General features: G+C 46.4%; 3 protein-coding genes, 3 long non-coding RNA genes, 1 other non-coding gene and 1 pseudogene across 17 annotated transcripts; 3 read left to right on the top strand and 5 right to left on the bottom strand.

The window, feature by feature from the left end:
* Positions 1-49,286: 49,286 nt before the first annotated feature.
* DHX35 (DEAH-box helicase 35) lies at positions 49,287-117,457 on the bottom strand. 7 transcript variants are annotated; one of them, XM_004014573.5, is made up of 22 exons: positions 117,410-117,457; positions 110,831-110,964; positions 106,322-106,414; positions 97,717-97,794; positions 92,284-92,388; positions 89,938-89,999; positions 89,055-89,124; positions 86,934-86,993; positions 81,386-81,498; positions 80,364-80,460; positions 79,309-79,467; positions 77,101-77,311; positions 72,726-72,850; positions 69,014-69,068; positions 66,417-66,512; positions 64,560-64,654; positions 63,843-63,920; positions 63,016-63,145; positions 58,864-58,945; positions 56,141-56,212; positions 54,709-54,820; positions 49,287-50,414 (listed from the first exon to the last, which is right to left on the bottom strand). In XM_004014573.5, the coding sequence occupies exons 1-22, from the start codon at positions 117,447-117,449 to the stop codon at positions 50,370-50,372; spliced, it is 2,112 nt and encodes a 703-aa protein (XP_004014622.2). In that variant the 5' UTR covers positions 117,450-117,457; the 3' UTR covers positions 49,287-50,369. The 7 variants fall into 7 exon arrangements, with proteins under 7 accessions (XP_004014622.2, XP_060253017.1, XP_060253015.1 ...); XM_060397034.1 differs by lacking the exon at positions 97,717-97,794; XM_060397032.1 differs by lacking the exon at positions 49,287-50,414 and having other exon boundaries at positions 54,462-54,820.
* LOC121816226 (cytochrome c-like) lies at positions 103,231-106,297 on the bottom strand (annotated as a pseudogene).
* Positions 117,458-117,632: 175 nt separating the features above from the next.
* LOC132657572 (uncharacterized) lies at positions 117,633-122,400 on the top strand. Its single transcript, XR_009595967.1, has 2 exons — positions 117,633-117,867; positions 119,426-122,400. It is a non-coding gene; the product is annotated as an uncharacterized LOC132657572 (long non-coding RNA).
* A 616-nt stretch (positions 122,401-123,016) lies between these two features.
* LOC114117677 (small nucleolar RNA U109) lies at positions 123,017-123,151 on the bottom strand. Its single transcript, XR_003591340.1, has one exon. It is a non-coding gene; the product is annotated as a small nucleolar RNA U109 (small nucleolar RNA).
* Positions 123,152-125,648: 2,497 nt separating this feature from the next.
* On the bottom strand, positions 125,649-145,922 carry FAM83D (family with sequence similarity 83 member D). Its single transcript, XM_015099882.2, has 4 exons — positions 145,420-145,922; positions 134,950-135,117; positions 130,532-130,656; positions 125,649-127,089 (listed from the first exon to the last, which is right to left on the bottom strand). The coding sequence occupies exons 1-4, from the start codon at positions 145,894-145,896 to the stop codon at positions 126,111-126,113; spliced, it is 1,749 nt and encodes a 582-aa protein (XP_014955368.2). The 5' UTR covers positions 145,897-145,922; the 3' UTR covers positions 125,649-126,110.
* Positions 145,923-148,630: 2,708 nt separating this feature from the next.
* PPP1R16B (protein phosphatase 1 regulatory subunit 16B) lies at positions 148,631-258,701 on the bottom strand. 3 transcript variants are annotated; one of them, XM_042230130.1, is made up of 12 exons: positions 258,133-258,229; positions 233,265-233,382; positions 228,483-228,833; positions 171,712-171,782; positions 166,758-166,903; positions 164,438-164,541; positions 162,382-162,506; positions 158,984-159,109; positions 158,369-158,444; positions 157,624-157,753; positions 157,363-157,531; positions 148,631-153,537 (listed from the first exon to the last, which is right to left on the bottom strand). In XM_042230130.1, exons 3-12 carry the CDS (start codon positions 228,730-228,732, stop codon positions 153,028-153,030), a joined length of 1,707 nt encoding a protein of 568 aa, XP_042086064.1. In that variant the 5' UTR covers positions 228,733-228,833; positions 233,265-233,382; positions 258,133-258,229; the 3' UTR covers positions 148,631-153,027. The 3 variants fall into 3 exon arrangements, with proteins under 3 accessions (XP_042086064.1, XP_004014620.1, XP_027832993.1); XM_004014571.5 differs by lacking the exons at positions 233,265-233,382; positions 258,133-258,229 and adding an exon at positions 258,610-258,701; XM_027977192.2 differs by lacking the exon at positions 233,265-233,382.
* Positions 257,236-285,285, top strand: LOC132657644 (uncharacterized). 3 transcript variants are annotated; one of them, XR_009596120.1, is made up of 4 exons: positions 257,236-257,493; positions 282,613-282,823; positions 283,953-284,134; positions 285,100-285,285. It is a non-coding gene; the product is annotated as an uncharacterized LOC132657644 (long non-coding RNA). The 3 variants fall into 3 exon arrangements; XR_009596122.1 differs by lacking the exon at positions 282,613-282,823; XR_009596121.1 differs by lacking the exon at positions 283,953-284,134.
* Positions 258,274-269,901, top strand: LOC121816208 (uncharacterized). The gene is made up of 2 exons (XR_009596123.1): positions 258,274-258,402; positions 263,683-269,901. It is a non-coding gene; the product is annotated as an uncharacterized LOC121816208 (long non-coding RNA).
* Positions 285,286-288,358: the final 3,073 nt, after the last annotated feature.

The following is a 288,358-nucleotide window of genomic DNA, read 5'->3' as shown; positions in this document are numbered from 1 at the left end:
CTTTCTTTGGATTCCCACTGATACCCAGACAAGAGTGTGTGTGTGTGTATGCACGCTCACATGCACACACAACACACACACACACACACACACACACAGAGACCATTTTTCTTTTTGCATCTTACAGAGAAAGGCCCCAAGCATTCCGTTCCAACTCCTTTCCATGGGAAAGGTGTTCTGTGCTGTGCCCCAGTGGGTCTGTGTGACTGAGTTAAAATGTGTTCTTTTTTTTTATTAGATGAATTGCATCATTAAATTACATTATAAAAGCTAAAAATGCACCATTAATTTTCAAAAACAATAGTAAATACATCTCATTTCTAATACATGATTCTGCATTTAATTTTTGCCTGGGGCCTTGCCTTTTTTTTCCCCCAGCCTCACTGTCTCCCTTTATGCAGACTATATAAATGGAGCTAAATTGCCAAAGAAATTTTTGCCAAATGTCCGTAATGTGAAAATAAATGAATTTCTAATTGGCTGTTGCAAAAAGAAAAATTACTTTTTGATCTCAGCTCAGCCAAGCAAAAATCTACCTAGCTGGAGTAATAAGATGCGGGTACATTGCAGGCAATGAGCAGAGAGACAAAAGGCCAGCGAAGAGGCTCTCAGGGTGAAATTTCTTCCCTTTCCTCCCTGTCTCCCTCCAGCTGGCCAGGCAGTCCGGCCTGGAACAAGCCATTAGAGGGGCTAGGCGAGGATCCAGCCCCCTAGGAGTCCAGCTCTCTGCCTTCTCAGGGACCCTGGGACCCAGCTGTAGCAACACTTGGTACTCCAGGGTTTAAGCCCCATCTGTTCCCTCACTGGCTCTGCAACCCTGAGTAAGTTACTTGACCTCTCTCAACCTCCAATTTCCCATCTGTAAATAATAGTCATTTCTGCCTTTTGCAGGCTTGGCAGGAGGTAGGAGGAGTTGAACTGTGTTCCTTTCCAAAATTCATATGTTGCGGTCCTAGCCCCCACATCTCAGAATGTGACCTTGTTTGGAGATAGGGTCTTTACAGAGGCCCATCCAGTTACAATGAGGTCATCGGGGTGGGGCCCTAGTCCAACATGACTGGTGTCCTTATAAGAAGAGGAAATTTAGACAGACACATGGAGAGAAGATGATATGAAAAGATACAGGGAGAAGACAGCCATTCGACACACCAGAGGGAGAGACCCAGAACAGACCCCTCCCCCAACGGCCTTTAGAAGGGACCAACCCTGCTGCCAACTTGACTTTGCCAGCCCAGAACTGCGGGAAAATTAATTTTTGTTACCAAAGTCACTTGTTATTGGTATCTAGCTACAGCAGCCCTAGCAGAAACAATCCATGAGGTCTGAGACACTGATAAACATAGACCAGCAAGCGTGGCATCTGGTCGCTCCTGCCATTATTCCAGAATTCTCCCAGGATGACCCCAAAAGGAGGAGAGGGAAGAGACGAGGGTGAGGACTCATCACAGCCTGTGACCCTCCAGAGACAACCTGGGGGGCAGCTGTGCTGAGCAAGAACCCAAGCTCCATGACACCCTACCTGGACACACGTGGGAGCCACGTGGGAGAAAGTCATGGGGTTTCAGGACATCCGTGAGTTCAGACAAGGAGGGCATCGGCTGTGGTGGCCACACAGAGAGCAGAGCCCCAGTTGTCAAATGCCACCTGAGATCCCTGGATTCTGGTAAGATCTCAGAAGGAGGGCCTAAGTACAGACTGAAAGTGAATTCCCTGCCAGTTCAGGGGGCCAAGGGGTAGGGTTAGAGTCAGGTGTAATCGATTTAAAGGAAAGATCTCGGACTTCCCTGGTGGTCCAGTGCTGAAGAATCCATCTTCCAGGGACTTCCTCGGTGGTCCCGTGGCTAAGACTCTGAGCTCCCAATGCAGGGGGCCCAGGTTTGATCCCTAGTCGGGGAACCAGATCTCACATGCTGCAGCTTAAGAGCCTGAGTGCCCCAATTAAGACCTAGCGTGGCCAAATAAGTAAATTAATAATTTTTTTAAAAGAGAGAGAGAGAGAAACCACCTTCCAATGCAGTGGGGGGCAAGTTTTATCCCTGGTCAGGGAATTAAGATCCCACATGTCATGAGGCAGCTAAGCCCACGCCGCTACTAGAGAGAAGCCCAGGCACCGCGTGCTGCAGCTAAGACCCGGCACCGCCAAATAAATAAATAGTGTGCTACGCTTACACATTTTAAAAAGAAGAAGGAAAAGAAAAGATCTAATCGGCTGTTTTCTCCACCTCTGAATACCTACTGCAAGCCTCAAAACAACCCGCTACTCAAGGGCCACCCATTGATTCCTCGTCCTCTGAACACAGTTCTTTCCCTCCTACTCTGCACAGACTGTTCTCTCTGCCTGGAATAATATCGCTTTTCCTTGGCTCCACTTGAAGGACTCCTATTCAGCCATGAAGCCCCATCTCCAATGTCCTCTTTTCTGTAAATGTTTCTCTAGCTGACCCAGGCTGAGTCAACCACTCTCCAGACTTATCAAGGAGTTTCTAGAAGGAAGGGCTGAGTTCAGGTTACTCAGTTAATCCACCTTTCCAGTATTCCGGCTCTGAGGATCAGCAATGTTTCTGCTTCTGCTCCCTCACTGTTCTCTTCTCTTCCCGGCTACTGTCACAAGAGCCATCTCCTTTAAGCTGGGAGAGAAAAGCAAAAGACCGGCAAGCTGAAGTCTGCTGTCATGCTGATATGACAGAGGGGGAAAACATCAAGGCTGAGAGCAGTGAAAGGATTTGGCCAGGGTCGCACAGACAGGAAGTGGTGAGCTAGGATTCAAACCCAGGCAGTCTGGCTTCTGAACCCAAGCTCGCAGCTGACACACTTTCACTGGCTCTCAGGAGCATGCCCTGATCGAATCGGTTTGGACACACGGCTCCACTGCTGTGAGGGTCCCTCTGGGACCTCATCTTGCCCAGACCTGGGAGGAGAGAGGAGGGAGGAGAAATGGAGACCAGACAGGACCTGAATAGACAGAGGCAACCAGAACAGAACTAATTCCCAACCAAAATCCCAGGGTCCAAACCCCCCTCCTGACAGGCTCCCACCTGGGACTGTGGCTCAGATGGCAAGACTCAGCAGGGAGAGAGGTGGGGAGCCTTGTGGCGAGCAATAACACAGGCAGAGGCTGGCGTCGCAGGCTCAGAGGTCCCAGGACCTGACCAGGGCTCGGGTCCCAGAGAGGGAGGGGCTCTCCGGCTGGACAAAGGCTGTCAGCAGAAGGCAGGTCATCTAGGCACGGGGGCAAAATGGCAGGCAGTGGTGTCAGGCAGGGAGCAAGGGCAAGGTCAACACAAGACGGAAAACCTCCCTGGACGTCTGCAGACCTCTTCTAGCCTGGATGGGCTAGAAGTGCGGGCTAGATAGACTGAGACCCCCAAGAGACCTCAGGAATAACCATCACCCCCTCCATCACTGCATGGGAGCTCCTGAGAGGCGAGCAGGTGGGCTTTGCACGTTGATCTTCCATTTATGAGGACTTTGGTTTCCCCTGGATAGTCTTCTTAGCAGGACCAGCTCCGAGGAAGCAGAGAGGAGTAAGGCTGAGAGGCAAACACAGAAAGATGTGATGGTCCTCAGACCATCCCAGATAGAGCTGGGTTGCTGCAGGGTTTCCTTCAGTCCTGGGAGCTCTGTTGTCTTGAGTTTCTGTCACTTGCAGCCAATGAGTTCTGTCTATTTCACCTACACTCAACTTTCCTATGTGTCCAGCTCATCACCTCACTGTTATAACAGCCCCCACAGTACTCAGGCTGCCTGGAGGGGCTCTGCAACACAGAGCGTCAGATCAGACCCCAGTCCTCCAGCCCCTCCCCAGTAGCTCCCTGCCCACGGACCTGAAACAGGCCGGCTGCTGACCTGAGGACCTCACAACGGGCCGAATTCTGAGCCACCCGCCAGGCAGTCTGTAAACACTACCTCTTTTCCCTTTTGTGTGCATATTAATTACCCCAAAACAGGTGCAAAACCAACCTCGTTTATTATGATTTCTTTGAGCCTGTAATGGCAGTTGCTGCGAATAAATCCCGTTAACCCAGGGAAAGGATTTATGGCCCCAAATTTACACCAGCCGTTTAATCATAGCACCTTTGCTGCAGACAGACTTTCTGGAGAACAATTTGCCCCACGATTTGTCAGTGGGAAAATGGCCTCATATAAACGTTTGGAGGAAATAAATGCTAATCCACAGCTCACTCTTTCATTCTCCTAATTGCCCAGGGAATTTAAAGGAGACAAACTTATTTACTCACAGCAGGAAGTGAGCTGTAATAAACCATCACCATTGTGGGCTGTAATCAGTCCCCGACAGGGAAGGGGGAGGGGATCTGGGGTTTACACATCTGGGAGTGGGTGGGTTAGGCCATCGGGCCATTTAAGTGGCTGGCTGATACATCTGTCGCACCCCCCCCCCACCTCAATTTACCCCAGGCTTCCCTAACCACCAAGCTGACTGCAGGAAGGGTTCCTGGGAAAGGGGGTCCCCCTCCTCCAAGCTGTCCTAAGGTTTTGGGGAAGGAGACCCAGAGCCAACTGAGAGAGCTTGCAGGGAGAGAAGGAGAGGTACCCCCTGGGTTGGAGGCAAGGCCCTGGAAGCCAGCAGTCCTGCGAGGAAGCCAAGCTTCCACTCCCATAGTTCCAGGATTGAGCTTCCACGAACCTCAACCTCATGCGCTGGCCAGTAGAGGGTGAGACCACCAGGCACTTCCAAGTGGCCCAATGGCAAAGGAGAGACCCAGGACCCAAGCTTGCTAGGGGACATGGGGCTCACACCCTATATCATTCTTCCTAGGAGACTCAGTGGCCTGCTGTGGGCTGTCCCTCTCAGATCTCTTTCCTCTGCAGAGGTCCTATCCCAGCATGAGCAAGAATCTGCCTGTTCACATGGCATCAGAGCCAGAAGCACTAAGAAGTCCTCTTGTAACATAGGATGTGACCCGCATGTCTGTACATGGTGCCATTTTCACTAACTGCAGTGTGAATGATGCCATCCAGAATTGCGCAGTGCACAACCTGTGCAACTGCTCAGTGGACTTGTCGGATACTGTGTAGGGACCAAATATTCAAAGTTTTTCGTCAGTCCTCCTCTCCATCCCCTCCTGTCTTCCCCTAGGTATGAAAGTAACTTCCCAAAGAGCAGATGCCAGGGTCCCATCTCCAAACTGACACCCTCCCTACCCCACCCCTGGACTTCTCTCCCTTATCCTCACCTCATCCCCACTCTCCCCAACTCTAATTTGGTCACATTCTTGCAGATCTTCTTCAAAAGGGCAGAGAGTGCCTGAGTTTGAAATTGAACACAGCCACTAACCAGCTGTGAGCACAGCACTTTAACTAAACTTCCTGTGCCTCCATCTCCTCTGTAAAAATTCTCCATAATTCCTGGGGGATTATGCTGTCACTCAGGGTGGCCATGAGATTAAAGGAGATAATGTGTATAAAGTACCCTGGCACAGCATCTGCTAGCCGGATGTTATTCTGTAGGCAAGAATGAGGAGGCCCTGGGGACCTCTCCGCTCTCGGCGTAGTGAAGAAGGTTGGATCACGTCTCACCAAGAAAACCAAACTGCCCAGGGCAAAGGGCAATAAAGTCTCGAGTGAAGATTCGTGATCTTTCCGGCTCGGAGCAGCAGGGCTCATGCTAGGGGGAGAAGCCACAACTTCTGAGAGGTCAGTCAGGATGATATAAAGGATTTCCTGGGCACTGATGGGCTAGGAGCAGGGTGGTGGACATTAGCTGTCTACAGGGGATCCAGTAGCAGTTTCAGGAAGCCTAGACATGGTCAAGGCGGTGGGTGACGGATGGTTGCCTCCCTAAAGCACTGGGTGTTTTATTGCTTCATCTCCAAGCTTATGAGATGATCCAAGTGATCTGTACGGTCATGTGTTAACATCCATCTTTCTCAATATGCGGTCATCAACCTAAGATCATGGGCTTTGTCTGTCCTGCTCATCACCGTATCCCTAATGCTTAGCACAGTGGCTGACCCACAGTAGGTCTTTGATAAATATTTGCTGAATGAATGAATGAACCCTCTGGGGTAAGTATCATTAGCATCATTTGACAGGTATGGCTCAGAGAGGTTATGTAACTTGCCTAAAGTCACACAGTTCTGCCTTTGGGACCAAATACAGCAAGAAAAAAAAATGGTAAGTCCTGTAAGCTTCCTCTTCAATGCAGTAGGAATCGCTGAAGATAATGGGATCTGATGTTGGGAGACTCATTAACAGAGGAACTCATCAACAGAGGTGTAAAGCAAGGAGGGGACAGTCTAATACCACACTGCCCATGCCCCACCTGGAACATGGATTCCACAATTCGAGAGGGGCTTGGCCAGACCTCAAGATGCTAAAGATTCCATGATTATGGTGAGAGAAGAGAAAATATCATGAAAGGACTAAATGGCAGAGGTTGGTTGGAAACAAGCTGTGGGGAAGACGGAAGGGTCAAGGTCTCATTGCACTGGATCCTAGCTGCCTCTGTTTTGAGAACTGGTGAGTTATTAGATAGTTATTTTGCTCTAAATTCTGGTGTAGGCAGGCCACGCTCTGTCCTATGTGCCTGCATCTTTTCATTCGATCCTCATAACAAACTGCATTAGTCAGGGTTCTCCAGAGAGACAGAACCAACAGGATACACCTATATATGGAGGGCTTTTATTTTTATTTATTTATTTTTTTTTTTTTTGCAGCACCACGTGGCTTGTGGGAGCCCCTCAACCAGAGATAAATCCGGGCCCTCAGCAGTGAAAACATGGATTCCTAACCACAGGACCACCAGGGAATCCCCCGGGGATTTATTACAAGGCATTGGCTCACTTGATTATGGAAGCTGAGAAGTCCCATAAGCTGGAGCCAGTGGTGTAATTGAATCTGAGCCTGAAAGTCTGAAAAATAGGAGAGTCAGTGGTGTAAATCCTAATCCAAGGTCAGGAGAAAAGGAGGGAAGATGTCCCAGGTGAGACAGTGAGACAGGAAGAAAGAGGAAGTTCCTCCTTCCTCCACTTTTTGTTCCATTCACGCTCTCAGTGGATTGAATGATGCCCATTTACACTGGGGAGGGCGGCTACTTTATTGCTTCCACCACTTCAAGAGCTAATCTCATCCTTCATCCAGAAACAACAGCACAGACACACCCAGAAGGCAGGTTTAATCTGGGCACTCCACAGCCAGTCAAGTTCACACATAGAAGTAACCATCACATAAGCCAAGGAAGCTGAAACTTCATTATCCTCTTTTTAAGGATGAGGGAGTTGGGATTTTTATCTCTCAACTGCCATCAGTTGAGGGCTGCTTCCAGGAATGCTAAGTCCCCAGTACTTTTGACTCTCTATACCCTGGAATCCTGGAGAAGGAAATGGCAACCCACTCCAGTTTTTCTTGCCTGGAAAATCCCACGGACAGAGGAGCCTGGCGGGCTACAGTCCATGGGATCACAAAGAATTGGACACGACAGAAGCAACTGAGTGCATAGGCCAGAAGAACTGTCCACAGTCAATGTCAAGTGTTTGCAGAAAGTAGCCTTTGGCTATTGCTGCTGCTATGTCTCTTCAGTTGTGTCCAACTCTGTGCGACCCCATAGACGGCAGCCCACCAGGCTCCCCCTGTCCCTGGGATTCTCCAGGCAAGAACACTGGAGTGGGTTGCCATTTCCTTCCCCAATGCACGAAAGTGAAAAGTGAAAGTGAAGTCACTCGGTCCTGTCCAACTCTTCGCGACCCCATGGACTGCAGCCCACCAGGCTCCTCCATCCATGGGATTCTCCAGGCAAGAGTACCAGAGCAGGGTGCCATTGCCTGAGGTAAATCTTATTAACAGATTATGAGCATGGAACCAACAGCATCCACTGAACTCAGGGAAGTGACTTGTACATATCACTCAGCTAGGATGCAACTGAGAAGGATTAGAATTGAGCTCTGCCAGACTCCAAAGTGCTCCATCTTGATTCTACTGTTGGGATGTGGAGGTTTCCAGATGTGGGGGAAGGCAATGAAAGCCACCAGGACCAGGGCCCACCCTCAGTGAAGGCTGTGATTAGAAGCCTGAGAGCAGAGCATCTCCTTCCCGGCTGGCTAGGGGAACAGAGGAGGCCAGCTTTCTGGGAGGATCCGAAGTGAGGGCAGAGACATGGGATGGACATGCAGAGGGGATGACCTCGTGATCATCAATCAGAGTTCATGGAAGAAGCTGGTAAAAAACAGCTCCAGATTGTGGGTGTTGGCCATTACCAGGCCATGTGTGGATGCAATGGCCTGGGGAATCGTCACAGGGGCTCCAGACTGAGGTCTGTCCCATCACCTTGCAGCTGAGGACCCCGAGGCTCAGGAGATGGTCCAAACTCACAAAGCAAGCATCAGAGTTGCAATTTGAACCCTACCATTCATACTGGTGAGGAATATTCACGGAGTCCCCCCAGAGTGCTATCTTTTAATTTTTAATTTGTTCGGCTCTGCTGGGTCTGGGTTGCGGCATGCAGGATCTTCACTGCATCATGCGGGATCTTTCATTGCAGGGCATGGACTCTCTACTTGTGGGGCACAGGCTTTAGAGTGCACGGGCTCAGCAGTTGCAGCACGCGGCCTTAGTTACTCCACGGCATGTGGAATCTTAGTTCCCCAACCAGGGAGCAAACCCGAGTCTCCTGCATTGCAAGGTGGTTTCTTAACCACTGGACCATCAGGGAAGTCCCCTAACCACCAGGGATCGCACAGCAACCAGAGTCCAGAGTCTAGTGGGAGAGACAGACCAGAACATGTAAACAAATAAATGTATGTCAGATGGTGACTGGCCCTAAAAGTTATACTGATGATAAGCCTGGGGAAGGGTGACAGTGTGTGCCAGGAGGACGCAGGGGCCTGGGGTGCAGAACAGCTGCTGTTTCATGAGAAGGGCCCGGGGAGGCCTCTCTGCCAGCTGACCACCAGAAGAGAGAGCGCCCAGCAGAAGTCTGGGGAAAGGGCACTCTGGGTGCGGGTCCAGCTAAGATGAAGGCCCAGAGGCCTTTGAGGAAGAACAAGCCTCAGTGAACTGATGATGAGATGGGGCATGAACAGGGGATGGTACTGGCAGGTGAGCAAGCACCCATGGGACCTTAGAGAAAAATCAGGCACGCACAGGGACTTGACTTACCATGAACGAGAGTGAGGCAAAGGCGCAGTCTGATGACCATTTTCACCTGATTCTTCTGGACAGTCCAGGCTACACTGCAGGACCCTCTTAGCCGGGCCTAGGAGATCTGATTTAAAGCTGGGAAACCTTCCTCCCTGCCCCACCCCGCGCTAGCTGGGACACCCTGCCCTCCCCCTCCCCAGCCTGCCTGGTTCCCAGCTCCCTCTCCCCGCTCCCCAAGCCCCTCGGCCACCCTCCCTTCCCCCCCACCCCCCGGAGTCACTCACTTCCCCAAGACAAATGGCAGCTTCTTCCTGCCCATCCATCACAGCTCCCAGGCCCATCCATTAGCGGCTGCTCCCCCGTCCTGCCCCCAACCCCACCGTCCTTGCTCGGGGACGGGGTCCATTGATCAGAGGCCCATCTGCCGCTTGTCACATCCTGGCAGCCCCGACAGCAGGAGGCAGAACTGCTGTTGGCCAGGCCAGCCTGAGGCCAAGGGAGAGATGAAGCTGCCCCGCCCGGGGCTGGGGGCCAAGGCCAGGGCCCCGACTGGGAGGGGCGGGCTGGAGGGGCCAGGGTAAGCCCTCCCCAGCCAGAGGCTACTACCCCCGGTCCTCCAGGGCAAAGCGGAAAGTAAGCTTCACAGGAGAAGCTGGCAAAGGCTCCCATGCCCCCCTCCACCTCCGGGTCTGCTCCAAACTGGATGCACAAGGCTGGAGGGGGACCTGGCAATTCCCTCACCCTGACTCTCCTCCAGGTTTCCCCATCAGTAGCCCCCTGCTTGTGAGGCATCTCACAGGGAGGGGTGTGTGTGAGGTGGGGAAGCCCACACAATTCCCACACTTCCCAACCCTTCCTCCCAGAACCATTCCTTGAGCACACTGGATCGACTGATGCCCCTCCTCCACACCCCGTGGCTTCAGCATCCCTTCCATTCCTCAACAGGGTCCCTGCCTGGCTCTCGTCCAGTCTCACCTTCCACCTGGAGAGTCCATGGGGCCAAGGGGACATGCCCTCTAGGGGCCCACACCCTACCCCAAGACCACACTCTAAGTACCTATACTCCCAGAATTCCCTGCCAGGATGACCTCAAGCTCACCTCCAGGGTCCACGCAGGCTTCTTTCCCCAGGTCCATCCTCCTAAAATGGACCACATTACTGGCCTGGGGGCTGGCCCTAGGACAGCACAGACACGGGGCTGGGAACCCACACTCAGCACACACCTCCCTTCACTGAGCGCCCAGGGGAGAGAGCACCAGCCAAGAGCCTGCAGTTCTCTTTGGTCTCTTGCCCCAGGTTCTGTAAATGTTCAGGGCGAGCCTGTCTAGGGTCACAGATTGGGGTCAGCATCCTCCTTGCTCCCCATGGCTGCTCCCAACTCAATCAGTCCTCAGCCCTGGTGAAAAAAACAAATCCCCATATACACTTGAGGCTCACCTCACTCATCTGGCTGGCTATGTAACTTATAGGGCCCAGAGCAGAATGAAGGTGTGGGACTCCCGTCTTCAAAAAGCAAGAAAAATGTACCACTAAAATAGAAAGCCTTTTCCTTTTTTCCAGGGTCTCTCTCCTTCCCCACCAAACTCAACCTGCCATGGTACTTGTGTCTGCTAGGTAACATCACACTCCTTCAGGGGTGAGGATCCTCACTGGGAAATACAGACCCTCAGAGGCACCTGGGACCTCACACTTCGATGTGTCTCCTGCATGCACGCATGACCCACGAGCATAGTTACCATCATCTCTGTCCTCCAGCCACTGGATCCATTCAATGAGCTCCAGCTGGAAGTGGGGTCGAGGGGAGGGGGTCAGTCCCCGCTCCCCACACGCCTGCTGCCTGAACCCATCGTGGATGGGCGACCCTCAAACTACAGCTACATACTCAACCTCTAGACGGGGAGAAAGAGGAGGTGCCAAGTCCCTGGGGTAGTCATGGCAACCACTATACCCCCCACAGGCTTCCCTTGTGGCTCAGCTGGTAAAGAATCTGCCTGCAATGCGGGAGACCTTGGTTCGATTCCTGGGTTAGGAAGATCTCCTGGAGAAGGGAAACGCTACCCACTCCAGTATTCTGGCCTGGAGAATCCCATGGACTGTATAGTTCATGGGGTCACAAAGAGTCGGACACGACGGAGCAACTTTCGCTTTCACTATACCCCACCCTAAGCCTCTCCAGGACAGGGCCCCAGATACCAGTGGGAGGTGAAGAGGCAGTGGGAGACAGGTCTGGGTGTGAGTTGAGGCCACAGGCCTCCAGGACACACTCCATTGTCTCATCACACGTCACTTCAAAAGCACAAATCCAAAAACAAAGTCATGACGAATTTCAAGATGGCAACCACAGAGCATGGGGCCTCTCTGAGCGCTGACCCCTGTATGAGATCATGCACAGCCGCCCCTGCCCATCACCCTTCTCTTCTGTCCCCCCAGACGCTGCCCTCCTGGCCATTCCCCCTCACACATTGAAGACTTTGGTGCTGGTTCAGACTCCTGTTCCCTCAAGCTCTGCCATCCTCCCCAGAGTCACCTCCCACCTGGACAACTCATCCATCACCCTGGCTACCAAGTGTCTTGACCACCTCATTCCCAGCGACCACCACCATTGTCCCACTCACTCCCATGTTCAAATCCCTGCACAGCTCAGCCTGGAGCTGTGCAGAAATCTCTCCTTGATGATCAGCTAATAGCTGCCTCCTGTAAGTTCCTCGGATTTTCTCAGCAAAGCTCTGGTGTTCTCCAAGGAACAGGTCAGCTCCTTCAGACACCTGGCTCTACACAGGATGTGAGCACAGAAGCAGAGTTGGAATGATGGATGCTGTTTGAAGCTGGAGGAAGGAGCCACAGGCAAAGGAATGTTCTAGATGCCAGAAAACACAAGGGAACATTCTCCCCTCGAGCCTCCAGCAGAAACAAAGTCCTACTGACACCTTGATTCTAGCCCTAAGACCCGTCTTAAACTTCTGACCTTCAAAACTGTAAAAAGATACATTTGTATTGCTTTAAACCCCTAACTTTATGGCAGTTTGTTACAGCAGCAAATAGGAAACTAACCTAGATGTTTCAGACACCCTCCTCTCCAGACTAAATTCACTCAACTCTTATAAACCAGGGTGTGTGATCCCTGGAAAGGGGTGACCTTTTCAAACTTCCATTCCCTCCTGCGGAGCTTTCGTGAAGATCAAATAAGTTAATAGACACAATGTGGTTAGCACAGTTAGGGAAAGACTACAGACTCAAAAATTGTGAGCAAATACTATTATTGTTGCTGTTTGTTTGTTTCAACCAGGGCTGCTGCTGCCCCTAAAGAAACATTTGGCAAAGTCTGAAAACATTTTTAGTCATCACACCAGCAGGGACACTACTCCTGGGTAGAGGCTATAAATGGTGCTAAACATCCTACTTTAAAAAAATATATAACCCTCCCCCCACAGCAAACAATGATGCTGCCCAAAATGTCAATAGTATGGGTGTCAAAGAACTATTGGTTTGAATACTGTCTAAGCCTAACCATTTGCCAAATAAAGCTCCCAGTTCCTACTCCTGTAACTCACATTTCTACCACAAGGTGGCGCTCAGACTTACCAGAGGATGATTCAGAGCTCAGATTAAAAAATTATTCTTCCATTAGGCTTTTCTATCAAAAGTCATGCACTGTAAAATAGCAAACCATGTTCAAAGAGCCATATGGATATTTCTCTTTATCCAGCATATCATAAAGCACATCTTCCATAACTTTCTCCTTTGTTCCTTAAAAACGTTTCTAAGTCACTGGTATTCTTCCCATTTTACAGAAAAGGAAACTGAGGCTCACAGAAGCAGTTCTCCTCTCAAATGCTGGGCCTCCCTCCCGGTGGTACCACTTGATTGTTGGCTGGGGATTCCTGGCCTTGGGGTTCTGGATCATTTGATTTAAAGCCCTGATTTCACAAACTCTCCAAAAAATTCAGGACACATTCCCTGCATTTGGGAAACCCCCCAGAGCTGACTCACACTGGCTCCTCCCTGTCTGTGCATTCTGCATTCATCCACCTGGGCTGCTAGAGGCTTAATACCTGAACCCAGTGGTTCCCAAACATGTCTGTGTGTTGAAACCCCACAGTGAACTTCATAACGTACTAGTGCCCATGTCCCACCCAGATGGTGAATTCATCTGGAATATTTTAAAGATTCCACAAATGATCCCACTTATGCAGGTAAGCCTGGGAGCCACTGCCTTCACCGGCATCCTCTAAAATAAACACCATTCTTTTCCAGCATTCCTCTACTGAGTAACTGTTCTGAAGACTGAGGGGCCCGTGCACTCACATCTGTTTCTGACCCCACCCCCTCTCTCGGGCAAGCAGCAGCCCCAACTCTGCCTTTAAAAGTATGTCACAGTCACACTTGTCAAGGAAGTTTCTATTTCCATAAAAATGCAGTGCTTTTCCTGAAAAGAATTGTGATGAAACAAATTACTTTCTTGCCATTATTTATAAAGTAAAACACCACCCAGAACAGGGGTCCTCAAACCTGTCTGTACTTGAACATCACGTGGTTTTAAGAAAACCTCAGTGTCTGGGCTATGCCCCAGACCAATCACATCAGCCTCTCTAGGTATCGTTAAAGCCGCTCCAGGTAGTTGGATGTGCAGCCAGGCTTGGGAACCAGCAGTCAAGATCCTGCTTCTCTGAGTGTGATCCTGGGCCCCAACAGCATCAGCATTACCTGAGAGCTGGTGAGAAAAGCTGAGTCTCAGGCCTTACCCCTAGACCCACTGCATCAGAATCTGCATTTTAACAAGGCGATTCCTGTGCACATTACAGTTCCAGAAGCATCTAGTATGACCTGCCCTCTCCTCCACAACATTCAGCCACTGACCATCCCTGCCAGGTCAGGTCCACCTCCTGCTGTCCTCGCATCCCAAACCCCTCCTGGCAATGGTGCTGTTTGAAGACTGCTTTTCACAGAGCCCGAGGTAGGGGACATGTTCTTTTCCTGAACCACCAAGTTTTCCATCCATTTTATCTCATTCATTTATTCTCAGTCAGTGAGTTTGTCAAGAGATTTATATGCAGAGTTTTCTATGTACCCACCACTGTGGACACGCCACAGTGCACGGGACAGATGCTCCTGTTATCTTCTGATGGACACAAACAAACCACCAAATGGACTCTAAAAATTGCAATTTGTGACGAATCTGAAGAGGAAACCAAGGGACCTTTCTAGTGGTCCAGTGGTTAAGACTACACCTCTCACTGCAGGGGGTGTGGGTTTAATCCCTGGGCAGGGAACGAAGGTTCCACATTCCTCGCGGCCAAAAACCCCCATAAAACAGAAGCAATAGTGTAACAAACTCAATAAAGACTGAAAAAAATAAAAAGAAGTTCGTATCAGAAAAAAAAGAGAGTAAGCCAACAAAAGACCAGGATAAAGAGGAAACAGAGGTGCTCAGAGCCCCTGAGGCAGTGGCTGGGCAGCCGCCCTGATAAGATGAAGGCAATCTAAAATCCAGGCCACAGGAGGGAACCAGCCGCCCGAAGCACGAAGACTTAAGCAGTGGAGGCACAAAGTCCCGACATGGCAGGTGCTGAGTGTCAGGTGTTCTAGAAACATAAACGACGTCGATGTGGCTGCACCAGAGTGATCAGTGGGACCCGGTGGTGCAGAAAGATTGGAGAGATGAACAAGGAGTAAGACCTGGCAGGGAGTCAGAATTTTATCACATATGCACTTGGGAGCCTTTGAAGGTTTCTAAGTAGGGGGCTGATGGGATTAGCAGTGGTTTAGAAAGCGCCTTTTGACTGAGGGTAGAGAATGGGCTGGAAGCGACCAAGGTCCAAGGCAGAAAAGACAGACTTTGAAGCCAGGCGACAGGGGTTCAAGTGGCAGGGCGTGACCTTCCCATGCACTGAGGCTGCAGTGTGTGCACCAGCCAAGGTGAGCTGCAGGGCAGGAAAGGACTAGGAAGATGCCTTCACACCTTCACAGGGTTAACTGAACACCTACTGCTTTTTTCATTCAAAGTTAAACAAATCAAAATGAAAACGCTGATTCTCTGCTTCGCTGGTGCCTTTTTTTCCAACCTGAGATGACCAGCCAGAAATTGCCTTTCAGAAGACACGGACCCATTTGCTTGCAAACAGTGGGACCGAAATGCCAGTTAAAAACCAGCTGAAGGGTCTGTTCTCTATAGAACCTCACTCCCCTACCTCCAGGCACAGCTGCCGGAAAGCTTTAATACAGAGAGGGCTGCAAGGTCCCGTGGGTTTCTAGCAGGGCAGCTGTGTTGAACAGCAAGGCAGCACTCACCTTGAAGCCCGTAAGGATGGCGCCCCCGGAGTTGTGTTAATCTACGCAGAGAGGCGGGCTAGGCCAGGGGGTCTAGTGGAAGGGAGGCAGGGAAGCCAGCTTAAATTGTTTGCCAGTTGGATGGCAAAGAAGAGATGAGGCACATTTCGAGGACAGACTAAAGAAACCGGACTGTCAGAGGGACCAGCCAGGCTAGTGGTTTGAGCGAGGGCTGTGGGACTAGGGAGAGACTTTCGTTCAGTTGCAAGAGTCTTGATGGGGAGGATTCAAGAGGATCTTCAGTAAATCAAGGAGGGATGAGAGAAACTATCATTGGGGCTTCAGTTTATATTTCACTGAAGACTAGTTTATGAGTCAGGGTTCTCCAGAGAAGCAGAACCAATCAGGAGATATGTGTGTGTATATGTATATATATATATATATATATATATAAAGCAAGATTTATTATAAGGAATTGACTCACATGATTATGATTATGGAGGCTGACACGTTCTAAGATCTGCCAGACAGATGGAGAACCCAAGAAAGACAGTGGTATAGTGTTAGTCTGAAAGCCAGGCTCAAGACTCAAGAAGAGTCAGTATTTCAGCTCAGGTCCAAAGGCAGAGGGAAAAATTATGTCCCAGTTCAAAGGCAGCCAGACAGGAGGAGTTCTCCCCTACTCACTAGAAGGTCAGCGTTTACATGCTACTCAGCCCTTCAGCTGATTAGATGAGGCCAGCCCACACTGAGAACAGCAATCTACTCAGTCTACCAATTCAAAATATTAATCTCATCTAGAAACATCCTCACAGACATACCAACGATAATGTTTGACCGTGTCTGGAAACCTCATGGTCCAGTCAAGTTGACACATAAAATTAACCATCATGATAATTATGGTTGTAAACGTTTTCCTTTGTTTCAGAGATATATACATTTATTCTCTGATGAATTATAGGGTTTTAGCCTTTGGCCATTATATTAACCACCAATGATTTTCTTTATCAATTTACAGACATTAACATTTTGTCAGGACATATGTCAACAGATTTTTTCAGTTTGACTTTTGCTTGGAGGACACATCTTGAAATACAGACATGTAAACATTTTTCAGGATACATCTGTCCATCATTTTCCTTGGCGGTTCTATCCAAGGTCATGGATAAAACCTTTCTGTTCCAGAGATCAAGTAATTCTCTCCAATACTTCCTCCTAGCCTTTTATTGTTTTGTCTTTTAACTTTCCACTGCTTCACCCATCCATTTTTTATTTGTTGGACTCTAGAATGAGATGAAGACCTAAATTGATTGTTTTCCAAATAACCAGGTTTTACAGACAGCTTTATTGAATAATCCATCCCTCCTCTACTGATATGTGACCCTTCATTTCCCACACGTTCTTATTCAGGACTATATCTATTTCACCCCATCGATTTGTCCGTCTGGCCTTATGCCAGTAACATACTGGTTTTATTATTGTAGCTTTATAATGCATTTTAATACTCAGTAAGACATGCCTTTCTCCAAATCGATTTAAGTGTTCTCATCTTGTTTGGTTTTTTTTTTCCTCACATGCACTTTAGAATCTGTTTTTATCCCTTTTTTGGCTTGTCATCACAGGGATGTGACTTTGACATCCCTGGGGGGTAGTGTTTGTGAGGACACCTCCAACCAGTTCAACCTGCCCAAGGTCCCCCATTTAAGATCTGCTCTCCCCATTTGAGAGTAGATGGCCTGTGGCTCACAGACTCACCAGGAAACACAGGTTACTGTGGTTGAGAAAGCTGGGGCAGACCTGTGCGTTCTTTCCCCCACTAGTTTAGTGTTTGTCCTAAATAAAAGCCCATTTTTATTCTTGTAGGAGCTGAGCCGGGAGATGTTTTACACCCCGGTTCTAGCCCACCATGATCTATGTCCCTTTTACAAACTTATCTCTGGGTTTTTGCTCAGTTTATAAGCGAGGGGCAATCTTTCTTCCCTAAAGCCTCCTTCCACCACAGTCTGGAGGAACCTTGAGATTTCCTGCCGATGATTTAAAGGGCTATAACACTCGCAGGCTAGATTTGTTTTAGTGTCCATAAAACTCAAAAATTTCATAAAACAATTGGTGAAAATAAAATTACCAAAAAATGATATAGTGCCAGCAGACTGTATAATAGTTACGGGAGAAATGGAGACTGTGATTCACTGGGGGATAAAAATGACAATGTATTTATTGCAGTGCACTGACAAGAAACTAATTTGTCCCTTTTACTTTTGAGACAGGGCAAGAATTCCGATTTTTCTCTTCCTGCTCTGACTCTGACAGGGGAGCAGAAGATGGTAGCAAATTGTTCTCGGCTCCAGGAGCTGTGTGCTTGTGTTTGTGTGTTCGTGTGTGAGCTTGCATGTGTGTGTGTGTGTGCCAACATGAAGAGTTTCGACAAAAATAAAACTATGTCTCTTACCTTACCTTGGCCTATGTCTTTCTGAGCCTCAAAAAAGTTTATTTCACCTAAAATATGTGTGTGTGTGTGTAAGCTTGTGTATTGCGTGTGTGTGTAAGTGTATTGTATATTTGTAAATATGTCAATATGTGTGGGTATATGTGTTTGTGTACACATGTCGTATTGGGCTATTATCTGCAATGTTTGCAGAGGTAGAAAAATGAATATTGAGTTACCAAAAAGATACGTGCTCTAAAGAAAAAAGGAAAACAGAAATGTACCAGCAAAAATAAAATAAGTGAAAACTTAGACTGAGGGAAAAGAATAGAAATCAGACCAATGATTAATGGCAAGAAAACTCAAAGGGACCTTCTGGAGTCAAGGGAAATGTTCTATGTCTTGAATGGGATGGGGTTCCATAGGCGTATACATTTGTCAAAAGTCATTGATCTATAAACCTAAAATGTATGGATTTTATGTAAATTATACCTCAATCAAGTTGAATTAAAAAAAAAAAAAAACAGTCCTTAGACTAGAAGACAGCAACAAAGGGGAAGGAAGTTGCTTCTGACCTGATGGGTGATGATCACACATAGTCTGGCACGTTGTGGAGCCCAGGGGACAGTCCCTCAGTGAGTGGATGAATGAATAAGAGAATGAATGAAGCATGTGTGTGTGTGCTAAGTTGCTTCAGTTGCGTCCGACTCTTTGTGACCCTATGAACTATAGCCCACCGAGCTCCTCTCTCCATGGGATTCTCCAGGCAAGAATATTGGAGTGGGTTGCCATTTCCTTCCCCACGGGATCTTCCTGACCCAGGGATTGAACCTGAGTCTCTTGTATCTCCTGCATTGGCAGGCAGGTTCTTACCACTAGTGCCACCTGGGAAGACCAATGAATGAAGGGCTAGACTTAATTTACCCCAAAGACCGAGCCCATTGTTCAGGATGAAGTAAGCTATGGACCATGACTTCTGGGAAGGTCTTATTACACCCACTTTACAGATGAGGCAGTTGAGGCTTAGAAAGTTCACCTGACTTGGCAGATCTCACAATGAATGAGAGGCAGCAGAGAAAGTGATTCGGCTTCCTTTGGCCAAAAGTTGTCGTCTCAGTGAGGGAGGGTAGGGTTAGGATGGTCCCTGCCAGGCTGATTGGAGCCTTCTCAGATCACAAAGCCCTGTGCACATTGCTAGTGCCAGCAGGGAGGGGGACTGTCCACCATGGACTCTCGGGACTGGCCTACCTCCTTGCCCACCCTCCCCCAGATGGCTGCCTGCAGGAAGCTGGCTCAGTGCACTCCGCTGGGATTCTGAGGAGCCACAACGAGGGGACTATGGGCAGGACAGAGATGAGGCACCAGGTGGGGGTAGGCGGGGACCTGCAATTAACACCAGCACCTGAACTAACACCAGACCCCACACCTGAGGGTGAGAGAGAGTGGGAAAACTGCACTGGAGCGCAGCCCCCCAGCTGGGACACAGTTGAAGGGAGGAGAGGGGGCAGAGAGATGGAGCCCAGCTCTCTACCTTCAGTTCAGTTCAGTCGCACAGTCGTGTCCGACTCTTCATGACCCCATGGACTGCAGCACGCCAGGCTTCCCTGTCCATCACCAACTCCCAGAGCTTGCTGAAACTCATGTCCATTGAGTCGGTGATGCCATCCAACCATCTCATCCTCTGTCATCCCCTTCTCCTCCCACCTTCAATCTTTCCCAGCATCAGGATCTTTTCTAATGAGTCAGCTCTTCACATCAGGAGGCCAAAGTATTGGAGTTTCAGCTTTAGCATCAGACCTTCCAATGAATATTCAGGACTGATTTCCTTTAGGATGGACTGGTTGGATCTCCTTGCAGTCCAAGGGACTCTCAAGAGTCGTCTCCAACACCACAGTTCAGAAGCATCAATTCTTTGGCGCTCAGCTTTCTTTATATTCCAACTCACATCCATGCATGACTACTAGAAAAACCACAACTTTGACTAGACAGACCTTTGTTCTCTGATTTTTAATATTCTGTCTAGGTTGGTCATAGCTTTTCTTCCAAGGAGCAAGCATCTTTTAATTTCAAGGCTACGGTCACCATCTGCAGTGATTCTGGAGCCCCCCAAGAATAAAATCTATCACTGTTTCCACTGTTTCCCCATCTATTTGCCACGAAGTGATGGGACCGGATGCCATGATCTTTGTTTTCTGAATGTTGAGCTTTAAGCCAACTTTTTCACTCTCCTCTCTCACTTTCATCAAGAGGCTTTTTAGTTCCTCTTCACGTTCTGCCATAGGGTGGTATCATCTGCATATCGGAGGTTATTGATATTTCTCCCAGGAATCTTGATTCCAGCTTGTGCTTCTTCCAGCCCGGAATTTCGCATTATGTACTCTGCATAGAAGTTAGATAAGCAAGGTGACATATACAGCCTTGACGTACTCTTTTCCTGATCTGAAACCAGTGTGTTGCTCCATGTCCAGTTCTAACTGTTGCTTCCTGACCTGCATATAGGTTTCTCAAGAGGCAGGTCAGGTGGTCTGGTATTCCCATCTCTTTCAGAATTTTCCACAGTTTGTTGTGATCCACACAGTCAAAGGCTTTGGCATAGTCAATAAAGCAGAAGTAGATGTTTTTCTGGAACTCTCTTGCTTTATCGATGATCCAACGGATGCTGGCAATTTGATCTCTGGTTCCTCCACTTTTTCTAAATCCAGCTTGAACACTTGGAAGTTCATGGTTCACGTACTGTTGAAGCCTGGCTTGGAGAATTTTGAGCATTACTTTGTTAGCATGTGAGATGAGTGCAATTGTGTGGTAGTATGAACATTCTTTGGCATTGCCTTTCTTTGGGATTGAAATGAAAACTGATCTTTTCCAGTCCTGTGGCCACTGCTGAGTTTTCCAAATTTGCTATTGAGTGTAGCACCTTCACAGCATCATCTTTTAGGATTTGAAATAGCACAACTGGGATTCCATCACCTCCACTAGCTTTGTTCGTAGTGATGCTTCCTAAGGCCCACTTGACTTTGCATTCCAGGATGTCTGGCTCTAGGTGAGTGATCACACCATCATGGTTATCTGGGTCATGAAGATCTTTTTTGTATAGTTCTGTGTATTCTTGCCACCTCTTCTTATCTTCTGCTTCTGTTAGGTCCATACCATTTCTGTCCTTTATTGTGCCCATCTTTGCTTATTTAATTTATATGCAGAGTACATCATGAGAAACACTGGGCTGGAAGAAACAGAAGCTAGAATCAAGATTGCCGGGAGAAATGTCAGTAACCTCAGATATGCAGATGACACCACCCTTATGGCAGAAAGTGAAGAGGAGCTAAAAGCCTCTTGATGAAAGTGAAAGTGGAGAGTGAAAAAGCTGGCTTAAAGCTCAACATTCAGAAAACAAAGATCGTGGCATCTGGTCCCATCACTTCATGGGAAATAGATGGGAAACAGTGGAAACAGTGTCAGACTTTCCTTTTTTTTTTGGCTCCAAAATCACTGCAGATGGTGACTGCAGCCATGAAATTAAAAGATGCTTACTCCTTGGAAGAAAAGTTATGACCAACCTAGATAGCATATTCAAAAGCAGAGACTTTACTTTGCCAACAAAGGTCCGCCTAGTCAAGGCTATGGTTTTCCCAGTGGTCATGTACGGATGTGAGAGTTGGACTGTGAAGAAGGCTGAGCGCCAAAGAATTGATGCTTCTGAACTGTGGTGTTGGAGAAGATTCTTGAGAGTCCCTTGGACTGCAGGAGATCCAACCAGTCCATTCTGAAGGAGATCAACCCTGGGATTTCTTTGGAAGGAATGATGCTAAAGCTGAAGCTCCAGTACTTTGGCCACCTCATGTGAAGAGTTGACTCATTGGAAAAGACTCTGATGCTGGGAGGGATTGGGGGCAGGAAGAGAAGGGGATGACAGAGGATGAGATGGCTGGATGGCATCACTGACTCGATGGACGTGGGTCTGAGTGAACTCCGGGAGATGGTGATGGACAGGGAGGCCTGGCATGCTGCAATTCATGGGGTTGCAAAGAGTCGGACACGACTGAGTGACTGAACTGAACTGAACTAAACTTGCATGAAATGTTCCGTTGGTATCTCTGATTTTCTTGAAGAGATCTCTAGTCTTTCCCACTCTATGATTTTCCTCTCTTTCTTTACATTGATCACTGAGGAAGGCTTTCTTATCTCTCCTTGCTATTCTTGTTATTTTCTGTCTTCCTCCGCTCCAATCCTGTTGGGGCTCCTTTAACACCTTCCCCATTTGGAAACAAGAGTGCAAGTAGCCCTGGAGACACAATTCATGGGGATAGCTTTTCAGGGCCCAGAAGAGGGTGGAGACCCATGCATGGGGGCACAGCCCTGACGGAGCTGGGGTCTGGGCTGGGAATCTGGGAACAGACCTTCCCTGGGTCCCCCTGCTCTCCAGTTAGGCCCTGATGAAAAAGATAAAGAAAGACAACATTTTGGAGTGAGATACGGGTTGGCAAGTCACATAACCTACTCAGAGGCAGACAAAAAGGTCATTCAAGGCATAGAGAGGATGTCCAGTCAGGGTTCTGACTCAGCCCAGCCCTCTGACCTGGCCTGATAGAGCATCAGATCTGACCTGCTTGGTATTTTACCTGCAGTGGTTAATCTTACGTATCAACTTGACTGAACCTGAGTGCCCAGACTTTTGGTCATTCTTTTGGGCATTTCTGTGAGGGTTGTTTCTAAATGAGATGAACATTTGAATCATCTGATTAAGTAGGGTAGATTGCCCTCCCTAATGTGGTGAGCCTTATCTAATCAGGTGATGGATAGAATCACAAGACTAACCTTCCCCCAAGTAAGGGGGAATTCCTCCTGCCCAGTGGCCTTTCAGTGGAACATGAGCCTGTTTCCTGCTTTCAAATTTGAACTGAAATACTAGCTCTTGCCGGGTCTTGAGGCTGCTGATCTTCAGACTGGATCTACACCACTGGCACTCCCCAATTAGACTCACCCTGTGGCTCTTGGGCTTCCCAGGTGGCACTAGCAGTAAAGAACCCACCTGCCAGTGCAGGAGATGAAAGAGCTGCAGGTTCAATCCCTGGATAGGGACGAATCCCTGGAGAAGGAAATGGCAACCCACTCCAATATGCTTGCCTGGGAAATCCCATGGACAGGGGAGCCTGGCAGGATACAGTCCATGGGGTTGTCAAAAGTCAGACATGGCTGAATCGACTTAGCATTATCACTGTGGTTCTTGGGAGTTGACACCCTCCATAATAGCTGATTTTTTTAAAATAAATGTCTTTATTTATTATATACTTAAATGTAAATTTTATACACACACACACATTTCCTGTTTTTCCGGAAAACCCTAATACAGTGCTTCTCAAGAATGAGGACTGAAACAGGCCTGAATGAGGTTAGGGCAAAATTTTCTACTCCAGGCAACCAAAGGAAGGGGTCGGGACCACACCTGAGACTGGATTAGTGAGCAAACTCCCAAGACTAGAAATCAGGGATACAGTAAGGACATCCCTGGTGGTCCAGTGGTTAAGAACCCACCAGCTAATTCAGGGGACACGGGCTCGATTCCGATCTGGGAAGAGCCCACATGCGGCAGAGCAACTAAGCTCTGCACCACAACTACTGAGCCAGCACTCTCGGGCCTGTGCTCCCCAACAAGAGAAGCCACCATGATGAGAAGCTCCCCACGATGCGAAGCCCGCACACCGTGACTAGAGAGTAGCCCCTGCTTGCCACAACTAAAGAAAGTCTGCATGCAGCAATGAAGACCTGGCCCAGCCAGAGGAAGGAATAATCGGGCGGCTGGGGGGGGGGGGGGGGCGGTGAAGGATACAGCAAGGATGCAGGGATGAGAAGGGATCTGTGGTCTATACCTACGGGTCCTGTCTGCCCCACTTCCACTGCTCTTTACTCTGGGTCCAGATCCACGGTTTTACTCTGTCCTCTCTCACTCTCAGGTCATGTGGTTTGAATGACTCAGCTTTCAGCAGGAGCATGGATACATGCCTGGTTCACCCCAGTGAGAGGCAGACTCGGGCTAGTTTCTGGAGCTACTATGAAAATGTTTACGTCTTCTTAGATCTGGATTGTTAAACAGTGAAGGGGTAAGTCTCAGGCTGGAGTAGGCATGCTGGCTGAGAATCAAGAACTCAGAAAGGAAAAAGTGCTGAAAGGGAAAGCAGAGCAGCTTCCTGATGCCCCTGGATCCAGTTCTTCCTGAAGGCAGACATATTTCTAGATGTGTCAATTACACGAGTCAATCATTCCTGACAAATACAGAATTCAGAGCTCAAAAAGCACAAGCAGGAACAGGACTAAAACAAAGGGTAGGGTATGTAGCTGAGAGGAGGATGGGGTTGGTCCTGAAAGACGATTCTGAATGGGTAGGGACTTAGAGGAAAGGGGTGGAGCGGGGGCTGCCCTGCAGTCTCAGGAGGTCAACATCCAACTTCCTAGAGAAAAAGAGCACACAGGGGACACACTCTGCCTGCCTTCCTAAAAGCTGCCTCTCTCTAGCTAAAGTTCTTACCTGACCTCCTGGAAGACCCCTACATGCAGGAATCATTAGTGCCTCAGAGCCAGCCTCCCAACCCCAGACCGAGGATTAAAGCCACTATATTTATTAGTCAAGTGCCAGGGGTGCTTGCTATTCTCAGTAAATTTTTCAAAAAGATATGTGTCTCATTTTGAGACAGGCCTGGAATATGGGACTTTTTGCTGCAGTGCTTCAGTGCTTGCACCTGGACATACTTCTCCTAGATCAACAAAATACAGAGAAACTGTTGGGACTAAACATAACTGCCTGCATGTGCAATTGGGATAAATTCTGGACCCAAAAGATACAAAGTGTAAAAAATCCAACTGCTACTTTTGAGGAGCCTTGGAGCAAAAGCAAGGTACTGCACGTGCCCCCTGCACACAACACCACCAAAGGGGTAGGCAAACCATCTAAGTTACCCTTCTGGCTGACCCCTGGACACACCCCACCCTCATCAACATAAGGAAAAAGCATGCCCCCTCCTCGGGGAGCAAGCAAGCCAGGGGACCTGTTGTCCATTCTCACTCCCAGCTGCTGCAGCAGGGCCCCACTAAAGCCTTGCCTAAGTTTCATGTCTGCACTACAGTCAATTACTATTGATTGGAGAAGGTCAAGAACCCTGGTCTGTAAACAATTTTCCTCAGTGACCTTCTCTTACTTCCTCCTGCCCAGGCTACCACACAGCCCCCAGATCTAATTCCTCCAAACTTTGTTAGCTCCCATTCCTAAGGAACCCTCCACCGGCACTTCTGTCCATCTCCACTGCCTCCCATGAACCCAAGCCTCCATCATCCCTCCCGGACCATGTCAAGAATGTCCTAACCCATCTCCCAACTGCCATTCTTCTGCCCAGTGTCCTTTCTCAGCTCCAGCTCCAGGAGGAGCTTTCCTCAATGAACATCTAAATATGGAATCCATCTGCATACAACTCCCGAGACCCTCCACTGCTCACGGGAAAAAGTTCAGCATCTTCAATACAGCTTATCAGTCCCGATGTGGTCTGGTCCCTGCTAATGCCCCAGCTCTATCTGTCACCTTTCTCCCCTCCCCCACACAAACCCTGGGAATCCTGTTTTATTTTCTCTGTATCTTTTTGTTAAGTTCATTTTTATTTTACTCAAGTACGGCATACATACAGGGATGGACAAATGCTGTATGTGTAGAGTTTCACAAAACGAACACAATCGTGAAAGCAGCAACCAGATTTTAAAGTGGGAGCATAACATTATCCCAGCCCTTTACACCCCCTTCCAGTCACTACCCCACAAGCACAAATACTTTCTCGCTTTGGGGGTGTAAATGACATCATCCGTTTTTAGAAATTGACAGAAAGAGACTGACACATAGCATCTTTTGTTTCTAGCTGGTTTGGCTCAGCATGGTGTCCAGGAGATTCCTCCTATTGTATATAATGAGACTTCATCTGTATAGCTGTGTAGTATTCCACTGAGTATATATACTTCAGTGAATCCATTCTATGGGCTTCCCGCTGAGGCTCAGCAGTAAAGAATCTGCCTGCAATGCAGGAGGCACACGTTCAATCCCTGGGTCAGGAAGATACCCCTGGAGAAGGAAATGGCAACCCACTCCAGTATTCTTGCCTGGAAAATCCCATGGACAGAGCAGCCTGGTGGGCTACAGTCCATAGGGTCGCAATGAGTTGGGGCACGATTTAGCAACTAAACAACAACAACAAATCCATTCTATGGCTGAAAGACATTTGGATCTTGTCCTATTTGGCTTATTATGAATAAAAGTGCTATGAATATCCATATGCATGGATATGCTTTCTGATTGACATAAACATGCATTCCTCCTGCATCCTGGCCTTGGCAATGGAGCTGAGGCCATTTGGCCTAGAAAAGAAGCTCTCCCCATGAGCTCCCTAGCAAGGGTTCCAGAAAGTACATCCTGAAGCTTGAGGAGAGACAGGAACCCTTACGTTCCCAGAAAGGAGGGGCCTTTGCCTGTGTGACCCTAGGGCTCACTACTTTGATGGCGACACTGTGAGATACCTTGAACCCAAGGCATCCAGCTAAGACATGTCCTGATTTCTGATCCACAGAGACTGTAAGATAAATATTTGTTGTGTTAAACTTCCAAATTAGGGGGAAATCTGTTACAAAGCAATAGATAAACAGAACTTCTCTGGTGGCTCAGACAGTAAAGAATCCGCCTACAATGCGGGAGACTTGGGATCGATCCCTGAGTTGGGAAGATCCTTTGGAGATGCGAATGGCAACCCATTCCAGTATTCTTGCTGAAGAATCCCCATGGACAAAGGAGTCTGGAGGGCCACAGTCCATGGTCTTGCAGACTCGGACATGACTGAGCGACTGCACACACACACAATAGATAAATAACTAATAATCCCTGTATACAGGGCTACCCATTCAATGCGTGTATCTGAAGGATATGCTTTCACTGTGGGTGCAGCTATCTACGTGTCCATGCAGGGTTGTTAGTTACCATCAGTTGGGTGTTACCACAATACAGCTGCATAACGAATCATCCCAATACTGAGAGATTGAAAATAATTATTATTGCTCACAAGTGCCTGAGTCAGCGTGCCTGCTTTTGTGTCTGGTCAGCTGCTGGTAAGGTAGGGCAGCTCCACTGACCTCGGCTGGACTCTCTCAAGTGTTTGCCAGGCAGGTGGCTGTAAGATGGTCTAGGAAAGCTCAGCTGGGGTCTCTGGGCTCCTCTTCATCTGGTGGCCAAAGTCCCTCATCCTCCGTCAGGGTAGCTCGGGTTTGTTCCTATGGCAACTGGGCAGAGTTCTAAGATAGCTAGTAGAAACTATGAGGCATCCTGAGATCTAGGCTCAGAACCGGCTCTCTGTCCCTTCCAACTCATTCTATGGCCCAAAGCCAGTCTCAAGTCCAGTCCAGTTCAAAAGGGTGGAGACAGAGACTTCACCTTCCAGTAGAAGAAACTGCAGTGTCCCATGCAGAGGGCATGGACTCAGGCATCAACAAAGGAGTGGGGACCTTTATTTGCATCTCTCCCAGCTACCAAAATGGGTGGTGCCTTTATCCAAGCCCTGTCTTCATCTGAGGCATCTCTGACCTATATGGTGGTTTTCATAGCAAGGCACACAATGTGCCCAGATGCAGACATGAGGACAACCCTCTCAAAGAGAAGTGCCGCCCACCACCCCCCATTTGAAAAACAGAATGTAGTCTATGTACACAGAGACACATAAAGACACAAACACATTTGGGATTTCCCTGGTGATCCAGTGGTTAAGAATTCGCCTTGCAATGCAGGGGATGCCAGTTGGATCCCTGGTCCAAGAACTGGGATCCCACATGCTGCAGAGAAGCTGGGCCCATGTGCACCACAACAGCTAAGCCCATGGGCTGCAGAGCCACGCGCTCCAGAGCCCGCACGCCACAACTAGAGAGCCCATGTACTGCCACGAAAGATCCCGCATGATGCAGTGAAGATCCTGCATGCTGCAACGAAGACCCAACAAATAAATAAATACAACAAACACATAAATATTTTTTTTAAACAAACACATTTGCTAGTTGGAGTCACTCATGGCTCAGAGGTTAAAGCGTCTGCCTGGAATGCGGGAGACCCAAGTTCGATCCCTGGGTTGGAAAGATGCCCTGGAGAAGGAAAATGGCAACCCACGCCAGTGCTCTTGCCTGGAGAATCCCATGGGGGCATTTGCTAGTTATGTAGATGGCATGCACACATGAAGATGGGCAGACCCACACAGATTTTCCTCACTTTGTCTACAACGTGGACACCCCAGGTGCACACAGGCAGACACGCCAAGTTAGCTGTGTCTAACATACAAACATACACAGACGTGTGCACACAGCTTTGCGATCTGTACACAGTAAGCACACAGTAACCACTCCTGGCTAGAAGTCTGCTTGCTTGGCACACATTATACACACATTCCCACACCACGAGTCCACACGCACGTTCGTTCCAGGTGGGTGGAACCAGCATATAAACACACAAACAAATCCACACGGGAACCGTGGAATCGTCTCCACTGGGCGGTTCTCTGCTTCCAGAAAGATAAATGTCCTCCTCTCAAAGATGAGTTGCCGACCCCACAAATCACTGCTCCTGGGCTCCGGTGCCCTCCCACCCCCCGACCCTCCCCCATTACTCATCCAAAGAGGAAATGCAAAGAGTAATAATAATTAGACAAGGACAAATCACTGGGCTAGGGTGGGGATGGCGCCACTCAATAAAGGGCCGTTTCCTTGGCAACCAGGGCAGGTGCAGGGAGGCAGGGGTCTCTGGGGGCCTGCAGTGGGGGGTGTGGGGAGCTGTAGGCCAGGGCTCAGTCCCTGCACCGTGTCCAGCAGAGATTTAGGGAACCCTGGATCTAGGGGAGCAGGCAAGGCCAACCCCAAACCCAGGCACACTCATAAATTCAGCTTTCAAAGCTCACACACAGTGAAACGGAGATTGATGGCCCGCTGTCACTTCCTGTATTCTACATTAAATGGTGCAAATCTTATCATTTTTTCCAAAAGCTTATCTTTTGCTTCTATAGAGTTAAAATTTATTTTAAAAAATGAAGATAACACTACATGTAGCTGGATGCTTGTTTTTTAAAACTTTAAGTAATATGAAGTACACAAAATAAAAAGAGAAAGTCTGTCTCTTGTAAGTCCACTCAACTTCTGAGGTAGCACCATTACTCTAGAACTTTCTGTGGGCAGATATAGATACACCAGCAGGGTAATACTATATCTACCCCTTCCATAGCACTGACTATGTGCCAGGCACTGTTTAAGCACTTTATGTCCATTCACTCATTTAATACTTCTAATAACCCCATAAGGTAGATACTATTACACCCCATTTTCAGATGAGAAAACTGAAGCGCAGAGTCCAGGGGGTAGCAGAACCAGCAGTCGGGCCCGAAAGCCAAGCTCTTATCTATTGCGCTCTGCTGCCACTTGTAATCCTGAAGATGTTCATTTCCACCTGGGTCTGTTGTTGTTGTTTTCATTTGGTTTTATTTCATTTGCTGTTGTTGCCGCCTTTCTGTACAGACTCCTGGAGATGATAAAGCTGGAGGGTCTGGATCATGGCCTCCAAGGATTGTAGCAAAAAAGGGAAGTAAGGGAAGAGGGACGGGGGGCCCCGAAGGGAGGGCTGGAGGGGGGTTCAGGGGCACTGGCACTGATGGCTGCAACCTCAGAGCCTCACAAAGAGACCCTTACTGATTCAATTTGATTTCCAAAAATGGTGGTGTGGCATGGGGGAACTCTCAGACATGACCAGTGGGGCTGTTCATTGGTGCTACCACTTGGGAAACTGATCTGGCAGTACTTGGTCCTGCTGAGGATACACATGCTCTGTGACCCAGATCATCTCTCCCGGAAATTTGCCCTAGAGAAATGGGGTCTGAGGACTTCAGGGACATGTAATAAAAATGCTCCTGGCTGCATTGTTTGCAATAGTCCCAAACCAGAAATAATCCAAAAGTCTATCAAATGGAAAATGCTTCAATTATAGCCATTGTCCTGTTCTTACTATAATAGAGCCATACAATGGAATAATACTTAGCCAGGAAATGAACTGCAATGACTCACAAAAACACAGATGAATCCCCCAAAAATGTAATGTTAAATTTTAAAAAAATGCAAAAGAATATATGATATTGTTTCACATATATAAAATTCAAAATAGGTAAACTAAACTATACTGGGGAACTATATATAAGGGATACAGAGTTAGGAGAGGAAAATTATTTTAAAAAGCAAAGTGAAAGTCACTCAGTCATGTCTGACTCTTTGCGACTCCATGGACTGTAGTCTGCCAGGCTCCTCTGTCCATGGGATTCTGTAGGTCAGAATACTGGAGTGGGTTGCCATTCCCTTCTCTAGGGATCTTCCCAACCCAGAGATCGAACCCAGGTCTCCTGCATGGCAGGCGGATTCTTTACCACCTGAGCCACCAGGAAAGGCGAAAGATAATGCAAAATTTCTCATCAAGACTCTTCAAAACTTTTAAGGTAATGAAACACAAAGAAAGAGTGAAGCTGTCACAGATCCAAAGAAACCAAGAGAACACCACAACTAAACGCAATGTGGGATTTTAGACTGAATCCTGAAACAAAAGAACTTAAGTAGAAAAACTAGTGAAATCCAAATGAAGTCTGCAGTCCAGTTCACAGTATTGTACTAATACGAATTTCCACAGTTATAGAAGATCTTTTTATTAGAGGAAGCCGAGTGAAATCTATACAGTAACTCTCAGCACTCTTTTTGTAGTTATTTTATCCATCTTAGATTGTTTAAGCATAAAACGATTTTTTAAAGCAATGATGATTCTTATAAAATTAAGGATAATAGTTACTTCCTAGAGGATTTCACTGGGGAGGAAAACATGGGCGGGGGTGGGATTGGGGGGAGGCACTCTCCAATTCCTTGACCTGGATGGTCGGTGCTTGGGTGTTTGCTTTAAACTGGACATATATGGCTTATGCATTTTTCTGTATGTTAGCTATTTCTCACCATTTTTTAGTGTTAAAAAAGACAAAAGGATGATATCACTTTTAGGTGAAATCTAAAATATGACACGACTCAACTTATCTACAAAACAGAAACAGACATAGATAACAGACTTTTGTTGATAAGGGGGAAAGGGTGGGAGAGGGAAAAATGGGGGGGGGGAGTTGAAATTAGCAGATGCAAACTAGTATATAGAGAATGAATAAACAACAAGGTTGCTACTGTTTAGTGCAGGGAACTGTATTAAGAATCCTGTGATAGACCGTAATAGAAAAGAGCATGGCAAAGAAAGCATATATAGATATAAGTGTAACCTAATCCATTTGCCGAACAGCAGAAAGTAACACAACATGGTAAATCAACTACATTTCAAAGAGATCAATTTTTTAAAAAAGAAAATAAAATTTTTAAAATTACCAGTTAGGAAAAAAGACTAAAGAGATTATCACTCATAGCAGACATGTAGATTGGAAACCCACAGCTAGTGAAAGAGGAAAGAATGGTGATGAAGGCGAAGAGAAACCTCTGGTAACAAGAGAGAGGGAGGGAGGGTGAGCAGGAAGGAGGCCTCATTGTCTTTACTGCAAGCATCCAGCACATTCACACCCGCTCCATATATACAGGTGTTTTTGCACAAATGGTGCGACTACGCATAATTCCGCTCCCGTGATGATACCTTGTCAATATCTTCCGCATCTGCACATGTTCACAGCAGGCCTTGTTCTTCACCCCACCCCCACCCCATCCCCAGAAGGATGCTCAGGTTGTCCCTGGGTCTCCCTGCCCCACACAAGGCTGCTACTCACCTCCTCCTCACACACGACCTTGAACACCTGGGGGAAGCTTTTCAGAGACTTGGTTTCCCCCGGTGGAGGATCTGTTCAGGGTCAGAAAGCCATTGTCAAGTATTCATCAATGTGGGACTTTTCTGCCCTGTTGCCTTTTTTTTAACTATTTCTTATTGGGGTGAAATATATATAACATTTGCCATCTTGACCATTTTTAAGTGTACGATTCAATGGCATTCGCAATGTTGTACAACCATCACCACCTCCCATCTCTAAAACTTTATCCCCCCAAACTAAACTGTACCCATTAGCAATAGCTCAATTCCCGTCTCTTCCCAGCCCTGGTCACCTCTAGTCATCTCTGTCTCTAGGAGTTTGCTTGCTGTAAATGTTTCCTATGAGTGGAACACAACGGGAGAGTATTATGTGAAACCTGTTGCTTTTTACACCCCCACCCCCACCCCTGAACTCTCCCACCCAGGCACCAGCTTCCCAGAGGGGGCTGAGTGAGGCAGAAGAGAAACACCGAGAGGGGATTTCTGACTTTTAGGTTCAAAAGGGAAGATGCAGGAGAGTGCCTATTGAAGGAGCATTTCTTCCTGCACCTGGGGAATTAAAACAAGGAAAATGGGACTTCCCTGGTGGTCCAGTGGTTGAGAATCCATATTCTTGGGCTTCCCTTGTGGCTCAGATGGTAAAGAATCAGCCTGCAATGCAGGAGACCTGGGTTCGACCCCTGGGTTGGGATGATCTCCTGGAGAAGGGAAAGGCTACCCACTCCAGTATTCTTGCCTGGAGAATGCTATGGACTGTATAGTCCATGGGGTCACAAAGAGTCGGACACGACTGAGCGACTTTCACTTCACTTCATTGCCAATGCAGGGGACACAAGTTTGATCCCTGGTCCAGGAAGACCCCACATACCATGGAGCAACTAAGCCCATGAACTGCCAGCTACTGAGCCAAAACACCCTAGAGCTCATGCTCTGCAACAAGAGAAGCTACTGCAATGAGAAGCCTGTGAATCGCAACTAGAGAAAGCTCCCGAAAAGCAATGAAGACCCCGCACAGCCAAAAATTAATTAATTACTAAAGAAAAAAAGAAAAGGGAAAATGGTCTGAGCTAGGAGGAAGAGAGGGATCAGAGAACGGAGGGGAAAGTTAGAAGCGGATGATAGACTCCAGGAAAAGACATGCGTGCTGCAGGCTACTCAGGGTTAGTGCTCATTATGGGACCTCCAATGAGACTGGGGATTTGAAAGCAAAGGTAACCTGGGCCCCATTTCCTGTCTGCAATCCTCAGTCGCACTAACAGAGTTCAGAAGGAGATATATATATCAAGTCAGTACATTAGCCTAAGCCCATGCATTCTGGGGCTCCGGAGTAGCGTGGACATTCCAGGGTCTCCGTGCTTCTGAGAACAGGGAAGTGAGCTGAGACACAGGACTGGGGTCCCCAAACAGCAGACAAATGCAGTGCTGGCCAGCAGGCACTGCCACAGACACCACCAGGGGAAAGAGGTGATGACCCAGCAGAAACAGACTACGTACAACACACCCACCACCTCCAAACACACTGTCTCCCAAGGAAGGAAGGGGTTAGAGAAGAAATTTCAATTGGCGAAAGACCCTCTTGAGTGGTGAGTTTATCTGGAATTAACTGGAAATAATTATCTGCTTAATTGGTTAATTTTCTGCCTAATATGGAAGGAGGGGGCAGTTTTGAGACAGAAACCAGATTCAACAAAACAACAAAAACTTGCATTTCTTGCCTGGCTTAGTTTTGAAGACTAAGAAACCCAAAGCCACTACTCAGGTTTTATATCTCAATGACATTTCTGAATCTTTCTCCATAAGCATTATGAGACTCATACTACCAGATCCCCTGGAGCAGGGCATGGCAACCCACTCCAATATTCTTGCCTGGAGAATCCCACGGACAGAGGAGCCTGGCGGGCTACAGTCCACAGGGTCACAAAAGAGTCAGATGCTACCGAGGGATTAGTCAACAACAACCAAACGAACACACAGTTATGACATTTCCCCACACCCATACCAGCATCCACTGCCAATATGAAAGATGGTGGTGGTGGTTTAGTTGGTAAGTCATGTCTGACTCTTTTGTGAGCCCATGGACTCCAAGTATTCTAAGCAAGAATACTGGAGTGAGCTGCCATTTCCTTCTCCAGGAGATCTTCCCAACCCAGGGATCAAACCTGGATCTCCTGCTTTGCAGGCAGATTATTTACTGGCTGAGACCCCAGGGAAGGTAAACATCAAAAAAAAAAAAAGTTCATTTTTTTTCTGCCTGAACAATCAGTTACATGTACCAGTCCCTGGCATGATGAATTCTGTCCACACCAATTCCTGGTGCAGAAAGGGGAAGAGACTATCAAACCAACATTAATGGATGTGGAAGAGCAAGTTTCTGGTTGAGAAATACTGTAGCTCATAGAGAAGTGTTGTTCCTTCGGGGGTTATGAACATCTATCGTGTCCAAGGCAACATCCACATGGAGACGACTTTACTGGCAGAGAAGGGAACCTTGAGGGGTGCTCTAGGGGTCTCACCAAGGACAGAGCCCAGGAGATGCTCCACCCACTCAGCAGTCAGCCTCTCAGCATCCTCCTCTCCTCCTCTCCCATAAACCCATTTCTCTACCAAAACCACCTGCATCAATCAGGACACCTACCTGGCTGCCCACGCTAGGTCCTCTGCCATCCGTCTAGAACTGTACGTCTTTCTTTGCACCAGTGCACAGATTCTCAAGGCTAGAGAAGGGTTAACAAGTTCAACTATGTAACAGATGCTTAAACTCCCTTAGGGCCATATCAGCAATGGAATGCTGATATGTGTCTCCTTCAAAACACAGCCCAACCCATCCCTGGAATCTGGGCTGTAAAAAGTCCTCTTCACTGAGAGCTGGAAGGCTCAGTGTCTGTAGGTCCCACATTCCTCCAGGGTCACAGATTGAGTGGAAGCCCCCTTCACATGTCAATTCTCACTTCTTCCAGAACAACATTCTCCCCACATATATAAGTTTCCTAGCGCTGGCATAGCAAAGAATCACACACGTGGTGGTTTAAAGCAACAGCAAAGTGTTGTCTCGCAGTTCTGGAGGCCAGTCCAAAATCAAGGTGTCAGGAGGATTGGTTCTTTCTGGAGGATATGAGGGCTTCCCAGGTGGCACTTGTGGTAAAGAACCCACCTGCCAGTGCAGGTAGATGTAAGAGATACAGGTTTGATCCCTGGGTTGGGAAAACCCTGGAAGAGGGCATGACAACCCACTCCATATTCTTGTCTGGAGAATCCCCAAGGACAGAGGAGCCTGGCAGGCTACAGTCCATCGAGTCACAAAGAGTCGGACATGACTTAGGGACTAAAACACCACCACCAGGTAATCCGGTAATCCAGAAGGATCTCATCCTGTGACCCTTACCTTAATTACATCTGCAAAGACGCTTTTCCCAAATAAGGTTACATATTAGTCCGTCTGGGCTATACAAGGAGGTGCTACGGATAGGGGAGTTTATAAGCCACAGAAATGTCTTCTTCACAGCTCTGGAAGTTGGATGTCTAAGATCAGGGTGCTGACATGGTCGTGTGAAGGCCCTCTTCTGGTTCACAGCATCATCTTTCCCCATGTTCTCGCATGGTAGAGGGCACTAGGAGCTCTGTGAGGGTCCTTTATAAGGGCACTAGTCCCATTCATGAGGACTCCACTCTCATGATGTAATCACTTCCCAAAGTCCCTGCCTCCCAATACCATCACCTTTGGGGGCTAGGATTTCACATGAATTTGGTGGGGGTGGCGGGGACAGACCATAGCAGATCACGAGTTCCAGGTAGACATATCATTTGGGGTTGCATTATTTAAATCAATACACTCCCCCAAGCTCTTTATTCGGCAAACAGAACAGCCTCTGTCTTTCTGCTATTCCTCAAGTTGCAAAATGTCAAGTCCATTCTAATCCCACTGGTACTGGTTTGGTCCCCCTGCATGATAAGTCACTTCAGCTGTGTCTGACTCTTTTCAACCCTATGGACCATAGCCCGCCAGGCTCCTCTGTCCATGGGATTCTCCAGGCGAGAATACTGGAGTGGGTTGCCATTTCCTCCTCCAAAGGATCTTCCTGACCCAGGGATCGAACCCAGGTCTCCTGCACTGCAGGCAGATTCTTTGAGCCACCAGAGAAGCCCGCCTAATCACCCCAAATACCAGTAGAATTTTTCTCTGTGTTCTTTCTCTCCCCTCTTCTTTTCCAATCTACACTTTTTCTCTCTACTGTACACCTTGGCCTGTTAGATACAGTTTTCCAGTTTCCACTTCTCTCTCCACTTCCTCCCATAATAATCATAACTTTCATAACAAATGTTGCATCTTTGGGGCTAGAAGCAGAGGAAGGTGATATCAGTGAAAAAATGCGGAAGAAACGGTTTAACCCACAGGCACTCATGCTCCGCCCATGAGTGCTACTGTGGGTGCACATTAATGTAGCAGGTGTGCTCACAAGCACACATACATGGCCACACGTGTGCACACATGAATGTGGTGGCACACATGCATGTGCATTGTGACGTGGCCATGATACATGCTTGGGACTTGTACACGCATGCACAAACATGCAAGGTATCCATGTGTGTATATGGTTGTGACATGCCTGTGCATGCGTGTTGTGTGGCTGTTATACATGTTACAGCATAGCACATGCATACACAATCATGCCCGGGCAAATTTGTACACATGTGTGCTATATCGGTGCATGTCTGTGCACACACATGCCATGTGCAAATGGTGTGTGCCGTAGCCAGCACACACGCACACACCCACACACAGGCTCTGGGATTCTGTGGTCCAGGCCCACATCCAGCCAAGAGATGCAAGTCAAACTGCAGCCGAGCCAGGCCTCCCCCAGCTAGTCCTCCCCGCCACTGGCCTCAAGAAACAAAGACAGTTTAGCAAGAACTCCTCAGCTAAGCGGTTTTTTTAAGACCTTCAGCCAGCAGCCGCCTGGCTGAGCTGAATGTCTCACTTTATTAGTGAGTTTGGCCTTGGGTGTCTGGCTGTTTGATCAATCCTGCCGGGGGTCAGTGATATTTCCTCCGGGCCCCCCGCCCCTGCCCCTGCGTGCCCACGCACCTGATGAACAGCGCTGCCCCTGGACCGCTGATCACCTATTGATTTTCCAGCTGGAGGTTGCATCCGCCGCCAGCTGCCTTCTCCAGCCCTGTCACCAGGACCACTTGGTGACTAACGGATCCCCCAGGCCCCTCCCCAACCATCCCCTCACTCCAGACCCAGCTCCCCTCCCCGGGGGTTCATCCTACCCAGCTCGCTTTGTCTGTGTCCAGGCTCGGCCCTGTCTCTCAGGGCTGAGTGCTAGGGCCATGGACACCAAAGTCAAGGTCTTTTCCTAGTGACCCAAGCGACCTGGACTTGAATTCCAGCTGCATGACCTGACGCAAGTTGCTTTAATCCTCCCGTGCCTCGGTTTCCGCATCTGTCAAGCTGGGGCATATTAGGATGTATATAAGCCAGTAGTTTCTAAAGTATGACCTGCGAACCTCTGGGGGACCCCGAGATCCTTCCAGAATGTCCATAATAGTTAAAACGATTGTCATAACAATGACTAAGACATTACTTGTTTTTCCACTCTCAAGTAAAGATTTTTTTTGATTCTCAGTGTAGTGTTCCAGAGACGACATGACGTGTCATATCTCAAAACCTCGAAGGCAGAAGCAGCTACGAGAACCCAGCTGTTTTCTATTAAGCCTGACATGATAGAGATTTGCGCAAATGTACAGCAATGCCATGCTCCCTTCTCCCTAAAATATTTGTGTTGGGAAATATCACTATTCCTCATAAAATATTTATGTGAACATGTAATGTGCTTGTGTTATGGTGATTTGAAATAAATGAAGAACAAATATGATCACAGCTTCTCAGTTTTAACTCCTCGAGTGCTAAATCATGATATGGCCACATTAACAAGAGCTCTAAGATCCTTAGCAGTTTTTTTAAGAGTGTGAAGAGTTGTTGAGGCCGAAATAAAGTTTGAGAATGGCTGATACAAGATGCCAGCACACTGCCTGCCAGCTCACTGCACTATGATTGAGATATTATCATTCGAGGTAATTATCAAGGGCTGATTTTTCCACCTGAACTGGGGATTCTCAAGGTTATGGGGAGGGGGTTGTTGGAAAGCTTGATTAGGGATTTAGCCCCTGCAGCCAAATGGCAGAGGTGGGACCCCTCTTCTGGCCCCAAGAAGCCTCCGTCCTCACCTGGCTCTCACTGTTAGCTTGGGGCACCCCTGCCAAGGGAAGGGAACACCTGGGTGACCTGTGACCAGGCATCTGGCGCTGCCTGCACCTCGTGGCGCAACCACGCCCAGAGGGTGGCAGCTGGTGCAAACAGGGCAGGAGAGTGTAATAATAATAGCTCCTCCTGGCTTAGCATCCAGGTGTGTCAAGAACTGTCGTAAGCATTTTAGAAAAGTTGTTTCATCCCGGCCACGGTCTTATGCGGTTGTTTTAACACGTACCCGGGATTTTGTTGTAATCTGGTACAGTAGCTTGACAGACACGGAGACAATGTCTTGAAAGAAGAGTTTACTAATCACAGTTTCCAAGAGGAGGTGGCATGACCCACCACACAGGACCATGGGGGGAAGCACCAGAGTCAGTCGGGAGGCAGGAGCAGGGAGGGGAGAGTGGGGACCAGAGCCTTCATTGTGCTTTGCACAAGAAGTGATGGGTAAGGCAAGGTAAGCTGTTTGGGATTGGCTGGTTTGAATAATTTAGTGGGCTCCAGGCTACTGGGGGCTTCCCTGCTGTCTCAGATGGTAAAGTATCCACCTCCAATGCAGATCAACCCAGGTTCAATCCTTGGGTTGGGAAGATCCCCTGCAGGAGGGAATGGCAACCCAGTCCAGTATTCTTGCCTGGAAAATCCCATGGACAGAGGGAGCCTGGCGGGCCATAATCCATGAGGTCACAAAGAGCTGGACCCAACTAACTGACTAAGAACATGGGCTACAGGGCTTGTCTCTAGCTGCACCTGTGCCTGGCCCTCAGGTGATGGAGGGCAGGGCAATTGTCAGCTTGGTTTGCAAGTTAGAAAAAAGGAGATGGTTGGGGTATCGGTTCTGGATGGATGTGTTTGCAGGTGAAAGGTATGCTCTGGTTAGTTGTTTGCTAGGAATTTCCTAACCCTGGGAGAGGCAGAGTCTTCCTGGGCTGCAAGATACCAAGATGCCAAAGCATCATTAAATATACACACAAAAAGGGATGAATTATACAAAGATAGTCTACTGCCACCTTCTTTTGAAAGCAAGGGGCTCAGCCTCCTGCCCAAGACCCACAGCTGGGAAGTGGTGATAGCAGGGCACGAACCTCAGCACTGCAGCTCCAGGTCCAAGTTTTTAACCACCTGCCACACTGCCTCCTGCCAAGGCTGCCTCCTCGGCCAGTACTGCTCACGGGCTCGTCTTCAGTGCAGCCTCGGTTGGAGTCAGGCCCCTCGAGCCTTTGGCTGTGGCCATGGCCTCGACCTCATGCCCCTGGCACAGAGGGGCACCGCTCTGTGGTCAGGCTGTAGCTCTGAGCATCATGACCCTGGTGAGTGCCACAATGCTCCTGGCCATTAACCAGGCACTCCAGCCACTTTAGGCTGCAGAGGAAGTATGGCCACAGGGGCAAAAATGCAGATACGGGGTGCCCGGTCGGGGGGTGGGGCCACACATCCCATTGGCCCCTACGATTTTACTACCTGGCACACCTGGCCCACCTGGCCCACCTGCTCCCCCTACAGGTCCTCAGATTTGCAAGGAGCTCGGCGGTGGGGCAGGGTGCTCTGAGGGTGGTCACCTCCCCCAAGCTGGCTTTTCACCCTCCTCTGTCTGCCCCAACTCCCCTCTGAAGGATCCTGGCAGACCAGGTCAATGATAAGAACTCCATAAAGGTTAAGGGGTTATTATTCGATTTGAGCTGTTTGTAGCATCACGAACTGTCAACTAGGAACAGTCTTGTCTTCCTCTGGGAGGTGCTCAAGATTCAAGGACCTGGCGGGTCACGGGCACGCAGCAGGGAGCGTATCCACTGGGCAGGTGGCGAGAGGAGGCGAGGGCCCCGGCAGGAACCGTGGGCCCTCGTGATCTCGGGACCCTGAGCCGGGACTGCCGAGTCCGGGCCGCGCAAACGCGTGGCGCCTGCGCCCCCTACCGGCCTCCGCGCGCAGCACCAGCCCGAGCGTCCCGCCGCCTCCTCCGGCGCTGCGGGCGTGCTAGGCACACTCAGCTGTGCAACACGGGCCAGGACTCGGGGCTGGAACTGGCCTCGCCCTGCGCAGATCCCGCGGGTCCGCCGCCCGCCGAGGACACAGGCAAGCCCGGGGGGGACAGGGATCCAGCACAACATGCATCCACCTTGGCCATGACCCCTGGCCCTTGAGCCTCAGTTCCTCCTTGCAAGGAAGAAAGGGGCAATGTCCCTACAACCTCGTCCTCAAAGGTGTCTCTGCCTTCCCTCGGGTCCACTCCCACCCCACGTGCGTGACTCTTTCTGTAATTCCAAATCTCGGTGTGTCACTCCTCCATTTGACACTTCAGACGAAATGGTAGTCACATAAAACCTTGCTTTCCTTCTATAATGAAACACGGATCGAACAGACCCAATTTGGGGGGACAAGAAGCTGACCAGCTCAGGGTCACCAGCCCCTTAGGAATCTCAGGGGATGGAGGCGCCCGGAGCTCCAGGCTGCTTGGCCAGGAGGGGACCCGGTCTCCCAAAGAAACAGACTTACCAAGGTGGGTCCCAGCTCCAGGAGCCCATTTAGGCCATCATGGCCTGGGTCTAATTGGATGATTATCATGGTGCTCTGGGAGCTGCATAACCATCACCCCAAAACTCGGTGGCATGAAACTACCGCTTTATTGTGTCCGCAGGTTCTGTGGGTCAGGAATTTGGACAGGGCACAGAAGCGACGTGTTGCCTCTGCTATCTGGGCCTCAGGTGGGGGTGATTCTAAAGGGGCTTGAGGCTGGAGGATCCGCTTCCAAAAGGGTATCTTCACGGTCATCCTGGCCCTGGGCTGCGAGGGCTGAGGCTGTTCCCCCTGTGCCTACTGGCCGTCGTCTCTGGCATTCTGGCCTTCTTAGGTGTCAGCTAGATTCCATCCTCATATTTAGGAAATGGGTCCCTGCATTCCTGCTGGAGGGAAGAAGGCTGAGAAGGAATCCCCTGGAGCAGCTACACAGCTAGGGGGCATTAGGGTGGTGCCGTGGGAAGCCGTGGCTCAGAAAAACATCGTGAGTTGGTTCAACTCTCACTTTTCAAAGCCAGGCACTTATAGGGAAGAAAAGGCCATGCAGGAAACGACAAGGAGATCGAGGCACTGGGGCAGGGGTCTTCACACTGCCCTGCCCCTCCATGTTTGCTCTGCCCAGGGGAAGCAAGGTACCAAAAGCGGGGCTCCTTTTCCACCTCAGCAAAGCTGGAACCTCCCAGCCTGAGCTGGCACTGCCTGCATATGGCCAGCAGAGGGCAGCACAGCCTCATCCTGTGGCAACAGATGCTGAGTGGATTAACAGGACCGACTCTGTTGGATGGAACTCGGGGCCACATTGAGGACCCTCTGCATCTCTGGCTAAGGAGGGGGCGCAGCCTGAATGTGCGATTATCTTCCAGCACACGAGCTCCAGGGAGCAAGGACTTGGACGTGCTCGATACCGTTATCTCCCACGGCCTCATCCGAAGGAGACGTCGATGCACGTGAGGGTGTAGGTGTGAGAGGAGTGTGTGTGCCCTTCAGGGTGGGTGTGTCCCCGATGCCACCACTCACCTGAGTGTCCGGCAGCCCCACACGTCTCCCGCTCATATTGCTCCCTCGAGAAGCCCCAGGGTCCTGAGCCCCAGAGTCAGTAAGGCCTTACTCCAGGCCTCCGTTGATGCCTCCCACACTCATCTCTGCCCCCTGCCCAGTCTCCAGCCACCTCTGCCCATCTGGGGGATCCTCATCGCTACATCCCTTTCTTTCCTGGGGTGTCTTTGAACCTCTCTTATTTAAATAAAAGGAGTCCTCTTTGATGAGGGTGTGGGGACCTGCCGATCACAGCACCAGGGAGGCTAGGACAGGTGCGCAGGGACGGAGCGCGAGGGAGCCTTCTGGGACAGTCTTGCTGAGAAGAGCAGAGAGCCCTGATCTCTGAGAAGCTCCTGACCTGGAACCTTTCTAGAGCCCCAGCACCAGCACACGTGATTGACTGATGTTCTAAGTTATTATTCTTACTGTACAGAGAAGGAAACTGGGATGAAGATGGAAATCGTATGTTATCAAGGGTCATGGAGTTGTCTGATTGTGAGACCGGGGGTCTTCTCCAAACACAAAAGAGTGTATTTGGAATTATTCCATTTAGATGACATTCTACAAGAGGCAAAACTAATTCACAGTGGCAGAAATCACACTACGATGCTTGCCGGCAAGAGGTGGGAGCAGGGTTGACCACAAAAGACCTTGAGGGAAGTCTTTGGATAGAAGCGTTTATACTGGACTTTGATGGCCGTTTGGGATTTGTGTATTTGTCAAAACCCATTGAACTATCCAAATAAAATGAGAGCCTTTGTTATATATAAATAAAGGGGTTTTTTTAACTTTTGAATTTACATTTTTATTGAAGCTAGTTGATTTACAATGTTGTGCTAATTTCTGCTGTACAGCAAAGTGACTCAGTTATACAAACACATACATTCTTTGTATTCTTTTCCATTATGGTTTATCCCAGGATATTGGATATAGTTCCCTGTGCTACACACTAGGACCTTGTTGTTTATCCATTCTCCATTCTCTGTATAATAGTTTGCATCTGCTAATCCCCAACTCCCAACCTATCCCTCCTCCCCTCTCCTCCCCCCAGGCGAACACAAGCCTGTTCTCTGTTTGTGAGTCTGTTTGTTTCATAGATAACTTCACTTGTGTCATATTTCAGATTTCATGTATAAGTGATATCGTATGGCGTTTGTCTTTCTCTCTCTGACTTACTTCACTTAGTAGGACAGTCTCTAAGTCCGTCCATGTTGCTGTGAATGGCATTCTTTCATTCTTTTTTATGGCTGACTGTTTTTGTATTTAATCCAGGTCTTCAGACTCAGATTTCAATGCACTTGCCTCCATCACTTAGGAGACGTGGCTTGTGCCTGCAAAAGTTGTCCTCACACCCAACGGGTGTCAGAATGCCAACTGGGCACAAACCAGGAGAGCATCCAGGAGGGAGCCTGGGTGAACGCAGGAGCCTTTCATCCTAATTCCGGCTGGACGGACTAATCGATTGGCCAAGATCAAATGTCAAAAATTTACACCATCGGCACTTCCTCAGAACTGGGCCAGACACCATCACCGTTCAGGAGGGCTGACTTTGGTTTACAAAGCTGGCAACAGGAAACCAGCCCTGTTTCTCTGGAAGCTGGGATTCCATGACCTCACCGCCCGCTCCTGGGCAGGTAAACAGCTCCAGAATCTCAGTAACTGGCACAAGTAATGCTTCCTCCTTCTGATTCTGCAGCCCAAGTCAGGAACGCTCAGGATAAGTAATAATATCCTTTTCTCCAGGCAATGAAAAGTTTAGAGTCAGACTTAAATTTAATAAGTTCCCTGGTGGCCTCTTTGAATTTGCATGTTGCCACGCTAACCTGGCCCAGATTTCTCCCCCTACAAGGCAATTCTTGGAAAATCAGGCATCAGTGCTCATTAGACTGGTTCTTAATGTCCAGCGAGCCAATAACAAGAGGAGAGGGAGCCCCACCCCAGGGCAGCAAGCACAGCTGAAGTTCCTGAGCTCCTCCGGGTGATCAAAGAGCATCAAAGGATTTTCAAAGCCTCGACATACCCTGTTCCTTGTAGCCTCCAGGCTTACTCTGAGGGTGAGAAGGTTCCAGAAACACAGTGCCAGGAGCTGAAATGGAGGACAACAGTCCCCATGGGCTGAGAGCATCAATTCCATTTTAAGGATAAGATCATCAGGAAGGATTCATGAGGAAGTAATCTGTCCTAGAAATCCAGCTAAGCTTTGCCCAGATGTGTCTATTCATACATTTTGGAAGGGTTTTTCTAGTGAATTCATTGGCCTCTCCTGATAGCAACCAAGGGGGGCTGCATGCCTTTCTTTCCTTGGTGGTCATCCAAGGCCCACTGCTGTTGCCAGCTTTCTGATGCCCAGTGAAAACTAACTCCACGCTGGGGTATGTAGAGTATTTTTTAAAAGGGCATCACAACAGGGGGGGACTCCCCTGGCAGTCCAGCGGTTGAGAATCTGCCTTCCAATGCAGGGTACGCAGGTCTGATCCCTGGTTGTAGCTAAAATGGTAGCCTGAGATACAGGAGACTTGGGTTCAATCCCTGGGTCAGGAAGATCCCCTGCAGAAGGGAATGGCAACCCACTCCAGTCTCCAGTATTCTTGCCTGGAGGATTCCATCGACAGAGGAGCCTGGCGGGCTCTAGTCCATTGGGTTGCTAAGAGTTGGACACGACTAGCGACCAACACTTTGACTTTCACTTGGGGAACTAAGATCGTACATTCTGCAAGGCAACTAAGCCCACACACTGCAACTAGAGAGACGCCCGCACACTGCAAAGAATGATCCCAAAGGCCACGAGGAGGATCCTGTGTGCTGCAACCAAGACCTGATGCTGCTAAATACTTTTTATTAAGGGTATCACAACGAGAATAATAGCCAAGTAGGATAGCACTGTGATGGAGAATGTGAGCATTCAGGCAGGTCATGGTGGTCCTCAGAGCATCACGTCCAGGATCAAAGAGGTTCCTCGGGGATCTGACCTGGGAGGCAGCAGCAGCAAGCCCACTGAGGTCAACACTCATGAGTGAGGCCAACCCTGCACACCTTCTACCCACCTGGGACCTTGAATAAGAAAGCTACCTGGCCTAAAACCAAGGCCTCTTGCAGATGGACACCCGAGTGCCTCTTTCATCCCACCTTGTTCCATTCTGTTCTTTTCTCTTACCCCCATTCCTCACTCCCATCCTCCTCCCCTCCACCCTCTACAGGCAACCCTCCTGTTTTTGCAAACGCTGTGTTGTTTTGTGCGAATGTATTTGTATCGTCTGTACATGGTACTGTCCCATCTGTTTCTTATTTTTCTCACTCATCTGTTTTGAAGGTCCGTGTTACATGTTGTCTGTGGCTTGAAAGGGCTTCATATGCTCCATGATGCCAACCACTGACTCTTCCCTGCACATTCTCCCAGTGCTGGACATTCCTCCACCCAGCCCTCAACCCCTGCCACCTCCACCACTGCTACCCTCTCACCCCAACCAAAGTGGGCAAGGATGCTTCCATGTGTCTCCTCAGGGACCCAGGTGAGAATTTTGTTGGGAACACTGACCCAGACGTGGGATGTCTGGATTGGGGAGCACGCGCTTACTTCATTCCGTCAGCTGTGCCAGGAGGCTCTCCACTGGTGCCCATGTCTCTGCCAACACTTGTCATTACCCACCTTTGTTAATCTGATGGGTGCCAACTGATATTGGATTGGTGCTTTAGTTCTGTGTTTCTGACGATTCACTCGAACAGCTTTTCACTGCTTTGGTGAACTGGGTCTGTTTCTATCGATTGTTGCTTACCTTTTGCCCATTTTTTTCTCTTGGGTTATCTATTTACTATTGCATATTCCTTTTATATTCTTGACAGTGAATCCTTTGTTGCTTTTAACCATTGCAAACATCTTTTCTCCTGCTCTCACGCCTACAGTTAGGCCCTTTGCCAACCATGGACACCAATTAAGCACACTAAGATACAAGAGAAAGGAGTAACAGAAGTAAAGTGAAATGGGAAGTGAACTGTTAAGGAAAGTTTAAAACGAATAGGTTAAAATGAGACAATGAAAATAATGGAAGAAAATATTTACAGAACAAAAACGAAAAATTAATATGAGTTTTTTTAACCTAAAAGTATAAAAGCATAACCTAAAAGCAACAAGTATAAAGAAGACCATGAAGTTAAATATAAAGGTAAAAATGCTTTTTAAAACAGTATCAACATGAAGCAAATCACATACACCTATATATTTTTTTAAACTTCATGATAAAAAGAGAAATAATGCAGAAACCAGGGAGGTAAAGGTCAAAGGGACAAAGGATAAACAAATGTGAAGACAAAAAACAAAGAGCGAGGAGTGAAGACAGAGCGGGTGCTAAGCAACGCTGATGTTCCTTCAAAAGTGAAAACACAGGAGGTGGAAATGGAGAGGAAGACACTCAAAGGAACCAACTGAAGGCAGATGGGAAACTCCTTACCAGCCAAGTCCTGCCCTGGGGCCTGGGGTCCGGGTGCACGGCTGGAGGCCGGGCCCAGGGCTACTCTGGGTCATGTAACAGTTCACCCATCAGTCTAGGGCCAAGGAAAAGCCTGGCCAGGGTGCTTGTATTCAGAGCCACTGCCCAGACGTCAGCCAATGGACAAGCCATGAGCGGTAGCTCATGCTCGGCCTTTGCCTGGCTACAGATTCTGGGCATGCTCCCCCCCGGGTCCTTCACCACCACACCAACTCCCTTGTGCATCTCCCAGCCCCTCTGGCTCAATCTCTGCCTTCAGCAGAGCCCACAGGTGAGGCTGAAGCCACACAGGCCATAGGGCCAGGGAAAATGATGCCCTGGCATCCCTTTGTCAGGCAAGGAGACAGCCTGTTTGAACAAGTTCAGTACCACCCAAGAAAGCAGAAGGCCCCATCTCTGGGGTTCACCAGAAGTGCCAGAACTTCCTCTTGGTTCACCAGACAGAGCAGTGACCCTGAGGACCCAGGGACAAGCTCCCTCCAGGACACACCGACTAGCTACCCGCCCTGAAGTGGCCAAGTATGAAATGGGTGGATAGCCCATTTCTAGGTCCAATGGCAGGACACATAGATGAAACATAGCAAATCCAGGGTTCCATCAGGCATCAAAAATGCATGCAGGTTGTATTCCACACAAACAGGTTGGAAGGCTGAAGAAACATCCAGGTGAGTCACTGGAGGGTGGAAAATATCTGATCTTATCAAAAGGTGAAGTCAGCGACCCGGGGGCTGAGTCCTGCCACCTTGAATCCTTCCATTTATGTGAAGACAGGTAGTTCCTCTGTGGCTCCAGAAGTCCAGCTGCAACTCAGTTGTTTGACAAGGCAGCTCTGTCTTCCCAGAGATGTGACGCTTGGTGCTGAGCTGCCCTTTGGCCCACACAGTCCTCTCTAGCCCACAGACTAGTGGTTCCTGGATTTGGGGATTTCATCAACCAGTTTTGTTGTTGCTGTTGTTGTTATTTTGGCTACATCAAATCAGTTATGGCACGCGGGATCTTTTTAGTTGCGGCACATGGGATCTAGATTCCTGACCAGCATCGAACCCGGGCGCCCTGCATTGGGAGCATGGAGTCTTAGCCACTGGACCATCAGGGAAGCCCCTTGAATTTTTTTTAATCAGGAAACTTGTATACAATTCTTTTCTTCTTTTTAATTTTTTTTTTGTCCATGCCATGTGGCATATCGGATCTTAGTTCCCCAACCAGGGACTGAACCCAGGCCCACTGCATTGGGAGCACGGAGTCTTCACCAGTGGGCCACCAGGGCAGTTTGACTGTTAATATTTTATTTTTCCAAGGAAAACATTTTTTTAAAGCTACCATCTAATATCACCATTATTTTCTAAAAGAACGAACATTTTAGCACCAAAAAAATAAGACAAAAGGATGGGATGATCTTTTAAACAGCATAAACTATGAAATGCTCACCATTTGGAGAGAGATGTCAGGAAAAGTCAGCGTGGGCCAACACTGGAGCCCACTACTGTGACCTGTCGGGAGTTAAATTCCAGCCCCAGTGCTTTGGAGAAACAGGCCAGTTGACTCGGAATAGATCCTGGTACAGGTTAGAATACAACCTGTGTCAAAACTGTCACTCAAGTCTGATGCTCCTCCTGACTGCCCAGCTGGTGGCTCACCTCCCTTCCTCGGTTGAGGTCTTCGTGACATCTCGTCTCCTTTACCAGTGGTCCCCAAGCCACCACATCATTAGAATCATCTGGGAGGAAGCTTTTCAAGTTGCAGGCTCCCAGGTCCCACCACCAGAGATCTGGTCCCATGGTTCCAGTATGGGGTCTTGCGCTCATCCAAATTTAGGCACCTCAGACCTGTGACCCCATCACTCAACCCTATGAAATGACTGACCGGAAGCCATCAGCACTGGGGCCTGAAAAGTGGAGCTGAGAACGGGGATGGACAGCAAGGGAACCCAGACTGGCACTGCGGCCACCAAGAGCGAGCAGCAATGGTCACAGGCTGCGCTGGTGCAGAAGCTGGTGCCAGAGAGAGGAGCTGGGGGACTGGGCGACTCTCCACGTTCACGGCCAAAGTGAAAGGGTGAGGTGGGAGGGACAGACAGGGCAGCAGAACGTGAGCACGCTCTGCAGGTTCACAAGGAAGGGTCTTGTTATGAGCAAGGTTTTTCTGGCTGATGACTGGCTTCTAACCACCGCTGCGGCCTCTGCCATCTCTCACCACTATCATCCTTGTCCCCTGCCTCCCTGCAGGTCCCCTCACCCAGTCACTTGCTGTCGAACATCTCCACCCCACTCCTGTATCACACACACAGCCCGGGTGCTCAGCCAGTGTCTGCAGACCGGACAGAGACGTGCCGGAGCGCTGCCTGGCCCAGGGGCCTCCTTGTGATGGCGCCCTCCAGCCCTTCGGGAGCCCGGCTTCGGCACAGAACCCGCAGAGTGTGAACGAGCACAGAGAGGCCCGTCCCTGGGCCTCAGGATGACACCGCCCCATGCCACCTCCCAGTGTGGACTCCCCTGCGTTGTCCAACACGAGCAGCTGGCTTCAGAAGGAGGACACTGCAAAGTCGTGGAAATGTCACTAATGGTATCTGAGCGCCTGTGTGGGGCTTGAGAGGGCTCATTCTTGTGGAACGACTAGGGTACAAAGTCTTGGGAGCTGCCAGGCCATCGGGCCCTGCTGGTCTCTCAGCCAGGCTGAGTCAGAGCCCTCTGACGAGGTCACGTGGTCCTGCAGAGACATGTAAAGGGGCCCCGGGGCCAAGGCTGGCATTTCGCGGTTACAGGCCTTTCATGGTGATGATCCATCTCCACACACGAGGGGCTGCAATGTGACACAGGGCACAACGCTGGGAGGCCTGCCTGCCCTGCTGGGGGCTTCCCAGGAGGTGGAGAGACAGCGACAGATGGGACCCACAGGCAGAGGTGGCCAGGGACACCTTGCTGACTCCAGCCTGCACCTCAGAGTATTGTTTGATCTCCTGATTTCATCTGTGGTCTTGCCCCAGGGGATGTGGATTCTGCCCCTTTGCCTCCTCCCACCCCAACAGAAGTTCAACAGGATCAGCCCTGGTCCTAAATTCAGACTTTATGAAAGCATTTCTGACCTTTCTCCACAAGGATGCCAATCAGAAACTGGTGAGAACTGGCACTTCTTTGGGACTTTATAGAAACAATATCCCATGTCTGCTCTAACGATGTCTGGAGGGCATTTGATCATATGATCTTGCTCTATGGGGCTCCCTGTGCCCACGTGACCCCAAAGTTGCTATGTGCAGAGCCTCTGGTTTCTCAGCTGATGTCAAGTGCTCGCTTATGAAAATTCATTGGACTGTCTTAAAATATAGACCAGGAGAACCACGGATGGGAGGGACTACATTTACTTTAAGTATAAAGGTTTACTATTATTAACAAGTTACCACTATTATTTACATGTTTATAAAACAGAAATAAAAATGACATACACGTTTGGTGCCCAAAGTGGCACATCCAAACTAGGATCAGTACAAAAATAAACTTTCAAGCTATGTGCTTGCAGACATCATCCCAGCCAAGCAGCCCCGGGGACGATGACACCAGTGCCTGCTGGAAGGGCCCCCGCCTTCTCACAAGAACCCAAGCAAACACACAGAAGACAAACGGACAAGGTATGTTCCTGAGCTACAGAAGCTTAGAGCCTCTAAACGGTTGTGAATTTCTGCTACCGAGGATCTGGGATGGGTTTCGAGCAGATGAGCTTTCACTAGTGGCATCGGGACATGGTACCGTGCGCGGAGGGGGAGCTAAGCTGCTTGCGAAGCCAAGGAGCCGTGTGCACAGGGGTCCTCTCTGTTGACTGCCAATCCTTGCAAATCTCCCGAATGCAGACAAACAGGGAACATGGGCAGAGGGAAACAGAAGCTACTTGGCTTGGGAGCCCCGGTGCCCACCAAACATGCCCCGGGTGACTGGCAGAAATCCGCCGCGTTTCCAGGGTCTCATCATAGATATGCGCCATGTCCACACTTGGCCAAGGACCTCACTGGTCGATAGAGGAGGAGTCCCAGCAGGGAGAGCAAGGCCAGCCCAGCAAAACCCTGCCCACCCCATGTGGTGCTTCAGTCTGCAGCAGTCCACCTTCCTCCCTGCTCCCCATGAAGCTGGGCTGGAGTTCATGCCTGGTGACAGGGGCACGCTGGGCCAGGGAGGGTGCTGGGTGAGCCAAGAGCACGGGCTTTCCAACTCCTGCGCAGCAGGACGCCCGCCCAGGCCCAGACTCCTCTGGATCCCAGCGAGGAATGCAGATGCTGAGGGGAGCGGGCAGGAGGGGGCTGTGAACGGGCTGCAGCCCACTGCAGAGCTGCTGAAGGGTCCACAGGAGCCAATGCCAGCTTGTCTACCCTGGGCCGGGGGTGACAGCGTGGAGGAGGGGACACCGAGCAGCCCCTGCAGCGGCCGCCAGCTCTGCTCACTGGTCCTGGACCTTGGCCCTCTTGGCTTTTAGGGACAGGTGCTGCAAGAGAAGAGAAAACAGCATCACTGGGGTGGGTCAAAGGAAGCAGCCTTGAGCACGATTCCCTGGAAGTGACCAAATCAAAGCTTCCACCTGGTTCACACTTTCTCAGTAAACACCCTGCCCCACAGGCAACAGTTTGGAGGGGAAAAGCCCAAGGGACCAACAAAGGCACCAGGGCTTCAGTAAGCCGCACAGGCCGAGGTCGGGCCACCTGGGGCTCTGAGGGCAGCTATCAGTGAGACGTGGCTCACCCTCTGCCCCAGCCCTTCTGCCAGCCCTGCAGCCCAACAGCCAGGTTGCTCAGAGGCCCAGGCCAAAGATCTCCTCGAGTTTCCTAGAATTTCTTGATAACAGTCAAGGGAAGGTATCTTTCCCTTGGGAACAAAAAGGTCGGCCAACCTAGCCAGTCATCCCCAGAGGCTCAAGGTCCTGCTCTCATGACGCCTGTGCAACAGCAGGGAAAACACACAAGAACAGGACACTTCCTGGTGACCCTTTCTTCCTGGTTTCTCTTTCAGAAATGTCACTCTTTAGCAGTGCAAGCAACCCAGGAAGTCTAACACTATAATCATGGGCATCAGATAATAGGATTGGGGGATACAAACATCCTTTACACTCGAAAGTAAAGCCAAAAGTGCTTTACTCATAAAGTACGCATCTGAAGCAGGGAGTGTAAACAGGAGCTTTTAATAAAGGTCCTCTGTTCCCCAGCTGATGGTCCCTCAATAGCAGGCTCTTCACTGGAAGGACGTCAATCCCCCAGCTGAGAGCAGAGCAGGGCTGCCAGCCCCAGCCCGCTCAGTGCCCAAACCCCGCCTCCTGGCGCGACTATGATGCGCTCGAGACAGCCATCCCCATCACCGAGAGAAAACCTCAGGGCCTGAAAGAGTGCAGGCGCAGAAGAAAGCGCAGCACCCCACAAGCACGATAGGATGGGGTGCTGAGGAAGCAGGACACAGGTGTAAATGAGCTGCAGGAAGTCACACTTTCTAACCACTTATGGCCGAGAAGAGAAAGAACAAAGTGCTGGTCGCTCGGTCACATCTGACTCTGCAATCCCATGGACTGTCGCCCGCCAGGCTCCTCCATCCATGGAATTCTCCAGGCAAGGATACTGGAGTGGGTAGCCACTCCCTTCTCCAGGGGATCTTCCCAACCCAGGGATCAGACCCAGGTCTCCCGCATTGCAGGTGGATTCTTTTCTGTCTGAGCCAGCAGGGAAGCCCATGCCCGAGAAAGGACCAATACAGATTCCAGCAAAGGCCCTGGTGAAGGGCCTTTCTCCCTCGATCCCAAAGATAGCTCAGAATCAGGAGAAAAAGCCTGAGGACTTGAAAGGCAGATCTCTGGACAGGTCCCCAGTCTCCCTCTTCAGCTGTGGGTCTTGCTGAATGTCTCCTAATTCTCTCCTCCGCGCACTTCACCTGACATGACCCCACCCACCAATGGAAGACACCCACAGCCTTAGCTTAGGAACGGGGATGAGGTCATCATGCTTGTGGGGCCATTTTTGGTGCTCATTTCTGAAGAGAATGTTGTGTATAAACAAAGCGGACTCTGGACCATTTCAGGCCTCTTAACAGGGCAAGAGCAACATTCTAAAAAACACTGGTAATGGAAAGTTACCAACAATGCCAGGAGCATAGCTGGGGATGACCTGTGGGCTGAGCATGGCCGTGGGGCGCTACGCTGCACTCAGCCAGGGACCCTCCGCCATGCATGGGCAGCCACTGGAGAGCAGCTGGGCTCTTGGAGAAATCAATCCATTTAGGACAAGTTAATAGCAGAAGTGCCTTTGGACTGCTTAGTTAAGGAGGGACCAAGTTTCTTGGGGTAGGAGAGGGTCAGGGCCCTTGCCTGTACAATGAGGTTGTTGAACTAGGTGATTTCTGAGCCCAGCCTCTCTAAAATTACTCTGATCACAAGCAGTCATCAGAGTGGAGCAGATGAGCTGAAAAACAGGCATTTGGGGGGGAAAAAAAGACAAATTTGGCATTGTCGTTTTCTTCAAAATTCTGGGGCAGTCTGCACTTCAACTTTATGGGTTTGACCTAGAAAAACTGTCATTTTGAGGTGAGAAGGGAAAGTGACTCTGCTTCTAGGTTAATTCTGTTCTCCCAGAGTCTAAATGAACCTGAGACAACTTCAGAGCCTCTCTTCTCTAACTGCCTGCCTCTCGTTACGCTAACAAGTGGGCTTAAAACTGCATCATTCTCCTTAAGCTTGAGTTTGCGTTTCTAACTGTTCTTTTGGACTTCTGAAGTCTGCTGCGTTCCACCTGAGAGATTTGGTGGAAGAAGATTATCTCTCATTTCAGGTTTATTCTTATCAGCCCAATGCAGCAAAGAAAACACACTGCATTCTTATCAGTCCCTGCAGTTGATATCATTTTTAGCTGAAATATCTAGGTAGGGATACAGGAAGTTGAACTATACAGGTTTGAAATGTTTTTTGTTTGGTTGTTTAAGATTTAATATTGAAAGATTTAAAATGACAACTTCCCTTGACATTGCTGGAGGGGGAGGGATGAAAAGATCCTTCCCTTTATAGGATCACAACTCAATGTTTCCAGGAGTTGAGCAAGTGAGATTAACAAGGGAGGCAGGACCTGGAGAGAGTCGCCCACAATAGGCACCATTCCTCAGCCCCTGCTGCAAACTCAGGCTCAGAAACTCAGCAAATTCAACATGTCTTTCAAGAGAATCTTGAAATCCACATTTAATATGGACTCTCCCAATTTTAAAAGGCACCAACCAAGCCACATTTTGGCCTGAAAACACTGCAGTCTGGCTACAGCTTTGATGAAGTAACAGGTTTTGGCTTCCCTTTTGTGGTAAACAATGGTCAAACTGGACAAAATATCTGAAGCAATAATTTTCAGGTACCGGGTAACAGCGAACACGGGGCTGTAACCCTTGAGAAAAAGGAAACACTCGAGATGAGTAAACGTTATAGTCATTCCAGGTCTCTGCACAGCTCTCCACATTTTGTCGTGTCCAACTCTTTGAGACCCCATGGACTGTAGCCTGCCAGGTGCCTCTGCCCATGGAATTCTCCAGGCAAAACTACTGAAGTGGGTTGCCATTCCCTTCTCCAGAGGAACTTCCCGATCCAGAGATCGAACCTGGGTCTCCCGCATTTCAGGCAGATTCTTTCACCACCTGAGCCACCAGGGGAGCCCCTGTCAGAGGGAAGTGAATCCTAAATACAGAACAGTATAGCTGGGGAGAGGAAACACAGATCAGAGTTCAGAGCTGCTGAGCCTGCTGGAATTTACAGAACAGGGCATCAGAAAAGAGGAGCTCCAGAAATCAACACAGAGCTACCACCCTTAAACCTCTGGCTGAGTACTAAGCTGCACAGGTGCAAGCCAAGGTTCCACAAGGCTGGCAAAACACAGGTACTGGGGAGTTGTGACCTGGGATGGAGGGGATTCTGGAGGTCTGCACAGTGCAGGAGACACTGGAGTTCTGAGCAGCCAGAGTGCAAAGGCCTCACTGAACATCCTAGGCATCCAGCTGAGACATCAGAAAGTCCATGTCTTGGGAGCAGGGCTACTAGACACCTGCCTGAAAAAGACTCAAGTCAGGTCTTAGTAGAATTAAACTGACTGCCAGTATGAACTGTCTACTAGAAAAAACTCAATATTCTTTACAGAAAAGACAACAAATTCAACTCTTCACTACAAACCACCCATAATGTCTAGCACACAACAAAAAATTACTAGACAAGAGAAGCAGGAAATGTAACCCATAATGAGGTAAAAAAAAACAGTCTAAAAACAAAATAGATCAGAGACAACAAAGATGCTGAATTAATGCACACGCCCTCCTTAGAAGTAAAGCATATACTACATACACAGCAATGCCCCCACCAAGCGTTTAAAACGAAATAGGTTTAAGCTTGCACACACGTTTGGCAAGGCAATCCTCATCAGAGTATTGGTACTGCTTCTTGTGAACGTGGTCCAAAGTGTGACAGAATTCCTTTGGAAATGGTTTAAAAGGGTAGAGGGAGAGGGGAAGAGTTAAAGATATATTCTCCTTTTTTTATCATGTAAGCTGGAGGGATTTATTTTTAAATGCACGTGAGCATTTTAAATATCATGTGAGCAAACAGTATGGTGCTTTTACCCAGAACAATCTGAGACTGTGGTAATGGCCTTTCACCTATGTACCACTGGGGGTTGGGGTTAGGGGGCAGGCGAGTTTAGGACATTACACTGAAAAATAAATGTATATTTAAAAATATGAAGAGGCAGGTAACAGGTGGTTTGGCGGTTCATTCCTACCGTTCCTTGTTGATAAAAGTGTGGAGCCAGCTCCAACAGCCAAGCAGACTCAATGGCGGTCACATCTCTCATGTAATACTTGGAGGTTTGGATAACTTCATTGTAGATAACCCTGAAACAAGAAGAAATCACGAGCTAATTTCCTACATATTATAATTAGAATCGGAACCACAACAATTAGAGGTGGTTCCCCTTTCCTTTTAAAATGCATCCACCTGTTCTGTGCGCCAGGCACTACACTAGACCAATGTATTCATGTTGCTCACTTAAGCCTCATGACCTGAGTGGTGGGTACCAGTGTGTGCATTTCACAGAGGAGACTCTAAGTCCCACGTGATTTCCAGGACATCTCAGCTGAACCTTCTGGTTCCTTAGGCTTTTGTTTACAGAACTCTGAACAGAGTCTAATGACTTCATTAGACAAGGGAGAAATAGAAGCAAAGGCTCACTGATTCTGAAAGGAGCTGGGAATTAACTGTAAAGGGACACAAGGGAACTGTCTAGAGATGAAAGTATTCTATATCTTACTAGGAATATGGGTTACATGCACACAGTTGTAATGACTGCTAACAGTTTTCTTTAGGAGCTAATGAGAAGATTGATTGTGGTGATGGATATATAACCCCGTGAATATATTTAAAGTCACAGGATTGTACACGTTAAGTGGATAAATTGTATGTATGTGAATTACATAATATCTCCATAAAGCTGTCAATACACACACACACACACACACACACACACACACACACACACACACACACACAAGAGGGGGCAGCTTGCCTGAGGCTGAGGTAACAGACACCAAAAAGTCAAGCCAAGAAGGTAATTTAAATCTCCAGATTTTAAGACTGCATATATTAATATAGATATCAGTTTCCAGGGACTTCCCTGACAGTCCTGTGGTTCAAGGCTCTGCACTTTCATTGCAGGGGCATGGGTTCATTTCCTGGTCGGGGAACTAAGATCATGCATGCCACACCCTGCAGCTGTATTAGATTCCACAGCAAGCATTAGTATCTCCTCCCTGAAGCCAGCCCTTACACCCTGGCCCATGGAAGTGTGACCCTCAGCCACCTATCAAATACATCCCTCTAGGGAAGCCTTTCTCCCCAGGTATTGGGAGTCCATCTGTTCCCTGTCAGGCTGTGGAATGGGACCTGGATTCCTCTCTCTGCACAGCTGTACCGAGAGTGAGGACAGAGCGCCTAGTCTGTGGGTGAACACGAATGTCTGCTGAGGGGATCAGCAGGCAGAGGAATAAGACCACTGGCCTAAAGGGATCCTTGACAGAGTAGAAATTCTTTGTAGAACAGAGTCAACAAACCTGTACTGGGCACCTGGACTCTAGGCTTTGGGGACCCAGAGATGAACCAGAAAGAGGCCTTGCCTTCAATGCGCTGACAAAGCAGAGGGGCAGGAGGGGGCTTACCAGCGGGGCGGCTTCTCTGCATAGAGGACGGATGCTGGGTGGATGTGCAATTCATGATCATCACGGATGGTCCTTGGGAAGCAGAGCAATTTTGTCTCAAGTACATTTTAAACACTTTCAGCAAGACCTTCCCACAGATGCATTTAAACTCATCAAAAAGGCAGGCTGTACTTCACATAAACTATCCTCTCCACTCCATCTTCTCTCGACCCCCACTGTCACTCCAGAAATCAAGGATAAATCATGCTAAAAAAGGGAGACGGAAAGCAACACATGGACATCCAAAAAAAATAACAAACCCTGAGAAATATATTTTTCTGCTTATGTTTATGTTTATCTTCTAGAGGTTCTCTTTCAAAAATTTCCTTGAGGACAGAAATAATATATACAATTACTTCTATAAACTTTTCTATTAACAAGGTTAAACAGTAAAGAGTATGGAAGAGATAAATCGGGGGGAAAGAAAGCTCAATATTGGACTACCCACTTCTCTGAGACAATGTTTCAAATGCCAACTCAGATTTGATTCAATTTAATTCAAAAAAATATTTACGGCACACACAACTATTGGTGAGATCAGCTCATGAGAGAAGATTAACAGATCAGAATACTGCTGCTCAAACCGTAATTACAGAGCACTTCTGCAGGGGCCAGAAATGTGTCAGGAAAGTGCTTCAAGGCCATGACCCAGCGCACCTCCAGCACTGGAATAAAGCCACTGCCCGGGGTGCTGGCTGTCTTATCAGGTGACCAACATTGAACTTTGTCCCAAAGGGACTGACCACCATGAAGCCTGTTGGGTAGCCTGTATTTCTATTGAAGATACTGGTGAAAGACTTTTGTGAATGCTAGTGGGAACTGCTAATTAATACTCTTGAAGAGAGCGGGGTAATCAGAATGACAACGAAATGACAGTTCTCACTGGAGAAGATCACAGCCTGTCCAGGGCTACCTCGGACAGAACGGCTCAGTGCTGAGAGCTGGGAGGGGAGTATGTACGATGGGCAACAGAACCGTGACACTGATAGGCCGGAACACCTGGCCTGGGGTGACAAACAGAACATACTAGAAACAAATGTAAAGTGCTATCCTGAGGCCCAGTCAGCAACCAAATACTAGATGAAGGAGACCTGGCTGCCAAAAAAACCAAATAAGCTCAATGCAATTCTGGGCTCATTAACAAAGCCCAGTGGGAGGAGTTTGGGGGAGAATGGGAACCTGCTTATGTATGCCTGAGTCCCCTAAGGTGTTCATCTGAAACTAACAAAACCTTGTTAATTGGTTATACCCCAATAGAAAATAAAAACCTTAAAAAACACACAAAAACACAGAGCCCAGTGTCTAGAATGGGACACCCCAGTGACTTCAGTATCCCAGGACTATAGTATGTTCTGAGGGGAAAAAGCTAACAATAGTCTAGGGAGGAAACCCGAAGACTAGTTAGGGAGAGAGCCTTTTGAGTACTCCCTTACTAAAGAAGCGACTTCCCTTGCGGCTCAGCTGGTAAAGAATCTGCCTGCAATGAGGGAGACCTAGGTTTAATCCCTGGGTTGGGAAGATCCTCTGGAGAAGGGAAAGGCTACCCACTCTAGTACTCTGGCCTGGAGAATTCCATGGACTGTGTAGTCTATGAGGTCGCAAACAGCTGGACACGACTGAGCGACTTTCACTTTCACTTATTAAAGAAGAGCACCTTCTGATCACTGCTCTAAAAAACTGGCTAAAGTGAAGTTACAAGACTAAACCCAGCTCAGAAATAGAAAGACAGACTAAAGTAACAATTCAACAAACTGGAAGTGGAGTTTGGAGAAAAGAGGGCTAAACTAGGTGTTAGCTTTCACCAAATTTGAATATATTAGAGGTTATCGGAGGTCATCAGTGTATCTTCTATACCTGGAAAATGAAACTGGAAGAGACAGGCTGTAGTTTTCAGCAGAGGGAGGGGCCGGCTAGCACATGAAGAACACTCACCAACATTCCAGTGTGGCTACAATGTACCTGGGGAGCTTCAGTTGTGCAGACCTCTAAAAACATCACGAAGCACCCAACAGTAAAACTAACTTCTTTAGGAGAGAGCACCTGTAATGGTTCCCTCAGGTCCTATTACTCTCTGATTACAACAGATATGTTACCAGCCTGCAGACTTGTAACAGGCTTCCTTGATAGCTCAGTTGGTAAAGAATCCACCTGCAATGCAGGAGACGCTGGTTCAATTCCTGGGTCGGGAAGATCTGCTGGAGAAGGGACAGGCTACGCGCTCCAGTATTCTTGGGCTTCCCTGGTGGCTCAGCTGGTAAAAAATACACACGTAATGCGGGAGACCTAGGTTCCATCCCTGGGTTGCCAAGGTCCCCTGGAGAAGGGAAAGGCTACCCACTCCACTATTCTGGCCTGGAGAATTCCATGGACTGTATAGTTCATGGGGTCGCAAAGAGTCGGCCATGACTGAGCGACTTTCACTATCAGAATTGTAACTATCCTCCTCCTACAACACGTGGATGGGCTGAACATTCGAGAATCACTTCCACAGAGTTAAGACATTTTGCTTAAATCTGTACAGTTAACCTCAATGCATCTTTAGAAAGAGGCAAGGTGCAAATAAAGAAAAATGATTTAATTTCTCTGCTTTCTCTGTATGTCAGCTTGCTGTTGGGTTTGGTTTATTTTTAAGATTTTAATGACTTAAGTGACTTCACAAATGACTTCACAAAGTATCATGTTACCTATAAGCTCCAGTAGAATGAAACCTGGCGGCATTTGCAAAGAATCCGGAAACGATGCACCTCAGAACTGGATCTGGATCACCTACACAAACAGAGGGATGGATGAGATGAGACCTCACCTGCCCCACGCTCTGTGCTGTGAGGCCCACCCCAGGCTGCCTTGAGCCACCTTGAAACCAACTCCTGAACGGGTTCAGCCCCACGATTCCCAGTGCCAAATGCCTGCCCTGGCACCGTCTATAGAGGTCCCCACCCTCCACAATGGCTGCTGATGGAAACATGTCAGACTGTTCCCTTAACCTGGGACCCCCCTGCCACCCGCAATCCCCACACCCCCAGCCACAGAGGACCAGACCAAGGCTGGGCACCAGAACCTACAGAGCCCTCCACAGGCTGGCCAGTGACCCTGGAGCTCCTCTTCAGGAGAGCATTTTGCAGGAATGATGTTCCTTCCCTAAGACACAACCTGGGACATTAACACTACAACATTATTTCTGTGACTATAGTTAGTTTGTAATTCTTCAAAATTTTCAAACGTCTCAGTTTAACTGGAGTCTGTGTTGCTGTAGTAAACATCTTCCAAGGATAAAGCCTGCTCATTTTAGATGATTTCTACATGATATATCCAAATTATTCTGCAAAAACGACAATGCCATCCATATGGCTTATGACACACGATATTTCATCAATTCTAAGATTTACTCTTTTTTACACTTTAACTCACTGAAATCAGGATAGTGAGTGAAGTTGCTCAGTCATGTCCGACTCTTTGCGACCCCGTGGACTGCAGCCCACCAGGCTCCTCTATCCATGGGATTCTCCAGGCAAGAATACTGGAGTGGGTTGCTATTTCCTTCTCCAGGGGATCTTCCCGACCCAGGGATCGAACCCAGGTCTCCTGCATTCCAGGCAGACGCTTTAACCTCTGAGCCACCAGGGAAGCCCCCAAAAAATCAGGATAGCATTTTATAATTATAATTGGCAACATTTTTTCTTTCTTAATGACACATAAAATAATGGTAGGTCTTAATCATGTCTTAGATCCAATAAAACATAGTATGTTGGTAAATAAATTACCAAAAAGTGGTATAATTTACAAAGCCATCAACAGTGCATGACAATGTCGGTTTTAGTGCATTTTTACCAGCAATGTTCTGGCACAAAAGTACCCCTTCTTTAACTGTACACTTATTTGATTATTATTACAGTATTTCTTCTTTTGTGAATTTTCCATTCCATTCTTTTGCCCATTTATCAACTTAGAAATTAGGTTATTTTTTTTAATATGTTAAATAAATTCATTCTATAATAAAGCTTTTAATTTTCCATCCCTTATATCTGCTAAAAATATTTTTTCACTGTTTTCTTTAATATCTAGTTCTTTTTTAATTGGAGGATAATTACTTTACAATGCTGTGTTGGTTTCTGCTGTCAATGTCAGTCACCCACAAGTATACATATATTTCCTCCCTTTTGAAGAGAACTTTTTAATTTGCATGTAGTTTATTGCATTTCCATAATTTCCTCTATTGTTCTTCAGCACAGAACTGAAAAAAAATCTCAAATCTACATTTCCAAACACAATCTGATCCTAGACGCAGTCAGCTCCTCCTCTCCACTTGCCCAAAAGAAGCATGCATGTAGAATGTGCGTTGTTACCAACATGAGATCATTTCCAAGGGGTAAAAACTGCCCTCCTTAAGGGGTATGATAGTGGGAAATCTTAAACATTACAAGGATTATGGCCCTCCAGAGCTCAACCCTACCTTACAAAATCTTATCCCTTAGTACTGAATTTCTCTTGGTAAAAGAATTCAAATTCAATGTAACTCTTCTCCTGGGCGAGGGGTTTGATAGGGACAGAGTGAAGGGACAAAGCAGGTGATAAACAGTTAATCCCACTAGGGAATTGTAAATGGTGAAAAAATGTAGGAGATTTAAGTTAATGATCATTCAAGAAAGCAGGTTTGATTAACCACAAACTCCAGCAGGCTCGCTTCAAAACAAAACCATGCAAGGAAGCAGGAGACATGCTTGAAAGCGCCGAAACAATGGCGGCGTGAGACCCCAGCCCCTCAGTGGGCTCAGGAAGCTGATGATTCCTAGGGCACGCCGCTCTGCCCACGCTAAAAGCAGAAACACGAGGAAAGGTGGCGTTATGCTGAAACCTGCACTGACCGGCCACACCTTAGTCTGCGTTACCACCTTTTTGCTCAGTTTCATTGCACCATGACAGTCCCAGTTTGACCATGTAGGGACACGAGAGCTCCCTGGCCTGATGTGGAGGAGGAGCTGAAGACGGAAGCTTGATGTCCACTCAAGAATGAGGAAGAAGGTGGTCTTTTTCCCCTCCCCCGATTTCCCTTCAATTATAAAGCTGCAGCCCATTAAGCTCTCCATGCAGCACCTTCTTGCCCACCCGCCTGTAAGCCTCACAAGCATCCTATTCTTATCAGTCGCTTCTTATCTGTCACTTTGTGCTTTCCTAAATTCTTTTTTCACTGAGGCCTAAAGAATTGGAGCTCCTCCTTTGGAGCCTCCAAGACACAGTTCTGCTGTTTCAAGTTGACAGTGAAAAACAGGTTAAGAAACAAAGATGCAGATGTGTGGCTGTGCTCCATCTCCTGGGAGACAGGCGCTCGAACAGCTTCTCCCCCGTCAGCTGCCTCTGTGAGCTTCCTGCTTGCACTGATGACACTCTACCCAGTCACCCGGGCTCAGTGCTTCCCTCTCTTAGAAGCGTGGTCATCCGTCAGCACCCTCTGAGCATCTGATAAGCTCCTTTCTGCCAGCACTTGTCTCCATAGTCCTCCTTGCCTAGTGAGCCCTTTGCCACTGGTTTCTAATCCAACCAGTCTGCTCAACTGGACTTCCACCACCACTCAACGCCTGGTGTGAGCCCTCTCTGTGCCCCCACGACCCCAGGATTCCATCTTCCCTGCACTCCTACTTCAATCCCCGTCACTGTACACCATGAGCACTCAAACATCTATTCCTGTAGTTTCTAAGACAACTGACAATCTCATTTGCAGTACTTTGTGTCTCTGTAGGAATCTCTCTTGTCACTGCACTGTTTCAACAGTAAGAACCACATCTTTGTCATCATGTAATTAGTTGCCCTTAGTACAAAAGCAACATAAGGCTCTGGAATGAAACTGCCTGAGCTCTGAGGCCACTGTACACTCACTGTGCGACCTTCGTGTGGCACGTCACTCCCTGCCTCTCAGCCCACTTTTCTCATCTGAAGAGTGGGGATCACAGCAGCGCGTGTTTCACTGGAGCTCTGTGAGCACTAAATGAACTCATGTATGAAGACACAGCCCTGCTGGGCCTGTAACGGGTGCTGTAGCTAGGCTGGCAAGAGCTAGTGGTGCCAAGAGTGTTGCCAAAGGCCTGGCACACAGGAAGTGTCCAAAAGACAACTGCTGACGGGCTAAGCAGACACACCACCCCACTGAAAGCGTGCGTTCGTGCTACACAGGCTCATCTTTGCTAGTTACCAGCTGTGTTGTCCCAAACTTAAATTAACTTCTCGCTGGGACCTTATAACTCCTCTGTAAAATAAGGATAACATCACCTACACCTTAGAGTAGCAGAGTAAGTGAGAGAGTATTAAGTAAAAACCCCGTGGTGCAACCAAATGTGTCCTCAACTAACATGAGTCACTGTCACTGCCAGAGGCCAGAAACTGTTTTACACAGCACTTCCGTCTCACCCAGCGACTGTCTGGGCTAAACACACAGTACGTGCTTTAGTAACACCTGTAGCTGAAAATAAAAGGCAGTTTATACGAAATGGCCGTAAATGTTATCCACGTAAGTCATTTTTCTTGCAAAGCCTACATGGGAAAATTAACCACATGATGTACAATGAGGTGAAGAATGTTAATGATTCGTAAGTGTTGTCAGGGCTTGTTAAAATTTTTTTAAAAATAAGAATAGCCCTTGGAAATAAAAACCGATCTCCTTGCGGTGGGGGAAATATGCTCACTTCACATGCAGCTTTTCACCAACCCAGGCAATTCAAAATGTGAGCCCAGTGTGGGTCCAGAGTATACTGTGTCGCCTCACACTGCCCGGCCTGAGAACGCCAAGAATGCAACTCCACAGGGCACAGAGAGGAGCGTCATGAGCAGTGGCAGTTTATTCTTACCTTCACTAGATTTCTTGGGCACTTGAAACTTGACGAGAAGCTTTTTCAACTGCTCCCTCACTGTCGCAGCTCTGACGAGACCCTTGTAGTTTAGGAAATGCTCCTGACACCACTGGGAGTTCTTGTTGTGCTGCAGACAACGCACACAGAGGGAGGGTGAGACAGGACAACTCTCGACTGAGGCTGCGTGGTGGACGTCACTTAACTCTTTGCCCCCTTTAGCTTACGTAATGGGACAAGATCTTCAAGTCACTGCGGGCCCTTTGGGGCCCATCTCTCTAAACAGGCACTGATCACCCTGCTCACCATCTGACTGCTGTCTGATCTCACTCTCTTGTGCTAAAGGGCAAGTGAGAACTTAACAATAAGCAGAGTCTTAAGTATCTCCATGAGAGTGGCAAACTATCAGACAGAACCCCTTCCCTGCGGCTCTTTGTAAATCAACCTTCCCTCTCTGGCAGCTCAAGGTTATCACTTTACTTGACAACAGGCAAGTACAAGAAGGTCTGGTACTGATGCATAAGCCCAATACTCTGGCCACCTGACACAAAGAGCCAATTCACTGGAAAAGACCCTGATGCTGTGAAAGATCAAGGGCAAAAGAAGAAAGGGGTGGCAGAGGATGAGATGGTTACACAGCATCACCAACTCAATGGACATGAATTTGAGCAAACTGCACTGCAGGAGATGGTGAAGGACAGGGAAGCCTGCGTGCTGCAGTCCATGGGGTCTCAAAAAGCTGGACACGAATGAGCAACTGAACAACAACAGACTGCCTCCCATGGACGGGAGCATGGAGGGGCCTTTGTAGTGGCAGCTGTGCTTACTTTGATAAATGCTTCATACACATTGAGCATGGTAAGATGGTCACCCTCCTCCACAGCAAATTTTCGGTGCACTCGCATCTGGAAAGAATAAGGCAATGTTTAGAAGCTGACTCCTGTGAGCCTCTTGTCCTGGAGGTAACATTACATGATGAATAGCTCAGTATAATTCATTTACAACACTGTCTTAATTTCAAGTGTACATCAATATTGTAACTTTTCCTTCACAGTCTTTCCAGAATTCACCCATCTACTCATCACGAATGCCTGGGCTGGGAGGGCCCTGTCAGCAGCTTGGCTGTGCCAGGCCTGCTGTGCCCAAGCAGGAACTCCTGGCATCCCTAATGAGCCCACCAAGGTTGCCCCCAGAGAAGCCTTGAAAACAACCTTCCTTACTTTTGAAAAGTCAGTAGGACAGTGGTTAAGATTTGGACCATGAAAGGCAACTCCACCAATTCTGGCTGAGCAACCGTAAGTTACTGAGCTTTTCTGTGCCTCGAGCTCCAAAATTGGTGACAGTAATACCTCCCTCCCAAGTTCACACTGAAGATAAAATGACATGATGCAGGAAAAACTTTGGCACAATGTCAGGCACACAGTAAAATAAACACTCCAAACTGAAGCTGCTCTGTCACCAGCAGTCCCTGGGCAATTTTAACAAAGGAAAGCCCAAAGTGAGCAAGACTCGTATGAACAGCTTGGGGAAAAAGTCAGACTTACAGCCTGAGACTTCTGGTTTGAGGGGACCACAAAGACATTCTGGATCTGCATCATGGCGGCAATGCTTAGAATTTCCTGAGAACAGCCAAAATTCCCTATAAAACAAAACACGTTTGATTTCAAATATATCATGTGTCACGAGAAGAAAAAGATGTTCTCTGAAGTTTGCCTTGCAGCACACTATAAAACCAAGATCATCTATTTCTACATAGCTTCATTTTAAAATCTTACAACATATAAACACTTCACCCTGCCAAATGGGATGCTCTGTATACACGGTCCAGATGAAAGGAGGCCTGGAAGGACTCCAATCTGCAGCGGTCACACCAAGGGACTCTGCCATGAGACTCAACTAGGGTAGGTCAGCTCCACACCTGCTCCCTCCGCTCTAGGTGGACACCTAGAATCCTGGCAGAAAGCCTAAGAGGGAGAGGGGGCGGGGAACATGTGGGCTGTGTCCCTCTGCTCTGGGATCTTATTATGAGGTGGCCTCCCTCTCAACAGGGCTCACTTCACTAGGCAAGGCTGAGGCATACCTAGACTAGGGAAGCACGTGGTGGGCCGCAGCTGCTGACACCTGGGCAGAGTCTGTAGCAACCAGCCCTTCAGGGCATCAGATGGAGTGAACTGCCCTGCACACTCCCCCACAGCTTCCAGCCTCACAAATGATCTTTCCTGCTTCTCAGTGCAAGCCTGGTGGCTCCAAGACACAACTATAGCTAACTTTCACCATGCTTAATCTGAAACACAGCTTTGTTGACTGTCAGTGAATATAAAGTTAGACCAAAGCAAGACAGAACTAGTATTTCCCTTCTCTGGGCTGTTGGGGGTGGCGAGTGCAGTCTCTCTAGTCTCCAGAGGATTTTGACTTCTAAATATGAGAGGATCTTGAGGCTCTACACTTTGATCCCTTAACTCACATTCTCATAAAAATCTGAAAGCGTCAGAGAAGTTGGCACTCTTACCCATTGGTAGTGCAAATACAAAGTGGTGTAGCTGCAAATACAAAGCAGAAGACGCTATGGTGATTCCTCAAAAAATTAAACGCAGAATCGCTGAGCAAACGATTCCACCCTAAGGTATTAGACCTCAAAGAAGTGAAAGCAGGGACGCAAACACATACTTGTACACCTGTGTTCAGAGCAGCATTATTCACAATAGCCAAAGAGAGGCAGCTCCCTAGAATCCACCAACAGGTGAATGGTCTATCTGTACAATGGAATATTACTCAGCCTTAAAAAAAATCCTGACACATGATACAATAGGAACCCTGAAGACATTGTACCAACTGAAAAAATCAGTCACAAAAAGACAAATATTGTATGACTCCACTTATATGAGGTTCCTAGAATAGTCAAATTCATAGAGACAGGACGTAGAACAGTGGTTGTCAGGGGTTGGGGGAGGGGAGAATGGCAGTTAAGTGTTTTAATGGTTAGAGTTCCGGTTTGACAAAAATGAAGACATTCTGGAGATGGATGGTGGTGGTGGTTGGACAACAATGTGAAAGTACTTAATGCTGCAGAACTGTCCATTTTAACATTATTAATTGTATTTTAAATGAGTAAAATGGTTAAGTTTTATGTTGTGTCTTTTTCACCACAAATTTGTACAAAAACTCAGGTGTCAGACCCACAGGAAACAAACAAAAGTGTTTCCTGAATTAATGATGACGGACCTTGAATCGCAAGTTAACAACATGTCCCAAAGCAGACATCTTTAGATTAAAACTTCTTCACTACTTAAAAAAAATGCTGACACATGCTACATTGTGCCCTCTCCCCCAAGGTACACAGAATTTGAGAAACAACTTTCCGGACAATATAAAATCAATGAGAACTGCTGGTCTCCACCTACCTGATTCAAGCAGCATTTTTGCAAACATGGGATTCAAAGGAAACTCTGCTATTCTCATGCCAAGCGGTTCAGTTAGGCGACAGTCTTTGTCCAGACCTGCCATAAGAACAACAAAAGGCAGAAGGCATGTACCAGTGCTGGAAAATGTACAGTTGTTGGGAGAATAAAAGATAATACATGCTAGCAAAGGTGTATCCAGGAGATGAATCATACACTGCCAGCTTCAATCTGATTGCAGTAGAAAAAGAAAAGATTTCCTCAGAGTTCTTGAATACTCAATTTTGAAAAATTAATTCTAATGACCTCTATGGGCTTCCCTGGTGGCTCAGTGGTAAAGAATCCACCGTCAATGCAGGAGATGCGGGTTCGATCCCTGGGTCGGGAAGATCCCTTGGAGGGAGGACGAAATGGCAACCCACTCCAGTATTCTTGCCTGGGAAATCCCATGGACAGAAGAGCCTGGTGGGCTATAGCCAGTGGGGGTCACAAAGAGTTGGGACATATCTTAGGGACTAAACAACAATGGCCTCTATGCAAAGACCTAAGTATAAGGAAATGGCCCCAGAGCCGCCTCCAGCTCTCATCCTCTTCTGGTTCTACTTCTCCCCAGAAACTGCCCTCTCCAAGGGCCCAACCCACAACCAGATAGTGCCAAACACAGAGGGCACTTTCCTTAGGGCCCCAGCAGCCTTTGAGCCTGCTAACTACAGCTCCTTGGAAATACGCTTCCCCAGCTTCCACGACCCACACTGTCTGGCTTCCCTGCCACCTCTCCTGCTACTCTCTCTGCATCACCTCTGGACTACTGCACTCACTTCCCACGCTAGCAAGGTAATGCTCAAAATCCTCCAAGCTAGGTTCCAGCAGTATGTGAATCACGAACTTTCAGATGTACAAGCTGGGTTTAGAAAAGGCAGAGGAAGCGGAGAGCAAATTGCTAACATTCACTGGGGCACAGAGAAAGCAAGGGAATTCCAGAAATAACATTCATTTCTGCTTCACTGACCACACAAAAGCCTGTGACTGTGTGGATCACAAAAAACTATGGAAAATTCCATTTTTTCCCCATCACTTATGGCAAACAGATGGGGGAAAACAGAAACAGTAACAGATTTACTTTCCTGGGTCCCAAAATCACTGTGGACCGTGACTGCAACCACGAAATTAAAAGGCGCTTGCCCCCTGAAAGAAAAGCTATGACAAACCTAGACAGCGTATTACAAAGTAGACATCACTTTGATGACAAAGGTCTGTATAGTCAAGGCTGTGGTTTTTCCAGTAGTCCTGTATGGATGTGAGAGTTGGACCATAAAGAAGGCTGAGCGCCAAAGAACTGATGCTTTCAAACTGTGGTGCTGGTGAAGACTCTTGAGTCCCTTGGACAATAAGGAGATCAAACCAGTCAATCCTAAAGGAAATCAAACCTGAATATTCATCAGAAGGACTGATGCTGAAACTGAAGCTCCAAAATTTGACCACATGATGCAAAGAGTCAACTCTTAGGAAAGACCCTGATGCTGGGAAAGACTGAAGGCAGGAACAGAAGGGGCTGACAAAGGATAAGATGGTTAGATAGCATCACTGACTCAATGGACATGAATTTCAGCAAACTCCAGGAGACAGTGAAGGACAGAGGAGTTTGGTGTGCCATAGTCCATGGGGCCGCAAAGAGTCTGACCTGACTCCTGACTTAGTGACTGAACAACATCATCATTTGGAGCTAACTTGAATTGCACATTTTAAATGGGTGAATTACACTGTGCATGAATTATACCTCAATAAAGATCTTAAGAACTAAAAAAAAAAATTTAAGGAACAAAACGTCCACTGAAATTTAACACCAAACTGGATATTATTTTCATTGGAGGCAATCTTCACAGAAAAGACACTTCCAAAAGAGGTGACTTTAGGCCACAATTTTCTCTATTTTAAGATAAATACCACATTTTCAAACAACAAGAGAATAGGAGTTCCTCTATAACATGGTGTCTCCTTGTCCCAACAACATCATAGGCCGGTATTCTACCCAATGCTCCATGGGAACTCCAGGGGCGGAAGGAAGGGGATTTAGGGAGAGAACACTGAGCCAGTTTCAGAACGGGGTCAGGGACAGAGAATAAGGCCCAGTGGGGTGACAGCTGAAATACTGGTAAAAGAACATTCCAGGTGTCTCTTAGGAAGTATAGCTGTAGCAACGGTTATTAAAAGCTTTTGATGTGTCGACATGCTTCATAAATTCACTGTCATGACTGGATTTCATGATCCAAGCATAAAGTGAAAGTAAAGTGTTAGGTGCTCAGCTGTGTCTGACTCTTCGCAGCCCCATGGACTGCAGCCTGCCAGCCTCCTCTGTCCACGGGATTTTCCAGGCAAGAATACTGGAGTGAGTTGCCACACCCTCCTCCAGGGGATCTTCCTGACCAAGGGATCAATCATGGTCCCACCTTATTTTAGTAAGCTTGCATGTCACCGAAAGGATCATATATATGGGAAGACCCAAGTCCATCCTTGAAGATACCAAGAGCCCTAGAGTGAATACAGCCTAACATCACATATTAATAAATACGTAAGAAACACAGAGTAAGAGACAGACGTACCTCCCAGAGCATAGAGTAACTCCAGTGCTTGGACCATCGACTGCGCTGGAGGTGGCTGTAGGAAACATAAACCGCCCCCAAGTTAATTTCATCAGGTACCAGCCATAACAAGGCGACTGTTTCCTGCTCAAACCCACTCTTCGCTTAACACGCCCCAGACTTCCCAGCCTCCACACTTCCACCCTGGAGATGTCCTTCCTCTCCCTCTCGGCACCCTTCTACTCCTCGGTCTTCGATCTCAGCTTGATTAAACATTTCCTTTGAAGCTTTCCCTCATGCGTCACTCCCATCAGGAGAGATGGGTCCTTACCTTCAACTACCTTCTTGCTTTCCCTAAACTCTCATCAAACATTTCTAATTTTTACCTCATGTTTCAACCTTCTAAGAAGCCTCATGATACCGCAGTATTGATGGATGATTCACCTTTGTATCACCCAGAGCTCCGTCCCAGGCCCTCTCTATAGGGACTAACTGACATCGGTTGAATTTGAACTTCTGGAAATAGAGAATGCCAGACAATCTAAAGTTTAACAAAGCTGATACTGTGACTTTCAGTCTGAGTCTCTGGATCCTCACTGTCTTTTTTCTTTCCACGAACCTTTACTGAACATCTACTACCGCGTGCAAGCCATCACTCCTGTCTCCTAAACTATTTCATCCATAAGCCACATAATAAAATTACTGTCCTTCTGTAAATGGCGTAACTTTTTTTTCTCAATGCGTTCACAACAAATGTATTTTAAATATATACTTTGGCAGGTGAAGAAAGTGAGTAACAAAACATAAAAGACATTTGAACAAGATCCTAGAGGCCACTGGTAGCAAAGCCAGAGACAGAACTAGGGTCTCGTTTTTTCCACTCTGCCACACCCACTTGGAGAAGGAAATGGCAACCCACTCCAGTACTCTTGCCTGGAAAATTCCATGGACAGAGGAGCCTGGTAAGCTAGAGTCCATGGAATCGCAAAGAGTCGCACACGACTGAGCAACTTCACTTCATACCCACTGGACTGCCAAGGAACAAAGGTATACTTCTGGAAGCTGTGCTGACTGCAGGCACACACTGACCAGGGCAGGAACTAGACCTGACTCACAACACACCAGGGCTTCAACAAATCGCTGTGGACTAAATCACATAATTGATTCACTAGTCCTTCCTCAGTGCCCACGACATCCTACTTTACGAAGAGGAAACACACAGCAAGCCCCTGAAAGGGGGCTTGACCAGTTTCTTTACACCGAGATTACATGAGTAACAGGGATAGACCGAGCACTGAATGAGGTTCTGAATAATTACAGAACAAAACAGACAGGCCCTCTTGGACTCTTTTTAATCCTTGGCCCTGTTTGCAATCACCAGGCCTGACGAATTCTGCTCTTGAGATTCATCATCAGTCCAAAAGCCCACACCTTTGCCCCCTCCTCCCCTAGTCACATCCAGAAGATTTTCACCTCAACACACACTTACTAGTATTTCTCTATGGCCTCATCTGATTGGATCGCATAAAAACAGCTTTAATGCAGCCCGAAGGACTGTGGGTGTACACTTTCAGTTTGCTTCTCTCACTGCCTGATGTTCTGTTCCCACTGCTTCTTGTACTCACAGCCGCTTCCCAGCGATGACCCCGGGACAGCTGCATGCTATTCCGACAAGGTCGTACACTATGAAATAAGCACCTTTCTTGCTACTGGGCAACTGAGTGGTTTTCAGTTCTTTGCTACTGTAATTATCACTGCTAAATATATAAAATTATCTGCAACCTGTGATTTCAATAAAAAAAAAAACACACACAATTTCAGGGGAAGATAACCAGAAGGGAATATATGAAGATGTTTTTATATGTATTTCCTTCATTTCTCAGCTGTCCAAAAGTGTATGATTTTTATTATTATATTTTTAAATTTAATATAAAATGATACTATAATCATTATCCTACATATAAGTTATTTGTTTCTTTTGAATTATTTTCAGGAGAAAATTTCCCAAGAAGAAATACCAGGCATTGCTACAGCTCATAATGTCAGAAAGTCCTCCATGAGGACTGAAACAGAATACAAAACCGTTTCCCCCAAGTTGTGGCAGCTGGACTTTATGATTTTTCTTTATGTTTGATCATTCAATTAATGTAGAGTGCAACAGCTATTTCAATTTGCATTTCTTTCTCCTAAAGAAGTTAAACATATTCTAATGTTGGTTACTATCTGCGCTGTTCATGCAACATCAGGGACTTTATCATCCAGGAATCTAGCCTAGATACACACATCAACAAGGTTGGGATAGAATAGAGAGTCAAAAAAATACAGTTTTCAAGTCATAAAAATTCAAGAAGAAAACATGAGTATTTATTAACTGACTGAGATATGGGGAAGTGCTTCACAAGCACAAGGAAGAAAATCATAGAGGCAAAGGTAGAAAGATCTTGCTGTGGTAATGTTTACAGTGGCTGCACATAACTAAATGAACAATAAAATACAAACGACTAGAAGAACTATTTACAAGAAATACTATAGACAAAGGTTAATAGTTTTTTACTAGTTAAGTCTTTAATAGTTAGAGGACTCTTAAAAATCACTAATAAACACTAGAATAGTTTAATTCAGAAGAAATATAAAGTGGCTGATAATTTTCCAGTGCTCATGTATGGATGTGAGAGTTGGACTATAAAGAAAGCTGAGCGCAGAAGAATTGATGCTTTTGAACTGTGGTGTTGGAGAAGATTCGAGAGTCCCTTGGACTGCAAGGAGATCCAACCAGTCCATCCTAAAGGAGATTAGTCCTGGGTGTTCACTGGAAGGACTGATGCTAGAGCTGAAACTCCAATACTTTGGCCACCTCATGCGAAGAGCTGACTCATGTGAAAAGACCCTGATGCTGGGAAAGATTGAGGGCAGGAGGAGAAGGGGACAACAGAGGATGAGATGGTTGGATGGCATCACTGACTCAATGGACATGAGTCTGAATAAGCTCCTGGAGTTGGTGATGGACAGGGAGGCCTGGCGTGCTGCAGTTCATGGGGTCACAGAGTCGGACACAACTGAGCGACTGAACTGATAATTTTTTTAACCTTATGAGAAATCAAAAAATTTAAGAGATAGTATTTTTCCTTCTTCCTCCCACCAACCAAATTAGAAAAACTCTAAAAGAAGATAACATGGCAGGATGGGTGGCCAGTGAGTCAGGCATGCACGCACTACTCAAGCTTTTACCTATAAAGGAATTCGGCCATGTATCGAGGACCTACAAAACGATTATGGCCTTTGACCCAATAAACCCACTCCTGGAAATAATCAGAAATGCAATCAGCTGTAGCGACTTTCCCTGTAGCTCCACCATAGCCCTCCTGGCTTCCCCAATTGGGACACTTGTTTATCATGCTGACATACTCCTGGATCACTCCACCCCTCCCGACTCGCTAAAATCCCACTTGGGTTTCAGGTCTCGCCTCAGACATGACTTAACTGGGCTGCAGGCCTTTTCTGTGTCTCTCAGAGCACAGGGCACAGACCTGTCATTGCTTCACTTATTCTCTCTCCCCCAACAGACAAGAATAGAAGTTGTCACCCTTGTCTGGCTGTTCTCCCCTGGACCCTGCACACAATCCCCGCAGCTAACTGAAAAACACCAGAAAGGTAGCACACTCTATACCGATGTCAGCACTCCCCGGGGAGCATTCCAGTCTCCCGACAGCTGCAGATGGAAGGCAGGACTTACCGACATGAAGTGGAACCTGAGGACGTTGTTGATCCCTAGCGCCTTCAGCTGCAGGATGACGGGGGCCAGGTTGCTCCGCTGCATCTCAGGGACAGTGGACTGAGGCAGCTGGTCAAAGGCTTCCTCTGGGGATAGGAAATCAGAACTGTTTGGGATCAACTGTCACAATCAAATGTGATCATTCTGCCAAAGAAACACTTCTCTCACTTTAACAAGGGGCTCTAGGAGTCTGAGCTCAGACTCATATGATACTGTGACAGAATGTTGCTTCTTATTTAGCAAAGACCCTTTTTTTCAACTTTAGATAAATATATTTTAACAGTATGTCTTTATAAAAGTATGTCCTTTCACTTTAGAATGCTTTTTACAATGTGCTTCTTGTTAGCAAAACATTAAAACAAAACAACAACTGTTACTGGGGGTGTCCTGTTTCCATTCCCTCTGCTAGGGATGGAGCCAAGGAGCCAAGGACTATACATAAAAGCAAAGGACAATTTCAGGACAAATTACCAAATAAAACCAGAATATAACCAAAATATCTCTAAAATATTAAAAAATGACCAAATCTCATAAAGACCAAAAACTGTCCAACTTTTAAAATCAAGCCAGGTACATACGTCACTCCCAGAATCCAATGCTGCCCCAAACGGATTAATGAATGCTTACACACACTATCAGGAACAAAAGGTGACCTCGAACAGGAAAAGGCACCACAAGGTTCAGGAGGCCAAGATGGGAGGGGCCGGAGACGGGGGAGGGAGGGAAAGAGACTCTGGGAAGCCTTTATAAAGAAGCCAGATAAAAAGCGTGAGGGAAAAAAACAGGGAGGAAGAGATTAAGCCCTTTTTGTGTATATTCAGAAAGTCTATGGATCATTTAGAGAAGGATTATAGACAAAATCCTCCCACATCAGTCAACATTTTAACTGTGCACACCCTCCTTCACACAAAGGTGGCCTAGCTTCCAACATAAATCTTTAATTAACCAGAGAAAAGTCACAGCAGAACAAAAGGCGTCATGAAGAAACAGCATCATCACTGAAGGACTTAAAAAAAAACCTTTAGTTTCACAAGAGACAATAAATATTCTGTGAGCTGATTGATACAAATTGTCAAATGCATGGGCCCACCTGGAAGGTTCCAGGTAACAGGGAATGGCAAGAAGTTCCAAATGGGATATTCACTTCAAGTTTCAAGAGCATTTGGTGGGTAGCCTTTTGGTAGGATAACCACATTTTCCAAGCACACTGAGATCAGATAAGAGGACAATCCTGATGAAGATGCTCACAGGAGGTAGGTGTTTCTTAAGAGTTCAAGGACTCTTAAGTTCAAGGACACTTGAGTCTACTGAGGACTCAAGTACACAAGGCATTGGGCCAAGGGCTGCAGGAGCTGTAGGCCAACAGCTTTTGAGACATTTCTGTGATTCAGAGGGGTCTGGGACCAAGATGAGGATCAGGCTAGGTCCCAGTGGAGGGTCCTCCCGAGGAGAAATGGAGATTGAAGGGTGGAGGGAGGATGGCTGATGGGAGAAGGGATTTAGGGCACTGACATCCGGGAGCGGAAGCCAGGGATGAGGTGGACCCAATGGGCAGAGAAAACGGCCCAGGGAAAGGGACACAGGTATGAGAAGCAGGTGTGGGAAGACAGAAGGTAGATTCAAAACAGAGTAGTTCAGCAAGGGTGCAGTGCAGGGTCAGTGCTGGCGGAGAGCAAGAGCAGACAAGCCAGAAAGTCCTGGAAAGATCTGGGAAACTGTTAAGGGTCAGAGGAGGTAGCGCCCTGCTCAGAGCTGTGATCTCTGGAAGCAGGTTGGCGGAGGAAACCTAGAGGCTGGATCTGCTGTACCCCGTTACTGTCGGCTGGTCTCCCCCCAACCTCACCTCCACTAAAGCTGCTCGCACCCTTTACCCAAGTCCACTTGCCTATCTTTAGTCTACAGTCTGCTGTTTGATTTCACTGGAGCATGAGATGATGCTGGCCATTTCCTCCTTAGAAGTAACTTTAGTTCCTCAGGTTAAATAAAGAATTACCATGTGACCCTACAATTCTACTCTGAGCTGTGTATCCAAAGGAATTAAAAATATAGACTGAGGCACACGTACATGCTTGTTCACAGCAGTGCTATTCGCAACAGCCAAAAGGCAGAAACAACCATCAACTGATAAACAAATCGTGGTACCTTCATACGATGGAATATTATCCGGCCATAAGGAGGAATAAAGTACTGATACACTGTAAATGAACCTGGAAAACATTATGTTGAATGAAAGAAACCAGACACAAAATGTCACATTATATGATTTAATTTCTGTGAAATATCCAAAACAAATACACTCATCCCTTGGTATCCACAGGAGACTGATTCCAGGACACCCCTCTCCCCCACTGCAGATACCATAATTTGAGGATGCTCAAGTCCCTTACAGAAAATGGCACAGTATTTGCATATAACCTACACACATCCTCTGAATACTTTAAATCATCTCTATACTTATAGTACTTAACAAAATGTAAACGCTATATGAACTGTTGCTGGTGTGTAGGCAACTTAAGTATTGCTTTCTGAAACTTTCTGGAATTTTTTTTCCCAAATATTTTCAATCTGCAGTTGGTTGAATCTATGGATACAGAGGGCCATCTGACCATCCAAAACGACAACAAAGATTGCCAGTTGTCACAGGTTGGCAACAGGGAGAAATGAAGAAGGAAATACTGCTTAACAGGTAAGGACTTTTACTTTAGAGTGATAAAGATGTTTCCTAACTAGATAAAGGTGGTGGCTGTACACTGTGAAGATAATAAATGCCACTGAACTGTTCAAGTTAAAAAGGTTCATTTCATGTTATGTAAATTTCACCTCAATAAAAACACATTTAAGTTTCCTGAAACTTCCTCTTCCCCATATTTCAGTTCGCCTTTGAAACTAGCTTTCCTCTATTTCCATTATTCCCTCTTAATACCTTCAGTGGAAGAACCTTACCTCTCTGGCTTCAGGTTCTGCATTCTCCCTCCCTTCCATGAATCCTTCTTACCCTGTTCCTCCCCTCCAAGTACTAGTACATTCCTCTTCCTCTGCTTGCTGTGACGAAATCTAAACCCCACTGCTATCCCCTCACCTGGATTAACTACTGAGTTGCCGGTAAGATCAGGCTCAATTATGGACTGTGAAGCCCTCCCCAGTAGGAATAACTCCCTGCTGTCTGCTTCCAAAGCTCATTCAGTTATGGCAACTCTATCACACCATAATATGCTAATCTGTTCATGAGCCTGCCTCCACCACCAGGCTGTCCAGCCATGTGGCCTCAGACCATGTCTCAACTGGCTTTAGATTTCCATGCCTGGCACAGAGCAGGTGCTCTGTAAACATCTGCGAAAAAGAATAAATGATGTCAAGGACTGAACAAGGATGATGGTAATCCGAAAGGAAAGGCGAGATAAGAGGTAAAACCCCTGGATCTGGTTAAGTGACTGCAGAGGGATATTGGACAGAGGAGGGAATTAAAAATGATTTGAAAATTAAGTCTAGATAATTGAGAGAAACCTTGACACTGTCACCCACAGAAGAGAGGTACAATGAAGTAAACAGCAGCTCTGGAGACCTCATTTTCTGTAGACAAGACTGCTGTTTAGTTGGAGAGAAAACTCCTTAAGGGCTAAGACAGTCTTCATTGTAATTTCACGTTGCTCCTTCAAAGTCAAGCATGGAGCAGGAGCTGACCAACTGCTACCAATGAGTCTCAGGAGAGACCCTGCTGGTTTGGCTCTGCAAAGGTGCTCTGAACCAGAGCTAAAGATGGAACCCACTGTGGGGCCCCACAGGATTCAAGGATCCCAGAACAAAAAAAAATGCCACATGATGCTAAAAGAATGTTAAGAAAGACGGAACAAGGGTCCAAGCTACATGTCACATGGCTGCTGACAGGCCAAGGCCCAGACTAGGTCAGAAAAGGGGTGGCAAATAATCGCTAATTCATGGGACTTCAATGGTGGTCCAGTGGCTAATACTCCTCACCCCCAACGCAGGGGGCCCTGGGGTGCCATCTCTGGTCGGGGAACTAGATACTACATGTCCCAACTAAGAGTTCACATGCTGCAACTAAAGACCCTGCATGCCACAACCAGGACTCCGCGCTGCCGAATAAATAAATATATTTTTAAACTGGTCTAGCTTTGGCCAGTGAGGAACAGTAGCAAAGAAGGGCCATGTCTGGAGTGAGGAAGGTGGTGGGGTCAGATTACAGAAGGCCTTGTGAGGAAGATCTGGGTCTTAAGTTCTGCTTATTAGGGAGGGGTAGATACCTGTAATATTCTCTGATGCCCAGGCTGACTAGGAGAAAGGCAAAACCCCTAAAAGAGAAAAAAGCCACACTTACCTGTATAAAGGCGGTAACATTTCCCTGAGCGGCTGCGGCCACCGCGTCCTGCTCGCTGGTTGGCTGATGCCTGGGACACTGGGACCACCACCAAGCACTCAATAGCTGTCCTGGGGTTGTAGGCCCGGAGCTTCACGAAGCCACAGTCAATCACGTACACAATCCCGCTGATTGTGATGGAGGTTTCTGCTACATTGGTGGCCACGATCACCTAGGTTCCCCCACAGGAAGGAGAGTCAGGATAAAAGTGTTTTGGTTGTCTTCACTCTGAATAGTCAAAGTCCCAAAAGATGTCAAGATATCTTCAATAGTGTAGAACCTGTGAGAGGCAATGAGGTATCCTGGATAGACTAGGATGAATTTTAGGCTCAGGTGCCTTGGGTTTCAACTCTCCCTAAGCTTGGGACCTTGGACAAGTTCCTTAACCTCCTGAGCATGTTTGCTTGTTTCCGTAATAAAATTTACCCTCTCCTGGGGTTCTTCAGAGGATTAAACGTGAAACATACATGAAACGATTATTAGAGCCTAGTACCTGGCTCAGAGCAAATATTCAACAAACATCAGTTTTTACCTTTTGTACAACTCAAGTGACGCACATCACCACCTGTGCCTGTCATTTACTCATGTTCTAACTGCTTTCTGAGGGCCTGCACTTTGCCAGCCACGCTTCAAGGTGCTAGGAATGGACAGTGGACAAGATTCACATTCCAGTGTGAATGTCTAGGTGGAGAAACAGTGAACATAAGACAATGACGAACGCCAGGAGGAAAATGCAGGCGGGAATACTCTAGCATTATGTAGTGTTCAATGTACACATCATGTTATAATATGTTAATAATGGAGCATGCATACTTCAGGTTAGATGGCCAGGGAAAGCCTCTCTAAAAGTTGATTTTAGGCTGAGACCTGAATAACAGGCAGCAACCGGCCCTACAGAGATCCAGGCAGAGGAAGGAGAAACAGCCGGTGCAGCCACAGACCAGGATTATTAAAGATGAGGTTAGGAGGGATGCCGGGACCCGATCGTGCACGGTCGCTGGGCCACAGGAGGGGTTTGCATTTTATTCCAAGCGCGCTGAGTGCTGCCCCGGAGGGTATGAAGCAGCAGGAGACATATAAATAGCACTTGCAAGTTTGATCAGGCACTTTTACTTAGATCATTTTACAAAAACCTCCCTACTATTTTTATGTAGCAGACTCAGGATTTTATGCTATAAAATCATCTATCTAAAAGTTACTATTATTCATGTTTTACAGCTGAGAAAACCAGGCCTCGGGGTTGAGTAACTCATCCCAGTGCACAGGGTAACTCAGGTCTCCTGACTGGATGGCTACAATTCACGTTTGACTGGACAGACTTGAGCAGCTCCATCCCAATGGCCAGGGTGCCCTCTTAAAAGTGACCTGAATTTGGGAGTGGATCCTCCGACCAGCCGTCTCTCACCTACTGTGTTCTCTGCCACCTGCTGATAGCTACTCTAAGGCAACTTTGGGCCAATCCTCACTGGATGAAGGGTAAACAGAGCAGGGCCCAGGGAGGTGACAGATAGGAAACAGACCGGTTGCCTACAGGCTCCTTTAAACCAGGGCTTCTCACCATGCCCTGCCCCACCCCAATTTCAAGGCTAGGTACTTTTAAGCCACACCTTGAATTAACTGACTTAAATTTGGCTCTATAGGCAAATTGATTTTTCAAACAGATGGCTGAGAAACCATTTTACAGTAGCTAATCTACTGTTTCTGACTGATCACAATTCACCAAGACAATCCTTTAAACCAAGATACTGCTGTGTGATAGGGAAAGAAAAGCAAAGAGAAGTCACCTACTCTGATAATTACTAAACTTTCTGTGAGGCAGGCTGAGAAATCTTTGCAACTCATTATTTATTGTGCGCTTTTATCCTTGTTTATGTTTTTTGGGGGGATTTTGGCTATGCAACTTGACGGAAATTAGTTTCCCAACCAGGGATTGAGCCCAGGCCCTCAGCAGTGGAAGAGCAGAGTACTAACCACTGGACTACCTGGGAATTTCTTTCTGTATGCTTTTAGCTCTGCTGCACAGAAATACAGACCTTAAGTTCTTTAAAATACCTTCCTATTTAGCATGTTCTACTTCAATGTAAAATAAACCTTTCCAGTAGAGGGCACGGGGGCACCAGCATGATTATAGACGGCTGCAAACGCCCTTGGTCCCTGGGTTAGTCTCACCTTTCTGACACTGCGTGACACCCTTTCAAACACTTTCATTTGCTCAAAGGAGGGCAGTCCTGCATACATGGGGAGAATCCGGAGGTGTCTCTTCATCCCAGTCTGAGCCAGCGCTCGAGCCTGCTCAATCAGCATTGACACGACAGTTTCCACCTCTTCCTAAAATCATCGAGGTGGGGACCAAAGAAACTGAGGTCAGTCTGAAGCATGTCATTTTATCTGACTGCAAGAAAATGTAGGATGGGGTCAGGACCATAAATCCAGTCAGATTTGTGACTGTCAGAGTCATCACACTCCACAGTGGGGTGGTATTTGATCAAATGCAACCGAACAATGGTGCCAACGGGGTGAAAAGTCGTGACTGTCCGATTAATTACTCAAGTCCACACTACCTGCAGTCAACAGAAGAATTCCTGATGCACCAAAATGACTGAGTTTTTTTTTTTTTAATATATTGCAGCAAACAGTGTGGCATATACATGGACAAGCTGTGGCACACAAAATCGCTGTAAGCTTGTCCTAGAAAAGATTACTGAACAATGGAAAATGCTTGACAGTGGAAATGATTCCAACTAGAGGGTAGTTCTGAACAGAGCTACAACCTTGAGTGAGCCTTTAGGCCTGTCTGGTTGTTTTTCCAGTGGTTTGCCAACCTGTGCCCTCCAGGGTGAGCTGCAAAGGCGTCACTGGGAAACAGGTGCAGCAGCGACACAGAGGCGTAGTATGTGCCTCGTGCAGCATTCAATCCTGGCATCAAAACGGCCCACTGGCTTAGCTCTCGGATTTACTCTGGAATCAGCTGATAAATTTAAAACGTCTGGCAGACAGAACAGGCAGGACCTAACGATTCTCTGGCAATTGAGTCAACAGATGAATGACATCAAACTGAACAATTTTTTTATGCAATTAAATAACCACAAAGAGAGCTCTGTATACATTTTGGTGCTGCTTTTTTTAAAGATTTTTTTTTCTTTAATTTTTATTGTAGTATAGTTGCATTTGGTATGGCCTTAACATGTCTGTTCGCCAGAGGAAAAAAGGTTCATTGGAATTACCTGACCAGTGAGAAATGCTAATATGTCTCCATCTCCCTCAGTCTGGTGAATTTTCATCACAGTTTCTACGGTTGATTTGATGTAATCTGGAACAGGACTGAAAAGATGTATGAGATAAATTCATCACCAGAATATGCTCATTAATTACAGATCAATTACCTTAGTAATCTGCCAGCAAAGCCTTGTGAAAGTTAGTTTGCGCCTGCCCAGCAGATAATCGGCATATGAATAATTAAAATAAACATTTTTTTTTTTAAATGCAGAATTCAAATACAATCCGTAATTACATGTAAACTACTATTTTTGGCTTTATTTGCAGAGACAGAAAAGCAATACAGCCCATGCAAACCAATGTCCTATCTGTAGCATGCAAAGATTCCCGGACAGGAAAAGTGGGTCTCTTGTCCCAGTGCTGAATTCCACATTCTTTCCATTTCCCCTCCTGACCACCAGCTGCATGTCTGAGGGGAGTAGATGGAACGCACGGGTGCCTGCCCCTCTAAAATGCCTCAGAAGTCAGGCTCGTAACTCTCTGGATTTATCTGCCTCTGACTTAGGCTCCCAGTCTTCCTCTGTACAGTGAAAAGGAGTAGGAATTAGGATGACCCTTTCCTGTTCAAAGAGGCTCCTCCCGAAAATGTCAGCCAGGCCTTCCTGCTAAGATGTAGAGGGCTGAGAACCAAATGATTCAAATTACCAATACCATCCGAGCTGACAGTCTTGTAAAGCCCAGTTTGGACTGTTCTAGAGCCCTCCTCCCTGCAACCTTGTTCCCGTTTTGCTCTTTGCAGCTGAGCCAGGGGCCACAGAGTCACAGAAACCTGCACATCTGGAGGGAGACTTGAAGTCCTGCAGCGATACTGAGGGAGGGTTCCAGAACATCCCATCAGGGACAAACATGCCCTTGCTCAGCAGCCTGGCACACTGCCCTAGAAGCTGCAAGCAGACGCAGCTGCTTCTCAGCCCACTGAACAGACCTGGTTTTCCAACCGCCCTCACTAAAAATGCAAGGACTGTCAAACCTCTGTAGATAAAAGATGTCCACTGGAAATGTTCGCCCTTCCACTGTAAGGATCACGCACGTATCCCTGGTTGGGTCACTGGTGTCATTGTGATTAAAGAAATCCCGAAATTTCTAAAAGAAATTTAAAAAAAAAAATCTTCATTGCTCAAATTAAAAAAAAAAAGGTTCATAGTAACTCATGGAAAGAATGAAAACAATATAAAACTGGCAGAGCAGGGGGTGGGGGGTAGGGATTGGCTATATGTAATACAGACTAAGGATAACAAAATAATTATTCAAAAAATCATACTTTTATTCTTATAATTTTGGGGAGTCACATTTCAACGGCAGACTCTATTGAAGACTTGACAGAAATGATCAAGGTTAAATTTCCAAAGTGCATTCAGCTGTGAACCTAAGTCAACACGCAGCAGAGGGATTATTGATCTTACCCCACCCACCCCCCCGTCCCCCAAACTGCATTTAACCACAGACTAGGTCAAAAGGTGTAACTCAAGTTAAAGGTGGATTACATCAGGCTGATAGATACTTCTGATCTGGAAAGCACAGCTCTGACCACGCACGTGATTCCTGTATAAAGGAAACCTGTACATCGGTGAATGGCAGGAAATGTTCCTGGAAGTGCAATCACAGATCTACAGGTCCTGTGTTTGCAGGACAGAGTCCTCTCCCTCTTTATATGCCCCTCAGGAGGCAGCACAACACTCCGTATGGGCAGGTCGGCAATTACCCACTTCTCCCATGCTCCCACAGGACCTCGTTGAGAGAAGTGGCTCTTGGCAATTCCACCCAAAGAGGGGGCCACGTCTTCTTCAATGGCACTTGATCCCCAGGTCTGCGGTCTCTACGGAGGCCTGGTGGGAGAGCTCTTGACCTTCCCAGTCCCCTGAAGCCTGGCCACGTGCTGCTTTCTCCTCTCCTAGGAGGCCCAACCACGGGAGGGCCGTCTTCTTTCCTTCCCAGGTTATCTCCCCTAAACACGTCCACATCTGCTCCTGGAAACCAGGATCCAGGGGTTCCCTGAGAACCTGAATCGAGTACAACGTGAAAAGGCCTGGAGGAGCACTTCTAGAAGAGTCGACTAGACTGAACTCCAAAATACCTGCATGCTGCATGTCAACCTCCACGTCATGTCTGAGCAGAGTAAACACAGACATAAAAGAACAAGCCTCGGGCCAAGAGAAGTACTGTGCTGTGCCATGGAGACCCACACAGCCCCACCCTTCTTTCAAGTAAATTCCCTGCAAGTGACTTCAGCCTTCCTGTGTCCTATGGTATGCAAAGCACGGGCATGCTACAAGTGATGCACAAACAAGGGAGAAGGCACTGCTCCCCTCTCCCCCAAACAGTGAATAAGCCAGGGAGGAAGGTGTGCAAAAACCAACCATAACATAAACCGAGCCTCAGTGACCAGATGATCAGAAAAGAGCTGCGCGTTACAGTCAGGGGAGGAGAGGGCCCACAGTGATACGGTGCAGGGAGGGGGGTCTTGGACATGGCCAATCTCTTGGCTAAGCCTGGAAGGATGAGCAGGGCTATCACTGGTTGGGAAGGAGAAGAGGCGCCCTCTTCCAAGGATGACAGCAGAGATGTAAAGACAGAGAGTTACTCTTTCAAAAAATAAAACTCAGCATTAACTGAGAAGGCACAAGATTTTTGTCCTTAAGATCTTTATCTTTTATCTGTATTCGGAAGTATTAAACATATATACACAGAAAATTAAAGGCTAGAAAGCAAATAAACAAAGTGTCAACTGTGTCTGCATCTTGAGGCAGAATGAAGGACCAGCAGGAGTGAAATGAGTTCAACCCACCAGGAAAAGAGTTGAGAGTCAACTCTGAAAGCCAGGGATCATGCTGACACAGACACACACAAAGTGACTGTGAGGAAGAGGCTCGTTGTGGCATGGGACACAAACGGCGTGGACGTCTGCAGGATCGCTCCCCTGCTCACCCATTTCCTATTCTGCTAGTGGCTCTGGATCTGGCCCACAGGAGTGGACCCCCAGCAGCCACGCCAACACAGCCTGCCCACCTTTGGACCATACAGAATGGTTCCAAGTGGGTACCTGACTACAATGGACCCCAAATTCCTTCTCGAAGAATCTGGAAAGATAAAAATTATTCTCTCTTCAAGCATCTGGACTGTGACCAAAAAACCGTGCAATGGATCAGTGATCATGTTTTCTGCCAGGTGAATGGAAGCCAATAAAAGAAAAAAAATACCATGTGATACAATGGTCAATAAATACTTCATAATTATACTCAGTCACATTCTAATTAAGTGCTGACTTAATTAGGTTGATATTAAGAAACAGCTAAACTAATGAAGGTGGTTGTTTGATCAGCCCCATCCAACTCCACTGGCCTCTGTCTCCCAGTCACAGTCACTGGGTGTCTTCAACTGCAGCTTGGGCCACCCCAGGCCCTGAGCGAAACCAGAGCAGGTGGCATTGATCCCTCCAGGCAGTGGAGTTAGGAATGAGTCTGCTGCCCACAGACTCAATGGCCAGGAGACAAGGGAGGTGTTTCAGCATCCCTGGGCCTCCAGGTGAAAATACCACCTGAGTCACGGCCCCCCATTTACCACTCTCACACACTCCTCCTCTCTCGTCCACTTCAACCCATTCCTTCCTCTTCTTCGCTCTTACTCTCACCTGGGAACTCACATTCCATATCCCACGTGCATCCACACCCACCCAGGTCTCCCCTCGTGTACACACATACACACCCCTCACTGCTCCTCACTCGCCTGGCCAGAAAGGGATGAAGAAATCAATGACCCGGGTCCACGCAAGACTCTGCTGAAAGTTGCTGACATCTGGCAACCCTTGCATCCTAGCACACCCAAGGCTGACACAACTCCTACATTCCACCCTCCCACCTAAAAATATCACTCCCAGGAAGTGCATCACTATCAACTATGGCAGGCAGAATGGAAAGAAGCCATGTTTTTCCATCTCCATGCCACACTAAAGACAATGAAAGGCAACTGTAAGCAATAAATATTACTGATGATTCAAAGACTTGGACATCAAACATTTTACCCACAATAAAAACTATTGGAAACAATTTCAAAAAGGAGGTCGTGGTAAAGATAAGAGGTAAAATGGAGATGCTGTTCTGAACAACTCAGTCATGGAAGAGGTTGACAGGAGATGAGGTTAAAATAACAGTCCATCAGGGATCACAGGCGAAGAGTATAAGAATTCATTAAAGAGGGCAACAGAGAGCTTTAACGCCAATTATGGTGGGGAGACCCAAGACAACAGACTCCTACACTGTGAGAAGGTCCAAGAAGCCTGTCAGGCAGCATACAGACCTCTCTCCCAGCCAGGCTGACTTTTTTCTCCCTCCAAGTTGTTCTGCATCCTGGAAGCCACTCGGAGACCAGGAGCGAGGCCCTTTTCATCTCAGCTGGATTATGGAATTGGCCTCCTGACTGTGATCGCCACATCTGTTAGTGTCTCTTATATAGCACCAGCGTGATCTTTCTAGAACTCAAATATGGGACTTCCCTGGTGGTCCAGTGGTTAAGAATCCACCTTTCAATGCAGGGCACGGGGGTTCAATCCCTCATCTAAGATCCCACTTGCCACAGAGCAACTAAGCCCACACGCTGCAACTACTGAAGTCTGCACGCCTAGAGCCAGCGGCTCACAACGAGAGAAGCCACTGCAGTGAGAAGCCCGCATACCACAACTGAACAGCAGCTGCCGCTACCAGCGTAACCAGAGAAAGCCTGCACGCAGCAACAAAGACGCAGCTCAGCCAAAATAAAACCCCACAAACATGATCAAGTCACTGCCAAGCCTCACACATGCGAGGGCGACTGACCAGATGGAAGGGTGGAGTTCACGTGGCCTGTGGGGTGCCCCCATCATCTGACCCCTACCAGCATCTCCCATTTGAATTTCCCATCACTTTCCACGCAATCAAAATTCATTCAACCCACAGTCCCTACTCTGTGCCGGACACTGTCTCAGATGAAAGGGATAAAATAGAGTAAGACAGTCAAAGTCCCAGTCTTCACAGTGTTTACATTTTAGTGATGGAAGACATACAATCAACAAACACCCAGATATGCATATGATGTTAGCAAAGGAGAAAGGCTAAACAGAAACGAGGAGGAGAGCGAGAGAATGAAGAGCGACAGGGGCTCAGTTGTAGACAGTGGTCTGGGAAGGCTCTCTGGGTGCTAATACCTGACCGAGACTGGAAGGAGATGAGTACAAGGCCACAAGAACATCCGAAGCAAAAACGGTCTAAAAAGAGGGCTTCCCCACCAAAAGCAGAAGCATGCTTAGACTTATCTGAGGAAAAGCACAGTGAGGCTGGAGTGTAAGGAGCACTGGAGAAACTAAAGGAGACAGTCACAGCAGTGACTGCAGGCAGGGGGACAGATCACCCCCAGCAGGTGCTGCAAGCGAGATATGGCTCCCCCCTTACACTTGACTCACAGCCTTTTGAACACAGGTTTCAGGCCCCCGTGGTTCTGTGCATGCCTAGGACGCCCTTCCCCACCCCACAAATCTAGCAGACTTGTGCGCATCTTTCCAACCTAGATGGGATGTCTCTCCTCCGTGAAAGCTTCTGGACACCCTCCAGCTGGCACCCCCTCCCTGGCTGTCTCAGCACCTGGAACAAACTGAACGGCAAACACCTATTTATGCGTCTGCTTCCCTGACCAGTCAGCGAGTGTATGAATCGCCTGTAGCCAGCACTGTGCTTCTGTGCTTTGTGTGTATGAGCTGTGTGCGTGCGGCCTGCGTGTGCATACATAGCAAGCGGCCAAAATTATGTGTTGAGCTGAACTGCTGTTTGAACTAAAATATTAGTCATTAAGAGAGAAAAATAAGGGGGAGGGGGTTGGGGGAGGGACAGAGTGGGAGGCTGGGGTTAGCAGATGTTAGCATTCATATAGACAATAGATAAACAATAAGGTCCTACTGTTTAACACAGAGAACTATATTCAGAATTCTGTAATAAACCGTATGGAAAGGAATATTTTAAAAAGTGTGTGTGTGTATATATACACACACATGTATAACTGAATCACTTTGCTGTATAAGAGAAATTAACATAACACTGTAAATCAACTTATTTCAACAAAAAAGATTTTTAATAGTGAAAACTAATGTACACTTAGACATAAAAAATTACACTGTGAAAATTACTATATGTACAGGGAAAACTTTAACTGTATCCCCCAAATCTAAATATAAATGCTAAAGTCATAAATTCAAGACGTATAGCCTCCTACTGAAAAGAGTAATAAAAAGAAGCTGCCTGTGTGGGGGAAAATATAGCGTGTAGAGAAGCAAGACAATAGGTAATTATGAACTCAATTAATTACAGGCTATTTCCACCCACGAGCTGAAAAGGAATTTCCTCCAATGACATGGAATCTAGGACATCAGATGGCCCCATAAGGAACGTAGGCCATCCTGCCGAAGATAAGCTCCAGCTGGAGGCAGCTTCCCAAGGACATGACCAACAATCCCCATGCTGACTGGGGACAGAGGGTGACAGTGGAAACGCTCCTACCTCTGCATCCAAAGTGGCTGAAGCCACAATCAGTCGAAGATCCCCTCGCTTCTTCTGAATCTAAAAAAGAAGGCGTGCGGAAAAACAATGATATCAATGTTATCAATGATAACACCGTGACACAGATGAGATAATCTGATACCTGAAATTTATTACAAAATAATCCAGTGTGTGGAGGGGGATGGGGAGTGGGGAGGAGCTTAAAGATGAAACAAGACTGACCACAAATTGGTAACTGTTAAGTAACAGGTGAAAAGGCAGTTCATTATACTATTCTTTCTAATTGTGTGAGTTATAAAAACTTTCCAAGACAAAAATATTAAAAAAGAAAAAAGAAAGTAGAAAGGAGCTTTAAGACACAAATTTGAATTTACCAAAAGTAAAACCATTTTTCTCCTGACACCTGGGTCTCTGAATAGTCAGACTCTGTGTATATGTACTTGAGTGTATGTGCAAGTATGAAAAACCAAACAATAATAACACCAAGACAGAAATATCGATAACTGGAGTGGATTGCCATTTCCTTCTCCAGGGGATCTTCCCAACCCAGGGATTGAGCTCAGGTCTCCCGCATTGTAGACAGACGCTTTACCATCTGAGCCACCAGGGATGTCCCAAAAGATATTAACAGTTATTCAAAGAAAGAGATGAGCAATGGTCATAGGCGAAATGATCAAATAAATTATAGTAAAAAAAAGTGTAACAATGAGATTATTGTTTCATCCATCACACTGGCAAGCATTTATTTTCAGGGCTGGCAAAGATTCTGTGAAATAGGCCCGCTTATTATACCATTCCTCAGAAGGTAATAACAGAGTGGGATAATTCCTCACAAGTATCAGAAAGTTTAAATCTTTGGCCAAGAAATAAATTAATAGTGAAAACAGCAGCAGCAGCAGCAGCAGCTAGCATATAGTAAGCTATGCGCTATGCCCAGGTCTCTACATACAGTTGTGTGGCACGTGCATTGCACAAAGAAGCTAGGGGCCGCTAAAATCCAGCCCACCCTCCCCTCACTCAGCTGCAGACATCCTCCCAATGGGAAAGGCACCTCACACTCTATTCATGGCCCTGTGTCAGGCACCATCCTAAACATTTTTATATTATCTAAGTTTCACAACAAATGATGTTATAGAGCAGCTCTAAGAGAATGCTTAAAGGTTCGTTCTGCCCACTGCAGTAGCCACTAGCTGCATGTGGCCAGTGAGTCCTTGAAATACAGCCAGTGGGACTAAAGAAATGAATTTTTTATTTTATTCTGTTTCAACTAATTTAAATCTAAAGTGGCTAGTGTCTATCAGATAGGAAAGTAAAGCAGCAAAGAGGAAGAAGAAGTTGGTATCAGCCCCATCTGAGTGATGAGCAAATTCAGCAGAGTCAGAATTGAACCCAGGTAGTCTGACCCGGAATTCAGGCTTTTTATCACCCTGCTCTAGACTCTGGGAATCAGAAATTTCCCCAAAGAAAACAACCAGAAAATATAGGCAGGGAGAAGAGGATGGAAGTAAGGTTGAAACAAAACTGGCCATGGGTTATAACTGTTGAAACCAGGTTTTGGGCACATGGGGGTCATTAAACCCTTCTTTCTACTCTGGGATACGCTTGAAATCTATAATAAAAAGCAAAAGACAGAAAAGAAACAGAAATCCAACAGATTTAACTACAAAGGTTCTTCCTGCAACATTATTTAAAATATTTCAAATCTGGAAGCCATATAAATGCCTAGCTGTAATGGAGGTGTCAGATACTTTATGGTAGAGACATGTGACTATATAGCCATTAAAAATGTCTTTAGAGAATATTTAATGACAGAGGAAAATGATCCTTATGCAACACTAAGAGAATTATGCAAGATACAAGTGAGCACAACAACCCAATCCCCACTGGGTCAAAACAGGTGCATAAATACACACATAAACAGACACACAAAGGAGAAAGAGGAGAAGAACACATTCCAAAATTCTAATGGTAGCTGTCTCTGCATGAGTAGGGTGATCGACAATTTTCATTTCTTTCCTCTGTATTTTGTTGAATTTTCTAAACTGCTACAATGACTTTACCGATCAAACAACAAACGCAACAAAAACACAAAACCAGAAGTCTGGCAGTAAAGCTATATACCTTTTTCAGCAGACCAATGGCAATGTCGGTGTACAAGGTCCTCTCGTGGGCTTCATCCAGCATGATGGCACTAGAATCAGAGGGACAATCTCAGTGGGCATCAAACCAACCACCACACAAGCCCATCTAGACAGTAAAGGAACTGCTGGGGATTTAGCCCCCATTCGATCATCTTGCAGCAAAAAGTAACACCAAGTACCTCTTTAACAAGGCAGTAACTCTAAAGCTAATAAAAATGGCCCATCAACTTTTCTTGGTAAAGAAAATGCTGTTATTTATTGCTCCTTTTAAAGTTTTACCACCAATGCTGGATCCCAACACAATCTAATACATGATTTTAAATTTCAATATAACATATAGCCCCATAAAGCACATAAAAATTGAGATAAGGCCCAACCACCCAAAGACTAAAAATCTGCATAAAACAGCATGAAGAGGCATGTGGTCATGGCTATGCCACATGTGTACCAGGGGGTCAAATATGACATCCTTCCCCAGGATACACAGAGCCTGAGTGGGATCATTTTATATGATGAGCGATGGACAGGGACCCACAAGGAGATGGAAAATGTGAATAATTATTTGGGCTCTGCACGTTACATTCAACAATCGCTGCCCAGTTCTGTGCTGTGCCTCTGTAGTCACCCTCCAGCAAGATAAAAACAAGTCAACAGGTCGTTCAAATAATGACAAGGATTTTAATGAGCCCAGTTTTGACTCCATATATTCTGAAAAGAGCATCAAAGGTCGCAACAGCCAAAGGAAGGAGAGAAGCTTTGAGAAAGCTGAGTGTGGTCATGAATCCCAGCTATTAAAACAACTCCTCAATCTACTCGTGTATTTTGAAACTGTAGGAAACTTATCACAGGGAAAATATACTTACCTGTATTTTGTTAATAATGGATCAACCATCATTTCCCTGACCAGCATTCCATCAGTCAGAAACTAAAACACAGAAACACAAAGGTTTAGAAATGATTCATTTACACTGTATATTCATGACTTTCCTTCAAAGAGTTCAAGTCCAACAAAACACATTCAACCTCATCACCAGTGTGTGTATAAGACAATTCCCACTAAGGACTGGGAGAAAACACCCCCAAATTTTGGTTATCAAGCAATGGAATGGTTTCCAAACAAGATATTGAACACAGGACCCTCAGTAAGAGCTGGCAACTCTATTAGCAAATTTTACCTGCATTTGCTCTGAGTTTTGACTAAGCCCCACTTCCTCTGAGCCTGGACCATGGGTACTGTTATGGACAGACAGTGCAAACCTGGGTCTGCCCAGGGGGATGCCACTGAGTCAGAGATCATGCTTCCTACAATGTCCCAAGGACCATAGACTTGCAGCTCTTGAGGTTATTAACCTCAAATTCAATTGATATTATTTTAGGAAGGCTGACTGCGGTTGTGGTTAGGAACACAAGCTATCACATCCAGCAGCTGGGTCAGATCTCTGCTCTTCTTCTTATTAGCTGTGTACACCCTGGGCAAGTTACTTACCCTCTCTGAGCCCAACTCTTCATTTGTAAAATGGAGAAAATAAAAGTATCTGTCTCACAGGATTACTGTGAGAACTGAGTGAGAGAGTACAGTGCACATGTACAGGGCTTAGCAAGGGCCCCAGCACACAGAGAGAGCTCAAGAATGTCAGTTATTAATATTAACGTTAAGGATGAAGGAGTGTTCATAAATATGCTTTAGAAAAACACAGTTAACAACTAGATGCTGTTATTCTTACCCCAAAACAAGTCAGTCTTTAACAAAGCTAAACATTTCCCTCACAGGCTCTATCTTAGTACTTTTCCTTTTTGTTTTGTTTTTTAAAGCCTATTTTTCTTGGACCTGATACGAGCCACCACACATACACACAGGAGAAGTGAGAAGGTGCCACCAGGTGACAGCTCATCAGTCGGGGACTGAGCGCCTGGAAACCTACCAAATGGAACACGAAACTTTTCATAAAAGACTCTCTCGAAAGAGTCATTTGATCATGTAATTCACTAAAAGCTTTCCAAAAATTAGCTAGTGTCAAAGTATTTGGTGGTACAGAAGAATAAATCCCTTACCTAGCAAAATGAATGTCAAAAGTAAGAAAATACAGACATTTGGAAAACAAGGTCCACATTTTTACAAATTACTGCATTTAGACCATCTATTTTCAGTTCCTCTGCAGCAACCTGAGAGGTAACTGAGATTCTAATAACCAATGTTTATTTCATCAAACCATTTTCTTCTTTTTTAATAAGTTTTTTATTACTGAAGTATAGCTGATGTGCAATATTATGTAAGTCACAGGTGTATAATATAGTGATTCACAAGTTTTAAAGGTTATGCTCCAATTATAGGTATTATAAAACACTGGCCACAGTCCCCATTTCGTACAACGTATCCTTGTAGCTTATTTTCTACATTGTAGTGTGTAGCCCCTAGTCTCCTACCCCTGTATTACCCCTCCCTCTTTCCTCTCTCCACTGGTAACCACGAATTTGTTCTCCGTATCTGTGAGTCTGCTTCTTTTTTGCTGTATTCACTAGCTTGTTGTATTTTTTCAGATTCCACACATAGGTGATATTATATAGTATTTGTTTTTCCCCATCAAAGCGTTTTCATTCATTGTTTCCAGCACTATCTGAGGAGACTCTGATTCGCACAGTGGTAGGCAATAGACACTGCTGAGCTGACTGTACCCTGATTCTACGATGCTAATTATTTTAATAGTAGCAACGAGGTCAAAGAACACACATAAAATCCTTTATCATGTGAAAACAGCCTAATTAGCACAAATAACATTTGTGAATTCTACACTTTATCAATTTACACTATTTGTCCCTGTTTTTAAGTCTTTTATAGGTAAGTTTCTATATTTAGACAGCTACGTGGATTGGTGGGGAAAAACAATAAGACACACTGGCTTTGAGCTCTGGTTCTGCCACCAATGGGCATGACATCAGGCAGGCCACTCAACCTCCCAGGCCCTCAGCCTCTTCACCTGAAGAAGCAAGGGCGTAACTCTACTTCCAAAGTCCTTTCTGGGCTAAGACGTGAGGACACAGCAAGAGCTCTGCACCTCCCAACACACTGATCTCCCTGAGGGCCAGGATGCTCCCATACATTTTCTGCTACGGCATTAGAAGCTTAGTCAGCAGCAATGGCTGCGCGTTTTTACCTCCCCCTACATAATCTTCCTCCTTATTTACAGAAGGAAAGCAGTTGTGAGCTTCACCTTAATTCTCGTGGCCAGCGGGCTGGTGCAGTCATCAAAGCGGATACAGTAGCCCACCTCATGGCCGAGCACCGCTCCCCTCTCCTCAGCCACTCTGCCTGCAACCTTTGGGAAGAAAGATCATGCTGAAAACAGAGACACAGAAATTACTGCCCAGAGCACATACTATGGAAAATCTAAAGGTCACTTAGTTTTTAAACACTATGCTGAACACAGTGGAAAATGAAAGGAGAAGGGGCAGGTTAGCAGAGAACTAGCGTGATAATCTTTACAATGATCAACTTTACATTGACTTGAGGCAACTTATAAGAACAGTACGTATGGAATAAAAATAGAATCATGTAAAAAGGTTACAGATCAGGATCAAAGAAATTATTGATAAAATTCAAAAGGTCAAAGCCAATGAGAAAAATTTTAAAACACAGATATGCCAAAGTTATTTGAGCCACAAATTCAGCTCTAGATTTCCTGATAGCTGAAGCAAAAAGGGAAAAAGAAGAAATTTCAAGATTCATCCTTTTCCTAAAGCTTTCTTTAGCATACCAACTAGGGACAAATTTCCACGTCTTCATGCCTTGAAATAAAATAACTTCCACTGGACCACGAAGGCAAAAGAACAAGAATGGCCAAATTCAACACTTGGTCACCTTCATTTTCTCTTTGGAAACAAAAGAATAACATTTTCAGAACAAGATATTCTAAAATGATTTGTAACAATGTCCCAGCTACCAAAACTACTAAAAGGGGAAATAAAGCCAAGAATGCAGGTTAAAAAATTGTTACATGGAAGATGAGATGAGAAAATTAATGAAGGTGCCAAGTTAACATAATAAAAAAAATAAATAACATATTACGAAGACCATTTTTTACCTACCAATATATGACAAATGAAAGGTGAGGGTAGGGAAAATAAAACAAAACAAAGGTGAGGGTAAGAAAGATTAAAAAAAGAATCCAGCTGTAAGATCTACCACTCCAGAAGGCCATTCATAGGCTATTAACTTAATAACAGAAAATATCTGGGGACTTCCCTGGCAGTCCAGTGGTTAGGACTCCAAGCTTCCAATGCAAGAGGTGTGGGTATGACCCCTGGTTGGGGAACTAGGATCCCACATGGCATGTGATGCAACCAAATTTAAAAAAGAATGAATAAATAAAATAATTGCTGAATACTTAAAAAAAATAAATTTTAAAAACTATCTGATAAAATGAATAAACATAAACGTAGAAGAGCAATAACACTTAGAACTTAGTTTACCTTGAAAGAAAATATAGGGTTTAATGCTCACTATGTAAACTATCTAACTGAAAAAGACCCACAGAGAAGCAAAATTATAGCACCTTCCCGGGGACTTGGCCTACCAACCAACCCCCAGGCACCTTGTCTCCTCCTTTCACAGGTCCTGAGTTTGGATCATAAGCTGATACAGGGCGTGTGTGAGGCAGAGCTTTCAGCATCAGCCATCGGACTGCAGCAGCCCTAGGTCCAGGAGGCCAGAGGCTCCCTGCACCCAGTGCTACAAGCCAAGCACACTGGGCGCTATCTGAACATCAGTGTTTAAGAAACTGAAGAACAGATGAGGATCAGAAAGTGGCTCTGCCCAGTGACTTGAAATTACAGATCTCAGAGGCCAAGACAGAATCTGTCATCAAGCAGCTGGTGTGCACTACGGAATCTTTCAAAACATCTTATGAAACCAGAAATTCATCCTACACTGCTCTACCTCTGGAGGTTTTAGCTCCCGACAACCAGTATTTCACCAGGACAGTTTTGTGATTGTTATTGTTTCAATTCCAACCCTACAGATCATTAAACTGTAAATCTTAAAAACTGGCACAGAGAGTGTGTGCATACAGATACTAGAGCTTATGGGGAAAACCAGCTTGTAAGAGTGAGCATAAGGGAACCAACCTCTCCATAAAAATGTGATCATTTTATGAAGCCAAACATTTATTCATTACCTGTATACATCTGCTATAAAATGGATTTTACTTTCAAGTTCCTTTTTAGAAATGTTCTGTATGCTCACACCACTGGACATGTGAAAAGCCATATTCTATGGGCTCTTTTAGGGATTTTTTTTTTTTTTTTACCTCTACTGTATAAGTTCTATTCCCAATAAGCTCATCAATTAATATTACCTTTTTGATAGAAACAAACAGATATAGAAAAAAAGAGGTCAGAAGAAAACCAGGGACACTTTCCTGGCAATTCAGTGGTTAAGACTTCGCATTCCAATGCAGGGAATGTGGGTTCAATCCCTAGTCCGAAAGCTAAGATCTCACACGCCTCTCAGCCAAAAAACCAGAACACAGAACAGAAGCAATACTATAACAAATTCAATAAAGACTTGTAAAAAAGAAAAGAAAGACCAAACACCAATGACTGAGCACCTCCTAAGGTGCTGTGCTCCAAGCTTTCACAAAATGTATCTTATTAAACATGCACACAGTCCATTGGGTGGGCCAGAGACCCTCATTTTTTTTATAAAGCAAGAAACTGAAAAAATACAAGCTTAGCACTTGTCCCGAATCACAGGCCCAGGCAGGGCCTGGTCATGAAGTCAAACCCAGACCAGGAGTCCAGTGAGATGCTCAATAAGGAGCTGCCTCTCACTGAGATCAGGCAGTGGCCTGTGCCATCTGTTCTTCGGCTCTGACATCGTTTTCAGATTTTAGTCTGCACACAAAGTACTTGTGGAGATGGAGCATTTCAAACTTGACAGCTCTATTAATACTACTAGGCTAATTTATATACTCTTTGTCCTTTAAGAGAAAGCATGTGGTTTCATGGAAATTATCCATGGCTACAGATTTGGAGGAAAAATGCAAATTGATTAAGAGCTAGGATTCCAAACCACAAACAGAAAAAATTGCTTGAATGTTTTAAGTAAGTGAATCATCTTTCATGACATCAAAGGTTAAATCTAACGCTGCAGTCAAGTTGTCAAACCACTACTTCAATTTTTATATACACAGAAGAACTTGGAAAATGTTTATCAATGATGTCTAACTAGAAGACAAGTAGAAAGTGAACTTTGGGGGGGAAAATAATGAAGCAATTAAAACTTAATACAGAGGAAAAATAACTCAAGGAGAGAATTAACTTCTTGTCCAGGTAGAGATGTCAAAGTAAAGGCGTTCTGGGGACTTCCCTGGTGACACGGTGGATAGGAATCCAACTGCCAATGCGGGGATCGACATGGGATCGATCCCTGGTCTAGGAAAATGCCACGTGCCACAAAGGAAATTAGCCCTGGAGCCACAACTACTGAGCCTGTGTGCTGCAACTACTGAAGCCCACACACCCTGGACCCCATGCTCAGCAACAGGCATGGCAACTTCAATGACAAGCTCATGCACTGCAGCAGAGAGTGGCCCCCACTTGTCACAACCAGAGAAAAGCCCGCACAGCAACAAAGACCCAGGGCAGCCAGAAATAAATATTCAAATTTAAAAGAAAAAATAGATTATGAAAGTATTACCCAGAGAGACAGAATTCAGCCAAAGAAATCCAGTTTCAAAGAAATCACAAGCTTAAGCTAAAACAGCTTAAAGACGAGACAAAGTCACAGCAGAGTCGAGGAGAAACGAGGTCTCAAGTGGACAGGTCAGAAAAATCAACCTGTGGACATCTTCCAGATCTCATAGCCTGGACCTGAAAGAAACTACAGAGAGGCTTTTCCCAAACGTGAAGACAAACCCCCTAATTTACACAATGCTACAAATGTCAGTTACAAACCTAAAGGAGCTTCTCTAGCATCAGGGCAGTACCGACAACACAAAGCAAATCTGAATCACCCACACTAGAGAGACACTAAAATACTGCTCTACTCTCACTGAGGGAATAAACAGGTACTCAGTGGGGACAGAGCCAAAAATTGCAGGAAAAAAGATTTACAGAAATGTGTCAGACTGTTAATTAATAAAAATACTATGTTATTTTCTGGGTTTTTTTTAAATGTTGGTGGTACTATAGGGGTTTTTCTTTTTATATTATCAGTTTTTAAAATTTGTAATAAATTGTAATATCACCTCCCATTTAAAATATTCACTTCTCTAGTAGAGGAAAAACAAAATGCATTCAAAGAAGTGACTGTGAGATCCAAGTAGAGATGCAAAGAAAACAAAATCAAATGAATCTGACTAAAAACAATCCTGAACACTGTGGACAGGCTTGAAGAAATATCACAAAAGAAACTGGAAAGGCGATGATCCCAGAGAGAGATAAATACTAAAAAGACACAAAGGCAATCTAATATATACTTAATTGGTGCTCTTAGAAAAGAGCAAAAAAAAAAAAAAAAATGGAACAGAAAAGTATGCCAAGATATAATGGAAGAAAACCTGCCCTGATATAGAGATTTAACATGAAGATTAAAAGTTCCTCCACATTTAAGAAAAAATGAGAACCATCAGCATCAAGACATATCCCAATGAAACAGCAGTACTACAAGCATTCAAGCAGAAAAAGTAAGCCTGGAAGGTGAGGGGGGCTCTGCTGGACCTCAGACTATTTCTATACAGCAATGCTCTAGGCCAAAAGGCAGTGTCTACAGGGCTCTTACAGAGTGCAAACCAAGAATTTTATATCAACAAAGACCACAATCAGACATTCTCAGGCATATACAATTCAGCCAATCAAGAAGTAAAGTGAAAAAAAAAAAAAAAGTGAAATGAGCAATTCAAGGTTGGCAAAACCATGGAAAATAATTAGCAATTATTAAACTAGAATTAAAGTTAAATGCCTGTGGGAGTTATGATTACAGAAAAGAACATGTACTTATAATCTTGAAATAAAAATTATAGTTCAGAATTTATCACAAATGGAGGAAAGGAAGGTGGAAAGAATAAGCGTGCTAATTCACTCTTATAATAGGCAACTACCTATAACATAGTCCCCAAAATAAGTAACCTTCTAAAGCTTTCTGTAATCCTTTTTCTTTGCTTTCAAGCTTTAATAAATTCTCTTGTGCTGAACAAATACTTACCCAAAGTTCAGTACTCCAAAGTTCCTATTTCAATGCAGTTTCTTCTTTTGTTAAATTCAGCAAAAACAAATATATGGCTAACAAGCACATTTTTACAAAATTATTTCTATCCATCTAGTCAACTATTTATCTAAACAGAAAATGAAGTTTAAAATGATGTTCCCAAATATTCACACTGTGTTTGCTATGTGGTGAGATTTGGGGTTTTTTTTCCCTAACTACTTTTTCTGTTTGACTTTAGTACTTTATTATTACATAAAAATTCATAATGTACAGGTATCAATTTTACAAAAATAATCAGACCATAGTTCTTTTTAAGCTGAAGATTTAAATTCTTGAGGAGCAGTGTCATATTCATCTGGAACTTGTAGGAAAGAAGAAAAAAATAAGTCACTAAAATAGAAGACACAGGCAGAGTCTTTCCAGCAAAAAGGAAACTCACTGTAACAGCAGCCACTCTTCGGGGCTGGGTGACTCCCACCACTCTTCCTTCGGCTGTCCAGCCAGCTTCTGCCAGGTACTGCAAATAAAACCATGTTTCAGCACACACCTGATACCACTTCACCAGAAATAATCTACTTCAGGATGACCCTGGGTTAAAATTACTGAGAAAGGAAACAGCAGATGGTTCTTGTTTCAGCAGATATTTTAAAAATTATTTTGCAAATGAGGGATCTGAGGTTTGGAAATGTGAGGTCATTTGCCTTAAGTTCATAGCACATGCATAATAAATTCAACATTCTAACTCCCTCGTCTTATAAAATGCCCCCATTCTTCAGCTGCCTCAAGGAATAAAAGAACTATCCATGGGTCCCTCAAAACACTGCTAAATCTGTAGAACAAAGAATTTTAAAGTGCATACATAGTTCAATGAATATCAACTATACAAAACATTTTTAACCAGAGTAAATAAAAATAATTACGATTTTTAAAAAGACCAATATAACATATATCATTGCAAAAAATTGGATTTTAAATGCATGCAAGCATTCCATTAGATATTAGTATACATTAAATTTGATTATCTAATTTATGTATTTATTTGCCACATACACTTATTTTTTAATTATTTGATTTTATGCATTTTTTAAATCCAAAATGGGTTAACCGTGGTTAGCACAGGTACATGTTTTTCTAATGTCTAAATTGTTTTACAATAAATACATATATTACTTCTATAACAGAAACAAAAAGATTAAAAATACTGTTACATGTATCTGCTTATTTATTCAAAAGACTAATAAAGGAAGGGCAAACTAGAAATTAAAGAGAATGGTCTTCCAAGGAGGGTTGGTAGGAAAGGGGTGGAGAAAGGGAGAAACTGAAACGGGAGCAGAGACAAAGAACGGCAATGCTCTGAGATGGCCTTTGTGTGCAGCTCTGACTCTCAGAACTACAGTCACGCTGCATGTACTCTTCAAATACCCAAATAGACGAGAAAAGCAACCAGGATGTCGAGGGAAACCAAAAAGAAATGCAAACACTAACAAATGACCCTACCTGTATTACAAATGAATAACTGACCACCCTGAAGAGGGTGGAGAAGAAAATCAACCTAGGATATTGGAAAACAGAATCTTGACTGAAAGTCAAAGACAAAAAGAACAGTACCTCAATGCTATAATCTAGTTAGTAAATGTTAGGGCTATGGGCTAGCAATTCTGGAGCTATTTTATGTGTTCACTACAGTTTGGCCACCTGATGCACACAACTGACTCGATGGAAAAGACCCTAATGCTGGGAAAGATCGAAGGCAGAAGGAGAAGGGGACGACAGAGGATGAGATGGTTGGATGGCATCACTGACTCGACAGACATGAGTTTGAGCAAGCTCCGGGAGTTGGTGATGCACAGGGAAGCTTGGCGTGCTGCAGTCCATGTGGTTGCAAAGAGTCAGACATGACTGAGCTATTGAACTGAACTGAGAGTTTAACAAATAAATAAATACACTGCAGACAATGAGAATGGAGTTTCTCACTATGGAAGAAGAGTTACAGGTAAGGAAGGGCTAGAATGAGTCCTATGCCGTTGGATTGGAATCCATGAAGTATCAGCATAAATTTGTGATTTTTAACATATACACAGATAGGCACAGATATAGAATAAGTGTTTTTATGTAGGAATTTAATATTTCCCTGATAGCTCAGTTGGCAAAGAATCTGCCTGCAATGCAGGATCTTCCTGACCCAGATGGTAAAGAATCCACCTGCAATGCAGGAGAACTTAGTTCAATTCCTGGGTTGGGAAGATCCCCTGGAGAAGGGAAAGGTTACCCACTCCAGTATTCTGGCCTAAGAATTCCATGGACTGTATAGTCCATGGGGTCACAAAGAGGAGGACACAACTGAATGACTTGCACTATCACTTCACCTTAATAAGTATATTATATATATACATAAAATATATATTATATATATATACATAATACATGTACATAATTAAGGAAGGCCTAAGTCTGCCCACTGAGTCTGCCCACTGAGACTTATAGCAAAGACACCTCCATAATAGTGAGCACTCTAGCACCAAAATATTGATTTTTAAACAGCATTTCCCAATAAGAGGAACCAGGGCTCCTTGGAGAGGTGGCTGACCTCAAGGTTAGTGCAGGAAAAATAAAAGATGAACATGAAACAGTTTCTGTTACTAGAAAATAAGGAAGTGTTCAAAAATGGAGTCTTTTAGAAAGAACACAAGAGCTAAATGCAAGGAGCTCCTAATGACCAAAGCTGGACCATTCCGACCAACACAATAAATAATTATAGCACTGGGTTTTAACCAATACAACAAAATAAATCACCATGAGTTCATACTGATATACAAAAATAACTGGATAAATAAATAAATGAAAGAGAAAGGACAGTTCTTCCTTACAGGAGATTTCACTTAATAAAGGCAGAAGGGAAAAGGAATAAAGTCATCATTAAGCAAACACCTGAATAACTGCTGCAGACGAGATCCACTGAGGGATGCTGAAACTAGGAGGTGGCAGTTTGAAAGGAGGTGAATATCTGCAGTTTAAAAATATCTCCTCCAAGATATCTACAACTACAAAGAGAAAAACTTTATAGGTGAAACTTGGGACCTTAACAAAATGATCAAATTAACCTCATCAGAGATGAGACTTTTTAACATTTCAGCCCTCCTGACACAAGGCACTAGTAAGGACACATCATTTCTATGGGATTCTTGCCAAAAAGGCAAGCTCTTTCTCATCATGAGAAAACATCACATAAACCCAGACTGAGGAACACTCTATAAAATAAACGCCCAGTACTCTTCAAAAATGTCACGATCATAAAAGATGAAGACAGACTAGGGAACTCTCACAGACTGCAGGAGACCAGGCAGAAATAACAACTAAATCCAGTGCAAGAATCTGGATCTTCTGAGAAAGAATACTGGTGGGAAATTTGATGACATTTAAGTAAGATCTACAGTCTAGCTACTGGTATTATTAATGTTCTACTTCTGATTACTGTACCATGTATGGGAAGTGATGTAAGGGGGGTAAGGGAATTCTGCATTCCTTTTGCAACTTTCCTATTAGTCAAAAATTAGCTAAAAATAACAATTTTAAAATGACTGTAAGGAACAAATTGTTTTAGATAATGTAGGGGTTTTGTCATAAAAACTGTGAGGGTTCTCTCTCTTGCATTGAATGCAAAATACTACCAATCAACCCAATCAACACAAATGCAGAAAGACAACAATAAGAATAATGGCTAAGACTCACCAAGCACATCATGAAGTGTCAGGAACTGTCTGGCATGCATAAACCAGTTTAATCCTCACAACAAATCCAAGTCGGAAGGTACCAGCATCATCAACAATTTAGAGATGAGGAAACAAAGAGGTCATAGGACTTGTCCAAGGACACAGATAAAAATCTAAGAGTTGGGATTCAAGCTCAACAACCAAAGCCACATAGTTCAGTTCAGTTGCTCAGTCATGTTCGACTCTTTGCAACCCCATGAACTGCAGCAAGCCAGGCCTCCCTGTCCATCACCAACTCCCGGAGTTTACCCAAACTCATGTCCATCAAGTCAGTCGGTGATGCCATCCAGCCATCTCATCCTCTGTCGTCCCCTTTTCCTCCTGCCCTCAGTCCCTCCCAGCATCAGGGTCTTTTCCAATGAGTCAACTCTTCATATGAGGTGGCCAAAGTATTGGAGTTTCAGCTTCAACATCAGTCCTTCCAACGAACACCCAGGACTGATCTCCTTTACGACGGACTGGTTGGATCTCCTTGCAGTCCAAGCGACTCTCAAGAGTCTTCTCCAACACCACAGTTCAAAAACATCAATTCTTCAGTGCTTAAACCACATAACCAGGACACAATTCTACCATCCAAAATAAAACACACTCATTTGCAGTCAATCTCTCAGTAGTAGTGTTAAGACAAAGAAAAACTAAGTCTATGATAACAAACCTCACCATGAAGCCAATCTCTCAATATACCTGAGATTCAGACTTCTGCTTGCTTATGGTTGCTGACAGGAGGAAATAAAAAGATGCTGCAAATGTAGGTATAGTGCGGACATCAAAAGGCAGTGGATCTCAGTTCTCTCTGCTCTTTTTAAGGGTCATCAAATCTGGTCTTCTTGTTGAACAGTGGGATTAGGAAGAACTCTACTGAAAACTTTAATAAAAATTATAGCAAAAACTTGCTTTCACAGTCCACTGTTTTGACAGAGCTCTAGGAAAAAAATATCATCTAGCTTCCACATACAGTTTGTGAAATTTCAAAACTGGTACAGGGTGCTAGGGCATGCTGTACTTTTCCAGGGAAAGATATTACATAAATCTAGCAAAATAGTTTGTTGACAAAAACTTGCTTCATATTCTTGCCATGACCTTCAGTTCCTCAGTCCTTCCAATTTTCCTGTGCTGTAACTCATATTTAGCTCCACAAGAAGGTGGAAACTGTGACTGTCTCAGAGAAGTGGAACTGAGTACTAAGGAAAAAGAGGATAATCCACGGCAAGGAGAGCAGGTATTTGGCCCAGTAACATGATTAATCACAACCCTCTAGTCATCTTCACCAGCAAAGTTTAGAAAATTCACTTTTTACCATTTATTCCTTTGTATTTTTTTTGCATTTTATACCATGAATGGATTCCCTATTCAGAAAATACAATGCTTATTTTAAAAATACAACTCCTAGAATTTCTCTGGCGGTACAGTAGTTGAGACTTTGCCTTCCCATGGAGCGGGTGCAGGTTCGATCCCTGGTCAGGAAGCTCAGATCCCACATGACTCACGGCCAAAAAAACCAAAACATAAAACAGAAGCAATACTGCAACAAACTCAATCAAGACTTTAAAACTGGTCCACATTAAAAAAATTCCTCAAACAATACAGGTCCTTAAAAACAATTAAATTCAAGTGCATATGCCCTTTGACCCAGCAACGTATAACTACTATATTTATTCTATGAGTATACCCATATGTGTATTAACTGCGATGGGTGCCAACTGACTCACAGCATCATTGTGAGAACACAAAACTGGAAACAACCTAAATGTCTACCGACTGGAATTGGGAAAATTAATGATGTAGAATCTATGCAACTAGAAAAAGGATGATACACTAAGTGGAAAATAAAAACAAGATGCATAAAACATGTATAGATACTACCACTTGAATTTTCAAAAGGGGAAGAATATATATATACATATTTCCCTGTAAAAATTAACTTTCTGTGTAAAACCAAAAAAAAAAAAATCTCTATCCAAGAAACCTATAGCATCAATTACATCTGCATAAAAGAAGTATCAGAAGACAGGGCAGGGAGGTGGGAGGGAGGGGACATACATATATCTATGGCTGATCCATGTAGCTACATGGCAGAAACCAACACAATATTGTAAAGCAATTATCCTCCAATTAAAAATAATTTTTAAGTGTTAAAAAAAAGAAGATAGGGAAATCTTTCTCTTTTTATATCCTTTTGTGTCTTTTGAATTTTAAACCCATGTGAACCTATTAAATATTCCCCCAAAATTAAAAATACTAAAATAATACTTAAAAAAGAAACTCCCTCTGTTTGCTGCCACACTGCCAGGCTGGACCCTCAGACCCCACTTCTTTCCCTCCTTCAGAACATTCTTTCCCTGGACTCAGCCCCTCAGCAGGTGCGCTCTGCTCCCTGGCAGCTAAGCCTTGCTGGGGGCAACGACCAGATCGCTGTACTGTACTGTATCACTGATCCAGATATCTGCTACCCACCCCTGTGGGAGGACCACACGCACTGCCACCCTACTGCTATCAGACCTGGCCACGCCATTGGCTTTGGCTGATGAATGCGACAAGTGTCACTTCCGGTCCGCAGTTTTAAGCGCCAGCTCATGACCCTGTCATCTACTACAAGATCCACAAGTCCCAGACAGGAGCTGCGCCGTCATCCTGGGTCCCAGTGACCATGTGGGAGCAACCCATACCTTGGGTCATCAACCCCAAAAGACCACACAGTATGAGGAAGAAAGAAACCTCTCTGCTCTTAAGCCACAGAGATTTTCAGGTTCTTTGTTATCATAACAGAGTTTATCCTCAACTGACTAAACAATCACACCAACTAATTCAAAACAAACCAAGATCATCTAATACCATGTGGCCACTAACCTCTGTTCTACACTCCCCATCTCACCACTCTCTACACTGTCCTCATCAGTAACACAAAGATAATAATACCAGTGCGTATCTCACAGGGCCACTGAGGATGAAACAGGTCAGCATGTCTAAAGTGATCCCTTTATGTAGCACTTATAATTACTTATTGTTACTTGGTTTATTATCATTAATAACCAATAATTACTCAGAAATGTAACATGGCCCTTCTCCTGTGTCTCTAAGAAACAAATAATATGCTAGGGGTTTTTTTTTAGCTTCTAAATACTCTTTATTTGATGCTACACATAAACCACACTAAAATGCCTTTCATTAAGTAAAAGGCAATATTTTAGATAGAGAATTTTAATTAAATTGGCATAGTTAAGACCAAAAAGATAAAGTGGACATTGTCAGTGTATCTTCAACCCGCCTTAACATACTAATTGAAACACACTTGAATCTTGCTCTGTTCTATGTAACAGTAAAGGTACTGTCTCAGTATTTTAATATATTAATATAATCAGTTCTAGAAATCTACATAACCAATCCCCTAAAGGGTTGGAGAAGGCATTCACCACCTCCCTGAAAAGGTTAACATTCCTTATTCACATTCAATCATCACTTTAGAAGAGGAAGAGAGTGATAATACATGTTGAGCCAGAATTACTACCAAATTCAAAAAGCTGATCATATTCATTTGGCCACAAACCAATCTTACTGAAATCAGGATTGTCCAACAGAAATATTCCATCAGTCATGCATGATCTGAATTTTAGTGTATGAGATCAATTTAAACATGGTACACACAAAAACTCATGAGACATTTCTGTTCCATAATAAATAAGACAGTGGCCAACGATTACTCATTAGTAGCTTTTTTGAGATAAGTTAGCAAGTCTTCCCTTTCTTTCTTCTCTTTAATGTCAGCAAAGATCGTTTTTGTTCCAGGGATGTATTTCTTGGGATTCTCCAAGTATTACATCAGCGTCTCCTCTCCCCAGGTGATGCCCTGGTTCCTGCTGGCACTGGTGTAACAGAATCTAGCCGCCTGAACTGTCTTTCACTCAAATGGACATGAAAGTTTGGCCCAGTTTTGTGCTTGCCTCTCTTTTCCACAGTACGGCACTGGGCACATTTCTGAACAAAAACCTCCCAGTCCTTCTCGACATCACCCATTTTTAAATCATTCTTTCTTCGTGCACAACTGAGAGGTCCCTGCTCACAAGCTGAATGTCCTGGCTCTCTCTACGCTAGGGTCTTGGTACCATCTAAACATATGTTCTCCCTCCAGGTCTCCCGTCTCCTCTCCTCTGCTGTCCTTTCCCTTCTGTCTACTATTCCCCAGCTGCACACTGGATCACCTGGGGAACTTTTAAGAAATACCTATGTTGGGGCCCCAACCTACACCCAGTATTGTGTTGGGCAAAAGCAGCTTTATTTTTTCCTTGTAAGAGTTCAAAAATAGGCAAAGCTAATCTACAGTGCTAGAAGATAGAATAAAAGTTATGCTTGTGTGTGTATGCTTGTGGGAGCAGGAAGAAACAGCAAGAGTCCAGAAGAGGACACAGGGGGCCTCCAGGGTGCCAGTGATGTTCTATTTCTTGATTTGGGTGCTGGCAGTACCACTGTATTCACCTGCGAAGGTTTACCAAGCTACAGTTATGATCTATGATATTGGAAGTATATGTATTTTACACTTCAAAAAAAATCTGTACTTAAAAGGGAAAGAAAAACCTGCAAGGACTCTTATCCCTGACCACTTAAATATCATGCCTCACCCTCCAAGTCGAGGCTCTTAAGACACACTTCAACTTCACCCTGTCTTTCCACTCTTGATCCTACCTGACCACTCTGTTGAGCCCCAAACACCTCTGCACTCCAGTATCTCCACCCACAGTATTCACTGCATGAGACATCTTCCCAGCTGGCTCCCACTGATCATTCAAAGTCTATCTCTTTGTCTTATTTCCCCTTCTTTCATTTCAAGATTAAATGTCATTTCTCTTACAAGACCTTTCCTGATCCTTCTTTCCACTTCTATCCACACCACAAATGATTTGGCCCTCTAAGAGAGATTTCTTCCACAGCATTGTATAATTCTATAATACACTGTCCATTTTTATTCACAAGTATAGCAGCACCCACCTTACCCCTCCTCTTTCACCTCTAATGCCGGAGACATGGGTTCGATCTGTGGTCCGGGAAGATTCTACATGCTGTGGGGCAGCTAAGCCCATGCGCCACAATTACTGAGCCCATGTGCTGTAAAGCCTGTGCTCCATAAAAAGAGAAGCCATCGCAATGAGAAGCCCGTGCACCATAGCTGGACAGGAGCCCCACTTGCTGCAACTAGAGAAAGCCCGTGTGCAGTAATGAAGACCCAGAGCAGCCAAAAAGAGAGAGAGAAAGTGTCGCAAAAACAAATAAATATATACTCACTTGTGGAATCTGTGTGCTTTTCCCACATCCTGTTTCTCCAACGATCACTACTGTCTGATAGTTTTCTATCAAGTATAATATGTGATTTCTCAGCTGAAAAGAAATACAACCAAACAGTGTAAATAGACATACATTTTCTCAAAAGACCTAAACAAAGATATTTAAACATTAGGAAATGAGCTATTTGCCAAAGGAAAGGACATATTCAAAAAGAACTACCGAAATGTATCTCAGGTACTGTTGGTATCAGTACAAGGCAACACAATTGCAACTGAATATAACAACTTATCAAAATATATAATGCACATACTCCTGGATTCAAGCATTCTACTTTTAAGAAGTTATCCTGATACATGTGAAGATGTATATACAAGCATACTCATTGCAGTGTTGTTTGTAAGTGCCAAAAATCCAAACAGCCCATATGTTTATCAACAGGGGAGTGATTGAACAGTTATGAAAAGACTCCAATAAGGGAATAACATGTAGTCGTTAAAAAGAACAAATGCCTATTTGTACTGATGCGGAATGGTCAATGAGGTCTGCAATGGTAAGAAAGCAAAATGCAGGACAGTGTGATAATACATTACTATTTATGTTTTTTAAAAAAGGGTAAATACATATATGCTTCTTTACATATAAACTACTTTGGGGAAAAGCAAAACAAGGCACTGGTAACTGTACTGTCTCCAGGGAGGGGAAGAAAGTGGGGGGCAGGGAGCAGGCATATGAGGAACCCCTTTAACTTTGTGCAATATGCATGTATCACCTTATTTTTCATTTACCAGCTGGTGAAAACAAAAAGAACATGCTTTCATCTCTACCTCTACAGACAAGTGCACAATAAAGCAACTACACGTTACATCTATATTTTAACTGGGCCTTCCTTTACCCATTCAGTGGGAGCAGAAATGCTAGTTTGGCCACTGGAAAGTCACAGACAACTCCAAGATCCCATGTACTCAGTTTCAGAATGTATTTTTTGTACCCACATTTGATTACAGACTCACTCAATGATCTGGAAAGTCATGATGATGTTCCATAAATTCCCAGTTTTGAGTAAAAATCTGCCAAATTCTTACTCTAACCACCGTTCAACTCATCTGACTCCACAGAAGACTGACACGCACGATGCTGCCTTATTGCTTAAATAAGGTACTGGGGCTGTTTGGGGGTTCCAATTTAGCATTACTTAGGGTCTAAATAGGAGAAGGAAATGGCAGCCCACTCCAGTATTCTTGCCTGGAGAATCCCAGGGACAGGGGAGCCTGGTGGGCTGCTGCCTATGGGGCTGCACAGAGTCGGACACAACTAAAGCGACTTAGCAGCAGCAGCAGGGTTTAAATATGTAATTCTCCAGTTTTAGTGTAAAAATCTTTTAGGAATTTTTATTATCTATTTAACAGATATTAAACTGATATTTAACTATTTGTTAAAAATAAAGATTCCTAGCTCTATCCTCAGGGTTTCTGACTCAGCAGGGCTATGGTAAAGTCCAGGAATTTGGCATTTCTGCAAACACCCAAAGGAGATTCTGCTGCAAGCAGTCTCATGACTCATCTCGATGCTTTCCTGTCGATTGCCTGGACTCTGCACTTTCTTTTGGGTTAGTTTTAGGCAGGGAAAGGTTTGGGTTCTTTGCAGCCATTTTGTACCTGATATCTTGTCAATCTATCTGCTGAATGGATGAATGGATGAACGGGTGGGTGGTCAAAGACAACTGAAAGACACTGAATATAGACAGACGGAAATAACATAAGAAGATAGAAATAAGCAAACTATATGAACTCGATTCAAGAGGTGCTAGAAAAAGCCCATGAAAGGCTCCAGGTTTGATTTGGAAATGAATTTATTTATTAACACAAGAGGTGTATGTAGTGAGGGCTTTCAACGCAGAGTCAGTCTGGGTTTTACCTAGGAGGCAGTATGTGCTGTGCTGCAAGAAAACTGGGCAGTGGTATACCAGAGTGATTTAAGCGTGAAGAAACTGAAGGCATTAATTTACTTCATAGGCTAAATATGAAGCACTGCAAATGGATATTTGCACACAAAATGATGTGTGACATTCAAGAGATGACAAGATTTCCAGTTTAGAGACTGGGGAAATGATGGTACCATGAACAGGTACAGGCAGGGAAATCGAGGAGAGCTAGTGCAGAGGACCAGACTGAGCTTCAGCAAGGTTTGGGTTTAATGGAATAAGAATACAAGCTTGCATTGCAGTGTCCAGGGCCCAGAGAAAATGACAGCCCATGGGAGGCAGCCAACTGGAATGCCGCCTTGAAATGGCACTGGGGAAAAGGAGGATGAGCCTTAGATTTACTGCTGCTTTAGTTTCAACTTCTATCTTTAAAGCTACTTTCACTCTAAGTTTTAACGGGGGTGTGGTGGCGAATAAGTAACTTTTATCGTTTTCATCTCCTGTGCTGTACTAGGTCACTTTGGTCATGTCCAACTCTGTGCGACCTCATGGACTGTTGCCTGCCAGGTTCCCCTGTCCATGGGATTCTCCGGGCAAGGATACTGGAGTGGGATGCCATTTCCTCCTCCAGGGGATCCTCCAGAACCAGGGATCGAAGCTGAGCCTCCTGCATTGCTGCAGATTCTTTAACAGCTGAGCCACCAGGGAAGCCCTAGATTTATCGTTAACATCTTATGAGATCACAACTGTGCTTAAACTCTGCTTTGATTTTTATCAATAACATACCTCTCATCTTACCATTTTTAATTTCATCAATATGTTACCATCCTTTTTTTTTTTCCTAATCTGTTGTTTCATTTATTATATTTTACAAGTACAGCTGGTGGATGAAGAAGAGTCCAGAAAAGTAAATACTCAGTAAACAATAATTATCCTTGTACTTAAATGTGTATTACATGTCAGGTATTTTACTAAATAATGCTCCATGTGGATTATGGCATCTGGTCCTCATAACAATCCTATGAGGTAGGTCCAATATTACAGAGAGGAAACAGAAGCTCGGGTGCTGAAGTAAGGTCACACAGGACACAAATGATGAAAACTGCCTTTGAACTCTGAAGTCTAGCTCAAGTCTAGACACTTCATCCCAACTCCAACTGTATCCCTCCATGCTGAACCTATAATCTTATCTTCTGAGGGTCAAACTGCTTTACATTCACATATGATGGCTGAGGTTAATCATCTATAGAAGAAACCCAGAGATTGTCAGCAGGGGAGTGACTAAAATGTCTAGGGTCACAGAAAAGTCTGATGGAGGTGACTTGGCTACATTCAGAAGGCAGCTGCTTCAAATCCATTTGGAGAAAGAACATATTAATCAAAGAGGAATTTTTAGCACAGTCTAGACAAAGAAACTCTCTAAGTGCAAGAACCTGACGGCTTTCACCCAACACTGTGCAGGAGAAAAGATAGACACCAGTGCTGGGGGCCCCACCTACTTGAGTCGTTCCAGGGGCCTCATACGAGGCAGCAGGACTTCATTACCCTACATCAGGGGCTACAGGAAATAAATATCCTTCAACTGTATCTAATCCGCCTTTAGCTCTGAGCCCACTTTCTGATTACAACTTGACTGTCCATGTGGACTTGGCAATGGGGAGAAAGCGTGTTCATGGACTGTATTCTCTGTACCGGAGAACCATGGCTAACTGAAAATGAATATACTCTGATTTCTAGTTTAACACTTCGGTTTCTTACAGATGAGTGTGAGTCCATTTCATGAGACTAATAAAATCATGCATCTGGATGTGCACGTGGTATGTAATAACCACACCCAAATGCCATCACTCTCCCCGTGGGAGTTAACCTCTTCAACAGAAACCACCTGCTGCTGCTGCTGCAGCTAAGTCGTGTCCGACTCTGTGCGACTCCATAGACGGCAGCCCACCAGGCTCCCCCATCCCTGGGATTCTCCAGGCAAGAACGCTGGAGTGGGTTGCCATTTCCTTCTCCAATGCACGAAAGTGAAAAGGGAAAGCGAAGTCGCTCAGTCGTGTCCGACTCTTCGCAATCCCCTGGACTGCAGCCTACCAGGCTCCTCCGTCCCTGGGACTCTCCAGGCAAGAGTACTGGAGTGGGGTGCCATCGCCTTCCCTGAAAAAGAACTTGGTATTTCTAATTAATCTCGTGTCAAAAAATATGCCTTAAAAAGAAAGCTAAAATTGGCCATATGCCAGTAATCTACTGAAAATGGATCCAGGAAAGTTCACTGTGCTGTTTTTTCTCTACTTTTCTGAATGCTTGAACTTGTCCATAATTGAAAGCAAAGAGGGGGAAAAGAAGAATGTCACTTCATTTCTTCCAGTTTTTCCAATATGTAAGATCTAATTGAAAAAAACCTTAAGGACTTTCCAGATTTCTAAGATTAACACACTAGCATTCTAAAGACACCCTTCAGATAGGCCATCTCTGAGCTCACTGCATTCTAAAGGATCATTAACAGTAAGAGGAACATTCACTTCAGTGCCAAGTATAAAGCTACCGCAGGCTGCTTCGGGCCAACGACTGAACATGCTTATTCAATGTACCTTGAACACTGGCAGCTTCTGCCTCTGCTGCTCTATAGAAAGGGCAGCATAAGGGTTGTAAACAACAGTTGTTGCCGAGTTTTCAGCTAGACTTTGTCTCTCTTCAGAGATGCTGACACCTGGCCCCTCTGTACCTGCAACAGAAATGTTTTTGGTGGTTTTTTTTTTTTTTTTTTTCAGATTCTCTGATACAAGGAACAGGAAAATCATGAGAAAATTACAAATTCAAAGACGAAGATATACAATGGAAGCCATGCGTTTTTATTTCAAACCACTAAGAGAAATTTCAGGAAAACATTTAGAAAAGTACCTGTGGGACTACAGAAAAACATCACGCTGGTGTCAAGAACAAAGGAGATGGCAGTCCCATTGGGCTCCAAATTGTTTACACACAACTGTAGGTGACGGAGGACAAGGTATTGCGTTCTGGTCATCAGGCTGGGATTATTACCAAACTCTTAGTAAAAGTGGTGGGAACCCACCCGGAATTAGCTGAAGCAAACAAAGAATCCTAACACCGTAGGATGGCAGCAAGGCTCAAGGTCAAGGGGTACCAGGGACTCAAACACTGCCTGGCCTTTCTCCTTCTTTCTCTGCTCCTCTTAAAAAGCTCCTTTCAGTTCCTGGGGCTGGGTTCTCTACAGGAGCTGGAATCAAGGCTGCAGCCAATGCCAGAGCTCAGGCTCACAGTTCCTCCACCAATCATTCACTCACTCATCCACTGAACAAAGATGGCTGTGCCAGAGACACAGCAGTGAACACTACGGATACAGGCCCCACCTTTGAGCAGCTGACTTGCTTCTCTTAATCTTCCTTCCAAAGGAAGAAGACTTAGAGCATGAAGTGGTGATGGAGAAAGACCCAGGGAGGGGGACCGGGAGTCCCAGGTGTGCGCTATTTGGAAGGTGGGGACAGCTTTCTTTCCCCTAGTTTAAGGCCATTGCCCCGCCCCCCCCCCCCCGCTCCCCCCGCCCCTGATCCAGTCAACCATGGCCCTGGAATGGGCTACAATAATTGGCAGCTTCTATTTGAGTCACAGAACTGAAGTGGTTGGGAAGGAAGTGCTGGTCTACTGTGCTGAGCAGATTAAGCACCAGATACCCACAATGGCTTCTTTTTTTAATTATTTATTTGGCTGTGCTGGGTCTTGGTTGCAGCATGCAGGATCTTCACTGCAGCATGCAGGATCTTTAACTGCAGTGTGTGGGATCTAGTTCCTTGACCAGAGATTGAACCTGGGCTCCCCTCCATTGGGAGCAGGGAGTCTTGGCCACTGGACCACCCAGCAAGTCCTACCACAGTGGCTTCTTGGTTAAGAACAGTAACCAACTGGGGCTCAGGGAGGAAAAGAATATGGAAGCCACATGCTGCCTGTTTGAAAAACTGTTTGAGGTCCTATGGATTTTTAGCCTGAAAAGGAAAATGCCTGAGGAGTAACATGGGTTCCAATTTTATGATCAGCCTCTGTAATTTGTCACACCCAACTGTTCACACATCCCAAGAGAGGACTCAAGAGTTGAAGTAAATGGTACAGGGTTCAGAATTCAATTCAACATAAGGAAGGTATCTCTAAAAATAAGACTTGTTCAGCACAAGAGACTGTCACCTTTGGGAATGAATAACCTCCCTAGAAGTTCACAGCCCTCTGTGAGGGGTACTTCAAGAATAATTACCCAATACTATCATCACCCAGGTTTTCTGAATGCATAATCCATGATGCTATGTAAAAGTGCAAAGGTTTTGTGATCAGAATACTTAGCCCAGTGATTTACTTTTACATTTTTTGAAGGGTCCCAAACCCCCCTGACAATCTAATAGAGGCTATGAACTCCATCTCCTGAAAAATACACCGGAGAGTAATTTATGAGAACACAAAAACGCTGGAGGTCCAGAGACTACCCCCAGAGCTAAATTCAGAATCACCGCTGTAGTTCTCTGATCCCTTTTCCATTCGTTTCTAGGAACATAGTTGTGTTCAGAGGTCCAAGACCGTCAAAAATCAGGTAAGTGGGCACTACTATATTGTTTTTGCCAAAATGTTGACCTTCCTTTCAACAAGATAAAAGACAGAACAGGACTTGGAACAAAGCCTGCACTCAAAGAGGCACATTTCCTTTCCTTTCTCCCCTTATTATCGCTGCTGCTGCTATCGCTACATCGGATTAATTCCTTGTGATCTTCACTCAAGAAAACTAGAGCAAAGAAACAGCTTATCCTCATCAGCTCTGCTTTTATCCTGAATTCTCTTCTTTTCAACACATTTTAAACCTTTATAGCGCACTTAGAATCTTTTAACATTGCTCCTACAACGTCTCACCTCCTCCCACTCCAAGATTTAATCCACCCAGGTGTCTTCCTGACTACCCCACCCCTCCTATCTCTAACCTATAGCCAAGTTCACCTCGGAACATGCGGTTATGAGGTCTTTTACAAGAACAGCTGCTGTCAATCAATGAGGAGCATGTCTCCTCCATACAAAAGACTCCATTCAGCCAAACTAGGACTGCTTCCTGGCTGTCTATACATCCCATGGTCCATTCTGGCTGCCTAGGGTTTGTTTTTCCCTTGGGAATATTCTCAGTGCTTAAATGAGTAACAAGTTTGTAATTCTTATAAATTATAAAGGCCTTCACCTCCCCATCTATAAAACAAGGTTGATAACAGCACACCCCCTCCCCCTCTTCAGCATTCCTTTTAACCCAATTTTTCAGTTTAAGTGGTGATCCATCAATGGATTATAAAACTCATGAACTTCTTTAATATGCTATGCAACTCAATTATTTTGGTGTTTTGGATACTGCTGAGGCGCCATCCCACTCTGCCTTTGTTCATGCTAAACTAGAAATAAAACAGAAAGTATCAGAGTGCATTCCAAAAAGCACTGTTGTTTTTGCACAACCCTCTTCAATTGTGTGTGTGTGTGTGTGTGTGTGTGCGTGCACATGTGCGTGCGTGCTGGATCATGGCACATTTCTTGCTGTGTATCAGATCAAAAACTCTTCAAAGCTGTTGCTATAAAGTGCTTGCCAGACACGTGGTCAAACACTGATTTATCATTAAATATCTGTTGGATGAAGGAAGGAAAATGGCCAGGCCCTTCTGATTCACTTGGACTAAAAAAATCAAGTCAATTTTTTTTTTCTACACAAAACTCAGGCAGCTCATACAAAGATCTTAAGGAAGAGATCACAAACTATGAGGTCCCCAAACATGCCATCGTTAAAATGTTTGAAATCGTTCATTTAAAACATGTAAAAATTGACCATTCTAATCTGGGTGTTGAGGCCATGTGACAACCTCTGGGTGGGACCACTCACAGCTTCCTGCTTTAGACAGGATATTGTATGCTTCAGGCCAATCGTCACAGGACACACTTGAGTTTGCCACAGTTCCTACCTCCCCTTACTGCTTCCAGCTGGCCGCTTCACTGATTTAGATTGTCCAAAAGGCCCCTGTAGCTACCTGAGCTTGTGACTCCCAGTCTGCAGGACACATGTTCCTCTACCCTTATACCCAGTCTCAGTCACTTCCCTGAACTTCACTGTGTATTTCTCGTATCCTGTTTTCACATCTTCAACTTCAGTTTCCTCATCTGTAAAATGAGAGTAATACCTCCATCACAAGACATCATGACCACTTAATAAGATGATGTAAGTAAGTAAAAGTGACTAGCACAAAGTGTCCAGTAAGTGTCACCAAATTCATTACAATTAATGACAAAACAGTTTACCTGGACCAGTGGTTCCCAAACGTTAATGCATACTGGAATCACCTGGAGATCTTTAAAAAATACTGATGCCTGGTTCTGAGCCCCTCTAAACTTCTCATCTATCACCATGGAGCAAAACTGAACAGGAGGACTTTTTAAAAGCTTCCCAAGTGATTCAACTACACAGCAAAATTTGAGAACCACTTACCCAGACAGTCACCAAACCCAGAAGTTTGAGTCATTACTGACTTCACCTTCCTCTATATCTGCCTCTAAAATGTCTCTCCAATTAGGTCCCTCCCTACTGCTCACACGCCAGAACTGCCGTTTTCAATATCCCTCCTCGGTTTTAGTAGCACCTTCTCATAAGGGTGTCCCTGACCCTAACTTCCTCCCCTAAGCACTGTGCACATCAATGCCAGTTATCTTCCAAAAATAAACTAGATCGTGTTACCTGCTGCTTAAAAACAGCGAAATCCGAATTCCTACATGGAGACTACTCACAGTGAGGCCCCTACTCACCATTCTGGCTTCACGTCCCACCATGCCCCATGCTGTGTTGTTTAGTTGCTAAGTTGCATCTAACTCTCTGTGACCCCATGGACTGCAGTCTGCCAGGCTCATCTGCCCATGGCATTTTCCAGGCAATACTGGAATGGGTAGTCATCTCCTTCTCCAGGGGATCTTTCCAACTCAGAGATCGAATGAACCTGTGTTTCCTATGTTGGCAGGCAGATTCTTTACCACTGAGCTACCTGGGAAGCCCCGCCCCAAAACATACCCTACCACTAAGCATCCCCATGCTACTCAATTATTTTGGTGTTTTGGACACTGCTGAGGCACCACCCCACTCTGCTTTTGTTCATGCTACACACTTTAAAGTTCCATTCTCCTACCTCTCCACGGCACAAAGCCTTACTTGTGCTTCAGCGTTCACCTCAAAAAATATCACTGTCTTGATGAAAGATATCTTTTCCACACATTCAACCTCTCCCTCTCGTCTATCTGTGTGTGCGCTTACTCGTTCAGTCAACTCTTTGTGACCCATGGACTGGAGCCTGCCAGGCTCCTCTGACAACTGAATTCTCCACGCAAGAATACCCGAGTGAGTAGCCATTCCCTTCTCCAAGGGATCTTCCCAACCCAGGGACTGAACCCAAGTCTCCTGCATTTTACCGTCTGAGCCACCAGGGAAGCCCTCCTCTCTCCAATAATCCCATGATATAATAGTTAAATATGTATCTAGGGCTAAGAGCTTGACATGTATTCTCACTGAATCATCAAAACAATCCTCTGGGTAGGTGCTTTGCCCATTTTACAGATAGAGTAACTGTGATTTTCCCAAATCACCAAGTTAGAAAACGGCAGTCAGGATAGTCTCGACAGTCTGATCCTAGTAGAGCTCCTCTTCCTTACACTCCCTTTTTCTGTCTCACTTTAAAATCTCTTAAAGAGGATATCCAACTTCATATTACAATTGAGAGAGAGAAAGCATAAATCTTGAGAGCAGAGCCTTGTCATCCATATTTGTCTCCTGACCACAAGGCTAGGGGTTCAGTAAGTAAAACTTCAGTGAAAGAACTAAACAATGGAACAGAACTCTGGGAGTAATCCCATGTTCTTTAACCAAAAGAGTATCTTGCCCTGATTTTCAACAATTTATTCAGGCCTTTATTGTACTTAACACTCTGACCTGTTATTAAAGGCTCAAAGATATAAAAGAGAGTTATCTCATTACCTAACTGGATCTTAGTTTTGGCTGCACATAAAACTCAGAATGGATAATTGGCTGAGGACTTGAAATGCTGAATCACAGAATCATAAAACTCGTTAAGTGACAAACTAAAGATTTTAAAAAAGAATTAACACATCCCTTGCTTGGGTTTTCTTCCGCATCACTGATATGCATGGTCAGAATTTCAGGGAATCACTCTAAAATACCCTTGAAAACCTTCCCCTATATTACCCTTCTCTGTCTTATTTCATTTTTGCTGCAATATACTTTACACATCTAGACCTACAGAGGTTCAAGTGGTGGACAAAAGTAAGTTGGCAATGATTGAGAAATTTTTGTTTTTCACAAGAAACTGATGGAAGGGGAGGGAGGGTCTGGTACGTAAACATTCAACGAAATCTTGATTAATGAGTAAATTCAAACAAAACAAGCAAACCATTTGACGGCTGAGATTGTGTTAGCCTGCAAGACGGGAAGTGGGTGACAGCCAACACGGAGAGTGTTCACTTCTGGCAGACACGCGGGGTGGACAAAAAGTACCCTAAAACAGACTAAGATACTTTCCCTTTTAACGAGCACTTACTCTACGTGAAACAACGCGCGCACGTTCTCCTTATTCTAGCCCACATGATAGGTGTTATTATTCCTCCCATTTCACAGATGAGAAGGCTAAGGCTAAGGAACTTGTTCAGAGGAACTCTACTACTCTACGGCAGAGCTTAGAATTCGAATCCAGGCAGTCTGATTTCCTAAGCTGAACTCCTAAACCCAGAGCAGCACCACCTGTCCAGTCCCAGCGTAGCCCCAGGGCGGTAAAAGGACACGCGTGGGCGCTTCAGCTTTTCCCCATCTCACGGGTTGGGCAAGACAGGCACCAGGAGTGAGGAAAACGAGGCCCGGGGAGGCTGAGAGGCTGTAACGAGGTCACAGAGAATTTCTGCCCAGGCTGGGGGCGGATCCCTGAATCCCTCGGGACCACTGTGCACGCCTAATCTTCCGAGGCCACCAGCGCGGCAATAGCCAACCCGCCGAGGTCAGGGCTGCAAGCAGGTCCGCAGGCCCCAGCAGGCTAGCCGTGGAGCCAAGACCGAAGTCGGGCCGCCGCATCTGCCCAGCATTCCGCCAAGGGCCTTACCAGGTCGCCAGAACTTCACCGGTCCCACGGGCGCTGCCATGCTGGGGTGAAAGGTCACGAGGAAGGCTCCACCCCTCCGCCGCGCACCAGCCCCCAAAGGGGCTGGGGGGCGTGGCCCGTGAGGAACCTGGATCTACGAGGTTCCGCCGTGTTACGGCCACGCCCCCGTAACCACCCCCCTCCGAGCCACGTGATCTACGTTTCAGCCCCGCCCCAGACCCATGTGATCGGCTCCGCCATATTGGAGGGACAGGCGTGCTTCTCTTCCTCTTTAGAGCAGCGGACCTGGGTTCTGAGTGGCCTTAGGAGTTTGGGGCGGCCCGGAGGGCGGCAGCATGCTACTGGAAGGTTGAGCTTGGCAACAGACCGCTGGTCCGAGAGTTTGTCGCCTCCTGCGGTACGCGGTGGGCAAGGAAGCAGTGCATCCCAAATTAACATTAAGTTGTAAGGTATCCCAGGTGTGTTTTTTTAGTCTCCTCCACATTTTCCGATTGGAGGATAATTGTAACTACCTAGTGGATTTTGTGGTTCAGTAAATATTGGGCGCCTATCGTGCGGCCAGGCATTGCAGTTTTAGTCTCTTTCATGAGTTTCTGTCCCAGAGGGGAGAGGCGAGGGTGTCCTGGGAGTAAATGAGTAAATGCACGATAAGCAGTGGTGTTTGGGGTCTTCCCTGGTGGTCCAGTGGCTGGGACTTGGCATTCTTAATGCAGGGCGCCTGGGTTGCATCCCTGGTCTGGGAACTAGGTCTTCCATGCCGCAGCTAAGACTGGGGGCAGCCAAACTAAAAACAAAATCAAAAAAAGTTTATAATTAGCAGTAAATAAAAACTATGGAAACCGGTATGGAAGTCTCCAGAGACCCTGAGAGTAACGCTGAGAAGGGAGAATAGATTGAAATAAATTAGAAATGGGTAGATCTGTTAGGACATTGGCCCAGTGTTTCCTCCAGTTTCACGACCCATGTTTTAAATGGGAATGGGAAAGTCGCTCAGTCGTGTCCTACTCTTTGGGACCCCATGGACTGTAGCTGACCAGGCTTCTCAGTCCATGGGATTTTCCAGGCAAGAGTACTGGACTGGGGTGCCATTTCCTTCTCCAGGGGATCCTCCAAACCCAGGGATCGAACCCAGGTCTCCCGCATTGTAGGCAGACGCTTTACCCACTGAGCCACGATGTTGACCTCCAATCCAATCCCGAATCAGAATATCTAAGGGTATGTCCTAAAAAACTGCGTTGGAAACATGCTACAGAAAATTCCAGTAACCTACTTGAGAAAGATTCCACTAGCTGATACGCTGGAGTAGAGGAAATGATTAATGGGTAGGCAGCTAATTGGAGGGAAGTGAGAGGGTTCAGAATCTATGTATTTTAGAGCTGTGAAGCAAATTCTCATTCCTGGAGAGAAATGATGGCCGTGGAAAAGTCAAAGGCTTTGGAGACAAGTAGAATTTGGAATCCTCACTTTGCCTTTCCTAGCTGTCATTTAATCTTAGTTGTAAGATGAAGTTTAAAGTTTTTATTAAATGTGAGAACATGTAAGGTAGCCTACAACATAGGACATGCAATCAATGTTTGCTGTCAATAGCTCATAGAGCAAATCCACCAGGGGGAAAATCAGAACTTACACATACACACACATTTTCCAACTATTCCCTTTATTTCCGTAAGGAAAACAGGGTTCCTTACATGATCATCTCTGCCTAAAATTCTCCACTGATCCTTTAAGATATCCTTATGTCAGCTCTAAGGCTTCTCTAAATTCACAACCCAACTTCAGTATTGTCCTCCTGCAGACTCAGAACCTGTGTACTGCTTCTGTGATTTAACACTCATTTAGTTAAACTGTAATCTGTCTCTATTGTTACACTGGAAGCATCTGAGAAAACGCATCATATTACAACTCAAAGCAAAGTTCCCACTGAGTGATGTATATGTGAACACCATGCTTTATAGTTTTAATTCTTAATGACACTGACCCTTCTTTATTTATATTTATTTTGGTCACACTGTGCAGCATCACCGTGCTTATTTAACTTATATGCAGAGTACATCATGAGAAATGCTGGACTAGAAGAAACACAAGCTGGAATCAAGATCGCCAGGAGAAATATCAATCACCTCAGATATGCAGATGACACCACCCTTATGGCAGAAAGTGAAGAGGAGCTAAAAAGCCTCTTGATGAAAGTGAAAGAGCAGAGTGAAAGAGTTGGCTTAAAGCTCAACATTCAGAAAACGAAGATCATGGCATCTGGTCCCATCACTTCATGGCAAATAGATGGGGAAACAGTAGAAACAGTGTCAGACTTTATTTTTTGGGGCTTCAAAATCACTGCAGATGGTGACTGCAGCCATGAAATTAAGAGACGCTTACTCCTTGGAAGAAAAGTTATGACCAACCTAGATAGTATATTCAAAAGCAGAGACATTACTTTGCCAACTAAGGTCCATCTAGTCAAGGCTTGGTTTTTCCTGTGGTCATGTATGGATGTGAGAGTTGGACTGTGAAGAAGGCTGAGCGCCGAAGAATTGATGCTTTCGAACTGTGGTGTTGGAGAAGACTCTTGAGAGTCCCTTGGACTGCAAGGAGATCCAACCAGTCCATTCTGAAGGAGATCAGCCCTGGGATTTCTTTGGAAGGAATGATGCTAAAGCTGAAGCTCCAGTACTTTGGCCACCTTATGCGAAGAGTTGACTCATTGGAAAAGACTCTGATGCTGGGAGGGATTGGGGGCAGGAGGAGAAGGGGACGACCGAGGATGAGATGGCTGGATGGCATCATGGACTAGCTGGACGTGAGTCTGAGTGAACTCCGGGAGATGGTGATGGACAGGGAGGCCTGGCGTGCTGCCATTCGTGGGTTCGCAGAGTTGAACACGACTGAGCGACTGAACTGAACTGTGCAGCATCTGGGATCTTAATTTCAATCATGGAACAAACCTATGCCCCCTGCATTGGAGGCTTGGATCTTAACCATTACCAGTGAAGTCCCTGATTTCTATATTTTATAAACTACCATTTATATGATGAAGACTTCCTGTTTACAGAGAGAATGTAATGGCCATGTGGAAATTACCAGATCATAATCTTAAAGCTAGAGGAGACTTAATCATCTAAATTCTTTATTTTATAGAAAACTAAAAACAAAAACAGCCTATGGAAGTTGAAAGGACTTGGTCAGAATGAACGGGCTAATTTATTATCAGAATTGAAACTAGACTTTAGGCTTTCTAATTCCCAGCTCAGTGGTTTTTCAACCACATGGACCATTTAAGACCATTAGAGTTTAGCTCTGCTTGATGAGAATTAGTTCATCTGCCTCAGAAAGTTCTCTTAGCCCGACTGTCTCTAATGGGTCATTTTGCTTTCAAAGACTTCTACTACAGAAAGCATCTAAGTAATACCCTAGATGTTAGTGAGTGGTTTTATTGCCACAAACTAGGAATGGTCTCCATGGACTATCTCATCTGTCCTAATTAACTATTTCAGAAAGAATGGCCTAAAATAACTACTAATTAAAACATTGTTTCTTGAGACGGCATCTAGTATCTAGCTCAATGCCAACAATTGAAAGTTTGGTCATGCTACATTTTGCAACTTCCAAATGATAGATTTTCCACAGATAGTCCTCAAAATGTTCCATGCGTATATTATAGAAGTTTTTCTCTGCCTCTGATGGTTAACTGGTACTTTCTGCTTTGAAATATAGCCCATCTGTCTTGGCCATGTTTAGGAGCCATAGGATTTGGAGTTTTCATCATTGTACCAAGTAAAGTCTTTTATGTTACAAGTAATAGGAAACCCAATTCATTTTTATTAGGCAAAAATAGCTCATATAATCTAAAAGTCCAAGTAATTCTGATTTGAGACACAGCTGCATTGAGGCACTTAGGACATAATCAAGACTTGCTTCTGATCATAACATTCTGCCTCCTGCTGACTCAGGTGTCACATGGTAACTAGATGGTCATGTCAACTCACATCACATCCTCTTAGCATCAAGCCTTTTTCCAAACATTCCTGGCAAAAGCATCTAGCTGGGCACAAATCCACCCCTGAATCAATCACTAGGGCAAAGAAATATGGCATACTGACTGGCTTAAACCTGGTCATACACTCCCCAAGTGTGCTCAGCTTCACCAGAACCACATGGACTGAGAACTGGAAACAGAATGGTCCCTCAGAGGGTCTTCTGGGAATGAGATTATCAGAGGTGGAATGAAGGCAGCAGTAGCCTCCTATGTATTCATGTACTGTACTAGAATTCCTGGCTTCCTAAGAAAAATCCTAGCTGCCCTTGGGTCTCCTTCAGGAAGCCAGATCAGAGTTATCCCCCAGCTTGAAAAGACAGTTCTTTGCATAACTGCCTTTCCTGAATTGTACTACAACAGGGATTTTCCAGACTTTAAGGTGTAGCCCTCTGGTACTTATAGCATATATAAACCTGTCTGGTTTGTTCACTTGCATACAAATGATCAGGTTCATACAGGTGTTGGCATAAACAAGTGTTTACTCAGCTCCAGGAATCTGGGTAGGGGTGTGGAGAATCCACCAGGAGAGACTCAGCTAAATACTAGGAGAGTCTCTATCATGTAGGCCTGAGAAATTTTGTGCATCTATGGAACAGGGTGAGTTGGGGAGGGTGTCTGCCAGGTGCTTTCCAGGTAAGATAACAGTATGTTTTATTGGAGTGAAAGGCCGGGTTCAGGGGCGTAAACCGGACCTCTGCCAGGCAAATTGGGATCTATTTCCAGGTGCATGGCACCAGGATCCTAGAATAACAGTGCCTCTGTGAACATACTCACATAAGGTATATATTCCATACTCACAGAATGTGTGAATGCATTCAACTGCTTTCTGGCTTTAGACAAACACCTTGTGGAGTCTGGCGTTTGGACACACCCCAGAACATCTGTCGTCGTGTTTATTATCAGAATACTTCACAGGATCATTTTTATAAAAGGATTCTTCTAAGAAATTCTCACCTGATCTTGGTGCCAAGAATTGTTCTTCCTGTACCTAGAGTTAATCTTATGGACGTTGTGGGTGCTGGATCTGACCAGGCTTCTCTGCCTTGGCTACTGAGAAGCTTAAAGTGTGTGCTCTGCCCAAAGTGTGTCAGTCATGGTTGTGTGTATGTGACAGTGTCCTTCCTAACTTCCCACCCTCTGGTTTCTCTCATGTAACTTCTCGCTTATGTGATTCTTGTACGTTAGGTTTTCTTGTCAGCTGCTTGGAATCCTGTAAGGAAAAGATAGATACTCCCCAACCGAACTGCCCACAGAAGTGGCATGGCCATCTCTTCAGTTGACTCCTTCAGTTTTTCAAGGGCCAACTCTGCCATATGATTGGGTTGACCTTGAAACTGTATAGCTAACTCAAACAGCTCATCAGGGAGAAAATAATGAGACAGCAGAGTCTGAACACTATTTGATAGTGGGAAATTTTTACAAAACGTTTAGGTGTGATCAAGGTATTGTGGTTATGCCTTTTGTTTTAAATCTTTCAGATATACACCAAAATATTTACTGCCAAGTTGTAATGGCTAAGTCTGACATTAAACAGATGAAGAAGTATAACTCTCCCAGGGAGGGACTTTTTTTTCTAATGTAGGAGAAATATACTACTACTCAACCTCTCCTGGAAGGTTGGCAGCCCTGAGAACTCCTTTTTTAATGTAGCATGTTATGGATGTATTCCTGCTTCCAAAGGAATGAGAAGCAGACATTTCCACATGCAAGGCAACACATATTTTTGAACCAAACAGTCTGCCATACTCACCCTCCCATTCCCTGGAATTGGGGTCAACAAATCAACATTTTGAACAAGGACCCCAGATGACTACTGCTGTAGGTGGTCCTTAAATCTCCCCCTCAGAAAGCTCAAGCACCACAAAAGCTTTGCTTCCTCTGACAGTCCTGGCCATTTTCTTAGGATTCCATGTACCTCTTGTTTTTTTAACAAGTATTTGTTTGGCTGTTTCTGGTCTTAGTTGCAGCATACAGGATCTTTGATCTTTGTTGCACCATGCGGGATCTTTAGTTCCGGCATGAAGACTCTTAGTTGCGGCATGTGGGACCTAGATCCCTGACTAGGGATCTAACCCAGGTCCCCTGCATTGGGAGTGGAGTCATAGCCACTGGACCACCAGGGAAGTCCCTCTTGTTCTTATTTCTAATCACTGGCATTGCTTTCAGAAAATAATGGGTTTTTGCATCCTATTTCCACACACAAAAAAGGGGCTCTGAAGTCATTAGTATGTGATGGGCCATATACCTGCCCTCCTCTGAGAAAGTCATGGTGATAAATACCTCATTCCAAAGTCTCAGTAGTCCTGCAACAAAGAATTCTGTTTAACTTTATGTGATCCATTTGCCAAAGTGAACACAGATCCTTTTTTATGAATGCCTATTAATAGCTCTGTAGAACATACTGAGTTGAAATTTCAAACATACCTGCATTTGTGAATGAGCTCAAGTTTTAATGTTTTCAATTCACCATGGCATTAACTGCTATTTCTCAAGGTGCATCTGGGAATTTCCTGGCAGTCCAGTGGTTAGGAATGCATGCTTTTACTGCTGAGGGAACTGGTTCAGTCCCTGGTCAGGGAACTAAGATCCTACAAGCTGTGCAGTGTGGCCAAAAAAAAAATTGTTTTAATTCAGTTCTGTTCAGTCGCTCAGTCGTGTCCGACTTTGCAACCCATGAACCGCAGCACACCAGGCCTCCTTGTCCATCACCAACTCCCGGAGTCCACCCAAACCCAAGTCCATTGAGTCAGTGATGCCATCCCACCATCTCATCCTCTGTCATCCCCTTCTCCTCCTGCCTTCAATCTTTCCCAGCATCAGGGTCTTTTCAGATGAGTCAGCTCTTCGCATCAGGTGGCCAAAGTATTAGAGTTTCAGCTTCAACATCAGTCCTTCCAACTAACACCCAGGACTGATCTCCTTTAGGATGGACTGGTTGGATCTCCTTGCAGTCCAAGGGACTCTCAAAAGTCTTCTCCAACACCACAGTTCAAAAGCATCAATTCTTCTGAGCTCAGCTTTCTTTATAGTCTAACTCTCACATCCATACATGTTTTAATTAACAACAAAAAAAGGTACTCCAATGCTTCTCTACTCCTTGTAGAGAAATAGTCACATTTCAAAGCACTGAACCCAGAATCTGAAAACCTGTGTTTAAATGTTTGTCACCATTTACCAATCATGTGACTCTGAATATGCTACTTAATCTAAGCTTCAGTTCCTTCACCTGAAAATTGGGAGTAAGAGCTGTTCAACTGCTCCTCTGATGAGAGGGTCACAGATAGCACATAGGAAATTATCTAAGTCTGGAAATAATTTCGAATAACAATGTTTATCTGAGGTTTGGGCCAGAGTTGTTTACAAACGGACAGGAACTAGTTGTCTGGTCTGCTTTCCAGCTCAGATTATGGCACTAACCCAGCAAATAACCTGCTGACCAGTAAGGAGTCCTAGTGCACACGTGAAAGCCCGCAGGCCTGCTCAGATCCAGGTGCATCAGCCTGTGGCTTAGTGGCAGACAAAACCCTCCACTACTACAGATCTCTTTTGCTCCAATCAAATCAGAAGGAGGAAGCCATCAACTAACTCTTTCTTTTGCCCATGCACAAAAGAGACTAGATGAAAACAGGATTCCACTGGCATGCCAGCGCTGACAAGCAGGGTGTAGAAACTAGTCGCATTGCCTGCCACTGGACTAGGAATCTGGGATAATTGTCACTGCCCTCTTTCGCCCCTACTGCAGGATATCCGATTGCTAAATCATTGCCAATACACCCATCTGATGAAATTAGGCCCATGAGGCCACTACAGTTAATATCAGGGTGAATCCAGGATGCACACGGAGGCCTTCTCGGGCAGAGAAGCACAGAACTAAAGTCTTTGTCTAAACAGCTTTTTCTCTGAAAAAGACAACCCAGAGCACATGAAGAGACCTGAGATTGCTGGCAAGTTTTCTCATTCAAACTGTAGAGCTAGTGACATAGATATTTATATCTCTAGAGAAGGTGTGACCCTGACACTTTTTTGATGTCATCTAACTTAAATATTTTCTTTTATAATTTCGGTCATCTACTTTTCCACCCAAGACTATTAAAAAACAAATGCATAAATAGCTATGAGGTGCGTTTACTTGTAACACATTCCTAGAGTTAAACAGAAAAATGCCAGAGAAGAAGGAAAAAAAAAAAGACACGAGCAACCACCAAACAAGATTTTTTTACATCCATTTAATGCTAAGAACACAGATATCCTCAAAAAGGGACACACCTAAGAAACAAGAGTTTTGAGGTTTTTTCCTGAACAGGATTTTGATCATGAAAACTAGCAATTCAAACCTCTAATATGAGCACATAAGTCTAAAAATGCAACATATTTAACCTCTTACCTGAATTACCTGAGAACCCTGAAACATTCTCTTGAAGAGCTATCCATATTAAAACTGTGCAAAGAAGCTGTACCCATAGTGTTTAAACCATAAAACCAAGACTGGGTTTATACATGATAAAAATAAAGATAAAGCACATAAAATACTATGCAGTTCATCGAATTCAAAGAAAATCAGAGTGAAGGAAAGGCAATGAGGACAGGAGACATTCCGCAAAGTGGGATGCTCCAGTGACATCTACTGCAAGCCTGTTTGAGGCCAGGAGCTCTGAATGCGTAGAGCCGTCACTGATAGGATGGATAAAGCATGATTTCTCTAACCGCCAGCAAGTTAGCGGATGATCTGGCAAAACTTCCAGAATTAAAACCGAGGTAGTTTTCGGTAAGGAATGTTTTTCTTGAAAGCATGGCCAGCATGTGGTTGAGCCGGGACCTGATCCCAGCAAAGTGAAACTGTCTCTCTTTATTCAAGTTTCTGAATGAGTCTCTGAAGCACAGATCGAAGTGGGGGGTGCTCCAGTACTTGGGGTGTCCAGGCGTGGCAAAGTCAGTGGATCTGAAGGAAGTCTGGGAGCCGATGGAACTGGCCACAGAGCCTTGGGAGGACAGAGAGGAGGAGGACCTCAAACTGGAAGAGCGCGACACAGACATCTTTGATACTGGTGACCCTTCCTTAGACTGGCTTCCGGGAGAGGCGAGAACACCCTCGTCCACGTCAGTCTGGGTGGTGGCTGATGTGGTGGGGACCACGGTTTGGGAGCTCACCACCCTGGTGGCCACTGTGGTCTGGGTCCCGGCGCACGTTGTGGCCGCGCTGGCTTGTGTCCCCACGTCACTTGTGATCACAGCAGGCGTCTCCTCTCCGGGCTCTGTCTGAGTAGCGGCATCAGTTGCCCTCCTGCCCTCCAGCCTGTCCCTGCGGCTGCTGAAGTAGTCCTCCTCGCTGATGGTGGAGGCCTTGGAGGCCCCGCACCCAGCCTCAGCCCGGCCCTCCTCTCCACCCAGCTCGGCCTTCCGGGGAGTGCTCGAGAGCCTGGCCAGCCGCAGCCGCAGCAGGTTGCCCAGCGTGAGCTCCTTGGACAGCGGTTTCTGTTCGACAAGATGGTCAAACCTGCCGCTGATCCGGAAGCTGGACAGGAGCTTGGAGCTGATGGGCTTTGACTGTGCATAGAGGATTCGGAACTCCAGGTCAAAGTGTTCAACCACTTGGCCAGACAGAATCACCAAGTTGCTGCTGTTTAGTTTGCCATCCGTCCATGTAAAACTGCAGGATTAGAAACAAACAGAAGTTGATAAGGATGATTGATCTTCATCTACTTACCGTCAACCTGATTATAAAGCCCAAACATCCTGTGACATAAGAGTCACAATTCAGGTGACAGCACCCTACCATGCAGTGTGAATTCCAGCTAGCCTTAACACAGGATATAACCTAGGAATATGTTAACATTGAAGTCAAAAAGGGACTTCCCTGGCAGTCCAGTGGTTGAAACTCAACCTCCCATTGCAGGGGGCACATGTTGGATTCTTGGTCAGGGAACTGAGATCCCACGTGCTAGAGGGCTCAGCCAAAAGATTAAAAAATAAAAAGACCAGTATTCAACCAAAAGGCTAAAATGTATGATCCTTGGCCTCAGAGTTGCTAAAAACTAGAAAGGGCTCCTAAGATGCTGAGGGCAGCGCCCTCCTTTGAGGAGTGAGGTACGTGCCTAGCGATGTCCCAGGGGAAGCTCGTGGTAGAGCCTAGACTGGGCCCCAGGCCTTGAGAACCACAGGGGCATTGCTCCTCACTACCTCGCCCACGCTGCTGTTTCCACAGAGGAAACAGGCCTGACATTCGAATGATGACACTGTTGCTCAACACACGTGCAGAGCTGATTAGAGGCCGCGCACCCCTGGCAGTTCAGTGTGCCGCCTCCTTCCTATGGTGACAGGGCCCCACTCATGCTAGCCCAGCCAGCTGCCTGGAGGCACCCTCTCCAGGTACAGCAGGGCTGGGCAGGTGACCCAGGCTGGCCAGAGTATCCCACCCCTTAGATGAGGGGATCTACGCAGGGTGGGTGGTAAGCCAGTGAGAGCCAAGGAATTTTGCAAGGCATGATACCATCAGAGAGGGAGAGAGAGGAAGTCTCTCACTTTTATAAATAGCTACTGAAGTTCACATGAAGGGAGCCTGGACCTCTGTCTGCAAGCAGAAAACCTGACTAAATAAAGATCCATGAGAGGACTTCGCTGGTAGTCCAGTGATTTAAGAATCTGCCTGCCAATGCAGGGACATGGGTTCAATCCCTGGTCCGGGAAGATCCCCTGTGCCATGGAGCAGGTGAATCCCTTCTCTCCAACAAGAGAAGCCACCACAGTGAGAAGCCCACACACTGCAATGAAGAGTTGTCCCCACTCACCGCAACTAGGGAAACCCCATCTGTGGCAACGAAGTCCCAGCACAGCCGGAAAAAAAAAAAAAGAAATCAACTAGAAAAAAGCAGAAATAGGACATGGTGCTCTGATAAATGCATGGCCCCTAGGTCAAGATGAGCTGAAAACCAACGGTACCTTTTTCAAGTTAGATGAGACAGTAAATTCCATTTTGCATAAAGTAGTTTGAGCCAGCTTTCTGTACCAATGCAATCACCCCACTGACTCAGAAAAATTTGTATCAGGAGTAGGGTGTTTACAGAAGAAATCATAAAACATAGTAGCAACTCTGTCTCTTGTAACCAAGAACCCAGGCTAAAGCAAATTCACCATGTGACAACTGCCTTCAGAGCTGGAGAAGAAAGATCCTTTTGAAAACCATCAGTAAGATCATATAAACAAGCACCTTATCCAGCACCAGGATTAAAAAAGTCCTCAGCAAATGAAACCTATCCTTATCCTCATCCTCAATGGAAGCATATTTCATTTTTAGGAGGTAGTTGTTGGAGCCACTGTGTCCTTGTCTTTTGAAGTAAAATGCCAACTTAAGAGTTAATGGTTGGGAAATGTGAAGATGTAGCAACAAAGAACTGTTGAGCTGGGGAACTGGTAACAATTTAGACTATAAATCTGCCACAGAGCAGAATCACGGAACTCCTAGTTCCCTGAAAGATAGAGATAAAGGCCTGACAAACATCCCAAATTGTTTCTACAGGAAGCAGAAACCCTCCATATGAAAACTGCTGACTGCAAGAACATAGATCCCAGACTGGTTGAAACCAGAAGAAGGCTGATGAAGCTTGAAACTTCACCTTGATGCCAACCAATCTGAAAACTATCCACAAGCTGATTACACCCTGCTCCTTGAACACAATAAAATTTCTCACCAGCCCCTCCAGGGTGGGTCACAGAGTCTTGAGATCAAGAGCCATCTCTGCTCGGCAAAGCAATGAAAGCTACTCTTTTCTACTTCACCTAAAACTCTGTCTTTGTGTTTCTATTTGGCACTGGTGAACAGAGGCCGAGTTTTAGTAACAGTTTTTATAGTTCAGATTCAGAACAGTCAAAAATCAATTGGAAAGTTTGGTTAATATAGATTAATCCTACTGTGGGTAAAAATCTTAGTTTCCTCCTATTATTGCCAAACTTCTTATAAAAGGAAGTCTTGAGGAGGAGTTTGAATTGTTCTGAGAAATAATGGTACTGTTTGAAAAGAAAGACACCAAGAGTTTCTTCATCTGCCTGCCTCCTCTCACACAAGCCTCTACACACCCACCTTTACCCAGGGCTGACACTCAGTTATCACTCAGGGCTGCCTGCTTCTTCAAATATAGTTTTTCTTCTTTAAACTGCAGAGACACACCTTAGCTCACATATACCATCAGACAGTCTAACACAGAGATGGCAAAACATACCACCATCAGAGCCACATCCATAAAAATGGTATAGCTTAACCTCTGAAGATTATCATTTACCACTCCTTATCTTCACCCTCCATTCAAATTCCCTGCTCTCTACCCTAAGATGCCACGCCAACAGGAGACCTCAAAGGTGGAGCCAAAAGCACGGATCTGCTTTCTAGACTAAAGCACCAAATCATAAGGCTTGAATCAAGGTGAAGGATTAAAGCAGGCAGCTTCAGCTGTGCCCTCCATCCTGAGCCCAATGCCTACAACCACCCTTAATTCAACTGGGCAGGGACAAGGTGGGTAGAAGGCCTGGAGAGACAGGATTTGAGACTGATGCAGTCACGGCTGTTGTTTAGTCACTTAGTCGTGTCTGACTCTTCGCGACCCCTTGGACTGTAGCACACCAGGCCCCTCTCTCCGTGGGATTTCCCAGGCAAGAATACTGGAGTGGGTTGCCATTTCCTTCTCCAAGAGGATGGGTCTTCCCATCCCAGGGATGGAACCCACGTTTCCTGCACTGCAGGCAGATACTTCATGCTGAACCACCATTCCAGTCACTGTTAATCCCTAATTCGTCCACTGCAAGCCTGGCTAAGCCTTGAATCAAGGACTCCCTCACTGTCAGGTCTCCAGATAAGCTTCAACCTCTGCTCTTTAGGTTTGTGAACCACAAAGCAACGGAGGGGACCCCGGCCTGACCCACTCCAAGAAGAAGAGGCTCTGACTAACCTATTCACATCTATTCACACCCACAGATGCACACACAGAGGTATAGTTGGCCATAAAGGCTCACATTGATAGGCAAAAGCAGCTTTCACCTTCATAGAATGCACTTCCTCTTAAAAGTTTAGATTAATAACCATGGATGGGTCAGAAACTCACCTGTAGGAGCCTGTAGCCACACGAATGCCATCAATCAGTGTGAACTTTTCATGAACCTTCCCAACAATTTTGGTTCCTGACCTGGCGTAGTAAATATTTCCTGTAATCGTCCGGACAGTCATCAGCTGTTGGTAGGGGATTGGGAGAAAAAGAAATGAATGATCCAGTGAGCACATGATAGAAGAAGCCTTAGTTTACGATTCTGAACAGATAAACGTACTGGCAGATGAGAGGTTACACTGCTGGGTAACAACGCCCACAGTACAAGAGCCAGGTGAGTCTCAGGACTTAAGTAATACTACTTCACGTAAGTTCATCTTCTTGCATGCTTTTTTATGCATTCATATTTATTTTTGAGACCTTCAGTTCATGTGGACGTGTGCTCTAAAAGAAGATTCATTTTTTGGAGACACTGAACAACAGAATTCAAACAGTGACTTTGAAACAAAATGTGGAGGACAAGATCATCAAAGAAAACATGCTAGTGATAAATAACATTTTAACAAAGACTCAAAGAAGCTAAGCTGACAATTCTCCTCTTGTATAAGAGCACTGCTAATAAATAACAGCCCATCCACACTTATCCCCACCCCATAATGGGTATGGAGAACAGGAAGAGAGGACAAGCCTTCTCTAAATACAGGGTTTCTGAGGCGGAAACACTCATATTATGTGGCTTAATCAGCAATGTTACTTCTCCCACAAGTACGCATTTACCAAAAAGGTGCTCTGGTGATGCGCTGGGGCCATATATTGTATAATTATCCTTGCAGAATGACACACATAAATGTATATACAATGGAATGCAAAATACTAAGCCAATCTGAATTCTTTGGAGCAGAACAGTGGCTCTGTATCTTTAGAAATCTTATACACTAAAGCAAATGTCTAAGATTTTTGTTTGATTCTCTCATTCACTCCACAAACAACAAAAGCTCCTACTATGTACCAAGTCTTGCGACAATAGATACAAGGCGTGCTCCTTACCTTCAAGGACCAGGAGACAGAAAATTAATGATTAAGTTAATATAGCAAGACATAACACCATCCAAATAAGTGAAAACCTACATCTCCACAAAAACCTGTACACAAATATTCATAGCAACTTTATTCATAATTGTAAAAAACTGGAAACTACCCTAATATCCACCAGTGAGTCAATAGTTAAACAAACTGTGGTTTAACCATACTCTATGATACTGTTCAGCAATAAAAGGAAGAAACTGTTGATACACAGAACAATTTGGACATATCTCAAGGGCATGAAAAAATCCAGTCTCAAAAGGTCACACACAGGAAGGAGAGGACACGTATACCTAAGGCTGATTCATGTTGATGCATGGCAGAAATCAGCACGACACTGTAAAGCAATTACTCTCCAATTAAAAAAAATACATATTTTTTATAAAGGTCACACACTGTGGAATTCATCTACATACTGTTCTCTAAATGACAAAATGACAGAGATGGGGGACAAATTAGTGGTTGCCAGGGATGAAACACCCAGGGGAGGGAGCCTGAGGGGAGTGAATGTACCATAAAGACGCTGCGTGAGGGAGATCTTCGTGGTGATTGAACAGCTCTGTATTCTGATAGCGGTGGTCACACAGATGTGCACATGGGATAAAATGGCACAGAACAACAGGCCCACCTGGTACCCATGTCAATTTCCAGGTTCTGGTGTTGTGTCGTAAGTTATATAAGCTACAACTGTTGGGGAAAACTGTGAAGGATACATGGAAACCTGTATGTGCTCATACGATCTTCCTCTCTTCACAACTTCCGTCGTTATTTCATAATGAAGACAAAAGACAAAACAAACTACGGCATAGCACAACATTGTTTTGTGCTATTCTTACCAAAATGCGTAATATGAATTTAACCATGAGGAAACATCAGACAAACTCCATTAAGCATTAAGACTCTAACACAAACAGTTGCAGATGAGAGGAAGCTAGGAGAAATGGCAACTAAATGCCAGATATGGTCCCAGATTGTATCCTAGGTAAGAAAACAGGCATTCATGGAATGATTCGTGAAATTCACGAAGTCTGTAAAACAGGTTAATAGGACTATATCAAGTTTATTTCATGACTTTGAAATTTGTTCTGAGGTTTGTCAAGATGTTAACATTTAGAGAATCTGGGCACAGAGTATTCAGCGATGCCTTATATTGTTTTTCTAACACCTCTGTAAATCAAATTATTTCAAAATTAAAATTAAAAAAAAAAACAAAACTAGAAACTTCCATAGAGGTGCACATGGCCCTGGCGGGGGAGAGGTTCCTGGATAATATTCCTGAGCAGAGCTTCAAAGGATCTGCATATAACACAAACACGAAGAACATCACTGTGGGCAGATTTCAGTGTGATTCTGTGCAACTTTCCCTTTGGCATTTATCTGAATATTATATAGGCCTCCATGATGGTGGTCAAAACACTTTTTAAAAAAAATTAGTTATTTATGGCTGTGCTAGGTCTTTGATGCTGTGAGGCTTCCTCTAGTTGCGGTGAGTGGGGGCTACCCTTTACTTGCAGTACGTGCGGTTCTCATTGCAGGGGCTTCTCTTGTTGCAGAGCGTGGGGTTGAGAGTCAGACTCAGTAGTTGTGGTGCACAGACTTAGCTGCCCCAAGGCATGTGGAATCTTCCCAGACCAGTGTCTCCTGCAATGGCAGGCAGACTCTTAACCACTGGACCACCAGGGAAGCCCAAAGCACTTTTTATTTAATTTTTACTTTAAAAAACTTTTTATTTTATACTGGAGTGTAGTTGCTTTACAATCAAAGCACCCTTGAGTGCCTGCACATTAAGGTATGACCGAGTTCTGCAGACCGGGCAGAAGAAGCCACCCCCAAGAGGTGAGGGGCAGACTCACCAGCACAGGCAGGCCCTGGTGAGTGAAGGCACCGGGGCAAGGTGGTGCATCCTAAGGAATAAGTTAGGACATGAACATGAACACAGGTGAGGCCAAAGGGACAGGCCTCCTTATGACCCTTCCTAGAGGATGCAGAGCCCCCCCCCCCACCCCCCCCCCACCCGCCGCCACAAAGGCAGCAACCAATAGCAGGCAACTGAGTTGGCAAATACACCTAGATTTCTGCTGAGTGGATGAATCAGAGCCAATCACTCAAAGTCATGGCCAGGCTATTCTGTGATCTGCCTGCTGCTCACACACAGCCTCAATTACAGCAACAGCACTTTGAAATTAAACATCAACACCTTCAATTTCTTCGCCAGGCTCTACGGCAGAGCAGACTGAACGTCTGGTTAGATCATGATGTGCTTTCCAGGCCTGACGTGCATGTCCCTTGGGTTCACCAGACGCATTTTTAAACTGACTGTCGAAAACAAGCTAGTGAAGTCATATAAGCTTACACTTAAATACTTGGCTCAAATTCTTTCATGCTCAGTGCAAATGATATAAAAAGTCTACTTTCAAAATAACAAGAAATTAAAGGGATTAAGAACACTGGGGCTGACACTTCCTTGGTGGTCCAGTGGTTAGGAATCTGCCTGCCAATCCAGGGGACACAAGTTCGATCCTTGGTCCAAGAAGATCCCACATGCCGCAAGGCAGCTCAGCCTGCATGACAGAATGACTGAGCTTGTGTAAGTGCAACTAGAGAAAGCCCACACACAAAAACAAAGACCCACTGCCGTCAAAAATTAAAAAAAAAAAGAACACCAGGGCTGGCGGCAAGCAGACAGATGGAGAAACTCCATCCCACTACTTTTTAGCTGTAGACCCTGGGCTCTTGGTGTCACCACTTCCCAATCTGAAAATAGGTATTATACCACTCACCTGATGGGGCTGCTGTGAGATGTGAGTGGCATAACACTGTCAACAGCCTAGAACAGCGCCAAGGACAGAGCAGGACTCCATAAACGGTGATCATCACGATTAAAATCGGAGCCTACCAGTGCTGGGGCCAAAAGCAGCAGCTTCTCCTTCCTCCCCATTAGAGAAATGCTATTTACTATGATGGACAGAATAGCACTTTGTGTGTAAGAAACCAGTCTAGTTCTTTCCAGGATTTCCATCTCATTTTATATTTCTGGGAACATCCTTATTTTGGAAAATAAGGATATTACTTTTGGGGTTTTCCTTTGAAAAATACTAGCCATTTTTTCTCTATAGATTAAAAAACATTCTCTACGATCATTGTATAATACATTTTTACACTAAAAAAAAAAAAAAAAAAAGGCAGCAGCTTCCAAGGCAGCCTTTTGCCAGGAGAGGCCAAGGTCTGAACCTGACTCTGTCCATTCTTTCCAATGAGACCTCAGGCAGAAGACTTTGCTCACACCTCCAGTCCCTCCCCGCTTCCAGTGGGGAGACCACCACCAACTACCCTGTAGCTCACTGACCATCATTACTTGCTGATTGTGGTGAAACTAGAGACATTGTAACACAAACCTTTTCTTCTTCCGGATGAACTTTCAGATCCATGCACATATCCAAAAACTGAGAGAGCAGAGCCTGGTCCAGTAGGATATACACAGCAACTCCCTGTTTCCGAGAGATTTCCTGCAGGTCTCGGAAGATGTCGATGTCCGTGAAAACATCCATCACCACTGCAATCACCTAGGGTGTGGGGAAGGGAGAAAAGCCAGTGGTCAACCCACAAGGACACCACCTTACAGCTGGCTGTCAGGACTTTGGACCCCCTCTCGGAGCTGCCAAAGGATCCCACCCTCCCTATCCCTCCTTCCTTCTCCTTATGCAGTATCAGTTTTCCTCTCACCATGGACTCTTCTCCATTTTCAAAGATGCTCAGGCCACTGTAGCCTACAAATCTGGACCTGACCCAGCTAACCCTCCCAACTGCCTCCCAGCCCCTCTCCTCCACACCACAAATTTCTCAAAACTGTAAATTCAAGCACTACCTTGACGTTCTATGAACCTGTTCCATTCAATTCTCTTCCTTTACTAAAACCCTTGTCTTATAGCTCAGACCAGTAAGTTATCCAGGTTCTGCAAGAGACAGGAGATGAGGTGGGGTATCCAAGCATGATGGAGTCGCTGGATGTACACCCTGACACCACCGGGACAGAGCCAAGGAGGCCAGCCCAGCTGGCCAGGCTAGAGAGGGTTGGAGGGTTGCTGGGCAGGGCCCCAGAAGTGGGGCCCATAGTATATAAGGCGCCTGCCAAACTGAATTTTGATTCATCACCCTACAAAACAACTGCACAAACACCACCATTGTTAGGTAGTGAGTAAGTATCTAATTTGATATTAGTTTCATTGTTTGGTTTTGAGGCCTCAACCTTTCCTGTGTATTGAAAATAATTGGATTAGAACTGGCCTCTCACACCCACAGAGTGGTTAGAGGGTGGATGGAGGTGTTTCTCCTTTTGATTCCCCCAGTAGCCAACATCCCCTCCTCTTTCTAGAGCAGGGCCCTTAAAAGACTTCTGGAAGCAGTCTCAGTAAGGCCTGCCTTCCTTCAAGACAGACCCCCATCCTACCCCCCTACCCCACCCCCATGCAACCAAGCCCTGCACAGTTGAACTAGACCTGGGGCTTCTCAAAAGGACAGCCTCTTCACTGAACTGAGCTATGACCTGGGCTCATTCACTAGCCAGCTGAGTACCTGCTCTCCAGGGCTGGCCACATCTCAGAGGCGTTGGTGTTTATGCCCTAGAAGATACACTTGAACTTGAAAGTGGTCATCACTCCCACTTCCTGAGTCATACCACGGGGTGGACAGGGAGAGACCCATGGGCAGGTGGGCATTGCCCTGTAACAGCTCATGCTGCAGAGTCTGTCTGTTCTCTTAGGGCTGGAAAGCTCTGCAAGTAGTGGTTCGTGAATGTCTTTCCGGGTCAAAGCCCATCTGTGCCTGTCGGTCCTAACATGATACCTAAAGAGGAAACACCCCACTGTCGGAGCCTGGACGGCTGGTCTGCTGCCGGTCCTCATGCTGTTCCTGCTTTTCTGCAGCCACATCTAGAGCAGCCACTCCTGCCAAGTCCCATGTCATCATCATAGATGACACAACCTCAAGTTACCTCCTTCAGTCACTCCAGCTATCCCCCAGTGACTTATACCATGGGGCCTGGTGATCCACATGGTTACAGGCAGCAGCCCCTGGAGTATCCTGCACAGACCCCCATTTATGTTACTTTCCACGTATAACTGGAATCTTTTCCGTTTGCCAAAAGCTCTAAAGAAGTTATCTTGAGATCTGAAAACCCCATTAATCGTTATCTCCAATTTACTGAAAAGAAAAATAAATCACACAGGGGTTCTGTGTCTTGTTCAAGGTGGCACACTTAGTCAAATGCAGGAGCTGGAATTTCAGCCCCGTCTGGGCGCCTCCAGAGCTACCTGTTAAAAGGTGTTAAACATTATCCCAAGCAAATCTAATTTCAGTCTTCAGATGATTGAGAGCTTAGAATAGATCCTGAAAGGATCAAGTAGAGTATTCCAGAAAGTAGATAAGATTAAGTCCACCAGGGAGGATGATCACCAAGGACACAAAACTTGGAATGCCCTAGGACAGCAGCAGACACTTCTTTCTGTGGGCAGGTTTGCTAACTCTGAATGAACTAAATCAGGAAACCTTGGGAGGCACATCTGATGAGGCTGCAGGGTTAGACCTGGACACAGATGCAGGCTCCCCCACTCCTAAGCACCATGTACCCTCTGGCAAGTTACTTCCACTGTGCTGGCTTCTACCACATGCAAATAACGCTACCCACCTGCAGCGTCTGCAGTGGGTTTGGTCACCTGACAGTTCCTGGGACGCAGAAAGCCTTCACATGGCAGCTAGCAGTCTTAGTTCTCATTTTGCCACCTTTCCTGGGTAAGTCATTCTACCTGAGCTCAGCATCCTCAGACACAGCCGCTCTGAGCTCTGCTGTCTGATTCATGCACCCACCATGGGCAGGGTGGGGCTCTGAGAGCTTCATGGGGCCACACAGGGTGGGTCATTCCTGTTCTCATTCTGCTCTTCCTCTGCCTGGAGCAAGAGGTCCATGTCACTCACTGCATCTCAGTTTCTTTCCCTTCCCACCCATTATCATAAAGCAAAGACACGTGTTGGAGATGCTTAGAATTCTACCAGAGGTCTGCGCATGTGCAAAGAAGCATCAGCCTGTCTCATGGTCAACAAGAGCCTGTCTGCTGAATTCCTCACGCTGAGCACACAACACCCAAGTCAACTTCCTTCAAGTTCCCAGGGCTCTTGTCTCTTCTGGAGACCTTCTTGATAAAATTTTTTTTAAAAAAAGCAAAAGACCTGTATTTTCTCCCCAAGTATTACAGATTTTAATAGAACAGAAATGAACTCCTGGAGATTTCTTTTACAATCTTGATACCAACTTCAGAGTTTGAAGACCAAAAAAAATGTCAATGTTCACAGCAAAACCTAAATTTGTTTGTGCCTGTTGTTTTCTCTGAGTTTCATGGGCTGTTATTATAAAGTTAGCAATATAAGTACCAGATTAAAGTACTAGTGGAGCCTCTGTCTGCAGAGAGTGGCCTGGGGCCTCTCTGGGAAGGCTGGGGTGGCAGAACCAGTTTTTCACTGGCCCCAAGAGTGAGGGCCAGGCACATATGGTGGCATTTCCTCTGCACTGTTCCAGCATGAAGTACACAGGTGGACTGGGCTTTTTCTTTTTTCTCTTTAAATTTAGTATTATTTTTAATTTTTTGGGCATGCTGTGCAATATGTGGGATCTTAGTTCCCCAACCAGGGATGGAACACATGCTCCCTACATTGGAAGCACAGAGTCTTAACCACTGGACCCCAAGGGAAGTCCCTGGGCTTTTTCAAAGGGACGGGAAAGCATCAAGAGGTGTTTTGTGGGAGCAGGGACTTACCATTGTGAGTTAGTTTTTTTTTTTTAATTATGCAGAACATCTGCCTGGCTCCCAAGTCCAACTGACAAAACACACTACATTCAGAGACATCTGGCTTCCATTCTTGTCCCTTCCTTTCTGCCCTCCCCACTAACATAATAACTTCAACTAGTTTTTTATTTATTCTCCCATTTAAAAACAATATACATAAGCATATATGTGTACATATCCTCACTTATGTTACTGAAGAAGTATGCATATGTGTGTATATGTATACATATACATGTTCTAATCCCCCTGCAGATAAAAGGCAGCATATGATACGCACTGCTCTAGGCCATTGCATACAACAGAACCTTCTGAGATGACGGAGATGTTCTGTATCTGCTCTGTCCAACACGGGAGCCACCGGCCACCAGCGGCAATTAAACACTTGAAATATGATTAGTATAATAGAGGAACTGAGTTTTTTTTAATTGTATTTCCTTTTAAGTCACATAAATGTAAATAGCCACAGGTGGCCAAAGGCTGCTGCATTGGTCAGGAAGCACTCCACTGTGCAGAAGGGTTCGTTTGCTCACCAATCCACCAATGAAGGATGTTTGAGCCCTCCCAGCCTTTTGCTGTTATACTCAGTGCTGGAACAAACAGCTAACTGCACAGGCCTATTCGTATTTTTCACCAGTGTATCTTTAAATAACAATCTTGATATCAACTTGAAAGACAAAAAAAAGATTGTTGTGTTCACAGAGAAACCTGAATTTGTGCCTATCTATTGTTTTCTCTAAGTTTCACGGGCTGTTATTACAAAATTAGCAATTTAAGTATCAGATCTGTCTTTGGGACAGATATACAGACACAGAAGAGCTAGGTCCACAGGTCAATACAACTGGAATTCTGCTGAATATTGCCAAATTCCCCTCCAGAGGTTCTATCATTTGCATTAGGGCTTTTAAAAAGCCAATATACCTACTACTTCTCTTCCTGAGAGAACTTATTTTTTATGCATAAAGGAACCAGAGAATGATTCTGCAGCTTCTCTCAACTGCCTGACAGATGCCAGGTAAAAAGAACCAGGAAATGAGACGGCAGACAGAAAGCAGCACAGTGGGGGCCAGGGGCTAGGAGGCAGAGGGAGTGGGGAGCTGCTGCTCGACGGGAGCAGAGGTTACAGTGGCGGAGACAAAGAAGTTCTGACCCTGGATGGTGGTGATGGGTACAGTGGTGATAGTGAATGTCCGTAATGCCACTGATCGGTACACTTTAAAAAAGCGGTAAGTTTCGTTACATATATCTTACCACAACTTAAAAAGAAGAAAGATGAAATGGTGAAAGATTTCTGAAATCCTTAGGCTAAAGCATAAAATCAAAAGGAAGGAATAAAAAGCAGCCACACTTAAGTCTGGTGGGTAAGGTCTTAAACCACTTCCTAGGCCAGTGGTTCTCAACCGGGGACAACTTTGCCCCCCAGAAGACATCTGGCAATGTCTGGAGATTTTTTTTTAACTGTAGGAAAATATATAACATACAGATTTGCCATCTTAATAATTTCTAAGTGTATATTTCAGGGGCCTTAATTACATTCACAATATTGTCAACTATCACTACTGTCTGTTTACAAAACTTTTTATCACCTCCTACAGAAACTAACCATCAAAGCAGCAACTCGTTCTTCCCCTGACCCCCTCCCTGGGGGAAACATTTCTGAATGTGAGCACTGCTTTTCGGTGGGGGCCAGTGCTTCTGGCATCCACTGGGTAGAGGCCAGGGATGCTACTCAGCACCCTACAGTGCACAGGACGATCCTTCAGGACAAAGACCTATCCTGTCCAAAACGTCAATAGTGGCGAGGTTGAGAAAGCCTGCCCTGGTTGAAACGGGCATCCGCACAGGAACTGATTATACTGCACGGGTTCTACTGCAACTCTGAGGAGGGTTGTGTAAGATCAGGAGGGCCCTAATTTAGATACAGCCACGTGCACACGGGGGGCCTACGACAGATTCCTCAGCTGCTACTCCTCCTAGGAGGCACGACTCTGTGTCAACACGATGACAGCTTCTTCTAATGCTCAGGTTATCAAAAGGATGCCCAAGGGTGAGGTCATAGCAGAAATGTCCCTCTGGAACAAAAGCACATAGGGAATGGGTGGCTAGTAAGAACGATGGCTCTGGGGAATGCAGGACCACCTAGAAGGGTGAGCTTTGCCTGGGAGCTCCCATCCGGACACTAGGAATATTCCAAGAGCCACAGCAACAGCACACTGCCATGTAAGGGCACACAGCACCTCCAGGCAAAGTCTCCACGCCCCCACCCGATCCATGGGGCCCAGAGCCCAGGCCAACCCTGATTCACATGGTAACAGAGACAAAGAAATGAATGACTCATCAACAAATATAGAAGTACAGGGATAAATTCTAGAGTATGTATTTCAGGGGAGATTCTGTACAGAATTCTTCTAAAAGCAAACATCTCAGGTCTCAAATAGTCCAAAGCAAAAGAATAAAAGTACAAAACAGTATTTCCTACAATTGGTCAGCTAGCTGTCCTCTGAAGCCAGGCTGTACATAATAAGATGCTGGACCACACTCAACACAACAGACCCACATTTTGAAAAGTGCACAGAAACTTCTCCCAAGAGCGGGACTGGCAGGCTCACAGCCTCGGACCCAGCTACCCTGGGACAAGTCCTTGCTGAGTGGAAAGGCAGGCAGACTCACCTGCTGAATGATCAAGGCTGCAGGTGAGCAGTCTCCGCAATATGTGGTGTGCACTATTCGGTGCCAGACATCCTGCAAGCCTAAACAGCTCAAACTGCAGCTTGAGTCCTGGGTGAGGATGAAACCCATTCCAGAACCATCCAGCGAGGCCGCAAAGCCAGGATCAGACACCCCTGTTCACCATCTGAGCCTGGCTTCTCCTGCCCGTACCCTGACCACTCTGGTCTCCCTCCTGCTAAGGGCAGATCTAGAACTGTTGCGGTCATTTTCCTGTTGCTTTGATATGCAATGTGGAAATTAAAAGTCCACATCTTGAGAAACCCTTAGAAACGCCCAGACTGTTGAAAGCTACCAAAGAACCAACACTCCCTTGTGGCAGGGGGGCCCTGTGCAGTGGTGAGTGGTCAAGAGCCCAAGCTTGGGGGCCAGGCTGACTTGGGTTCACACCCAGCTCTGTCACACACGAACTTAGAGGGCAAGCTGCTTCACCTCTCTGTGCCTGGTCTCGTCTTAGCTGTGGTCTCCTCCTACAGCTGGGAGGAGGGTTAAATGAGAGAATCCAGGGGAAGGGCTTAGCACAGACACTGACCCACTCAAAGCACTCAATCACACCATCAAGTGCTTTCACCGTCTGAACAGACGCGGAATGGCCTCTCAACTTATCCAGAAACAGCTTGAGACCTGTATCTTCACAGTCCTCGCCATCACAGATCCTGAACTTCAAAGAATGTGGCCGGAGTGACCCGGCCACCCTGTGAACATAACACACACTTCTACCTGGAACAGCAGCAACGGACCAGCCACCGGATTAGCGCTCTAACACCTGTTCCCTCCACAGATGTCTCTCCACCTGGGAACAGTGATGGTATCTCTACTTGGCACAAGGCAGAGCATGATGGCTGACGGTGCTTAAGAGATGCTACGCCTTGGTTTGAGTCCTGGGCTCTGTCATTCCCTGGCTACATGACCTCAGGGCAAGGGAACTTCTCTATGCCTCAATTTCATCACCTGCAAAATGCAAATCATAATCACACCTACCTTGGAGTTACTTGAACAGTGCTTGGCGGAGAAAGCAATGCTTTTCTGTTTGGTTTTGAACAAAAGAGATAGTCTCTGAGACCTCAAGTTTAGGGTGTCTCAGATCCAACTCATTTCCCCATCCCTACCCTCAGCCTCATTCTCCTCCATATTCTAATTTGGTAGCATCACTGCCCACCCAAGCTAAAAAAATATCTCAACTCTTCCCATACCTTCTCCTTGGCTTTGCCCCCTCTCCTGCCCCCCTCCCTCACCACTCTTCTGGTCCATCAAATGACCAAGTCCTGTCAGTTCTACCAGAAACTCTTCCCCTGCCCAACCCCCAGCAGTGCCTTAGCACAGACCCTCTTCTCCTATATAGATCTCTACAACCCCTCCTTACAACCATCTGACACCAGTCTCACCCCTCTCTAACCCATCCTCCTGCAGGCTCCCACCAGAATCTCACAGACACCAATCTGATCATGTCCCTCTCCTCCCTTTAAACCTTCGATGGCTCCCACTGGTCCTTCCAGTAGTGTGCAAAGCCCTCGACAGTCTGGTCCCATCTCCCCATTTAGCCTTCTCTCCTACCATTAACCTACACATACTCTGTGCTCCAGCTATGAGGAATGTGGCGGCCTCAAAAAAATGCCAGGCGTTTTTCACCATTCTGGGACGGTCCCTATGCTCTGTTCTGACAAGCCCCACTACTCCACTTGGACCCAGCTCCAAGGCCGCCCTCTTAAAGCTTTCTTTCTTCAGCCTGTAGCAACCTCCTCACTGCTTCCTACCAGCCGACTATCAACTCTCAAGTGCAGGCAAGGGTTATGTCTTTCACCTGTGGCCCCAGCCCCTGGGGCATAGTGTCTGATATACAGTAGGCACTGAATAAGCAAGTAATCTGGCATATGGAAAAGACATTGAAAACACTTATCAGATTTAAAGGTACATACCAACTTTCTCACTTACAACTGTTCACATTCCAAATACAGAATCTTGAAGATACAGGGCAGAGAACAAGGCAGGAAGTTCTACTCAGGAAGGCATTACAGAATGCCTACAAGACAAAGGAGTCTGAGCATCAGTCCTGAGCCCCTTCTAAGGCCAGCACTGAGTTGATGGACTGGTCTTAGCTCTAGCGCCCCTTCAGTACTACTGAAAACGGGATGTAAGCAAGTGAAAAAAGTGAAAGTGAAGCCGCTCAGTCGTGTCCAACTCTTTGTGACCCCATGGACTGTAGCCTACGAGGCTCTTCCGTCCATGGGATTTTCCAGGCAAGAGTACTGGAGTGGGTTGCCATTTCCTTCTCCAGGAGATCCTCCCAACCCAGGGACTGAACCCAGGTCTCCAGCATTGCAGGCAGACGCCTCACCACCTGAGCTACCAAGGAAGCCCAAATGTAAGTAAGTGAGCTGCTGCTGCTGCTAAGTCACTTCAGTCGTGTCCGACTCTGTGCGACCCCATAGACAGCAGCCCACCAGGCTCCCCTGTCCCTGGGATTCTCCAGGCAAGAACGCTGGAGTGGGTTGCCAATTCCTTCTCCAATGCACGAAAGTGAAAAGGGAAAGTGAAGTCGCTCAGTCGTGTCCGACTCTCAGCGACCCCATGGACTGCAGCCCACCAGGCTCCTCTGCCCATGAGACTTTCCAGGCAAGAGTACTGGAGTGGGGTGCCATGGAAGCAAGAGGTTAGGGCAATTCCTCTCTCATAGAGACCCACTCATTACTTTTCCCAAGTTCCAAGTGCCCAAGTTCTCCCCCTAGAGGTGATCATTGGGAATGCGCTGCTGCTACCGCTGCTGCTAAGTCGCTTCAGTCGTGTCCGACTCTGTGCGACCCAATGGACGGCAGCCCACCAGGCTCCCCTGTCCCTGGGATTCTCCAGGCAAGAACACTGGAGTGGGCTGCCATTTCCTTCTCCAATGCATGAAAGAGAAAAGTGAAAGTGAAGTCGCTCAGTCGTGTCCCACTCTTAGCGACCCCATGGACTTCAGCCTACCAGGCTCCTCCGTCCATGGGATTTTCCAGGCAAGAATACTGGAGTGGGATGCCATTGCCTTCTCCGTGGGAATGCACACCTGTTCTAAAAAGGTGCGTTTTCCCATCTTTCCAATCTTCCCACTGAACTCACAAATGTCCGTAGCATCAAAACGACCCTCAGCATACTCAATGCACCGCAGGGCTGCTAACAGCCTAGGTGGCGCCCATATATCCTCCCGCAATGGCAAGGCAGTAGCCTACTGGATCCCCTACCCACTGCAACCCCACCAACAGGCAAAGGGCACTGGGCATCAGGAACACTGGTAAGTCAGGACTTGTCTCCAGCTTGTCTACTTCAACCAGTCGGATGTACAGATACCAGAACCACAGTCAGACACATTCAGCTATAAGCCCTACCAAGTCTTACCACGACCTGGAGCTTTAACTGCATTTTCTCTGTCACAGGCAAACAGCCAGGAAGCTGGGCACTGCCAGTCAGCAAGCAAGTTGGCAGTTAATCATGGCTCTGGAGGGAGGTGTCTGCTACACCCTACCAGCCCCTGCCACCTTGGGTGCCGCATGCTTTCTCCCTGATCCCTCTGTACCCAGCACCCTGGGTGCAGTCTCATCCAGGCTGGCAGGGAGACAAAATCTCCCACCGCACCCCAATACCTTATCACACTTAAGAGCCAGACAACGGCACCAAAACCCACCGTGGAGAGAAGACTTAATGCATGGCTTTCTGCATTTTTTTTTTTCCAGCCTATGGAAATGCAAACTCCCTGCCCCACCCATTCACTGAAGGTGCAACTTCCCCTCCAGGCTGGCAGGAGGGGAAAGGGCCAGGGCTCTTGGCCCCTCTGGTTTGCATCTGCTTTCTACAAGACACGTGGGGGTAACTAGCAATGAAAGACTCGAAACTCCCCGCAGCTGTCTCTGGGGACAATCTTTTAGGAATTTCCCCCTAGGTTATGCGCTTCTTAGGTCGTACACCTCTTAAGGAACTCCTGAAAGTGGGATCTAGAGTCGGCTGACAGCCAATCCGACAACTGGTTTTTAACTGAAAGCTGGAACGGACAGGATTTCCGGTCACCCTCCCAGGGAATGTAAATGTTAGGAGTTTGAACTTGAGCACAATTCGCATTCTTGGGGATGGAGACTCCTCCCACTCTCCCAGGCCACGAGGAGCGGACGGGGAGGGGATCGGAGATCCGAGGGGATACACACAGAGTGGAGAGAGTTGGGGAACACCTCGACCAACCGGCCCGAGCTCCTAGCAGACCTCAGTTTCCCATTTTTTGAAGACGGTGTCCCGTGCGACCGGGAACCGCAGAGACCCGAGGGGCTGGGCCGCGCCGCTCACCTCTCGCGCCGAGCGGAGCTGCTGGCGCAGCGCGTCCTTGCAGCCATAGGGGCCGCCAGCGCCCGCGCAGCGGGGCTGGAAGTGCGCCTCGACGCGCGTGGCCCCGCGGTAGGCGCCCTGATAGAAGGAGGGCCAGCCGAGCTCCAGCAGCGGCGGCTCCAGGTCCGACTGCTCGGGGAAGTAGGTGCCGGACGAGCAGTCGTGCGACGAGCCGAAGGAGTCCTCGGCCGCCGCCGCAGCGCCCTCCTCGCCGGGCCGCTCGGCCGCGCGCAGAATGGCGCGCACCTCGTCTGGGTTCAAGAAGCGGCCGAGGCGTTCGCGTCGCAGGAACGCGGAGAAGGCGTCTGGGCCGCCCGCCAGCAGCTCCTCGAGCGCCAAGCGCCGCTCCTCGCTGTACAGTTCGGCCAGGTTGGGCGGCCCACACGGCGACAAGCAGGCGGCAGGCAGTTCGTCCAAGCCATCGTATCTCAAGGCCATGGCGGCGCTCGGACGCTACCCGGCTCGGGCCAGTACGGGCGTGCGGGACGCTTTATAGTCACCTTTGAATCTAACCAGCCCGCGCCATTGGCCGCCCCGCCCCGCCCGGGCTCTCCCATTGGCTGCCTTCTTCTAACGGCTCCGTCGGGACGCAGTGCTTGCCTCTACGGCTCCACCACCTAACTTGCTATTGGTGCCCCGCGGCCCGGCCTCTCCCCGAAGCCCCGCCCCTCCCAGGCCTTCGTTAGACGGCGATTGAGACCATGTTCTCGCTCCAGGGTTGCTTGGTGGAATTTAAATCTTGGCTACTACGTGCCTGCTCCGAGGTGGCGTTCCTGCTCTAGCCCTGGGGGGAGCTGAGTTCATCAAGATAGCCGGTGCCAGGCCTAAGTGGCCGTGGTACCCGGGGCGGTGGGACAGGCAGAGAGCCTGGATTGAAACCCGAGAGCCCGGCCCCCCTTGCCAGCCTCGCGCGCCCTCTGCCGCCCGCCCCACAGCGCGGCCCTCTCAAGGCCCAAGGAAGTCAGGAAAGTGCACACAGAGGCTGGAGCCTGCTGGGGCACGCTGACCCACTGACTGCGCCTCCCCAGGACTCACAGAGTTTGAGCGAGGCTCAGCCATGTTGCCTTTATCCCCAGCATTTAAATCGTTCGTTCGTTCAAAACTACTGGTCCATCATAATAGCTACTCGTCTGATTGCCCTTCAGGGTAGCTAGCTTTCTCTTCTCTCACCTCACCGTTTTCTGCCTGGTGAACCCCTAACCCTGGCTAAACCGCACTCTCCACCCACTTTCCACCTGCACCCAGGCAGACATACAATTCTGGAGAAAAGAAAACACAACGATGTCTACCAATTGTGCCTGAAATTCATGGTCTCAAGTGGGCCCTTAAGGTTGCCTGCTAGCCTACATTTCCCTACTTCTAACTCTTCCTTTCTTACTCTTAAGAGTTTGCCTCCTATTTCACTGAGGAAAATAGTGGCAGTCAGAGAAGATAGTTCCACACGCTCCGCCCACATCTTCCTACCTGTCTGCATCTCTGCCCACATACTGGGCCTTGTATTACTATGGGTGAACTGCCCCTGAGCTTGTCTCTGATGCCTTCCATTTGGGCAGTAATCACCAATCCCTCTACTAGTAAGCTTTTGTCTCTAGCAATTCTCCCCTCGTTCCTGGATGATCAGTCTCCCCGCTTTACTGTTTCATTCCTATTAGCATACAAATATGATGAAATATTTTCCATCCTTCAAACAACCCTCTCTTTACCCTACATCCCTCTAGAGCTTCCTCCCCATCTCTCTCTCTCACTTTTATGGCATAAAGCCTCAAAGGAGTTGTCTGTACTTGCCATCTCCAGTCTTGCTCCCATTCTGTCTTGAATCCTGTCCAATCAGACTCATTCTGCTCAACCAAAACCTCTTGTCATGCTCGTCATGAGGGACTTCCCTGGTGGTCCAGTGGTTATGAATCCACCTTCAATCCCTGGTTGGGGAACTAAGTTGCCACATGTTGCTACAACTAGAGAATCTGTGTACCACTAAGGAAAGATCCTGCTAGACACCACTAAGACCCAATGCAGCCAAATTAATTAATTAAAAGATCATCATGAGCTCCACAGTGCTAAATCCAATAGCTCATTTTCATGCCTCATTCCCTTTGTGTGAGAAAACATATGTACAACTGTAAAGTCTTCATAAATGTGAGAGGTTACCACTAGCATTTAAAAAACAATATACTTTTCAAATCAATGTATGTCCACTGCTACACAGATATCTCTGTTCATCCTCTCTCTCCCCAAACCCAAATCCTCTCTCTTCACAGACCCTGTTTGTGAAGTTTTTCAAGCCCAAGTGGTGGGAACTTCTGTGTCCCTGTCCTGGCAGCCAGCATCCAGAAGGGTCCAAGAGAGAGCACCCTTTTTCATCCTCTTCCAAGATACCCACAAATTTCTGTATGTGATGAAAGCAAGGACCACTGTCTGGGGCCGTGTAACCCTAGAGCTTATCAATCTCTCCATTGCCTGAGGTCAGAAGTGAGGATAACCACGGTCTTACCTGCTGAGTTGTTGTAAAAATGTGAAGCAGTATTTGACTTCCCCACTGTAAACTATATGAGGAGGACAGGGATGGAGTGGGGAGAAGACAGGTCAAGAGAACAGAAGAGGGGGCAGCCTTGTTACATATGTCATCAGACAAAGTGTGGGGAGAGAATGTTGTAGGAGCTATCACAGGGCTCCATGTTAATTTCAAAAGCAACATTTGATAGGATGAAGGTCCTTTCTTATTTTTGCTGTGCTGGGTCTTTGTTGCAGCATGCAGGCTTTCTCGAGTTGTGGTGCAGGGGCTTCTCTTGTTGCACACGCAGCATGGGCTTAGCTGCCCTGAGGCATGTGGGATCTTAGTTCCCTGGCCAGGGATCAAACCTGCACCCCCTGGATTGGAAAGCAGATTCTCAACACTGGACCACCAGGGAAGTCCCTGAAAGTCATTTTCAACCACTCTTATTTTCTTGATTTCATCCTGTTTCACCTTCTTGCAGTCTAGAAAGATACCTGCTCCATGGCTAAGCCCTCAGGCCTCCCTGTGATTCAGGGGCCAACCAGGAGAGGCCTCTGTAGTGGGGGCAGGGATGGGGAAGCCTTCCCTGCCATCTATCCCAGGTATCACCTCTTTGTGAATTCAAATCCTTATAGGTCAAGCAAGTTCATAGCAATGACCACAGTCACACCGAGCAGGTGTTATTAAAAGGCATTTAATTCATCTTAATTAAAAACTCTTTAACAGCAAATTCTGTCACAGGCCTTGGCAACTGGAAGCGACTCCAGGGGCACGCCCCTTTGGGATGCGGTTAAGCCAGGGTCTCGAATGGCCCACCACTGCCACATGTGGCAAGGAGCTTACCTGGAAGTTACTTCAATACAATATCAAAGATCTGCGAGGATTCTTTTTTAAAAAAGGTTTTAAATATATTAGACTCTCTTGATTGCCATTTTTACACAAAGCTGCTGATACAGTATACAGAGATTTAACTTTTTTTTCACATAAAATACATTTTTCTTAAGTGTTCTCTGTACATCAGTGGCTTCTGGTCTGGTGAATTATTGCGGGGGGGCTGGGGATCTGCAGACTTTTCCTGGGTGCACAGAGCCAGGCCCCGCACCTTGGCACTCACAGTGCCCATGGGAAGCAGGCCCTCTGACCAACTGGCCAACAAGAGACTCTTGTCGAGGAGTGCTTCTAGCAAAGGCAGTCACTTCTGCAGAGTCACCCACTGGCCACATGACCCTTGGCTCTCAGGTGCCCTGGGGGAGGGGAGGCTGTCCCCAGGTCACAATAGCAAGAGTTAAATAAAGTCCTTCTAGGCATCCTGTAAGAAGTGCGCTTCTGGAAAGCATCCCAGTATTCTGCTCTGGAAAAGCAAGTGGGAGAGAGAACTCCAGATCAAAAGGTATCTGACACCAATAACCAAAATGGGTCTCATGTTATGACAAGGCCAGCCAACTGGTGGGTAGTTCAGGGGACACACCCTTGTTAACTTTTCTAAGCCTGGTGAGATTGAAACAGTACAGAGCAGTTTCATCAATGCTGCATAATCTGATGGAGAATTACATCCTGAAGTCTTCAAAAGACCTAGGCTTAGGGTTCATTCGACTTCCTGGAGCTACTAGACAGCAGCTCAGTCTCTGGTGGGAGTCACCAATTTTCAGGGTGGGAGCAAGGGCTGGAGCTCACATGGAGCTATGTGGCACATGCTTTACAAATAGCCTCCTTTAATCTGCCAGGAACTGCCACCAGACCTGGGTCTAACCAGGAGCTGGGCATCTGGTCAATCTTGCCAGCTTTCTCTGTGGTCCTTGCTCCGTATCTGCCAGGAACAGAGGCAGATTTATGAGGAAAGGCTTCAATGTTAAAGAAGCTCCTTTTCCTCCCACTATCCACTGGTGGGGCAGGAGGATTAGGTAATAAACGAGCAAGAGACAATGAGCTGAAGAACCTGAGATGCATTTGGCAGCAAATTCCAGGCTCCTTGTTTTTCCAGACACTGACTTAAATCTGCTGTTAGACAGTGCCCAAAAGATGCTGGCTGGAAGGCAGCTATCCTTGAAAGTTCCAGATAGACTTCAGATGTCATCTGCCTGGAACCCAACACCCAGCATCTCCACCATTTAGCGGCAAATGTTATCGAAGGGCGGCCAGGTCAGCAACCTCCAAACTAAAGGAATCCAGTCCAGGGATTCTCAAGAGCAGAAAAGCAAAGGGTTATGGACCAGGACACAGCTTTTCTGTCTCTGAATCAAATGGGGGTTGCTGGTCCTCCAAGGATGAGAACTGTAGAGAGCAGTGTCCTCACTCCACCTCATTCCTCCTTTATCCCCAGAGCCTAACACAGTGCCTGGTGAGCCTCAGCTACTCAATAAACTACAGTGAATAACTCAATGACCTTGGCCCCAGCTTGTCCCTCGACACCAAGGAGATCCACAGGGAAAGTTCCCCTGGGACTTGATGGGAATGGTTTATCTCTGACTGAAAACATGAGCTAATGCCCAAGAGCCTGCAATTGGCTCCTGTCAATCAGCTGGGATTCCCAGCCTTCTGGGTGGGAGACAGTGGCCCAGGAGCAGGAAGCAAGGGAGGAAGGAGAAAATAGCCAGAAGGACTCAGAGGGGGCAATAAATGCCTTCCGTCTCTGACCTCTGAGCAAACAGATCCGAAAACCTGCACGGCTCTCTCCCAGAAGCGTGTGGCTTCCCTCGGGACCTCCCAGCTCACAGCTCTAGAGGAATTCCAGTGTCAGTCTCATCTGAACACTGTTTTTAAAGCCTAAAGGTATGTGTGTTTTGGATCATCCCTGCCCTGACCCAGTCATCAGATGAGATGATAAGAGCCAGCCACAGACCCCAGAGATGTGGCAGGTGTCACGCACACCTGTCTGCAGTCACCTGACCTGACTTTCCACTCTACATTGGATCCACCCTGAAATTGGGGTGGGAAGTCTGATGCTGTGACTCTCCCTGCATCCAGGAGCCACCAGGGGCGAAGTGACTCCTGAGGCCCCTGCTCTCCGGTCCAGCTGCCCTGCACCTGGTGAAGCATCAGCCAGAGCCCTTGGGATCCAGCTCTGCCTCTGGGCTACAAGAGCCCTGGGGGCCACAGTGGAGGACTGGGTCAGACAGCAGACCCCCTTACTAGCACTGTGGCACAAGGGGCCCCCGCCAGCCCCAACCTCTGGCCCAGATGTCTCGCAGGGAGAATTTCTCATAGGTTCAGGAAGAAAAGGGTTAAAGGGAACCCAGATTTGTCCCCCAGATTTCCGAATCTGGACCTCAGGGGCCTCCTTCAGAGCTCTAAAGAGGTAGTTTTAGGACAAGTAAAAGGCGCACGGAGCAGGAAACAGACCTGCAGCTAGTTAGTTACACCAGTAGGTTTTGGCCAAGCCCGTGGACAGCGTCCAACTCGTGGGCAACAATTTCAAAGGGCTCATGAGAGGATGCAGTGGGGAGGAGGCAGACATCCTGTCCCTCGTATTCTTCCCTCCCCAGCATCAGAAAGATTGGGGGCCATGAAACTGTAAAGCTGGCGCAAGACCCAACTCCAGCACCACCACTTGAATGCAGTGCGTGATGCTGGAACACAGATGGGCACCTCAGATCCGCAGGCTTGGGCCAGAGCAGGATAGCAGCCCCTGGGCCAGACAGGAGCTCACAAGAGCCAACCTGCAAACCCACATCACCGGGCATCCCTAAAAGAGCAAAGCTGGGCCGGGAGTCCTGAACATTCACTCTGGGAGAGGTGGGGGCCACAGCAGCCCCTCAGTGCTCAGTCTGATAGTTCAGTCTGAGGAGGACTGGGGAAGACAGGCTGGACTGAAACCATCTGACCAGTCACAAAGCTCGGCCAGGGCACTGGGCTCTGTTATGCTGAACAGAGATGTCTGCAAAAATTAAAAACATGAACTCACTCTCTCCCTGGAAAAGCCCTTCCAACTGAAGCTTCTCCCTTAGCTTCCCTTTTTTTCAATACCAGTCAGTACAACCTAGTCATCATGATACTGTCTGTGAAAGAAAGCTAATTCAGCGATCCCCCTCCGCAACCTGGAGTTTTACAGTCTAAAAGAATTATTTTATCCAACACACTTTTAAAAATGCTACCTTTGTTCCCTCTCCTTGTCACATTTTGAAGCTTCCGTCCAAGAGCAAAATAGATTTGGATTACTCCAGGCGCAGAATTACCTGGTGTTCCACCTTGGCCCCTGGGTGCTTACATAGCTGGCTCTGGGCATGGGCAAGGATGTGGGGGGCAGGTCTACACCCACCTCATCCACCCACTGTGGGTGCATCAGAGTGAAAGTGTTGGTTGCTCAGTTGTGTCTGACTTTTTGCAACCCCATGAACTGCAGCCCACCAGGCTCCTCTGTCCATGGAATTCTCCAGGCAAGAATACTGGAGTGGGTTGCCATTCCCTTCTCTGGGGAATCTTTTGAACCCTGGGATCGAACCCCCATCTCCTGCATCGCAGGCAGATTCTTTACCATAGCTCCCTCTAAACATAGAAGACCTCCTGCTCCCACCAGATGGAGATGACAATACCAAGTTGTTGTAGGACTCCAGGCAAGATGACGGGTCTCAGGTTAGCAGGCTCCCTCCCCTGCTAAAGCCACGTTGGCAGTGGTGATAAAACTGAATCTTAACCTTAGTCCTCTTAGGAAGAGCTCACAAATTTTCAGTCCCACCTGCTTCCCATGAGCCCAGCTGTGTCATCCCTGCACATGTTGACTGAGTGTGAGTGTGTGTGTCTGTGTGTTGATATGTGACGTGTGAGTACTGGTCCAGAGAAGCCTTGACCAACAGCAGAACTAGAATCCCAACTCGCCCTCCCAAAATCTGACAGCAGGATGAGACAGGAAGCCACGAGGGGCCTTGTTTTTGATGGCAGACAATGCGGCAAGAAGCAGAACCATGGGAAGTGGTGATGCTATGGGCAGCTGGCTGAGAGGTGGGTTCTGAGTTCCTCTGGAACGCAGAGCCCAGCTCCCCCTTCCCGCCCCAGCTGCCCGCCCCCAGCCAGGGCTGCTGGGCTGGCCTGGACTCCAGGGTCCCTCTCCCCGCGCATCTCTCTCCTCCATCCCACAGAGACTAGGAGATGCGGCAGCAGCCATGGACCTTCTCCTCCATCTCCTCTATGGGGGCCTTGAACTTCAGGAGTGGGGGGTCTCCACTGGTGACCGTGTAATACACCGAGGTCCCGTTGCTACTGTACGGAGAAGTTCTGCCTCCAATCAAGGGGGCCTTGCCTTCACTGCTGCCCTCGCCCGTCCTGGACATGCCGCTGCCCAGGTGGGTGCTCAGGAAGGGATGGCTGAGCAGCTTGGCCGCAGCCCGCTGCCTCTTCAGCTCCAGAAGCGTCTGGGGGCTCTGTTCCTTGTAGCCACTCCAGGACGGGGTGGCATCGGCCACGCCAGGGTTGCCATAGGCCATGCTGTAGTCGGGCACCTCGTGCACTTTCCAGACGTCCCCGTTGGACAGCGCATACTGGTAGGTGCTGACCGGAGCCCGGAGGCCATTCTCAACAGGCACGTCCATGTCGCTGCGTGGGATCTTGGTGGGAAACTCGGAGAGCAGCACGGGCTTCTCCAGCCTGGGGTTCTGAGGGCGAGAAGGACATCATCATCAGCCGGCTGGGGGATCTGAACCCCAACCCTGCTTGCGCCTCTACTGAGGGCATGATTGCTTGAAACCATCCTCTTCCATTTTCCCTACCTGGGTAATAAGACCTCCGTTTTCCTTTGGGGAGTCTCACCAGTTGTGGGTTTTGACAGACCCAACTGACTCCCATCTTTGCTCCAGGAGATAAACCATAACCCCAGGACCTGGCCAATCAATAAACTCACTATTGGAATTGGTTCAGGAATGGGTTCAGAAATTGGTTCCATGAAACTCAACCCTGGGACTTACTAGAAAAACTAGAAAAACTGGGGAAGAGCAGCTCTGTTTCTATAGGAACTGCAGGGGTGAGAATCATAAACTGGGGAGACAGTGCGTTAAAAGGTCTGCTTGGCTGTGAAACCAACATTAAGGAAGAGAGAGCATGAGACAGAGACACTGCACCCTCGTGATACGTTTTCTTTTTTAAAGATTTTTTTTTATGTGGACCATTTTAAAAGTCTCTACTGCATTTATTACAACATTGCTTCTGTTTCTATGTTTTAGATTTTTGTCCTCGAGGCATGCGGGATCTTATCTTCCTGACCAGGGATTTAACCCAGACCCGCTGCATTGGAAGGTGAAGGCTGAACCACTGGACTGCCAGGGAAGTCCCCTGATGATATGTTCTGAGCCCCCGCATCCAGTTGGCCCAGACTTTCCAGTTAACCAAGCCAGTGCATTCTTTTTGCGTCTGTAAGTCAATCTTAGTTGGGCTTTTTGGTCACTGAGAATCCTCTCCCTATATTCCTGGGATAGCTCTTCTCCAAATGGGAGAGGTTCTTACTCAGAGATCTTTTACACCCAGAAATCCCTGGGTAACAAGAGCTTTAAAAGGAGGTGCTACCTAGAAACTCTAAGGAAAAGGTGGATACATTGACAGTAACAAAAATATAAAGCATACCAAAAATCACTATAAACAAGGTCAAAAGACACACAAAAAACTTTTTTTGGCCACAGGACAGCACGTGGGATCTTAGTCCCCCAGTCCCTGCCCCCTGCAGTGGAAGCACAGAGCTAAAACACTGGACCCCAGGGAAGTCCCCCCACTTATTTTTCTGTAAACCTAGAAATAAACCAAAAAAATAAAGCCTATTTGTTAATAAATAAATAAATGAACAAATACAATGCCTGAGTCCGAAGCCTGGAGACTGATTTAATTAACTGAGATTATAGTCCGGACATCAAGTTTTTTAAAAACAAAAACAAAACACCTCCCCAAGGTGATTTTCTTGTACAATTTAGATCATGAACCACTGGTTGAAGAGACAGGGTTGTCTTATCACGGCTGTGCCTGCTATCAGGGAGTCAGCTCTGCCAAAAGTGGGTACCACAGCCAGCCCTGGGGGCTATCAGTGCAGAGTTCTGTCAGAAATCTGACTTGGGAGTCAGGCTGAGCAAACACACCCTTAGATCAGTGGTTCTCAAATTCTTGCATGCATCTGAATCCTCTGGAGGGCTGGTTAAAACACAGAGTGCTGAGTCCCAGCCCCAGGGTTTATGATTCAGTCTATCTCGTGTGGGGCCTGAGAACCTGCATTTCTCTTTTAATTGGAGGATAATTGCTTTACTATGTTGGGTTGGTTTCTGCCAGACATCAACATGAATCAGCCATAGGTATGCATATAGCCCCACCCCCTTGAAATTCCCTCCCACCCTACCCCCCATCCTACCCCTCTAGATTATCACAGAGCACCAGGTTGAGCTGGGCTTCCCTGGTGACTCAGACAGTAAAGAATCTGCCTGCAATGCGGGAGATCTGGGTTCAAACCTTGTGTTGGGAAGATCCCCTAGAGGAGGGCATGGCAACCCACTCCAGTATTCTTGCCTGAAGAATCCCCACGGACAGAGGAGCCTGGAGAGCTGTACAGTCCATGGGGTCCCAAAGAGTTGAACACGACTGAAGTGACTAAGCACACACTCATATCTGTGGGGTAGAAGGGCTGCCTGGAAAAGGGAACGTAGGAGCTTTCTGGGGTGACAGAAATGCGTGTACTCATTGGAAAGAGGTCATTGACAAATTCGTTTAAGATTTCTGTAGGTTATAGAAGCTACACCTCAATCACAAAGAAAAGAGAATTAAAGCATATCGGGGAAGCATCTGAAATGGGATTTGATTCCAATCTACAGCTCTTCTTTCCTAACCCCCAAGCTTAGGTGGGCAGGGGCAGAACAAAAGCTCCGAGTGTGCGGGCTCCATCCCAATCGGCGTTTCAGTGGGGATTCTCTCTTTTAAAAAAAACCACTTGGCATCGAATCTTTTTTCTTTTTAACATTTATTTGGCTGCGCTGGGTCTTTAGCTGTGGTTTATCCCCTGATCAGGGATCAAACCCAGGTCCCTTGCACTGGGAGCAAGGAGTCTTAGCCCTTGGACCACCAGGTAAGTCCCTCTTTTTGTTTTTACTCTTTTTATTTTATATTGGAGTATAGTTGATTAACAATATTGTGACAGTTTCAGGTGGGCGGCAAAGGAACTCAGCTAGACATATACATGGATCTATTCTCCTCCAAACTCCTCTCACAATGGAGATTCTTTAGAGCAGATGCCTTCACTCCTGCCGGCAAGACAAGCCCTCACATGACCTCCTTGTTCACACAGGGAAGCAGGGTCCCACTGAGACATTTTGCATCCCCCCAAGCAACAGGAACTAGAAATGTTTTCAGCTGCTCTTTGTGTGATGGTAGAACCACAAAGGTACACCACTGCTGGTATGGTCAGCCCCTTCCTTCTTGTGCCCAGTAGTTCTGCTCTGGCCCCAAACTTGCATATTCTACTCAGCAAGACTGCAGCCAGGCACGGGCCTGAATGCATCTGTACTGAGTCAAATAGTGTCCCCCCGAAACTCACATCCACCCCACATCTCTGAGTGTGACCCTATTTGGAAGTAGAGTCTTCACACGTGTAATCAGTTACATTAAGATGAGGTCACACTGGACGAGGGTGGGCCCTAATCCAATGACTGGTGTCTTTCTAAGAGAAAATAGAGACAGACCCGTACACAATGAAGGCCACATGGAGACAGAGGCAGAGATTGGAGGCACGATAGCAAAAAGCCAAGGAATGCCCAAGATGTCAGAAGCTAGGAGACAGGCATGGAACAGAGGCCCCTTCCGATATCCAGAAGGAACCAAGCCTGTAGACAACTTGAGTTTTAGACTTCTGGTTTCCAGAACTGGGAGAAAAGACATTTCTCTCGCTTCAAGCCACCTAGTTTGCGGTAATTCATTACAACAGTTCTCAGAAAACAATACAGCATCTTAGGAAAGCGGTTTAATGCCCAGATCATTATCTACTCCTAGAGCCAGCTTCTTAGACGTTCTATAGCCAGCCCCTATATTTTTCAAAAATTTTCTTCCAACCCGATATCTCAACACAATTCTCAACATCTTGTTAGGTTTCCCCTAAAAAAGTTTTAACACCCTTCTCTCCCAGAGTGGCCGCCCTACTGAACCTTTTCCTCTGGGAAGCCAGAATAAAATCTCTCTTCTGCTGGAGCTCAAGCAGGCACATGGTGATCACTCACTCCCTGGCAGTTATGAGCCCCTACTGTGTGCCAATCACCCAGCTCTGACGTGAACACGTCCTACACTTGCCTCAATAACCATGGTAGGCACCCCCTCAGACAGGACCCAGCTGGTTTAAGGGCGATGGCCAGCTGACCTCCCTCCGAAGGCTCTGAAATAAAGAAGCAACGCCAGGCTGGGGTTCCAGCCGTTCCCCTCCCACGGCAGTGCTCACTGGGGCTGGGTGGGAGGCAAGCTCTCACCGGGTCCTTATTCTCTTGGTCTGTCCTGGTCTCCCTGATGTCCCCGTTGTAGGTGGAGTTCCGCTGATCCTCGGATGCACTCCGCTGCTGCCAGAGTATAGCCTCTCCCTCATACTCCTTCCTGTACAGGTTGGTCCTGTCGGACAGGCTGGCTCGACGTACCACCTTCCTAAGGGGAGAGGGGGGTACTGGGAGGCTGCTTCCAGGCTCCATGGGCAGGAGCATCCTTGGGCGCCCCTGGCTGTCCCGCCCCCAGCTCACCCTCGGCTGCCCGCGCTGGACGTCCTCCTGCTCAAAGATGATTTATGCCTCAGCTGCGACTTCATGATCACATCATGCTTGTGTTTCAGCTCCAACAGCAGGACTTTGAACTCCTCCTCTTCACACAGGTCTGAAAGGGTGGAGGAGTCCATGGTAGGGGGCAGAGAAGGGGCTGGTGATCCCCGAGGGCCCCCCAGACCCACTGAAAATTCACATCTTCTGGGGTGTGGTTGGAGGGAAGAAAGCAGTGCCAGCCTTATTTCCTGGGCTACAACCCAATCCTTAGAGGAGTGTAAGAAGAGGAAACCCCAGGTCCCATGCACAGTCCCAATTCACAGATATGACTGAAGGATTCATACACCTTTGATCGCTTCCAAGAGGAGTCATCAATTCTCCACTGATAGAAAATATATCAAGAGAAACCAGAAGGTACCCCACAGAGCCCAAGCAAGACATTATGAAAAGAGCCTGAAATCATATATCCCCACCCACTCAGTCCCTCTCATCCTTTAGTTCATCTGTCTACCTATTCGCTGAACCAGTCATCCATAGATTCATCCTCTGCCCACCCATCCTCTTAATTCATTCATCCATACATTTACCCAGTTATCCATCCATTAATCTACCACCCATTAATTTATTCATCAAACTATCCATCTACCATCTATCCAACCATATATTCAACCATTTATCCTCCACTCATCAAAAAAATCAATGAGTGCAGGCGTGGTCCTTCTGAACTTACCAATTGGCATCTCATCCATGGATGTCCTAGCACTGAGACTGGCCCCATGGGACACCAACAGCTCTGCCATCTGCATCTGAAACACAGGAAGAAGCCCGGGTTCCCCCCTGCCCACAGCTGAGAAAGCCTAGGAGTCGGAGAGAGTGAGAGTTCAAAGCTTCTTAGGATGTGATCCAAAGAATGGTAGGGCAAAGCTGACTCCCAGGGAAGGCTCTGCTCCCTAAAGCCGGGAACTCCGGCAAATGCAATAGGCTTGACACCTCCTCCAGCATGACTCAGCCATACCGAGGGACAGAAGGAGTCAGCTATAACTCCAGAGCTGTCAAGTGTTTAAAGAGGAATGGCGAAAGCTACAGAGATTTCTATCTGGGAAACAAGTGGAAAAACTCAAGACAGAAATGTGGGAAATTTTCTAATTTGGCAAATTGGATTGTCATCTTGTTAGGACACAACTTGACAATCCTTTTTGTAAACTCCGTAGGTCTTTTCACATCCTACACGCTAGCTGTAGTCAACACCCTAAATGGGTCGGGTGTTCTGAACCAACTCCCAGCCCAAAGGTCAGCAGGTTGGCCATAAGCTGGCCTCTCTTACAGCACTGTGGGTGACAACTACCTGTCCCCAGAAGGCAGCCGCATGCAGGGGCTCCCAGCCATCCCAGTCCTTCACATCCACGCGTACACCATGGTCCAGGAGGAGCTCGGCTGCCCGCAGGTATCCGTTGGCTCCAGCTATGTGCAGCTGAAGGAGAGGAAAGGGGTCAGCACTCCCCACGGGGGCTGGTCCCTCATTTGGAAGCAGGAGAGCCCATTCCCCGGCTCAAGGCCCAGATCATATTTAGGGCCGTAGAATGGAATAGAAGGAGGTGAAGATACCAGCCACGTGACAGAGCATTAGTAAGTCTGCAGTATGGAAAAGGAAGGTAAGGGAGAAGGGGCTTCTCTTCCGTCTTCAAGCCCCTGTCGTTAAGGCATCAGCATTTACTGAGTGCTTACTATGCACTGAGCCCTGTAGATGGGGTCTCAGAGGTCCAACAGAACACAGCCCTAATGGCCAGATGCCGCGTCATCCGGGGGTCAGGTTGCTATAAGTTTCTGGCAAACAGAGGTTTTGGGTTTTTTTCTTTTTTTTAATTTTCAGAAAGAAAAAAAAAAAACAGGGTATGATCTGGAACAGGCACACATGAAAACTGGTATCACTATCTGATTTATAAATGTTTGATGCTTGCCAGCTATTAAGAATGACACACAGCCAGCCAGACATTAAAAACTGTAGGGCCACATACATAGCTGGGAATAAAAAGTTATGACTGGGAGAGTGATATTGGTGGGTTTTTTGATTTTTTGTTTTACTAAAGTATAGTTGATTTACAATGTTTCAGGTATATAGCAAAGCAATTCAGTTATTCACCTGCATATATTTTTTCCCAGATTTCCTTTCCCATTACAGAGGATTACAACTATAATTACATTGAATATAGTTCTCTGTGCTACACAGTAGGACCTTGCTATTTATTATATAAATAGAAGTGATCATGTTAATAATAATAATGAGTTAATCACCAGAATCTATTGAGAGTTTACAGGCTCTGTGCTGAGCAGCTACATGCAGAATCTCATTTAGTCCTCCCAACAGCCCCCTGGGGAAGGTACGCCTCCCTGCTTCACTGGGAAGAACTGAGACCTAGTGTGTGCCCAGCCATGTGAGTGAAGCCGCTCTGAGGCCAGCCCAAGAGGAGCAGACCCCTGTGTCTACAGGGCTGAGCCACAGACCCAACGGAGCCCCATCCAGGGCGGGCAGTGTCCTGGCACAGCCTGGCCAAAACTTCGTCCAGTCTTCATGCAGCGTTCAATCCAACTACCTGACTCAACTCTTGAGTGCTGGGCTGAGCAGGGACCCCTTCCTTAGAAAAGAGCAGGAGGCACAAAAACCTAAAAAAGAGAACTACTTCCACTGCTGGATATATATCCAAAGAAAATGAAAACACTAATTCAAAAAGATACAGGCACCCCAGTGTTCATAGCAGCATCATTTACAATTGTCAAGATATGGAAGCAACCTGAGTGTCTGTCAACAGATGAATGGATAAAGAAGGTATGGTATATACAGGCAATGGAATACTACTCAGCCATATAAAAGGATGACATAATGGCATTTGCAGCAACACATGTGGACCAAGAGGGCCTTATGTTTCATGAAAGAAGACAAAGACAAATGCTCTGTGTTATCACTTACATGTGAATTTAAAAAACAAACGAATGTATGTAACAAAACAGAAACAGACTCACTAACAGAGAGAGGGAAGGGGGAGGGGAAAGATGGGGGTAGAGGACTGAGAGGCACAAACTACTAAAACAAATAAGCAAAGTATGTTGTACAGCACAAGAAAATATAGCCATTATCTTGTAATAATTTTTAATGGAGTATAATCTATAAAAAATATTGAATCACTGTGTCATATACCTGAAACTAGTATATTATAAAGCAACTATATGTCACTGAAATAAACCAATAATCAATTTTAGAAGTCTTATTTTAAAAAAAAAGAAAGGGGGATGAGACAGAGGGTGGGACTCAGGAACGGGATGGGAGAAGTCCAATGATCACATCTGGGCTACCAGGTCAGGCCTGAGGGGCAGTGAGGGAACTTGGTACTGCTGAGCCCTACCTGAAAAGCTGAAGATTCTGAGACCCTGAGTGCTCACAATCACATGGACCCCAAGCCTAGAACAGGATGGGCCCAGCCATGGGCAAGGTTGAGGGGGGCTTCCAAGGCCATGTTCTAGTTCTCAGTTTAGAGGCTGCAGAAGCAGACTTCCCCAATACTGAGCTGTATCATGCTATGAAGGCCTATGAAGAAAGATCAAGAAGGTTTCACTGACATTTGAATTGAAACAGTGAGTGAAGCTAATGAGGCAGATAGAGAGAGAGAAGATTCCATCATTCTCTATCTCTAATGTCTAGTAAAGTATGTGGGACAGAGGATGTGTATGTTGACAGGGTGGATGGGTGAACCAATGGATGGATGGGTGGACCAATGAATGGATGGGCGGACCAATGGATGGATGGGCGAACCAATGGATGGATGGGTGAACCAAAGAATGGATGGGTGAACCAATGGATGGATGGGTGAACCGATGGATGGATGGGTGGACCGCTGGATGGATGGGTGGACCGATGGATGGATGGGTGAACCGATGGATGGATGGGTGGACCGATGGATGGATGGGTGAACCGATGGATGGATGGGTGAAACGATGGATGGATGGTTGAAACAATGGATGGATGGGTGAACCAAAGAATGGATAGGTGGACCAATGGATGGATGGGTGAACCAATGGATGGATGGGTGAACCAATGGATGGATGGGTGGACCGATGGATGGATGGGTGAACGGATGGATGGGTGAACCGATGGATGGATGGGTAAACTGATGGATGGATGGGTGGACCAATGGATGGATGGGAGGACCAATGGATGGATGTGTGAACCACAGGATGGGTCCCTGGGGTGTCTGGGCTCTGACGTCAGGGAACCAGAAGAGAGGCTGTTGCAGCAACATCAGGGACAGACAATGAAACAAGGCACTGAGGTGGGAGAGGGTACATTGAGGTAGGAGAATGAATAGTGCAAAGCAAGATGGCCTGGATGAGTGGATGAATGTGGCACTCATCTTGAAGCAGGAGACATCATGGGAGGAGGTGGAAATAATGAACTCAGAATGGACACCTGCAACGTGAGGTAAAGGAGAAGCTTGGAGACAAAGAGGTGAATGGCAGAGCCAAGCCTCCCCAACCCACAGCTCCCAACTCCCAGCCCCAGCTTCTCAAAGAAGCTGATCCCTGCTCTGCTAACTCCACATTCCAGAGAGAACCCTGTCCCCAAAAGGGGGAGGAAGTCCAAGGCTACAGACAGGCCCCCTCTGTGTAGACTGGACCTCCCCATTCAGCTCCAGCTGGTCTGAGTTCTGGTCCTAACCCCCCAGTCCAATATAGCCTGGCCCCTCTCCTCACCAGTGTGGCCCCCTGGGCATCTACCCAGTCAAGGTCCTGGCCAGCTGCGATCATACAGTGAATGTCCGAAATCATCTGCTGCTCAGGAGCTGCCCGCATCTCGTTGATTTTCTCCTGGGTGATGCCTGCAGTGGGGGCGGGGGGGGGGTGGCACTGAGTCAGCACTCCCAGGCAGAGAACCCATGGGGGAGGGGAGGGAGGGCAGAGGTAGGGAGGTATGACTCCTCTTTCCTAGGGTCTGCCAGTCAAGGCAGTAAACAGATGCGCTCAGAGATCATTTCTCCCAGGCCCAGTGAAAATGAACACCACATATTGGGCCACGAACAAGAGCCTGGAACCCAGTTGGCGCTGTATTAATATCAATGACTGTTACACAGCTCTTCTACCTGGCAGTCCCGACCACCCACCTACCCACCTCCAGCTGCTCAAATTCCTGGCTCCGTCTCATCCTTTAGGTCCAGCCTGGATCACCTCCTCAGCTGGCCTCCCCTGCCCACTGTATCTGACCAGGTCTCTGTTCATTTCTTCCACTTCATCCACAGCTGTGTTTGCAGCACCAGGCACGCTCAGTGAATCGCTATTACAGCCACAACTGAATTACTGAATATATCACTTCTGAATGGAGAGCTGAATAAATCGAGGTGGAGGGACTCAGAAACACATTTTCAAGCCTGAATCTCTAGCTAAAATTTAAGTGTTACTGGCAGCTACTAAGGAGAGAGTGATTTGCTCTGAAAAAAAGGTCAATGAGAGCAAGCATTCTTGGATAGAACTCAGGGGAGGTCTGTAAACTTGAAGGGAGAAAAAGAATGATCTATTTTCACTAATTTTTTATTTGTTTGTTTCTTTTTGGCTGTGCTGTGTCTTTGTTGCTGGGTGTGGGCTTTCTCTAGTTGTGGCGAGTGGGATCTACCCTCTAGTTTTGGTGTCTAAACTTCTCAATGTGATGACTTCTTGTGTTGGGGAGCAGGGGCTCTGGTGCACACGGGCTTAGTTGTTCAGAGGCATGTGGAATCCTCCTGGACCAGGGATCAAATCCACGTCCCCTGCCTGCCAGTGCATTCTTAGATTCTTATACACTGGACCACCAGAGAAGTCTTACTTTCACTAACTTTTCAATGAGATATAGCATTTCCTTTTAGTCTAAATTCATAGTAGAATTGGCAGTGCCCATGACTTTGTCACCAACAGAAACTATAGGTATTTTCACACCATGTTATTTTATTGTTTCAGGAATCAATGAAGTTTCTATACTATACATTTAAAAGTATTTGAGGAGCCCTACTTCAATAGCAGTGGTTTCCTTTATAATCCTATGGCTTTGATAAATGCATTTAAAAATACAGAAGGGGTGGGTCCACAGATTCACCAGACTGGCACAAAAATTATTAGGAAGGTCTACAGAAAGTGGACAGAGAAAGCTCCAGGGCCAGGGAATGGGCAGGCCAAAAGGGAGGTTCCTGCAGCCATCTGGGCAGAAACACAAGGGCAGAGATGAGGGGAGGACCTCAGACTGCAGTCCAGGGTCTGGATTTGAGATATATTTCTAAAGAGGAGGCCTTTCAGGAGCATGTACTGGGGTGGCGGGGGCGGGCTGCATTTGTTTCCTCTCTGAAGCTCATTTGTGAGCTGAGAACAGCCCACATCTTGTTTATCCGGGGTCCCTGGCAGCCCAAGTGGTGCCTGGCACAGAGCAGGCAGCCGTGAATGTTCTTGACTTTGTATTTTCCCAAATGGGAATATATATTTATTGTGGATGTTTTGAATTGAACTGTCACAGCTGCTGAAGAGACGGGGCCAGCTGAGGCTGCCCATGCGTGTGGGTGACACAGAAGACAGCCACGCCCCTCCTTGTGCACAGCTCATTTTCCAGGCTTGTTCTGTGTTCGCATCTTGTCCATCACGTGGGTAACAACCTTCGTGGGGTCCCGTCCCAGGTCCTGAGCACTAAGCGATAGGCCTGCCTCTAGGTAACTTGTTCATCTGCACTGATCTGAGAGATGCTCGCCACAGCCCCACACCCAGCCCACTGCACAGCCGGCGGCCCTGCCCTTACCCTGGTACGCCATGCACGTCTCGATGACATCCAGGGTGGGCTCATCCTCACAGAGGTCATAGGGCATGTTCCCATCGGAGTTGACAGCGAGCAAGTCGGCTCCACTGCAGAGAGAGGACCAGGGTGAGGGCCAGGAACGTGCAGAGGGTTGGTCTGACTGCCTCTACTGTCCAGCCTCTCAACCCACACCCCGCTGTGCATCCCAACACCCACAACCCAGCCACGGTGCAGCCCAGCAAGGACTGCATCTCCAGGATCTCAGGAGAGCTGTGCCACTTTCCCCAGCTTCCTCCTCTGTTGAACCAGCAGGTGGGCACTTGAGGATAGATGTCAAATAAGAAAAGACAAAATTAATGGTGGTAGCACCACTTCCCAAGCATTTGCTAAGAGCCAGGCTTGATCTAAGCCCTTTACATCATCTGATATAATCCTCATAATAGTTTTCTTGGTTCAGTATTATTGGCCCCATCTCACTCAAGGGAAAACAAGATTCAGACAGGGTCAGTTACTTGTCTGAGGTCACACAGCTAGGATGTGAGAGGTTCAAGATGGAAACCAGGCTTTTTCATGGGCCAGCTCTTTTTACTTTTCCCTGTCCTATTTCAATATTAGACCAAGTGCAGAAACACCCAAGGATACCCCCAATTCCTCCTCTGAAGTCCCTTCTCCAAAGGCAAACCAGGATGGGGCAGGAGAGAGCCTTGGGACCCCGTGGGAAAATTCCCCTTTGGGGCCAGTGGCTCCCAAATGCATGGTCCTGGGCTGCCCTGTGGCAGAATCACTCAGACGCCACTGAAATAAAATGCAGCTTCCTGGGCTTCACTCTAGACCTCCTGAAACAGAGTCTCTCAAGAGGATGGGGCAGGGTTGAGGATTACACATTTTAAACCCATGATTCTGGTACAGATTGGCGCTAGGGATTGGTACAATGTTGGTATCCTCTCCCTTTTCCTCTCGCATCACCTCTGATTGGATGGTGGCCATCTGATGCCCCTGCAGACTTAGCCACACCCAGGTGTTCATCAGAGGTGTGGGCACAGGCCACCTGCCAGTCCTCTGGCATAACAGCCCTCCCCTGGGACCTCTCCTAGCTCCTGTGTGCTCTTGGGTAAGCTAATCCACCTCTCTAAGCCAGGAAAGCATCTCTATCACCCAAGCAGCCACCCGATGGGCCCTGGCTGCTCTGCTGAGACCTCTGCCAAAGGCCACTTGCCCTTGGCCACTATACCTGAATCCCTGTGCTCAGATGCTGGGTCCTAGGACTCCAGCCACCATTGATCTCGCTTTGTCTCGGTTCTGGGACTGAAATCGCCTAATTTCCTGCTGAGTTTCTCAGGACTTTTGCGTCCCTGAGTGTTCAGTGCCCAGCACAGGGCGTGGCCCAGCTCAAATGCCCACCAATCATTAGATGAACTCAATGAAATACACTTGAAATTCAAGGTTGCCTCTTCTCTATGTTTGCAGAGCCTGAGCAGACTGGAAACAAGTTCAGGGTGGGGGGAGACCGTTTAGAACTCTACAGAAGGAAATGGCCTTATCCCTGGGAAGACATTGCTATGTGGTGTCCCCCAAAGTAGGTTCTGCCCCAGAGAAAAGCATATGGATGGGATTTGAGGGGGCAGAGCCAAGGAAATATGCCTGCTTTTTCGTAGCAAGAAAAACGGCAACAACACATAAGTATGGAGATGAATACAGACTCGTGGGGACAGACAGAGAAAAAGAGATGAAAGGAAAGAGAGTCATACCCTAATACAAAGCCAAAGACACTACAAAAAAACTGCAGACCAATATCCCTTATGAACAGTGATGCACAACTCCTCAAGAAAATACTAGCAAACCAAATTCAGCAGCATAGGAGAAGGATTATATGCCATCACCAAACGGAATTTATTCCTGGATGCATAGATGGTAAATTGTGTTGCGTATTTTATGAGCATCATATCGGGAGAAAGGAAGAGAACGGAAAGAGAGAGAATGTGAATTAACAGAGACACAGGGGGAAAGACAAAGTGAGATCAAGGAGGAAAGAAGAGACAGAGAGGGAAAACAGGAGAGAAAGACACAGGGATGGAAAGGGAATGCGGGGAGAAAAAGGACAGGCACCAAAGAGACAGGAAAAAAGAGAGAGAGATGGAAGTCCCCCGCCCCGACACCAAAAACAAGAACCCGGAAAAACACCAAAGGCGCACTCATGGCTGATTCATGTCAGTGTATGGTAAAAACCACTACAATACTGTAAAGCAATTAGCCTCCAATTAAAACAAATAAATAAACCAAAGGCGGAGGGAAGGCTGCTCCTGGGGGAGAGAGGGGCACGTACTACTGAACGAGGATCTTCACCAGGTTAATGTGGCCGCAGGTGGCCGCAGCATGCAGAGGCGTCCACAGCTCGTTGTCCTTGGCGTTCACGTTGGCACCGTGGGAAAGGAGCAACTTGACAATTTCCTCAAAGTTGTCGATGCAGCACTGCAAGGTGGACACAGGCAGGGTCAGCTCCAGGCAGGTCACGACGAGGGCACACCCAGTTCCCGAGAAGGACAACGGACCCAAGCTGCCTGAGTTTGAATCCAGCTCCATTACGTGCATGCTGTGTGTTCATGGGCAAGCCACGTAACCTTTCTGAGTTAATAATGTACAAGATAAAAATATAAAATAATATAAAGAATAAAGTCAGCTATAAGATGCTTCACAAATGTTGGTGGAATGGGATGAAATTTCGAATGAGGCTTTAAAACCTTTACTTTTTAATTTCGGAAGGCTTTCTTCAAACAAAACTGTAAGGAGAACTCTAAGTTAGATAGCCAATAAATTCAAGCAGGGTGGCTCAGGCTGAAGCTGGGGTGTGTGGGGGTGGGGGTGTTGAGAAGGTCCCCCTTCCCATCAGTGGCCTCCCTAGATTATAGTTTGAAACCTCTGATTTAGGAATTTCTGACCCAGAAGCTAGTTCTTGGGAAGTCCCAAGTAACGAAGCCTCCTCACAAAAACCCAGCTCCACCCAAGGGCTCTAGTGGGTCTTGACAGAGTCCCTGTGAGGAGAGAGCCGTGTCATGCCCTCCTACATGTAGGTCAGCCCCAATGAGAAGGCAGCTCACAGAGAGATACTGGGCTCCAAAAGTCACTGGAGCCCCCAAACTCCAGCGAGGGAGAGTGAAAGATTCCCAGGGGACAGAGGGAGCTCAAGCTGGGGCCATGAACAGAGAGAGGTGAGGACAGAGGAGGCAGAAGACAGGGAGCCACTTTGCAGGCTGCAGGAAGGATCTCAGATGACCTCCGGAGAAACCAGCAGGGCACAGAGCAGCGGACCTGTGGCTCAGAACTGCCCATCCAGGGACAGCTCTGCCCTCAGTGCACGGGAGACGCTGCAGTTATACTCAGAGAAGCAGCACAATTCAAACTTGTTTTTTAAAAAAATCCCTCCTCCAGCTGCATGTGGAGAACAGACTTTGATCACAAGCTTCTGGAGGGAGAAGAGGGAGAGTGAGGAACTATGTCAAAATCACCCAATTTAAGAGATGATGGCAGCCTGACCTACAGAAGTGATCACAGGCATGGGGAGAAGTGACTGAATGCTAGCAGAAAGAGCGGGGGCACCTGTGGGAGCCCAGGGCCTCAGGGGGGTGCGGGGATGGAGCGGCACCACGGCCCCCACCCGCATTCCCTGCAGAACCAGGGGTCAGAGGGACGTCCTCAGTGGTCCAATGATTAAGACTCCAAGCACCCAATGCAGGGGACCTGGGTTCTTTCCCTGGTCAGGGAACTAGATCCTGCATGCCACAACTAAAAGATCCTGCATTCCACAAGTAAGACCTGGTGCAGCCAAATGCATACTTACATACATGCCAAATATATACGTCCATACATACCACACACATACACACCAAATACATGCATGCATACCAAGCACACATACACGAACCAAGCACTCATATACGTTCCAAGCACACAGATACATACCAAACACACATACATACCAAATACATGCATACATACACAACAAATACATGCATGCATACATACATACCAAATACATACATATATTTTTTTAAAAGAAAAAAAGAATCAGGGGTCAGCCCTGGACATATGGGACATATAGGAAATGAGCAGAGATGGTGCCAGGTTCTCTTTATGCACCATCTGACCTGAGGTTGGCTGGGTCTGGGGGCCTCTCTCTGGACACGAGAGTCAAGGGTGACCCAGTGGAGCAGGGCACTGCCTCAGGTGGGCGAGAGAAACATGCAGTGGCATGGTACCGCCAGCAGAGGGCGCCAAAATCACCAGAGTGAGGCAGCCTGGAAAGGCGAGGGTCCCCCCAGAGGCGGTCCCTGGCAGATGAGTTTGGGATGGCCTGGTCCATAGGAGGAGCCAGGAGCAGCCCAGACTGTGGGGTGAGGGGACAGGAGGGCCAGAGATCCAACCACGAGGGGCTGCAGAAATAAGACAGTTGGGGTGTTGGACAGGTGGAGTGATTTCGCATATAGAATTGCAGTTGTGTGAGAAAGATGCCCAGGGGCTGGGCCAGTCTGCAGCTGGGAAACGACTTGAGCACAGGCTGGGGTGGGACCTGGGTGCAGAGGGGGCTGGGTTGGGACTGGTGCAGTGGGGGCTGGTACATGGTGGAGGGGGGCAGCGTCCTCGCCCACATTCCCCAAGGTGGGCCATGGCACCTGGCACCGGATGACTCCTCCCGCCCCCTCACTTCCCACGTTCAGTCCATCACCGGCTGTGGATTACATCTGATTGCTGTCCCCATCCCCATTGCCCTGGCCGAGCTTCATCATCTCTCTCCCTGTCACTCCCCTTTCACACACCCTCAGCCAGAGAGAGCTTCCTTGTTAACCCAGCCATGCTGCCCTCAGTTTACAAAACCTCTGAAGGCTCCCTGTTGCCAAGAGCAGAAAATCCATAGGAAGCTCTTGTTCCTTCGTTGACCTGGAGCAGTAGTGATGATGACAATGACAACAATAACAACAGCCCCAGAACAGCAGTAATAGTAACAGGTCACATTGCCAATAATAGGAGTTAATGCTTTTTGAGGAGTTACTAGGGCCATGCACTTTGCTAACTTTTGGCCATGCACTGCCTCAGTGAATCCTCAGAAAAACATTTCCAGGGCTCCGCAGCCATGTAGGGCTAGAAGCTATGGTGCTGGACAGTGTCAATATGCAGAACATGTCATCCTCATAAAGGCTGTATTGGATGGTGCTGCCCTGAACCTCAGTTTCCTGAGCTGTAAAATGGGGATAATAGTATTTCAGAGTTCTTGTGATGATCAACCCACGCTTCACATATGTGACGATGTTTTGTTAAGAAGTGAACATATGACAGATTTTCATAATAATGAATGAAAATCATTAAATCGTGTCTGACTCTGTGACCCCATGGACTGCAGTCCACCAGGTTCCTCTGTCCATGGAATTCTCTGGGCAAGAATAATGGAGTGGGCTGCCATTTCCTTCTCCAGGGGATCTTCCCAACCCAGGGATTCAACCTGGGTCTCCCGCATCGCGGGCAGATTCTTTACCATCTGAGCCACCAGGGAAGTCCCTCCATAATAATAATATCTAATATCTATCCAGTGTCAGATGATGCTTATAGGGTTTTATGTATATTTATTTAATCTTCACAACAATCCAGTGACTGGTTATGCCTCTTTTACAGATGAGGAAAATGAGGCACAGAGAGCATAAGCAACTTGCCCGAGGTCACACAGCGAGACTCTGTGGATGCATGAAGCCCTATGAGACAGGAAGAGACGCCAAGAGGACACACAGGGAGCTCCCAAGCCAATGGCTGAGGGTGGGGACTTGCCCCTGGGGCTTATGGGTAGGGCAGTGGCTACCCTTCCCGCCCTCAGAGGGCGACGGAGAGGGTCTCACCAGCCCAGGCTTCCAGAGCCTGGCCAGGCTGCCTTCAAGTCCACCTGCTCTGACACTTGGGCCAGGGCACAGGGAGGTTCAGCCTGTTCACTCATTAACTCAGCAGGCACATATGAAGCACCTACTGTATGCCGACATGGTGGGGGACAAAGTGGATACACCAATGAGAAAGAGACATGATGAGCTCTGCCCTCGTGCAGTACAGAGTCTTGGGTAACCAGAGACCAACATTAAATGGTCCCACTAATGGCTGGAAAGCTTCCCTGATAGCTCAGTTGTTGAAGAATCTGCCTGTAGTGCAGGAGACCCCAATTCGATTCCTGGGTCAAGAAGATCTACTGGAAAAGGGATAGGCTATCCACTCCAGTATTCTTGGGCTTCACTTGTGGCTCAGCTGGTAGAGAATCTGCCCACAATGCAGGAGACCTGAGTTTGATCCCTGGGTTGGGAAGATCCCCCGGAGAAGGGAACAGCTATCTACTCCAGTATTCTGGCCTGGAGAATTAAGAGTCGGACACGACTGAAAGACTTCCACTTTCACTGGCTGGAATGACAGAGGTGCTCAGAGGATATAACAGCACAGCTCTCAGACTCTAGCTGTGCATGCACCTAAACACTGGGTGAGATGCAATGGGGAGCAGACAGTGTGTGCAAGGGACCAAAAAGTCAAGTAGCTGAAGGCCTGGCAGTCAGCATGGCCGGCTCGGCAGGGGCACTGGGGTGCTCCTTACCCCTAGTGTTATGCGAAGACACTGGAGTGCTCTGAGTAACATCAGCAGATGTTGGGTCTGAGCATCCCTGCGGCCACAGCACGGAGGATGGATCAGGGCAGGATGCCTGAATGCTGGGGCCCAGGGAAGGGGCTGCTGCAGCGTGAGGTGATGAGAAATGTCAGCCAGAGCAGCCCCTCCCCAGCCAAGCGGGGGTCTGGGCCCATCTTACTGCCCTAAAGAGGCTGTGTGTTATGACAGCACATGGTTCCTGACCAGAGTCCAAAGCAGTGTGACCTTAGGCCGGTCCCATAATCTCCCTGTCAATCACTGCTGTCACCAGGGTGGACGGATGCCTTGGTGGGTGTGAACAAATCTGCTTCATACACTGTCAAGCTCCGAACAAACTTGCTTTGTGTGTCAAACACTTTGCCAGGCAGCGAGGATGCAGCGGACAAAGGCTCCCTGTCCTCGGAGGCAGTGTGTGTGCCACGCACGTGGGCACAGGGCTCTGTGGGCGTGTCTGTAACAGACACACTCGTCTCCCGGGCAGACAAGAGCCTTTCAGAAGTGGCAGCTGCGGCTCCCCTCCCCCTCCTCCCTGAGGGTCCTGGGCAGGAAAAAGCAGGGAGATGGGGCATGTGTCTAGGTGGGGAGCAGGGAGTCAGGGGTCCCAGTGGGTCCTTACCTGGTGCAGGGCAGTGAGTCCATCTTCATTGCACAAATCAGGGCTGACCTTATTCTTCAGGAAGTAGCGCACTGCAACAGAGGGGAAAGAGGTGACTGTCTTGTCACACATTCCATGAGCAGGGGTGCGGGGGACCCAGGTAAGACCCACTGTCCTCCAGGTCCTGGCACCACCAGTCTTATTTACTCCTTACAAACCTCCTGCCTCTATCCTCCCCCACCCATTCAAACCCTAGTTCGCATCTTGGACCCAAGTGCAAAGGGAAAGATGCAGGGGTCAGCACACACATTTGGGCACAACTTCTGTACATTCAAGTCTACCCACTCAGAGACTTGGACCACAGCACAGGGAGGCATCAGTGAGTTCATTCATTAAGGCAGTATGCACATATTGAGCACCTACTGTATGCCATCGTGGGGAAGAGTGGTGAGATACACCAAGGAGCAGGAGGTGTGGATTCTGCCTCCGTGCGGCTCAGAGTTTGGGAAACGAAAGACCGACATCCAATGAGCAAATCCAGCAGTCCTGTAAGACCCTTCACAGACCTCCATGCTTTAGGTTACCCATCTCTGGTCAGTCTCCAGCCAGGCCACCCCCACAGGGTGAGGTGTCCCTGAGGCCAGTGGGATGAAGCACATGGTTTCCCCTCTGGCCCATCTTACCCTTCCCTGTTCACATGGCTCCAGGGCCAAATGTAGAGCCTGCGCAAGCCTTGTCCCTAGACCCAGCTTCCCAAGGGTGGACCACACAGCAAGAAAGTGCACCTCTAGGCTGAAGGGGAGACCACAGTGTGGCTGTTTGCAGAGCCAATGGAGAAACTTGGCTACACAAGCGGGCTTGTGTGTGTGAGGCCCTCATGATGCTGAGAAAGCCAGGGACAGAGGCCAGGGTCCTGCAAGTGCGGGAGCAGGCCGGCCCTGGCCTCTCAGAGCCCCTCCCGCACCCGTCTAGTCTGAAAGTGTGAGTATCTCAGTTGTGTCCGACTCTTTGCAACCCCATGGTCAGAGAAGCCTGGCGGGATACGGTCCATGGACCCTACGGACCCTATGAACCCTATGGACCGTAGCCCGCCAGGATCCTCTGTCCATGGGATTCTCCAGGCAAGAATACTGGAGTGGGTAGCCATTCTCTTCTCCGGGGGTGGGGGGAGGGGTCTTCCCGACCCAGGGATCTGGTCTCCCTTATTTCAGGCAGATACTTTTGTCATCTGAGACACCACCTTGTCTGGCTCCCTCAAAACACTAGCCGAAGTGCGCGCCCCCTAATGCCCATGGGGGGCGGTGTCTCCATGCCACCACCCACACGCTGGGGCAGGGCCACTGTGGTTTCCTAGCCGATTTGCCTCTGCTGTGGGGGGACAAACTCAAGTGAACTGTGAAGGGTAGAGGGCAGGCCATCCATTCTGCACGCTGAATATCCGCTGGGCAACCCCAGAGGAGGCAGGGGAGGGAGATGAGGTCTCTGGAAACTCAATGGGATGGGGGCTGTCTTCATTAGGCTCGGATCCAGGAACCACAGGCCCAGCAGCACCCTCGGCCTGAGTGTGACCAGTCCCCCCTGCGAGGGGGAGGCTGAAGTTTCCACCCAACTTCCTGGCAAGAGGTGACATCTCCCACAGACTTGCCCAAGATGATTTCATCACTGCTAGGGGTCAGGGGGACAAGGGGCTTATATATGGTTTACACTCAGGTCCTCTGGAGCTGCCGTGTCCACTAGGGAACCACTGGCCACAGCGGGCTCTTGGGGTTTTTCAAATGTTAACTTGTAAAAATTCAAAATTCACTTCCCTCAGTCATTCTGGCCACATTTTAAAGACTCAACAACTACAAAGCAAAAGTGTTAGTTGCTCAGTCGTGTCCGACTCTTTTGCGACCCCAGGCTCCTCTGTCCATGGAATTCTCCAGGCAAGAGTACTGGAGGGTTGCCATTTCCTACTCCAGGGGATCTTCTTGACCTAAGGATCAAACCCAGGTCTCCCGCATTGCAGGCAGATTCTTTACTGTCTGAGCCACCAGGGAAGCCCCCAACAACTACAGGTGGCTACCATATTAGAAAGTGCACAAATAGAACATTTCCCATCTTCACAGGAAGTTCTATTGGACATCGCTGCTTTGGGGCATTACACATGGAAATTAACTGCATCACCAACTGCTCAGACCCTTCTGTGGCTCCCTACGGCTCTGGAAACAAGTGCAAAACCCTGACGATGGTGTAGAAGGTCTGCATGATGTCTGCCCTGTCTGCAGGCCTCCATGTCGCACGTTACAGCGGGACCGTTCATTCACACTGTGGCCTGTGAGAACTCCTCTTAGGGCAGAGGAGTTTGCTCAGTTGTACAGTACTCCCAACCTACCCGCCTCTCCAGTCTTTTTCTTAAATTTCAAACACCTTTCACCATGGTCTTTTGTCAGCTACAGAGTCACCAAATCTCCTTTGATCTCTGAGCTTTTGCACTGCCTGTTTCCATTACCTGGAAAACTCAGTCATCCATGCCTGCATGCATCCATCCATCTAGCCTCACTCATTCATCCACCCATCCACCATCCATCACCCACCTGCATCCATGCATCCATCCAGCCATCCACCCACCCACCAGCATCCATTCATCCACCTATCCACCATCTATCCACCCACCCTCATCCATTCATCCGTCCAGTCATCCACCTACCCACCAATCATCCATCCACCCACAGCCATGCATTCCATCTCTAACACACACACACATACACACACACACACACACACACACACACCTGTCTCACTCCTCATCCTTTACATCTCAGCTAAAACTTCCCAGATGAAGGCACTCCCCCATTCTGCACACCCACAGCATCTACATATCTCATATATATAGCCTTATCACAACCATAATTACATAACTATTTGGGTAATCATGGCGGGCTTTGTGTCTGTCTGCTGTGACCTGGCACTCACTGCTGAGGTCTGGCACACAGTTAATCCTCAACAACCCTTCCAGGACCCTGACTCACTTGGTGGCCTCTTAGCTCAGTCCAAGGACACAGCTTATCCATCTCTCAGCACAGCAGACCACCCTGTAGGGCTGACCCGAATGGCTCACATCTGGAGTATTCAGCGTGGCCCATGGGGACTTCCTACCAGGATGGATGGTACTGGTCTCAGCCTCAAGGCCATGTTGAGAACACTATGGCAAAGCCACTGATCACTGTGGCCCAGCCTGTCCACAAGGGGTGTCCTGGGCCTGACAACTGGCCTTTAGAAGAGAAGTGACCACAGTGCCCCTGTGCATCACAGAAGGTTCTGGAAGGTTCTGCTCCCATTAGGCCAGGGTTCAAATCCTTTGGGGGTGACTGGTGAACTAGGCTTCTGGTCTGGGAGACACTCTCTGAGGCAGAAATTAAGCATCAGCTGCCAAAAACAGTCTTTGTGTGCAGTAATTATTGGGGTGTTCTCTGTGCGATGTGGGAACCTAAGACATATAATTACTCCAATGTCGGGCAGTTATTTTCAGCCCAAGAGGTGGGACAAGTCATCTCCGTCTCTAAGGAGCCGTTGACAGTCATGACCCAAGGCCCCCCTCTGTTGGTTCTCTTATACTTTAGCTGGGGGCCTGGTTCTGGACACAACCCACTGGAGCAAAGACTCCACCATCCAGGACCTAGCCAGGCTTTCCTGCCTCTGGGGTTCAACAATAAAATGATTCTTCTGGACTTCCCTGGTGGTCCAATGGTTAGGAATCTGCTTGCCAATGCAGGGGATGTGGTTTGATTCCCTGGTCTGGGAAAATTCCACTGCCACAGGGCAACTAAGCTCATGTGCCACCACTACCGAGTCCACAACTCTAGAGCCCGTGCTGTGCAACAAGAAGCCACCGCAGTGAGAAGCCCGCACACTGCAACTAGACAGAAGCCCCTGCTCACCGCAACCAGAGAAAGCCCTCTCGCAGCAATGAAGACCCAGTGCAACCAAAAATAAATAAAAAAATTTTAATGTTAAAAAGTGATTCCTCTATCAACACTGTCTTTTTACTGAGCCCCTCCTATGCACCCGGGTTGAAGCAGAACTGCTTTGTTTCATGGGTTCATGTCTAATCATTCCTCCTATGGAGAAAAGGAGACAGAGGGTCAGGGAAGTACAGCTCACCGCCGCACAAGACTGAGCAGAGGAAATCAGACTCTCTGATTTCTACGCCCAGACTCTTGACCACAAGACTGCTCTTTTCTGCCCCCGGGGCCAGGCGTGGCGACCAGCAGTGCTGGAGTATTCAGAGCTGGGTTAAAGGCTGGTGTGGGGAGGAGGGGGATGGGAGCGTGGCCACAGTGACCTCTGCTCTGTAAGCATTAGAGGCCCTTGAGTCCCAGGCCAAGCCTCTTCTTGCAGACAGAGGGGCTCAGAGATCTACAGCCAGGACAGCAGAAATACCGCAGTCCCCATGGGGCACGGAGAGACATCTCAAGGGACAAGTTAAACACAAAGTCGCTTCGTCTCACTCCCTACTTAAAACTCTCTCCTGGCTCCACAATGCTCTTAGACTAGAGCTCAGGGCTTGCCTGGGGGCTCCGTGGTAAAGAATCTGTCTGCCAATGCAGGAGATGCAGTTTCAATTCCTGGTCCAGGAAGACCCCACATGCCGTGGAGCAACTGAGCCCGTGCACCACAACTGCTGGGCCTGTGCTCCAGAGCCCAGGAACTGCAACTACCAGGCCCAGACACCACCGCTACTGAAGCCGGTGCGCCCTAGAGCTTGTGCTCCACAACAAGAGAAGCCACAGCGATGAGAAGCCCACACACCGAAACTAGACGGTAGGCCCTGCTCACCACAACGCAGCAACAAAGGCCCAGCACAGTCTAAATAAACAAAATCATACAGAAGAGAATCGCATTCAGAATTCTTCCTTGGCCTTCACTGGGTCAGCAAACTACAGCCCATAGGCTGTATCTGGCAGGCAGCCTGCTCCGATAAATGAAAATTTCTTGGAACACATCTGCACTCATTCATTTGCATGTTGCCTGTGACTGCTTTTACCCTACAACACCACAGTTGATTAGTTACAGCAGAGACGTATGGTCTGGACAACCTAAAATATTTACTTTTACTATCAGGCTTTTTACAGAAAAGACTTGCTGACCCTGGTCTTCACGGTCCTGCATGGTGTGGACTTGCCTACAGGGCTACCATCTTGCTATTTTCATCAGAGTCTATGGGAATGGCTTGCTCTGAAGTTGTGCAGTACACAGCCTGCTCAACTGGACCTAGCCATCCTATATCCCTAGCTCTCGAGGCTCTTGCTCTCTGAGCACCTTGCACAATAGAGGTAGCTGGCTTAGGAGGATCTGAGGGGTTGGTGGGGGCTCAGAAAGAACAAAGGCAAGAAGGGCATGTGCTCCTCTCCAGCTGGGCACACCCACCACTTCTCCTGGTCGCCCATCCCTCCCCGCCGTCTGCTCCTTGCCTCCACAGCCCCAACAAACACCAGGCTTGCCCATCAGTTTGTCCGCATGACCCAAGAGTCCCCATGCATTTACTCAGCTGTGACTTTAGGCAAGTTATTCCTCTTCTCTGGGCATCAGTGTTCTCATCTGTAAAATGAGGAGCACAACAGCATCTCCTCTGTGGGGATGCCACGAGGGTTAAGTAAGAACCCCTGAGAGCTACTACTATCATTTATATTAAACACAACAACAACAACAACCACTGAGCTCCTGCTTGGTCCTACTCTGTGCTGGGTGCTGGAAATGGAACCGTGAATAGATATTGAATAGAAATGCAAGATTGCATTTCTCAAGAGCCCCTGACCTGGTCTTAAAAGACAAGGACCATCTCTCTCCAGGGGGCTCTGAGCATCTGCTGGTTCAAGGACCACAAGTAAGGCCACAGTCAATGTCCCCACCACCCCCCACCCCAAATAGGCAAGACCCCACTAAGATGGTAAAGAGATGGCTCTCGCCCTCCCCTCCTGTATTCCTGTGCCTGGCACCAACCCCGTCACTCCGCCCACACCTCCCTGGCAATCTGGCTGGAATCTGGGCCAAGCAGGGCCATCTGCTCCCCTCTGTCTCCAGCTGTAGCGAGCAAGGCTGAACCGGCCCATCTCGGCAGGAAGCTGGTGGCGGCTGCCTTTGTAGGGAGAAATCACTGCTGACAAGCTTGTGTTTTCTTTGCCACCTGACCCACTCTGCCCTATCGAGCAGACTGCCTGACCTCGGGCTGGTCAGTGACATGCAACCACAGCTGTGGCTCCTGTCTTGGGCTGTGGGGGACAGCAAGGCAAGAGGTATCTGCCCACTGGATGGATGGACCTTGGACAATCTACATCTGCCGGGGGTGCCCTGGGGCTGAGCTGCTGCCGCCTGGCCACATGACTTCCACAATCATGTTCACGGGACACCCACTCACCAGGCCCTCCTCCCTTTCCATCTCGCTTCCTTTCCTGCCCAGCACCCAGCAACGAAGCCTCATCCTCCCACTGCCTCCTAGGCGCTGCGTGATCTAGTTTCTGCCCCTTTCCACCCCCACTTTATCCCACCCGCACCTCCTCCCTGAATCCCTCACCAATTCAGTCACACTGGCTTCTTCCATTTCTTAAAGCAAGACAAAAAGTGAGCTCCTCAAGGCCTTTACACAGAGCTTTCTGCACCTGGAACCCTCTTTCTTCCCTGACTTGACCCAGCAAACTCCTCTTCATCCTTCTGATTCCAGCTGAAATGTCACCTCCTCCAAGAGGCCTTCTGAGATCACCCCAATCTCAGTCACGTTGCCTGAGTTATTCTCTCCCATAGTATCCTGGACATTTGCATTTCTGCTTCGCAGTAGTACCTATTGCAACCGATACTTACAGGGTCATTAGTGAGCATATATTAATTATATAGTTATATGTTTAGTCTTTTTAGACTCCATGAGGGCAGGGATCTCCCACTGATTGGTGTCCCCAGTGTCCAGAATGGAGCCTGGCTCAGGGCAGGGGCTCAAGAAATATCCATTGTAGTGAGAACACCTGAAATCTACTGTCTTAGTAAATGTCTAGTACTGAGTACAGCATCGTTATTAGCTATGATCACCATGCTGCCCACTGGAGCTCTAGATGCAGTCATCCTACATGATGGCAACTGTGTACCGTCTGCAACATCTCCCCAAAAATGTAACCTATACGAGGAGATTGGAGAAGGAAATGGCCACCCCCTCCAGTATTCTTCCCGGGAGAACTCCACAGACAGAGGAGCCTGGCAGGCTGCGGTCCTTGGGGTTGCAAGAGTTGGACATGACTTGGCAACTCAAGAGAGCGAGAGACTGAGGAGATGGATGTGTTACTTAGCTTAGCTGTACTAACCGTTTCTCTCTATATATATAAAGGTAGATAGATAAACGGCATGTTGTACACCGTAAATATGTACAATTTTTATTAAAATTTTAAACAATCTATCATGTGAAGGAGCAAAGGTAGGAAGGAATGAGAGGAGAGTGGACGGCTCTGGGGGTCCACGGAGCTCCTTGTTACAGCTCCTCATTCCAGGGGCCATGGGACTGTGGGGCATGGTCTCCCACTGGGGACATACACATAGTCCCGCAGACACAACACAGAGAGTGTGACTTAAGGACTGAAAAGCAACAAGCATGGATTTTGCACAGACATGCAACAGCAGACACCCCCTCCTTGAGCCTCCAGTGGCGGTGCAGCCAGACCTGGGAGTTGACCAGCAGCCCACTCCCAGCCCAGGTACCAGACACCCATCATGACCCTTCTGCCCCGATCTCAGTCCTCACTCTTAGTCTACCCTACACATTTGGTGTTCTTTCTATAATTCAGCATTGACTGTGTTACAGGCACTATCTTAGGTACTTTATGTCTATCAAATTCGTTAGTCCTCCATTTACATCTATCAACTCCATAAATCCACTTATGACGACCAATGACTTGCTATTATCAATTAACTGCCTGCCATTATCACCCCAGTTTACAGGTGGGAAAACCAAGGCTCAGGCTTGAGCTCGTGAAAATGACTTGCCCAAGGGCACGTGTCTAGGAATGGCAGAGCTGAGATTTTCACTCCCAGGTTCTGACTGTCTCCAAAGGCTGCTTAACCATTTTCCTAAAATCATGCCAAACAAGGACCTGGGGAAGGGAAGGTGGGCAGCCAAGAGATGTGTCAGGTGGATGCAGATGTGAGCATGAAGAGAGCCACAGAGATGACAGAAAGCTGGAGGAAAGGTCAAGACTGTTACCAACAGTTCAGCATTCAGTACATGATAATAAAGAGGATGGTCACTAACGGTCATCCCCGAACCTTCTCTTTAGAGCAGTTTGCAGGTGAGGACTGTGGGGCAGGAGGTTAACACTTAGCCCGAGGTCCCATGGCAGAGGACTGGGGACTTCGGGGCAGACCCTGAGCACTACCACCTCCTCTGTTGGTCTTCCTCCTGCATCTCCATTCCTGGCAGACTCTACCTCTCCCTGATGCATTCTCCACCCTACCCCTCCCTTGATGCGCCCCACCCCAAGCATCCTCAGGGCCTGCCTCCAGCTGCTGCACCCCACCCACTAGGCTGCACCACCTCCATGGAAAATCATGCCCCTACTGGTCACACTTCCTTTCCTTCCTCACGTCCCAGGTCTGCTTTGCTCAGTCTCATGGGATCCAGCACCAGCAGTCTGGTCAAACCAGATCCTTGGGCCCCCTTCCCCCCCTCTGCAGCACTGACCCCCCACCCCAGGGTTCTGGCAGGGCTGCAGAGGGCCCAGCGTGCTGCTCTGACCCTGCCTGAAAGGCCAGCATTCTCAGGAAGCAGTCTCTTTCCTCTCCTCCCCAGTTGTTCCACTGAGCAACTTCAACCTTTCCGCCCACCACTGCTCCTCTTCGGAGCAGAAAGAGCCAGAAATAGCTGCTTCCAGGGGAGCCCAGCCGCCTTGGGCCGGGGGTGGAGTCAAGTCTAATGGTGGCTTCTGCAGGGGCTGGTGCCTCCCATCCCAGCGGCAGGAAGTTCACCCCAGGATCCTGGGCCATGACTCAGCCAAGGTGAAGGATGGGCAAGGAAGACCTGGGTTTCCCTCGAAGTCACAGTCCCAGGCCCAGGCCCCAGGAGCCAGCCCTTGTTCTTCCCGGGGAAGCCCCGCTCCAGGGCCCATGTGAGTAGAGGAGGAGGCCGGACAATAACCAGTGTTGGTGAGGATGTGAGGACGTGGAACCCTCGTACACTGCTGGCAGGAATGTAAAACGGGGCACTGCTGTGGGAAAACTGGCAGTTTCTCCAAATATAAATATAGGTTTACCATATAACCCAGCGATTCCACTCTTAGCTACAGACGCAAGAGGAATGAACATATATGTCCACACAAAAACTAGTATCTCGATGTTTATTTACATTATTTACAAGAGCCCCAAAGTGGAAACAAGCCAAATGTTCATCAGTGGAGAAATGGATAAATAAAATGTGGTAGAGTCATACCATGGAATATTATGTAGCCACAAAGAGGAATGGAGTGCTGACACGGGCTACACCACGGATGTTTCTTGAAAATATCATGCTACGTGAAAGAGGCCAGTAAAGAAAGATCACATATTGTGTGATTCCATTTATAGCAAGTGTCCAGAATAGGTAAGCCCATAAAGATAGAAAGTGGATTAGTGGTTGTTAGGAGCTAAAGGGAGCAGGGAATGAGGGATGACTGCTTATGAGTACAGGGTGTCCTTTTGATGAAACTTCTCTGGAACTATTAATAGATAGTGGTAATTGTTATACAACCTTGAATGTTATACAACCTTGAATGTGAATGCAATAAAGACCACAAACTGCACACTTTAAAGAGGGAATTTTGTAGTATGTGAATGCTACCTCAATTTTCTTTCTTTCTTTCTTTTTTTTTTTGTCTGTGTTGGGTCTTCACTGCAACACTTGAGCTGAGCTGCCTCGTGGCATGTGAGATCTTAGTCCTCCCACCAGGAATCAAATCTCCATGCCCTGCATTGCAAGGTGGATTCTTAAACACTGAACCCCCAGGGAAGTCTCAATATCTCCATTTTAAAAGGAGAGCAAAGGGGTCTACGCTGGCCTGGAGCATCACACTACAAACTCATTTCCCTACCAGCCTGGGAGTTCTGAGAGGTCAGTACAGCATCTGTCCAGTTCATTGCTGTACCCACGTGCTGAGGATGGCACACAATAGGTATTCAATGCTTACTTAATGGAAAGGGGAGGAAGGAGGAGGCCACTGGCCACTTGGACCCTAAGTGATCTGGTTTCTGCCCACCTTTCTTGGCATCATCCATCCCTGCCACCACGGAGCATTTCAGGACCACCAAGGCACCACTCTGTCCCTCTCTTGCATCTGCGGGCCTTCTCATACGCTATTCCCTCTTTCTCTGCCTTCACTTTACCTGGTTAATTCTTACTTTATTATTATTTATTTATTTGGCTGCATCACATGGGATCTTTGATCTTCATAGCAGTGTGTGGGATCGTTATAGTTGCATGCAAACTTTTAGTTGCGACATGTGGAGGGGCATGGATCCATGACCAGGGATCGAACCTGGGTCCCCTGCATTGGGAGCACAGAGTCGTAGCCACTGGACCACCAGAGTTAAACCTTAACCAGGCGTCCGTGTAAATGTCTCAACTTACACGTCGCTTCCTCCATGAAGTCACCCCAGGCTGGGCCAGGACCCTTCTCGGGGGTTTTTTCAGGTCCCTCCACAAGAACACTTAACACCATAATGTAGTTGTGTATGAATCTGCCTGTGTCTTTTCTGGACTATCAACTCTGGAGGAATGGAGAAGTACGAACCACAAACTTTCTAGCCACTGTGACATAGGTTCCTGGTCAATGTGTGATGGTTATGAGAGTCAGAGGAGCCTGCCTGGCATCTAACCAAGCCGCAGAACTGGCCAGAGCATCTCTCGGGTTATTTCATGCTTTGTTCTCCAATCAATGCTCCCAGGCTGGCCCAGAGACCTTTCCGTCTCAAAATCTTCATCCCTTGGCCTAAACAAAGAAGCCAGTTTCTCTCTTAGCATCTCTGATACCCAAATGATCATGAGGACAAGAGCGCCAAGGATGCGCCGACATGAAGCTCTAATTTTCTCCCTTCTAGAACCCCCATGCCCAGGGCACACGGCTGAGCTGGGCAGCTGTTGAGACTCATGTCAACTATCCAGATGCCTCTGGAAATAAGAAATTTGTATCTAGCATTAGGAGGGTGCCAGGAAAATTATTTCAGACCCTTCGGACTATAAGCTCCTCGTGGGAAAATCTTGCCTGACTTTTTATCTGGGATATCTAGCACCTAGAGTAAAAGCTCAATAAATATTCATAGAGAGAATGAACAAATAAAAGTTCTGGTCTTCTTCTAAAGAAAATAAAACTAAAGTGACCAGGGAAATTTAACAAAATAAGAACAAGATCTATGTGAGGAAAACTACAAAACTCAGATGAAATCAAAGAAAAATTCAATAAAAGGAGAGATATTCTATTTTCATGGATAAGAAGACTTCATACTATCAACAAGTCAGTTCATCCCAGTTTGAGCTATAGAATCAACACAATCCCAATCAAAAACACAGCAAATCACTTTATGAACATTGACAAACTGATTCTAATGTTTATATGGAGAGGCCAAAGACCCAGAATAGCAAACGAATATCAAGAGGGAAGGGACATACGTATACCTATGGCTGATTCATGTTAATGTATGACAGAAACCAACATAATACTGTAAAGCAATTATCCTCCAATTAAAAATAAATAAATTTTTTTAAAACTTAAAAAAAAGATATTTAAGGAGTGAAATAAAGTTAGAGGACTGATACTAACAGACTTCAAGACTTAGTATAAAGCTATAGTAATCAAAGCAGTATGGTATTGGTGAAATAATAAACAAATAGATCAATGGGACAGTATATAAAGCTCAGAAATAGACCCTCATACATATAAACAACTCTTATCCATTGCTGGTAGGAATGCAAAATAATATAGCTACTTTCAGTGGTTTCTTAAAAAACTAAACATACTCTTACTGCACAACCCAACAATCTCACTCCTTGGTATCTACCCAGAGGAGTTGAAAACTATGTCCACACAGAAACCTGCATACAGACACTTATAGAAGCTTTATTCATCATCACCGAAACTGGGAAGTAACCAAGATGTCCCTCCGTAGGTAAGTGGTAAACTGTGAGACATGCAGACAATGGCATATTACGCAATGCTAAAAAGAAATAATCTATCAAGTTTAAATGCATATTACTAAGTGAAAGCAAAAGGCTACATACTATATGATTCTAACTATATGACATCCTGGAAAAACAACATTGGCGATAGTAAGATGATCGGTTGCTAGTTACCAGGAGTTGGGGAGGGGGAAGGCTTGAAGACGCAGAGCACAGAGGATTTGGGGCAGGGACACGGAAAATACTCTGAATGATACCTTAAGGATGGATACGTGTCATTATATACATTTGTCCAAACCCATAGAAGGTACAACACCAGAGAGAACCCTAATGGAAACTATGGTCTTTGGATGAGTATGACATTATCAGTCTAAGTTCCTCAGTGGTAACACATGTGCCACTGTGGTGGCTGCTGTTGATAATAACATGTGGGGCCGGAGGTGGTGGGGGGTGTGTATGGAAAATCTCTGTACCTTCCCTCCATTTTGCTGTGAAACTACAACTGTTCGAAAAGAATAAAGACGACGTGAATAAGCAAACAAATAAAAAGAAACCAGGGAAGCTGATGTACAAAATAAGCTACAGCTAATCCTTTGGAAAAATGCATAGTCTTTGTGAAGTGTAGGGGCGGGAGAGGAATCACTTCATTATGCAGGAGCAGATATTTATGTACTAGACTTCCTCCAAGGGAGGGAGAGCTAACTCATCTGCTGTGGAGAGGACGTGGGTCTGCAAGGTCTCTCCACCAAAGCTGCGGAGACCTTGCCTGTGTACGTATTCCTCTCTCTCTCTCCCCTCGGTCAGCTCCCTCTGTTATAGGCGTCTTACCAAGCCCCTCCCTACTCACACACCTGCCGTACTTGATCTCAGGGACTCAAGGCAAGGACACTGTTGGCCCAGAAGCACGACTCTGAACATCCCCACTGTATTCATGAACACATCAGACTTCAGCTGTACTAAGTCCCCGTTCTTCACTAATTTTGCTTCCATAATTCTCGAAGCACCTCCCTCTGCAGACCCAAGAACCTGATCTCCCTTCTGCCCCGCAGAGCCTGGCCACCCGGGAACTCTCCAAGGTACTCTCTTTGCTCCCAATTCCCCTCTCTCCCCAGACGCCCTGCCGCTGCCTCTCCTTGAATACCTGTTGATCCCCCAACTCCGTCTCTCTCACCTCACTTCTCTTTCCTCAATTTTTTTAAATGGCCCAATTGTTTCATATCTCCTGGCAAGCAACAGATAAAAATATTTCCAGTCCTCCAGGTGGGAGCTGCATACACATAAACACTAAAATGGCTTCACAGCCATCATAATACAAGCATTTATTGGACATTTTTCACGTGCGAGGCACTATGCAGAGTCATCAAATGTCTCATCCCAGTTCATTTCCACGACAACCCATAACTTAGGTGCTATTATCAGCTGATTCAAAAGAAAACTGATTTGCCCAAGCTCACTTAGCTAATTAAGTGCATGTGTATGCTAAGTCGCTTCAGCCATGTCGGACTCTTTGCTACCGTAGGGACCGCAGTCCACCAGGCTCCTCTGTCCACGGAATTCTCCAGGCAAGAATACTGGAGTGGGTTGCCATTTCCTCCTCCAGGGCATCTTCCTGATCCAGGGGTAGAGCCTGAATTTCCTGTAACTGCTGCACTGCAGGCAGACTCTTTACCACTGAGCCACCAGGGAACTCAGTTCTGGTCTGGGAAATTCCAGGTCCAACTGGTAGTTCTGGCATAACTAGTTATAAAAGATCCTCACCCAAATATAACCAAAACCAAAATCCACACCTATCAATATTTAGGTAGAGAAAACTAATTGCCTGTGAAGGGGGAAATTCCTCCAGCTCCCACCTGTCCACTTTGAACCTTCCAGCTGGTTTCCTCTGCTATCCATACCACCCACTACACCTGTCTGCCCAGCTCCTACATTTTCTCTTGAAGATGCTGGGTCTTGCTTTCTTCCCTCAACACAGAGTTACACAAGACAGGAACAAATCCCAATCTGGGCTTCCTTCTGCCTGTCTGGCCAAGGAAATTATACAAGAGTTTTGAACATGTTAAAGGTAACCACCAGAGAAATTAACATCAGGATTTATATATTCCAGATCAATGGAAAAGATAAACGCAAAAAAAAAAAAAACATGCTATTCATGAAAGTCACAAAATGAAAGAAATAACATAGGAACATAAATGCCACAAAGCCTGAAATAAGATGACCAAAATGTAAACCTCTTACAACAATAAACAAAATCATTTATTCTCCCGATAAAGCCGTGAAGATTCCATTGCCAAAAAGAAAAATGTTTGATTACGTGCTGCTAACCAGAGATACAGCTCAACAAAATAACCGTCTGAAAATAAAGGGATGCTCAAATATAAAACCAGCAAACACAAACACAAGCAAAGCGGGGGTGGAGACACCACTGGGATGTGGAATAGAATTCAGGGCAAGAAGAGGAGGCAATCAACTTCAGGGCGATTTTTTTAAAAATACTTCAAAAGGAAATAATAAACAGAAAACAGATCAGTGGTTGTCTGGGGCTAGCGGTGACGGGGGAAAAGGGAAGTTGTTATCAGTTAGGAAATCTTTTGAAATCATAATCGGTAAAGCAAAATTCAGTGCAACACAAATTGTCAGTAAAGAAGTCAAAACCACAATTTTTGCTAGGAATCTTCAGCACATACACACCCTAAAGAAACAATCAGGTAGGGGGTGAGGGGCAAAGATGTATTGACAAGGATATTTACAACAGCTTTGTCTATATATTCTGCTTAAAATTGAGAAATATTGGAAGCAACCCAAATGTCTAAACAATTTGAGACAGCTTAGATAAAATACGGAACATCCATATAATGGAATATTCCACAGCTGGTATCTTAGAGGAATTTTTAATGACATAGGAAAATGCTTGATATATAACACAGAATGGAAAAACAAAAAACCAAAACTATACATTCAACGCAATCTCAACTGGAAAGGAAAAACCGCATTGTGTCCACACAGAAACACACGTCTCATTGGAAATAAAAATTAAGATTTTAAGTGTGGCTATCAGTGACTTATTTTATGGTTGCCAGAATTTTCCAAACACTTAAAACTATGTATAGATTACCTTTATAATCAGGATTTTCTGTTTTCACTATAAAACAAAATCCATACACAGAATGGTAGCCAAATGGTAAGAAATATATTCCTGCTAAGAGTCTCTAGGGCAGAAATGAGGTCTCAAGCTGGTTGATCCCATGAAGGAAATGCTGAAGCCAGGATTCTTCTGTTGGGTAGGAAGTTACATAGCAAACAACAATAATAACCCTTTTGTTGGTATCGCAAAGTAGGCAAACTATGGTCCAATGGCCAAATCTTGCTACTATGAATTGCTTGTATGTGCAGCCATGAAATTAAAAGACACTTACTCCTTGGAAGGAAAGTTATGACCAACCTAGACAGCATATTAAAAAGCAGAGACATTACTATGCCAACTAAGGTCCGTCTAGTCAAGGCTATGGTTTTTCCTGTGGTCATGTATGGATGTGAGAGTTGGACTGTGAAGAAAGCTGAGCACTGAAGAATTGATGCTTTTGAACTGTGGTGTTGGAGAAGACTCTTGAGTCCCTTGGACTGCAAGGAGATCCAACCAGTCCACTCTGAAGGAGATCAGCCCTGGGATTTCTTTGGAGGGAATGATGCTGAAGCTGAAACTCCAGTACTTTGGCCACCTCATGTGAAGAGTTGACTCATTGGAAAAGACTCTGATGCTGGGAGAGATTGGGGGCAGGAGGAGAAGGGGACAACAGAGGATGAGATGGCTGGATGGCATCATTGACTAGATGGATGTGAGTCTGAGTGAACTCTGGGAGTTGGTGATGGACAGGGAGGCCTGGCGTGCTGCGATTCATGGGGTCGCAAAGAGTGAGCGACTGAACTGAACTGAATGCTTTCTGTACTTTTTTAATAGTGGGGGGAAAATCAAAAAGGAATAATATTTTGTGACATAAAAATTACATGATAGTCAAATATCAGTGTCCGTGAGAGAAATGCAATTGAAAGACACACTCTGTATATTGGTATCTTGTCTACGGCTGCTTTTTCTGTAGTAACAGACTGTACCACCCACAGAACCTACAATATTTCTTATCTGGCCCTATGCAGAAAAAAAGTTTGCTGATCTCTGGCGCCGCGCTTTTCCGCTAACAAAGCATGTTGAAAACCACAGTCGTTTAATTCTCATGATAAAAGCCTCAGGTAGAAGAGGAAGAAATCAGTGAATGTCCAAGGTGGACCAGGAGGTCCAAGGTCATGGCCAGGAGCGGCATGAGTGGATTAGGTTCAATGTCTTCACCTGCCAAGGAATGAAGGGGGCACCAGCCCCCTTCACTCACCTCGTTTCCCACCATCTCACCACCCCCAGCCCCAAAAGCATTTCCTGCCAAGAGCGTGACCTTCTGAAACCTGCATGGTGGAGGGTGCAGCTGCAAAAAAGATGGTATTTTTATCCAGACCCTGTTTCCTGTTTGCCGGCTGCGGGGTTTGATTTGCTGGTGTTTGGTTTTGTCGCTTCTGATACACACTCTCTCCCTTGTCACATCAGAACAGAGATGCCTGAGTCCTAATAAGGATGCTGCCCGCCATCAGGCCCACCTGCCCTGGGGCTGCCCGGTCCCTAGGACTCTCCCCTCCTGCTGCACTGCCTCCTGTGATGTCGAGATCCCTACCTTCTGCCCTCTCAGGTGCAGAAACCAGGGTGGTTGGATGGGCCAGTGGTGGGGGGTGGGGGCAACAGGAGCATTTCTGCTGCAGGAAATGGAAAAATCCACTCTCTTATCGAGAGGAGCTGCCTGGGCCAGGAGGGGAGCGAGTCTGCAGGTTTTCCAGAGCTTCTAGAATCCACTGCTTTAAGCAAGGCCTGGCTGGGGAAGGACCAGCACAGCTGCTGGAGGCAGTTAAGTATAAGACTTGGGAGTCGTTTGCTGGGAATGTGCTCAGGACTTGGGGATCATTTGCTGATGTTCCCAGCAATAGACAAATAGGCACTGGCTTCAACCCTCTGGACCCCAGGACTCAGCCAGATGTGGAGAGAAGCTACATCAGTTTCTAACAAGTCAGTGATTAACAGGAGTTTATACTCATTGCATGCCTAGCACTGTGCAGGAGTTAGCTCACTGAAGCCCTACCACTGGCCTGGGCAAGAGGGTGACAGCCTCTCTGATAGATACTATTAATATTGTACAGCTGAGGCACATGAGCGTCATTAACTTGCCCCAAGCCGCTCATCTGATAAGAGACTCCAATAGCCCCACACTTGAGCTCTGGGCTTGCTCCGCCATGTTGGTTTCATGTCTCAGAGCTAGATCCGATCCCAGGTCCAAGAGCTGGGAGTTCTATAGCCCAGAGCATTATTCTTGTTTCCTGTTCTGCCACCACACCCAGAATCAGGCTCTAAACCAGACAGATAAAAGGGCTGTCCTTTGCTACCTTCACTCCCACACTGGACAGAGGCCACGGAAATGTCCCACTGAGGGACAGGAAATCCACCTAAGCATTGCCCCTGCCATGAAAACACAGGTGGAGCAGCTAAGAATCCAGACCCTGTTTCCCAGCGATCTGACCTCAGGGATGTCACCGCCTCCGTCTGAGCCTCAGTTTTCCTCATCTGTAAAAGAGGAGTTATAACCTCATGAGGCTATCTGAGAGAGAGATTATGGAGTAGATAGATGTGTGTGTGTGTGTGTATGTGTGTGTGTGTTAGTTGCTCAGTTGTGTCCTGACTTTGCGACTCCATGGACTGTAGCCCACCAGGCTGCTCTGTCCATGGAATTCTCCAGGCAAGAATATTGGAGTGGGTTGCCATTCCCTTCTCCAGGGGAATCTTCCTGACCCAGGGATCTCACCCAGGGATCGAACCCGGGTCTCCTTCATTGCAGGCAGATTCTTCCCTGGTGGTCTAAGCCACCAGGAAAGCTCCAGAGTAGATTATTACTGGCATTATAATATCAGAAGGAGGAGGATTTAGCTAGTTGGCTCTGCCCCTTCTCAACAGTCATCCCACAGGAACGTGGAGCCCAGTCTTCAAGCCACCAAATGGTGGCTCCAGGTGGTGGGCACCTGTGGAGGTCTTGTGGGCTGACACGAGGTGGAGCCAAAGGGCATTGTGGCTGCGGCCTCCAGTCCCCAGGACGCATGGCTTCCTCCTAAGGTTCCCACGCTTGTTCAGCTGCCTCACACACTGAAGAGGACCGACTGCCACGTGTCATCACAGGAGGGCATGTGCCCTGCGAGGCTGGGTCACAGCAGACACCGCAGGCTCCATCTTGCTCCCTGGGCCACTCGCTCTGGAGAAGGAGCTGCCATGCTGTGAGGACAACTTAGTCAGCCTTGGAAAGACCTCATCATGAGATGCTGAGGCCTCCTGCCAACAGCCACGTGGCAGCCATCGTGGGATCAGAGTCTCGAGCCCCAGTCAAGCCCTCAGATGATGGGCATCTGGATGACATGCTGACTACAACCTCATGAGAGGCCCTGAGCAGGAACCACAGAGCCACCAGCCCAGGCCTCCAAGGTGCCCTAGAATCTGTGCCCTCTCCCCTCCCCATCAGTCAAATTTCTGTTAACCAGGGAAATTCTTCAGTAAACCCTACAGCTGACTAAGAGTTTCTATTTCCGCACATAGGGCTGAAAACACGTCAGACGTCACCTGGTCTCTGTCTCAGTCTGGAGGCACAACCGCATCTTCCCTGTTGTGTGAGGTTGGGAGCAGGTGTTGAGGCACCTTCCTGGGCTGAGGGTACCCACGACCTGGCTGGAGAGAGGGGGAAGAGGAGACAGCAGCTGCACAGTTTCCTAAATCACAGACCTGAATGTGCTTCTCTCCCGCTCAAAAAAAAAAAAACCTCTCACGGCTGCCCATGGCCTCCACACTGTCAGAAGCCAGCCCAGTGATTCTCACTGTGTGGTCCCAGTGGTGGCAGCAGCACCTGGGAATTTGCGAGAAGCGCAAATCCTGTGACTCTACCTCAGAAAAACTGAATCAGGAGCTCTAGGGGAAGCCCGGGCGCTCAGCGGTTTCACACTTGCCTCCAGTGATCCTGAGGCTCCATCTCCTGTCTCCCCATTCCTTCCCGCGTCCCCCATGCTCCAGAAACACCCAGTGTCTCTTCCTCCCGGCTCCACCCCAGCACCACGAATATTCCCTGGCTACCAACTCCGTGCCAGGTGTGAGCACAGAGCAGAGAACATGGCAGACATCAGCCCTGCTCTCCTCAAGCCTGCAACCTGCTCTGCCCTCAGTCTGGAATATTCTTCCCTTCCTCCCACCAGCCAGATCCTCACCAGGCCCTCATGTCAGTGCGGGAGAAGCTCAGCAATCACAAGGCGAACGTGAAATGAGTCGACGAATATGTGACTGAATGCACCACCCTCCCTGAGCCTGAATTAAGTGCCCGCAGGAAGCAGTGTGCACCTCCACCCACCTGTCACCCTTCACGAGGGGCCCCTGGAGCACTCGAGGTGTGCACCGCCCGGATTGAAATATTGGCACTGTGAGGGTAACATGCACACCGAATTGGAACGATTTAGTACCCCCCCCAAAAAAAGATGGGAAAACATATGTTTCAATAATTTTTTGTATTGATTATATGGTAAAAGAATAGATTGAGTTAAAGTATACAAATTAACTTTACCTGTTTCTTTTCTACTTGAAGGTGCTACTAGAACATTTGAAATTAAGTATGTGGCTCACTTTTTTTGTTTGTTTGTTTTGACCAGCACTGTGCTGGTTGTAAATATTAGTTTCAGGACTAAAGACTCTGTGAGGGCATTTCTGTCCATCTGTCCATCCATTCATCCTTCCTTCCTTCCATGATTTCTCCCTCCCCACCCTCTCTCCTCTGTCCTTCTTTCCACATTTATTGGACATCTGCTCTTGACTCTCACCATAAGACTGAGAACAAAGTAAGTGCCAACACTGTTTGCTGAATGGATAAATCAATGCTCAGAATGCAGACTGACCCACAGGTGACCCTGGGGAAGTTCCTCTCCTCTTTAATTCCCATATCTGCTTGCTTGGGTGTAGTTTTCCCATTTCATTTCAAAAGAAGCCAAATTCCAAATATATCCTTGAACTATACAAAAAAAGGTCTTAATGACCCAGATAACCGCCATGGTGTGGTCACTCACCTAGAGACAGACAGACATCCTAGAGTGCGATTTCAAGTGGACCTTAGGAAGCATTACGATGAACAAAGCTAGCGGAGGTGATAGAATTCCTGTGGAGTTATTTAAAATCCTAAAAAAAGATGATGCTGTTAAAGCGCTGCACTCAATGTCAGCAAATTTGGAAAACTCAGCAGTGGCCGCAGGACTGGAAAAGGTCAGTTTTCATTCCAATCGCAGAGAAGGGCGGTGCCAGAGAATGTTCAAACTCAGGGCCAGAGTCAGCTTTCCTCCTGCATTCGGGGCTCGGGTGCCCTCACGTCCCCGGGCCAGGACTCCACACGCAGTACACTTTGTTCTGGACACTCCACGAGAATCTGGGCTTGGAGCTTTAATGCCAAGTTGTCCAGGGAGGGGAGGGCACGAGGTGGGCAGAGCCGTGCACTGCACCTCGCTCACCCTGACCGGCCACCACGAGTCCGGGGGGATGAGAGCACACGTGGGTCGGTGAGACCTGGGCTTCTGAGCCTGCTCTGGGCCCTGGGCAAGAATCACTGTGGGAGTAACAGGTTCCAGAATCTCAGATTCAGCTGCCTCTGACTGTACCCCTCCCCACTTTCCACCCCTCCAACTGGAGAGGCAGCAAGACACTGGGAGGAGCCACAGTATCCCAGAGGAGCTGCCCCTTGGAGCTGAGAAGGCAGCAAGAAGGCTGGCATGGGGCATGGCTTTTCATGTCCTGGGACCCACTCAGTGGACACGAGGTCATGGCCGCTGCAGCACGACCCTGCAGCCAGCTGTAAACTTCCTCAGGCCTTCCCACTGCTTCCACACCCTTCCCAACCCCACACTGAACCACCAGAGGCTTTCCCTTCCCCAGGGCTCTGGCTTATGCAATTTTTTTTTTTTAAAGTATTTATTTATTTTTGGTTGCGCTGGGTTTTTGTGGATGCACACAGGCTTTCTCTAGTTGCAGAGAACAGAGGCTGCTACTCTGGTGTGAAACAGGCTCAAGGCGTGCGGGCTCCGTGGTCGGGGTGCATGGGCTCAGTTGCTCTGCGGCATGTGGAATCTTCCTGGATCAGGGCTCAAACTCGTGTCCCCTGCATCGGCGGGCAGATTCTCACTCACTGGACCACCAGGGAAGCCTTTATGCTGTTATTTCTGTCTCAAATGCTCTCTTCTGGCTCAACCTTGATCTTTCCACATGGCTGGCTCCTTCTTATCCTTCAGGTCTCCTAAAGATCACCTCCTTGGAGAGAATGCCCCTGAGTGACTTTGCTAAATACGTCACAGTCCTTTTCTCTTTTGCAAAGCACCTATTCCTTCCTAACAAGGAATTTCACTGAAGGGGGAGTGAATTGCCACCTTGGCCTTTAAGAACCTTATCTTCCCCTTTAAGATACGCCATGGATCATCACAGGAAACTTCAGGTACTCAAATCATACATGTCCCGTCTCATGTACAAGCTGAGAGAAGGAAGTCTCATGCCCAAGAGTCCAGTCTGTGATTCCATGGATTCCATGCAATGGATTCCAACATCCATTTGCATGATGTTCTAGAACAAGCGAAACTAATACACTTTACACCCACCAGGGCAGCTATACTCAAAAAGCAGACAGTAACAAGTGTCGGTGAGAATGTAGAGAATGAGAACCCTCCTACGGTGCTGGTAAGATCATAAAACTGTGCAGCTGCTGTGGAAAGTAAGGGGGTCTGGAGGTTCCCCCCAAAATTAAGCACAGAATTACCATGCGCTTTGCTTAGTCACTCAGTTGTGTCTAACTCTTTGTGACCCCGTGGACTCTAGCCCCCCAGGCTCCTCTGTCTGTGGAATTCTCCAGCCAAGAATACCAGAGTGGGTTGCCATGCCCTCCTCCAGGAGATCTTCCCAGGAGGGGACTGAACCCAGGTCTCCCACATTGCAGGCGGATTCTTTACCAGCTGAGCTACCAGGGAAGAATTCTACTCCCAAATAACTAGAAACAAAAACTCAGACAAATATATACACACTCATGTTCATAGCAGCACTATTCACAAAAGCAAAAAAAAAAAAACCAAAAACAAACAAAGGCAAAACGTAGAAACAACCCAAGTGTGTACATACATTAGGTCACTAAAGAAATGAAGTACAGACACTGAGGGTGAACGTTGAACACACGATGCTAAGTGAAAAGAAGTCAGACTTGCAGGTTACATATGGCATGACTCCACTTATATGAAAGTTCCAGAATAGGTAAGCCCATAAGGACGGAACACAGATTTTTGGTCGCCAGGAGCTAGAATGAGGGGGAAGTGAGTGGTGACTGCCTAATGGGGAAGGGTTTCCTTTTGGGGGGATGAAAAGGGTTTGGAACTACACAGAGGGATGGTTGTACAGCACAGTGAACGTCCTAAATGCCACTGAATTGTTCACCTTAAAATGTTTCATTTTATGTTATGTGGATTTCACTTCAAAAGAGTCAAAACCAAAATAAAAACTACAACAAACCTGTTAAAAAAAAATCAGGGACTTCCCCACTGGTCCAGTGGTTAAGAATCCACCTTGTAATTCAGGGGACATGGGTTCGATCCCTGGTCGGAGAACTGGGATCCCATGTGCTACGGAGCAACTAAATAAGTCCACGTGCCACAACTGAGACCCGACACAGTCAAATAACTAAATAAATATTTTTTAAAAAATTAGAACAGCTTCCCTGGTGGCTCAATGGGAATGAATCCACCTGCCAAAGCAGGAGACACGGGTTCAATCCTTGGTCCAGGAAGATTTCACATGCCCTGGAGCAACTAAACACATGGGCCACGACTACTGAGCGCTCTGGAGCCTGGAAGCCGCGACTACCAGCCCACGCTCCGGGACTGCTGAAGCATGCATGCCCTAGAGCCCGTGCTCCGCAACGAAAAGCAGCCACCACCCTGAGAAGCACGAGCACCACAACAAAGAAGAGCCCCCACCCGACGCAACTAGAGGAAAGCCCACAGAGCAACGAAGACCCAGCACAACCATAAATAAACAAACACTAAAATCAAACAACTAGAGCAGTGCTTGCCTAGGATTAGGGAGAGCAGCGGCTGGGCAAGGGGGTAAGGCACTTTCTGGAGTGCCGGTAATGCTCTAGATCACCACTGTCCAGTAGAAATACAACAATACGGGTCATATACGTCATGCTCAATTCTCTGGTAGCCACACTGAAAAAGAAACAGGTGAAATTTCGATAATATATTTTCTTTAACCCACTAGCTCCAAAGTATCATTTCAACATGTCTTCAATATTTTAAAATTCTGTGTGTATGACCGTGTGTGTAGTGGTCACACAAGTATGCATCTGTGATTTTAAAGACTGCAAAGAGCTAAGTACACACATACACATCAATGAGAGTATGAAAACTGGTAAAATCTCAGTCAGATTGATGGATTATATCAATGTCAATTTCCTGCTTGTGATATTACACTACAGTTTTATAAGACGTTGTCACCATTGGGGTAAACTGGGTGAAGGGTAGAAGGGATCTCTTTATTATTTTCAGTCTGCGGGTGAATTTAAAATTATCTCAGGATGACGAGGCATGGGCTTCACCCCTGGGGTGGGGCCTTGGACTCCTAAGGTTGCGGCAGAAATGCCCTAGGCATGCAGCTGTTCACAGGCCCTTGTCAGATGTACATACTGGATTGAGTCAAACCAGACTCAGCCCTTGCCTTGCTGGGGGTCACAGGGGTGCGCTGTAACCAGACAAGCCCTCAAACAGAGGGAACCATGCCGTGAGAGTACACGGCAGGGACCCAGCCAGTCAGGGGCTCAGCACAGCCACAAGCCTGCAACTTTAGGGCTAAACATCACCAGATATAATCCAAGAATGATGAGAGCTGAGAGCTGACATGTATTAGAAACTTCCTCTGTGCTGCTGCTGCTGATGCTGCTGCTAAGTCGCCTTCAGTCATGTCCGACTCTTAGCGACCCCACAGATGGCAGCCCACCAGGCTCCGCTGTCCCTGGGATTCTCCAGGCAAGAACGCTGGAGTGAGTTGCCATTTCCTTCTCCAGTGCATGAAAGTGAAAAGTGAAAGTGAAGTCGCTCAGTCGTGTCCGACTCTTAGCGACCCCATGGACTGCAGCCCACCAGGCTCCTCTGTTCATGGGACTTCCTCTGTGCTGGACATGTGTTAAAGCCAGGCTTCATTTATTCCTCCATACAATCCTTTCAAGTGGATGTCATTATTTCCATTTAACTAAAAGAAAAACCAAGGCACAAGAAATCAAGGTCACCCAGAAAGCAAAGGAACCACGATGCGAGCCCAGACTGTCCTGCTCCAGAGCCCCGAATCTGATCCCATAAGCTTTGGTGACTCCCGGGCTGGACCACACAGAAAGCTGACCCTCTTGTGCCTGGTGGATCTCTAACCATCTCCACGCCCTGGAACCACTTCCTCTGTTTCTCCCATCAGCACCAGCTTGACTGTTTGAGCATTAACGTGCTGACGAGGCCTGAGGAGCCGTGACCACACAGTGCCCTTCGACCATCAGCCTTAGGGAGGGTGCAGCTTGTGTGTATGCCTGTCCCTGTGCGTGTTCTGGGTCCAGTCCCGCCCTCTCCTCAAGCCCCTTTCAAAAACAGCAGTTTCTCAATCAACTGATCAACAGAGAAACAAAATATGGCAAATCCATTCAACGGACTATTATCCAAACATAAAGAGCAATGACATGCTGACATATGCTACAACATGTATACTGAGGGCAGGAAGCTGACACAAAGTTCACATGTCATATGATCCCATTTACACGAAATGTCCAGATTGGCAAATTCATAGGGACTGAGGGGTTTGCTTCCCTGGTGGCAGTAAAGAATTCGCTTGCAATGTGGGAGACCCAGGTTCGATCCCTGAGTCAGGAAGATCCCTTGGAGAAAGGAATGGCTACCCACTCCAGTATTCTTTCCCAGAGAATCCCATGGACAGAAGAGCCTGGAGGGCTACAGTCCATGGGGTCTCAGAAGAGTCAGACACGATTGAGTGATGAACACTTTCACTTCTCATAGGGACAGAACACAGACTGGTTTTTTGCCAGGGGGCTGGGGGGAAGGGGAACAGGGGAGCAACTGCTAACGGGTGCTGGGTTGGGGGCAATAAAAATATTCTAGAACTAAGCAGAGGTGATGGCTGTGCAACATTGTGACTGCACCAAATGCAACTGACTTGCCCACTTTTAAATGGTTAATTTGATGCTATATGAATTTTACTTCAGTTATAAAAAAAGAGAGAAAGAGAGAGCTTCCCTGGTGGCTCAGTGGTGATGACTCCACCTGCCAGTGCAGGGGACACAGGTTTGATCCCTGGTCCGAGAAGATCCCACAGGCCGCAGAGCAACTAAGCCCACGCACCACAACTACTGAGCCAGTGCTCTGGAGCCCAGGCTCTGCAACAAGAGAAGCCATCGCAATGAGAAGCCCGAGCACTGCAGCTTGAGAGGAGCCCCTGCTTGCTGCAACTAGAGCAAAGCCTGCACAGCAACGAAGACCCAGTACAGTCATAAATAAAACAATTCTTTAAGAAGAAAAACAGTAGCTTCCAGATCATGGGGTGCTATAACTCTACAGATGGTGCCTGGCTTCCTGACATAACCAGGCAGAGCTGGGCTCTGGGTTGGGGAGGCCCACTTCCATGCCAGATTGCCCCCTGTATATCCCACTGCACCCTCCCTGCGGGGGAAACAGGAGTCTTGCCCCACACCCTGGACATCCACGGAGTAAGAGGAAAGCAAACAGACCGGCGCTTTGTGTCAGGTCCGCAGAAGCTCTCTGTAAGAGCACTGGTGAGCCACTGTCCTGTTTGTGGGATACTTACTAAGTGGAAGGCACTGGAAGTGTCATTTTAAAAATAATTCTTTAAAATGTATCTATCATTTTTGGTTGCACTGGATCTTTTGCTGCACGTGGGCTTGCTTTCTCCAGTTTCGACGAGCAGGGGCTACTCTTTGGTTGTGGTGTGTGTGCTTCTCACTGCGAGGGCTTCTCTGGTTGCAGAGCATGGGCTCTAGGGCACAGGGTCAACAGCTGTGGTGCACAGGCTTAGTCACCCCCAGGCATGTGGGATTTTTCCACACCAGGGATTGAACCCTTGTCCACAGCATTGGCAGGCAGATTTTTAACCCCTGGACCACCAAGGAAGGAAGCCCCAATGGATACGTCATCTCACGTAATTCTCACCAGAACCCCAAGATACCTACTGCGATTCCTCTGCTTTACAGAACAGGGAAAGAGGCTCAGAGGGGTCACGTTCACCGCTCAAGCTCACCCAGCAAATAAGTGCTAGAACCCATGGACCCGCCTCTTCCCACTGGGCACACACTCGAATGGACCGCACACCTAGGATTTGAAACTTCCTCTCTCCCCCCAGGAGTCCAGAGCCTGAGTGATCACCCTCCCTGAGAAACCAGGAGCAGGAATCAAGCCTTCACGGGCTTCTGAAAGATGACGTTGTTGTTCTTGTACAGTTGCCAAGTCGTGTCCAACTCTTCCCCAACCACATGGACTGTAGCACGCCAGGCTTCCCTGTCGCTCACCATCTCCTGGAGTTTACCCAAGTTCAAGTTCAGGGCTGCCCTCAAAATAGAAATGGGCTCTATGGGGGGCAGGTTGGGATCATACTAGAAGCCAGAAGCTCTGGAGGGAAGAATACAGGCACTGTCTTCCAGTTGTGTGAATCCTGGGTAAAAGACGCCCTCTCTGAGCCTCCCTCTCCTCACCTGTGAAGTCCAAGGGCTTTGGTACCAGGTGATGCACCAGAACACGCAGCGGTGTGCAGGGCATGGGGGAGGTGTCCATCAGAGGTCAGCATCCTGGGGTAGGGGGTGGATGCCCAGGGAGAGAGTGTGTGCTGGGGTGAAGTTCCTGCTTCTTCCCCAGGCCCCAAGGTCGTCTCACACTTGCCAGTTCGCAGAGGTATTTCCCTGGGGTCAGACGAGGGTAGGATTTGTCTCATGCTCCAAATCCGAAAGGCGGGCCATCCTGAATTCCAGCCTGGCTAAGAGGACAGAGCCTAAGGGACAGACAGCCCGCGGGAGGGGGGCTGAGGCCCCCGGCATGATTTCAGGCCAACCCACCCCATTAAACGGTGTTTTTTCCCCAGCCAGAAGGAGGCCAGGCTAATTAAGTGGAATGAGCCAGTCTGTAAATCGACTTGTGCGCCAGGAGCTCCCAAACTGGGTCAGAGACTCTTCGTCCCTCAGAGTCACCCAGGAACGCCCACTTCCATCTGCATCTCAGAACCTGGATCTCTGCAGACACATCTAGCCTCCACACTCTCCCTACCCTGGGACCTGGCTTCGGGCCACTGACCGAGCTCTGACCCTCCAACAGCCCAGCCCACCCCACGGTACTAAGCTCCTCTCTGGAGAGGCCAGGCCCCCAGCTACCCAATAAGGCTGGGCTCAGAGGTTCAGGGCGAGTTTAAAGGCATACCTGGTGGGGGTGGGGAGGGCGGGGCATGTCCATGTATCATGGACAGTTCAAAGTCAAGGCCTCTGGGACTGCGAGCAGAACCTGCTGAGCTCACCAATGAGAAGAGAACAAACCAGCCAAATACAAAGTCCAAAAGTGGCATCTTGGGGGCTAAAAATTACCAGCTAGAAGGCCCAGGCCAAGGGGTAGAGCTATACAAGGCCTTCAAAAGAAGTCAGCAGCCATGGCCCAGATACAGGCTGGGGATATTTTCATAATAAAGAAAGATGCTGTTTATCAGGGGCTTGCTGCACGCCAGGAAATGTGCCCACACACGACATACATTTCCTCTTCAAACCTCACAGCTTCCTGTCAGTGACCCCATTTTACAGACAGTAAAACTGAGGCTCAGCAAGATAGAGTGACTTGCCAGAGGCCATGGCAGTCAGGGCTGGACCTCAGGCCTGGCTGACTCACAAATCCTCCCGCCATGTGCTGTCCAGCCTCTTGGCTCATGGGAAAATCTCACAGCACATCCTCAGTGGCCCACCAGGCTGAGAGGGCTGCACGGAGCCATGGAGTCTGACACAACTGTGAATTGAGTCAGCATGGCGAGCCTCTGGGGTCGGCGCTCAACCTGGTCATACTGCAGGAGCCTGTGGACATATCCTAAGGCTCAGGGCCCTGACCAGTGGGGATACAATGAAGGTGGACCTCATGGGCTTGTCCAAAAAAGACAGCCTGACAAGGAGTCAGGCTCCAAGCGGTCTTGGAGGACTTCAAAAGCCAGGAAAGATTGAAGGCAGGAGGAGAAGGGGGCAACAGAGGATGAGATGGTTGGACGGCATCACCGACTCAATGGATGTGAAGAAAGAAGTGAAGTTGCTCAGTCATGTTTGACTCTTTGTGATCCCTTGGACTGTAACCTACCAGGCTCCCCTGTCCATGGGATTTTCCAGGCAAGAGTACTGGAGTGGGTAGCCATTTCGTTCTCCAGGGGATCTTCCTGGTCGAACCCAGGTCTCCTGCATTGCAGGCAGACGCTTTACCGTCTGAGCCACCAGGGAAGCCCAATGGACATGACTTTGAACAAACGCCGGGAAATGGTGAAGGACAGGGAAGCCTGGCGTGCTACAGTCCATGGGGTCACAAAGAGTCGGACACGACTGAGCGACTGGACAACAGTAACAACAGTCAAAGGAAGCCGGCTAAGCTGGAACTTTCAGTGGAGAGCAATCATCTGAGCCTGGGGCCACAGTGACTGTTAGGCCTGGCGGGGGAGATTGCAAGCGGAGGATTCAGGCTGGCTCTTCTTGGCCAGTTGGGGAGATTCTAAGAGGCTGCAGGTGCGAGGGGTGAAAAGCAAAGTGAGAGCTGACAGAGGAGGTTGTGAGAGCAGGAGGGGGAAATGGAGATGAATTACAGGTGCTGCCTCCCCAGAAAACCAGGAGTACAAGCTGCACATCTTCCCACCAAGAAAGCACAACAGCAACAACTGAGGGTGACCTGACAGCCCTCTGCTCTGCTCCTAGACACAGCCCACCCAGAAGGCCCCTTGTGAGACGGACGGGGGAGCATGGAGATCTTCCCAAGCCGGGGAGGGGTTGTGAACCCCTCTATCATACACAGTCTGGATTACTACAAAGTGGGAGGCAGCTTAGTGTGGCGATGAGGGCACAACTCAGAATGCCGGGTTCAGTGCCCAGATGTGCCACTAGCTAGCTGTGTGACTTCCAGCAAGTTACTTTACCCCTCTGTGCTTCTGTTTCCACAACCATAGAAACAAGGTTTTTTCACCCCAACTTTCCATATTTAAACAGCTTTCTTGAGGTATAATCCATATACCACACAATCCATCTATTTAGAGTATACAATTCAATGATTTTTTCCCCCTATATCTAAAGAGTGGTACAGGGCTTCCCAGGTGGCACAGTGGTAAATAATCCACCTGCCATTGCAGGAGATGCAAGAGACTCAGGTTCTATCTCTGGATTGAGAAGATCTCCTAGAGTAGGAAATGGCAACCATAGGGGTATCTGGCTCTCATTGCTCCTCTGGGCCTTAGAGACTGCCGTGGCTCTGAGTCATGAAGTAGAGAGTTTCTGGACTCTCCTGGCTAAGGACTGGAGCCTCCCAGCCACAGAGACCCCCTGGACAGCATAGCATCAAAGGGTCTCTCTGGTTGCAAGTTGCCTCTTGTCCTTACCAACCACAGCACAGATTATAAAAGGTGTGGAAATAGAGAAGTTCCCCGAGTTTTTGGTCCTGAGACAATCCTGGTCTGACCACAGAGAAATGGTGTACCTCTTACTTCCCCTCTGGCCTGTGGAGTGGAACTTTAGCTAGTTTCATTCTGCCTCAGCCCAAAGGTCCCTGTTGGCAAGTTCAACTCCTTGTATGACTGTGGACTCCTGCAAAGCAGACCCCACCCCACCCCACACTGGGTGAGGGTGTAGGTTTCCCACATGTTCACTTCTGCCTCCCTGAGCCCCGTGACCCCCACCCCCTTGACAAACCAGCCCCAGTTCTCATCCCATGTTCCCTTTGATCTTGATGATGGAAAGAACCAGATACTTTCCAGACTCATGTTCTGTCTCTTCGCAACATTATGATTCTAGGCAAGTTGGGGTTTCCCAGATGGCACTAGTGGTAAAGAACCTGCCTGCCAATGTTGGAGACATAGGAGATGCCGAGTTTGATCCCTGGGTCAGGAAGATCCCCTGGAGGAGGGCACGGCAACCCACTCCAGTATTCTTGCCTCAAAAATCCCATGGACAGAGGAGCCTGGTGGGCTATGATCCATGGGGTTGCAAAGAGTCGGATACAACTGAGTGGCTGAGCACATGCCCACAGAATTGTACAACCATCGCCACAATCAATCTTAGAACATTTTATCACCCCTAAATGAAACCCCATACCCGTTATAGCCACTCCCCATTCCCCACTGCCACCCCAAGCCCTAGATAACCAATGATCTACCTTCTGTCACTACAGATTTGGCTATTCTGGGCATTTCCTGTGAGCAGAATCATACATGACCTTTTGTGTCTGGCTTCTTTCGCTTAGCATGTTTTCAAGGTTCATCCTCATGACAGCATGTATCATTTCTCTTCACGGCAGGACATTCCATTGTATGGACAGGCCACATTTCGTTTGTCCACTCATCAGATGATGGACACTTGGCTTGCTTCCACATTGGGGCTATGATAAACACTGTGGCTACAAACACTCGTGCACAAGTACTGGTGCGGACATATGTTTTCACTTTTATTGGGTAAATAGCTAAGAGCGGAATTAACTGGTTCTTTACAGAAGTCTTTGTTGAATAAAACATCCTTATTTCCTCCGGTACCACCCAGCAGAAAAGAAAGGAATTACTCTTTCTTGAACACTTTATGCCAATTACTGTCCGAGGTGCACTTCCACACACAGCTGGATTTAATTTTCATAATTTCATTGAGAGAAATTATTATTATTATTACTATAGTGACTATCTACATGCAAAAACTGAGGTGCAGATGGGAAAGGCAACTTGCTCAGCATGCGTGATGTGTGGGTCCTCAGTTGCTCTGAGTAATTTCAGGGATTTGATGAACAAGCCCACTGCCGTCTCCATGGTTTTATGGACCCGAATTATATCTCCCTCCTCAAATCTCATGACCCAAACAGCCACCAGGCCCATTCATTTGCCCAATAACGTAAGGTTTAAGTCCTTCCCTTTGATCGAAGTTCTCCCCTCAAAATGATACATCCTGGACTTCCCTGTGGTCCACTGGATGAGAATCTGCCTGACAATGCAGGGAATCGGGTTTGACCCCTGGTCCAGGAAGACTCCACATGCTGCTGAGCAATGAAGCCCATGCATCACAACTACTGAAGCCCTCACGCCCTAGAGCCCATGCTCTGCAACAAGAGACGTTGCCACAGTGAGAAGCCTGTGCACTGCAGCTAAAGAGTAACCTCCGCTCACCGAAACTAGAGAAAGCCTTCTCACAGTAATGAAGACCCAGCACAGCCAAAATAAAAATAAATTAAATAAATAGCTTATTTTTTTAAATACACATTTACCTTTAAAAAAATGATATAGTACATCCTAAGTCAGCCAGGATCTAGGGACCCCAAAGCTCATCCAATCAGCAGTGAAATGTCCTGCAGCCTCGAGTGTCTTCTGTGTTCTCCCATGCCCCAGGGAATCCCCACCAGCTTCTCCAACACTGCAGGAAACCCAAGCAGCATCCAAAGAGCCAGGCGTCTGGCCTGACGATTGAATGTGCCCACCATGAACTAAACCATGCCCTTCCTCAAAGTCATCTGGTGAAGCCCCAAATTCCAGCGTGTTTGGAGGTGGTGCTTTTGGGAGACAATGAGGTTTAAATGAGGTCTTGTCATGATGAGATTAGTGCCTTTCTAAGATACACGAGAGTCTGCTGGTTCCCTCTCCCTGCCATGTGAGGACACAGGAAGACGGTGGCCAATGACAAGCCAGGAGGAGGATTCCCACCAGGAGCAGGCCAGGCTGGCCCCTCAGTCTTGGACTTTCAAGCCTCGAGAACTGTGAGAAAATAAATTTCTGCTGTTTAAGCCATCTGGTTAGTGTTACAGTGCTATGGCAGCCTGAGCTGACAAGACATAGTCCCCAAGCCATGGCCACCAGGAGAGACTGTGTTGAAATGATCTGGGGGGTTTGGGGCCCCCATCAGCTGTGCCCTGACAGGCACCCGGGTCAATGCCATCATCAGTCACTGAGTTCCATGAGTCAGAAGCTGTTTATTAGCCGGAGCACACCAAGACCAGAATATACTTGCCAAAAATGGAGTTTGAAGAAATCTACAGAGTTGTGTGGGTTTTATGAATATATTTTCAGCTGCAGAGACAAAGATGGTGTATTTGACATGCCCCTAAACCTACCTACCGATCAATCTGTATAAAACCCAACCCCTTCCATTAATTAGAGCTTAACCTTCAGCTTCTTTAAGTGAAAAACTATTTCACCAAAGAAGAGCTTCCCAGAATGAGTGGCTTATCTTGGAGACAGCAATAGGACGCCACGTCATATATGATATGATATGACAGCATTGTTTTCATGAAATAAGAATAGGCTCTTTAGGACCCAAATGTAAATTGAGTAAATTTTTTTTTTCTGGAGCCTGGAATTATTGCCACATAATGTTTTCCAGGTGCCTGGTTGAAAACATCAGCTAGGCATGACCCTTGACATGGTGTCTGTCTCAAGATGTGCTGGAAAGGATGGAAGAGAGAGAGACAAATTTCCCAAACCCAGGAGCTTTCTCTTCCTACGTCTCATTCTATACAGATGATGGAAATTCACCATGGACTATAAATGTCTCAGTGCAAATGAGATCTGATTGCCAGTGGTGGATGCGCCCTGTGAAAGACTAGTGCTTAACTGTGGCTTTCTCGGACAGACCTCGTTGGGAATCAGTTTAGAACCCGGCTGCTGGGTGGCTGCATCCACCCGCAGGTGGGGGCCGTGGGCGCTTGTTTTGTTTCTCAGTTTCCTTCCTCAAGCAGGATGCTCTCCCTGAGCCCTCATTCGCGGCCCAGATCTTGCTAAGTTAAATGGTGAACGGGGAGGACTAACCTCCTGAAGAGGGATAAATACTCTACAAGAGGTATGATCCATGTCTGCAGCACAAGGCTTAGACAGAGTGCACGTTCTGATGTCAGACAGTCCTGGCTCTGCCTTTTACCTGGGGAAGTCATTAGACCTTTCAAAGCCTCAGTTTATCCATCCATAAAATGGGGCTACCAATAGTAGTTGCTCCCACTCCAGGTCTGGGACCTGTTACTGTTCCACCACGGTAACTCCCACTTCGTGCTTCACCTTCACCATTTAGCTACATCCTCCAGCTACTCCCTCATTGCTCAGCCACTTCCCCTCTCTCCTGCTACTTCCCATTCCCTCAGTTGCTCCTTCATTATCCAATTCTCAGTCAACCACTCAGATGGCCACTCAGGCCCCAGTTACCCTGCCACTCCCCAGTTCCCCTTTCACCCTCATATTATCTCGAGTTATATTCTTCTGACTTAACACAAGCTTAGAACAATCAAGGGAATCTTGGCTTTCATCGGGACAAATCTGTCCTAGTCTATATATACTCTTCTCTGCAGGAAACTGTCTCTTCCTGGACCAAGCAGTTGATGTTTAGAGATGGAGTGTTTCCTGCCTATTATCTTTGAGCCCTTTGGTCTGGACTACAGAGAGTGGGAAGGCAAAGCCCACATGGTACAAAGGCTTGGAACATTGCCAGGCAGAGCCAGGTGTCTCCACCACACAGGAAGACGCTGGCGGGTTGGCTGGTATAGCCTTGGAGCAGCTCTCCTGGTTCCAGGTGGGATGCTGAAACAAGAGGCTCCTCCTCCTCACCAGGGCCCTGCCCCTAAGCATCCTGCAGTTCAAGATGCTCTCTCCTAAAAGCTGGGAGAGCTTCATTATGAATCTGATTAAATCATAAGAAACCTCATCCCAAGCTTGCCAGAAAACAAGTTATTTTCAGCATCCGTGGGCAGCAAATGGAGAAGAAAGTCATGAGCCGGAAGAAATGACTATGTAGAAACCGAGCCCATTTAGATGAAGGTTGGCCACCATTTATCCTTGACAAAATGGTAGATGCCAAGGAACTTGGGGGAAGTTCTGTGATATAATCTAAAGGTTGTTGTTTTTTTTTTTTTAATAACAAGGGAACAGATCATATTAACTACAAAAGGTTTGAGAAAGAAAGTATAGAAACCAATTTAAGGTCCCTCCAAAGAGTTTTGTAATTACAGATGGGTTTTAAACATTCAAATGGCTCAAGCCAAGCAAAATAAGTTAAGAGATGACACACAGAAATCAGGAAATCCCAGGCACCTTGAATGCTATGGTTTCCATCAGTGGCCTGACAGAAGTTCTTCAGGGGGCAAGTCCTTTCATTTTAGGGACTCTGAAAGGGTTCTCTCACGCAAGCAGGTTTTAAGTGTTACACTATGTGGAGTGGTCAAAGTCTTTCACTTGACGCTGGCTTACAATGAAAATCAATGTAAAACATTTTTTTGGTAACTCTTTTATATGAAACTGTACAATGACTACAATCAGAATAGTCTCTTATAAATGACTAATAAGAGATTAGCAATGAGTAAACAGAGATAGAGAAAATGAGAGTAAGTGCTGAGATTCATGGGGTCGCAAAGAGTCGGACACGACTGAGCGACTGAACTGAACTGAAGGCAGTATGGGCGAGCAGAAGAAAAAAGAAAAAGCTGAAGCTAATGGCAGATGATACTAATAGTGACATTGACTATGCTCGCTGTCCAGCCTTTACGTCAGTGAATCTTCCCAATCCCACTGCCTCAGTCATTATTCTCTCCACTTTACAGATGGGGAATTTGAGCACAAAGAGATCAAGGTAACTCACCCAAGGTCACAAAAGAGAGGTTAAAAGTTAGTTTTGTCTGACTCCACGTACTTAACCTCTGAAGTCTGCTTCCCTCTCTGCAAAGCTTCTCGACTTTCACACAAAAACCCTCCTTTGATTCAACTTCCCCTATGCCATCCACATTTTGAAAGATTTTATCTATTGAGCACACTATATTTGTGAACTAATAATTTGTTCCATCTGGCTGATGATTATTTTTCTGTTCCTATTTCTGTTTCAACATCGATCCAGACTTTAACCTCAATTACTGGGGGTTCAACATAATATTATGAAATCACATAAATCACTGTCATGGCTATGCAGCTAATAAGCAATAAAATTAAATAGGCATAACCACTGTTCCCCAGTGCTGAATTATGACTGCCACACAGTTTGAGTCCACGTCAATCACATACTTGGTATACTCAATCCAGGATCCATGGTTCCCAGATAGTGGACGCTGGTAGCTGCATTTGGTCTATCCAATATATCCCAGATATTTCCAGGGAAATAAACAGTCCATTACAGTGTTTGATCCTTGCCTAGGGTAATCACACTGGGTTGCTAGAATTCCAGTCTAGAGCAAAGTGAAGTCTAGAATATGGAATAGATTATAACAATACCTGTGGCGGATTCATGTTGATGTATGGCAAAACCAATATAATATTGTAAAGTAATTAACCACCAATTAAAATAAATTTATATTAAAAAAAAATAATGGCCCTCAATGAATCATGACTTTTAGTACCCACAGGCTATCTAGATTCCTCCCACAGTGACCCTGAGCTTGGCCATGTGACTTCCTTTAGCCAATGAGACATCAGCAAACATGATGCCAGAAAAGGTTTGATAAATGCTTCGAACTCGCCTTCCTGGAACCCCAAGACCACCATGCTAGAGGAAGCCCACTTGAAGAGAGAAGCCCAGCCATCACAGCTGAGCCCAAGCACTGGCTTACCAGGCAACTAACTGCAGTCTCACGAACCCAGGCAAGACTGGGAAGAACTGCTCAATCGATCCCAAGAGTCACTGAGAAATAATAAGCTATTTTAAGCTGCTAGGTGGTTTGTTTCACGGTAGTTTGTTATACAGTAACAGCCAACCAATACAGCATAGTTCTTGATGGTGACTCATTCAGAGGACTATCAGTACTCTCTTTGTGGTGCCCAAGGATCCCAAAGAGTCCTTAAGCCAAAAAGCCTGTATACTAGGGTTTCTTTTGAGGACTTGGAATTCTGACTCCTCCATCAAGATGTAGGTTGATGTAGATGTAGATGTAGGTTGACTCTTCCTGTGTAAATGACAATGGGACCATTTCCCTTTCCCAGACTCAGTGGGTTTCATATTTATCCTGTCTTAGTCTTCTCCTCTGCTCTAGACACAAATTCCTCCATCAAATATGGTAGACAGAGGATGGGGCAGTGGGACCAGCTCTATTTGTTGGCACAATCATGGGATGAATACACAGGATGATGCAATACTCTGAGAAGATTCTGGAACTGTTCTGTTTTTCAAATCCCACCTGCCTCTCCATGTTTGGTACTTTGGCGCTGGTGACTGTTGAGAGAAGGACTTAGAGTTTGGCATTTAAAGAGCCTCTGAGTCTTGTAAACAGAAATACTGACCATTTTCTCACTCCATTAGAAGAGAAACACTGGTTCCCAGAAGCCAAGCAAGAATAAATCATGCTAGAAATTACTTCATTTATCTCCTCCACAGGGTTGCTAGCCAGAAAAATGCCAATATTAGGAACTGTCTATAGACTTCTCTGAGCACTTGACAAGCATCTCATATAACTCTTTATCAATGACCAGGAGAAATACTGGTTGAGTGCCATGGTGTGTTGGGTTTAAAAAGGTTCCAGGAGAGAACCAAATTGGATAAATCCCTCAGAATGGCATCACCTTGGTTTATCAGCCTACTACAAGTGGTTTCTTCTTTCAAGGGTAAACACACTATCCAAGCATATAAAGCTACTGAATAAAGCCACAATACCAGTTTCACGTGATAAAGAGAACTGTCTTGCATGCCAGAAATTTATTTAAGCATGATCAACTCACTCCATGTCTGTAGGCAGACTTGGTTGGTTGGCACACCAAATTATAATCAGAAGGTTGCAAGGAGATACAGAATCACCACGTTTAATGGCATTATGTCAACATGGGTTGAAATCTCCTTTTCCATAATCAAACTGTCCTTAGCAACAGGATGGCAATCTTCAAAGTTGTTGCTCACATTGTCCTCTCTTATGGACAGCATTTAGATCTCATTGCTCACAAATGATCCTCTAGCCTCCTTTTTTTTTTTCTAGGCATCTGTTCTTTATTTATTTATCTGCACTGGGTCTCAGTTGCAGCACATGGGATCTTCCATCTTCATTGGGGCATGCAAAATCTTTAGTTGTGCCATGTGGGATCTGGCTTCCTGACCAGGGATAGAATCCCAGGCCCCCTGCCCTGGGAGCATGGAGTCTTGGCCACTGGATCACCAGGGAAGTCCTTGTTGTTTTTATTATTGGATTCAGTGGACATGAAATTATACAAATAAATATAGTCAAACTAACAAAAAAGAGGAAAAGGAAGAAAGTACAAAACTGTATATTTGCTGAAAGTGTGTATATGCTCAGTCACTTCAGTCCTGTCTGACTCTTTTGTAGCCCGTCAGTCTCCTCTCTTCATGGGATTTCCCAGGCAGGAGTACTGGAGTGGGTTGCCATTCCCTTCTCCAGGGGATCTTCCTGACCCAGGGATCGCATCCACCTCTCCTGTGTCTCCTGCATTGCAGGCGGATTCTTTATCCACTGAGGCACCTGGGAAGCCCCAAAAGTGTGTATATATGCTGATAAAAAAAAGATTCACTGTTAGAATTTGAAAAAGAATGGATAAACATGGATGTATAACTGAATCACTGCTGTACACTTGAAACTAACACAACATTGTTAATCAATGATACCCAATAAAATAAAAATAGTTTTAAAGATTCACTGTTACACTTGGAACTTTTCGTCACTTTAAAATTATAATAATAAGAAAAAAAAAGAACAAAAAAATACAAAAAATAAAATTATAATAAGAGCAAAATAGTGATTCCCCATAGTAAATGTCTATATACACTCTTCAAATAAGTAAACACTATTATATTGGTATTTAAAGCTTTTAATGTAAAAAATGAGCTTGTGCTTATAGTTTGTTAACATATCTACCTAAGTTGAATTGACAACAACAGTACTTGTAGGGCATAAATTTTATCTATGATGCTTCCTTGTTTTATTTTAATGACATTCAGTTTAAATTAGTTTTAACAGAGATATATTGAAGAGAATGGGATAATAGCTTTCAAACAGGCTTGGACAAACTAGGAAGGGTGTCAAGATCATAACTTCTTTGGTTAAGTGTTGTAAAATGAAGGAAATAAATTGTACCAATCTGTAGCAACATCAGCTTTGGCTTTTCTTTTTTTTTCCCTGCCATTGAAAAACACATTGCATTCTCTCTTTGCATGGAAGTATTGATATTACTAAAAATCGGACAGAATATCCCTGGTGGTCCAATACCTAAGACTCCATGTTCCCAATGCAAGGGGCCAGGGTTCAATCCCTGGTCAGGGAACTAGATCCCACATGCCACAACTAAAGATTCTGCATGCTGCAATGAAGATCAAAGATCCCACTGGCCGCAACTAAGACATGGAGCAGCCAAACAAATAAATGTTTTAACAGTCAGACAAATAAGCAAGTCTGTCTGTCAAATTGCCAAAATTACATTTTTAAAAGACGAGAGGAAACTGTTTTTCGTTTTTTCTTTCTCCTTGTTTTCCCCATCTCCACAGTCCCTGGTAATCACCCTACTAGTCTGTGTCTCTGTGAGTTTGGTTGCTTTAGATTCCACATAGAAGCGATATCATACTGTATTTATCTTTCTCTTACTTATTTCTCTTAGAATAATCTAGGCATCTGTTCTTGACAAAGCTCTCTTTATAATATCATCTACTGTGAAGCATGTTAATACTGCACTTTCTGCAAAGTCACTTTGCTAGACTCAGTTCCAACATGGCCTGGCTGGGTCTCTTACTCACTATCGACCACTAGTGCTGGGCTGAAGATGTTCAGATCGTATTCCATGAATATTTGTGCATGAATTTCTTACTCTGATTCATTATATGTTTTGTTATTTAATTCTCAGAGAGACCTCATCTTCCACCTAAGTGTAGGAAAGGAAGGTAGATTCTATTGTTCCCAGATACCAACTACAAATAACAGTACAGTTAAGCTCATTTCAGTTGAACAAATATCCCCAATGGGTAATGACTGACTGTGAAACCTTAACAGGAAGGCAGCCTCTGGGGTTGTGCCCCCAGGCTCTTGTCTTTGGCCATGATCTGTTCAACATTTTTGTCAAGGATTTGACAAAATGGTCAAGGGCTGTACTGTCCTATACAGTAGCCTCCAGCTTAACCACAGTTGACTACTTAAATTATTTTAAATTAACTAAAATCGAAGCAGTTCCTTAGTCACACTAGTCACCTTTTAAGGGCTCAATGGCCATATATGACTAGCAGTTGCCATATTAGACAAGGCATTAAAAAAAAAAGTTCTATTGGACCCTTCTGATCTAGAATGCAAATGCTCATTGCATTATGAACAACTCAGAATAGAAATTGCTGATGAATATTTCATTGGAAGTGGACATGTTTTTAAACTATGATCTTGCTTACATCCGTTTTCCCTCCTTATTGTAACAGCATTCCAATTTTCCTTGGGGTAGGTACAGCAAACCTCCAAGTACCAGTTCATGTATTTTGGGAAGAGCTGACTCCAGTGGTGAACATATCACTCAGATCAGACCAATTGTAGCTTTATACTCAAGCTCTAGCAGTAGTCTCTCTGTCATGTCCAACTCTTTGCAACCTCTTGGACTGTAGCCCACCAGGCTCCTCTGTCCATGGAATTCTCCAACAAGAATACTAGAGTGGGTAGCCATTCCCTTCTCTGGGGGATCTTCCCAACCCAGGGACTGAAACCAGGTCTCCTGCACTGCAGGCAGATTCTTTACCATCTGAGCCATAAAGGTAAGTACATAGCCAATCTCAGCCCATGAGATTCAGTTCTGAGACTTGCTGAACCTAGGACATGATTGGGAGAAGAAACAATTCCCCTTGGAGTTCCAAAAAAGGTAGGATATACACTTCAAACTGCTGTCAGTCAGCTACTCAGAGACACTTTTTGACAGTTTTATACACACATGTGTTAGTTTGAGTTGGATTTCTTGTCTCGTCTCTTATCATTGAAGACATCCAAATTCTTTGAGTGGGTGGATTATGGGCTCAAAACTCAGCAAGCTTGGGACTTCCTTGGCAGTCCAGTAGTTAGGACTCTGCTTACACTGCTGAGAGCCCAGGTTCAACCCCTGGTCGGGGAACTAAGATTCCACAAGTCCCGCAGCATAGCCAATAAAATAAAATAAAATAACTCAACAAGATAAATATAGAGCCTTGATTTCAAAGTTGAAAATCACCAGTAGGTCCAGGAAGGCTGCTGCAGTGCTAGCTGCTGTTTTGCCTCTTGATCTGAGTCAGTGCTGGTTACATAGGGATGCTCAACATATGAAAATGCAACCAGTTTTTTCCCTTTGCTGTATGAATAACACACTTCAACAAATAGTTTTTTTTTTTTTTTAATCAATTACATAAGGACCAGATGGGGAAGATGTAAGTTCACTAATGAGACTCCGACTTGAGAGTTTCAGTTTCTCATAAACTCAATATGAGTCAACAGTGGCTGCCCAACAAGCCAATGGAAACTTAGGTCATACTAACAGACAGACTCAACCTGAATGAGGAAACTGATAGCGCCATTCACCTTAGGGTGAGTCAAATCAGACTTCAAGAAAGACACAAAGCAGAATGTGTCTGCAAATCTCAAAGTGATACCTCACAATGGTCAGGGGGAGAAGAGATGGGAAGAGAGGATTCAGGCAGGGCAGGCTCAATGAAACCCTGGAATGAACAATGTCTGGATAAACAGACAATCCTACTATCTGCAAATAAAGTTTTCTACATAGAAAACCCCAAAAGAACCTACTAAAAAACTGAGACTAAGACATTCAATAAAGCGGCTTGATACAAAGTTAATATACACAAACGTAAAGCCCTCCTTTCAAGAAATAAACAGAACTTAACATGGGAAAAAAAAAAAAAAAAACCCTAGAGCTTTTCTAAAGGAAAGAAAAGAATATTTTCCCAACAGAGACACGCACTACTCATCTGCTTGGAAAAACTCATTATGACAAAGATACCAGTTAAGCCCAAAAAATTTTTTTAATTGTGGTAAAATATACATAACATAAAATTTACCAGTTTAACAATTCTTAGTGTTCAGTTCAGTGGTATTATGCACATTCACGCTGTGCAATCATCAGCACCATCATCCATCTCCAGAGGTTTTTCCATCTTCCCAAACTGAACCTCTGTACCCAACAGACAATAATGTCTCTTTCTCTCCTCCCATTAGTTCCTGGATAATTTTCTTTTTCTTCAGTTTTCGTTCTCATGGTAAAACACATATAACATAAAATTTACCATCTCAACCATTTTTAAGTGTACAGTTCAGTAGTACTGAATATGTTCACCACCATCCATCTCCAGAACTCCTCTTATTTTGAAAAGCTGAAACCCTGTGTCCATTTATAACACTAATCAATTTTTGGAGGAATCTATTTTTGAGCTGTGGGCAGAAAACTAACCCCCAAAGCCTTCAGTATTACACGAACATGCAAAAATATCCAAGAACATTTTGAAAAGGAAGAGTCATACGAAGAAGGACTTTCCTATCACACATTAAGCCACAATATAGACCTACGAGGATCAAAACAGAGTGTAACTGGCACAAAACCAGCTGGTTAGAACAGAATAAACAGTTTGGAAAGTCACCCTTCTTCACAGATAACGGTTTCGAGTATGAGGGGGGCATGGCAAACTCATGGGGAAGGGAAAGATTCTGAACATTTGATAATTCTTTGGAAACAAAATTGAGATAGGCAGACTTTTCAGTTATTACTTTATGCTCAAATGAGTTCCAGGAGGATTACATATTTAACTGATTTAAATGAGGCCACAACATCTAGAAAAACATTGAGGGTAATATACATCTTTAGATGAGGAAACACATTAGAGCCAGAGTCAGCAAACTTTTTCTGTAAAGGGCCAGAGGGTAAGTACTTTCATCTTTGCAGGCCTTATGGTCTCTGCTGCAACTCCTCAGCTCTGCCACTGTGCTGTGAGAGCATCCAGAGACAGCATGTCAACAAATGGCTATGGCTGTGTGCCAATAAAACTTTATTTACAAAAACAGATGGTGGGAAGATTTGGCTTTCCAGCCAGAGTTTTCTGATCCTTGTTTTAGAGGGGTAAAATCAAAGAACAAAATAATTGGGAAACAAGCAATATATCATATAGTTTAGCTACATAAAAATTAAAGACTCCAGGGCATAAAGTATATATACCATAAACAAAACAATAAAGCAAACACACACACAGTGCAGGAAATATTTGCACCGCACGTGCCAGAGTCGACATCTCCTCTGTTTTCATTCCTTCCCTTTCCTTGTCCTCTCACACACAAACATACACACCATCATCAAAATTGAGAAGAAAAAGAAACACAAGAGTAGAAAAATGGACAAAAATATACACAGAGAAAGGAAGAAATGACCAGTAAGCTTATAGACAGGTATGCTGTGTGTGCTGAGTTGCTTCAGTTGTGTCCTGATCTTTGTGACTCTATGGACTGTAGCCCACCAGGCTCCTCTGTCCACGGGATTCTCCAGGCAAGAATACTGGAATGGGTAGCTGTGCCCTCCTCCAGGAGATCTTCCCGACCCAGGGATCAAACACACATCTCTTACTTCTACTGCTTGGGCAGGCAGGTTCTTTACCACGAGTGCCACCTGGGAAGTCCCTTATATATAGGTATTTAACCTTAAAAATCTCAATTACATGCATATGAGGACCACAGAATTAATTTTCATATATCAAATACATCATCAAATTGTCTTTTCAGTGCTATTGACTGGCATTGATGGAGAATGCAGAGGCAGGCCTGGTACCCACTGCCGATAAGGGGTACAGTCACTCAGTCATGTCCGACTCTGTGATCCCATGAACCGCAGCACGCCAGGCCTCCCTGTCCATCACCAACTCCCGAAGTCCACCCAAACCCATGTCCATTGAGTCGGTGATGCCATCCATCTCATCCTCTGTTGTCCCTTTCTCCTCCTGCCCTCAATCATTCTCAGCATCAGGGTCTTTTCAAATGAGTCAGTTCTTCACATCAGGTAGCCAAAGTACTGGTGTTTCAACTTCAACATCAGTCCTTCCAGCGAACACCCAGGACTGATCTCCTTTAGGATGGACCGGTTGGATCTCCTTGCAGTCCAAGGGACTCTCAAGAGTCTTCTCCAACACCACAGTTCAAAAGCATCAATTCTTCGGGGCTCAGCCTTCTTCACAGTCCAACTCTCACATCCATACGTGACCACTGGAAAAATCATAGCCTTGACTAGCTGGACCTTTGTTGGCAAAGCAATGTCTCTGCTTTTTAATATGCTGTCTAGGTTGGTCATAAGTTTCCTTCCAAGGAGTAAGCGTCTTTTAATTTCATGGCTGCAGTCACCATCTGCAGTGATTTTGGAGCCCAGAAAAATAAAGTCAGGCACTGTTTCCACTGTTTCCCCATCTATTTGCCATGAAGTGATGGGATGCCATGAAGATAAGGGTATAAACTGATAATAACTATTCTGGTGACCAAAAAAGCAGTTTACGATGAAGTTCTGCAGTGTTTATCTCTTTGAATCTATTGACCCTCTGGGAATCTACCCTATGTAAGTCATCAAAAGCTGTGTCCAAATACTCTTATACAATAATAACCACCAGGGCATAATTTACAGTTGCAAAAATTAGAAACAACCTCAAAATCCAATAATAGGAGAGTGGTTACATAAATTATGGTACATTCAGACAAGGATGTATGAGGTTGTCATTTAAAATATCTTTTCCAAAGACTATATAAAGACAGAATAAAATAGTTGACCTCTAAGCAACATTTGACTCAGCTGATAGACTTTTCTTCTAAAGATACTTCCTTCCTTAGTCTTCTGAGATGTCATATCATCTTAGTTTTTTTTCTTCCTCACTGCCAGATGGTTCTTGGTCCCCTTTGTTCTCTTCTTAGATGAATAACTGGCTAGTCAGGTGATCCAGGGCTTTCTCTTAGGGCCCCTTCTTTGCTCTGTTTTGCTTCCTAAATGATCTCAGACAATCCCTTCACTTTAAAAAGGTTGCATTTCTAAGCTGGTGATCCCCAAATTTTTAAAATCTCAAGATGACCACTTGGATGTTAAAATGGTATCAACTGGGGTAACTCTGCAGAACTCTAGATTCTCTCCAAATTCTCACCTCCCTCCTACCCCAGTCTTTCCAGTCTCAAAACATGGCACCATCATCTACTTAGAAGCTCAAGACAAATACCAAGGGTCATCTGTGTGTCCTTCCCTTTATCACGTGACACGCAAATCCTAGCAGCTCTACCTCTTCATTTCTCCATCTCCACGGCCAGGATGCAGGCTCTCATCTAAGCCCCTGAGATAGCTTGTGATGAGGCCTCCCTGTTCCAACTCATGCTCCCATAGGAATAGACTCCTACAGCCTACTCTCCACTCAGCAGCCAACAAAAGCTCTTGACAATCTTTATCTCATCACATGCTTCCCCCTGTCAAAACCCACCAGTGGCTTTTCATCTCCACCCAATTAAATGTACACATCCTACCACAGTCTACTGGGGTCAATGTCCTCCAGGCTACCTCTTTGCGTCCCCTCTTCTTTCCATCCGCAAGTTCATTCCCACCCCGTGCTTTTATCCCTTTCGTCTAGATTCTCATGTGACTCCCTCTTTCTCTACACTCAAAAATCAGCCCAAATCACCTCCTCTAAGGGGCTCACCCTGATACCATAGCATATACATGGCCTCCCATCCCAGCCCTTATTTATCTCACTACTTGCTTAGGTTCTCCAGAACACAGAGAAGGTACCTAATTTTGTTGAGCAGACAAATGCTACGGTGAAGGTTATTTTGTAAACACACGCTTACTCACTCTGCGTTTGTATGCAGATACATAGAGTGAAGACAACTGGGTTGAGTACGCCCCATGCGATGCCCCCACCCCCGAGGTCCATTCTTCTTCATGCTTGGGGAAGCCAACCCACTTGGACCACATCACAGACTTCCTTGCACCCTGCTTCCTGGTTAGGTTTGGTAATGGGAAGCATGGGCAGAAGACTGGAGTGCAGCTGCAGTGGGTGGAGGAAGCCACTGCTCTTGTTGGGCAGTCCTCCCCACAAAATACCTCCTTAGATGTAAGTAGGGTCTCATCTCTTGGCCTCTTCAAGCCTGGGGGGTTCATCACCCCCACTTTTACTAGCCCCAGAGTGATGCATCATTCCTTGGTACATAAGGAATGCACCTCAAAGTGGTCCCCAAGACTCTTTCAGGGTATTCAGGTTAAAACGATTTTCATAATAGCACTAAGATGTTATTTGTCTTTTTCCCTGTGTTGACATTTGCACCGATGGTGCAAAAGCAACAGGGGGTAAAGTGCCTTTAATAGAGCGAGTTCAGTACCGTCAGACTGTTCTACTGCTGCGGCTGCTAAGTCGCTTCAGCCATGTCTGACTCTGTGCGATCCCATAGACGGCAGCCCACCAGGCTCCCCCGTCCCTGGGATTCTCCAGGCAAGAACACCGGAGTGGGTTGCCATTTCCTTCTCCAGTGCATGAAAGTGAAAAGTGAAAGTCAAGTCGCTCAGTCAAGTCTGACTCTTAGCGACCCCATGGACTGCAGCCCACCAGGCTCCTCCGTCCATGGGATTTTCCAGGTAAGAGTACTGGAGTGGGGTGCCATCGTCTTCTCCGTCAGACTGTTCTAGTCATCATGATAGTCTTCATTGCTTCATGCTGTTGTTTAGTCACTAAATCATGTCCAACTCTTTTGCAACCCCATGAACTGTAGCCCACCAGGTTCCTCTGTCCATGGGATTTTTCAGGCAAGAATACTGGAGTGGGTTGCCATTTCCTTCTCCAGAGGATCTTTCCGACCCAAGGACTGACCCCGAGTCTCACGTCTCCTGCATTGGCAGGCAGATTCTTTACCACTGAGCCACCAAGGAAGCCCATGATGATGGGTACATTTGTCCAAACCCATAAAACGTGCACCACCAGGAGTGAGCTATAAACTATTGACTTTAGGTGATTACGACGTGTCAGAGTATGTTCACCAATTGTAGTAAATGTCCTATTCTCGTGGGGGATGGTTGATAATGGGGGAGGCTGTGGGCAGTTAGGGGCAGAGCAGGGAGTCTACGGAGTTAGGGGCAGAGCAGGGAGTCTACGGGAAATTGCCGTAACTTACCCTCAATTTTGCCATAAACCTAAAATTGCTTTGAAAAAAAAGTCTTAATAAAAACACAAAAACAAAACACACACCACAATAAAAAAAAATCAATACATTTCACTTTTAAATGTCCTTGCTGATGCCATAAATGTACTAATCTTACTATGTTGCAACCTTGAGTACATGTTTTTTTATAAATATTCTGCATGTCAAAATGAGAAGTATGCATGAAGTAGAATCCACATTAGTTGAGGATTAAGTTGTGTACTAAGCTCGTCCTTTCTCTCCTGGATCACCATTTTCACTTAAAGGATGACTTGCAAACAATGGTTATCAGTCTTTTCCTCTAAAACGGACAAAGAGATTTTTCTCACTGATATTGTTTATTGCCAATGACAGAATTTTAGCTTTCAGGTAAAAATTAGAATTTTCTAAAACTTGTATCACCACCATGACCTCATAGTTTCCCAGTAATTGAAGAATCTTCTGGTGAGACGGGTGTTAAATATATAAAATTTTTTACTGAAGTAGTTTGGGCTTCCCAGGTGGCCCTAGTGGTAAAGAATCCATCTGCCAATGCAGGAGACACAGGTTCGATCCTTGGGTCGGGAAGATCCCCTGGAGCAGGAAGCGACAATCGGCTCTAGCATTCTTGCCTGGAAAATCCCATGGACAGAGGAGCCTGGCAGGCTACGGTCCATGGGGCCACAAAGAGTTGGACCTGAATGAGTGATGAGAACTTAGCACCAATATGCAATAGCTGATTTACAATACTGCATTAGTTTCCAATGTACAGTATGGTGATTTGGGGGGTTTTTGCAGATTGTATTTTGTTATAGGTTAGAAAATAAAAATTTTTTACATTGTATAGTGAAATGTGTCAACATTTAGAAGATGCACATAACTCAGTGAATCAATACTTTCTCTTTAACTCCAGCTTTACTGTGATATAATTGACATATAACATTGTGAAAGCTTAAGTGTACAATGTGTTGATTTGATTCACATATTTATTACAAAATGATTACCACAGTAAGGTGAGCCAACTTCTCCATCACCTCCCAAAATTGTCCTTTTTACACGTATGTGGTGAGAACGTTTAAGATCTGTTCTCTTAGCGAATTCCAAATATATTGCATTGCTAACTACAGTCACCCTGCTGTATGTGAGATCCCCAGAGCTTATGCATCTTATAACTGGAAGTTTATACCCTTTGACTCCCACCCTCACCAGCCTCTAGCAAAAACTATTCTACTCCACTTCTGAGTTTGGTTATTTTAGATTCCACATATAGGTAGTATCAAATAGTATCTATCTTTCTTTGACATTTCACTTAGCATAATGCCCTCAAAGTTCATCCATGTTATTGCAAACAGCAGTATTTCCTTCTTTTTTATGATCAAATGATATACATCACGTTTTTAAATCCACTCATCCATGAAGAACATTTAGGCTATAGCGACTAATGCTGTAATGAACACTGCTGTGCCGATATCTCTCCCAGCTAGTGATCTCTGTCAGATCACTCAAAAGTGAGGTTGCTGGATCATATGGAAGCTCTATTTTTAATTTTTTTTTCTATGAGAACAATTACATTTTTTTATTTATTTATTTTTACTGAGCATTTTAATGCTTAAAGGAACCTCCATATTGTTTTCCATAGTGGCTTCGCCAATTTATATTCCCACCAACAATGCACAGAGTTCCCTTGTCTACTCATCCTTACCAACAGATAAATCTCTCATCTATCCGATGAACAGACAACCGAAAAGCTATGAGGTGATATCCCACCATGGTTTTGATTTGCATCTCCCTGATGATTTGTACATTGAGTGTATTTTCATATACCTGTTGGCTACTTCTATATCTTCTTTGGAAAAAATGTCTTTTCAGGTCTTCTGCCCATTTTTTAAATTGGATTATTTGGCTTTTTGGCTATTGAGTTGTAAAAATTCTTTATATATTTTAGATATTAACTCCTTATCTGATATACATTTTGCAAATATATCTCCCATTCTGTAGGTTGTCTCTTCATTTTAGTGGTCGTTTCTCTTGCTATACAGAAGCTTTTTAGTTTGATATGGTCCTACTTGTTTACTCATGCTTCTGTTGCTTGTGCTTTTGATATCATATCTAAAAAAGTGAGCCGATAGTTTCTAACAGATTAATATATTATGTTTTTTTAAAAAAGTATGTGCGGATAAAATAGTCATTCAAAATATAAGACAAACCAATGGATTTTAACGTATCAGTAAGAGCATAAGAAAAGCTAAAAATTGGTAACAGTTTCAGATTCCACACTGCAATTCAGTTCAGTTCAGTTCAGTTCAGTCGCTCAGTCCTGTCCGACTCTTTGCGACGCCATGAACCGCAGCACACCAGGCCTCCCTATTCATCACCAACTCCCAGAGTTCACTCAGACTCACGTCCATCGAGTCCGTGATGCCATCCAGCCATCTCATCCTCTGTCGTCCCCTTCTCCTCCTGCCCCAATCCCTCCCAGCATCAGTCTTTTCCAATGAATCAACTCTTCGCATGAGGTGGCCAAAGTACTGGAGTTTCAGCTTTAGCATGATTCCTTCCAAAGAAATCCCAGGGTTGATCTCCTTCAGAATGGACTGGTTGGATCTCCTTGCAGTCCAAGGGACTCTCAAGAGTCTTCTCCAACACCACAGTTCAAACGCATCAATTCTTCGGCGCTCAGCCTTCTTCACAGTCCAACTCTCACATCCATACATGACCACAGGAAAAACCATAGCCTTGACTAGACGGACCTTAGTTGGCAAAGTAACGTCTCTGCTTTTGAATATACTATCTAGGTTGGTCATAACTTTTTTTCCAAGGAGTAAGCGTCTTTTAATTTCATGGCTGCAGTCACCATCTGCAGTGATTTTGGAGCCCAAAAAAATAAAGTCTGACACTGTTTCCACTGTTTCCCATCTATTTCCCATGAAGTCAGCCATCGAGAAATTACTGCAATTAGCCATCGAGAAACTACTACCTGTTGCATTTGATTGAAGTTTCAAAGAATACCCACATTTATCTGAAAAGGCAAGTAAAATATTTCCACTCTTTTCCAACTCCATATCTGTATGAGGTAAGACTTTCTTCATTTACTTCCACCAAAATAACATACCAGAACAGATTGAATTCAGCAGCAGATGAAAGGATCCAGCTGTCTTCTATTAAGCCAGACCTTTAAAAGATTTGAAAAAGCATAAAACTAGGCTACTCTCCTCACTACTTTTTTTGTTTTGAAAATATCATTTTTCATAAAAAGATTTATGTCAACGTGTGTGGTGGTTTTAAAACATGTCCACAGATGCTCCTCCCTTCAAGAGGTGGAGTTTAATCCCCTTCGCCTTGAGTGTAGGCTGGACTTAGTGAATCATTTCTAATGAACACAATGTGAGGGAAGGATGGTATGTGGCTTACAAGGCAGGTCATAGGAGGCACTGTGATTCCCTCCTTGCTCTAGCTCTTGGATCACAAGCTCTGCAGGAAGCCGGCTGCCATGTTGAGAGGATACTCAAGCAGTCCGAGGGAGAGGCTCATATGGCAAGAAACTGAGGCCTCCTGCCAAGAGCCTTGTGGGTAAGCCATCATGGAAGTGGATTCTTTAGCCCCAGTTAACCCTGCTGCTGCTGCTAAGTCGCTTCAGTCGCGTCCAACTCTGTGCGACCCCATAGACGGCAGCCCACCAGGCTCCCCAGTCCCGGGGATTCTCCAGGCAAGAACACTGGAGTGGGCTGCCATTTCCTTCTCCAATGCATGAAAGTGAAAAGTGAAAGTGAAGTCTCTCAGTCGTGTCTGACCCTTAGCAACCCCATGGACTGCAGCCCACCAGGCTCCTCCGTCCATGGGATTCTCCAGGCAAGAGTACTGGAGTGGGGTGCCATTGCCTTCTCCCAGTTAAACCCTGAGGTGATCACAAACTTATGAGAGATCCTGAGCTGGAATCACATAAGCTAAGCTGCTCCTGGATTCCTGACTCACAGAAACTGTCTAAGACAGTAAATATGTATCTTTTTCTAATTCTTATAGTTTTTAAAATTAATTAATTTATTGTGGCATGAGGGATCTAGCTCCCTGACCAGGCATCACAGCCAGGCTGCTTGCATTGGGAGAGCGAAGTCAGCCACTGGACCACCAGGGAAATCCCAATATTTAAAACTGTTTTAAGTTTCTAAATTTTGAGCTCATCTGCAATGCAACAATAAATAACTAGTACAACAGCTAATGTTTATGTTTTAGTCAGTGAATACAAATTTATTTTAATTCCTCAGTTTTAATTTCCTATATGGTAAATATTGATATAAAACTCATTTAAATAAGATTTCTTTAGACTTCTTCATTATTAATAACATAAACATGCCTTGAGACCAAAATGTTTGAAGACTATTGCCCTAAACTCTTTGCAAATTGCTTCTTTATTAAACTTTACTCAAAATACTCTATGTGAGAGCATCTTTTGTTTCCAATAGGACTCTGATGGATAGAACAATAACAAAACAATCTTTTTGGATATTTCAATGACTTGCTCTTCAATGGAAGGATGAGTGATTTTATTTTCTTCTTAATTTTTTTCTGTCCCTTTAAACTTTTCTACAAACAAGGATGCATTATTTTCATAATTAAGTGAAAAGAAACTTCCCTTTGCAAAATCATTCAAAAGTGAAAGTTCAAACTGCATTTTCTTTAGATGAGTCAATGGTTGAAGCTTGGTGTGCGGGGCCCAGATGTCCACCAACACACCTGGGGGTTGGGGAGAGGTTTGTGGGAGCAGAGAGAGGGAGGCAAGGGGAAGAGGAGTCAGCATCCCCCACCTCCTCAGCCAGAATAGTTCTTCCATGTGTTTTACATATTGGGGTTCTGCACAATAGTTTACTTAAAGAAAAGTTTCCACTCTTTAAAAAAAGAAGCTTGAAAACCTTTACCATGAGAATAACAGCTGAAGAGTTAAAATCAGGCTACAGAAGAATCACTCAACTTTTTCTTCAGTGTTTTTTTCAGGGTTTCCCTAAAGAAAGCCCTACACATTCTGAGGGAAGAACAGAAGCCCTGACAATTTCATGAATGTTTGGTCGTTTCAAGAGAGGCTGGCTCATGTGGCCATGGAAAGAAGTTACAGGTAGAGATGAAAAGGTTATTCAGGGACCGCTCCCGCCCCAATAGTAAGGGCCCAAGAGGACAGCAAAAACACGAGGGGCCTTAAGGCCCACAGAGACACAGATCAGAACCACAAGTGAATCATTTTCATATTTTCTAGAAAAATCAAAAGCAAGAGGTTCCAGGACCACCCAGTGGTTAAAACCATGGGCTTTAGGGACCACAGATCTGGGTTCAGGTCTCAGGTCTGACACTTCAAACCTATGAGATCTTGGCAAGTGACACAGCCTTTCAGAGCTTCAGTGGAAACATACAATGTACAATTTCAGCTGTAAAATGAGGTCTGCGAATGTAAAACAGTGAAGCCATTTTGCCAGTTTGGCAGTTTCTTAAAAGTTAAGAAACTTAACTTTGGGATAGATTTACCATCTGACCCAGCAATTCCATTCTTAGGTAACCACCGAAGAGAAATAAAAACAAATGTCCCCAAAAGGACTTGCATACAAATGTTTTAGCAGCATTATTCATCAAAACCCCAAATGGAAACCATCTACATGTTCAGCATCTGGTGAATGGATTACCAGTGGCATATCAATACTGCAGAATGGATCTCCCTGGTGGTCCAGTGGTTAAGAACCTACCTGCCAATGCAGGGAACATGGGTTCGATCCCTGGTCCGGGAAGATCCCACACGCCATGGAGCAACTAAGCCCGTGTGCCATGACTTCTGAGCCCAAGCACCTAGAGCTCGTGTAGCACTGCAACAAAGAGTAGCCCCCACTCCCCACAACTAGAGAGAGCCCGTGTGCAGCAGTGAAGCCAAAAACAAACAAACAAATACGTGAAAGTGAAAGTCTCTCAGCTGTGTCCAGGGCTCTGCGACTCCATGGACTGCAGCCTGCCAGGCTCCTCTGTCCATGAACTCTCCAGACAAGAATACTGGAGTGAGTAGCCATTCCCTTCTCCAGAGGATCTTCCCAAACCAGGGATCAAACCCAGGTCTCCTGCACTGCAGGTGGATCCCTTACCAGAAGAGCTACCAGGGAAGCCCAAATAAACACATAAATAGAAGAATGTGTTCAGTGTAGAATAGTGGATAATGCAAGGTAGCAATTTACATCATATGTACTCCTCATTTAAATTCCAAAAACTGAAGAATAGTTGATTCACACTGTTGCGTTAGTTTCTTTTATACAGCAAAGTGATTCAGTTATACATATACATTTTTTCATTTTCTCTTCCATTACAGTTTACTATGCTATACAGTAGGACCTCGTTGTTTATCTATTTTACATATAGTAGCTTGTAATCCGCTAATTCCAAACTCCTAATTTATCTCTCCCCCTCCCGTCTCCCCCCTGGTAATCACATGTTTGTTTTCTATGTCTGTGAATCTGTTTCTGTTTTGTAAATTAGTTCATTTGTGTCATATTTTAGATTCCACGTATAAGTGATATAAATTATATATCCATGATAAACACTTCTTACCATACCACTCCCACATATATCAACCCAGTGTAATCCTACAGGGTTAGCAGGCATATTAGATCACCCTCATTTTTACAGATGGGGAACTGAGGCACCAAGGAGTTAATGAACTTTCCCAGGTTGCTTAGCTAGTAGGCAGCAGAACTGAAAGGAGAATCCTGGATAACTAACTTCAAAGACTATGCTTCTCACCTCTCAGTAAATGTCAGCTGGGTATGGAGTTACTGCTCTACCAAGTGATGGGGAAAAGGGTCCAGAAAAGGGATTAGAGATGGCTCCCCAAGAAGGTCACACAGGAACCCAAACCTGAAGGGTGTAGGAGTTAGTTAGTGGAAGAATGTTCTAGACAGAAGGAACCACATATGCCAAGGTGGAAAGGTAAGAGAATGCAGGGCATGGGGTGGAAGCCAGAAGAGCTGGAGGTGGCTGGAGCGTGAACTGATACCCAGCAGTGGGAAGCTGAGAATGGGGCTCAGGAGGCCACAGAGTGTCCCTGGTGTCTGGACATTAACCTGCAGGTGATGCAGGGCTAGAGAAAGAAAGTCAGTGAGTTCCTCAGTGCTGCCTTACTCCAGGAATGACTCACATCACCCTGGCAGGCGGAGGAGGTTGACTCAGCCCCTGCTGCGAGCTCAGGGGAGCGGGGGAGCTGCCACCCCACACTCCCATCCCACTGGGAGCTAATGCCCCAGCAGCCACCCCACCGGCAGCCCCACCCGCACACAGAAGCTATCCCAGTCAGCTGGGAGCATCGGGCTCAGTTGTGCTGCCAGAAAGCTGAGCATAGTCTGGTGAGAACGCCTGCTAGCAGCTTCCACACCCCGCTTAAAACCCAGACACCTGTGGTCCCCAGGGGCACCTTTCAATGCACCCCAAAAGCGAGGCCACAGGGCACAGTGCTCTGGCCTTCCACTCTCACTTGGCTCTGCCCAGAGCCAGGGGACCAGCCCAGGGCGGGGGGGAGGATCTAGCACTCTTCTCATTCAAATTTAATATCCAGATAAACATTTGCATGTATGCACCAAACATTCACTGCGGCAAATGTAAAACTACTGAAAAAAAAACTTATGTGCCAACAAAAAGAAACTAGCTAAAAACACTGGTGAATCCATATTGTGGAATACTATGAAGCAGTTAAAAAGAATGCAGATATATTATTCCATTGTACTGGCATGAAAACACCTCCAAGACATATTATTGAGTGGGGAAAAAAAAAAAACCCTACAGAATAATGTATCTAGTATGTACCAGTTACATAAAAAACAAAGCAAACAAAAGTCGGAAACTAGCTCTATAGTTCACCAAGTCTACAAACACAGGTAAATGAGAAAATGCCTGGTAGGAAATACATCAGTCATGGAAGGAAGGAAAGGAGGGAGGGAGGGAGGAAAGGAATTTTATAACTCTATGTTGTTTGATTTTTATAAGAAGCATGTATTTGCATTCTTAAAAACGCTAAAGTCTGTTTAACACACACACACACACACACACACACACACACACACACAGAGTGGGAAAATGTGTTAAAATGATCACCCTACTGGTGCAAGGTTCAGGGTCCCTTTTCAAAGAGCTGTGACATCTGGGATCTTGTCTAATTCTTTCCACACCACCTTGAGGGCAAGTATTCAAAACCCCTTTTATAGATTAAGAAACTGAACCCAGGGAGGTGAAACAAGCTCTTCAAGGTCATGTACAGGACCGAAGGACTGAGGGGCCTCTGATCCTTGGACCCAAGCCCAGCACTCTTTCTAACCTGTTGGAGTGGGAGTGCACCAGGGCGGGGTGGTGGATGTTGCTTGGATCCCCATCGTCAGCTCACAGAAACTGAAAAACCTCTTCCGCAAAGGGAAACGAGGCTCAGGGGAGAAGGGAATGGAAGATGAGTGGGAAAGGAGGGCTGATGCACCGCCGCCCACAACAAAAATCACACATCATGATGTACCGCCCACTGAGTGGGAGGGACCTGCCGAGTCACCCAGTAAATGACATGTAGGAAGAATCCCCGCAGGGCGGTGTCCCCCAGGACTGAGACTTCATGCCTCTCTCACAGGGGCTGCTCACCCCGGGTTCTGGCTGTGTTGTTTACAGCTGAGGGGTTCTGGGTACGCCTCTCTGCTCAGTCCCAGGGCGCTCTGTAACGAGGCCAGAAAGGGACCTGTGCTTCTCAGAGGGTTCTAGAATCTAAGGGGCAATAAACATAAGCCCTTATACCCACCAGAGTGGTAAGTGCCTCCACCCCTCCGTTCTTTCATTGGCTGCTTTAGCACCAACTGTCTGGAGGATGTGGGAAGGCAGGAGACCAGAGGGACCCAGGAAACACGGCTGGGTCCCTCCAAGGACAGGCAGAAGGGATTCATACTCAGGGAGGCACCAGCACCTACCAAAGGCAACACAGGATGCGTGGACACATCTCAGCTGCACAGAGAGCAGGCGTGAGCCCTTGGAGCATGCTCAAGGAAGAGGGCTTCAGCCAAACCACAGAGCCTCCTTTCATTCTTACAGCTTACAGCTGCCACAAGGCTGTGAAGCCACAGGGACAAGAGCCTGGATTCTGGGAGTTCCAATCCCAGCTCTCCTCCCTTGCTCAAGTTTCCGAACCTCACTGGTCTCAGTTTCCCCATCTGTAAAATGGGTATTATTATACCTGCCTCTTGGGTATTATGATATCTGGATGTTAGGACATATAATAATGATAACAGAATTAAATAAAACATAACAAGTACAGGGTATCCAAAAAATCTGGAAACAGATTCTATGAATGTATGTATATGTTCATATTTATTTATTCATCTGCTTTACAGACTGGAAATGTCCCAGACAACTTTGTGTACATCTGTCTGTTTCTAGACTTTCTGGACACTCTTTATATAAATATACTTTTATATAATCATAATTTTATATAAATGTACATAATAAAACATAGTAATAATATAATAAAATAAAACATAGCAATCACTCACACAGTATGAGGGACCATGTCAAGAACTTACAGGTATTCTCTACTTTAATGCTCAGAGCAAGCCCTGGAGGTGGATGCTATTATTAGCCCCATTGTACACAGGCAGACACTAAGGTACAGGGAGCTGAAGAGACTTGCCTACTTGCCAGGGTCACCCCGGGAATAAATGACAAAACCAGTCTGGGACCCAGGTCATCTAACCTCAGAGTACTTATGTTGTTTTCCCCGTCTAACCCATCTACCTCTGCAGTGAAGACCCAATAAAAGGGACCAGTTTCCAGGCACAGAGAAGGGGCTTAGGAAATGCAGGGTCCTCTGAGCACTGAGCTCCTGGAGGAGAGAAACCAGATCCAACTGGTTCACCACTGTACCTGGAACTGTAATATACAAGACATAGGTTGGCAGTCAACATTAGTGTGAGCGAAGGAAAATAAGTATGTATTAGCCAAAGGCTGGCATTCTTGTCTAAAAAAAAAAGTCTCAGATTCCAGCGCCTTTCCTAGGAACATCCACCTCCTAAGATGCCTGGGGCTGCCCAAAGGTCCAGACCCACCCCTCTCTCCCCTCCACAGCACAGAACCCAGAATCCAAGAGGCCCAGGCGGCCACCCACCAATCCGGCCCAGGAGTGGCCTACCTTCTTCAGCGTCGTTCCTAAGCGAGGCCTCCAGGAGGGCCACGCTGGCCTCGAAGGACACCTTCTTTCTCCGGCCGCCCGTGCTGCGCTTCCGCTCATGCTTGCGCTTGCGATGCTGCAGGTCCTGCTCGTACTGCGCCCACTTCTTTAGCTGCTGGGCCCGGCGCTTCTGGGCGGCGCGCAGCCGCTCCAACGTGGGCACCTTCTCCAGCAGCTGCAGTTCGGTCAGCAGGTCCACGTGGCTGGCCATGGCCTCCGCGCCTCCCTGCGCCCTGGCTGGGGGCTAGCGCGGCGCGCCAGGGGCCGGGGCAGCATGCGGGCTCCTGCGAGGCTGGGGCGGCATGCTGGGGCCTGTGTCGGGGAGCGGGAGAGACACAGACGGACAGGCGTCACACTCAAAACTCCGATCTGATGACGTCACCCAGTCCCACCTCCCAAATGCTTTCGCCCCCTATTTTATTGTCTTCCTTATTTCTTTTTAACTGAGATATAATTGACCTATAACATTGTGTAAGTTTCAACTGTACAACCGCGTTGATTTGACATACTTAAATATTGCAATATGATTACAACTGTTAGTTAACACCTCCATCACAGTCATACAATAATCCTTACTTTTGGTGGTCATATTATAATTTCATATAAGGTTGTTCTATTGTTACAACACACACAGGAGTTTATTGTTATAACATGGAAGGGGTTTATTGCTATTTTTAAAGGAGCGAGTACTGTATTTTAAATGTCTCTTTATTGATTTATAACTTGGTAAATATGGACAGACATAACCTACAGAAACACAAGCTGTTTGGGAACCTTATTCTGAAGAGTCCAGTGGTTAAGAATCCACCTTCCAATGCAGGGGATGCAGGTTTGATCCCTGGTTGGGGGACTAAGATCCCACATGCCACAGGGCAACTAAGCCCCCAAGAGGCAACTGAAGAGAAGAAGCTCCAGGGTGGCAATGAAGATCACCCACGCTGTGACATGATGCTCCCCAGTAGTGCTATTGGTGAGGAACCTGCCTGCCAAAGCAGGAGACCTAAGAGATGCAGGTTCAGTCCCTGGGTCGGGAAGATCCCCTGGAGGAGGGCCTGGCAACCCACTCCAGTATTCTTGCCTGGAGAATCCCATGGACGGATGAGCCTGGCATGCTACAGTCCATGGGGCCACAAAGAGCTGGACATGACTGAACAACACCAACAACCCCCACTTTATGGATGTGCCCCAGTCTGCTTATTCATTCACTCACTGAAGAACGTCTAAGTTGTCTCCAGCCTGGGGCTAATACATTCACGCACAGGTTTTTGTGTGAACATGAGTTTTCATTTCTCTGGAGTAAATGCCCAAGAGTACAACTGCTGGCTTGTACAGTAATTACATGTTTAGTTTTATAAGAAACTGTCAAGCTGTTTTCCAGAGTGGCTGTACCATTTTTCATTCCCTCCAGCCATCTATGAGTGATCCAGTTTCTCTGCCAGAATTTGGCATGCCCAGTGTTTTAGCCACTTAGATAGAAACTCCTTTTTAAAAGTAAGGAGCTCAGAGGAGTTGAATTCACAACCATGCTGTATCATCATGACGGCAGGAACTCACTGGGAGCTAAGGGACCACCTATTTACTTTTCCCCACTTCCTCAAAGAATCAAACAGTGAAACCTGCCCTGTGATGAGTCCTGGTTCAGAGATGGATCGAGAATCAGCTCTGCCTTCTAGGAAACACCACGTCTACTGGTCTGTCATGGTGTCATCCACCTGTAAATTAACCTGATCCTTCTGATGACCTAATGAGACCAGGTACTATTCTGATCCCTATTTCAGATAAGGAAATTGAGAGACAGAGAGACTAATTAACCTACCGAATATTACACAGCTAGAAAATGGATGTGTTATTCTGGCTGGGGTTGTCAGGAAAGGCTCTCCAAAGTAGGAGGCAATTGATTTGAATCTCCAAAGATGAGCAGGAGTTCACTCGCTGAGGAGGGCAGACACAAGCTGAGAAGGAGCTTCCCAATGTTGAAAGGCATGTAGAGGGGCTGAACGCCATGAAGGGAATTCTGGGAGCCAACACACACAAACCTGGCTTGAGGGACTTCCCTAGTGGTCCCGTGGTTAAGAATCCACCTTGCAATGCAGGGGACGTGGGTTCAATCCCTGGTCTAGGAACTAAGACCCTACATTCTGTGGAGCGGCTATGCCTGACTGCAACTACTGAAGCCTGAGCACTCCGGATCCCACGTGCCACAACTAGAGAACGCATGCACAGCAGCAAAAGATCCCGCATGATGCGATAAAGATCCTGTGCGTCACAACTAGGAACCGATGCAGCCAAACAAATAAATATTAAAAAATAAAATAAAACATGGCCAGAGGTGGATGGGGCTGCCCAGCTCAAGGGAAGAGAAGTCTTGGAGGAAGCAGCGAGTAACTTGTGGTTCAAGGCCAGGCAGCAAAAGTCCCCCACGGTCCACATCATGTTTGTTTGTTTGCTTGGTTGGTTTGGGGTCCACACTGTATTTTACGGTATTATCATTCACTGCTAATATTTAAAATTTGAAGATTTGATATCCAAAATCAGATTTTCAGCCTTCCTTAAAACATCTCAGTAGCTGGCCAAGCCGAGCTCCCATGGCAACGATCAGCTGGTACTCAGTAGGTCTGCCTGGTTTAGATGGGGCACATCTCACTCTCCATAGTGCCCACTACCTCCCATTACTCCCATCTGACCTCCGTCACTAACTGTCATCACTTGCTACCTCCTATAGGACTTACCTGGTGGCCCGGTGGTAAAGAACCTGCCCACTAATGCAGGAGACACAAGAAACACAGTTTCGATCCTTAGGTCAGGAAGATCTCCTGGAATAGGAAATTGCAACCCATTCCAATATTCTTGACTGGGAAATCCCATAGACAGCAGACTACAGTCCATGGGGTCACAAGAGTTGGACACGACTTAGTGACTAAACCAACACCACTACCACCACCATTAACTCCTGTGGTCACTTCAGTTTGCAAGCCCTGCCTTAGGTGAAATATCCACAGGTCCAATATGCACAAGAGAAGGCAGTCTGTGAGTCTCCTCAATAAAGACCAGGATCAACATACAGGGGAGTGGTGGTGTGCACCCAAAAACAGGCACCTGGCCTCCAGAGCTGTCCCACAAGCAACCGAACAAGGGCTTGTGGTCCAGTGGCTGTCTCTGGAGGTGGCAAATTCTCCATCACTCACTGGAGAATAAAATTTCCACTGATGTCAGGTCAGCCTGAGTATTCTGTACATCTTCTGTCAGCTGTAAGAGTCTGTACACAGATGGTTATCCATTTCTTCATTATTGAATATTCACTGATCACCTACTAATTGGGAAGCATCAAAACATGCAATAAACTGTGGAAAATTCTGAAAGAGATGGGAATACCAGACCACCTGACCTGCCTCTTGAGAAATCTGTATGCAGATCAGGAAGCAACAGTTAGAACTGGACATGGAACAACAGACTTGTTCCAAATAGGAAAAGGAGTATGTCAGGCTGTATATTGTCACACTGCTTATTTAACTTATATGCAGAGTACATCACGAGAAACACTGGGCTGGAGGAAGTACAAGCTGGAATCAAGATTGCCGGGAGAAATATCAATAACCTTAGATATATGGATGACACCACCCTTATGGCAGAAAGTGAAGAGGAACTAAAGAGTCTCCTGATGAAAGTGAAACAGGAGAGTGAAAAAGTTGGCTTAAAGCTCAGCAGTCAGAAAACTAAGAGCATGGCATCTGGTCCCATCACTTCATGGGAAATAGATGGGGAAACAGTGGAAACAGTGCCTGACTTTATTTTTCTGGGCTCCAAAATCACTGCAGATGGTGATTGCAGCCATGAAATTAAAAGACGCTTACTCATTGGAAGGAAAGTTATGACCAACCTAGACAGCATATTAAAAAGCAGAGACATTGCTTTGCCAACAAAGGTCCATCTAGTCAAGGCTATGGTTTTTCCAGTGGTCATGTATGGATGTGAGAGTTGGACTATAAAGAAAGCTGAGGACAGAAGAATTGATGCATTTGAACTGCGGTGTTGGAGAAGACTCTTGAGAGTCCCTTGGACTGCAAGGAGATCCAACCAGTCCATCGTAAAGGAGATCAGTCCTGGGTGTTCGCTGGAAGGACTGATGTTGAAGTTGAAACTCCAATACTTTGGCCACCTGATGCAAAGAGCTGACTCATTTGAAAAAACCCTGATGCTGGGAAAGATTTAGGGTAGGAGGAGAAGAGGACCACAGAGGATGAGATGGTTGGATGGCATCACCGACTCAATGGACATGGGTTTGCGTGGACTCCGGGAGTTGGTGATGGACAGGGAGGCCTGGCGTGCTACGTTTCATGGGGTTGCAGAGTCGGACACGACTGAGCAACTGAACTGAACTGAAAAACATGCTAAGACTGAAGACAGGGATAGTCACATCAATCACTCTATTAAAGCCTTTAATCCTTTTCTAAGAACCTCCCCAGCCATTGTCCCAGCCAGGTGTTTCCCTAAGTGTAGAAAGAGAACCCATTCCAAGGGAATTTATAAAAGTTCAGGATAAGATTTAATAAAACATGGACTCAAAGACAGCAAGTTACCTCCTTTTCACTTGTTTTTTTAATAATCTATTAATGTTTTCTTTAGAAGAAAGTTATCAGTTGGGTGCTAATAGATCTTTAACATTTTTATAACATGTCAGTTTCCTTATAAACAAAGAGAAAGTCAGCCTCAGGCTCATAGCTTTGGGCAAGCGAGAGTATTTACAACAGAATGTAATGACAGTGATTTTTTCCCCTGTGGATCTGGTTTCACAGTTACTGTTTATTTATGGTGGTGATATAAAATTTCCTTTGTAAATAAATCTTCATTTCCCTTGGAAATCCTGCAAGGGAGTAGCAAAGAAAAATTAAAGAATGATGGCATTTAATGCTGGCAAAAATTGTGATTGACGTTTGGGAATCCCTCACCTGGTCACTGATCCTCAATAGCAACAATCTGACAAAAGAAGCCCTCTTAAGAGCTCATTATTTCAGCTGACAAATATTCACTGAACATCTGTCACATGCCTGACAGCTAGGGATACAGCAAGGTAAAGACAGGGATGGTCCCTGCCTATTGGATGGATGACAAAACAGAGGTACAAGGGAGTGGAGGACACATTCACAGAAACAAAGACTGAGCAGTAACTTGAATCCTGAGCCCGACTCCCAGTATAGGGCTCCCTCCTTGAGCCCCAGGGTGGAGCGCCCCATGCAGACAGGAGACACTGCTATGCCTTCCCTGGGTTGGAGAGTCTGCTTGAGTAAAGGAATTAAGGGCAGTTGCCCAGCCCCCTGGAGAAAGCTGAGGACGGTGCCTCCCAAGGGCCAAGAAAGGGGGCCAGGGCACATTTCTCTGACTTTGCTCTGTCAGCCCCCAACTGGCTTGCCCCTCTGGGTTCCCTGGAGCTGGGGCTCCAGGACAGCTCCCTCTTGACTGCTGGTTTTCAGGTGACCTAGTTTCCCCCAATAGACCCACACCTCCTCCCACCCCCGTCCAAGAAAACCCTGCTTGGTCTAATTAAAGAATTGCCATCAGTGCTGCTAACACAGCAGCCAGGCAGCCCCCAAGGCAGGGCACTGGCCTGGGTACTGGGGCACCCCGCAGAAGTAACTGGCTCCTATGAGCTGTGGAATGGCCCCCTTTGTGAGACCCAGTGTATTTGCCCATATTTCCAGAGACAGCCCTGGTTGGTGATGGGGACACAGCCCGAACTGCCAGGACACGAGAGAAGTAATAGCCTCAACTCTTTCTCTAAGAGTAGGGGAGTTTTTATTTAATTTTTGGCTGCAATTTCCAGCATGCAGGATTTTAGTTCCCCCACCAGGGATCGAACCTGGGTCCCCAGCAGTGGAAGCATGGAGCCCTAACCACTGGACTCCCAGGGAATTCCAGCAATCCTCAGCTCTTAAAGGGGATCCTGAAGAAGGAGCTCATCTGAAGGAAAACCAGCTCCATGGAGACATATTGAGCCCAGAGTGTTGCAGGAGCACCCAGATGGACCATCTTGCAGAGAACAGGGCACATGGGGGACGCAAGACAACCAAATGTCTGCGCTGGAGAGGCGGGTAGGGGAAGGGGTCCACAGAGGCCAGGTTGGGTGAGGTCATCCAGGAAGTGTGTGTGCTTTAAGAAGAGAAGTCAGAAGCAAGGGGAAAATAGGGTAGGGTACTTAATTATTCCAACCAATAGCTGTGTGAAGTCTGGGTGGATGAGCCAAAACAGCCCTGGTGTGGGCAGCCCCAGGTCTGAAGGCAAGGCCCATCACTCTCAGTGAGGCCAGAACAGACAACTAGAATGAGCCTCGATTCAGCCTCCGGTTGCTGTCTGACAAAGCTGAACTTGATACCTGTTGGTCAATAGCAATGGAGAGAAGCAAGGGCTGCGCTCCAGAGAGCTGAGCCTTGAGGGCAAACGCGAGGAAGCCTGTGGGGGGAATTGGGGGCCAGGTAGGGGTGCACGACAGAACCCCTCCCCTCCTCCAAAGTGAAAAGAAGGCTATTACAGGAATGCTGTTTGGGGGATGATACGTCTCTGAAAAAACAAGAAGAGGAAGAAAGGCATGGGCCCATCAAAAGGCTCAGTTTGGTCTTGGTTTCTGTAGTTCCCCCAGTATCACTCCGTGCTGGGCCCTGATTGGCCAAAGCCCACGAGCGCCCATGAACTGGAAGTGTGAACCCCCGCTGCCGCTGTAAGTCATCTTGCCCCCAGCCATGCAGGAAGCTGGCCTTTGGATAAGGCCAATACTTGGGAGTCAGAGGAGACAGGGTCCTTTAATTTAGGGACCTCTGGACTTTATCCCTGTTATTATTTAAGCCAATTGAATTGAATTTTGATGCTTGTAGCCAAAAGTACCCTAACAGATATTAATGCTACTTTTAGGGATACACGTATGGGAGCCCCAGGAGGCGATGTTGCCTGAAGCAGGACAAGTGGTCTCTTGCTAGGCTGTATCACCAGACACCTCCACTTCCTCTAAAAGGGCCATTTATGGTCTTCTGACCCAAGCTGAGGACTGGCCTTGAAAAAGGGCTGGGGAAGGTCAACACCAGGCTGCCACAGCAGTCCACCCCGAGGTGAGACCCAGGCCTTGCGACGCCTCCAGTTGAGGGTAGCGGCTGCCTGACACAAATTTGGACTCGAGCCTAGAGCCTTGAGAAAAACAACACGAAGGAAGGTGAATTCAAATTGAAGAGACTTTAAAACGTGAGTCAGACGGTGTCTCAAAGTTCACGCTGTTAGAAGAAAACGTTAAGTTTTGTTTTTTTTTTTCTTGTTCTTCAGCTATTCTTCTCCACACAATATTGGCAGCGCCCTGGAGGAAGGCCGTGAGTGCTTGCGCCTCGTGCTTCCTGTAGCACTGAGCACGAGGGAAAAAGGAAAACAAAACACTGCACTGGCTTTCCCTCCTCCGAGCTCACTTGGGACCCACTTTCGCTCCTAAAGGATACACACCCCCGCCCTCCCACAACACACTGCTTTGAATAATAGCGTCATTTCCTCTTTCCTGCCCACCCCCCCCCCCACCCCACCCCCCAGTATAAAGATGCTGTAGGCGTGAGCAAAGAGACTTCTGGGGCCCTTGGTGCTCCAAATATCTGAATTAGAAATTAGTAGCCTTGCCCTCCCCACCAACCCCATTCTCATGGGATTTTGTAGACTCTGTTTTACTCCTGCTATCATGAACCTTCTAGATTGCGGGCACAGTGTCCTAGACAGACATTCTGATTTAAAAATCTGTTGTAGGACTCGGGTCTCCAAGCATCTGTTCCTTAATTGTGCCTCTCCCACCTGTGCTCCTTCATTCAGACCTCTGAGTGGTGATCCTGGGCTTGGCCTTCACTTGTCACTGTACTCAAGCCCATTTACTACAACCCGATTTGGCAAGACCTTGGAGGAAGAGTGGTTGGACGGCATCACCAACTCAATGGATGTGAGTTTGAGTCAACTCCAGGAGTTGGTGATGGACAGGGAGGCCTGGCGTGCTGCAGTCCATGGAGTCGCAAAGAGTCAGACATGACTGAGCGACTGAACTGAACTGGAGGAGAAGGGTGGAGGAGAGGGCAAGACGGCAGGACTCTAAAACCACAAGTTCAACGAGAACAGAGTGCTGAATCAACTGAAGCACCTTGAAGATGCTCTTCTCTTTCACGAAGAGAATCATGTCCAGCATTGAGATAATAGCCCAGATGACCTCTATCTGAACTGGCTAGACCACACTGGGAATAGAACCAGGCCTTAATAAAAGCCATGAATGAAAGGATTAGCCTTGTTCTCTAGAGGGCGGAGTTGTGATCATAGGCAAAGTGAAGAAGGATCACCCTGGAACTTCCCTAAAAGTCTAGTGGTTAAGACTCCATGCTTCTGCTGCAGGAGGTACAGGTTCAGTCCCTGGATGGGGAACTAGAGATCCCATATGGGGAGGGACACAGCAAAAAAAAAAGAAAAGAAGAAGAAGAAGAAGGAAGAAGTAGGATCAGCCTGGAATGAGGAAAAACCGTCTCAACACCAGAAATTCAACAAAGTCCAGCCATGGTGTGATGCTGGGGTCCCTGCCACCGAGAACTCCAGTGGCCACTCATGAGGCTGCTGAGAGAAAGTCCATTCTGGGCTGGAGGGGGGACTGGTCCAGTGAGCCCCACTCCCAGCCTGGCAGAGGGATCATCTCCATTAGGAGGAAGACTCTATCATGCATATTTGCTGCCCGGCATTTGGTACCCACGAGCCTAGCCTGGAAGAACCATTCCAAATAGATATTGATTGGTGATATTTTAGATTCTTTCTACCTGTGAAGGTGAAACAGCTGTCTCAGACTCAGCTCCAAGAAAACCTCAAAGGAAGCCACGGCTCAAATGGGCAAAGGAAAACTTGTGAACACACCCATCTTCCATGCTGAGCTTCTCCCCATGAATCTGAACCCACAGAGAGGCCCACATACGTATGGGTAAGAATGCCAGTGTGGGGGAGGCTGCAGGGGACAGAACAAAGGTGTCAAAGATGGGGCACATGCAAAGCTGACATGATGTCTACGAACACATTAGTCAGTCACAGTCACGGTGCTAAACCAGCCAGTCTTCTAAAGAAGCTTATGTAATAGCTAAGCACGGGGAAATGGGAGTCAAATTACACATACTGCTCCTCCAGGCTTGGAGGAGTGTGGTCCACCCCCTCCCTTGCAGAGAGATAAAAACTCCCTTTGCAGCTAGAAGGATCATTTTCCAAAGGAGGCCACCTGTGGCCACAGAATGCCCTCCTGGATTACACGTTTATTGAACAGGGGAGGGCTATTCACATTGGTTAAGCCTTGAGGGGCCTCTGCCACCTCTGCCTCCCTCTCTCAGCATGACATCCTTGGCCAAGCTTTCCTCTGTTGTGCCAGCTCTTAGGTTGGTAGTGGCTTCTTTAAGGACTTTGAGGGCAGAGGGTATGAGGCCACGTGTGATGACAGGAGGAATGAATGTGGTGATCGATTAGTAATGTCTGCCACAGATAAAGGAGTGGCTGCGTGGGTACTGAGCAGGCAGCTCTGTTTTACATTACACTTGCCTACTTGGATTTCAACACTTGCCTTCACCCCATTGTTCAAAATCCTCTAGTCTTAAACACAAATGTCTAGAGAGTTATCAGATTAAGTAGAAGGGCTCCTCAATATCAGTATATCATTCAACCAAGAACAAAAAATCATGATGGCCTCAAAGGTAGACAAGAGTCAAGAATAGCTTAGGTTCTAATAAGAATTTCTCCAATACTTTGTGCTGGGGGTAAAATGAAGACCTGTCCTCGATGACTCCATCCCTTAAATTGAATGGATCCTATTTCTAGGAAGCAGTATGCTGAGCCAACTCAAGCTAAGGATGGCAGCCCCTTTGGAACTGCTACCTCTCCCAATCCCATCCCAAAGATGAGCATCCCATCCTGTAACTGGATGGGGTCCACTCTTGAAGAGGGAGGGGCAGGGAGCACCATCAGCCAGGGATCACTCTCTCCTCCATCCTAAGCATCTTGGGTTTCACACCATTGCCACCATAAAGGAGGAAGGCGGCTGTGGTCTGCTTCCTAACAAGGTCCCTTTCTCCTCTTCAGAAACCTCAAAGATATCTCTAGCAAGCTGTCGCCTTCCCTTTAGTCAATTAGAAAACAGCTGGGATAGGAATTTTTTAAGTTTTTCATATTGTTTGCTCACGGAGGTTTGGAGAATAATTCCAAGGAAACAAGGACAATAAAAAACAGAGAGTTGGACTCAAGGAGAAAGTCCTACCCTGGAGGAAGAAACAATAAGAAGGAAAAGAGAGCCACGCAGACAATGGACACCAATTAACTGCACAGTAAGTGGGGGAACTGGGATCCAAACCCAGGCCTGTCTGATTCTACTGTCTACATACATAAAAAAAAAAAAAAAAAAAAAAAAACACAAGGAAAGACTTCCCCTGTGGCCCAGTGGTTAAGAATCTGCCTTCCAGTGCAGGGGACATGGATTTGATCCCTAGTCAGGGAACTAAGATCCCACATGCCACAGGGCAGCTAAGCCTACAGGCCACAGCCAGTGAGCCCATGCGCTCTAGAGCCCTTGAGCCGCAACTGGAGAAAGTCTATGTGCCACAACAAAGACCCAGCATGGCCAAAAAGAATCACAACTGCTTTTAAACAACTTCCTCATGAAATGTAAGAAGATTTCAGGAAATCCAGGATATTGATGATTAAGGAGATGAAAGGACATTTCAACTAATAAACCAGATAGATCAATTGGTAGTAAAACAAATACTTGCTGAAATCAGTATAGAATTTTAAAAAATATGCTTAATGTAACTAAACATAAGCATCACAGAATGTATAAAATATGTAGATGAAATGAACCCAGAGATAAAAAGTGCAAGGTTATAATGGCAGCTTCTGTGCACAACATATTTTTCCATGGGTCCCATTCGTTATAAGTAACATCTCTTGGAGTCACTGCACCAACTCTGTAATGTAGGTCTTGTTCCCATTTCAAAGGGGAAAAAACTGAGACTCAGGTTAAGGAACCTGTAAGGAGTGCTATTTCAGTTGTTTATGGCTGGTATCTCTTCTGATTGATCAATCATATGCTATGATGGTTAAGTATTTTTTTTTATCATCTCTCCTGCTTGAAAATAAAAGAGAAAATGTCAGACAGGAAAGATGGCCCACAAAAGCACGACTAAGAGCAAGAAAAGGAGTCCTCACAGGAAAATAAATGAAATCTACGCAGAGTGAGGATAATTGATTACAGTCATAACTTCCCTTACTGTTGGAGCTGTCATCACCTTTGGAGGCTTAGGCAGGAAATATATGTATCTCATCCTGAATTTCATAAAATCTGCCTTCCAAACCCTGTGAGCTCAGCCCCCTATGACTAGTGTTCCCTTTCTTGGTGAGTACTTTCTCATTTTCACTTCACCCAACAGCTCCCAAACCAGATTCATAACAGCAACTGTCCTCTCTCCTCTGCTCTCTGGGAGATGAAACTGTCAGTAGAATAAATCAGGAAGTTTCCAGACACTCTGCATTTTGGTAAATGAAGTTTCTGTCCAGTATACAGGCTTTGAAGTTTCTCCGTATGGGATTTGTGACCTTCCAGGTCACCATGCAGAGAGAAGCAAGCTGTAGTTGACTGCCTTTACATTACTTTCATTCCTCCCCTCTTTGATCTCCAGCCAAAGTCCCTTCACTTTGATTCCCTCCTCTTGGCTCCTCTTGGGTGTGCAGAACTCCAAGCATATTTCTGCTTCCCCCTCTGACCAGCTTTATTTCCGTTTAAAATTCTCCATAAGCCATAGATTCAATCCCATGAAAGTTATATTACTCCCACAGTTGAATGTATCTCCTCGTGTTGAAATCTCAGGTTCACTTTGTTAGCAACTCTACACTACTCTACACTACACTCAGAGCCGTAATATTATTTCAATCCTCTCATCATGTTCTCCAGCAAATTACCAAACTCTCTATATATATTTTATGCTTAACTGTCATAAAAAAGTTACAAATCTCAATATTTTCTTCTAGTAATTTTCTCCTCTAATTCAATTCCACTTTTAATTTAAAGTTGCTTTCATTTAGCCAGTCAACAAGCATTTATTGCCATCAACTATGTGCTAGTCAGAAAAGCAAGGGGTCCTAATGGTCCCTTAGTAAACAAAATTATTGATCAGAAAAGTTCTGCTCTAGTAACAGCAGAGTAACTCTTATAGGACACATCCCCTCACATTTAACTATTATGAACTCTACGCATCACACACACACACTACCTATTGGAAGGCCCTAAATAGTCAGTCTATGCGGTTGCAGAGTCAGATACGACTTAGCGACTGAACAATAGCAAGATTTATTCAGCCACAAGTAGATAGAAAAAAGGGCAGTCAACACTTGATAGAAATTTGCACTAGGCAAATTCTGTGTTTTTGTAGCTTTTTACCCGAAGGCAGACCCCACTCAGCGTTGTACGTGGTGGCTACAACTTGGATGAAACCTTTGCTGTTATCGTTTGAGGAATTAAAGGACAGAGTTCAGGTGACTACAGTTGGAAAGTGAGGAAAAAGCATCCCAGAAAAGAGTTCACAGATGGTAGCCCCAAATGCTGAGTATAAATTCTGTCCAAATCTCTCTGAATGATGCAAGTGCAGGGCAGGTTCCAAGCCGCCCAACTAGGGCTATAAGAACTGAAGAAAGATTTCAGCTGCTGCCTACCCAGGGGAGATTGAATTTAAAATTTGTTTGGTCAAGTCAGCTGATTGATTTTTTTAAAAGTCATCACTAGAACTTCCTTGGTGGTCCCATGGGTAAGACTCTTTGCTCCCATAGCAGGGGGCTCAGGTTCCATCCCTGGTCGGGGAACTAGACCCCACATGCATGTCACAACAAAGATCCTGAGAACTGCAACTAAGACCCAGTTCAGCCAAAAAAATAAATCAACAGTCTTTACTGTTCTGAGAAATATAATAGAACCTCGAGTCTCTTAAGTCTGACTCATAATATTCAAGGTGTAACCTAAAATTACTAGAAAAAAATTTTTCCAGCAAACAGGAAATGGACTTCCCTGGTGGTCCAGGGTTAAGGCTCTGTGCTTCCACTGTAGGGAGCGCAGGTTTGACCCCTGGTCAGGGAACTAAGATCCCACATGCCTTTGTGCAGTCAGATTAAAAAAAAGCAAACACGAAAATATGACTCAAACTCAAGAGGAAAGGCAATCAATAGAGATCTACTTCAAGATGATCCTTTATTTCCTTTAAGGGTATAAAGGAAAATATGCTAGTAATAAGTGAGCAAATATGAAATAGCAACTGCAAACCAGAAAGCACAAAGAAGAGATGCAAAGCTATTAATCAGATCAGCTAAATCCACACCAACACCTTCCTCTGCATCCATGTGAGTCATGCTTTTCATCAGGGCCAGTTACATAGTTCTAATATCAATTTCAATTACTTTTTTTTCCTGGAGCATCTTCCAAGCGCCAGGTCTTGGGCAAGCTTTGGAGAGCAAAAACATAACATAAAATCTTAAACCCTTAAAAAAAAAACAAACCCTTAACCCCTGATCCTGAAGAGCAGATATTTTCATCTGACAGCATCTGTATAGACTACTCGTCACTTCTCACGTCCTCGCTTCTCTTTCAGGCCTTAAATTGGAAGAAGAGATTGAAGTCCTGTCATGGGCTCTTTCCAGCTTCCAGATCACTCCCATCAGGAACCATTTGCCCATAAAAAGCACACAGGAATGAGGCACAGGCTGTCAGGTTTAATACACCTCTACATTCTCCTTCCATCACAAAAGCATCCTCCCCTGCTGATTAGACAGATCAGGTCTATAAAAAACTCTGGGTGTAGACGTCAAAGAGGAGCCATGGGGAGGCACTTGCCATTATAACATCTCTTTATACAGTTCCACTAATTCGTGTTTTGCTTTTTCAAAACCTGTTAGGAAAGAGGGTCTCAAACTTGGCTACATGTTGGAATCGCCTGGAAATGTTGGGAAATTATATTAAGATCCAGAGCAAGACTACTATATATCCACCAGAATGGCCTTTTTAAAAAGACAACAGAAAATACCAGTTGTTGGCAAGAATTCTTATAAACTGAACGGAAATATAAATTGGTACAGCCACTTAAAAAACTGCTCAAACAGTATCTTCTACAGCTGAACATATGATGGCCTATACTCCAGCAATTTCATTTATAGGAATATACTCAATAGAAATTTCTGTATACATTCACCAAAACACATTTACAAGAATGTTAACAGCACTATTTGTATAATAATCTCAAAGTACAAACTATTCAAAATGTCCACCAACTTGAGTCTGGAAAAAAAACTTATGGTGTACTCACAGTGGAACACAGTCCAGAATCCCGGATGAGTAATACACAATTACACACCACACTCTGGATCTCTCACACTGTTAACCAAAATAAGCCAAACACAAAAATGCATACTATATGACTCCATTTAAGTAAAGTTCAACAACAGGCAAAAAGAATCTATGTTATTATCAATCAAAGTCACAGTTTTGAGGTGGGAGTGATTGGGAAGGCACATACGAAAGGCTTTTAGAGCACTGATAATATTCTGGTTTGTTTGTTTTGGCCACACCATGCAGCATGTGGGATCTTAGTTCCCCAACCAGGGATCAAACCCGTGCCCCTTGCAATGGAACTTCAGAGTTTTAACCACTGAACCGGCAGGGAAGTACTAATATAGGGAAGTCCTACATTGAATGGGTTACCTGGGCATGTTCAATCTGTGAAAATTCATTCACTTAGAATATGTGTGTGAGTGAAATGACAGTCGCTCAATCATGTCCAACTCTTTGCAACCCCATGGACTATACAGTCCATGGAATTCTCCAGCCCAGAATACTGAGTGGGTAGCTGTGCCCTTCTCCAGGGGATCTTCCCAACCCAGGGATCAAACCCAGGTCTCCCACATTGCAGGCAAATTCTTTACCAGCTGAGCCACAAAGGAAGCCCTAGGATATGCGCACTTTCCTGTATTTGCTTTACCTTAACAAAATATTACAATTTTAAAAATACAGGGTCTCATCTCAAGAGATTCTAATTTACCTGCAGCCCGGCCTTGAAAAAAATTTTTCTCCAAACTTTAAACTTCTTATTTTGCATTGGGGTAGAGCAGATGAACAATGCTATGGTAGCTTTAGGTGAACGGTGAAAGGACTCAGCCATACGCACACATCAGGCCTTGAAATTTTTAAAAAGCTCCCCAGGTGTGTCTAATGCGCATCCAAGAACCACTGTGTTAGAACTTGGCAACCCTCTTCACTGTTTATTTCTTGGAGCAGAACGTGCTGCTGGTTCTCCAGAAAGTTTAAAGCAGGGTGGTTTCTGTAGACGACTAGGAGCTCCAGAGGAGGTTAATAGACATTACATGGAAAAAGAGTTCTGTGGTGAAATAAACAATTTTTAAAATTTTAATGATTAACTTTCATTGAACATTTACTACATTCCCAGAACTAGGCTAAATGCTTTATCTACATTATCTCATTTAAGACCACAACAAGTCTGTGAGAAAGGTACTATTAATCCTCATTTTAAAGAAGAGTTAAACTAAAGTTCAGTGTGGTTAAGTAATTGCCCAAGGTCGCACAGCCGTAGAATTGATGCTTTTGAACTGTGGTGTTGGAAAGGACTCTTGAGAGTCCCTTGGACTGCAAGGAGATCCAACCAGTCCATCCTAAAGGAGATCAGTCCTGGGTGTTCACTGGAAGGACTGATGTTGAAGCTGAAACTCCAACACTTTGGCCACCTGATGTGAAGAGCTGACTCATTTGGAAAGACCCTGAGGCTGGGAAAGATTGAGGGCAGGAGGAGAAGGGGATGACAGAGGATGAGATGGTTGGATGGTATCACCGACTCAATGGACATGAGTTTGGGTAGACTCTGGGAGTTGGTGATGGACAGGGAGGCTTGGTGTGCTGCAGTTCATGGGGTCGCAAAGAGTCAGACATGACTGAGCAACTGAACTGAACTGAACTGGACACAGCCAGTACGAGTCAGCTGTGTGCCTGCGTGCATGCTTAGTCGCTTCAGTTGTGCCCAGCTCTTTGTGACCCCATAGACTACAGCCCGCCAGGCATCTCTGTCCACGGGATTCTCCAGACAAGAATACTGGAGTGGGTTGCCATTTCTTCCTCCAGAGGATCTTCCTGACCCAGGGACTGAACTCGAATCTCTTATGTCTGCTGCACTGACAGGCGGGTTCTTTACCACTAGTGTCATCTGGGAAGCCCGTATAAGGCAGGATTAGGGTTTAAATTCACATTGGCCTTGACACTGAAGCCCATGCACTGAATCACTGCCCTGATTTGCCTCTCCAGGCAGCACTTGTCTGCAGGACTTAATGGAGCTTTCACTTGGCTAATGTGAGCTGTGGGTTGCCAAGACAGGAATGTCAGAGGCAGCATTTCCCCAAATGATCTCTTGCCTCCATCTCTTACCTTCCAACCCACAAGCTACACCACTGGTAGAGTTTTCATTTTGCACTGAAGTCTGATTCTGTATTTCCCTTGTAGGGAAGCTTAATTTTTTTTGGCCACACCACATGGCATACAGGTTCTTCCCTAACCAGGGATCAACTCCACACCCCTTGCAGTGGAAGCAGAGAGTCTTAACCACTGGACTGCCAGGAAATTCCTGTAGGGAAGCATTTAACACTTCCGCATGGCCTAGAGTCAAGTCTAAACTTCTTAGCCTCACAGTCCAGACCGTCCAGTATCTGGCCTTGACATGCTTAGTTTTATCTCTGACCATCCTAACCTCCCTCTCCACCCTCAGTCCACTAAACACTCAATTTTCTGGCTATACCCAGTAGGTCTGATGGATTCACACCCCTGTAATGGTACCCACCATTAGCTGAAACTCTACTATGTGTCAGATACTCCTCATAAATTAACTTTAACTCCCACAGGGAGTTAAAAACAGGTCTGGAGATCTCCTTGGTGGTCTGGTGGCTAAGATTCTCTGTGCTCCCAATGTGGAGGGCCCGGGTTCAATCCCTGGTCAGGGAACTAGGTCCCACATGCTGCAACTAGGAGTTTGAGTACCACAGCTAAAAATACTGTGTGCTGAAATGAAGGTCGAAGACCCCACGTGCTACAACTAAGACCTGGCACAGCCAAATAAATTAAGGTTTTTTTTTAAGTCAAAAAATAAAGATAAAAACAGGTCTCATTATCCCCAGTAGATAGATTAGGAAAAGGGAGGTTCATTTTGACACCTCCAAAGTCATACCTAGTGAGTAGCAGAACTAAGATTGGAACACAGATTTAGATTTCTCTTCTATGAAGCTATGGAGTTTTCACTCCTCCACACTCACCACCTGTTCTGTGCGGTGGTGATACCCTTCTTTCTCTCCACCTGGCAAGCTCGTTCTGTTCTTTAAGAGCTAACCCAAGGGCTATAATGATAGTATCTATCATCTCTTAAATGCTTTTCAGGCGCTGTGCTCAGCACTTGACTTGCCTTGTCTCATTTACACAATATTGTCTCCATGCTCCTTTTATTCCCTCTGAGTTGCCTTTATCTGCCTTGTGCCAAATGGGTTTCTCTCTCCTCTAGTTCCAAAGAGTCTCACCACATCTCTACTGTGGCTCTCAACTGTGTGTGTGTGCTAAGTCGCTTCAGTCATGTCCAACTCTTGGCAACCCCATGGACTGCTGGCTGTAATCGTTAACTTCATACCTGCCTCTTCCACTGGACTAGATGCTCTCAAAAGACAAGAAATATGTTATTCACCTTTCCATCCCACCCTAGGGCAGGGGTCCCCAACCCCCAGGCCCAAGGACCAATAGCAGTCTGTGGCCTGTTAGGAACCAGGCCACATAGCAGGAGGTAAGCGGTGGGCGAAAGAAGGCAGCTTCTTCATCTGTATTTATGGCCACTCCCCATCGTTTGCATCATAGTCTGGATCTCAGGAAAGCAAGCTCAGGGCTCCCACTGATTCTGCATTATGGTGAGCTGTAAAATTATTTCATTGTATATCACATTACATAATCACAATGATAGAAATAAAGTGCACAATAATGTAATGTGCCAAAACCAGCCCCTCACCCCCCACCCTCCACCCCATGGAAAAACTGTCTTCCACAAAACTGGTCTCTGGTGCCAAAAAGGTCAGGGACTGCACCCTAGAGTTACCCAGAATGCAGTAGACATTCAATAAATGGGAGCGTGTGGACAGGAGGGTGGGAGAGGAAGAGACAAAAATTCACTGACATTATTCCATCAGTTGTATCATCGGGAGTGGTCCTCTGGCTTGGAACCACAGCTCTAGCATCAAACCAGACCAAACAGACCTGGCGGTCGGGGAAAGACAGGGGCCAGACCCAAGATGTGCCTTACCTGGCCCCTGCCTTGCCATCCATAAAAGGGTGACCCCAGACCGCCTCCGCTCCACAGTCTCTTTTCAACTCTGCACGCTGTACAGTTGCCTTTATAGATCCCGGCTTAGAAGTTTTGCTGTAAAATGATGGTGAGCTCCGTTCCACAGCACTGTTTCAGATATTCTCAACTGCTCCTTGCCATGGCCTGTGTTGTTCTCAAGATCTCCTAGTGGATGAAGAGCTATCCGCGACAGGTGGCCCAAAGAAAATGTATAGCTAAGGCGTGGCTCCCCACAGGTGGGAAGATCAGGTGGTCACAGCCCTTTCTAAATAGAACTATTCTTTTTGAGTAGGAGGCCCTTTTATAGGACAGAGACATCTTTGATGCTCACTCATTCATTCAACACCCATTCTGTGTATGCAGTCTACAATGGGTGCATTCAAAGCACACCTCCTTGTAACCCCTGGGGTAACCGCCAACTCATGCCACCCACATCCAACCCCAGTGGGCTCCAAGGCTGTGGATTTTTAAAGCCAGCCTTCTGTACCTTTGTTCTCACTCTTTCTGGACTAACATACATACTTGCCCAGGTAACAGTGAGCAATAATCAGAACCAGCTGCAAACTCAGCTGGGTTTCTGCACAGCCTCCCTCAAACATTAGTAAACATGGAAACCACCAGAAAGTCAATTTCAAAATTACTTTATCCCTTCCTAGCTGCCCACCTCTGCTGCTGCCACCACGAGGGCTAAGCTACATGGTTTTTCTGCTTCTACCAAGTCATTTTCTTTTGAGGATGTCAAGTATCGCCCCTCCCACTGGGGCACAGAGTATGCTGTATTTTACACATTCATTTGTAATATTCATGAAGTCTGTCAAAGAGAACCTCACTTATGCATTTCTCTAGCACAGCTGGAACCACACCTCTTTGTTCTCATTTATTTGTCCATGTGTCTGCTTCCTTCAGGAGATGGGGACCAACCTAAAGGCAGGGAACTGGTTTAAATTCATTTTTTAATCTCTAATTTCAAGCATCAGGCCAGATAAAATGCACTTCTTGAATATTGAACAATATGTAGCCACAGTCTAAATGATCATAAAATCTGAAGTACTGTGGAACTTGACTCAGAAACACTCTATTTTATTCCTATCTGACTGGAAAAAAAATTGAATGTACTCAGTACTCAATGTTAGAGAAACGCCTGGGGGAAAGAAGCATTCACACACAGGGTCTAGGGAATAGAAACTGGTTTGCAGGACTTCCCTGCAGTCCAGTGATTAAGACTCAGCTTTCACTGTAGGGGTGTGGGGGCGGGCGGGGGGGTTCAATCCCTGATCAGGGAACAAAGATCCCACACGCCCTGTGGCTCGTCCAAAAGAAAGAAAACAAAACTGGTTTGGCCTCTTGGGAGGACAATTTGACAATGTCATAGTTCAAACTGCAGGGGAGTTTCCTTACAGATAAAATCACCCAAGTGTATGAAGATATACACTGTATAAGCAAGGATGTCGTAGCATCATAATGCAGGGGGGGAAAAAACGGAAATAATCTTCACCACCAGCAAGGGACTAGAAAACAAATTATGGTAAATTTTTATTAGGGAATATCATGTAGCTTTTAGGACTGAGGCATACCTATATGTGTCGACATGTGCTAAGACAAATTAGCTGAAAAGGGAAGTTTCGGGAAAGGGTTGTATAGATGTGTTAACAAGAAAAGAGGATAGGATATACATAAATGCACGTGGATTTGTACATGCCTAAGAAATTTATGGAAAGACATAAAACATTCAGCGATTTCTTCCAGGAAAAAAGGAATGGATGATCACTGGGAAAATTTCCCTTTCCATTTTCCACATTTCTGTACTGCTTGAATTTTAATAATGAGTTTCTCTTTATTTTTATAATTAAAAAGCATAAAGTAAGCAATAAGAAAACAAAAGCTTGATTTCCTATGTTAAAAAAAAGAAGAAGAAAATAAATGGAATTCTGGAGGAACTCTTCCCTGTTTCTTTATTTTAATTTGGCTGCATCAGGTCTTAGCTACACATGCAGGATCTTTTTTTTTCAGCATTTGGGATCTAGTTCCCTGACCAGGGATTGAACCCAGGCTCCCCGCATCAGGTGGAGAAGGAAATGGCAACCCAGCATTCTTGCCTGGGAAATGCCATGGACAGAAGGGCCTGGAGGGCTACAGTCTATGGGGTCGCAAGAGTCAGACATGGCTGAGCAACTAAACCACCACCCTGCTGCACTGGGAGCACGGAGTCTTAGCCACTGGACCACCAAGGAAGGCCCCTTCTCTGTTTCTTTATAAGGCAGTAGGCAATGACTCTAAAGAGTTTGCTCTCTGCCCAGTTCATGGGGGAGCAGGTGATGGCTACAGAGTTCCAGAAAGGAAGCTGGGGACAGAGAAAGTCACCAAAGAAGAGCCAAGAGCCCTGAAGAAAGTAAGTGTGAGAATATGTGCCTTTTACTTGCTCTTGGATGACAGGAAATAAAGCCTGCTCTGATTGAGACTCTAAAATGTTCTGGGAGCTAAGAAATTCTGAGAACTCACCAGGTTGGCATGGACACGGGGGCCTGCAACCAGCGCCAAGAAACAAAGGCTAGGAATGCCTCAGTAAGTAATAGACATAAGTAACCAGGGTGAACAAAACGACGGACCGAGCACCAGGGACGTAAGTGACACAGGGCTCCACTCGCCTATCCCTTCTGAAGCTACGACTCCCAGAGGCTGACTGTACGGATACTAAGGTAATAATTATGGTTAGTATGTATCCAGTACACCCTATGTGCCAAACACAGGTTAAATAATCATATCATCTCATACTATTATTATTCCTATTTTACACATGGGGAAACTGAGGCTCAGCAAAGTTAGCAAATAACTTCTCAAGGATACATTAAGTGGGAGAGGGAAGAATCCAACCCAGGTCTGACTCCAGAGCTAGCCAAAGTCACTGCCAGCCTTTCCTCCATCTGAGGAAGAACTGGAGAAAGGCACTCCCTCAGGGCAGGGACAGCTTATGAAATGCAACCGCATTTTTGCCCAGAGTCAGACAGCGTCATGATTCGGTACAAGGACTTAAGAAGCAAGACAGCCTGGATTCAAATCCTAACTCCACCACTGACTGGCTGTGTGACCTGGGGCAAATCATGGAACCTCTCTGTGCCTCACTTTCCTCAGCAGTAAAATCAGGGTCATAGTAAGGCCACCTCTTAAGAGTTGCTAGGAGGACATAAAGTTAAACAGTGCTTGGCTCATAAGATAAGAACTAGATGTTAACCATTATTATTAAGAAAAAGGGACTTTCCGGGTGGTATAGTGGATAAGAATTCACCTGACAATTCAAGGGACACAGGTGCATTCCCTGGTCCAGGAAGATTCCACGTACTGTGTGGCAACTAAGCCTGTGCACCAGAACCACTGAAGCCCATGCTCTAGAGCCCACGATGCACAAAACAAGCCACCGCAAAGAGAAGCCCGTGCACCGCAATGAAGAGTAGCCTCCACTCGCCACAATTAGAGAAAGCCCAAGAGCAGCAACGAAGACTCAGGGCAACCAAAAAAGAAAGAAATAAAGGAAAAAAGAAAAAAGGTGCCCTTCCTCCCAGGCAGATGCAACCCCGCAGGGTTATAAAGCCTGGCAAGTGGAGCAGGCTAGCTTTTGGCCCCTCTATCAGCCAGGTGCCATCAGGCAGTCCTCAACTCTACAACCCTACACTCGGCCTCCTGAGCAGTGAACTTCCACATGCTGCCAGCTCTTCCTCTTGGCTTCCTTCCCTTCTGCCAACCTGGCTGTGAATCTGGCTGGCACACTTTTGAAAAATACAGACTCCCAGGGCCCCACCATGGCAGGTTCTGATGCAGGTAGGTTGGTCTAGGGCCCAGGGATCTGTGTGTTTAACAAGCCCCAGGTGACCAGGGGACCCAAGACACTCTGTCCCCCCGACACACATTTCTGGAAGCACCAGAAGCCCCACGCACCTGTTCTTGGTGTTCCCAAGGCTCCTTGGGAGCAAGCAGCCTTTCCTTCATGCTCAGTCCCAGGTCTGAGCACACAGAGAAGGGGCACAGTAAGTCTGCTCTCCTGCAAGCCAGCCCACAGAGCAGATGGCTGTGCGAGCAGACATGACAGGCTGAATTCGCTTGAGTGCGTGACACCGGGGACCCCTCAGCTGTAGACCTGGGGTACCCCCAGACCCTTGCTCCCCAAAGTGCAGTTCACAGACCAGCAGCACATGACTCCCTCTGAGAGGTTATTCTAAATGCAGATGTCCAGGCCCCAGACTTAAGGAATCAGATTCTGTCTCTTACAGAAACCCGCAAGCTTTTGAGCAAATTTGAGGCATATGCTTGAGACCCCTTCCCCCATCAGGAAAAGTTCTAATCCATGTGCAGTTCTAATCTGTCCAAAAACCCTATGGGGCCAGTCTTTTCCTTCAGACTCCCAGGGAGGCCCAGAAAAACAGCGAGGTCCTTTTAATGGCCTTGATGTAGCAGCCAGCCTAGGGCTCACGGTGAACCTTCGTTTTGATGAATTATTTATTTCAAAGTCCATGTGAAAATAAACCTTCCCAAAAAAATGAAAAAAAAAAAAAAAGACAGCAATTTTGGCCTCTGTAGTTCTGGGGCGTAAAACATTCCTGTCTTTTGTACAGAGTTGTGACCCCTACTTCCCCAGCCAAAGCCATCCAAAGACATCAAATGCCCAAAGGAAACAAGCCGTGTCTTCCTGTTGGCCAAACTTCAAATTATCAGGCAGACTTCACACTGGAGCTTGACCTCCTTAATCCAAGGCCTATCACATTGCTGTAAATGTCAGTGGAAAAACAGCCATTCAGTGGTTTCCTTCATTCCACCAGAAAGGGAAAAAAACAGGAAGCTAACAGCAGCTGCACCCCAGCTTGGCAAATCCCAGGGGCCCCGCTGAGAGGGTGTTCCTTGTGAGCACCTACCTTCCCCGCCCCAGCCTGCCTGTCCAGATAAAGAGCGGACCTGTGTCTATGTGAGCAAACTGCAGCCATGATCATAGAACAATTCAGATAATTCAGGCCCCCAAGTGCCTCCTTGGCGGGCAGGCGGGAAGGAAAATAGCTTTGGTCTGAATTTCTTTGGCCTAAATGACCAACATTCATCGCTCAAGTTCATCTGCGTCTCTCTCCTGTTCATTCAAAATGTCCTACAAGCCAAACCTCCTGGACTCCAAGAGACATGAGGCCTTCCAAGTCCTCATTCATCCCTTTAATGCTTACTGTCTCCTGTGTGCCCGCCATCATGCTGGGCAACTGGGGACACAGGGCTGAATGAATCACACACACAGTCACTGACCTTAGGGGCCTCATGGCCAGTATAAGCCTTCTCAAATCTGGCACTATTGACATGCGGAGTTGGACAACTCCTTGTTGAGGGGGACTGCCCTGGGCACTGCAGGGTATCTCGCTGGCCTCAACCTGCTAGATGCCAGTAGATCCCTGCCCCCTCTGTACTTTCCCACTTGTGACAACCAAAAATGCCTCCAGACATTGCCAAATGTCCCCTGGAGAGCCAAGCTGCCCCCCAGCTGAGAATCACTGACCTCGTGGGAGAGGTAGGGTAAAAGAATAATGACCACAAATAGCCATACAATCACAGTTATGTTAAGCACCATGGAGGAAAACTTTATGGATGTTACATCAATATATCTATGATGTGGAAGTCGATTTTATGTTGGATTACAAATCTTTATTTATCACAACCCTGAATTATACACACACACACATACATGCATGCATGATATGCATTTCTGGATGAAGAAACTGAAGTGCAAAGAGGTGAAAAAATTGGCCGAGGGCCAAAAACCAGTGAAAGGCAAAAGCAGGATTTGAACCTTGGCCTTGAACTTTGCCTCCTGTGGAAAAGGAAATTCGAGCCTTTGTTTTGATGTCTTCTGTAAACAGGTAGGGTGTGTGGTCACGTGATGCTCTAACCCGCCATCCTAAAAGACTCATTCCTTCCTGGGGCCACCGTGGAGCTCAGTCACCACCTGCTGCCTCAATCAAGCTGCAAATGCCTGCGTCAAGGCACATCTGTGGGACACTAGCGGGCCCAGGAAGGTTGCCTTGAATTCTGAGACATCCAAGAATAGCTCCCTATCGCCAAGCGCCTGCACTCAGGAACTTCCCAAAAGTCAACACCAGAAGAGACTAGGGTAGTCGCCAGATACCCAGAGCACACCCCCCTGTGACCCATCACCAAGGTGCCTGCAGTCTAGCATCCGGGGGTGCATGGTGAAAGAAGCCAGACATTCTGCAGGCAGCATTACCAAGAGCATGCACGAGGTGGTACACATAAGCACAGAGCAACTTCAGAGACCTCTAGACATGAGTTCTCACCATTTATAAGCCCTTTAGCAAATCACCTCATCCTCTATGCCTTTATTTTCCCTTCTGTGCAGTGGGGATAAATGCATCTACTTTAGTAAGTCTGTATGAGGATTCGACAGCAATATAAGCAAAGACCTCAGACAGTGACCAACATTCAGAAAAGCACTTAGTACCCTCTTATGGTCAACAAGGGAGCGAGATGGTGGCGCTTCCTCCACCCACATCCCCTTCCTCCAAATGAGAAACATCCCAGGGTGAGAGACACGGGTGCACAAGTAGCAAAAACATCTCAGGAAGAAGGAGGGAACGCCTGTGCTTTCCAGGTAGAAGGAAGCGGAAAGGACAGTTAACGTATCCGCAAACGTGCACAGGCCAGCCATTCCTCCTTTGCAGAAGTAAACTCTAGACTGGATTCAGATGGCTCCATAAGCTGCAGGAGGCCTGCTTTGGGTGAACAAGCATTTAATCATTCTGGACCCCTTAGCAGAACGACCTCGTGATCCCTGACCTCGTGCTCCCTGACCTCGCCTCCATCATGCCCTACAGTGATGGCTCTCCAGCTGTTAACTCTGCCCACTGCTCTCTAAGACACCGAACACTTAAGCCTCTATGTCTTTGCACAAGCTGTTTTCTCAGCTCAGGCTGCCCACTCCCCTCCACCCCACCTTATTAGCTGCCACCTGGAAAACTGTGTCTGAAGGGCTCAAATGTGCCCCGACAGCAAAATTTGCCCACCTGCTATTGATCACTGCAGACTAATAATAATAGCAGCCATGGTTTCCCTGGTGGCTCAGTGGTAAAGGGTCTGCCTGCCAATGCAGGGGACACGGATTAAATTCCCAGTCCAGAAAGATCCCACATGCCACAGGGCAACAAAGCCCATGTACCACAACTACTAAGTCTGCGCTCTAAAGCCCGGGATCCGCAAATGCTGAGCCCAAGCGCTGCAACTACTGAAGCCCTTGTGACCTAGAACCCGTGCTCTACAACAAGAGGAGCCACTGAAATGAGAGGTTTGTGCACTGCAACTAGAGTAGCCCCCAGAGGAAAAAAGTCCACAAAGCAACAAGGACCCAGCACAGCCAAATAAGTAAAAACACAGAAAAAAATAGCAGCCAACATGTGCAAGCAGTGATTAATATCTAGAAGGCTCTGAACTGAGGTTTTTTACCCACGTGGTTCCCTTTTCTCCTCACATCACCACTCAGAGGTAACACATCTGTCCATCACCAGCTGGCTGTGAGGTGGCAGATTCAGGAATGAAGCCTGGGTTCGTTAGCTGAGGCCACCTGTTCATCCCTCCCTCTACTCTTCACTTCTCTTCTTGCCAGTGAAGCTGTGTTCTCACTATCACTTTTTTGCCCGTAGACTGAGAAGCCTGAGAGCTGCTTTATTCATCTTGAAATCCCTCGCTAAGCACAATGGCTAAAAGGGAGTAAACATCTGTTGAATGAATCAACAGACCCTGCAAAATGGCAGCCTGAGGAGAAAGGTGAAATGAAGACTTCTAGAGACAGGCTGATGCTGGACTTGGATTCCCAGAAATCAACCGCCTCTCCCCCCCCCCCCCACCAGGCTTGAGGGGCTTTCCCTGTCCTGTTAGCTAGAGGCAGAGAGTTCTGCCTTCCCCTGGACTGGGAGGGGGTGGGGAGGGGATCTATGAGAGGCCAGTGCAAAAGAGGAAATGGTGGTGGTGGTGATGATAATCATTTCCTGCATTCCTGCCCCTACCAGGTGCTGCACTAAGCACTTTCTATGCATCAAGGGCTCAGAGAATCCTCACAACCCCACAGAGGAGGCATTACTATCACTCCCACTTTACAGATGAGAAAACCAGGAGTCAGAGAGAGTAAATAATTTACCCAGGTCACAGAGCTTCTAGGTAGAGAGCTGTAATTTGAACTAGACCTATCTGGCTCCCTTGCTCTTCCAACTTTGTAGCCTTCTGTAGGAGACAGGCTTGTCCTAGCCCTCCTGAAATTCCAGTGTCTCAGGACTTTCCTGGTGGTCTAGCGGTTAAGAATCTGCCTGCCAGTGCAGGGGACACGGGTTCGATCCCTGGCATCTGGGACAATTCCACATCCTGCGGGGCAATGAAGCCTGTGTGCCACAACTACTGAAGCCCCCACACCTAGAGCCTATGCTCTGCAACAAGAGAAGCCCCCACAATGAGAAGCCCATGCACCACTCGCCCCAACTAGAGAAAGCCTGCACACAGCAACGAACACCCAGCACAAAGCACAACCAAAAAACTAAAATCTCAAAGTCTAGGATGAACTCAGGATTAAAAAAAAAAAAAGACCATCCCAGGCTCTGCTGGAAGAATACTACTTGGGACGCACTCCACTGAGTGCTTCATGTCCCAGGTGCAGGTGGTATGGGGGTAGGAGTAATTAGATTGGCAGAGGGGTCAAAGTTGGCTGAGGTTCCTGAAAGTCCAAACACAGCCCAGGAATCCAGGTACTGCCTTCCATGACCCACAAAAAAACCAGGCTGGCCTCAGACTCCATTGATTAGAGAACGCTGACTCTGGGTATGGAGCAGGGTTTGAGAAGAACCTGGGGCCCCAGTTTCCAAAGAGAACAAAGATGCTCTGCAGAAGGTTACTGCCTTGGGGGAAAACCCATTTTCCTGCGTCAGCATCCTCTTAGCCCTGTGGCTCCAGCTTCCAAACTTAACAGCTGGATTAGAATTTAACCTCCGCTCCTGTGTCAGTTACCAAAGAGAACAAAGTCTGCGCGGGCACTGGACCTTGCCTGCCATGTCTCTCCAAGCCAGGGAAGATTCAGAGAACACAGGGATTCGGGGAGCCCCAACCCAGAGTCTGGCAGATGAGTGGCACAGTGGGAGGAGACCAAAAGATGGGGGAGCAAGGATCAAGTGGTCTTCCTGAAGAAAACATTTCAGAGGCTGGGATGAGCTGGGACCAGGAGGGGGGTCAGGAAGGTTCCAGGGAGAGGGGCACCGCTGGACAGACTCCAGTTCACAGGAAAGCACGAAGTGGAAGGTCCAAAGTGGCCTGGTTGACATCTTGCCTCCGACATCCTGGTGACAGGTGGGAGATGAGGGGCTGGGGAGGGGAGTTGTGTGGGAAGGCCCGGGAGCAGGCTGGGAGCTCAGAGGACTCACCAGCGCCCACCAGCCGCCTGCAAGCTGCCTCTTGATGACAAAGCTGAGGGAGGAAGATGTGGAAACTCCCCCAGCGCCTGCAGAACCACCCACCAGAGCTCCACTTCTGCTCCTGCCTAAAAGGAGACACGCCCCATTCCAAAGCTTTCTGAAAGGCCCGGGTATTAACCTCGGAGCATCCGGCTGCTGGGACCTCACACGGTCCTGCCCCCATCACCCCACGGCCTGATCAGCCCCATCTCCTAGAGGCAACTGAGGCTCTCCGAGGCCAAGTGCCTTGCCCTCGGGAAGAAAGCGAGTCACTGGCTAAGCTAAGATGCTTATGACCAGCCTCGGAGGAGGCCTCCCACACAGAGGGTTTTTCTCCGGTGCTTCACCAGCCACAGGAAATGGCAGGGCCCTCAGGGTAGTACCCGCGCCGGCCCAGGAGGCTAACGGCAGGCGCCTTCCCGGGAGAGCCCGGCGGGCAAGGGCGCCTGGTACCCCAGGGCCTCGGGTCCTCCACAGAGGGCGATTCAGAGGTGGCACCTGGTGCCCAGGGCCGCCGAGAGCGGGTGGGCGCTTCTGACAGCGAGAACAGCGGCCCATTATGTAGAATTCAATCACATGCGCGCGCAAGCAGCTCGGCTTTCGGTTCTGAGAAGCTCTTAAGGAGCCGCGTCTTTCTCTCCCTGGGTTTCTGAGATGCCCGGGAGCTCCGAGTCTCGGGCTTTCCGCGCGGCCCTCCTGGGAGGGCCAGATTCAAAGCTCCAATTATCCGCGCGAGGCTGGGAACTGCATCATCAGCATCTCCCGCTAAGCCGGTCCGAACTGGAGGAGGTGGCGGGGGTGGGGAGGGGGGTGGCTGGGGCCGGGGGGTGGAGTCGCCCGGCCTCAGGGAAGGCGAATACCCCGCATCTCTAGCTGTCCACGCGGGACGGTCTGGGCAGCTCGGGTGACCTTGGGGAGACCCCTCTGCGCGACCTCTCGGAGGAAGGCTGCACAGACTCAGTCCATCCTAGGCGTTCGGGGGCGCTCCTCCGGCCGGAGTCGATGCGCGGGACTCAGGAGGAGAGGCGCGCTCCAGGCGCGGGGGACCCAGCCGCCGGCACACGGCGGCCCTTCGGGAAGGTAGGGAACAACCACGCTGGGGTCTCCCCCGGGGCCGCGGGGCGCTGCCAGCCGGATCCCGCGGGGGGCGGGTCTGCACGCGGGGGCGCCTGCCCTGGAGACCTTTCCCGCCCAGGCAGGGAGCGCTCCCGGCGCCCTGCCACCGCCTGCGGGGACCGAGCGCCGCCACGCGAGGGGGCGGCGCCCCCGTGCTAGCCCCGAGATTGGGAGCCCGGACTGTCTGCTGCCGGTTGGGGCTCCTTCTGCCCAGCACCGCGCCCCTTAGGCAGAAGGCGGCCCAAGAGCCCAGAATCCTCCAAGATGCCCCCTGCCCGCCCCAAGATCCGGCTACGGGGACACCAGCCAGCAACCTGCCAGTGCGCCCCGTACCCTGGCCTCGTCTCTGGCGCGCAAGACCCGGGAGAACGCCCCCATCCCAACCCAACTCCCCAGCCCTGCTCGCCTGGTACCCGCCTTTCCAGTCTCCCTCCCACCCCCCCCCAGTTATCTCCTGCCGCCGGCCCTTCGCCAAAGCTCTCTCCACACACACCCCCAGCCAGACCTTCAGAGGCTGGGTCCACCTCCCCGCTGCGATCCTCATCCCCAGCCTGGTCAAGCCAAAGGGCGCAGGGCAGCCGGCGATGCCGCCGGGGAACTCACCCGCTCTCCCGAGCCCTGCCCCGGGCGGCTCCCGGCCCTGGCTCGGTCCTTCCGTCCCCGAGCCGCAGCTGCCGGTGCGGCGACAGAAGCCAGCTCTGCACGGCCGCGGGCCTCCGCGCCGCCCCTCGGCTCCTCCCCCGAGGCGGGGCCTGAGCTCGCGGGAAGGGGGTGGGCATCCTCTCGGCTCGACCTGGACGGCACGCGAGCTCCCGGCAAGGGTCCCTCATCCCCCTCCACCACCACCTTTGAGCAGCTAGAAATTGAAAGCAGGTGAGACGCGACCAGGGGTCGGGAAAGAGTTTTCCTTACGGTCTTTCTCCCACCCTTCAACATCACCGCTTTGGAAAGGGGGAAGCCCAGGACGGTATTCTTGCTCCCATTTGATGGAAGGGCATCACGAAGCCCAGAGAGCTGCAGTCAACCACCCAAAGTCACACAGCATTAAGACCGGTGCCAGCAGTTCATGTGTCCTCCTACCTTGAAGCCTGAATCAGAAGGCTTCCTAGGACGTCAAGGAGCCCAGCCAGGGTTTGCCCTGGGGACAGGTCTGTGGGAGGAGTCCCCCAACTGAGGGTTAGGAGATGAGAGCCAGACTAGTGGGAGCATGGGGGGCCGTGGCCTGCGACGTAGAATCGCATCATTTCCTCTTTCTGGGAGGGACCGAGTTTTAGAGGAGGAGGAAGGAAGTGGTTGTACCTCCACTGACGTCTGCCCCTGGTTGGGAGGTGCAGGATCTAGAAAGGGGCTGCCTTCCTGAGATCTAACGCTTAAAATAGAAAGCAAAACACAACCCGTGGCCCCTGTCATCTAACCCAATCCTTTTTCCTGGGTTGAAGGCCCCTGCACTCAGCACCATCTTTTCTCTACAGGACAAGGTATTGAGAAGCCCCTTCTCTCCACCCTACCCCCCAGGAAGAGGAGAGAAAGTTAACAAACAAAGGGGAAACAAATCCATCCCCAAACATTCTCTGGAATCCACACTCGCTGAACACTGGCTTTAGAACAATAGAGTTCTCTTCTGCACAAAGGGCCTTGTTTCCTGAGCTTTCCCAGCCTCCAGATTAGAGCCCGAGGCACCCCAGGGCCAGCCAGAGGGGCGCAGAGAAGGCTTAGGTTTGAGGAGTTCGGGGATGATAGTTCAGTTCCTAGCAGTCTTGTTCAAAGAACTCCTTTACTCGGTACTATATAGCAACCTTCTTCAGAGGCTGACACTATAACCTGAGTTTAGCGATTTCCTGTTTGCTAAGAAAAACCCCATAACCTTTGCTGGGGAAGCAAAAACCCCTGGATTGTGTTTATTCTGTCCCCAACCTCCCTGGTTTCTCTGAAAGCCAGCTCCCCAATTTGCCCCCTGGCTTCCTCTCAGTTCATTAATAATCCAGTTTTGAATGACACTGTTTCAAAGTAGAGCAATTAGAGAGCAGAACAGGTGGGGAAGATGTTTAAAGTAACCCTAGGGGATCATTGTTCTCTGCAGAATGTTTCCATTGATTTATCCTGAAGAGCTGTAGGCTGAAAGAGCAGGAGTCCATCTCTCCCAGGCTTGCATAGAACTTGGAGCCTGCCTTCCTAAAATGATGCCTTGAGTATGGGCCCAGATCCCAGTGCTGTGCTGTTCATTTACACCATTCATAACATTTTGATATTGAAGATAAGTATACTCAGAATCGGGTGGAAGACTCATACTTCCTGATTTCAAAATTTACCACAAGGCTACAATAATCAAGACTGCAGTACGGTATAAGGATAGATGGGGAGCGATGGAATAAAACAGATTCCAGCTAAACCCCTTACTTTTAGGACCAATTGCTTTTCAATGAGTGACAAGACAATTTAAAGAATCATCTTTTCAACTAATGGTGCTGGATGACTGGACTTCCATATGCCAATAAATAAATAAATAAATGAGGTTGGACCCCCTACCTCATACCATACACAGAAATTAACTCAAAACAGATAAGGCTGAATCGTAAGAGCTAAAACTATGAAACTCAGAGGAAAACATAGATATAAGTCATGACCTTGGATTAAGGCTCACGATGGACGTGAATCTGAGTGAACTCCGGAAGTTGGTGATGGACAGGGAGGCCTGGCGTGCTGCAATTCATGTGGTCCCAAAGAGTCGGGCACGACTGAGCGACTGGACTGACTGACTGACTGACTGACTGGATTAAGCAGTGTTTCTTAGCTATGGCACCTCAAGCAGAAGCAACAAAGGGAAAAAGAGACAATTTGGACTTCACTAAAATTAAAATGCTTTATAGAGGACACCATCAAGAAAGTGAAAAGATAACTGTAAGGGGCTGAATTGTATTCCCCCCAAATTCACATGCTGAAGTCCTAATCTCTAGTATCTCAGACTGTGACTGTGTTTGGAGATAAGGTCTTTGAAGAGATGATTGTCAAGCTAAAGCCCTTAGGGTGGGGCCCTGATCCAATAGCTAGTGTCCTCAGAAGAAGAGGAAGAGACACCAAGGGATACTTGCACAGACGAAAGGCCACGTGAGGGCCCAGGGAGAAGATGGTCATCTCCGAGTCCAAGAGAGAGGCCTTGGGAGAAACCAGATCTGCAGACACCTTGATCTTGGACTTCAAGCCTCCAGAACTGTGAGAAAGAAATTTCTGTTGTTTAAGCCACCCGGTTGTGACATTTTGATATGGCAGCCTTAGCAAACATACAATAACCCACAGAACCCACAGAATGAGGGGAATTATTTGCAAAGCACATATCTGATAAGGGGCTTGTATCTAGAATATATAAGGAACTCTTACAACTCAGTAATAAAACGCAAATAACAAAAAATGAACAAGGAGTGAGAATAGACATTCTCCAAAGAAAACGTACAAATGGCCAATAAGCACATGAGAAAATGCTCAATATCATCAGCCATCAAGGAAATGCAATGCAAAACCCCAATGCGGGGACTTACCTGGTTGTCCAATGGCTTAAGACTGCACTCCCAATGCAGGGGCTGTGGGTTTGATTCCTGATCAGGAAACTAGATCCTGCATGCCACAATTCAAGATCCCACTCAAGGTTCCACAGGTTGCAACTAAAGACACAGGCACAGCCAAAAAAAAAAAAAAAAAAAAAAAAACACACAATGAGGGAATTCCCTGGCAGTCTAGTGGTTAGGACTTGGTGATTCTACTTCTGGGGGCAGGTTCAATCACTCTTCAGGGAACTAAGGTACCACAAGCTACCAGGCCAAAAACAAACGAAAACACCACAATGAGATATACTTTCAAACTTACTAGGATGGCTATGATCAAAAAGACAGGTAATAACGAATGTTGACAAAGATGTGGAGAAATTGGAAATTTTATGCATTGCTGGTGGGAGTGTAAAATGGTATAGCCCCTTTGAAAAACAGTCTGGCAGTTCCCTAAAATGTTAAACATAGAGTTGCCGGATGACCCAGCAATCCCACTCCTAGGTGTATACCCAAGAGCAGTAAAAACAAATGTCCACACAAACTTGTACATAAATGTTCATGGCAGCGTTATTCATTATAGCCAAGAAGGGGAGACAACCCAAATCTCTATCAAATGATGAATGGATCTGGAAAACGTAGTGTATCCATACAATGCAGTGTGATTTGACAGTCGAAAGGTATGCAGGATGAATACATGCCACAACATGAACCTTGAAAATGTTATGCCAGGTGCAGGAAGCCAGTCATAAGACCACGTATTGTATGATTCCATTCCTAGCAGATGTCTAAAATAGGCAAATCTATAAAGACAGAAGGTTAATTCCTAGTTGTCTAGAGTTGGGAAGGGTATTTGGGGCAAATTGAGAGTAAGCAATATTGGGCACTAATTTTTCGTCCTTTTTTTTTTTAATGAAATATGATTGATGTAATAACCAGTTTCTTTTTGGTGTGTTGAAAAATGAACTAAAATTGATTGGGGCAATAGTTACATGACTATGACTATACTAAAGCCATTAAATTGTATACTTTAGATCAGGGGGTCCCCAACCTGTAGGATCTAATACTTGATGATCTGAAGTGGAGCTGATATAATAATAATAGAAATAAAGTGCACAATAAGTGTAATGTGCTTGAATCATCCCAAAACCATCCTCTACAACCTCAGTCCACGGAAAAATTGTCTTCCATGAAACTGATGCCAAAAAGACTGGGGACCACAGCTTTAAATGGAAGAGTTATATGATATGTGAATTACATCTCAATAAAGTATCACCCCCTTCTTCCCGCCAATGTCAAACTGTACTCTGGTCCTTGAAAGCAGCACTGACCATGTCTAAACCTCTCTCTTCTGCCCCCGGCAAGAAATTCCCTCCTTTTTAATTTTTTTGGCTATGCCGCATAGCTTATGGGATCTTAGTTCCCCAACAAGGATCGAACCCACACGCTCAGCAATGAAATTGCAGAGTCCAGTAACCACTGGAGCAGGGTACTCCTGGGAAAGTCCTCCTTTTATTTTGAGGCCATCTGTGGTCTGTCTGTTAGACATTAGAGTATAGTCTAATGCCAGTGAACATTCTAATAGACTGGAAAATGTTTGAGGGCCTGGAAATAAATGGGTTGGCTCCAACATATAAAATCTGAAATATTGGTGTTTAAAAATATAGAATTAAATATCTACACAACTTCGGGTGAACCAGTCAACTGCCACTCAAGCCAACTCATACATATAAATTATATAGAAGGTAGAATTGGGGTAAATTATATAATTGCTGTGATGTCGGGCAACACCTCAGAAGAAGGAAGGCCTAGAGACTTCTGAGTCTACTAAAAAATGAGCTAATCCAGCCTGAAAGAGATTCACTTCAGAAGTTATTTGATCCACTGGTTCTTAACACCAGCCAGTGAGCAGGTGCTGGGCTCATTCACTTAACAGATACTTAGTCCAGGGGAAAAGAGTATAGAGTTTCCTTAAAAAACTAAAAATAGAGTTACCATATGATCCAACAATCCCATTCCTGGGCATATATCTGGAAAAGACAAAAACTCTAATTCAAGAAGATACATGCACCCTAATGTTCATAGCAGCACTATTTATAATGGCTGAGACATGGAAGAAACCTAAATGTCCATCAACACATGGATAAAGAAGATGTAGAAATATTATGGAATGAAATGGAATATTATTCAGTCATAAAAATGCATGAAATCACACCATTTGCAGTAACATGGATGAGCCTAGAGACTATCATACTAAGTGAAGTAAGTCGGACAAAGACACATATCCTATGAATACCACTTTTATGTGGAATCTAAAAAATGGTGCAATGAACTTATTTACAAAACAGAAATTGACTGACAGACATAGAAAATAAATATATGGTCACCAAAGGGGAAAGGGGCAGGAGGAATTAATTAGGGGGTTGGGATTAAAAGATACACACCACTCTATATAAAAGAGATAAAAAGGACCTACTGTATAGCACAGGGAACTATATTCAGTGTCTCACAGTAACCTATAATAGAAAAGAATCTTAAAATGAATATATATACATATATGTATGTTTGTATCTGTAAATATAACTGAATCACTTTGCTTTATACCTGAAACTAACAGAGTTGGACTATAAAGCAAGCTGAGCACCGAAGAATTGATGCTTTTGAACTGTGGTGTTGGAGAAGACTCTTGAGAATCCCTTGGACTGCAAGGAGATCCAACCAGTTCATCCTAAAAGAGATCAGTCCTAGGTGTTCATTGGAAGGACCGATGTTGAAGCTGAAACTCCAATACTTTGGCCACCTGATGTGAAGAGCTGACTCATTGGAAAAGACCCTGATGCTGGGAAAGATTGAAGGCAGGAGAAGAAGGGGATGACAGAGGATAAGATGGTTGGATGGCATCACCGACTCAATGAACATGAGTCTGAGTGAACTCCGGAAGATGGTGAAGGACAGGGAAGCCTGGTGTGCTGCGGTTCATGGAGTAGCAAAGAGTCGGACACGACTGAGCAACTGAACTGAACTGAACACAATACCATAAATCAACTATACTTCAAGAAAAACAAATCCTTAGGGTTTCCCTGGTAGCCCAGTGGTAAAGAATCCACCTGCCAATACAGGAGACGGGTTTGATCCCTGGCCAGGGAAGATCCCACATGCCAAGAGCCAACTAAGCCCGTGTGCCACAACCACTGAGCCTGTGCTCTGGAGCCCAGGAGCCACAACTACTGAAGCTTTTGAGCCCATGTTCCGCAAAAAGAGAAGCTGCCACAATGAGAAACCCATGCACCACAATTAGAGTAACCTCTGCTCGCCACAACTCAAGAAAGCCCACGAAGCAACAATGACTCAGGGCAGCCTAAAATAAATAAATAAATAAAAATAACAGATACTTATTTATTCCAGTGCCTGGCCCAGAATAATCCTGGATAAGTGGCTGATTCTGTTGGTTGAAGATGCTGGCTCCAGGCCAGGCCCACCCTAGAGAGGTGCAAGTGAAGATGACGGTAGGCTCAAGAGAAGATCACCGAGTGGGGGAAAGTCCTCTCCCCTTAGGAGTCCTAGCTCTGCTGGACTTGCTGGGCAGTCATTTCCTCTTCCAGAGCATCGGTTTCCTGGTCTGCGAAACTCTGATTGTACAATACTTGCTTGTCTTTGTGCGTGTCTTTTTTCCCCTGTCTCTGTGCTTTTGAGGGAAGTGACCTTCCTCCGACCTGTTTCGCAAGCGCCCCAAAGCGCACGTAAGTGGTGTGAAGAGAACACCAGATGTTTTTGGCCCCCAGGTGAGCGCAGTCCCATATCACTGCGCATTTAGGGGGAAGGAAAAGCAAGGGAAGCGGGTTTTCATTTTTTCATTACGTTTAGAGAGAACTCTCTTAGCCCAGCGTCTCTCAACCTTGTCAGTACGTTGACATCACTAAGGAAGCTTTTTTTTTTTTTAATTTCGATGTGAGAGTTGGACTATAAAAAAAGCTGAATGCTGAAGAATTGATGCTTTTGAACTGTGGTGTTGAAGAAGACTTTTGAGAGTCCCTTGGACTGCAAGGAGATCCAACCAGTCCATCCTAAAGGTGATCAGTCCTGAGTGTTCATTGGAAGGACTGATGTTGAAGCTGAAACTCCAATACTTTGGCCACCTGATGTGAAGAGCTGACTCATTGGAAAAGACCCTGCTGCTGGGAAAGATTGAGGGCGGGAGGAGAAGGGGACGACAGAGGATGAGATGGTTGGATGGTATCACCGACTCAATGGATATGAGTTTGAGTAAACTCCGGGAATTGGTGATGGACAGGGAGGCCTGGCGTGCTTGCTACAGTCCATGGGGTCGCAAAGAGTCGGACACAACTGAGCAACTAAACTGATATTTAATTTTTATTTTATGTTGGAATTTTTGAAGCTTCCCAAGTGGTGCTACTGGTAAAGAAGCCACCTGCCAATGCAGGAGTCGAAGAGGTGTAGGTTCGATTCCTGGGTCGGGAAGATTCCCTGGAGGAGGGCATGGTATCCCACTCCAGTATTCTTGCCTGGAGAATCCCATGGACAGATGAGGCTGGCAGGCTGCAGTCCATAGGGTCACACAGAGTTGGACACAACTGAAGCGACTTAGCAGGCACAGGTGATTTACTAAGTTGTGTTAGTTTCAGGTGTACAGCAAAGTGATTTAGTTATACACATATAATGAAGCTGTTTATTTCATTTTTTACATTAATTTTTATTAGGGTATAGTTGTTTTACAGTGTTGTGAAGTTTCTAGTGTACAGCAAAGTGAGTTAGCTATAGGTATACACATTTCTCCTCTGTTGTGAATTTCCTTCCCATTTAGGTCACCACAGAGCCTTCAGTAGAGTTCCCTGTTCTCATTAGTTATCTATTTTATACATAGTATCAATGGAAGCTTTTTGAAAATGGAGATGCCAGGCTCTCCCCCAGGACTTTTGAATCAGATTCTGGAGGTGGGGCTCTTACTTTTAAAGATACACAGACACACAGATCGCACAAACTCCCCAGGGTTGTTGAAAATGCAATGGGCAGCCAGCCTAAGGATCACACTTTAAGCCTGTGTTCCTCAAATTGCAAGGAGCACAGAATCACTGTGAAAAAGAGAAAGAGAAGGTTAAATTGCTGCTTCCTAGGCCTGTCCTTTGCACCCCTCTCTCACTCTTAGGTGTAGGATGGGGCCTAGGAGTAGGCATTGGACTGATTCTCATGAATGATTTGAATGCCTCCAGCTGCCTTGATAGCAGCACTCCATTTTCTGTGTCCCTTCCCTAGACTTAACCAGGGTTTCCCCAATTCCCTGAGTGGAAGAGTCACCTGGGACACTTATTAAAAATACAGATACCATTTTGCAACTACTGTATAATCACTGATTAAGGAGGCAAGTCATCCCAGGTGCTAGAGCCACTGGATGGAAAGTTGGATAACAGAATATTCACATGATTCCAAAAATCAGAACATTTATTGATTAAAAAGGGAAAAACGCACCTTCACAATAGACAGACCCAGCAGTCTCCCCCTGAACCACAGATCAGACTCAGCATCTCAGATAGAGGAGGTGACCTGACATTCCCTGACCCCTTGTGATGCAATAAGATGTACTGGCATCTTCTATGTCATATTCTTGCCAAAAATACTTAACCTGATTTTAATCAGGAGGAAAATTTAGACAAGTCTAGAATGTGGGGCATTCCAAAAGCCTGGACTCTTAAAAAGCTAATTTTTTAAGGTGGGGAGTTTGAGATTAAAAGAGATGAGACGGACATAACCAAAAATAGATATACAGCGTGTGGACCTTGATTGGATCCTGGATTGAGCAAGTAAATAGCTATAAAAGGAATTATTCTGCAGACCATTGAGAACTGAACGATTGTTTGCAGATTCGATGGCGTTACTGAATTAATGTTATTATTCTGAGATGCGATAATGGTATTGTGGTGACAGAGGAAGGGGTCCTTATCTTATTTTTAAGTGATACCCGCTGAGGAGAGGATGAAGGACAGAAAAAGATAAGCCTAAATGGGTCAAGATGTTAACAATCGCTGAATCTAGGTGAAGGGTATTCAAAGGGCACTTCTCTCAATTTCTTTCCAAGTTGGGTATCTTTCAAAATAAAAAAAAAAATTCAGAGAGTGGGAAGGAATGCAGAGTCCTGAGAACCTACCTCTTGGAGATTCTGATTTAGTAGATCATTGAAGCCTGGGATCTGCTTTTATTTTTAATTTAAAATAATTAAATTATTTTATATATAGGACCTTAGCACCCCCTGCATTGAAAGGGCGGAATCTTAACTGCTGGACTGCCAGGGAAGTCCATGGGATCTGTAATTTTTAAAGAGGGCCTCAGGGTGGAGGTGCAGTTTGGGGAGGGGGGAGTGATTTTATCTGGCCCAAGGCTTCACCGTCCCGAGAGGTCACCGCAGCAACCTCTGCCTCTAACTGCCCTTCGGTTCCTCCAAAGCCCTTCCGGGTGCTAGCATCTCTCAGCACACCCTGTTCCCTCTGCCTGGCCTGCTGTCGCCTCTTTCTCAGTTTAACCTTCATCGGTTTTTTCAGATCTCAGCCCAGATACCATTTTCTCAGAGGAGGCTTCCTAGACACCCCTCAGTCGAACCCCCTGGTTTTGGCTCTCATGGCCTCAGGAACCCCAGTTTAGGAAGTCGTTCATGCGGTTGTGACTTGGATTCACATCTGCGTCTCCCATCTGACAGTGTCATGGGCTGAACTGTGTTCCCACCTCACCCCTAAATCCACATGATGAGGAACTTCAGAACGTGGCCATATTTGGAGATGGGGCCTTTAAAGAGGTGACAATGGGGAAAGGAGGTCCTCGAACTGGGCTCTCATCCAGTACGATTGGTGTCCTTATGAGAAGAGGAGGGATTTGCCTGCTGGTCCAGTAGCTAAGACTATGTCCTCCCAACTGGGGGGGCCCAGATTGGATCCATGGCCGGGGAAGTAGATCACTCACGCTGCAACTAAGACCCACCGTAGCCGAGTAAATAAATATATTTAAAAAAAAAAAAAAGAAGAAGAAGAAGAAGAGGAAGAGTGATTCAGGAGTTCCCTGGTGGCTTAGCTGTTAGGATTCCAGGCTTTCACTGCCAGGGCCCAGGGTCAAACCCTGGTCAGGGAACTGAGATCCCGCAAGCCAGGTGGCACAGCCAAAAAAATGACACAGAGATCAGACCACGTGAAGACAGTGGAAGAAGACAGTCATCTTCAAGCCAAGAAAGAAGGCCTTAGAAGCAGCCAACTCTGCTGATACCTTGATCTCAGACTTCTAACCTGCACAATTATGAGAAGATAAGTTTCTGTTGTTCAAGCCCCCAGTGTGTGGTCTTCTGTTAGGGTGGCCCTAACAAGCTAACATACAGATGGTGAGCACCTCTGGTCAGATGAAAGTATTAGTCTCTCAGTTGTGTCCAGCTCTTTATGACCCTGTGGACTGTAGCCCACTAGGCTCCTCTGTCCCTGGAATTCTCCTAGGGGAGGAAATGGCAACCCACTCCAGTATTCTCCTCCATGGACAGAGGAGCCTGACAGGTTATAATCCATGGGGTCGCAAAGAGGTGGACACAACTGAGCCACAAACACCTCTGGTCAGGAACCGTGTCTGTTTCGTTTACTGCCAAATTTCCAGGGCCTAACAAAGCTGGGCACACAGGCAGGGACACAGAAAGGACTTGTTGCGTGAATGATGTCACATTTTACGAGACTTTTGAGAGAAAACACAATACAGGTCCTGGCCTCCACTAAGGCTTCAGTAAACAGCTCTTGCAAACGCAGCAAGATAATACTTCGGGGGTTATAAACTGAAGTTTAGATTGTCTTCCTTCAATTGTTGTTTTGTAACTCTTTGCCTCTGGGAAAGGACAGACACCACCCAGAGGGAACAAAGTGGCTCCTCCGTCCTGAACTGCAAATAGAGTCTGTAACAGTCACAGCCCAGGGAGTCACTGGAGAGCCCAGGCACTTTTCACATATTGCTGCCTCAGGCAAGAGAGGAAAGCTCTTTCGGAATTCTAGAAATCTAGGCTTGGAAGATAAAGAGACAAAGCATGAGGAAGAAGGTAAGATGTTTCTCCCCAAATGACAGATTGGTTGAAGAGATGCTCAACTTCAGAATGATTAGGGAAGTACAAAGAAAACATTGAGGAAAGAAAAGCCGACAGCCGTCAGAAATAGCCACAAAAAAGGTCCTTCCATCCTGAGGCAGCCTAGGATGATGAAACATGAATCCTAAGGAAAATCAACTCTGAATATTCATTGGAAGGACTGCTGCTGAAGATGAAACTCCAGTACTTTAGCCACCTGATGCGAAGCGCCGACTCATTGGAAAAGACCCTGATACTGGGAAAGATTGAAAGCTAAAGGAGTGGGAGAGGCTGAAATGGTTAGATAGTAACCACCGACTCAATGGACATGAGTTTGAGCAAACCTTGGAAGGTAGTGAAAGACAGGGAAGCCTGGCGTTTTGCAGCCCATAGAGTCGAAAAGAATCAGACACGACTTAGCAACTGAACAACAACAAGGACTGTGAAATAGGAACTTCTGAGGGTTAGGGGACCAAACACTAGGACCACTGCTTTGGAGAGGAATCTAGCATTGTTTGGGAAAGATGGCCCAGCAACTCCACATTTAGGAGTACTTGGCCTGGAGAAAGCCTCACACCTGTGTAGGAACAGGCATTTCTTTGTGGCTTTGAAATTGACAAAGATTGGCAGCACTCTAAATACCGGCTCATAGGGGAGTGGACATAATGAATTAAGGGGTATTTTAAAATGATGAAATTCTAAACAACAGAAAAAATGAACTGAAATAAAGCCACCTGCTTTTCAGATTTCTCTTGGAAATCCTTCACTCTGCTCTGCTTCACTGGGGATTAAACTGTAGGGAGTCCCATGTCTTCTGGCTCCTTCTAGGTTTTGGCCAAAGGGAGGCACTGGCAGATCAGTGGGCAGAAGAAATGAGACCATCTGAGCTGTCTTTGTCCTTCTACTGAAGGCCATGGCTCGTGGTGGTGGCCCACTCTAAGTTTTGATAATTGCTCACTCCCCTTGCCTCAGTTTTCCCATTCACAAAACGGGCATGATGGGACTTCCTTGATAGTCCAGTGGTTATGACTTTGCCTTTCAATGAAGGTGTGGGTTTGATCCGTGGGTTTGATCCCCAGTCAGGGAGCTAGGATCCTATAGGCCTTGCAGCCAAAAACCCAAAACCTAAAACAGAAACAATATTGTAACAAATTCAATAAAGATGTTAAAAATGGTCCACATCAAAAAAAAATCTTTAAAGCAGGCGTGATAAAAATACCTACTTCCCAGCGTCATTGTGTGGACGTGGTCGAGGGTAGGCTCCTGGCACAATGCCTGGTAGGTTATAAACACTCAGCAAAAGCTAGCTTGGATTATTATTAACCACACCCTTTCTACAATCCTTCAAGGAAGCTCTTCCCTCTAGTTTATCCCCCCAGGTTTTTTTAAACATAGAAATCTCATGACTTCCTTTAATATGATTTGAAATTTCAAAATACAGGTCTACAAGAAATCTGTCATCTGAAACCAAGGGAGCCAAATGTGCTTTAGAATTCAGAACTTTGGGGTTTTATAAACGTCATGTGGGGCTTCCCTGGTGGCTCAGTTGTAAAGAACTCGCCTGCCAATGCAGGAGATGTGGGTTCAATCCCTGGGTTGGGAAGATCCCCTGGAGAAGGAAATGGCAACCAACTCCAGTATTCTTGCCTGGGAAAACCCAAGGAGAGAGGAGCCTGGTAGGCTATAGTCCATGGGATCGAAAAAGAGGACTCGACTTAACAACTGAGCAACAACAAAGTGTAATGTGCTACATAAACTTTATATCAGTGATGCACATACTTGAACATGAGTCAGAATCAGCAGGAGGATTTGGGTAAAGCACAGAAGTCTGGGGCCCATCCCAGAAGTTTTGCTTCAATAGGTCCAGGATGGGGCCTGAGAATTCCCATGTTTTACAGGTTCCCAAGTGATGCTGCTCCTGCTGGCCTGGAGACCACACTTGGAGAACTAATGCAGTCTATTATATAGCATCCTTAGAGCAGCACCCCATAAATTAATATTTCTGCTATGAAGTGTTAATGAAAGACATAACTGACTTATGTCAGTTCAGATTAGGTTAAGATCCCCAGTGAGCTTTATTAATCTGATGAGAAACCTTTCAGTTTTCAGAGAATTTTGGATTTTGGAAGAGAAATGTAAGAGATTGTGGAGTTTGAAATCTCACGATCAACGGTGAAAGCATACCAAAAAACCAGTAAGGTTATATTACGCTTTTTTTTTTTTTTTCAAACTACACTTGACCTATCAGGGACTTGACCATCAGGGACTCTGAAATGTTTGTGGGATGTATGAATGAATGAATGAAAACGTCTCTCTTTAAAAGGGAAAACAGTGCGTCTTTTCTATTGTCCACCAGGTGGCAGCAATAGCGTCTATCAAAGTTGGGGGCGGCGGTGCATGGGATGGAGAATGGTGCTCTTTGCTTTTATGAGAAAGCGGGTCTGGTGGTCGCTGTTCTGGAAGAGTCTTTGGGAATTGCTGTTGCTGTGTAACAAACTAACTCCAAATTTAGTGGAGTAACAACCATTTTATCATGCTCATGAATTCTGTGCCAAACTCCAAATTAGGATAGGGCATGGCAGGGACAGCCCACCTTCGATGTGTCTGGGGCATCAGCTGAAAAGACTCAACAGCTAGGAACTAGAATTATCTGAAGGAGTCTTCACTTAGTGTCTGATGATTGGTGCCTGCTGTCAGCTAGGACCTCACTCAACCAGACGGTCAGCAGGAGTTACCACACAGGATCTCTTGATGTGGCCCCTCCGTGTGGGCTAGCTTGGGCTTCCTCACAGTATGGCAGCTGAGTTCCAGCGTGAATGTCGGCACCCAGCTTCGACGGGAGAGGACAGAGCCGTCCAGTGGATGGGAGGACCGTCAGGGTCGCTGTGTTAGTTTGCTAAGGCTGCGGTAACAAAACGCCGCAGCAGAGCCCTCCAGTGGATGGGAGGACCGTCAGGGTCGCTGTTAGTTTGCTAAGGCTGCAGTAACAAAACGCCGCAGACCGAGTTGCTTAAATGATACAAACTGATTTCTCACAGTTCAGGAAGCTAAAAGTCCAAGAAAAGGTGGCCGCAGGTTTGTTTTCCCCTGAGGCTTCTCTCCTTGACTTGCTGCCCTCTTGCCGGGTCCTCACGTGGTCTTTCCTGTGTGCGCACACACCCTGTATCACTGTGTGTCCAAATTTCCTCTCCTTGGGCCTTCCCAGGTGTTCCAGCAGCTGAGACTCCGTGCAGGGGGCCCAGACTCAAGCCTCAATTGGTAAACTGGATTCCACATGTCGCAACAAAGGTCAAGGATCCCACATGCCCCAACTAAGACCCGCCGCCAAATAATTTTTTTTTTTCCTCTTCTTATAAACACAGCAATCAGGTGGGTTAGGGGCTCTAATCCTTAATGGGCTCATTTTAACTTAATCACCTCTTTAATGACCCAGTCTCCAATACAGTCGTGTGCTGAGGTTCGGGGGTTGGGACTTGAACATGTGGATTTGGGAGACACGATTCAACCCTTAACAGCCACAGTGTGGAAGGAGCATGAGGGGTGGGAGGTGTTCTTCCGCCCTCTTGGGGAAATGCTGTCTACCCTGGCACCCCCTCCTCCGGTTGCCCCACTTGCTTCAATGGCACCCGAGTTTATTTAGCACATCCTACTCATCCTGTTCCTATGCCTTCCAATATGCTGTGTTCTCTGCCTAAGATGCCCTCACCTGCCCTTCTCTAATGAGCTGCTCTTATTCATCCCTGACCCTGTCTGCAGTTGACCTCCATTATCTTTACCACCAGCCTTACCACATTAGCCACAACCAATGCCATTTTGGCAATCCACTCCAGTACTATTGCCTGGAAAATCCCATGGACAGAGGAGCCTGGTAGGCTACGGTCCATGGGATCGCAAAGAGTCGGACATGACTGAGTGATTGCACTTTCACTTTCAACACCATTTATGGGCTGCTCCTCTGTGCCAGCCTAAGCTCCACTGATTTTTTTTTTTGGGGGGGGGGAGGAAATGTTTTTTATGTGGACATTTTTAAAGTCCTTATTGAATTTGTTACAATATTTCTTCTGTTTTATGGTTTGTTTTTTTGGCCATGAGGCATGTGTGATCTTAGCTTCTCAACCAGGGATCAAACCCTCATGCCTTGCACGCTCTGCATCGGAAGGCGAAGTCTTAACCACTGAAGGTGGTTAAGGAAGGAAGTCCCTACTGATTTTATTTAATTCTTACAACCATCCATGAGGTTGGTTTTAAAAATAAAGAAATTAACAGTCAGAGCAGAGAAGTTCATTAGCCCAGAGCCACAGAATGAGCAAGTGGCAGAGTCAAGACCTGAACCCAGGTCTTGCCTGCTCCAGAGCCTGTGTCTGTCATCTCTTATTGGGCATTTGACACCTCCTCTGTGCTGCTCCCATTCCTGGTTCATCCCTCTTATCAAAGCATCATTCCCCTGCAACAGTACACACCACACCAGCTCTGGTCCCATCTGCTGGTCTTACCTGCATGGGCTGCTCATATGCCTGGGCTGCTCCAGGGAAGCTCTCACATGAGCTTAAGAGCAGGCTGAAGGCATGTTACATTGTACATTACATGGTAACACCACGACATTGAAGGCCCCCGATGAAGCACATACCTCCTGATATCCATGCCTTTGCGCAGCCCCTCCCACATTGACTCGGGGTTGTCTGTGTGACGGGCTGTGGTCAGCAGGACCTCAGCAAATGATGGCAAACAGGCGCTTGAAAGGCGCTTGTGTACGGAGCCTCACTCTCTTGGAACACTGCCACCTTGTGGACAAAATCCAGATAGATTTGAGGATAAGAAACCAAGCCCAGCCAGTGGCCTGGCCACCTCTCCTCCTGGTCTAGGAATTCTCGCTGAGATGGATATGTCCCTTGGTCTTAAGTCAGAGCAGATGTTTTGTTTTGTCTTGTTCTTATTGTACTTTTTATTTTTGGTTGTCTTGGTCCTTCATTGTTGTGCACATGGGCTTTCTCTAATTGACTTCCTATTTGCAGTGTGCAGGCTTCTCATCGAGGTGGCTTCTCTTGCTGCTGAGCATGGGCTCTAGAGCGTGGGCTCGGCAGTCGTGGCGCACAGGCTTAGTTGCCCTGAGGTATGTGGGATCTTCCCGGACCAGGGATCGAACCCGTATCCCCTGCATGGGCAAGTGGGTTCTAGCCACTGGGCCACCAGGAAAGCCCTGTCTTGCTTTTACACATGCTTGTATTTTTAATCCCATATTTGATTTGGCTTCTTCACTGGCCTCTCAGTCTCACAGATCGCCTTACTTTGCTCAAATTCACACAGCTTGTGAGTGGAGGATCCAGAATTCCAGCCCAGATCTGTCTCTCTGGAAAGCTATGATAATAATAACAATAGGGATTTGCCTTCCAATGTAAGGGGTGCTGGTTCAGTCTCTGGTTGGGAAGCGAAGATCCCACATGCCTCAAGGCCAAAAAAACAAAATATAAAACAGCAGCAATACTGGAACAAATTCAATCAAGACTTTCAAAAATGGCCTACATCAAAAAACTTTTAAAAATAATAAAAATCACTTCATATAATATAATATATCATTATAATAATAATCACAGTCACTTATATAATCACTTATATATAAAAGTCAGTCTATTCTAAAAAAATAAATAAATAAAAATAATAAAAAATATTATTAAATACTGTTGTGTATTATCAAATAATTATTTTATTTTCTTGCCCTAATCCTGTACTATATATCTAAGACGTTATAGATTTTAACTTTATTCTTATACATTGTATAGTTTTATCATCATGTTCTTTTTTACGTTTTTCATTATCACAAACTATTCTTTAATTTCCTGGTTTTCCTCTTATGTGGGAATGGCCACGCTGTTGCCTCTCTGCAATCGTTTTCTGCTCTATTGTATCAGTAGAGTATTTTGTATGTTTTCCTTTTTCTCTAGTTCTTTTGTGCTAGCCCTAATCTTATGGTTGGCCTGTGTTATGTCTGTAGCAGCAGGTATAAGCCAGGATCCTTGAGGCCCACCCTTAAAACACTGCTGTTGTCATGGAAACACAGTCCAGCCCACCCCACCCCTAACTGTTACAACTTGACTGCTTTTTTCAAAAACCATGAAGGGAAATACAACATTCCCAGAAACACTACTTATAAGCCCTCTTTTCTGTCCCATCTGCTTTCTTCACACGCCCAGAGCCTCTGTCTTCTGCCCAGCTCTCGTCCCTGTCTCCTCTGACCCTCTCACTTTCTCTTTTTCTTCCTCGGTCTTCCACTTTCTTCCAGCCTCTGCAGATCTCTCGCTCCCCCCTTTTCCTGGATTCTGCATCACAAGACTTGCTTAATCATTTGTCGACCATATGACACCACATAGGTCTGTGATTTTATCATTAAAAAGTCCAACAGATCCTCCATTCAGGTCATTTACAACCAGAGAATTCTTCAAGGCTGTTGGATACAACACCAATAAACAAGCACCAACGATAAAAATCAACTATGTTCGTATACACCAGCAACAACTAATTAGAAAATGTCCTTCTTCAAAAGATGCCATTTACAATAGCAATAAAAGCTTCAAAGTGTCTAGGAATAAGCCTGCATGATATCTTTATGGGGAAAATTAGAAAACTGCAATATGAGACATTAAAGAAGATACAAATGTTCCATGATTTAATTAAAGGAAAAACACACACCCAAAATAAAGAACATATACAAAATCCACATGCAGAAGAGATATATCCCATGATCAAATTAGACAAAAGATGTGAATGGCGAATGTTCGAAAGAAATTTAAATGACCAGAAATCAAAGAAGTATTCACTAAAACCACAATGTGATGTAATTTACTGATTGTTAGAATAAAATTTTAAAGTCATAAATATGCTGCTGCTGCTGCTAAGTCACTTCAGTTGTGTCCAACTCTGTGAGACCCCATAGACGGCAGCCCACCAGGCTCCCCTGTCCCTGGGATTCTCCAGGCAAGAACACTGGAGTGGGTTGCCATTTCATTCTCCAATGCATGAAAGTGAAAAATGAAAGTGAAGTCGCTCAGTCGTGTCTGACTCTTCGAGACCCCATGGACTGCAGCCTACCAGGCTCCTCCGCCCATGAGATTTTCCACGCAAGAGTACTGGAGTGGGGTGCCATTGCCTTCTCCCTGTAAATATGCAGGATGGTCAAAGTGTGAAAAAAATGGATGGATACCTTTAGGGAGCGTATAAACTGATTTTGTTTCCAGACTGATTTGACAATGCCTGTCAACACTGAAAACCTCCTTTGGTGCAGCAATTCCACTTGCAGCCGTGTATCCCTCCCGAATATCCATATGCAAGGATGTTTATTGCAGCACTCTTTGTAATAGAATAACCTTGGAAACATATTTCCTCAAATGCCATTCAAAATGGAATCATTAAATAAATTATGGTATGAAACATAGTGGATAAATGTTTAAATATTTAAAGGAATCAATTGCTTCACAAAGCATGGAAATATACAAATACAACTTTCAAAGACTATTAGGTGACATAAAGACCTGAATAAAGGAAAAAGGCACATTCCCATTTTTGGTTAGAAGAATCAATAAAGAAAAGATAGCATCTTTCATCTTTCAATCTGTAATTTTAATGGGATGCAAATACATATTCCAACAGGATTGTTTTGGAACTTAACGAACTGACTCAAAGATTATGCAGGAAAATCAAGAAGAGCCCTGAAGAAAGAGAGAGAAATTGGAAGAGATAAACTCTGTTACATCTCAAAGGAGATTATAAAGTGACAGTAATACTTCATTATGAATTCCAGAATAGACAGAAAGATGAATGGAGCAGATGAGTGAGTCTGGAAGTAGACACAAAAAGTAAGGTTATTTAACAAATAATAAAGGTGGCATTTAAATCAGTGGAGAAAAGATGGATTACTCAATCTTGTTAGTACACCAGGCTAGCCATCTGAAAAGAAATTCCACTGAAGCCCTACCACGAGCCTTCGAGAAGATGAATTCCAAAAGGATAGATAAATGAATCACGGTACATGGACACAACAAAATATTACACAGCAATGAGAATAAATGAACTGTGGCTACAGGCAACATGGATGCATATTAGAGACAATGTTTAGAGATGCATAATTAGGTGGTCAAAATATACAGGAGCATGGGAAGAAATACTATAGCAATTGGTATAGTGGTTTCCTACAAGGGGAAACGAGATTTTGATCAAGAAAGATCATACTGGAGGCTTCTGACTGGGAAGGAGGGTAACAATGTTTTGTTTGTCAACCATTACGACTGCACAAGTGTCCATTTTACACGTTGTTAGGTTGTTCATTTATATTCTATGCCATTATATAGGGTTTTTGTTTTTACATAAAAAGCTTTGCAATAATTAAATACATGGGAAGAAAATGTCGGGCTTGGTTTTGTTGTTGTTGTTTTTTATTTTCTCAGCATGAGTAAGGCTTTTCTAAAGATGACATGAAACCCAAAAGCAATTTTAAAAGATTGCTTGATTTGAGCCCATAACAAATTCTGCGTGGAAAAACACCTCCACTCAGTCAAATGACAAACACCCATTACTGGAAAATGTTCGCAATTATATCACATTTACTAGTATAAAAGAGCAAAGGATTGAAGGGTGGTTTTTCAGAATCTTATGAATGCATAATTCATTAAACATAATATAAAACTAAAGAAAGGAAAAACAAGAGCATGGCAGCTGTTTTTATATTGATGGGGGCTGATCTCCAAGGTATATTGTTATATTGTGTATAGTATATGTTACTATTTGTATAAAAAGTGTGTATATGTAATATGGATATCCTGATTCCATTCACTTGGTGTTCTTTACCATGTTTGTGGCAGATATGCCCACATATACCTCTCTTTTTAATTTTTTGCAAATACACTTTTAAAAGATGAAAAAGAAGCATCTCCACATGTAGTGATATTGAATGATGTCTAAGACATACCACTGCACGAGCAACAAAACAAGGCTAGACAAGAGTCGCGCTACTTCTGTTTCTTTTAATGAAAAACTTCAGTTCAGTTCAGTCGCTCAGTCGTGTCCGACTCTTTGCGACTCCTCGGACTGCAGCACGCCAGGCCTCCCTGTCCATCACCAGCTCCCGGAGTTCACTCAAACTCACGTCCATCGAGTCAGTGATGCCATCCAGCCATCTCATCCTCTGTCGTCCCCTTCTCCTCCTGCTCCCAATCCCTCCCAGCATCAGAGTCTTTTCCAATGAGTCAGCTCTTCACATGAGGTGGCCAAAGCACTGGAGTTTCAGCTTCAGCATCAGTCCTTCCAAAGAACACCCAGGACTGATCTCCTTTAGGATGGATCGGTTGGATCTCCTTGCAGTCCAAGGGACTCTCAAGAGTCTTCTCCAACACCACAGTTCAAAAGCATCAATTCTTCAGTGCTCAGCTTTCTTCACAGTCCAACTCTCACATCCATACATGACCACTGGAGAAACCATAGCCTTGACTAGATGGACCTTTGTTGGCAAAGTAATATCTCGGCTTTTGAATATGCTATCTAGGTTGGTCATAACTTTCCTTCCAAGGAGTAAGCGTCTTTTAATTTCATGGCTGCAATCACCATCTGCAGTGATTTTGGAGCCCCCCAAAATAGTCTGACACTGTTTCCCCATGAAGTGATGGGACCAGATGCCATGATCTTCGTTTTCTGAATGTTGAGCTTTCAGCCAACTTTTTCACTCTCCTCTTTCACTTTCATCAAGAGGCTTTTTAGTTCCTCTTCACTTTCTGCCATAAGGGTGGTGTCATCTGCATATCTGAGGTTATTGATATTTCTCCCAGCAATCTTGATTCCAGCTTGTGCTTCTTCCAGCCTAGCGTTTCTCATAATGTACTCTGCATATAAGTTAAATAAGCAGGGTGACAATATACAGCCTGACATACTCCTTTTCCTACTTGGAACCAGTCTGTTGTTCCATGTCCAGTTCTAACTGTTGCTTCCTGACCTGCATACAGGTTTCTGAAGAGGCAGGTCAGGTGGTCTGGTATTCCCATCTCTTTCAGAATTTTCCACAGTTTATTGTGATCCACACAATCAAAAGCTTTGGCATAGTCAATAAAGCAGAAATAGATGTTTTTCTTGCTTTTTCCATGATCCAGCGGATGTTGGCAATTTGATCTCTGGTTCCTCTGCCTTTTCTAAAACCAGCTTGAACATCTGGAAGTTCCCGGTTGACGTATTGCTGAACCCTGGCTTGGAGAATTTTGAGCATTACTTTACTAGCATGTGAGATGAGTGCAATTGTGAGGTAGTTTGAGCATTCTTTGGTATTCCCTTTCTTTGGGATTGGAATGAAAACTAAAACTTCAAACACATAAAAAAGTAGAGAGAGAAGAATAGTGCACCCTATGTACCTCTCTCCCAGATTCATGATAAAAACACGTGGCAACTTTTGTTTCTTCTCTACCTCCCTCCTACTCCCCTCCATACCACGTGATTATTTTGGAGCAAATCCCAGACATACCATTTCGTTTGCAGATACCTTGGGATGTACCTCTCTATAAGCCCTTTCTCTGCCTCTCTCTCTCTCTCTCTCCATACCACAGTCATATCCAAAAATTAAAAGCTATTAATAATCATACAGTCAAACATCCAGACACTGTTCAACCTTCCCAGATTTTTTCAGGAGTTGATCTTCTTTACCAGTTGATTTATTTGCATCAGGGTCCACGTGTCTACATTTCGTATCTATGTTATGGTTCAAATGTCTTTTAGTTTACAGGTCACCTTCTTTTTATACCCTTTGCAATTTATATAAGGGGGAAAAAGTTATTTAACTTATAATTCTCCCACCAGTCCCTTTTTTCCTCTTATTGCAAGTTATTTGATGGAAGAACAAAAAAGGTGGGGGCGGGGGGGGGGGTGGGCAGGGGGCGTTGTTTGTCCTGGAGAGTTGTCAGTGTTCTGGATTTTGCTGATTTTTGGCAACCTTATGGTGTTATCCTGTTTGTGTTGGATTTCAGTCACTTGCCCCACTCGGGTCTTCCTTCCACTCTTCTCCACCCTGCTCTTTGCCCCAGGAGGCTGTATCAGCCAGGCTCTCTAGCCCTCTGGCTTCAGTTGGGCTTGGCTAATAGTGAGCCCTGGTGGGATGGGGAGGGGGCGAGAACAATGAGTTCAGGGTGTTTATTTCCCCAGCTCCCTCTGCAAGAAGACCATGTTGAGTTGGCTATGCTTCTTCACTAAAGGTGACTGTTCCTTGTAAGACAGCTACTCTACACAGCTGCCCCTCTTCCAGTTTCTCACTGTTACTGGCAAAGGCCTCTTGACTCCTTATCCTAGGATCCTTCACATTCTACCGTCACCTTTATTTAAAAAAAAAAAAAAAAACCCTCTTATTTTTCTAACCTGAATGCCTCATCCACCCTGTTGGGACTCTGGTTTCTCTGTACCTGCCCCCCTCCACCCCCAGTATTTCCAACAAACTGGCAGTTAAATCTGAAGCTTGATCAGATTCAAGCTAAACATTTTTCTAAGAATACTTCATGGATTTTGTTAAACACATTACATTGTATCACCTCAGAAGGCATGGTAACATCCACCCATTACAAATATCTCCATCAACTTTTCACCAAATGGTTTTCAGCTGTCTTTGGATCACTGTCTCTTGCCATTATCAGGAGTAAGAAAATGATGCTATTATATCATTCTTTCTTCATGCACTAGCTGGAAATCCTCTACAAAGGAAAATCCCCTTACCACCTCCTTGGTAACCGTGGGGACTAATTATACAAGAAAGGCAGGACCATGCCTGCTTATTTCCCTTCTTTGTTTTTATTGATTTTCAGATGATGAACTGGATCTTTCAAGCATAATCAATGATGAATTCACAGATTTCAATATTTAATGTTTTAACTCTTTATCTTTGTTCTTTCTGATGCTCAAATTGCCCCCATTTTTTGACCAGTGGGTGGGAGACACTGAGTTCTTTTGATGTGATCCCCGGAGTCTTTGATCATTTCTTTGGTTTCTGATACCTTAAGATATTCCAGGCTCATCTATTTCCTGCCCCTGAACTGGAATCATCCATTCCTCCAAAGAACTCTGGTTCCTTTTCACGAGAACTGGTATTTGAAACTGGGGCTTCCCTGGTGGCTCAGATGGTAAAGCATCTGCCTGCAATGTGGGAGACCTGGGTTTGATCCCTGGGTTGGGAAGATCCCCTGGAGATGGAAATGGCAACCCATTCCAGTACTCTTGCCTGGAAAATTCCATGGATGGAGGAGGCTGGTAGGCTACAGTCCATAGGGTTGCAAAGAGTCAGACACGACTTAACAACTTCACTGGTATTTGAGAAGCCAGATGTTCCTTGGTACTGTGTTGTTTGTTATTTGCAATAAGACCATACTTCAGCTAAGAAATTAATACTTTTAGAGAGAATATTCATATGTTCTCTTACTGATATTTATGATTCAAATTTAAGATTACAGGACTTTCATTTTAATTTTATATTTTATGTCTTGCATGCATGCTTAAAATCTTAGTTCCTAATGACATTAACATAATCATTTACATATATATTGATACATAAACATTTATATCTTCATAATAACTATACCAGTGGTATTCCCAACAACATAATTACTGGAAACAGTAAGATTCCTTTGCTGTTCTTTTTTGTCCTTAGAATATATCCCACTAAAGATGTATATTCAACTACTGGATTTTTTCTCACCACTGTGAAAAAAAAGTCACTTAAAGTCACCTAATTAAAGATTTAAAATAGGACCTCTCTATGTGAGTAAGCTACCAACTTGATATAATTAGCTTCATTTATTTAACTTTGCTTTTGATTTTTAAAGATTGTGCTTTTATTTCTATTGAAATTGGTTTGTTTCATAACATATACACAATTCCAGAGCCACACATACAAAAAATGTACTGTTAATTTAAAATGTAGGTGAAAGAAGAAGGAAATTGCAAGGCTCCTCTGGCCGGTATGGACAACTTAAAAACAGTTGTACCTTCATTTTTAAAAACAGAGCTGTTAAATAAAATGTTATTACTAGAGCAACATATAATTAAGCAATGATGCCAAATTTTTTAAGGTTTTAAGAATTTTATGGACATAGTTTATAAAAGATTTTTTTAAAAACAGCACATGATTACATTTATCTAAAAGAAAAAAAAACCAAGTGACTTAAAATAATCCACTGTTACATTTGAAAAATTTAAAAAAAAAATTTTTTTTTTAAACTGTGTCGCTCCGCATGTGGAATCTAACTCCCTGACCAGGGATCGAACTTGTGCCCCCCTGCATTGGAAGCAGAGAATATTAACCACTGGACTGCCAGGGAAATCCCTCCCTTGTTACATTTAACATTTACAACAAAAATCAGAACAGGATGAGAGTTCACATTTTATCAGAACAGGAACTTTGGGCCAGTTTTCTACTGCTCTCAGGGGACTGTCTGCTTTTCCAAACAGGCAGAAGAAGAGGGACCATCTTTCTCACCTGAGATACTCTTCACTAGGAACTGTCAGTGAGGAGGCTCTCCAATCTCAAGGCCAAGCCCCAGAATGCCATTAAATAGCAGGAAGCAGAAAGAGCAAACTCCAGCTCAGAATATGTGAAAGGAAAAGGCCATGAGAAGTTTTAAGTGTCTGCCTCCAAAATTCACAAAGAGCCAAAATCAAGGTATTTCATGTTCTCAGGATACACCTCTGCTCTTACCTTCTTCATCCAACCAGATTTCTCTGGAAGCTTTTTTAAATTTGGTCCTTCTCCAAAGTCAGCTCCAAATTCAGAAAAGAACTTTTGGCAAATTTTGCATGTGTCATCTTTGAGGGCTTCCCATGTGGTGCTGGTGGTTAAAAAAAAAAAAAAAAAATCCGCCTGCCAATGAAGGAGACAAAAGAGAGGTGGGTTCAATCCCTGGGTCCGGAAGATCCCCTGGAGAAGGAAATGGCAACCCACTCCAGTATTCTTGCCTGGAGAATCCCATGGACAGAGGAGCCCGGCGGGCTACAGTCCATAGGGTCGCAAAGAGTGCGGGCACAGCACAGAACCCCATAGCACAGCACAGATCTTTGATGCTCCCCAGAAAGCCGCTAGGTGGCGCCAAAGAATCTTTTCCCATAACCAAAGGCTTGACTCACACAGAGGTGATGCTGGGATAACCTGGGTGTAACTGCTAGGTCCCCAAATAGCTCAGTGTATCTTAATAATCTTGTGAGAGGTTTCTATTGTTAGATCCAGAATGTGGGGGAAAGCTGCCAAGAAAAGCGGAAGATCATCCTTCGCCCTGGGGGGGGGCCCTCTGTAAATATCCCTGTCAATTTTATTCACATTCTTATTTGTATACTTTAGCATCTGGGTGTAACTTCTCACAATGGCTAAAGGAATGTCTAGAACAAAGGCAGACTGGATCATTATCAACAAAGGGCTTAGTTCACACTCGTGAAATGCCCTTTACTATGAATAGTGACCAAGGCATGGACATGGCTGGATTATAAAGCCTTACAGATTTAAAACAACTATGATGAAATTCAATCCAAATTACTGCAGAAGTGTCCCAAGTTGAGGAATGATCTGGCAGGCAAAGGGGAACGTCACCCCCTTCCACCACTAAAGCCAGAGTTTCCAGAAGTTAGTCCAGGCCAGGAAATACCCATCAACCCAATTCCTAGGCAATCCCCAGATGGTTGTCCAGATGGAAAGGTCTGGCAGGACAAGATAGAGCCCACCCTCAGTCAGATGTTGATCAAAACCTTAAGCAGGCTGAAGAGTGCCCAGCAGCTGGATTCACCTCTCAATTCTTGTGCAGGTTGAGGACTGGCTGTGAGGAGAATCCAACTGTATTTCCTCCAGGGCAGCTAGGTACCAGCCAGAGGGGACCCTTCCACCCCCATCCTTTTCCTCATTGCTGAGAAGAACGTGCAGACAGCTCAGTGGCCAAGGAAATGTCCTCCTGTCCCCACTTCCCTGTCCCAGAAAGTCGACTTGCAGGTAAATATAAAAGACCATCTTTTTAGATTTCCCCAAGACTGCTGACTAAATAAAAGTGTTAACAATGTCATGTGAGGTATAGAGCATAAGTATTAGTAAAACACACCATGCTGCTGCTGCTAAGTCGCTTCAGTCGTGTCCGACTCTATGAGACCCTATAGACGGCAGCCTAGCAGGCTCCTCCGTCCTTGGGATTCTCCAAGCAAGAATGCTGGAGTGGGTTGCCATTTCCTTCTCCAATGCATGAAAGTTAAAAGTGAAAGTGAAGTCGCTCAGTCATGTCCAACTCTTAGCGACCCCATGGACTGCAGCCCACCAGGCTCCTCTGTCCATGGGAGTTTCCAGGCAAGAGTACTGGAGTGGGTTGCCATTGCCTTCTCCAAAACACACCATACCAATGGCAAATCCCAAAGTGGCAAAAGGAGTTATGCACAGTGACATTCCTACACTGTTGATACACAGGGACATTCCTACATTGTATATGAAGTGTTACAGATTAATTGATGACCAACTGTAACAAATTGAGGGTATACAATGTAATCCTTAGTGTGCTGTGTGTGCTCAGCCCTATCAGACTCTGCAATCCCATGGACTATAGTCCACCAGGCTCCTCTGTCCATGGAATTTTCTAGGCAAGGATACTGGAGTGGGTTGCCATTTCCTACTCTAGGCGATCATCCTGACCCAGGGATTGAACCCAGGTCTCCTGCATTGCAGGGGGTCCCCTGCATTGCAGGTGGATTCTTTACAGACTGAGCTGCTAGGGAAGCCCACAGTCCTTAGAGCAACTACCAGAAAAAACGTATATAGAGAGAGGCACAGTTAGACACGAAATGTTACACATTGCTAAATGATGTGTCTTAACCAATGGAAGTTGAGTAGGTGCGATATGTGTTACTTCTGGGTGGAAGCATTTGGAAGCCAGGGCTTAACTCTTAATGTTCTCTTTTCTTCTTTGTGTTGAGCTGGCACGATCCTAAGATGAAGTGCTGTGATTATGCGCAACAGTGATTCCCTCCAACCTGCAAGACATGCTGACATCCACTGGACACGCAACATAAGAAAGAAACCTGGTGTTAAGCGGCTGAGATTTTTGATATTTGATGGATACCCTTGCATTCCTGGAATAAAATCCCTTTGGTCACTATGGATTACTTTTTCAGTGTGCTGATAGATTCTGTTTGTAACTAATTTACTTATGTTTTCTTCACTGATATCTTTAAGTGAGATTGGGTTATGGTTTTGTGTGTGTGTGTGTGTGTGTGTGCGTGTGGAGGGGGTAATCTATCAGATATTTATATTATACTTAGTACATAAACATAATTTAGATGATTTCTTCCATTCCTACATTCTGAAAAAGTTTAAGGAACATTGGGACTATCTACTCTTTAAAGGTTAATAGAATTCTATGAACTTACCTGGACCTGGAGTTTTCTTTGAAGAGGCAGCTCTGGGGGTAACTTTCTTTAGTTCATCTATGGAAATTGGTTGGATGGGCTCTACATACCTCTATGAGGACCGATTACAGTTTTCTAAAAAAAAATGACTATTTCATCAAGATTTTCAAATGCATTTGCTGACAGTTGTGCAAAGTAGTTATACTCTTTTATTTTGGTTATTTATTATTTTGTATATTTGTGTTTTCTCTGTTTTTTTCTAGTAGTTTTAAGACTGTTGTTCTTTCCCTCGTAGGTTTTCTATTCTTCAGCTGTGTTTGTTTTTAACAACAGCTGGGTTTTTTTACCTTTTTTTTTTTTTTTTTGGCCTGGCCACACCAGGCAGCTTATGGGATCTTGTTCTCCTACCAGGGATTGAACCCAGGACTGTTAGGCAGTGAGAGTGCAGAGTCCCAACCACTGGACCACCAGGGAATTCCCTGTTTTCTAAGTATTCAGTTTATCAACTTTTTAGTTCTATACATTGCTGTTAGAGTTTGATTCCATCTCATTTTCCTTTATTGTGTAAGCAATCTTATCTATTTTTCCTAGAGGCCAGATGATTTTTTTTTTTAACTAGTACCTAGAGTTTGACATAATAGTTTTACTGGGCCTTTTTCTTAGAGCTGACACCTCTGAGTCAGTTTTCCCAACTATGCATACAGTGTGTCTTTATCGTATTTATATTTGGGGCCTTTTCCTTTCAGATAGAGGAAAGTTTTACTGAATTACCATTTTAAGTATCACCTTTGTTCCTTTGTTTTCCTTCCATTCCTCTTCAATATAAAATTCAATACAGCTTAATTTTCTTCAACTATATTCAATTTGATTCCATTTCTGTTGCCTCCTATCTATAATCTCTCCTATTTTCTTTCGTTTGTTTTTTCCTTTATTTCTTCTCAGTTGGATATCTTCACCCGTGTGCATCTTGAATTTAGGTTTCTGAGATAATTTTTCTTTTTCATTCAGTCTCTTCACTGAGTCCTGTCAGTTCCCACTTCACATCTACGTCTACTCAAAGTTTTTCAGTTGTTTTGCGGTATTCTCACACCTATATCAGTTTTTTTTTAAATTTATTTATTTGACTGCGCCTGGTCTTTATTGTAGCCTGTGGGATCTAGTTCCCTGACCAGGCATTGAACCTGGGCCCTCTACATTGGGAGTGCAGTCTTAGCCACTGGACCACCAGGGAAGTCCCTGGCTTGTCTATTTTTAATTCCTATTGGAATGTTGCATTCCAGTTTTCTTTTGCCTGTAGTGACTTTGGAGGGAGGGGCAGGGGCAGTATATATTTTATCTGATCAAAAGTTTGAATCTTTTGGTTTTGGTCTTTTTGTTTTAACCATATCCCCATAAGGATGCTGTAGTTTTATTAATGTTCATAGTTGAGGATTTTAAGTGCACCTAAACCACAGGAATGATGCTAAAGCTGAAGCTCCAGTACTCTGGCCACCTGATGTGAAGAGTTGACTCATTGGAAAAGACTCTGATGCTGGGAGGGATTGGGGACAGGAAGAAAAGGGGACGAGAGGCAGAGGATGAGATGGCTGGATGGCATCACTGACTCGATGGACGTGGGTCTGAGTGAACTCCAGGAGTTGGTGATGGACAGGGAGGCCTGGTGCGCTGTAATTCATGGGGTCGCAGAGAGTTGGACACGACTGAGCAACTGAACTGAACTGAACTGAACTGAAACCATATTAGCAGGAGGCTGTGGATAAGGGTGGGGCAAGGAGAGGGCTTTGGTGGATTACATTTCCCAAGGGCTCCCCCTCCTGGTGCTATAGGGAGAGACAGACTCTACTCCTGAGCACCTCTTAGCGACTGAACGGGCTTCCCAGGTGGTGCTCAGTGGTAAAGAACTCACCTGCCAGTGCAGGAGACATAAGAGACATGGGTTCGATCCTTGGGTCGGGAAGATCCCCTGAAGGAGGGCATGACAACCCACTCCAGTATTCTTGCCTGGAGAATCTCGCAGACAGAGGAGCCTAGCGGGCTGCAGTCCATGAGGTCACAGAGTCAGACACGGCTTGAGTGACTGAGCAGCGACTGAACAAGACAAGAGCTCTTTTGGACAGGCTTCCTCTGATCCAGCCTTGCTTTAGTAAATATCAAGTTGTAGCCCCTTCCGTGCTTCCCTTTGCACTACCTCTGGCTCCCGAGGTGCCTCTCTCACCCTCAGAAGGGGTGCCTTTCTAAGACTGTCAGCTCTGGTCAGGGAGGCACCAAGACACGTGGATCCCACGGGGCTCCTGAGCCGCAGCAGATGAGGAAGGGGCAGAGAGAAGCATGCCTGGGCCTCAGTGGGTGCTCTGAGGCAGAAGTTGGAGGAGAGAGGAGAGGACTTCATGGAAGAATGGAAAACACAGAGTTTCTCTGTGCCACTTCCCAGGGCTCAGCTGTCTTCGTCCACATGTGAGACCCATCCTGACCTTGGCTGTTTCTCAAGGCGAAGCTCCTGGCCACCAAGCAGAGGAGTAACAAGAAGACAGAGGTTTGCTGGGCAAGAGGAAACCCTGGGGCTACCCTGGCTGGAGGAGGCTGACTGAGGGGAAGCAATGGAAAGAATGAAGTGGGGAGGGGATGGCTGAAGTCCCTGAAATCCCAAGTTACGAGAATGCAGTTTTCCTACTGGGTTTTATTCAGTAGCCTCTGCATATGCCTGCTTCCACGACAGGAAGGACCCACAAGGGTTTTGAGGACCAGAGAGGCCAACAGAGAAGCTAGAGAAGGAAAATGAAGAAAGGATGTGGCTTCCAGCTCAGGATTCTCCCTTCCTCCCAAGCAC

This window comes from Ovis aries, chromosome 13 (genome assembly GCF_016772045.2).
Source record: "Ovis aries strain OAR_USU_Benz2616 breed Rambouillet chromosome 13, ARS-UI_Ramb_v3.0, whole genome shotgun sequence".
Classification (NCBI taxonomy): Eukaryota; Metazoa; Chordata; class Mammalia; order Artiodactyla; family Bovidae; genus Ovis; species Ovis aries.
Note: the sequence above shows the minus strand (reverse complement) of the source record. Positions and strands in the feature narration are given on the sequence as shown.

Bases quoted from the DNA above. Each gene is read 5' to 3' on its own strand.
- DHX35 (XM_060397032.1), bottom strand. From the start codon at position 117,449: ATGGCAGCGCCCGTGGGACCGGTGAAGTTCTGGCGACCTG. The intron at 92,389-97,716 runs GTGAGTTTCCTT...TTCTTCCCAAAG, and splicing joins GAAGAGTGGCTGCTGTTACA to GTTGCAGGCAGAGTGGCTGA. The intron at 69,069-72,725 runs GTAAGTCCTGCC...TGTTTCCTACAG, and splicing joins TCAGGTTCCACTTCATGTCG to CCACCTCCAGCGCAGTCGAT.
- FAM83D (XM_015099882.2), bottom strand. From the start codon at position 145,896: ATGGCCTTGAGATACGATGGCTTGGACGAACTGCCTGCCGCCTGCTTG. The intron at 130,657-134,949 runs GTTTGTGTTACA...CCCTACCAACAG, and splicing joins TTCATCCGGAAGAAGAAAAG to CTGATGACTGTCCGGACGAT. The intron at 127,090-130,531 runs GTGAGTTTCTGA...CTAATCCTGCAG, and splicing joins GTGGCTACAGGCTCCTACAG to TTTTACATGGACGGATGGCA.
- PPP1R16B (XM_004014571.5), bottom strand. From the start codon at position 228,732: ATGGCCAGCCACGTGGACCTGCTGACCGAACTGCAGCTGCTGGAGAAG. The intron at 166,904-171,711 runs GTAAGGACCCAC...TCCACCTTGCAG, and splicing joins GACTCACTGCCCTGCACCAG to TGCTGCATCGACAACTTTGA. The intron at 157,754-158,368 runs GTAAGTTCAGAA...CCACCCTTTCAG, and splicing joins CATGGATGAGATGCCAATTG to ACCTGTGTGAAGAGGAGGAG.